The 267,294-nt window shown below is 37.7% G+C and overlaps 9 protein-coding genes across 14 annotated transcripts; 3 read left to right on the top strand and 6 right to left on the bottom strand.

Annotated features, from left to right (window-relative positions):
• Positions 1-26,629: 26,629 nt before the first annotated feature.
• On the bottom strand, positions 26,630-31,780 carry LOC306851350 (geminin coiled-coil domain-containing protein 1-like; the record flags this gene model as incomplete). Its single annotated transcript, XM_079387519.1, has 4 exons — positions 26,630-27,430; positions 31,038-31,154; positions 31,255-31,340; positions 31,618-31,780. The coding sequence occupies 4 exons, from the start codon at positions 31,778-31,780 to the stop codon at positions 26,630-26,632; spliced, it is 1,167 nt and encodes a 388-aa protein (XP_079243645.1).
• Positions 31,781-61,884: 30,104 nt separating this feature from the next.
• Positions 61,885-70,379, top strand: ostn (osteocrin). Its single transcript, XM_079387559.1, has 5 exons — positions 61,885-62,106; positions 64,228-64,326; positions 65,036-65,256; positions 69,719-69,834; positions 69,977-70,379. The coding sequence occupies exons 2-4, from the start codon at positions 64,228-64,230 to the stop codon at positions 69,801-69,803; spliced, it is 405 nt and encodes a 134-aa protein (XP_079243685.1). The 5' UTR covers positions 61,885-62,106; the 3' UTR covers positions 69,804-69,834; positions 69,977-70,379.
• Positions 70,380-70,690: 311 nt separating this feature from the next.
• masp1 (MBL associated serine protease 1) lies at positions 70,691-81,422 on the bottom strand. Of its 2 annotated transcripts, XM_079388321.1 has the most exons (12): positions 81,254-81,410; positions 80,562-80,784; positions 78,531-78,708; positions 78,319-78,450; positions 77,180-77,376; positions 76,074-76,221; positions 75,848-75,966; positions 75,655-75,733; positions 73,847-73,966; positions 73,688-73,759; positions 73,452-73,523; positions 70,691-72,686 (listed from the first exon to the last, which is right to left on the bottom strand). In XM_079388321.1, the coding sequence occupies exons 1-12, from the start codon at positions 81,265-81,267 to the stop codon at positions 71,815-71,817; spliced, it is 2,226 nt and encodes a 741-aa protein (XP_079244447.1). In that variant the 5' UTR covers positions 81,268-81,410; the 3' UTR covers positions 70,691-71,814. The 2 variants fall into 2 exon arrangements, with proteins under 2 accessions (XP_079244447.1, XP_079244448.1); XM_079388322.1 differs by lacking the exons at positions 70,691-72,686; positions 73,452-73,523; positions 73,688-73,759; positions 73,847-73,966 and adding an exon at positions 75,006-75,548 and having other exon boundaries at positions 81,254-81,422.
• A 17,152-nt stretch (positions 81,423-98,574) lies between these two features.
• LOC306851050 (somatostatin-1A) lies at positions 98,575-100,119 on the bottom strand. Its single transcript, XM_079387097.1, has 2 exons — positions 99,893-100,119; positions 98,575-99,065 (listed from the first exon to the last, which is right to left on the bottom strand). The coding sequence occupies exons 1-2, from the start codon at positions 100,028-100,030 to the stop codon at positions 98,859-98,861; spliced, it is 345 nt and encodes a 114-aa protein (XP_079243223.1). The 5' UTR covers positions 100,031-100,119; the 3' UTR covers positions 98,575-98,858.
• Positions 100,120-116,423: 16,304 nt separating this feature from the next.
• Positions 116,424-117,824, bottom strand: sst1.2 (somatostatin 1, tandem duplicate 2). Its single transcript, XM_079388109.1, has 2 exons — positions 117,628-117,824; positions 116,424-116,789 (listed from the first exon to the last, which is right to left on the bottom strand). The coding sequence occupies exons 1-2, from the start codon at positions 117,775-117,777 to the stop codon at positions 116,580-116,582; spliced, it is 360 nt and encodes a 119-aa protein (XP_079244235.1). The 5' UTR covers positions 117,778-117,824; the 3' UTR covers positions 116,424-116,579.
• A 1,808-nt stretch (positions 117,825-119,632) lies between these two features.
• Positions 119,633-150,150, bottom strand: col4a3 (collagen, type IV, alpha 3). The gene is made up of 52 exons (XM_079387432.1): positions 149,829-150,150; positions 143,208-143,264; positions 140,693-140,782; positions 140,297-140,341; positions 140,168-140,212; positions 139,600-139,662; positions 139,456-139,509; positions 139,026-139,052; positions 138,825-138,899; positions 138,617-138,679; positions 138,496-138,531; positions 138,372-138,419; positions 138,135-138,209; positions 137,958-138,002; positions 137,769-137,831; positions 135,902-135,946; positions 135,691-135,744; positions 135,445-135,486; positions 135,171-135,252; positions 133,083-133,118; positions 132,816-132,980; positions 132,456-132,545; positions 132,107-132,202; positions 131,499-131,569; positions 131,148-131,336; positions 130,842-131,010; positions 130,614-130,706; positions 130,419-130,523; positions 130,127-130,221; positions 129,552-129,702; positions 129,269-129,382; positions 128,906-129,073; positions 128,681-128,770; positions 128,446-128,580; positions 128,175-128,273; positions 128,018-128,107; positions 127,781-127,920; positions 127,506-127,632; positions 127,321-127,401; positions 127,092-127,193; positions 126,960-127,007; positions 126,689-126,874; positions 126,246-126,376; positions 125,589-125,661; positions 125,393-125,464; positions 124,969-125,094; positions 124,786-124,884; positions 124,044-124,238; positions 123,711-123,888; positions 123,465-123,579; positions 122,620-122,792; positions 119,633-122,178 (listed from the first exon to the last, which is right to left on the bottom strand). Exons 1-52 carry the CDS (start codon positions 149,907-149,909, stop codon positions 122,112-122,114), a joined length of 4,959 nt encoding a protein of 1,652 aa, XP_079243558.1. The 5' UTR covers positions 149,910-150,150; the 3' UTR covers positions 119,633-122,111.
• col4a4 (collagen, type IV, alpha 4) lies at positions 150,147-223,716 on the top strand (the record flags this gene model as incomplete). The annotated part of the gene is made up of 48 exons (XM_079387430.1): positions 150,147-150,278; positions 152,273-152,437; positions 154,064-154,106; positions 169,522-169,593; positions 181,764-181,898; positions 181,980-182,024; positions 182,118-182,234; positions 182,411-182,479; positions 182,695-182,730; positions 182,853-182,915; positions 183,103-183,138; positions 183,388-183,429; positions 183,510-183,590; positions 183,689-183,733; positions 183,910-183,972; positions 184,855-184,899; positions 185,023-185,076; positions 185,192-185,252; positions 185,584-185,688; positions 194,645-194,737; positions 206,860-206,922; positions 207,522-207,611; positions 209,043-209,203; positions 209,309-209,381; positions 209,675-209,781; positions 212,776-212,959; positions 213,137-213,205; positions 213,954-214,061; positions 214,276-214,494; positions 214,644-214,805; positions 214,900-215,067; positions 215,638-215,781; positions 215,896-216,003; positions 216,089-216,270; positions 216,448-216,511; positions 217,095-217,169; positions 217,281-217,388; positions 217,480-217,587; positions 217,686-217,757; positions 217,853-217,981; positions 218,399-218,506; positions 218,684-218,839; positions 218,952-219,059; positions 219,162-219,296; positions 220,724-220,840; positions 221,050-221,229; positions 222,176-222,405; positions 223,459-223,716. Exons 2-48 carry the CDS (start codon positions 152,394-152,396, stop codon positions 223,714-223,716), a joined length of 4,935 nt encoding a protein of 1,644 aa, XP_079243556.1. The 5' UTR covers positions 150,147-150,278; positions 152,273-152,393.
• Positions 223,717-227,319: 3,603 nt separating this feature from the next.
• Positions 227,320-233,826, bottom strand: rhbdd1 (rhomboid domain containing 1). 5 transcript variants are annotated; one of them, XR_013782480.1, is made up of 10 exons: positions 233,681-233,799; positions 232,806-232,870; positions 232,502-232,654; positions 232,062-232,341; positions 231,483-231,615; positions 231,281-231,369; positions 230,708-230,764; positions 230,311-230,511; positions 229,286-229,532; positions 227,320-227,612 (listed from the first exon to the last, which is right to left on the bottom strand). XR_013782480.1 is itself a non-coding variant. In XM_079387262.1 (9 exons), the coding sequence occupies exons 3-9, from the start codon at positions 232,652-232,654 to the stop codon at positions 229,408-229,410; spliced, it is 1,038 nt and encodes a 345-aa protein (XP_079243388.1). In that variant the 5' UTR covers positions 232,806-232,870; positions 233,681-233,826; the 3' UTR covers positions 227,321-229,407. The 5 variants fall into 5 exon arrangements, 2 of the variants coding, with proteins under 2 accessions (XP_079243388.1, XP_079243387.1); XR_013782479.1 differs by lacking the exon at positions 232,806-232,870 and having other exon boundaries at positions 233,681-233,802; XM_079387262.1 differs by having other exon boundaries at positions 227,321-229,532; positions 233,681-233,826.
• Positions 233,827-235,212: 1,386 nt separating this feature from the next.
• Positions 235,213-257,254, top strand: irs1 (insulin receptor substrate 1). The gene is made up of 2 exons (XM_079387285.1): positions 235,213-239,099; positions 254,767-257,254. The coding sequence occupies exons 1-2, from the start codon at positions 235,805-235,807 to the stop codon at positions 254,769-254,771; spliced, it is 3,300 nt and encodes a 1,099-aa protein (XP_079243411.1). The 5' UTR covers positions 235,213-235,804; the 3' UTR covers positions 254,772-257,254.
• The last annotated feature ends 10,040 nt before the right edge of the window (positions 257,255-267,294 follow it).

Genomic DNA, 267,294 nt, shown 5'->3' with positions numbered 1-267,294 from the left:
ATTTTTACTAATGAATATAAAAATTTGCGAGGATAATTAACAGATTAATAATGTAATTTTGTTTATCAGAGAAATATGATTTTGAAAACACAGTAAAATATCATTAAGGACTTTGTTTTGTTTTTTTTATTCTAAAGTCAACCCAAAATGAAATAGAAAAAGGGCAATAGAAAAATAAATATTCAATATCTTCAACTGATATGTTACAAAAGCTACATTTATCACAAAAACTATGAATATATCTGCTAACGGCCGCATTTACAGGATAACATCTGTGAATAATTTTGTAAAGTGATTATTTTACTTTATTAGAAATAACATATTTATATGTAATATCCAAATGCTATGCAAAGGCATACAATGTTTGATGTACGTGGAGGATTGAATCCAACATTAAAGAACTTTCTTATAAAGAAACGTATAAATGAAATGTTTGTTAAAAAAGAGAGACCATTTACAAAAGGTTGAAGATTTTGTAGGGTTGTATTATTAATATTTACATTTGAGAATTTGGTTATTCTTTTTCGTTTACCAAAAAACAAAAACACATATTTTGTAGTAAAATTAGGGTAAGTGTAAGTTAATATGTTATGCCGAATCCAATTTTCCATATACAAGGATTTGTTATTATGAGTGATATTACCATTGTTCCATATAAAAGACCTGTTCTGAGAAAAAAAAAAAAAAATTTACAAAAGTGACCAGTAAAGTAATGATTGTTTGTGATAATTGGCCAAAGCAATAAGTTTGCCAGTTATATAAGGACACTGCAACAAAAAATCCTCCAAGTTTTTCAAATAAATGATATAAGAAAATATTGAAAATAATTAAGCCAATTAATTTTTATAATTTGGTTGAAAATTGTAAAATTAAGAACATTTCATCCACCATCGGATAGTTTATTAACAAGGACACTTTTTTTTATTTTATGAGGTTTGTTTCACCAGATGAAATTAAAGAGTATTTTATCCATTTGTGAGCATATATTACGGTTGGGAGTGCTTAAGGATATTCAAACCTTAGCCATCAAACAAATAATATTTAGAGCTTTTTACAGTTGTTTTGTTATCTTTATCTCAAACCGTCTCAGAGTTTAATTTAAGTAGGTACACTATATAAAACATATAAAAAAATATGGTTTCAGTACTGTATATAAAAACAATAAAGGCGTAATCATAAAAAGCAAGTCTTGTGCATTATGGAGAATAATATTTAGATATTTTTACAGTTGGTTTGATACCTTTATCTCAAACGGTGTCAGAGTTTAATGAATTTAAGTAGGTAGAGTATATTAAAGATATCAAAAATACAGTTTCAGTACTGTATATAAAAACAATAAAGGAATAATCATAAAAAACAAGCCTTGTGCATTATAGGGAATAATATTTAGAGATTTTTACAGTTGGTTTGATACCTTTAAATCAAATGGTGTTGTTGTTTAATAGATTTTAATTATTGCATACTTTAAAAGTTGTAAAATTATTATAAAGCACATAAAATGCTAATTCCAAAAACAAATGTAACAGGGATGTTTTTTCTGAACATTTTAGTATTGATTTTATAGTATAATGTAATGTAGTTAAATTGTTTAATTAATTTATATGGTTAATTTCTATAATTTTTTTTCCTAAAAATTAAGCCTTGTGCAACGTAAAGGGCATATATTTATGTCTATCTGAGTTAGTTAAGGCTCAAAACATAATAGGCGCTAAGAGTTTGATTGTTATGAAACCGAATGTCAAATGTAAAACTAACTTTACCGCCGTGTCTGCACGTACAAAAAAAACTGGCTCCATGCATTGTAATGCTTTTTGATGGTTCCATGCATTTGAGTGTTTAATCAAATTTAACTGTCACAATTGACTAGTGTTGAACTGACTTCAGAGAGAGTGCAGTGTGTGGTATCAGTGATTTCTAAGATCAAAGCCGTCATAACTGACACAAATGGATCTGACGAGTTATCTAGGATTCACAGGAGTAAATCTGCTCTCTGGTGCAATGGCGAGTCCTCGTTGTAAACTGGAAACATTGAGGTAAATCATCAGGTTCTCCCTCTATCTCTGTCTTTTGCAGTAAAATTACCATGAAATGCCAACTTTATCAGTTCTACATTTCAGGTTGGTTGGACTGCAGTCCCTGAAAGATTCAATTGTGTGATATTTTTGTCTTTGTAGGTTAAATGATTGTGGTATCACTGATGAAGGTTGTGGTGCTCTGGCTTCTGATCTGACATCAAATCTCTCACATCTGACAGAACTGGATCTGTCTGGAAATAAACTAGGAGATTTAGGAGTGATGTTTCTCTCTGCTGGACTTAAAAATAATTTGTCTAAACTTAGAACACTTAAGTAAGACCACTAAAATCTTTAAAAACGTGATATGTTGAATTATTGTTGCAAATAATCTGGTTCTCAAAAATAATTAAATTGGTTTGTTTGTGTGGCCAAACTACAATGAAATTGTGGTGAATTGATATTTTAGAGAACATGGTGATTGATATATTGTAAATATAAAGCAGATGTTATCAGTTATTTTAATTTTGCTAGTACGGTGGTGGACAGAATTATTGACACCCTTGATAAATGTGAACAAAAAAAGCTTTGTAAAAATTAATCTGCATCATTAATCCTTTTGATATTTTATTAAAAACGATTCACAAAAATCTAACATTTCATTGAACTAAAACAACTGAAAATGGGAGGAAATCGCATTATGAAAGAAATGTTTTTCTCAAATACACTTTGGACACAATTATTGACATTATTATGAGTTAAATATATCTGAAGTACAGTGCCCTCCATAAGTATTGGAACAGTAAAGACAAAATTGCTCTGTTGGCTGTGGAGTCAAGACATATACAAATATGATTAAAAGATGAATATGAGACAAAACTACAGAATGTCACATTTTATTATTCTGACCACCACTGTAAATAACACATGCACAACATTGCTAATAAATATTTATATTTATTTATTTTCTAAAAAGTTTTGTATTTATTCTACTGAATACTAAAATAATTTAGAATTTATAAAAAAGATCATTAAACTTAAAATCCAGATTTATGTTACAAGTTGATTCTGTATATAATGATTCTAGATATAATGGTTAACCGCTACAATGAAATGATAGATTATAGTAATATGCATTAATCTTGTAAAGTGTTTTTTGGGGTCTTTTTAAGAATCTAGTTACATCTATGGAAACATAAAACATTGTGTAATGTTGTAGTTTTTTCTGAAATCAAATTGACAGTGAGGAACATGTATTTTTACTCTCTGCAGGTTGATTGGTTGTGGTGTAACATATGAAGGCTGTGTCACTCTGGCTTCAGTTCTGGCATCAAACTCCTCACACCTGAGAGAGCCGGATCTGTCTGAGAATAGCTTAAGTTATTTACATACGATGCCGCTTTCTGCTGCAATGAGGAATCCTTGCTGGAAACTGGAAACATTGAAGTAAGATCATGAATTGAAGTGTCAAACTTGAGATGTAAAAAAAATAAATCCAAGAAAATATCTAAATATCTAAAAACAAAAAAAAAATTTAACAGCGGTGTGTAGATTTTATATACCCATTGTATACTGAAGCATTGTTGATGAAAAAAAATCAACAATACTTCAATATACGATGGGTATATAAAATCTGCACACCGCTGTTCAAATTAATTTTGTTGTTGTTGTTGTTGTTTGCGATTTTGGTCAGCCACTGGTGATCACGGCTTCAAAGATCAGTATCTCTTTAACTAAAAAGGGAAACATTTTATTGTTTTTCTGCAGATTGGTGAGCTGTAGTTTCACAGATGAAAGTTGTGCTGCTCTGGTATCAGCTCTCAGATCAAACCCCTCATATCTGAGAGAACTGGATCTGTCAAAGAATAACCTAAGTTACTTAGATATGATGCTGCTCTCTGCTGCGAATCCTTACTGGGAACTGGAAACATTGAAGTAAGATCATTTCTTTGAGTGAAGCATTTGATCCATACTAGCATCCACATATTTTATAATATCGTGATTATGGTCTTTTATGGTCAATTCTGTGACTGACAATCTATTTTATAAGCTATAGTGTCATACTAATGAGTGGTTTCTTCAAAATTCTCTGAAATGAGCTGTGTGTCCTGAACAGAGTGATGGTATTTGGCTGTTCCTCAGGTTAAAAGATTGTGGTATCGAAGAGGAAGGTTTTGCAGCTCTAGCTTCAGCTCTGAGATCAAACCCTTCACAACTGATAGAGCTGGATCTGTCTGGAAATAAAGTAGGAGACTTTGGGGTACAGATGCTCTCTTCTGCGCTGGAGATTCCTTACTGTAAACTTGGAACACTCAAGTAAGATGAATTTGAGTGTCAAATAGAAGCCAGTCACATTCATTTATTGTATTGTAGTTAGAACAAAACACCAGTGGTGAGGCCATAAATCTGCAAATGAGTGGACCTGGATAAAATAGGTTAGACCTCTATTCTGTGTACAGCTATATGTCTTGTAAACATCTCTAAAAGCTTGGTCTTTAAAACACAACTTTTAATATTTAAAACAATTTTAGCACTTTCTCCTTTTTTGTACACTTTAGCTCACCATGTACAGTATGTACACAATTCATTCATTCATTCATTTAGTAAATATGACTATGGCTCATTGTGGAGCTTAAATGTTATATTTCACATTGATCAGTTATATTAGACAAGTTATATTAGACAACACAATGTCTCTGAAAATATATTACCATTACCTGTATATAACGGCAGTTAATGCATTATTTTAAACGACTGATCCAGACATTGACCATTAAAGAAACATTTTGGAAAAATAATTTCAGTTTCATTATGAATCCACATAGTTCAAAAGGTTCCTCAGGTTTGTGATAAATATTGATTATTGAATATTGATAGGTCTGATCATTTTAGTCCAGAGTGTTGAGTCTTCCTTTGCTGAGGAAGAGAAAAGTGCATTAGCGAAAACTATGGATTGTTTTGGTGAAAGTGTCACACATTGGTTCTGTTTGCTGTTGAGATAACAGGAGAAATTCCCATAGAGTTATTCATTGCAAGTGAAGGTGATGGCTCCAGTGACTCACAGAGAAATGTGGGAGCAGGTATCATGTTCTCAACACTAAGAACTGGGGTGATGGATCTCAGGTCACTGAACTCCTGGAGAAGATAGAGGAGATGGTGGCAGGAAACAGAGAACAACATCAAATAGACAGAAAAACTTTACAGCATGTTGAAGAGAAAAGAAGAAAAGAGCACAGGAGAACAGAGAAGAGAAAAGAAGGATTGAGAATGAGCAGCTGAAATATGAAGTGGAAAAAAAGAGGGTTGAAACAGCTGAAAAGTACCAAGTCGATAACACACTGTTCAGAAATGACCTCTGGATTGGAGTCTCTTGAACCTCTGATTGGAGTCTCTTGAACCTCTGGATTGGAGTCTCTTGAACCTCTGATTGGAGTCTCTTGAACCTCTGGATTGGAGTCTCTTGAACCTCTGATTGGAGTCTCTTGAACCTCTGATTGGAGTCTCTTGAACCTCTGGATTGGAGTCTCTTGAACCTCTGATTGGAGTCTCTTGAACCTCTGATTGGAGTCTCTTGAACCTCTGGATTGGAGTCTCTTGAACCTCTGATTGGAGTCTCTTGAACCTCTGGATTGGAGTCTCTTGAACCTCTGATTGGAGTCTCTTGAACCTCTGATTGGAGTCTCTTGAACCTCTGGATTGGAGTCTCTTGAACCTCTGATTGGAGTCTCTTGAACCTCTGGATTGGAGTCTCTTGAACCTCTGATTGGAGTCTCTTGAACCTCTGGATTGGAGTCTCTTGAACCTCTGGATTGGAATCTCTTGACTCTATTCCTGATTTTGATGGAGAACCTGATTTAGAATATAATACATGTCCAATCTAGCTTTGTCTGTATTATATTGTTCTACAATGTCACATAAATCATGAGAAAAGACAATAATTATTTCTAAATAGATTTATTTAATATTCTGAAATCATATTATGTGCCACTTTAATCAACAAACCTGTGTATAATGAATGTGTTGTTTTCTTCCATATATAAATATGGTTGTTAAACAGAATCCACCCAAGACCCAGATTGTGTTTTGAAAGCTATTTGTACTTGAATTTGTAGAGTACAAATAACACAAAGGGTGTCAATTTAATTCACTCATTTTAAACCTAATTTACATTTCCTCAGCATTCACCATTAAGACAGTACACTGTTCATAAAGTGCAAAAACTATCAAAAGCTAAATTCTTTCCAGATCACCTTATGAGATGGGGGATGTTGCTATATTGCTATGTTTAGTTCAACAGAGATGAGGCTATTGTATTTATTTATTTATTTTTATTGTGTGCATGGTTGGGTATCTTTTTGTGTTTCTTATTTGGTTGCTTAGCAGTAGTCTAACAGCTATTTATGCTAGCCAGTACAGCTATTGTTTCTTAAAATTAGTGCCTCTGTTCTGCCCTTTATCTCAAACGCCTTGCTTGAGTATGCAGTCAGATAACGCCTCCCAAAGACAACAGACACAGGAATTGTTTCCAAGGTTTACTGCTGCCCAAGGAATAACGTAAAACTGTAAAAATACAAAATACAGAATCCTAAATGTACAGCATCGATTACATATTTGCATAAGCACAACAAAGGCTTTTACATTGAGTATAGTTAGTATCAACTATAACAGAAACAGATTGTGCATTCATGAAACAAAGAAAACTAAATTTACATCTGGGATATAAGATATAACAATTAAATATGCATAGGAGTTATAATGTAGCAACATCTACATACCGAAAGTGCCTTCAAAACAACTTAAATAAAGGAGCAATAGTAGCCATGGCCGCATGCTCTTCTTTGCTGCAGGGCTCACGTTTGTGATGTCATCATATAAGGACATTAACAAAATTATATGCAATACCCAACTTTGAACAAAAGGGGTCACTTTACTACAACTTTTATATCAAATAAATGCAGAATGTTCATATAGAACAGCACACTCCCCGTCTGGTATTAAGGGAATACCAAACCTTCTTACTTGAGTGTAAACCTGAACGGTCTATTCCGAATCTTCATGGAGGAGGAGTACGATCTCATTAATAGGTCTCAGAAACAGTTTGGGTCCATCTTTCCCAATGATTTTTACTTGTACCTTTCGAACTCGCCCATCTTGGCTGGGGTAAGTTTCCGTTATGATGCCCAGGGGCCAATCGTTTCGTTTTGACTGAGAGTCCTTGAGCAGAACTATGCATCCTTTGGAAACGTTTGGCTGTTGGTGTTGCCATTTTCGTCGATGCTGTAGGGTTGAAAGGTACTGTTTACGCCATCTGTCCCAGAAAGTGTTTGCGAGGCTTTGCACAGTACGCCACTGTTGTTTGTACAGATCAGGCTTTCCAAAGTCCCCAGGAGGAACTGAGCTAGTACCAGTCTTTTGGGTAAGTAATGTGGCAGGTGTTAGGATGAAAGGATCTGTTGGATCAGTAGACACAGGTATCAGTGGTCTGTTGTTTATAATGGCAGTAACTTCAGCCATGAAGGTGGTGAGTACCTCGTGCGTGAGTTTAGAGGATGCCATCTGAAGAAGCATGGAGTCCAAAATCCTGCGAGCAATGCCAATCATCCTTTCCCATGCACCGCCCATGTGTGACGAATGCGGAGGGTTGAAAGTCCATATGCAGCCGTGATCTGACAGGAATTGTTTCACCGCCTTTTCATCAACATTGGAAGGAATTTGCAGGTCTTTACAAGCTCCAATGAAATTGGTCCCTCTATCAGAGCGAATCCGTTTCACTGGACCCCGGATTGCCAGAAACCTCCTTAAAGCATTAATGAAACTGGAGGTATCTAGGGACTCGATCACTTCAATATGAATGGCTCTGACACTTAGACATGCGAATAACACTGCCCATCTTTTGCTTTCTGCATAGCCGCCTCTTGTCCTGCGAGCAGATACAGACCAGGGGCCAAACACATCTAGTCCCACATGTGTGAAGGGAGGCTCTATGCTGAGCCTGTCGGCGGGCAGATCTGCCATCTTTTGAGTCTCGCAGCCCCTCCTGAGTCTGCGGCATACAACACAGGAATGGATGAGACCGTTCACACGTCTTTTGCCTCCTATTATCCAATAGCCGGCAGATCTTATCGCTCCCTCTGTGAAGTGACGACCCTGATGATGTGTTTGCTCATGAAAGTGTCGTGTTAGAAGTAATGCTACATGGTTCCTACCAGGTATGAGGAGGGGTCTCTTTTCTTCAGAACCCAGATCTGCTTTGACCAGACGACCTCCGACCCTCAACAGTCCGCTTTGATCGATGAAGGGATCTAGTTTTTTTAGTGTGCTAGTCTTGGGAAGTGGTTCGTTCCGTTTGAGGCACTGCAACTCGTCAGCAAAAGTTTCCTGTTGTACTGCTCGTATGACAACTTCTGTGCTCTGAAGTATTGTGTCAGCACTAAGAGGAAGTTTGCAACAGTGCCATCCCTTGCATGCCTGAGGGGTGTCATTTTGATCCTGCTTATAAGAGCGTGCAATATGAATCAGCTTTCCAACAGCTCGGATCAGACGGCTCCAGTCCGAAAAGCGTTCAAAGCGATTTGAGACGGTGGTATGCAACACTGTTACTTGTGGACGAACTTCTGAATCTCGATCAGGATCAACAAGTGCGAAGGGTTCTCTAGGGAAAGTCTCTGTTTTTGGATGATGCAAGAATGCTGGTCCACTGAACCAGATAGTGTCCTGCAATTTGGTTGGAGCTATCGGTCGTGTTGCGACATCAGCTGGATTATGCTCTGAGCTCACATAATGCCATTGTTCTGGGTTAGTGCTTGTCCGGATTCTCTGTACACGGTTGCTTACATAGACATGAAATCTGCGTTTCTCATTGTAGATATAGCCAAGGACCACTCTACTATCTGTGTAGAAGGTGATCTCATCGAATTTGACCGCAATCTCTGCAATGATGGTTTCCATCATGTTCACTGCCAAGACTGCCGCGCAGAGTTCCAGACGAGGTATAGTGTGCTCTGGTTGTGGCGCTAGCCTTGCTTTGCCTGTGATGAACCCCATATGACAGCTACCATCTAAATCAACTGTTTTGAGGTAAGCAACTGCTGCTATTACTTTCTCAGACGCGTCTGAAAAAACACAAAGCTCCTTGAACTTGGCACCTGACAACGATGTGGACCCATAGCTTCTTGGGACTTGTACATGTTGCAGTTCCTGCAGAGAATCTCTCCACTCCTCCCACACCTTTTGTTTGTTCACAGGTAAGGATGCATCCCAGTCAGCAGCATTTTCAGTTAGCTCCCTCAGTAGTACTTTGCCCTGAACTGTGATGGGGGCCACAAATCCTAGTGGGTCATACAAACTATTTACAACAGACAGCAGTCCACGCCTAGTGTAAGGCCTTCTATCCTTTTGGATGTGGAAGTTGAAGCAGTCTGTGTCCAGATTCCAAAGCAAGCCAAGACTGCGTTGCATAGGAAGTGAGCTAACACCTAAATCCAGTTCTTTCATTGAATTGGCGTAATCCTCAGATGGGAATACTCCCATAACTTCCTTGCTGTTTGAAGCCAGTTTATGCAACTTCAAGTTAGATCCAGCCAGCATGTCCTGTGACCTTTTTAACAGGTCGATTGCCATCTCTGCGGAGGGCAAGGACTTCAATCCGTCATCCATGTAAAAGTCTTGCTCCACAAACTGTAGGGCGTCTTGACCGAATTCCTCTAGTCCTTCTTGGGCTGCACGACGAAGACAGTAAATGGCCACTGCCGGAGAGGGACTGTTCCCAAATACGTGTACCTTCATACGGTATTCTATGACCTCGTTCTCTGGGTTATTTTCATGGAACCAGAGGAACCTGAGGTGGTTCCTGTCTGCAGATCGTACTTTAAAGCAGTGGAACATTTGTTGTATATCTACCATGAAGGCGACAGGCTCTTTGCGAAACCGCATGAGGACACCGAGGAGACTGTTGTTGAGGTCAGGACCCGTCAAGAGAACCTTATTCAGTGATGCCCCTTTGCATTGAGCGCTCGAGTCAAAGACCACTCGGATCTGGGATGGCTTTTTTGGATGGTACACAGCAAAAGAAGGTAGATACCAACACTGTTCATTGGGACCAACTGAAGGAGCTATTTCTGCATGATCATTTTGAAATAGCCTCTCCATAAAGGCTACAAAGTCTTTTTTCATCTCAGGCTTCTTCCTGAAAGATCGTAGAAGTGAATTGAAGCGTTCCACAGCTTGTGGACGATTGTTTGGAAGACATTGCCTTGGCTGCTTGAATGGGAGTGGGGCAACCCATGAATTTTCCTCGTCTTTATAGACGTCTCTGTCCATGATCTGCGGAAAGAGTCGGTCCTCGATAGACTGAGCTGTTCTCTCGTCATCTTTTGTTCTCTGAAATACATCCCATTCTGCTAGTCTTTGATTCCGCTCCTTGATAAGGGACTTGGTGAGTGACTCGCTTTGGGATCTATCCTTTACGGTGTAGTTGTTAGGACATGGATGAAAGTATGTAGACTGACCATTTTCCATAATGTTGGTGTGGTAAGTTTGGGTGAAAGTCGGTTTATGAACTTTCCCGAGGCACATGTCTCCAATGATTACCCACCCGAAGTCCAACTTTTGTGCAAAGGGAGCATTTGGTGGCCCATTCACTTGCTTATGGGCTTTGTGGACTCTGATCATATCTCTGCCTAACAGAATAAGAATGGGAACACAATGATCGGGCTCTGGAATGTATCTTGCAAGATGTTTTAGATGCCTGTGGTTACTAACTACTCCCGGAGTGGGGATTTCAGAACGATTGTCTGGAATTTCGTTACACTCAAGTAGCACCGGTAAGGGTAAGACTAAGCTTCCATCAAATGATTCCACTTGAAAGCCTCGTGCAAGCCTGCCTTCTGTTTCGACTGTGCCTGCGCATGTTTTGAGAGTGTAGGCTACATTACACTCTGTAATGTCAAACAGATCGAAGAATTCGGATCTTGCGAGCGATCTGTTGCTTTGATCATCTAGTATCACATACGTTTTGACTGCCTTTTCTGGGTGGCCTTCAGGGAATACTTTCACGAGACATACCTTGGAGCATGAGCGTGGAAGTTGGCCGTTTCCACATACCTCTGTACAAGCTGAGGAAACCTCAGATTCCACTGGTACGTCCTCACTCACTTTGTGATCCTCTGATGTCGGGAATAGTGGTTCTTTCGTCCATGGTGCTGGGCCTGGATGGAGCGCAGCCATGTGGGTAACGCTGCCACATTCTGAACACTTTACATCCTGATCACAGTTCTTTGCCATGTGGAATATGGAGCTGCAACATTTAAAGCATATGCCTTGTTGTTTGAGCAATGACTTTCTCTCTTCCATAGATTTCATCCTGAATCCTCTACATCTGAACAGAGGGTGAGGCTTATTGTGTAGAAAGCACTGTTTTGCCGGATTTACCTTATTTTTGAGTTCGCTAGCAGCTGATGAATTCTCAGAGGAGACCTGTGTCTTGTGTGTGATGACAGCTCTGGGAAAAACAGATTTGTTTAACTGTCTGTTTGGTTTGCGAGTTTCTTCCTGTACAGCTGTGAGAAAGAAACTTGGATCGTTGCGCATTTTAGCTTGCTGACACACAAAGTCTACTAAAAACTTGAAGGGTGGAAAGGAAACTCTGCAGTCCTCTTTGTACTTAGATCCCACCGTGAGCCACTTCTCTTGTAAGCTGAATGGTAATTTCTGAATTATCGGATTTACTCCACGTGGTGTGTCTAGATAGGAAAGACCCATTAGATCACCATCCTGCTTAGCTGCTTGGATCTCCATGAGCAAATCTCCCAGCTCGCGCAGTCTGTGGCTGTCTCTGTTTGCTATTTTTGGAAAGCTCTCCAATTTAGCGAATAGAGCACTTTCTACCATTTCCGGCGAGCCATATGTTTCATAAAGTCTGTCCCAAATCAGCCTGAGCCCTTGTAACGGATGGTTAATGTGCACAGCTCTGATCCGTTTTGCATGCTCAGCTGACTCACACCCCAACCATTTCACTAGCAAGTCCATCTCCTCGCTAGGTGAGAGATTAAGGTCTTTAGTGGCATTTATGAAGGATACCCTCCACGCTCTGAAAGTCTCTGGATGATCGTTAAACTGCGTAAGACCGGTAGACACTAATTCACGTCTTGCGATAAACTTGACGACATCGGACATTTGATTATTTGCATACAGATTACCTTGATACTGTCCAGCTTGTAAAGGTGTTGCTGACAGAGTCTGATAATAGTCGAACGGCACCCTTCTCTCTCCACTCCTTTCCTCACTGTCTGGAAATGGTGCAGATCGTGGGTGATGCCCATCTCTAGGTGACCTGAAGTATGACTCATGCTGAGCCGGGCATGGCAACTGTACATCCTTGGCTTGCGAAATGGTAGGGTACTGCACACACTCTGCATTGACAGGCTGAGATTTGAGTGGTATGGCATAAAAACCACGCTGACCATCAAGCTGCATGTAGGATTCAGTAGTTTGTGGTTGTTGCAGTTCTGAAACGGTTATGCCTCCGTTATCATAAAACGGCCCATCCAGCACTGGCATTTGTGAATCTACAGCACTATCCGCTTGTTCCGATAAGTAAGCCTGTGTGCGTTCTGTTGTATCTTCTATAGGTAGGTCTATTACGCTCGAATTCCCCCTACTCTCTTGCTCTGCAGCTGTTTCTAAAGCCTCTGCCTTCGCTTGTATGGCTGCAGCTCTTTTTTGCAGCCTTAAAGTCTCTAGTGATGCCTCAAGCTGTGCTTGTTGTATTTTAATTTCACTTTCTTTCTTAGCAAATGCTATTTCCGCTTTAGCCGCTTCGGCCTCTGCTCTAGCCATTGCAGCAGCTGTGGTTACGGCCGATGAGCCTCGTGAGCGCCGTGACGAACATGATGCATTCGATGCTTGCCTCCGTGATCCAGACTTAGACATCGTAGGAGGAAGATCACCTTATGGGCTAGCTTGCTCCCCGCCGTGGAGTTAGAAACTAGAAGTTGGTCACTGAAGAGTTTCGTTTTACTGTTCTGCCCTTTATCTCAAACGCCTTGCTTGAGTATGCAGTCAGATAACGCCTCCCAAAGACAACAGACACAGGAATTGTTTCCAAGGTTTACTGCTGCCCAAGGAATAACGTAAAACTGTAAAAATACAAAATACAGAATCCTAAATGTACAGCATCGATTACATATTTGCATAAGCACAACAAAGGCTTTTACATTGAGTATAGTTAGTATCAACTATAACAGAAACAGATTGTGTCTGTTGTCTTTGGGAGGCGTTATCTGACTGCATACTCAAGCAAGGCGTTTGAGATAAAGGGCAGAACAGTAAAACGAAACTCTTCAGTGACCAACTTCTAGTTTCTAACTCCACGGCGGGGAGCAAGCTAGCCCATAAGGTGATCTTCCTCCTACGATGTCTAACTTTGAACAAAAGGGGTCACTTTACTACAACTTTTATATCAAATAAATGCAGAATGTTCATATAGAACAGCACAGCCTCTGTTGCTTCTAATTTTAGTTTTTCCAGACACATGCTTCTCATTTTCAAACCTTAAAAATATATTAGAACTGTAGCTGTTATTCTTTTAACTCTCACACAGCAGTTCTCTATTTTGTTTCTTTACTGACAGCAGACCCTCCCTGTATTCGTCTCCTTTATCTGCAGTTTTTAATTGTTTAGTTTTTAAATGTCATAAATACTAAGAGTTGAAAAATGCTTCACACTGGTTCTTCACTTCTTTTTTTAACTTTAGGAGGAGCTAGAACTGGAAAAACCTGTTAGATTAGATATTTGAGAACAGTTTAAAATGTAAGTACTTGTTAGCACAAAAGAAACACCATAATGTGTATTTATTCTACTGCACTGCATATTTTAATTGTTACCTGTAGTTTTACTATAACTTATCTCTCTCATTTAGCCACGTTTCAACAATGCACGCCATTACAACAATCATTTGACATTGCTAGGATGTTTTTCTGAAGTTCACTGTGTGTATAAGGACACTCTTACCACCGTTTAACACTAATTTACACTGCTAACATCATTAAACTGTTTTAAAATGCTACTTTTGTCAGTATCCTACTTTTTTTAACATCACACTTTGTTGCTACACCCCTGACTTTCAGCTGTGATACAAAGTAAGCATGCATTTTTCATAAAATTGTCTTTTATTGTCAGGACGAATTAGGAAACAGGTGGAGGCGGAGTCTAGAGTGTGTGAGATGGGTATAGCTGCAGCCCTCGGAACATGCTCCAGGTGGGCGGGACAGCTCCAGATGGGTTGTAGAGAAATTCCACACCTAGCCCCACCCATAAACTTCCATCACTAAAGTGAAAGCCTTCTTACCTCAGAAGGTTCTGCCACTTGAAAGTCTCAGAGCTACAGCAATAATATTTAGAGATTATTGTAAGAATTCTGTCTTGGAGTTAGTCGAGTGTGTGTGAGTCATGCTGACTACACAGGCTTGACTACCTCTATATTCATAACACTTATGGACAGTAATGGTTTTAGGTTACAGTTTTTGTTCTAAAATAATGTATTACACTGGCAAGACTCCCACTGCATCTTTATTTAGCTTCGAACCGTTATTTTAACCATTAAAACGTATCATTAGGGGTAGAGTGAGGGAAAACGCCCCCCTTAAGGATTGTGTCCATTTTTTTCAGTGAAACAAAAGTTAAACGTGTTCAGAAAAGTTATCATAGTTTTAGTGACAATGACATAAATTATAAACCAAGTATGAAAAATGTTCAGAGTTTTCATGTTATTAGATTTTTAACAAAAATTAAAATTGTGCCAAGGATGGGGTAAAATGCCCCCCCCCCCCCCCCCCCCCCCCCCCGTCTGACAAAGCAATTTGCTTTAAACATTTACACCAAATCCAGAGTACAGGCAGTTTTAGCTTAAAATAATAATATAATCAATAATTATGAATTACAAAATTATAATAGTCTATTTGAAAAAAAAAAGTTAGCTGAAGATAACTGGCTAGCTAACTAGCTACCTGATCCTAACTTGAGGTAATTTTTAAATATAAAGTCCAAATATTTTTGTTCAACCAAACAAAATTCATTTGATGGAAAAGCAAAGGATTTGATGTTCAGAACAGAATAACTACAATAATTGTCCATTGCCCCCTGGGGGCGTTTTACCCCACAGACTATGTTTGAGGAAAAAAATTATGTCATTTTGAAAATATAATTATATTTTTATTAAATAACACGTACTCCCTATCTACAGGCCCTACTGTTCTCATATCATATATAACTGATGTTCTACAAAACAATAAGCTTTAAAACACTTTATTTTACACTAAATTAGATCATTTACTGTGAAATCCATTCTCTCTTCGGTACATCACCATCAAGCTTCATGGTGAAAACTTCTACATCACTCTCGTCAACGTAGTCCATAGTTACAATAAAAAAATTATCTTGACTTTAAGGCAAGTCACCTTTATTTATATAGCGCTTTTAACAATGCAAATTGTGTCAAAGCAACTGCACAATATCAAAATAAGAAAATAGTGTCAATAATGTAAAATGACAAGATTAAACACAAAATTTTCAGTTAAAGGCATTTCATTATTGAATTCAGTGATGTCATCATCCAGCTCAGTTCAGTTTATAGTCTTTGCAATCACGCTGGATTCAATATGAATCAATATCGCTGGAAATGAAGTGTCCCCAACTGAGCAAGCCAGAGGCGACAGCGGCAAGGAACCATAACTCCATCGGTGAAAGAATGGAGAAAAAAAAAACTTGGGAGAAACCAGACTCAGTCGGGTGGCCAGTTCTCCTCTGGCCAAACGAACCAGCAGTTTGTTCCAACTGCAGCAAAGTCAGATTGTAAGGGCTCAACTGGTTCCAGTGGTCTTTCCCGATGGCTGTCTAAGTGGCGGGGTCCTCACTGGGGATCTGTCTCTGGGGCTCATCTAGGTGCCCTGGTCTCCGCTGACGTTCAGGGCTGTAGAGGTCGTCTCTGGGTGCTGATCCACCATCTGTTCTGGATATGAACTGGATCTGGTAACTGCAGTGACCATCTGGGCTGGATACGGACCGGATCGGGTGGCTATGGTGACCTCGGAATAAGAGAGAAACAGACTAATATTAGCGTAGATGTCAATCTTCCTACGATGTAACAAGTACATTGTGTGTTATGGTTCCCGGTTTCCGGTTGACCTATAGTAAATGCAGCCTATCAATCCTTTAACGGATGTGAATATTAGAAGTGCATTAGTGTGTTATGTGTACACGAGGTTAAAGAGATGAGTCTTTAATCTAGATTTAAACTGACAGAGTGTGTCTGCCTCCCGAACAGTATTAGGTAGATTGTTCCAGAGTGTGGGCGTTAAATAGAAAAAGGATCTGCCCCCCTGCAGCTGATTTTGATATTCTAGGTATAATCAAATGGCCAGAGTTTTGAGAACATAATGGACTTTATCTTGTGGTTATTTTGGGAAAAACAGTAGGGGGGCATTTTGCCCCACTCTACCCTACTTTTATGTTACTAACAAATTGCTAAAGGTAAAGTAGCTATGACTACTAGTATATTTTACAATGTTGCTGCTAGTAACTCTAAATTGGATACTAGCATTTGTCAATACTAGCATCTCACTTGTTAACATTGTAGTTTATTTCTATGTAATGGCTAGTGGTCCGAATGCCTATAGGGTATCAAGTTACTGGACATTGTTGCTAGTAAGATATTTTTGAGATACTGGATTTTTGAATTTCATGAGCTGTAAGCTCTAATCATCAAAATTAAAACAAACTTTTGAAATGTTTTACTTTACATGTAATGAATCTAGAATATATGAAAGTTTCACGTTTTGAAATGTTACAATAAAAATAAATTAACTTTTTCACCATATTCTAATTTTCTGAGATGCCCCTGTAAAGGTAGATGTCTAAATCTATTTTACTGATGTTTTTACTCCTAAGATATTAGGGTTCTTCTTAATGTACTGAGCAAAATGTAAAGAATTGACAGTGTTCCCACTGTTCTTCCTGCAGGCTGAGATTTTGTAACTTGTCAGATAAAATGTGTGTAGCTCTGAGATCAAACCCTTCACACCTAAGAGAGCTTGATCTGTTTGAGAATGAATTGGGACGGAGTTAACTTTCTCTCTGATGGACTCAGGAATCCTTTTTGGTCCAGGTGATATGTGCAAAATTTCAGGTGATATGTTAACTTTTTCATAAAAGAATGAAATTTGGTACACTTGTATAGTTTGCGGCCCTAAACATTTTCAGAAATGGAGCCATCGCAAAATACCTTGTGGTTGCCATGGCGACCATTTTACTTTCTGCCATAACCAAATTATGTATTTCGTGTCATATCTCCTAAACCAAATATGATGACACAGAAAAGGTGATATCTACCCCTATGTTTTGACAGCCAAGGATTACAATGATACCATATACAACAACATAAACTTTTCAGGTGAGGAGTTAATGGTGAAATCAGCAATGTAAGAAGGAAATAACTGTATCTGAGTATCACAGCATTTACAAAAGTCCATATTATGTTTTTTTTTTCTTTCTTTGATAATTAATATTTTATTCAATAGTAGAATAAAAGGATGTTTTAAGTAATTCATTATTAATTTGTTACATTTAGTGCTTTTCTGAGTACTTAAAGCGCTTTACATGGAAGGGGGAATCTCAATCTCAACTGTGCAGCATCCACCTGGATGATGCGACAGCAGCCATATTGCGCCAGAACTCCCGCCACACACCAGCTAAATAATGTTTCATTCAATAGTACAATAAATGATTTTCAAGAATACAATAATTTATTTCAGAGATATAAAAAAATATCATCTCAAGTAAGTGTATATTTCCTTACCTCTCAGTAAGGTAGGCGGTAGTATGTTTCCAATACATTCTTGTTCTCTCTCAACAATGCTCTAACATAACACGCATACTACCCCTTCTAACCTAAAAATTTGCCCTGTGTATCATCATCTTTACTGTATTTTTGCTAAGCAGTCTTTTGGGTAGCTCACCAATATAATAGATTTCTCTAATATAAATAATTAAGTATGCTTGACCAAACTTTTTTGGGGAGAAGAATTTTTTGAAGATGGTAGTGTAGCAGTTCTTCAATAGCGATGTTAGCATGTCTTCCTTCAAACAATCTTAACCCTTGTATGAATCCTAGGTTCTCCCAAAGTTCTGACTGTGGGATATAACTGTATACCTGAAGACAAAAGGGCTAGAAACAATACTGTTAGGACCTTACCACTGGAGATCCTGCAATCTACAAGACGTTCCTGAGGAATGCTGTTCCTTTGTTATTCTAATGGAATGGATCATTTGGTTCACACCTTTATAGACACAGTTATATTATTTCTTTCACAGAATGGCCACCTGAACTTTAACCAATCTGGTTTCAGCAGCGGCCATTCAACTGAGACTGCTTTGCTGTCGGTCATTGCAGCCCTGCAGATAGTGAAAGCTGATTCCAAATCATTAGTTCTTATTCTGCTGGATCCATCTGCCACTTTTGATACTGTGAATCATCAGTCTGCCATCACCGGATCTGCACTCCACTGGTTTGAATATTATCTCACAGGTAGGTCTTTCAGGGTTTCCTGGGGAGGAGGGATATCCAAAGAACATCAACTGGCCACAGGGTTTCCTTGGGGATCAGTTCTTCACCATACACACTACATCACTGGGACCCATTATACAAGCACATGGTTTCTCCTACAAAATTCTACCATTGATGACACACAGCTCTATCATTCATTTCAACCAGACAATCCAATAGTAGCTGCATGGATCTCAGGCTGCCTGACAAACATCTTGGCATGGATGAAAGAACATCACCTGCAGCTCAGCCTGGCAAAGACTGAGCTTCTCATTTTCCTTGCCACTCCGACTCTACAGCATGATTTCATCATCCTGCTAGGTTCATCAAAAATTATTCTTTGGTGACCAACTAACCTTCCAGGACCATATTGTAAAGACAGCTCGATCATGCATGTTTGCATTGCACAACATCAGGAGGATCGGCCCCTTCCAAACAGAGCATGCTGAACAACTTCTTGCCCAGGCCCTTGTCATTTCTAGGTTGCACTATTGCAATGCTCTTCTAGCTGGACTTCCATCATGCGCAAACAAACTTCGACAAATGTTTCAGAATGCAGTGGCAATGCTGGTCTCCCATGAACCCAAAAGGGTCCACTTCACACCTCTCTTTATCTCCCTGCATTGGCTACCAGTTGTGGCTCGCATCAAGTTCAAGACATCGATGTTTGCGTACAGAATAGCCACAGGTTCAGCACCCTCCTACTTCCTCCTCACTCTTACGAATCTACATCCCCTCCATAAGCCTGAGATCTGTAACTAAGCGATGCCTTGTGGTAACATAGAGAGGCATTTTCGTTCACCTTTTCTTTTGGTGAAATGATCATCCAACACCTGCAATAATGAACAGAACACCCGACACGTTATCTGACAGCAACACTAATTTAATCCTATACCTACACCCTTCTTTTTTTTTTTTTGTGTAGACAATTCCATATCGTTCCACTAGAGAGAGATGTTCATCAATCTGTAAGAGTTGTTAAACTTGACTTCTATCTTGCAGATCAACTTCACTCTAACTGACTATAATAAGCTGTAAAAAGACAACAGCTCTACATGATTAGTAACAATTTTTTTTTTTTTTTTTTTTATGCTGATAGTACATTTGAGTCCTTTGAACATAGGTGTAAAGTTAGGCTTGGCTAAGGATGGCACACTCAATATTTATTGCAAAGGATTGGCATGATGAAGATGAGCAGGTTTAGTATGTGCATGGATGCATATATATATATATATATATATGTGTGTGTGTGTATATATGTGTATATGTGTGTGTGTGTGTGTGTGTGTGTGTGTGTGTGTGTGTGTGTGTGTGTGTGTGTGTGTAGTGTTGTATACGGCAGGTGCATGTTAGCAACCTTAAGCAGGTGTGGGTTAAGGAACGTAAAGGTCAAAGGTCATGTTTACATTAGGGTTTAAGTGAAAACATACTATAGTAATTTATAGTAAATACTATAGTGTTTTTTTAATCATACTATAGTAAAGTGTATTATACTTTATATATTACATTATTTACAACACTTTAATGAATGCTACAGCATACTGTAGTATTAACTATAGTGAATTGATAAAGTGTAATAAATACTGTAGTATACTTTAATTTTTACTACAAGTACTCTATAGTTGTAGAAAACTTAGTACAGTATTGGGTAAAGTAATTTGTTTATATTACTGTAGTTGTTATAATACCACAGCAACTATATAATTACCACAACAAATTAATTCAAGTACTTTAGTATGATTCATAAACACTATAGTAATTATTTCCTATAAATTACTATAGTATTTTTTCATGTGGTGCAATAGACAGACGGACGGACGGACAGATAGATAGACTTTCATTATATAATTTGAATAAAAAAATTATTTAAAAAGCTGGACAAAGGAATTCATATAGCTCATTGTCACTAAAACAAATGAACAAATAAAAAATGCAATAAGATATATTTGTTGTTGCAGAATAAATCAGCAATGTATACACTGTAAAAAAAAAAAAGTTGAGCCAACTTAAATTTTAAGGCAACCAGCTTCAGCAGATTTTTGAGTTTTCTCAACTTGATGTTTTAAGTTTATACAACACAAAGTTGAGACTCTCCTACAAAAATAAGTTGAGAGAACTCAAAACATCTGCAAAAAGCTGGTTGCCTTAAAATTTTAAGTTTTTTTTACAGTGTAAGTGCCAGTAATGGGTTAAGTTAGTCTCACACACACACACACATACTCAGATCCATATATGTCTTATCGTTGCTCAGTAAAATGATTATTCAAAATGTAAATGTAGTTTTTTTCCTGAGGCTCTTGGTTTGCATCTGTTTCCTCTCTTCACTTCCTCTCTTAATCAGGACCTATAAATGTTTATGAAGTATTGAATGCGTGTGTCTCTGTGTGTATATAAATAAGTGTGTAAATTTAATTGCTTGCATGTACCTAGACGCAAATATCAACAGCTTTGTCCCATCATGATCTCTGTAACATTTATCCCATGGGACTCTGTAGATTTATGAGCTTGTCCTTTAGGTACAGTAAAATATGATGGCTGAATGAACAACAGTGACTCATCTAACCTAAATGTGATAACGTCCAGTGTTTATAAAACCAATGAACATCTCTGTTTCTTCAGCTACAGTCTCTATGTCCTAGGTTTTCATTTAGATAACTTGTTGTTACCTATAGGTTGCGTTAAAACACTACCTTCATTTATTTTTGCTACTTTTAAATGGCTTTTATTTAATTACCAGACCCAGACTTTCCATCTTAAAATATGAAAAAAATATGACACTTTTAAAACTATGATAGTCTAATCTAAACAAAAAGTGAATCAAATATACACCATTTTAATATTTATTATGTAAAAACATGATTAACATATAATTATTACTGGCAGAGTGTCAGCACTGTAACCAACATGTCTGCACTACTAAAGTTTTTTCTTAATTCAGTATGCATGAGACCTAAAAGTAAATTTCAAGGTAAAATAATGTGATGCATGTAAATGCACTGTTGGAAATTGTTTGTAGACGGATTAAGCATGTCTTAGAAGTGTTTTAAGGGACTTTCACTGGGTCAAAAGTGTAGCTATTTGGACTTATGTAAGTATGAGTTTATCTTTTCATATTTGAGCCTTAATTTTAAATATATATGTACGTGTGTGATCTGTGCAGTGTTTGCTTAAGGTTGATAGTTGATATAAGCTGCCACTATTGTGCAATGGACTCTCTGCGGCTGTTAAGGATGAACGATTTGATTGACAGCTGAATGGTTAAGGACTGATGATCAAGGCGGCAAATGTCTTTCTGCAGCCAATCATTGACTACAATGATGAAGTCCTCTGTTGTACAATGACACCATCTTGCTCTTTTTTAATGTAATGCTTTATTTATCCATGCAATAGCAGTGGTTGTAAGAATATAATTGTTTGTATTTGCGAATATGTGGTAGAATGCCTCCAGCTGCGTGTGGGGTCAAGTAATGTGGTCACGTCGCATTCCAGTCAGACACACTTGCCACGCGACAGCAGCAACACGATCCTCGGAGCGGAACACTATACACCCACCAACACACAATAGTTTAACTCAGTCATGGGCAGCTTCGGGCCTGGAGGGCCGGTGTCCTGCAGAGGTGTCCCTTAGCTCCAACCCTAATCAAACACACCTGCCTGTAACTTTCTAGTAACGTTGAAGTCATTGATTAGCTTCTTCATGCGGGGTGCTTCATGCTTCATGTTTGATTAGGGTTGGAGCTAAACTCTGCAGGACACCGGCCCTCCAGGACCGAAGTTGCCCATCCCTGGTTTAACTGCTCTCTGTCACACGTTTTCCACGCATTTCATTACATTACAGCTGCTACACCTTTGTGTTGTCACCTAAAGCCTCCATCTTCCACCAACGCAATGTATTTCTCTCTTTCCATCGTCTGACTGAACTTCACATATTCAAAGTGACTTTTTATTCTGTAGCTCGTAAAGTGAGGATCGCCTTGTTTCAGAGTTTGCTGGTTTTGAATGTGAGCACTGTGAGCCAGACACTTAATTATTATGTTCAAATAGCATACTAAATATTAGTTACATTATTGCTGATGCTCAAGTATATTTATATTTTTTATCCACAGTGTATCAGTAGGCTACACAACATAAAACATAACAGAAACTTACATTTTAGCACAGAAAACATGCATCTTCCAATACAATAAATAAAATGTCTTTCTCTTTACACATACACATTTCCATGCATCAAACATATGAAATATCAAAATAAATATAAAAAAATTACAGAAAATAACTTTCACTTGTCCCAAAAGTACTTTTTTCTTGCAAAATTTAATATACAAAATTAATATATATAATAACATGATGCCATTCATTGAATTAATATGATATGGTCACATGACAACATTTATTATGGAACAATGCCTACTGTTTTTTTTATGTTACTATTTTAGCAGGCATACAGTATATGCTGTGTAGTGCTCAGTGAGTGGCTAGTATGCTATTTTCAACATAGTCTTATTCAATATGTCTCTTATATTGAAGATTGCTTAAAACCAGGGCTATGTTCAGAATAGCATTATACTTTTACTGCTTTTGCAGAATATAGTATGAGTACTATGTGCAGAATGTGAATGCATTGAAACCAGTGTGTAGTATTTATCACTGAATACTGGTTGCCACAATGTACCAGTGTTTCACTTACTATTCTTAAACAAAATGAATGAATATTATACAGTGTTCACTGCACAGTACTAAGTAAAAAGTAAACTAGTCTTCCATTAAAAACACAGCAAAGATTCTAAACCCTCAGGAGCACATAAATCTGAGTTCTTCTGTTGTGCGTGTGAGCTAAGATTGTATACTGAGGAAATTTTGAAATGTATTCAGAGTAGATCAATTGTTTCCAGAGGTTAATGAGAGAAAAATGAAAAGAAAAACAATGGATAAATCACAGCAATATTTGAGGATATTTTACAGCTGCAGCTATAGTTTACAGTGTACAGTTACTCAAGCTTCACAACCATAGAAACACATTAACTATTACACCGGGCAGAGCAGCATTCCGGCCTACTCTCTCTACCTTATACATGATGTATTACTTCAGGCCTATTAGAGATCAAGATAACAGGGCGTCCTTAATTAGAGAGGCACACACGGCCTGCTTAAACATTAACTTTATCTCTATTGCGTATTCTCCCAATGTCTAACACCTACACCAACTTTGTAAAGATACTGGTATGATTTATTATTTGCTTATATGCTCAAACATAAGCACAGCTGTTGCTTCTCAATTAGTTGGCCTCACAATATTTACCAGTGTTGGGGGTAATTCATTACAAGTAACATGAGTTAGTGAGCTAGTAGCCTACCTACTGTAGTAAAGTAATGCACTACTTTTAAATTTACAATGAAATATCTGTGTCACTTTTTCACATCCGTAATGCCAGTAACTTTGTTTTCCCATTGATTCACTGACACCTTTCTTGTCCCCATGTTGAGAGAAAATGGGAGCGAAGGGCCATTTTCTTCAGCTGGAGGCTTATTCATTTATTTATTTTTTGGTGTGAAAGGGATTTTTGTTATTAAAAACAAATAAGCAACCCCACCCCAGGTGACAAAAAGTAAAGCAAAAGAAATGTAATGCATTACTTTCCATAAAAAGCAGCTAAGTAATGCAATTAGTTACTTTTTATGGAGTAACACAATATTGTAATGCATTACTTTATATATATAAAAAAGAAACTTTCCCCAGAACAGATTACTTGAAAGTTACTTGAAATTGAGCTGTGATCCCAGGAGTTGTAGAACTATTTAGTTCTATTCTGTTAGCCAAAGGGAAGCCCATATTAGTTTGACAGCATAATCTGAAGTAGTACTAATACTTTTTGTATTATGGACGATAAAGTGTAAATGTTGTTCTTGGTTATAATAGAAGTGGTGCAAGGAACAGCTAGGAGACTGGAGATAATGAATAACCATTAATAGCCATCATGTGTGTGGTTAACCTAACTATAATTTGGGTGTGTTTGAATTACCCTCAGAGATGAACAAGATCTTGTACTTATAACATATGACCCCAGTTTCACAAACAAGGCTTAAGCCTAGTCCTAGACTAAAATGTAAGTCTGAGCTGTTTCAACTAAAATAATAATAAAATAATCTCTTTGTTTTTAGGCAGGTTGTAATGAAATGATCGCACATAACCGCATACTGTATAACATTCAAAAATTGACCATCCTTTGGTTTCCAATCTCTGGACGCTGGAAAGATTACATCCAAATGTGAACCTTTATCCACTCTTGGCAAACAAACTGTGAAGGTACCAAGACCCTAGGCAATCGGTACCAGCTGGCTTGTAGTGTCCCTTTCATTGATGCAAATTTTTCTGGGCCAACCCGAAAGTAAGCATCACCCTGGTTCCCTCAAGAAAAGACTTTTCCATTGACTTTTGAATTATTGCAGATAATAATCTCTGTAGCAAATGTTTATGATTCTTACATGTTTTGTTCACCATGGCAATCTTCACAAATGAATACAAATTTCATGAATCATGAAGCCAAAATACAAAAGTTTAGCATGATGTCGTTTAATGTCCCTAACAACCTCTTTAGTCCCTTTTAGAGACTTGTCAGCATTACTGATTAATTTTATGTTGCAGAGTAAAACATGAAAATACCTTAATGACAAACATTATTTTGACATTTAACCAAACATTCCTTCAAAAAAAAAAAAAAATTGGCTTAAGGATGATGGAACCAGAAGTGCTAAAATGCAAACTTGTTTCTGGGTTATGGTCTTAATAAATAAAAAATAAATAAATAAAAAATTATCATTGCAGCACTCTATTTTCCATTGAACTGAATAATGTCCAAAACACTTGTATTGAATGGGAGCAAACAATTGTTTAATCTAAGATTAAATATGCAGCATATGTACGTTTTATGTATAATATTGAATTGCAGTTTCCAAATTAGGTCATTGTTATTCTTTTACCCACAACCTGTTAGTTTAACACATCCTCCCAAATTCCCTTTTCGTCACCCCCAGCCATGTATCATCTCCTTTTCCTTGTTCTTTCACCTGTACACGTTATTTTCCAGGCTCCTGTACCTCTCAAGGTGCTCTTTCCTGTCAACCTCTCAATCTGGAGGCCATCTGCAGGGGGCTTAACCGTGTCATTAGAGATAGACCACTCACTCTGGCTTCTCCATGACTAACTCAAGGCCCAAACTTTCCCTGCCGTCCCCAGCTCCCTGAGGGCAGAGCAGAGAGTAAGAGGCTGGGCAGAGGGGAGGGATAGAGGGGTGTAAGTATCCAATGTTAGACCCCCATGGGGGTCTCAGACCTGTGGGGCGGATCGGGGAGGAAGTCTCCCTTGAGACTGGCCGGCCCTCTCTTTTGTCTCGCAGTGGCGGGAGAATGGAGAAGACGTACCGGAGAGAAACAGAGGGAGGGAAAGTGATAGGGGAAGGAGGGAAGGAAAGTGGGACAGCTGTGGGAATGACAGGTTAGGGCTAACGCTGTAGCACGAGAAGATTTGGGACTCACAACGTTGATACTTGTAATGCGTCAGTTCACAATTAAAGAGACAATTATTCTGTTACGGTGAGCTATTATTTTCAATAGAAGACATATGCGAACTGTATTTGATCCAGGTGTCTTAAAAACTAGTGACATATGCTGTGTTTGTGTATTAGTTAGTGTTGTTAATTCAAGGCACGAACATTAATGTTTTCTTTTACAATTTGAAAGTACAAAAAACTTAAAAAAGGAATCATTTATTTAAAAAAAAAAGTGTGATTTTAATGAATTCAGTCATAATCCTGCATCTAATAACAAAGCCTTTCAATCACAATGAATAAAAAAAACTATATACAAATTCATGACATAATAACACAAAGCTATCATAATATATAATATATAACCTGTACGAGTTGTTGTGTTTCTTGTAAATCTGGGGCAAGTTGGATTAGCAATCTTCAAAAATGGCTAAAAAAAAGGCAGCTTTTTCCCACAAAATCCTCAAAAAATGTCTCTAGGAACATTGTTTAGGAACCCAGGTGAAGTTCCAACCCCCTTGTGCGTCTCTGCGCGTGAAAGCTTGTCCTTGAGGGAAACTGTGCGTCTTCACACTGTTTTGTGGACTTAGTGACATGCTAAATGCCAAGTCTGTCCTGCTACGGGACATACGATGTGTGGAGAAAAGTTGACTGTCGCCCCCTGGTGGACTGGAGGAATCACAGGCTGGTGTGTTGTAGTATGGACCAGGGCTTATGTCCTGGGGGCGATATGGAGTGGAGGCGGCTCGTGGGGGTGTGAAGTGTTGCGCGGTGGTCATTGCTGATGGGGAGCTGACCAGTGAACCTGTAGATGTGTTGGTGTAGAGAGATGAGGGGTCTAGGGTTGAAAAATCAGAACCTAAGCTCTGAGAAGTGCTGTAGCCACTGGAGGTGTCCAGACTGCAGTTGCTGGATGAGTCTACAATGCTGCTGTATTGGCAGCGTGTCTCAGCATTAGGGCTGAAGCCAACTACATTATCTACATTTGTCGCACTGTAAGGATCTTCTGTAAGAAGTGGACAGCTGAAAGAAGGGGTGTTGAAACTGTGTTCTGGGTCAACTGTGCTCTCGTCCTGCAGGCCTAGAGTCTCTAGTATCCATGAGTCTAGAGATGGAGTGGCTGCCAGCTCTTCAGCGGAGCAGAACTCCAAAGAAAGATTGCGGCAGGTCCGCTTTCCTTCACCGTTATGAAGCAACTGGCTCAGGTTTTGGAAATCACCATTTGTTCTCTTTCGATGTTTTGAACCATCAGGAACCTTGCAGTTAGAAAGGAGTTTCTGCAATTTGTGGAAAAGAGAATGTAAAAGTTGATTATAAAAGTATTTTGAGGAAAGAAATGACATGAGCGACAGTACAGGGCTGTTCACGCCAAGAACAATAACTATATTAGCATCCACATCAATGCATGATAGTGGGTTCTGATTGGCTGTCAGTGTATAGTTATCATCCTTAGTGTGAATGGCCCTTAAAGTGGAAGTGAAGCAGTCAGTTAAGTTTACATTATTTAGTAAAGCGATTTCGACTTTGATTAAAAAATATATAACGAACATGATTAATGTAACCATTTTAAAGAAAAAAGGTTGTTTTGTGATAGCTTTTGGAGCAAGGGCACCGCCATCTTGCTGTACCACAGCGTGTGACGTCACGGGGTTGGTTTGCTCCCATGGCCAGTAAAGTAATATAAACATTTCTTTACATTTTGAACACACGCTCGTTTTGAAATGGGGGACGATGACCTTGAAAGCACTGTTGAGTCCATGATAAGTGCAATTGCCTATGCATTTGAGTCAATACGGCGATGGGACCGAGCAGTAGGGGTTGGAGAAGTCGTGAACTAATAAAGGCACGAAAGAAAGCTCAATTTGGTACTCACATGCTGTCTGAGCCGAGCCGTGGCTTTTAGTGTGTGTGCGGCGCCACCGGTGCGAACAGAAATGATCTATCACAACGCGCGAGTACCACATTTAAATCTCTTTCAGAAAATGTCTATCACATGTAAGTACCGCATTGAAATCTATTTTGTGCTGTCTCGTGCTTGAATGGCTTAAAACACTTTAATATTTAAACTGACAAGGCTTAAAACAAGTGAGAATGATAAACTTTGAGGAAGCAGCACTGGCCCGATCGTTCAGAGAGGTGATTAGTTAAACACCACGGCCTGTTAACAGCAGGAAAGCTAATTGTATTCGCAGGTGAACATAAAATATGATACATACAACTGGTGAACCAGTCAATGTAATGCATATGTCTGAATGGTCTGAATAGCAATAAAATGCGACATGAATGATACTGTATAAAGCCTTGTTTGTTTACATCAAGTTGCGCCTCGCATTATGAAAACAATGTTTGGGATACCACGATCAAAACTTGTCATATAGACAGTTTGATGCTGAATATTCATCCAAATGATGGTGAAAACCAAATTATTTGTACGTTAAAAAACATTTGTGTGTTCAAAATGTAAAGAAATTCTTATATTACTCTACTGGCCATCGGAGCGAACCAAACCCGTGACGTCACACGCTGTGGCACTACAAGATGGTGGTGCCCTTCCTCCAAAAGCTATAACAAAACAACCTTTTTTCTTTAAAATGGTTACATTAATCATGTTCATTATATATTTTTTAATCAAAGTGGAAATCACTTTACTAAATCATGTAAACTTAACTGACTGCTTCACTTCCACTTTAAAGGAACACTCCACTTTTTTTGGAAATAGGCTCATTTTACAACTCCCCTAGAGTTAAACAGTTGAGTTTTACCATTTTTGAATCCATTCAGCCAATCTCCGGGTCTGGCGGTAGCGCTTTTAGCTTAGCTTAGCATAGATCATTAAATCGGATTAGACCATTAGCATCTCGCTCAAAAATGACCAAAGAGTTCCGATAATTTCCCTATTTAAAGGGTGCCATAGAATGCATTGATACAGTATTTTAAAGTGTTCTCTGATATCTACATAGAAGGTATGTGGCTTAGGTAAGGGCAAAAAATCTCTAGAAACGATTTTACATGTCCATTTACAACCCTAGGGTTTCTCCCTAGAATGAAACGGTCTGTTATTGGTTTATTTGGCAGAGTCATGAATAATAACTGCTCAATGTTGAGCTCTGCTCTAATTGGCTGTTTCACAATGCGGCTCATCAACAAGAAGGAAACACAGGGAGGAAAATATTTAAATACTTTCTCTCAAAGTTATATAGTCGGGTAATTATACTGTATGCAGGCATCAGGAAGCCGTTATTAATACATGAGGCATTGAAACTGCTTTTGAACGATCGGTCGATCGTGTTATAGTTTCACTTTCACAATACACGATCGCACAAACAATATTTATATTATGGAGCGACAATACTTACCCCACATTTTACAAGATCAGATGCTTGTCAGTGGTGCTCAGGATCTGTAAATCATTTGCCATCATCCTCATCTCTCCTTACTCTGTTTATGTGGTAAGTGAAGCTAACCATGTCCCTTTAGTGGCTCGCGTTATTTTATTAGAATGCGTTATTTGCTTTCCGTGCCTTTCTGAATACAGACACCAACCCATCCCTGCACATCACATCCCATAATATTTATTTCCATGGTCTGCCATTTTCGCTGTTGTCCACGCTTGTTTATTTACAATACCTGTAGAACTTCTGATGATTGGGCTGTGTAGGTTCGGCTGGCGGCTGGCCTAGAACAACGGCGGGTTTATGCAAATGTTGGGGGCGTAGTGATCCCGACTGTTGCGTCACAGCCGGCGTTATGTTCTGATTCGCCTATTTTTCAATGGTCTTTTTTATTCACGAGATTAGGAAGGAGGAAACTATGGTGTTTGAGGCTCACTGTATGTCATTTCCATGCACAGAACTGTCATTATTTAACTGTGCCAATGTAAAGACAGTTTTTCATTCTATGGCACCTTTAAAGCTTGACTCTTCTGTAGTTACATCGTGTACTAAGATCGACGGAAAATGAAAAGTTGCGATTTTCTAGGCCGATATGGCTAGGAATTATACTCTCATTCCGGCGTAATAATCAATGAATTTTGCTGCCGTACCATGGGTGTAGCCGTCAAAAAGTCAAGTTTTAAATAAGTTTCAAAAGCTGTAAAACTCAACTGTTTAACTCTAGGGGAGTTGTAAAATGAGACTATTTTCAAAAAAAGTGGAGTGTTTCTTTAAAGGGTTAGTTTACCCAAAAATTTAAATTCTGTCATTAATTACTCACCCTCATGTCATTTCAAACTCGTAAGAACTTCATTAATCTTTGGAACACAAATGAAATATTTTTGATTAACTCTGAGAGGTTTTTGACCCTGTATAGACAACAATGTAATTACCAAATTCAAGGCCCAGAATGGTAGTAAGGACATAGTTAAAATAGTCCATGTGACATCAGTGGTTCAACTGTAATTTTACGAAGCTACGAGAATACTTTTTGTGCACAGAGAAAACAAAAATAGTGATTTTATTCAACAATTCCTCTCTTCCCTGTTAATCTTCGATGGGCAGTTATGACAATACCATGATGATGCATGCATGTGCTTTCCTCTGAAGAGAAGAAATTGTTGAATAAAGTCACTATATGCAAAAAAAAAAAAAAAGTATTCTTGTAGTTTCGTGAAAAAAACAATTAACCATTGATGTCACATGGACTGTTTTAACTTTCTGGGCCTTAAACATATCAGTTGCATTGCTGTCTGTGCAGTGTCAGAAAGCTCTCGGATTTCATCAAAAATATCTTAATTTGTGTTCTGAAGAGGAACAAAGGTCTTACGGGTTTGGAACGACAGAATTTTCATTTTTGGGTGAACTAACCCTTTAAGTAGTATGTATGTCTGTCCATCCATCCATCCATTTTCACTTGTCAGACAGATAGATAGATTGTGAGATTTCGTACCTTAGTTTTTTCCTCTAAAGACTTCACATATGATGAGTTTAAAAACTCTTTGAGCTTGTTGTTCTCTTCTTGCAGTCTGGCCAGCTCTTCTTCTCTTTGCATAAGGGTGTCTTGGAGCTTTATGGGAAAAAAATGTTACCACAATCATTAACAATATGTCGACAGCTTTGGTTGAGTAATAACTAGACTATATTCTATTTTTGATCTATTTAAATACCTGTTTGTTTCGTTGAAGTTGAGGTGAGAGTTGGTCAGGCCAGGTGGGCCGATGTCCCAGTACATGCTCAGACACAGGCAGTGCATCTAAAACAAACAGTAAATTTGAAACACAGGTCATTATCCCGATTAGTAATGGTCTAGCAATGTGAAATAAAGAAAAAAACATCAATGAAATAAATAGGCTACTTTAAAAACAAAAGAAAGTGCCCAAAAGGACTAACACTTTGGAGGTGGCCAGATACTCCACAGTCCATTGCTACTCTAACAAAACGTGAAGAAAAAAATCCCAGATGGAAAAATTCCAGTTTGTCAAAGCGGGAAGCCTCTCGCGCCGCTGATCCCGGCATATTGCAGGACTTACCCCGCCGCGGCGGCTCGTGCTGGCGGGCAGCGTTGTCCAGGGGACCGGCGTCCCAGAGGGAGACGAGCGTTGCTGTGGAGACGTCAACACTACAGTCAGCTGAAGTCGAGGCGGAGAAGTAGCGCTGCCCTCCTGCAAAGCTCAGATCTTGGCAGGACAGCATGGTGCTCTACAAAATCCATCATAACAGGGCGAGACAGTTATTTAGCAATTTATTATTTTGAGTGAAAACATTGAGCATTTAAGCATGTCACGTCCACGTTACATATGGACACAAACGCCAAAAAAGTCATTCAAACTAGGCATTTTGTGACATAAATCGGTTTTTTTTTTTGTCTTGCAAACAACTTTTTCTCCAGAGACGGAAAACCTAATAATCATCATTAAAAAAAAAATGGACTAAGTAGCCTATCAATTATATTCAGCTCATCGCGTTATGGCTGTTGACATTTGAAGGGACTTTGTCCCACAGTACCCACGTGTTGCACTGACTGCAACAACCTACTCTCCTTTTAAAGGCTTATCATTGGCGCTGACATGGCTTTAGTGTACTAATTATGCATGTCAAATAACTGTCAATGTATCAGACACATCTAAACATCAAGATGTTCGCACATGGCACTCGGAGACCCAATAAAACTCCAATTCACAGGTGCGCGTAAAGCCAGCTCACCATGAGCATTCACAAGTTATAAAATGTTTTAAATTTAACAGGTGAATAAATAATCATTAGCACTTACCAGTTCTTGGGACAGGATGACACGGGTAGGTGCGAGCTCTCCAAAGACCCAGAGAAGCAAGTGCGCAAAACTTCATTCAAATTGCTTTGACACTCGCTCTCCAGAGCGCAGCAGCAACCTGATTCGGTGTGAAGCTGTCAAATTGATGAAGTGACGCGTTCAACTGTTGGATCGCAGATGCGCAATGAGCGAGTGCTCGAGCAGAAGGCAATGCGTGTGGTTTGTTCACCTTAAAAGAGGCGTGATTACCAATGCACTGTTTTATTGCTTTGGGATGGAGAGGTAGAGGGTTCCTCTGCGCATCTGGCTGCTGCGCGCTGTCTAATGGGTTAATATATAATTGCTCAACTGATAGTTTAGAAGCATGATGAATTAATTTAACCAAACGAGCTAAAGGACATGTTCATGACCCCCTCTCACAGAGTTAAATGAAAGGTGCATACCACAGAGTGACACATTAACATACTTTTGAGCATTTCTGTCAGCCTGTGTTTTTTTCCAAACAACTGAAAGATTATAATTTTAATGCTCACGTGAGTTTTTGTACTTTGCCCTTGATAAGGAAGACATCACCAAATGAAGTTATGGCTAGAAAAATAGATTTGCTGATGTATCATATTGAAATTTATATGAATAGTGAAATTGCTTGACCAGATTTTTGTACTTTAAACTCTGAGGTCTTCATTTCAGTCTTATAAATCAGTGTATTTTGTTTGCAAAATGCAGAGATTTTGGGGGGTAGTTGTGTTTTCCCCTACATTTTGCACCCATGCAAGATTAACTAGTGATAAAGATTTTTAAAACATGGTGTGATGTAGTTGAACTGGATATGGGCAGTTAGAGAGAAGGTAGGCTACAATTTGGAGACAAAACTATCCACAGAAATGTGCAAAACTTCCTTTGTGTTTAATTGAAAATTTGGTTAATTGAAATGTTTTCTAGTCTATAGTATTTGTTTGCAGCTTTATATAAAAACAATAGAAGTCCATGGTATGTCCCCATTTAGATGTATAGGGGCCTGTGGGCACTAATTGCAGGGTTTTACAATGACTTTGTGCAGGTTTCGGGAGCAGCTTTGCCTGTGTAGAAAGAAGCTGGAGGCAGAGGCAGAAGAGAAGGGATATGGTGATAGTGTTTAATTCACTAAACTATAACTGCCATTTAAACAGGCTGAAAGCTCTGTCATTTCATCTGAAACCTCGGTCCAGTCTCACACACTCTCACTCCTAGTCCTCTCTCACCTGATATCAGAGATACAAAAACCCAGTAAGTCAGATTCTGCAGAACCGTGCACCAATCTTTATCTGAAACTTTTCCTAAACAGTCCTAGATAACCTGCAAACACTTTATTAGCAATCAATGCATATATAGTTCCAAACTAAATCTATACGAGGATGCATTAAATTAATCAAAAATGACAGTAAAGAAAATCAGTATGTTAAGGATTTCTTTTTTAGATAAATGCTGTTTTTTATTTTTTGTTTGTTTACTTTTTATTCATCAAAAAACCCTGAAAACAAAATATATCAAGATTTCCACAAAATAATGAACTGTTTTCAACACTGATAATAATAAGAAATGTTTCTTGAGCTGCAAATATTAGAATAATTTCTGAAAGATCATGTGACACTGAAGACTGGAGTAATGATGCTAACAATTCAGCATTGAATCACAAGAATAAATTACACTTCAAATTATATGAAAATAGAAAACTGGTCTTTTAAATTGTAATAATATTTTACAATATTACTGTATTTTTTATTGAATAAATACACCCTTGGTGAGCATTAGAAACTTTCAAAAACATCTTACAGACCCCAAACTTTCAAATGGTAGTGTACAGTAAGTGCAGTGAACCTGCATCACGATAACAGTTGATCGTTTTGATCATATTTCATATGAATGCTGCTTCAGGACATGGATTGTGAGGTGTCAAACATCCTATAAAGTGATGAAGTAACATCCACGTACACATGAATGAAGTCATGACTTGGAAAGAGCACTCGTCAATGCATATATAAAATTATTATACAAACCACAGAATATATTAGTTAAAGTGTGTGGCAGAATATGCGGGAGTCTATTGAAGGAAGCCCGCTCTTGAGGAGTGTGAAATGCATGTGTGTGCTGGTGCACCCCTCTATGTGCTAACTAAACTCAGAGGTGGCAGCTTGGGTAATTAAGAGCGGAGCTGTTGTCAGGTGCCTCATTATGATATGAATGGCAGTTTGTCACTCTCCTCCTACCTCTATTAAACAGCCTCTGTCCTTTGCTGTCAGCTGCTCTGACTGTTTATCAATCTGTCTGCTGGCAGAGCTGGGTTTTTTTCAGGTCTAACATTTGACGTCTGATTTTACAGCTCTGTTTCTGTAGATTGTTTTTTGATTGTTCGCCAATCTGAGAGCGAATATAAGTTTGAGAACAGACTGATCGTTTTTTTTTTTTTTGGATAGTTATATGAATGAACACTAATTTTTGCATGAATCATGTCTGATGAGCTAAACTATCAACTATGCTGAAGTATCAGAGTGAATGAGAAAACACTTTACGCTTTTGTTACGCTGTGAACAAGGCTGATGAATGTTTGAAAAAACTATAATAAAATAATCACTAGATGTCAGAAAGAAAACAGAATTTTTTTTCTAATAAGAATAATCCAAATGCTATTTTCTCTCTCTTTCTACATTTGAATGCATTTGGATTATTCTTATAAGGCAGATTTATGCACTGGAAATGGATGTCAGGTAACTATTCACACTTTTTTTGAAGCAATGATGGAAGTGTGTATTGATTGTATAATGGATTGTATGAATGCTTGTTGTTGCATTTCCCATTTGCATGTTGCTTTGGATAGAAGTGTCTGCTAACTGAATGTTAATGTATAAGAGGAGCATGTATAGGAGCAAAGAGTGTGTGTGGGTGTGTATGACCCCTGCTGACACACTGCAGACAGTGGGAGTGAAGAGGAGGGTCAGGCGGCTTAAGAAATCAAAAGACTTCAGATCAGCATGCAAAACCAATTCTGGCTCAATCAGACACATCAAAGACCCTTAAGTTTATAGTGAACAGATACGCATTGAAATTCACTTCACTAGACTATCATATAATAATTCAGATCTTTCCATCCACACACACCCCTGTACACACCCCTCTCTCCCTCCCTCTTTCAGCAGTTGGAGAATTAATTGCCTTCTCTCAGGGTCGGTGATGGCGGTACAGGTGGAGATACCTGGGTGTCTAACCCCTCTGCCCCCAGCCCAGCTGTCTCTGGGTCAAGGCCCTTTTTTCCTGTGCAGCTCCCCACCGAGGGCTCTAATAGCCAGACACTGCTGCTCAGGATTTGTTGGCCAACAAACTGGACTCTTGGGGACTTGCAACCTGTTAGATATGTTAAGTGGTCACTAAACTGGTTAAAGGCTAAATGCTTGTTTGTTTGTGTGTGTGTTTGTTTGTAAGTGTTGGGACCCTTATACATACAGGCTGAGTCTTGAAACTCACTAAAATATTAAAAGCTATTAAAAATGTGCAAGGGAAGAATATAATGGTATTACAAAGTTTGGTCACACTTTATTTTAAGGTGTCCTTGTTACAGTGTAATTATACATTTTAAGTACTATGTAATATTTATTAACTACATGTACTTATATGGTTAGGGTTAGGATTAGGGTTTGGTTTAGGGTTACTTGCATGTAATTATGCATAATTTATTGTTATTGTAATAGTAAGTACATGTAAAGTGTAACAAGGACACCTTAAAATAAAGTGTTACCCAAAGTTTTTGATATGTACCATAGTATTTGAAATTAATACCATGGTATAAAGCTACCTTTATATACAATATGCTAGACATAAAATATCATACAAAAGGAAATGAGATCTTTCTCTTTCATGGCTCAGAAAACTGTCTCAGATGTTTTTACTAAAACTAGACTTGGATGAATTCCATAAGAAATAATGAGATCTATGACTTTTGATTGCAGACTTTGGTATGTTTGCTAATCTGAGCTAATTTTGTCACGTTTTTAAAATTATTTCTGAAAGTAGTCTCTTATATGTTCACCAAGGCTGCATAAAGGCTGTAAAAACAGTTATATTTTGAAATATTATTACAATTAAAAATAACTATTTTCTATTTTATTTGTTATTATTATTTAGAACATTAGAAGCAATCAAAACCAACAAAAGACCTAGTATATATATATATATATATATATATATATATATATATATATATATATATATATATATATATATATATAAGAAACAAGTAGATAGAATAGAAAAAATAAAGCTAATGTTTATTTTACAAGAAAAGCTAGCAGTTAGAGAATAAATATGCAATTGATAGAAGGTCAAATGTGTGTGTGTTGTTTTTTAAATAAAAAGAAGACAGATAAAATCAAATTAGAATAGAGAGTGCTCGAGTTAGAGGGTCAAATAAAGATGAGTTTTTAGCCGTTTTTTGAAGATGGGTAAGGATTCAGCTGCTCGGATTGAGTTGGGCAGGTCATTCCACCAGATGGGAACAGTTCATGAAAAAGTCAGTGAAAGTGATTTTGTGCCTCTTTGGGATGGTACAATAATGTATCGTTCACTTGCAGAACGCAAGCTTCTAGAGGCACAAAAGTCTGAAGTAATGAATTTAGTTAAAGGGGAGCAGAGCCAGTCGTGGTTCTGTAGGCAAACATTAATGCCTTGGTAGCCAGTGCAAATTGATGAACAGAGGCGAGATGAGCATTCTTTTCGGCTCATTAAAGATTAATTTGAAGCGGCATTTTAGATTAATTGTAGAGGCTGGAAGACTGGAAGGTAGGCTCATCAAAAATATATTGTAATACATTGTAAAATATGATTTATTAATGTGATGCAAAGCTGAATTTTAGGTAGCCATTATTCCAGTCCTCAGTGTCACATGATCCTTCAGAAATCATTCAAATAGGCGCTTTTTTTTTTTTTTTTTGCTCAAGAAACATTTCTTATTATTATTAATGTTGAAAACAGTTGTGCTGCTTCATATATTTGTGGAAACCATGATACTTTAACAGGATCATTTGATGAATTAAAAGTTTAAAAGAACAGCATTTATTTAAAATAAATAACTAAATATTTTTTAACATTATTAATTTTTTTATTGTCATGTTTGATCAATGTAATCCATCCTTGCTTAATAAAAGTATTAATTTCCACAAAAAAAATAAAATAAATACTGAGCATAAATCTTACTAAGCATAAACTTTTAAACAGTAGTGAATATTTTAGTTTATTTTATAGTGATAAACTATTGGGTAAAATATCTTTAAGTTAGTCTTTTTTGTACTTATCTCTTTTTTAAGCTATTCGTTCTTTGGGATTTTGGGACTAGTCATTATGTAATGTTTGTAGTCCATGTTCTAATTAGTTTTTTTCTTGTGTTTGCGTGACATTATTGAGATGACCTCTAGATAAGATTCATTTGAGATTACTAAGGTATTTGTCCACAGAAGAAAAAACTAAGAATATAAATATAAATATAAAACTTATATACGAATATAAAAATTTGATATAAAACTCTCTGTACTGTATGTAAGAGCAGTGCCTTGTTTCCTCTGAGCTATAGGGTCCTCAGACCTCTGGAACACTGACGGGCCAATTAACTGAGAATCACACATCAATGTAAAGTCAAAACAAAGTCAACAGAGCTCTTGACATCTTCACAGGTGTCCTCCATCTCATTATTACCAGCCCCCTCCCTCAGAGAAAATTGCCCCCTTCCATCGAGATTACGCTCCATACGCGTGTCAAAGCAGACTTGGTGTGCTGTTAACGTGCTGCGATCCTAAGCCTCTTTTACCTGAACAATGGTCTCCAGTCGAGCACACGCTGCCAATTAAGCCCAGGGCTCTCTTTCCGCCTACCGTGGCTGCCCATGTTCCAGCCCAATCTCGAACGCCCCTTCCCTCACTACAGGCACATGTAGGGCAGCCCTAATCAGGGGTCCTTTTGTGTGGAGTGAGCAAAGCCATATTGGTTTCGGCAGGATATACACAGCCCCCCTCTCAGGTCGAACCTAACGCCGTGTAGATAAAAGTACCGCCGACGGTGTTTGTGCCGCAGCGGGGTTTTTTTGCCCCACTAACATCCATTTAATGGAACACCCTCTTTTCCCATTGCCAGGCCTGACTTCATCTGTGGTGTGTCCACTCCATTTTGAAGTACTTCTAGATTTTAGAAGTTGGTGCCAGATTAGTTGTTTTAACCAGTTCAGAAGATGATATATAAAAGCTTCCATGTGATGTAAAAGTCAGTTTAGAGAGTTACTGTAGTCAGAAAGTTGCAAAGTGTGCAGTCTTGCTTGTGTGCTGGAGAAATGGGATTTGCATAACGCTGAGTTTTTAAATTAATAAGTAAAGAAGCAAGTTACTTTTTGTATTTATTGTATTTATACCACAATACCTGAAATACTTGAATATGTGTGTTTGCATCAGAGCTGACTTAAAGGAATAGTTCACCCAGAAATCCAGTAAATTTGACATTAATACATTTTAACTATAAAATACAGTAGTCAACATCTGAAGTGGATCAAAAAAAGTTTATCAAAGTTGTCCTAAAACAAGAACGCATTTTGGTTTTAGGACAACTTTGATGAAAGGTTTTGATCCACTTCAAATGTTGACTAGTGTAGTCCTCTTCAGAGTCCTCTATCCATAATAATGCTTTCTCCAGTGAAAAAGTCCTCTCATCTGAATCAGGAGAGAAATATGCACAGATCAAGTTAATAGCAAAGACAGCCTAAAACAAAAAAATTGGTTCGATTTTGAGTGGACAACAGAGGATGGACTTGTTCACTGAAGAATGGACTTGTATTTTAGTTGTAAGCAATGGTTTAAAGTTAAAATCCCTGGATTTGCTTCTTACAAACACACAGCTTTTCACTTTACATGATATTAACTGATGCATCTCATACAGTATATTAGGTCATGCCACATAAAAAGAAACAATGTAACATTTACTTAGTTAATTTGTTGCTTTTTATTAGGAGTAATGTACGAAAGCATTCTTTTGATTCTAACTTTTTCTAACAATTGTTTTCTTGTTCTTGGTGCATTTTATCATGGAAATAAATACATTCCACTAAGGCTTCCCTAGTAATGCAATATCATACCCAGTATTCTGAGGATATAATAGACTGAAGCTCTTGCGCAAACTTGTGATGCATTTGTATACATTAACTGCCTTTTGGCATCTGAAATAAAATGATTCATAAATTGTAATCTGAGATTTCAGTCTATCAGAGTATCAAATGCATTTCAGGAGACAAACTTGTTTTGCTGGTGCTGAGGAATATATTGACTTGTACAATGCATTCATTAAAGTTTAAACACATTATACAGACAATGAAGCTGAAGCCTTGCCAATTAAACACATTTAGCCTTAAAGAGTCAGATTACTCATCTCAAACAAGATATACACTACCGTTCAAAAGCTTGGGGTCAGTCTTTTTTAAGGAAATTGATATTAAGCAAGAATGCGTTAAATTGATTAAAAGATTTTGACATTAAATTGACATTAAAGACATTTATAATGTTACAAAAGATTATTTCACTACAATGGTGTTCTTTTGAACCTTCTATTAATCGAAGAAAAATATTAAGCAGCACTGTTTTCAACATTGATAATAATAAGAAATGTTTCTTAAGCAATAAATCGTCATATTATGATTTCTGAAGGATCATGTGACATTGAAGCCTGGCTGCTGAAAATTCAGCTTTGCATTGTAGGAAAAATTACATTTAAAAATATATTTTAACAGAAAACAGTTATTTGAAATCGTAATAATATTTCACAATATTACTGATTTAATCAATGCTGTCTTGGTGAGCATAAAATGTATCTTTCTTTCTAAAAGCATAGTAAAAATCTTACAGATCTCGTACTTTTGAATGTAATATACAGGACACTTCAACTTTTTAGACTCAGTAAAATCAAAATGCAAAAAATGCATTTCTAATCCACTTTTATCAACTAATTTCACTTTTCTTGCATAACTTTATCCCTCTTGGCTTCCGGCAGGTATAGATGTGTGTAGGCCGGGTGTTTAAGTGTGGAATGTGAGCATTACCGAAACGCAACCCGCCCCTGTGCACTGCCTCTGATTATGTGCTTGTGTTTCAATTCTTCTCTTTATTCTAATGGAACTATTAGATGATCAATGAAAAGACAGATTATGGTGGAATGCCTAATACCTTCCCCCAGTCTGGCACCTACAACATAAACTTCACAGAGAACACACCTGATCTCAGATGTCACCCAGTGCCCGACAACACCTCCACTCGCCCACTCAGTTCCCCTCGAACACAATGGGCCTGCCGCCTAACCGTGACCTAATCCTCTCCTCAGCCTCTGATTGGCTGCTGGGCGGATCATGTGATGTAGTTAAGAAAGAAGGTTGCAGGTTGAAATTTTTTCGCTAGACAAAGTGTTCTACAGGAGCAGCGGAGCGTGAGGAATAGAAAAGTTCCTGGAGGACTTGATAGGCAGCAGAGCACGACCGGAGTGATGTCTTTGTCTTTAATCCACTACTGGGGTTGTGTGCCAGTGTGTGTGTGTGTGTTTGGGTTATGGTGTTCCTCTTCTAGGGTCATTCATCTGGGTGTTTAGTCTTAAATATGTGGATGTAGGTCAGCAAAAGATATAATACTAAAAAAATTAAGGAGCATAATGTTCTGACTGTTGAAAAACAACAGAGGAACACTGAATGATTGGAAAAATTTGCAATATCATTCATTCAGTTCATATCACTTCAGCTGCAAACACACTGGAGTTTAGCAGGTGTTGAAGGAACCAGGTTGTCGTGTGCTTTTGGGGAGGGTGTAATTTGTCAAAAGTTTGTTAGTGGCTTCAGAGTTAAACTAGAGACCAACGAGCAGAATTGTATATTGTGCTATGTTGCCTGAAGCTACAAAGTCCGCTATACACATTTTAAATTTTTTTATGATTTGAGTCAAATGTTCAGTGCATTATTCATATGATTTTTTTCTATTATCGTAAAACAAAACAAAAAAGTGGACATTCTTACAGAGAATAAGCTGCAATAGTGTTTTTGTAGGCCAAAACAAGGAAATGTGTTTGCATTTTAGTATTTCCAGTTCAATTGTCCTAAAGTAAATGTTTTTTTGTTTTTTTTTATAGGTTTTTGGGTAAATGCCTGAATTAAGATCTGTAGTTCATACAAGTTCAAGATATGCTCATGTTTTATTTTGCAGCATGAAATACATCAACACCCCCTTAAGATTTTTTGAAGCTTTTACTTAATTATCTTAAAAAAAAGGTGGTTGCTAACAAGTGGCTAAATGGGACTCAAACATTTAGGGATTTTTTGGTTTTATTATTATTATTTTTTTAAAGGGGTCATCGGATGCAAAATTCACTTTTCAGGTAGTTTGAACATAAATGTGTGTTGGAAGCCATCCTATAATGATAAAAATCCACCCAGTGTTTTTTTTTTTAAATCCCTATTTTAAAATCCCCCTTCTCAAATTAGGCTGTTCTGAGAGTCCTGTCAGAATGACTTAGTTGTGTACAGGCCCCCCCACGATAGTTGATTGACAAGACCGTCTTACCTTAGACCCGCCCTGAGTGAGCTGAGAGCTGTCCACAAGAGGTCAAGACAAGAGGTCTCCGATTAAGCGATTTAAGTGTTTAGTTGTTGGATGCAATAATGAATAAAGCAGTCGTCATATACTCCTGACATCTGAGCCGCTGAAGAGGCAGAGGATTAACGTTGCTGAAGAGGCAGCCGATCCCCGATCTACCTAAATGCATCTATGTTCGCCCGAATCATTCGTGATCCAGCTTTATCTACAGAAGAAGTGAGTATAAGGGTTTTTATGAATCTGTGCAAATCGCCTTTCCTAATAATGTGCTACTTAGCCAGTTTCGCGGCTGCAGTTTAGTATGCGCCATAGATATATATACCTAAATGCCTCACTATCGACTATTTCTATGGGCCGTGATACATAAGCCATCTGCCATTTTTGGAACGGTCTGCGAATCTTTGAGCACATTGACTGTGTGTGTCTACAACAGCAAGTTATACGCTTGTATATCTTTGAATATTCATTGATTATTATGGTGAATGCGAGATGGATGACTCATCAAGTATCTGGAGCGGTCGAATAGGGAATCTACACATATCTATGGTCTGCTCGTCACTCCACGGAAGAGAGGGGCGGAGTCAGCAGAGCTCACTACGATTTAAAGCAACATGGACTAAAAAACGGCTTGATGAAAACAGAGCTGATTTTGACAGGGTAAAGAAGGTGTTTTTTACACTACCATTGAGAAATTTTAAACAAAGTATGTTATAGACTTTTCATTAAGACCCTAAAGAATCATATCAACTTGTGGAAAATGGGCATCCGATGACCCCTTTCACTGAAAGAGTTGTTGGACGTTTAGTGGTGATAACACTGAAGTCATGTAACTGTGGTATAGCCTAACTTTAACTTTTTACTTCTGATGATTATAGTTAGGGTTCAAAATTAATAAACTTCATAAAATATTTAATATATAAAGTATTGAAATATATTAAAAAATATTAATATGATGTACAAAACGAGTAATAATCATATACTTTTGTTGGTCACAGAGATTATTTTCTGCAATAACCCAAAAGCCAATGGAAAAATCCTTCAAAAATACTTCCTCTCTGAAGCACTCTGATGTCCTATATCCTGAAAGTATGTTGTATTAAGTACTTACAGCTGAATTCAATTCAAGGCCACTTAATTCACTTGATTTATTTTTGTTTTGTGACTGCAGTCCTGGTTCTCTGTAGGGATTCATTACAGTCAAGCAACTGTTCTAATCCCAAAAAGAATCTTATGAACTCTCAAACCTGCCCACAAATCTCCTATTATTTAGTGGTCTTAAAATATTTTTGAAAATCTGAACCGAGTACTGATCTATGAAATTCAAATTGTCAGACACAACTGGCTGATTTAGTAGCTGTGTCTGTATTTCCCTATAGAGTTAAACCAGCATATTAATCAAATCAGCATATTAGAATGCTTTCTGAAGAATCATGTGACACTAAAGACTGGAAAGAGCATTCAGCTTTGCCATCACAGTAATAAATTACATTTTACTAGTTTAGTTTTTTACTATACTATGTATTTCATCAAATAAATGAATTCTTGCTGAGCATTAAAAAACTATTGATTTTATCAAACATCTTAAGTTAAGTGACTTGTGATGAGATCAGAACAACAGAGGTGAATGTGTGATACAAGAACGAAAGCGACAGTTGCTCACTATAAATGGAGTGATGCTGAACAAGACAATGAGTTTGTCGTTGCAACCGTCAGGCAACGAGCTAGCCGATAGATTACCATGCCAACAAAGACACATAAGCAGGCAGAAGCTTATGATTATTTGAATGAATGTACCAATAATTCAAACACATAAAACACTGTAAAACATTTATACATAAAATAACAGAAAAAAAACACTGGCAGCTCATTACACACAACAATATCCATTAATTTTATGGACATTTCTGTTAACTCTAAAACACAATGCAATGAAGTGTAAAATACCTCAAGGTTAGATTATTGTAATGCTTTATTGGGTGGTTGTTTTGCACGCTTAATTAAACAAACTACAATTAACCAAACTAAAAATTATTTAAAATGCAGAAGCTAGAGTTCTTACTAGAACCAGGAAGTATGATCACATTAGCCCGGTTCTGTCAACACTGCACTGGCTCCCTATTAAACATCGTATAGATTGTAATATCTTGTTAATTACTTATAAAGCCCTGAATGGTTTAGCTCCTCTGTACTTGAGCGAGCTCTTATCACATTATAGTCCTCCACGTCCGCTGCGTTCTCAAAACTCTGTACATTTGATAATACCTAGAATATAAAAATCAACTGCGGCAGATCCTTTTTCTATTTAGCGCCCAAACTCTGGAACAATCTACCTAACACTGTTCAGGAGGCAGACACACTCTGTCAGTTTAAATCTAGATCAAAGACCCATCTCTTTAACCTGGCTTACACATAACACACTAATGCACTTCTAATATTCACATCCGTTAAAGGATTGATAGGCTGCATTAATTAGGTCAGCCGGAACCGAGAACATTTCCCATAACACACGATGTACTTGTTACATCGTAAGAAGATTGACATCTACGCTAATATTAGTCTGTTTCTCTCTTATTCCGAGGTCACCATAGCCACCCGATCCGGTCCGTATCCAGCCCAGATGGTCACTGCAGTCACCAGATGCTTAGTTGGGGACACTTAATTTCCAGCGATATCGTCAACCTGCTTGCAAAGACTAAACTGAACTGAGCTGGACGATGACATCACTGGATTCAATAATGAAATTTCTTCAACTGAAAATTGAGTGTTTAATCTTGTCATTTTACATTATTGACACACTATTTTCCTATTTTGATATTGTGTGGTTGCTTTGACACAATGCTAAAAGCTCTATATAAATAAAGGTGACTTGACTTGACTTAAAATTCAATATACTGGTTAAAAAAAAAAAATTACGGAAAAAATCCTTCAAATTATACAGTTTATTGTGCCCTATTTTTCCTGGGGTTTTTGTTTAGTGTGTTAAGTTTCTAACACACATTATAGAGCCAACATATAACGTTTTTGGTGCCAAAATGTCCACAAATTAAAGGTCTGCTTGTGCTAATATTTTTATATGCTAATAAATTTCACTTGGTTTTATATTTTGTTGCATTGTATATTTTTAAATGTGGCTTAAGTGTCCAAATACTTTTGAGGTCACTGTACTCAAAATTGTATGTACACTCTTTCATAGTTATATAGTGATGACATGAACCATTTTTGGTTCTCCAAAGAACTTTTCAATAAGAGTTCTTAAAAGAATCTTTATTTTCTTAGTGTGAATTATTTTTTTTTTAAAATATAAAGACCCTTCTTCAACTATTAAGAACCTTTTGATGAATGGAAAGGTTCCATGGATGTTAAGGTTCTTCATGGAACCTTTATTTTTTATTTTTAAGAGACATGTGACAAATGATAGCTCCAAACTGCTACATTGCTGTCTTTTACTAGGAGCACAAATCCCTCAAGATCTAGATTTTTTTTCTCCATTAGATATGTCATAAGCAATGAACTGTTTCAACTTTAAAGAATAACCTTTTCACCCTAATGGGGAGGACTTGCACTACTTCAGAGGTTTGTTTTATTGAGGTTAACCTTTTAACAACCCTTGCCATTTGAGCAACTTGTTGAAGAGTCTGTTTTTCCTGAATGGCCATACACACTGTCTTGGGACGTCAGCACTTGGGATGGATCGCCTATCATTGATCTGATCTCCAGGAGTGTCTCTGAGACCTAATGACAGAGAAATCCTACAATCAGATAATCTGACATGACATAAAAGATGTCAGACTGCATGTATTGAAAGTCTTAGAGAAAACATGATCACATAATTGATAGCTTGTAAATCCTACACACTTGTACTGATCACTGAACATTAAAGCAAAACAAATGATGCAGAATGTGTCTTGACGGGGTGGATGAAGGTTTAACTGTCTCATCTTTCTAATCTTCCAACAGCATCCCTTTTGGCTGAGCCAGATTCTCTTTCTCTCTCTTCTCCCTCTTTTTCAGAGCTCTGAACCCTCTGAACAATTTTCTTGAGTGTAAATGCAATGCTGGAGAACTGGAACTGAGATTTCACACGTGGCGTCCACAGTTAATGAAAGGTAAACGACAAGTGCTTTTTAACAATGACTCCTCTATGACCCCACCCTGATGTTTGAAACATAAAACTAACTCTCAAGTGTTAGGTTACACCTATTATGGATCATATGTTTCATTGAATTGTTGGCATAACAGAATAATGTTTTGAGATGCGAAGGCCTTGGAACAAAGCACAGGATTAATAATGTTTCAAAGGTGGTCTAAATGATGATCTAAAAGGTTCTACATTTAATAGACTTCCTAGTAAACTGGCTTTGGTTAAATGTGAGATGGCAGACTTCAGATGACTTATGGGTATTGAAAGTCTTGACTGTTTAAAGTGGCATATTTTATTGAGAGAGGAAGATCAAGTAAATGTAGTAGAGGAGGTATTACAAGTCTTAACCATCATTTCAAACCATGGAATAAATATATATATTTTTATTATTATTCCATTCTATATGGCATCACTGCAAACCCCTTTTGGAACCTTTATTTTTTGTATTTTCCTATAACCAAATTAATGTTTCTTTTTTGAATGTATATATTTATATTCTTGGAACAATTACAGCTCAGTCTGAGTGAATAACTATCATTCATCCTTTAATATTTTTCTTGAAAGCTGAGGTTATCCTCCCCGTTAAATCAAAGCTGCACTTTTTTCTTGCCATTTACTCTACCGTTCAAGTCGGTAAGATTTTTAAATGTTTTTGAAAGTTTCTTATTCTCACCAAGGCTGCAATTATTTGATGAAATATAATAAAACAGTAATATTGTGCAGTATTACTAGCTGTTTTCTAATGTACCCTAACCCTCAATAGAAAATTCGAAAACTTTTTTTAATCTCAATTTTATAAATTCTTGGTGAATGAAAGTTGAAAAAAGCCAAATGGTAGTGTAAATACACTGATTTAATAATATAATCAAAGAATGAGGAAATGCTTTGCATTAATGTATATGCATTTATAATTGTTATGTGTGTTATTAGTGGACTATTCTGCTTTAATGACCTCAGGTGACCACACTTTATAGTTTTATATGCGTGTGTTGGGAAGTAGAAAGGGAGGGGAGAAAGTTGAGAGAGTTCAGACTTTTGGGGGTCTTTTGAGGGGGTCTGTACCCCTTTTGTCTAAACATACAAACACGCAACTTGTGTATTTTGAATGAGTTTTCCTGCCCAAAAGTTCTTATTTTAATTTTTTTCTTGTGTGTTGTGTGTTGTGTGTGTGTGTGTGTGTGTGTGTGGGTGGGTGTTGGGGGGGTTACTCCTTATGAATCCTAAAGCTTTATACACATATAAAACAAAAACATAAATGTTTTTTATACTCCTAATATGTAACTTTTTTTTAGCAGACTGATACTTAGTAGGGAAACGTGAAGTTAAATAAACCCTTGTTTATGACTAAAAGAAAGATAGGTACACAGAAAGCAGGACACAGGGAGTTTGTGTGTGGCTCTTTGCCGGCTGTCAGCGTCGCTCGGATGATGACCCTATTGTCCAATCAGAGCTCCTGATTGTTGTGCACTTCTTGCTTTGAAGGGGCCCTGGCATGGACCCCAGCTGCACCCCCATTAGCCCAAGAAATAACCCCTCTTCAGTCCATAATGAGACCCAAAACCAATCCAAATCTCAACCATCCCAACTGGAGCACCTTCACAGTGTTGAGCAACCTTCAGTCTGTCATAAGTCCTAGTTTGCAACATCTTCAAAACAAAACACCCAGGCCTAAAATTTCAACAAGAACGCTTTAAATGTTATAATATGTAGGGCAGAAGTTTCAAAATAATGCTTAGCATAGTTTTCAGACTATTTCATACAATTATGGTGGCTCAATCTCCGTTATTGTTTCAACTTGATTAAGAGGCCAGATATAAACACTGTATTGGTAGATTTGTAGACGTAAAGGTCCCAAATTAAATTTGTGGGGTTCAGTGTGAGCATACACATGTTATTGTGTAGGCAAACTTGGACAATAGTATGTCCATTTTGTGTACTAGAATTTGAACGCAGTGAGTGTGTGTGTGTGTGTGTGTGTGTGTGTGTGTGTGTGTGTGTGTGTGTGTGTGTGTGTTGGGGGTGGGGGCTCAACTGTGTGTATTTTTGTTTTTAGGACCATAACATTTGTTGTGTGTGTGTTTGTGTGTGTCTTGGACGCCAAGTGTGCCAGATTTAAAAGGGTTAGGTCTGGACAGGGGCCAAGCCTGAAGGGGTGACATGAGAAAGAGAAGGACAAAAAAAAAAGATTCAAAGGAGGAAAAAGGAACCAATCCAGAAATTACAAGCCTTTTACAAACCTTATGGGAAGTGTTCCCGACACATGCAGGCGTGCACACACTCACATAACATGAATGAAATTCCATTAGTATGAGGTAGCAGTGGTATGGCGCCGTCTGCTGCTGGAAACAAATTCTGCATCCAACACCCTGACAAAACAAGAGGATAAAATATGTTTAGACATGTCTATCGCAATTTAGTAAACATTATATTATATCAGTAAACTGTGTAAACTTATATTATCATAGAAAAAGAATACTTTTCTCGCCATGTTAGGTTACGAATTATTGGGGGTGGGGGATTTGTTGTTGTTGTTTTAACATAAATGTGATATACTGTATGTTTTCTTTGTAACCACTAGAGGACGCCAAAAGCCATTTTCTAAACTGAAAAGTGAATGAATTGCAGTGTGTTTAGGCTATATTCACAAACCTAATTGCCTCATAGTGGTTTGTAATTAACAAATATACCACTTTAAGAAATTCAAGACATTAATTCTGATTTACAAAATATTTTTATTTATTTTTTTTCTTCTTTTTTTTTACATAATTAAATTGAAATTTTAAGTGACCTCCAAATCTTCAGAATTTGCTATAAAACAGGTATATAACAGAGTTGCCACAGAAAACATTTATTTATTTAATATATTGAATGAAACGTCAATGTGTTTTACATCTAAGTATGTGCGGGCATGTGTGAATGAGACTCAGAGAGAATGATTGGCAGCGCTGAGGGATTTAACACACTTCATAAATTATACCGTGCGTCAGTAAAGCTGTTTACAGCTGATTGTGGCTGTGATTCAGAGAGCTGCCCTGCGGCCTTTCACTGTTTGCAATGCAAATCCATCCCGCCAGTAAAGATCTAACAGGAAGCCTGCTCATAGACCATCTAAAGCTGATGCACATGTTGATTTAAGACACGCTAATACACACATACATATTTAAACTTCTGACTGGCCTTTGCACAGGTACAAATCAGTCACATTGGCAAAACTACTTTTTCAACATTTGCTAAAGAAAATCTAATCTAATAACACTATAATCATAATCATATTGACTGTTAATCAAACGCAATCATAATCTGTCTGCATTATGACCTCTGCTCTAATCAGCACTATAGTCATTATTTTCACCTCTTGTGGGAAAATGTATTTATTACTCTTCACCGTCGATCATGTGCACATCTTTATTCTGAAATTCTACTCAAAATTACCCTCACACGTTGTGAGTTATCTGATTGGCTCTGCAGCCACACACTGTGGCCCTTCAGTGTTTTTGAGGAGCCCTAGTGGGTTTCTGGGAAAGAGGAAGCATTACTATTTTCCTTGTCAGTCGATGTTTACTCAACAATGATCGCAATCACACGCTTCAACGGCTTGACGAACCTCAGGACCCAGACTGCACCTTTAGCTCCCTCTCTTCTCATTCACTTCTTCTCGTCCCTCGATTCCAGGGTCATCATATGAAACAGTGCCTTTTCATATTAGTGACCTTTGTAAGATTTTTTTGTAAGATTCTGTCCGATTTTTAAAAGGAATTTAATACTTTTATTGGCCAAGGATGCAGTACAGTCTTAGTTCACCCCCAAAAAAAGAAAATCAGCCTGCGTTTTACTCACCCTTAAGGCATCCTATAGGTGCACATGACTTTCTTCTTTCAGACAAATCCAATCGGAGTTATATTAAAAGTTTTCCTTGCTCTTCCAAGCTTTAGAATGGCAGTAGGTGGGTGTATTTATTCAACAGTCCAAAAGCAGTCAAATAAAGCACATCCATCCTCACATGACTCTCTGGGGGGTGAATAAAGGCCTCCTGTAGTGAATCCATGCGTTTTTGTAAGAAAAATATCCATATTTAAAATGTTATAAACAATTTTCTCTCACTTCTGATAACTGAATAAAGTTACATACACCTCCGATGCTTTGAGGGTGAGTAAAACATGGGCTAATTTTCATTTTTGGGTGAACTAACCCTTTAAATTGATCAGAAGTTACAAAAGATTTCTATTTCAAATAAATGCTGTTTTCTATTAATCAAAGAATCTTGTAAAAAGTTTAATGGTTTCCACAAAATATAAAGCAGCATAAACTGTTTTCAACATTAATAATAAGAAGAAATATTTATTGAGGACCAAATCGGAATATTAGAATGATGTCTAAGGGATCATGTGACACTGAAGTTGCTAAAAATTCAGGTTTGCATCACAAAAAATAAATAACATTTTAAAATATAAAAGTTATTTTACATTGTAATAGTATTTCGCAATATTACAATTTTTTTACTGTATTTTTGATCAAATAAATGCAGCTTTAAAATCCTGCATACCCCAAACTTTCGACCACTAGTGAATTTATGTTTCATTTCCATATTTTTCCCCATCAAAATGTGGAAGTATAGGACTTCAAGACTAGAAACAATCACTGTATTTTGTTTAGAAAAATATTTGTACGAACACATTGTGAAGTTGGCATCAGCTAATATTTATACACATGACACAAATGGCACATGTTTTGTTGAACAATCCTCAGAGTTTTCCATCCTCTTTCTCTCCCGTCTTCACCCTTTGACCCCTTCACTCCATCCTCACCTCTCTCTGTGTGTCTTTCTCTCAGTCTGGGCCGTAACCCGAGGCACTGCTCTGGCTTTGCTTCCCCTCAGAATAAATGTGGGGAAACTTTAGATTTGGCCCTCTGGTGAGAGCGTAACCCCAATTTCCTCCCAGAGAAGCAGAGATGGAGCGGGTAGGTGGGTGGACGGGAAGTTTACCTTAAACTGGGGTAACCACTGCCCATTTCCAGGGTGACGAGCGTCATCATCATTTTTCTCGCTCTCTCGTTCTGTTTTTCTCTGTCTGTGAGGTGGACTCAGTCCCCAGTGGTTTGGAGCAAGTGATTATGAGTTCAGATTGGGAAAAAGTGTGTCACGATAATCGCTTGCTTCTTTTTCCCTTTCTAGCAATGTCATAGGACTATTCCCCTGAAATGCTGTCTTATTATTGACACTCTTACCACATTTATCCTTCATTCTGTCTCTTTTCTCCTTTCTGTCCTTTATAACTGTTAGCAAAACATGCATCAGTATTTGTACTCCTGTTTAATGAATAATACTACATGATCTCAATGATCTCAATCTTTATACCAACTGGTTTGTTTGGGAGCTGGATTTTAGTCTTTTTAAGTAGCAAATAATAATGTAAACAAAAACGTTCTTAAAATCAGTCAATACAATTTACGATTTCTCTGCATAAGGCTAATAATATGCAAAAAGAAAAAGTAAAAAAAAAACATATATATTTTGAGATATATAAATTGGTTTCATTTGTCGAAAACAACTTTTAAAGAAATCTCTTATGCTCACCATAATCAAAAATACAGTAAAATATTGTAAAATATTATTAGCATTTATAACAACTGTTTTGTATTTTAATATAGCTTAAAAATAATTTATTCTGACGATGACAAAGCTGAATTTTCAGCATCATTTCTCAGTCTTCAGTGTCACATGATCTTTGAGAAATCATTCTAATATGCCAATTTGCTGAACAAGAAACATTTATTATTATTTTCAATAAAGAAAACAGTTGTGCTGCATAGGATTTTTGTGGAAATAATACATTTTCTATTTATGATCTTTTACTGTTTAAAGTCGTTACTGTTGCTTTTGATCAATTTAATGCTAAATGAAAGTATTCCCTTCAAAATATTTGTAATTTTTCAAAAACGTTTTAGAAAACGTAGAGTCAGGGCCGAGTACCAAAACAATCTTGTAGCCAATCAGCAGTAAGGGGTGTGTCTACTCGTGATGTGGAGGAGAGAGCATTCAGTGAACAGCCGAGCCGAGCGACAGAAAGATAGAGATGGTGGACAAAAAACAAAAAGAGGAAAACGACTGCGGAACAATAAGGCAAGAAGTAGGACCCGTGTAAATATCGGATCAACTTTCCAATGCTGGAAAGAACTGCGAAGCCCTGCGATCGGACGCCAACGTTACTTTGTTTCTTCCCTATAAGTGAGTAACACCGTATTTACACCGGACGCACCGCGACGCAACAGCTAAAGTTTGCCTACACTGGACGCGTGTATTTCAGCCTAGAATGTAGTTGATTAAAACTCAAATCTGCGGTTTATTTATAAAAACAGCGCCTATTTGAAAATGTGCTTCGCCAATTTCGGAGACGGAAGCTCCACGCGATCACCGGGCGCTCAGTGCTCATGTATCCCGAAGAGAGGAGCATAACCTAAATGTCCTTCTGACATTTGCCGCTGGCTCTGATGTCTCTGTAGTGGATAAACATAATGATGAAAACACATGCGCTGATTTGTGACACTTATCGTCTCTTTTCTATCTTAAAAACTATTTTATACACTATCATTTTCGTTTCTATAACGTGTGAATATATCCCCTATAGCATTCTTAAACAAAACCAATCAGAGCGCCTTGTTATCTCTAGTTTTATTTTGATTTCTCGAGTCTGCAATTAGCTTATAGCCCGTTAGCATCGGCAGCATGGCTGCCGCTAATCTTGCTTAGATTGCTAATACTCTATTCACACACATTACCATTGTTTCACTGTTACTTGCTTAAATGGCGGATTTGTGTCTACCTTTGAGTGCAGGTGAGGACACATTCAAGCTGCATTCGGTGCAGCTGGAGCTGGAGGCTGTGGAGAAGCAGGCCCAGCTGAGAGAGCGGAGCGCCACGCTGGAAACATCCCGAGCTGACGCTCACAAGTCCGGGGTAAGTATACAACACGCTGCTAACACTCCCACCACCTTTACGCCGTGTGATTCTCTGCACAGACCCTGTGCGCCCAGGATGCAATCTTCCCAGATATCCTTCACTCCGGTGCCGGGACGCCACGGACCCTGGGTGCACCAGCAGCAGAAGACGCGAACCTGGCCCCAGGCGACGACCTCTCCCCCTCTGCCGCCTCCAGTCTTCGAGATCTCCACCCGGAACCGCTTCGCTCCCCTCCGCAAGATAATTTTTATGTACTATGTCTGACTGAAACCTGGCTTAAACCAAATGAATATTTTGGTCTAAATGAGTCTACTCCACCAAGCTACTGTTATAAACATGAGCCCCATCAGACTGGTCGTGGCGGCGGTGTTGCAACAATATATAGTGATATTCTCAATGTTACTCAGAAAACAGCATACAGGAGGTTTAACGCATTCTAAATACTTCTGCTTAATGTTACACTGTTAGATATGCAAAAGAAATCTCTCCTATCTCTTGCTCTGGCTACTGTGTATAGACCGCCAGGGCCATATATAGATTTCCTAAAAGAATTTGCAGATTTCTTCTCAGATCTATTGGTTAATGTTGATAAAGTGCTAATTGTCGGAGATTTTAACATTCACATTGATAATACAAATGATCCGTTAGGACTTGCGTTTACTGACCTAATAAACTCTTTTGGAATCAAGCAAAACGTCACCGGGCCCACTCATCGTTTTAATCATACGCTAGATTTAATTATATAGCAAGGAATTGATCTTACCGATATAGATATCGTACCTCAAAGTGATGATGTTATTGATCATTTCCTTGTATCGTGCATGCTGCGTATTACTGATATTAGTTATATGGCTCCGCGTTATCGTCCGGGCAGAACTATTGTTCCAGCCACCAAAGACAGATTCACAAATAACCTGCCTAATTTATCTCAACTGCTCTGTGTACCCATAAACACACATGAACTAGACAAAATGACTAGCAACATGGGCACTATCTTCTCTAATACATTGGAAGCTGTTGCCCCCCTCAAATTGAAAAAGGTTAGAGAAAAACGTACTGCGCCATGGTACAACAGTTATACCCATTCTCTCAAGAAAGAAACTTGTAATCTTGAGCGCAAATGGAGAAAAACTAACTTGGAAAAACAGTATGTCCAGCTATAGACAGGCTCTAAAAGCTGCCAGGGTAGAGCATATCCGCAAACTCATAGATAATAACCAAAACAATCCAAGGTTCTTATTTAGCACAGTGGCTAGATTAACAAATAAACAGACGCCACCTGATCTAAATATTCCCTCACAGTTTAATAGTAATGACTTTATGAATTTCTTTACTGATAAAATAGATAACATCAGAAATACAATAACAAATGTATATTCTACTGCGTCTAGTATTTCAGCTTCATTCATCGCACTCAAAGAAAAACTGCAGTGCTTTACAACTATAGGACAGGAAGAGCTAATTAAACTTATCAGTGCATCTAAACCAACAACGTGTTTACATTTATGCATTTAGCAGACGCTTTTATCCAAAGCGACTTACATTGCATTCGAGTTACAGTTTTTACATTTTATCAGCTCTTGCTTTCCCTGGGAATCGAACCCATGACCTTGGCATTGCTAGCGCCATGATCTACTATTTGAGCTACAGGAAAGCTTATTAGATCCTGTACCCACTAAACAACTGAAAGAGTTGTTACCTGTAGCAGAAGAACCGCGTCTTAATATTATTAACTCATCGTTATCTTTAGGTCACGTCCCAAAACCATTCAAGCTGGTGGTTATTAAGCCTCTTATTAAGAAACCACAACTAGATTCTAATGAACTGGCAAATTACAGACCCATTTCAAATCTTCCGTTTATGTCTAAAATTTTAGAAAAAGTTGTGTCTGCTCAATTGTGCTCCTTCTTGCAAAAAAAAAAAGATCTCTATGAAGAATTTCAGTCAGGTTTCAGGCCTCACCATAGTACAGAAACTGCACTTGTTAAAATTACAAATGACTTGCTTCTTGCTTCAGACCAAGGCTGCATCTCATTGCTAGTATTACTTGATCTTAGAGCTGCGTTCGACACTATAGACCATGACATACTCATAGATTGATTACAAAACTATACTGGTATTCAAGGGCAGGCTTTAAGATGGTTTAGATCCTACCTGTCCGATCGCTACCACTTTGTTCATTTAAATGGGAAGTCATCTCAATTATCACCAGTAAAGTATGGAGTACCACAAGGATCTGTCCTAGGTCCTCTGCTATTTTCAATGTGCATGTTGCCCCTTGGTAATATTATTAGAAAATACGGGATTAGTTTTCATTGTTATGCTGATGATACTCAACTATATATCTCAACAAGACCAGATGAAACTTCTAAACTAAGCTAATAGATTGTGTAAAAAATGTAAAACATTGGATGACCAATAATTTCCTCCTATTAAATTCAGATAAGACAGAGATATTACTTATTGGACCAAAAAACAGTACACAAAATCTCTTGGATTACAATTTGCAACTAGACGGATGTACTGTTACGTCCTCTAAAGTCAAAAATCTGGGTGTTATATTAGACAGCAACTTGTCCTTTGAAAATCATATTTCCCATGTTACAAAAACAGCATTCTTCCATCTTAGAAACATTGCCAAGCTTTGAAACATGCTACCTGTTTCTGACGCAGAAAAACTAGTTCATGCATTCATGACCTCTAGACTGGACTATTGTAATGCACTGCTAGGTGGTTGTCCTGCATCTTCAATAAACAAGACTACAGATAGTCCAAAATGCAGCGGCTAGAGTTCTTACCAGGTCAAGAAAATATTACCCCAATTTTACAGTCTCTGCACTGGCTACCTATTAAGTTCCGTATCATTTACAAAATATTATTACTTGCCTATAAGACCCTAAATGGTTTAGCTCCTGCGTACCTAACTTGTCTTCTACCACGCTACAATCCAACTCTGGAATAACCTTCCTGATAATGTTCGGGTTTAGACACACTTTCTCTGTTTAAATCTAGATTAAAGACACATCTCTTTAGCCAAGCATTCACATAATGCATCTTATAATCTTGTACTGCAGTTATATCTGATCAAATGTACATTATTATTATTCTTTAGCTTGGGTTGAACAAATCATTTTTGCTTAGATGGAACAGCAGCTACGTTAATTATGTCTCTATTTGTTTCTGCCACGGGATTAACATACAGAAGGAATTACAGAAGCTTCAGTCTGGATCTAACCCTTAAATGATCTGAGATGACCGAACACCTGAGAAAAGATAATGCCAACCCCTCAGAGGATCTCAGAGGATGCCAACGCTCAGACAACATACAGAATTACCAAATTTTGCCATAAATTAAATATATTAAGGTTCTGCAATATATAAATATATTGTGGAAACTTAATTTCCTGTAGAGCTGCTTTACAACGATTTGTATCGTAAAAAGCGCTATACAAATAAACTTGAACATAAGATGTAATTCGTTTTGGGTAAATCTAATAGGTAATCTTTGGTCTTTATTCTGTTGTTCTATTAATATGTTTAAATTAAAACGAAAAGAAGCAATGTTTGATATATTTTGTCTGAGGAAGATTGCAGCAGCCAAGGCAAGCTGACTGATGTTATCAAGTACGCTGCTCTTTGCAGAATTACCGGCCTTTCGTTGTTCCGTCTGCGGGAGCTCACACTCCCGGGTCTAACTTGTGAAGTCCGAACTATCGAGGATGCAAGGCCGAATTTTGTCAACAAAGTCAACAACAAAAAAAACGATAAGTGTTTTCTCCCCATGTATATATAGTTGCATTTTATTGTTTTGCATTGAGTGTTGTTTTTGTTCTTCTATCCATGACCCTTACAGAAAAGACCTGCGTGCCACCAGTTGAGCAGCATTGCTCTACAGCATGACGCTTTCTTGTATCTTAAGCTTGGAACAGGTGCACAGAACCCTGCAGCCGGCCAAATGACAAGTCCCATCATACAGAGGTATTAAGTAGAGAGTGGGAATTTCTCTGCTTCTCAGGGTCTTCTCACACAAAAATGGAAAAACACACACATGGTTTTTCTCTCAGTGGCTAAAACAACAGCCTGAGAAACCTATCTCGCTGTATCTGCGGACTGAAAAAAGAGCCTTCTTTCTCTCATTTTCGGCACCCTGTTTCGTCTTCTGTCCGGACTTCTCATCCGATCAAGTTTCCCTCCCGAAGCCGCTCTGCACAGCTGCACACTTCTTTTAATCCACCTCTTTCGCACACACACTGCTATCATCTGTATTTTAAAGGATCGCCAGGAAAACACAGAGCATATTTTAAGAGAGAATCCCATAGATGCAATCCAGGAATTTTGAAACACCAACTGAAATCAAGGGGGAAAAAATCCTCTGTGATTGTAAACACATGGGTGGAATTACCATAGAAACTAGCTAGTTGCATTAGCGCTAACATCCTGTCAGTTGCCACAATTACAGTGAACTTAAAAAAAAATTGCCTCAAAAATGACTCAAATATACCACTGAGACCTTTGCTACAGAGTGCATCCAAACGACAAGCTCTTAATAGTTTTTAAAGCTGAGGTTATGTCCGAATGAGTGTGTCCGGCTAGGCTATCAAGCATAGCACATAAAACATAATGGCCCGCCTGCAGGAAACTAAATATAGATGGTGTTTTGATTACGTGAAAATTGACATTTCAAAGGAGATTAGGATCAGACCACTAAAACAACACAGCGAAGAGCCAGGAGGCAGAAGCCGAGAGAGAAAGCCACCTTTACACGCTTAGCGTAGCACGTAACTACACGGCCACATGCTCACTTTTTCCAGCTTGGGCTACTGTGAGGTGAGTGTGTTTGTGTGCGGGAACGTCACTCCGGTGATTAGCTTGGCTACACTTAGCCTTCCTTTCACGCGAATGCTAAGTGGTTGACCCCGTGACCCCTGTCTCCTTGGAGTGCATGGAAGTCCTTTCTTCGCTACAGCAGGTGGGATGGGTTACATCACCATCGGAGAGGGTCCCGTTAATGACGAGCAGGGGGATTGGCTGTTTTTTCCGACATTATTCTGACATTACTCCCACATTATTGTTGTATTAGTAGTGCCATTATTAGGCCAGGTGTGTTTTCACAGTGAGCAAACTCTTCGTCGCTCTGAATAGACACTATGTGGGCCAAGACTGAGATGGGACAGGGCGCCGCGTTGCCGACACGAGTCTTCTCACACGCATAGGTACCATGAACCTCCAAAAGTCAAACTGAGTTCACAAATTATGAATCTAAGATGCAGTGACACATAATGGTCAATTTCTTTTTATTTTAGTCATTGCTTTTTGATGAAAAATATCCTTTGTCATATTCATTTATTTTAATCTTACTAAAATAACAATTAATTTCAGTTGATCAAAATTACATTTTACTTAATGAGAATTATGAGAAAATGAAAATGACATTTTATATAATTTGAACATATTAACATTTAACAAAATCCTGACTTCATTGCTTATAATTAAATAAAACCATAATCTAAAATCATACATTTTCAAGATTGTTCTAGATCTTAGGTACTTTTTTTTGGTCATATTTTGGTCAACAGTATTTTTTTATTAATATTTTCTGTCTCATTAGTGGTGACAATGTACATTTATGCAATGTATTTAGTATATTTAGTAAAACATTAAAATGTTTTTATTTACATTTTTCATTATGGTCCATCTTATGCATGTACTCCAGTATTATATGTTCATTATTTGAACAAAATATGCATATGAACAATATATATATATATATATATATATATATAGTTTTTGTGTTGATGAAAATATCCTTTATATTTAGTGAATGTTTTCATTTCATATTTATTCATTTTAATTTTAAAATAGCAGCTAATTTCAGATGACAAAAGCTACATTTTAATTATGAGATTGCAAAATTAAAACAAATATTCAAACATTTTATATAATTTATATATTATACAGAATCCAGACTTATTAATAAAACATTCATATTCTTCCTCTATTTTCTTAAGATCTTGCAGTATTGTTTTTTCTTGTCAAATTTTCATGAACAATATGTTTTCATTGAAATTATGGGCCATTGCGTCTTCATTATTGGTGCACAAAATATACAAGAACGCCAGTATTAATTTTTATAAATTTATTTGTTTAATATTTATATATTAAAATATCCTTTATATTTATTGTTTTGTCATACATTCATTAATTTTAGTAAATTTTTGTTAATGATAAAAATTTTACCAAATAATCAAACATTTTTTATATTAATCTAAACATGTAACGTAACAAAATCCTAACTTTATTCACTATGTTTGTATTATAGATTTGATTATATATATATATTTTTTTTTTTTTTCTTATTTTTGGTCATTGTTCTTGAGATGTAGACTGATGTATGCTTGCGTACATTGGTGCACCCAAAGATTATATTATTTTGGGTACTTTCAAAACTCCCCAAATCACTTGCACTCTCATGTGATGCCTGGATCACTGTGAAAGCTATCATGTTCAAGAGAGCATGGGGATTCTGAAAGCTCGGGCCAGACATGACGGTCTTCCTCTTTTAAAAGAGCATCGTCATGGAGACGCTTCCGACACCACACAACGTTAAATGGCAGAGCCACAAGAGATATTCAGTTGCACGCACACACGCAACAGCAAATGTGTGCAATTAAAGAGGTGTTGTTCATTTCACACCCACCTGGATGTTAGAGTCTCAGCGAGAAGCTTGCCAACCGATGGACTTGAAGATAAGCAATCAAAAACACAGATACGATCTCACGCACACATCTTCATGTCTGATTATAGTTAAATGGGGTTGTGTTGAGTCTGGTCGCTATACACACAGATCTGGGCTCACCCTAAGGATTTTGGATAACGGAACACTGCAGATCCACATCTCAATAAGTGTAGAAACAGGTTTCCTTTCTCTCGTTCTCTCGTTTCATCCCGTTTCTTTTAATCTCTTACTCTTACTTTTCTCATATGGATTTTGCTCTTCTTGTTCATTTTCTATATCATGCCCATGAGACAAAAGTTTTTAACTAAAGAAAACAAGATAATTCACCTATAAAATGAAAATATTGTCATCTTTGACTCAACATCATGTCATTCCAAAACAGTATGACTTATTTCTGTAAAGCAAAAAAGAAAAGATTATGAACAGATTTAAAATGCACCTGGAAACAAGAGCTTTCAAAAACATAAAAGAAAAAAAAAATAAAGAAAATAGTGTGTGCTATATTTTAAGTCTTCTAAAGCTGTACAATAACTTTGTGTTGCAAACAGACTAAATTTATGTTGGTACTTCCTGATTATCTTCACCTCTAGTGGGCTGAAACCAAATCATTGAGTAAGTGAGTTTGAAAGCTGATTCAGTCTGATTTGTGAATGAACTGGTGAGTCGTTTAGGTTTTGTGAACCGAATCAAGCGATTCATTTAAATTATCTATTTCATAAGAAAGATTCATTCACAAATGAGACATACTATAATTGGTTCTTCTAGACAGCAATGAGATTAGATGGATATCAACTGGACACATTTGCTTTAAAGTTGGTATAGAATTAAATTCTATTTTCTAAATCCTTGTTATGGATTTTATTGTGAATGATTCACCCATGCATGTGTTTAATATTTTCTTCATAATTTGTAGCTAAAATATCATAACTTTCAGTGAAGCACCCAATTTGTCTCGTGATGCTAGACTTCTCCAGTCATTTAGTCCGCTTAAACCTCTGTCCAACTTTAAGATCGCATTAAGGTCTGCCTCAATGCAATTATCAACCATTATAATTTATTTTTCATTTTTGATAATCCATTTTGGGTGACAATATGATTTTCAAAAAAGATCTGAGTGTGAAGTCTCAAACAATGATCAGATTTTCCAAGATTTCAAAGTCTGCAATCAAAAGTAAGAGATTTCAGTATAACTAAAGAACTGGTTTGGTTGGTTATATAAAATAATTTTTCATTTAATTATACCAAGACCAAATAATTTGATTTATGTAAACCACATTTTAGCTCTCTACTCTTACTATACTTTATGTTGTCAGTTGTTGTTGAATGACAATTGTTGTCTATTTGTCTATTGTCTAATTAACATTTTTGTCTATTTTTATTGCTACCAAGGAATTGTTGGAGGAACATTCTTAACTGTGAACCCCATTGAGCCTCTTGAGCGATGAAAGAGCAATACAATTTTTCTCTGGTACAGACAAAGACACTGATTGTATCTGTACACACACACGAACATCTCCTGGCTTCCTCTCTTTGGTGTCCTCTGATTTTCCAAAACATCTTAGTGAGGGAGCGAGTGAGAAGGAGAGAGAGGGATCATCATAAGGTCTCCCGGTCTGCTCTTTATTTAACAGTGGGAGTAAAGAGAGATGAGCACTGTGTGTGCAGATAAATATAGTGTGAGAACAGGCATTCTGCTGGGGAACTCTTCACAACCTAACACCACCTAACTTTCAGAGAAAAGTTGAATTGATTGCAAAATGCAAGTCATAAACGACCATCAGTACACACACTCATGTGGCCAGATACAGTGTAGTTTATCCACAAGAGATAGGATTGCACGCCAGAGAGAGATAAACCACCTACACACACTGTCCTCCAACACACACACACTCTCTCTCAAACTTGTGCAAACACAGCAGGTTCTCAGTTAGAAGATGACCTTCCAGGCACTCTTGGCCAAGAAAGAAGGACAGAAAGAGACAGAAGTGACATGCACATTCAAACGTGTCAGCTGCTCCCTCGGGTTGCTATTAGTTTGTAATCGTAATGAGGATGAGAGAGTTGGGGAGAGTGGCTTCAGGGCGAGCCACAGTGGAAAACCTGCAGAAATGATGTCAGAGCAATCGAGACCACCGATTGGAGTGGAGATTCCCGGCGAGAGCCTATAAAACCGGGAAAGACAACAGCAGGAACCAGTAAAGGCAGAGAACGTGAGAAATTCCAAGAACTGCACAGTGTCCATCTGTCCGTCCCCGTGTGACTGAAACTGAATCAGATTAAGGGTAAGGAGCCTTGGAGAAAGACCAACCTGCATGTTCCTACAGGGCTGTGTGAGTGTGTGTGTGAGTGTGTGTTTGGGTGGAAAGGTGAGCAGACAGGTGTATTTGAAGACATTTGTTAGGAGTCGCAGTAGAATAATGCTGGTTAGTTGATACAGAATCTGCTGTTTGATAAGCAACTGTGAATTTGTTTGAGCCCCAGGGTTACGGATGAACCAGTATCGGAAACATCCTGTTGATGTTGCATTGCTGCAATAGTGACACAGAGGTGTGAAATCATGTCTGGTATCAGAGAACCGTTGAGAGTGTCTTTGAGAAAGCGAGTGTGTGTGTGCAAGCAGGGTGTCCAGTGAAGTGTGTGTGGGCAACGGGAGATGGCTGGAGTTGTTTATTTTTGGGGACGGAAAATGCTAAAGTTAGCCCATGTTGCTGGACAATGCATTTCCCCAGTTGTCGGGCGGGAGAGGGGCCACATCAACGCACCAGACCTCAAATGCCAAGGACGGGACACTCTGGGTCAAATGATAGGTGAAAATGCATTACTGGGCAATTTTTAAAGATATCCTGCAAAGGAGTTTTTAAAAATTTCATATTTGGTAGAGAAAATTAGGTATACATCTGTAAAAATTAAAATTTATTTAAAAAAAAAAGACAAAACTAATGATGTGTTACAAAAATCATGGATTATATGATTCAAGGTCAGAATTTTGCAAATACAACATTTAGCTTTGTTTTGATTTTTGTTTATCTTAGCTTTCTTTTGTTTATCTTAGCTATATATCTATAATGAAAAAAAATAATTGTTGTAGAAACATTTTTCACTTAAACCTCACTATTAATTACAAACAAATGGCAAGTAACACATTGAATTAAACATGAAATTTCAACGTAGAAAGAAATATTTTCTTGTAAAAAGTATTTTCTTGTAAAACACTCCAACAATCTGTTTTCAACTTTGAAAATTATTTTTTTTACAATGTATTTATCTACATTTTTGCACTTAGCAGACTCTTTTAAGCATCTATCTATCTTTAGATGTGGTAGAGGTTTTTACCAGTCACTACATTTTGTATATATTTAATTTATATCATATATAAGTAATTTAAAAATAAATAATGTTTAAAAGAAAGTGTCACAAATATCACTAAGAAGAATGTCATTTCTATAGTTGCAGTTAACACATCTGCCAGCAGACGGCAGTCAAAATGTAAGATTCAGTGCAGCATCATAATATAAATAAGGTGGTTTTAGAAATCAAAAAGTGAAAGAACTAAGGCAATAGTGTTCTTATAAAATATTTACTGTAAATAAACTGATCATCACTATAAAACATTTACTCAAGTGATGTGAAACTACAGTAACGTGCAGTCCTGCCGCGAGGATGTTTTTGTGTGAGTGTGGTTAAGAGTGTGTTTAGGAGACACACAGGTAGGGGTGCAGGTCAGAGTGTGTTTGGGCTGAGTTCATGTGTTTGTGTAGAGGGTGTGTGTTAGAAGCATTCTCACACTCTCGCGGCTGCCGGACCGCCCAGTCAGAGTGTATTTTCACAGATGGAGTCTGGATGAATATAAACACCACCCTGTATCACTGTAATTCAACACGGTGCTGAAGCTGAAGTGTGTGTGCACACACTCAATTGACAATGCACTGACACATAAAAACTGTAATCAATGAAATTATGTTGCAGTGTATATATATATTTATATATTAAGAAATTAAATTTCATCAAAAATATGCATTAAAACTGATCAAAAGTGAGTCCTGAAAAAACACAATTATCATAGTTTCCACAAAAAACAAACAAACAAACAAAAAAAGTTTCTTGAACAGCAAATCGGCATATTAGAATGATTTCAGAAGGATCATGTGACACCTGAAGACTGGAGTAATGGCTGCCAAAAATTCAGCTTTACTAACACTGGAATAAATTACATGTTAAAATAGAAAACAGCTATTTTAAATTGAAATAATATTTAACAGTATTACCGATCAAATATAAGCAGCTTCCAATACCCCAATCTTTTTAATTATTTTTTTTTATAATGGGCTATTCGATTAATAATGACAATGTAATGGGCTATTCGATTAATAATGACAATAATCAAACTGTTAATTGTATTGTAGATGCTGGGCTGTGGATGTGTGCTGCTCTCTGGTCTGCTGACACTGACCTTGTTCCACTGCAGTGCGGAAAGTCTTCATGTACCCCAAGAAAGATCAGAGGTGAATCCAGGTCTCACTGATATATAAATATACAAACTGTATAAGAGAGGGAGAGAGAGAGAAAGAGGGAGTGAGAGAAAAAATTATGTTATAATGTGCATTTTGTGAGGAAGTTCACTCTGCTGGTCCTCAGAAACACAAAAACAGACTTAATGTACATGATAAGACTAACTGGTACAAGTGAGAGATAAACTGTCATCTGTCTGAGTGTTCTATAAATACAGTGGGGATTCCCCTTGAGAGCCTCTGCAGGAGGCAACCATCACCCTCTCCTTATGAACATGAGCTACCTGCCTGAGAAATGGCCCACTGGGTCTCCCAGTCTGTCACTCTTCCTGTTTCTTCATAGGAAATAAACCAACTTTATTATTGCATTTTAAATGGTCTTGAGTTGGTCTCTCTAAGGTGATCAAGCTGCTGTTTTTCACTAGCCCAAAGTGGTCGACCAGCTATAATTTGCTTGATAAAGGTTGAAACCATATCCATCAGCTGGACCCAGTGAACTTGGGACCATAAATATCTAGCTTGGTCCAGCCAGAACCCATGTAAAACCAGTCTAAAATGGTGTTTTGATGATGAATTGTTCATCAGAGAGAATGAAGATTTTTTTTAGGAAGACTGTGATTTTTCTGACAAATTTGAAAACTGGTGTAACTGATTAAGACATAATTTGTATTACACCATGCATTTCCATTTATTTCCAATCTAGTATGTGGAACCATCTATCGTGGAGGGCCGCGGTGTCCAGCGAGGCCAGACCGAGCAGAAAACCTCAGCAGCCGTGAACGCTAAACTCCTCCTGCACAACCAGCTGGTCCGACTGGAGAACGATGTCATTGAGACCAAGAGGAAACGCAGCTTCCCTGGATCCAACACGCCTCTTGACCGCCTGTCAATCAGCACCATGGATCCCAAAAGCAACAAGCAGAGGTAAGAAACGAGAAAAAGGAAACTCTCTTCTTTTAGTTTGGAAACAGAAGTAAAAATTACATTATTCATTAATAATAATTCTATAATATTTTCAAGTTTGTAATAGTTTTTCAATTGATACCTTGGTCCTGTATTGGTTGTTTTTATATGTCATATCGTCTCAACTGAATCATAGCACTGCAATTTTATTGTCGGCTCTGGCCTAAAGCCTAAAAAACCTACAAAACACACTTTTGATTTAATGATCCCGATCAGATGATGAACCATATGTAGCTTTGACTGGCCATGGCTCGAACATGTACAGTTTTCATTGGCTGAAGTCTGTCATGCACAGCTTGATAGCTTTGTGTGAGCCTGTTTGTGCTTTTACAGTTCACTAAGTGCAATTAATGTTTTGTCTGTAGCCCCACAGTTAAAGTTACTTCTATTTCTTGGGTGGAGTCACTGTGGTGTGGATTGAGGTTTTGTATGACATAATAAGTGTCTGATGCTGATTTACGGGAACGGACAGTCCAACTGTGCTGATGACTGTAGCATCGGACTTCCAGTCAATGATCAAAACTGTTTTATATCTGTGAATGATTTGATCTCCCTGCTGGACGGAACATGCCGTGTTACTCAGCATGGCCTGAGGCTCTGACAAGGCTCTATCTAAATGATCCTCAGCACTTGATAAGATCAGGACAGAAGCCAAGAACAGCAGCGAAAGCACCACGCCATGCATTATCAAATCTCAACACCCGACTCCATCTGTCATGAGCCTGATAAACACATGAAAGCTCACGAAAACCACTGCGTAGTTATGTGACTGTTCCATGGATCCTCAGTAAAGATATTCACCTTGAAAGCCTATGTTACATTTTAAATTTTCTCAAGGAATCTTTCAGATCTTCTTCCAAAGCTTGAGTTTTCCAGACAAAAATCGAGATATGAGCATAGAACAAATGTGGGTTTAAAAAAAACTCTGACCCTAGGTAGCAATACTAATAGACTATTACTAGTAGCACTGGAAAACTAGCCTCCTACTTAATAAATACTTCAGTATACACTCAATTTAACAAAAAAAAACTGCAGGATAAGAAAAAACATATATTAGAAAATTTGAAATTACCAGTACATTTTTTGCTACATTTATGGAAATTTCCTTCAACCATAAAACCTGTAAAAAAAAAAAAAAAATCAATATGGCAAATTACTTCATATTGTTAGTTTATCTAAAGTAATTTTTGCTTATTAGTATGGTTGAACTGGATCATCAAAGGTCAGCAGCAAAGACATTGGTTAATAAAATGGGATTAGATACATTTGTGTTGTTTAACATATTTAATTATTGCAGTTTGCGTCATATTCTGAGTTTGCATTTCACTGTTTTAATTCATTTTGATGAATACTAAATCTGTTTTTTGCGAGTGGGATGAATTCATGCACATTCACATTTAGATCTATAGTAACAGCATGCTCACACAGCGCACTGTCAGTCATTATATGGGGAAAAAGTAACGGAGTGTCTATTTATTTACACTAAGTGCAAATAGCCAATCTTGTTGGCAAAGGCTATTTACATTAACTCCGCCCACTAACGTGTGATTGGGTTAGTCAATAATAAAAAAAGAAGTTAGTTCAACATCAGTTTCAGTGGCGTAGATGGTAAGGCATATGCTTTTTGACGCGATCGACCCGAGTTCGAGCCCACCTTTTGCCAAACATTTTTTTCTCCCTTTCATATTGCAACAGAAAGGCATTTATTTTCAATAAAAATGAAGGAAATAATCAAAAAGTTGAAAATAAAGTATCGGGTAGGGTTAGGGTAGGTGTAGGGAGGGCTTTATTGTCCCAATAAGGTGGCATCCATTTAATAAATTTGAATTAAAATTATAATTTACACTCAGTACGTTATTATTGCGTACTGTTTTATAATGTACTACAATACTGAGGTGCAGATAATTGCCACTATTTACAATAAGTAGTATAAATAGCAGAAAATCTTGCTATTTTAACATAGTGTAAATAGAATCTATTGCTATTTGCACTTAGTGTAAATAACGTCTATCGCTATTTACACTTAGTGCAAATAGCCGCTGCCAAAAAGTAACTGGTGTTACTTTTTTGAAAAAGTAACTCAGATATTTTCTTGTAAATTAAAAAGTAATGCGTTGCTTTACTAGTTACTTGAAAAAAGTAATATTATTACGTAACTCGTGTTACTTGTAATGCGTTACCCCCAACATTCCAGGTATTCTACACTGTAAAAAAAAAAGTTGAGCCAACTTTAAATTTTAAGGCAACCAGCTTCAGCAGATTTTTGAGTTTTCTCAACTTGTTGTTTTAAGTTTATACAACAAAAAGTTGAGAATCTCCTACAAAAATAAATTGAGAGAATTTAAAAATCTGCTGAAGCCTTGAAATTTTAAATTGGCTCAACTTTTTTTTTTTTTACAGTGTACAATACCTGGAATGACCTACTGACATCTGCTAAAATGTATATTAGATTAATTAATAAATGTATATTATTTTTACAGTGTATGTATACAGAACTTTTGTAAAATGTGCTAAGTGTACATTCTATCCACCTTATTTTGCATCATGCAAGTAAGCTATTTTATGTAAATGTGTGAGACGTCGGATTCATTAGCCGCTATTGATAAATAACTAGAAGAATAACAAAGCACAGTTAATGGTAAAACTATTTGCGCTAAAAAACAGTGTGTTTATAATTATGACAATACATTAAAATAATATGATGAGAAATATCAGTTTGCAATATCAAGCAGCACAATGACTTGTTTTGCACAGCTAAAAATAACTGGAAGTGAAATAACACAGGAAAGCCACATTCAAGTTACAAATGGCCGCACCTGCTCTTAAAGGGATAGTTCACACAAAAATGAAAATTCTGTCATTAAAGTCTGTGTAAAGTCAATTCTGAGAATTGTTTGTAACCACATTATAAATGTTAGAAATGCATTGCTGAAACACGTTACAAAGGCTACAAACTATGTAGTACTTAAAGGAACACTCCACTTTTTTTGGAAATAGGCTCATTTTACAACTCCCCTAGAGTTAAACAGTTGAGTTTTGCCATTTTTGAATCCATTCAGCCGATTTCCGTGTCTGGCGGTAGCACTTTTAGCTTAGCTTAGCATAGATCATTAAATCAGATTAGACCATTAGCATCTCGCAGCGCCAGACCCGGAGATCGGCTGAATGGATTCAAAAACGGTGAAACTCAACTGTTTAACTTTTGGGGAGTTGTAAAATGAGCCTATTTCCAAAAAAAGTGGAGTGTTCCTTTAATTGTGGAGTTTGACCGTTAAACAGTTTTTTTCACCATTTTCATGATCAGGACTTTTTTTGGGCGGGGCTAAATCATGACTCCATGACGTAATCGAGCCACCTTGCTCTAGTGGTTCACGGCTCAATCGCGAGTTACTGTCATTACAGTTAGTTACTACAGCCTAGTTTGCTATCTAGCTATGCCTTAATCACATAAATGCATAAGACCTGGTTGCGATCATTTACAAAACCGCTCCATCTCCTTATTATATAAGTTACTAGAGGAAGAAAGTTGAGAGAGACGCAGCTTTCCCGCGAGTGGGCGTGATTTCAGCGCCGCCAGTGGACATGACCCCTACTTATTTTTTTCAAGATTTTGATACCTTATTTTATTTACTTGGCGGTTTTTTTTTAGCATTCAAATTTGACTGGGTGGTTAATAACACATATTTTTCTGTGGTGTAACAAACTCAGAATACACATTTAATATTGACTTTACATGGACTTTAATTACTCACCCTTATATCGTTCCAAACCCATAAGACCTTAGTTCATGTTCGAAACACAAATTAAGATATTTTTGATGAAATCCAGGAGCTTTCTGACCCTCCATAGACAGCAAGGGTACTACCACGATCAAGGTCCAGAAAGGTACCAAGAACATAGTCAAAATAGTCAATGTGACATCAGTGGTTCAACAATAATTTTTGGAAGCTACGAGAATACTTTCTGTGTGCAGAGAAAACAAAAATAATGACTTTATTCAACAATTATTCGCCTCCGTGTCACCCTACCGCCATTTTGGAGAGTATCACGACACATATGCTTTCCTCTTAACGTAAACAAGACGCAGCCCATGTGTGTTATAGGTCAGCAGCACCAAGCGCATGCGTTGTTTACATGCACCAAAATGGCGCTAGGGTGACGCAGAGGAGAAGAATTGTTGAATAAAATAAATTTCCTTTGCACACAAAAAAAAGTATTCTCGTAGCTTTGTAAAAACCACACATTTTCATTTTTGGGTGAACGATCCTTTTAAGAGTCGTATGTTAGTATGCTATTATGATAGCTTCGTTTAGACTGGCATGTCTTTTCACTCGGCAGTATGTGAAGGAAAATGGGAAGAAAAAGTGATCGACTTAACAGTAATCTAAAGGAAATGGCTGATTTCTTTCTATTATGTCCACAGGAAGGTGGTTGAGTTGCCGCGCCGAAGAGTCAGCGTTCCTATTGACCGGATTGGTGTAGGCCGTCTTCCCAGCAGCCGAGGATAGACTCCGCCTCTGACCACGCCCCAACAAACAGGTATGTAAGATCAACGGAAATATCTTGTTTATTGTCAGCTTTTACTTTAAATATATTGTAAAATGAAAATAGCATACTAAATATACTGCAAATTATACTCAGCATATAGTATAATATATTTTGTTTGTTCTTTGTTCCACAGAGGGTTATATCGCAGGTAGATTATATGCATGATAAGCACACCAGCAAACACAACTCACTAACCACTGAATGATCTCAGCGTTCTCAACACACGTTTAATCATCACTGCTCCAGAGCTGTTCTTTCTCATTGATTACTGATTTAGACCTTCAATATCTGATCAAACTGGTTATTTCCAGTTCTGCCTCATCATATAAATTCAACATCTAAACTGTTCTGTTTATGATGTCAGAAGCATTAGCCAATCAGAGAGGAATCTGCTCATGGCTTCCATTATTGCACATCTCAATATTTACTCCAATGCCTCAAGACTTCTCGCTTGCTGTAATATACATAACTATTGTCATTTTCTCACTTTGACCGGAGGCTATTCAGCCTTGACAATAAAACAGATGAAAATCTACAATCTGTCTGTTTTATTTCAACTTATTAATGCAAGCTGCTAAAATATTTACAGAATAAATGAGACTGCAACTTAATTCTGGTGCTGAACATATACGCGTCTGTGATTGTTGATATCTGGTTGGTATTCATCCATTTGGTTACTAGTAAGAGACACTTTACTGTACAAGTAAATATTTAGCCTACTTAAGGAATAGTAAGACAATGAAAGCCAAACCATAGTTTGTGAGTAATAAGTTTACAGATAAAGACAAACTAGTAATAAAGCTATCACACGTTAGATAAATAAAGCAAGTAAAGCACCAGGTTTCTTAAAACATTTATTTCATTCATATTACATCAATGTGTGCAAATATAACAATGTAACTATATCAATGCATTTTTTTATAGAAATGTCTAGTGGCTTTTAATAGGAGTGTAAAGATTTTTCTAAAAGTATAACATTTTACATTTGCGTTGAGATAGGTGTATAAAACTACAAATTTCTTTAGGTTTAATGATTTATATCATTATAAATATAAAGATGTATATTATACCTTTTGCTAATTATGGTGTCATTAAAATATTGGGGTGGGTAAAAATGTAATGTTTTTGAAAGAAGTTTTTCATATGCACCAAGGCTGCATTTATTTGTGCAAAAATACAGTAAAAACAGTAATAATGCAAAATATTATTACAATTGAAAATAACTTTTTTTATTTGAATATATTTTAAAATGTAATTTATTCCTGTGATAAAGAAGCTCTATTTTTAGCTCCAGTCTTCAGTGTCACATGATCCTCCAAAAATCATTCTAATATGCTGATTTTGGTGCTCAAGAAACATTTATTATTATGATCAATCTTGAAAATGGTTGTGCTGCTTACTATTTTCATGGAAACAGTGATCTTTTTTTCAGGATTTTTTGATAAACATTCTATTTTTATTGGAAATAGAAATGTACTCTCTTTTGATCAATTTAATGCATCCTTGCTGAATAAAAGTATTCATTTGTTTTAAAATACTAAATCTTAAAAACACTTACTGACCCCAAACTTTTAAATGGAAGTGTAAAATACATGCTGTCTTCATAGGCTAAAAACCTTAACCAGCATTGAAGGGTAATACGATTTTATGAGAGTATAGTATACGTTTTAAACAATAGCAGATGTTGAAAAAGGATGAATGATCCAAGCAGAGGGCCAAAAATTAGATGAGTAAAATGCTATTGTCTTGATGAACATATGGTTCTTTCTAGTTGACTCAAGCGGCCAGTGCAAGTTCGTACCATCTGTACTACAAATAAATTCACAAACCGCTAGCCTAAGATTGTGAACACTTCTGGGTGTAATTATTGCCTTGCTTAGTTAGTTTGTGGAAAATTATAAGAAAGATAAAATAAGATGACAAAAATAAGGAGACTTCCAGCTCCGCTACACTTTTCCAACTTCCTCACCATCAGCGGTCCACATCCATGTGCCTGTGTAGCCAGTGGACGTAGTTTGCCACCCGAGTGTACACCCCATACACCCTATGACTGCCACACTCCTCTGGCCCGCCCCAGGACACCAGTCCTTGTGCCACCCATCTCCCACTGCGGGCATCCTGGATGACAAACGCTCCCCCACTGTCCCCCAAACAGGTGTCCTGACCGCCCTCGTAGAAGCCAGCGCAGAACATATTGCTGGTGATGTTGTAGTTGACAGAGCGTGATGCATAACTAGCTTCACATTCGTCCTGAGGCACAACCGGGAGTTTCACATACTGGAGAAGCTCGGACACGGTACCTAAATCTGAGGTCAAGCCACTGGTGGAAGCAGAAGCGTTAGCTGTGTTAATGCCCCAACCAGCCACTATACCCAATGTGTTGGGCAGAGGCAACAGGGCATGACCTTTTACACCAGGCTTTGGTAGACACACGGGTTGTATTAATGCAGACAGCACCACCTCCTGGCTGAGTTTAACCAGAGCGATATCATTGTTATAGTTTTGAGGATCAAACTGAGGATGGAGGATGACTTTCGCTACAGATCGGTTGGTGGCCAGGTGCTTATCCCGTACGTCTGTGAGGCCCAAGTGGACTCGGATGTGTTCAGAAGCGACAGGGACGACGGAAAGATCACGGCGGTGAGATCTGAGAACGTGAGCGGCTGTGAGGACCCAAGTGGAGGAGAGGAGAGCGCCGCTGCCAAACCAGCGGTCCTCAGGCACACGGGACACGTCCTCTACTGAGAGCAGAACCTGCCAGGGGAACAGACCAGGAGATGCTGTTTTCCCACCAACGATTCGCTTCTGCTGGGCTGGGAAGAGCTGTGACTGCTCACCACACGCTGAAACAAAAACGTTTGCAATTTAACACAGATATGCAATCTTAGAAAGAAATATAAGTAACTAAAAGCAAACAGAGACACAGGGTCCCAAACCAAAAAAATAAATAAATTAAACTCGTAAAATTAAACCTTTTATAAAACATATTACCTTTTTTAGTTGACAGATTATGGAATCACTGGATGAAAATCGTTACTTTGTGCTTTGGTGAAGGGAAATTTTATTATATAGATATATAAATCATTATTATATTTTACACACTTTAAGTTTTATTAATCAGCATGTTTTCCAGTTGTATTTAATATGAATTAAAAAAAATAATAATATTAAAATTTTAAGTTTTTCAAAAAAAAATTGAAATAATTATCTTATGCACATGAAGGCTGCATTTATTTGATTAATAATAAAGAAAAAACAGTAATAAGTTTAATTTACTTTTTTAAAGTTTTATTCATGACATGAGTCACATGATTGTTCAGAAATCATTCTAACATCAATTAATATTTTTTGTGGAAACTGTTTAATATTTTTTCAGAATTCTTTGATGAAAAAAGTTCAAAAGAACAATTTATTTGAAATATTTTTTTGTAAAAAGTGTAAGTATTTAGTGTCACATCAATTTAATGTGTTATTGCTAAATAAAGGTTAAGTCAAGTCGAGGTTCATTGATGATTTTTGAATGATTTTGATGTTTTTTATCATTTTAGCCATGGTCTGATGTCCTGCAAAACATTTCCAAAGCATTACATTTGAAGTTTGAGTCTTACCAAGAGGAGTGCTTGCTAGTGGAGTAGGAAGTTGAGATTCAGGATTGGTACTCAAGGTTCTTTCCAAATCTCCTACAGTAAATACATAAACAACAATGGCAGATACTGCAGTCATGTAGGTTTTACCATGCTAAAACTATGAACAAGCAGTCCTGTTTACAATAAAACTAAACAAAACTGATTAGACATTAATTAATGTGATTTTAAAATAAGTGACTCTCAGTAACACACCATACCTGGTAGACAGGTGGGCAAAGGCGTCCTGTCCTCACTCACCCATTCCCCACTCTGATGACAGGTGTAAGAGTCTGTAAGGCCAGTCAGAGTCAAATCCACAGTGACATCTAATATGACCTGACTTGAAATGCATCAATGACTGATAGTGAAATACTCACTGTTGACCTGGGGAGAGTCTCTGCAGCTGTACTGGATCCTGGATCCAAACTCAGTACTGTTTCCAGAGCTCTCAAAAATCACCTCACCCAGAACTACATCCACTGGACCACAGTCAACCACTAAAGGAGATAATGTCACAAAGCTATATTAGTCATTTTTTAATTCTTTGGATAATGATTTTGGTTTGATTCATATTATTGCTATTAAAATTTAATAAAGAGATTCTTTAAAAATCTTCAAAAGTGTAGATTTGTTTTTATTCAAAAATTATGATTTTCTTTTTTTTTTAAACAAAAAATGTACAGGTTTGACGCAATACAAGTCTGGCATTGTTTGTTTAATGGATTAGATGGAAGGATTTATTTGAGCAGGATGAAATGAAAACAGTGACTCGATGTTAAGAATGAATCCTAAAATTATAGAAAAATAATTATAGGAATTCTCAAATGATTTTAAAATAGGACATTCCATGCGTATTATGAGAGGATTCATGATAGAAGGGATTTAATGTGATGAACAAATAAACCATTTAAATGGTGAAGATCACAATCATACCAAACATTAAGTGTCCTCTCTTCAACATGTGCTGTCCATTCCCAACAGGTGAGGCAGTTTTGTAGTCTGCCCTGTCTGAAAGTCTAAATGCATTTATGTATTTCTGTCTCAAAATGAACCAAATAGTGAAAGGAATATGTACTACTGACTAAGGGATGTGTAAATATATATTTAAAAAAATATCTGACTAAAGATCACGTTCACATCCATGCATGCACATGCTCACTGATTTATTTCAGCTCAGAGGCCCTATTAATCAAACAGCATTAATGACCAGTAGATGGAGACATTCTATGATACATAAACTCAGTGTGGCCTTCAAACCACACCTTCTCTGTCAGAACAACAAAACTAGACATAGGAATGGAGGACGTAAACTTAATACTGATAATGTTTAGCACAGATGGCTTGTATTAGCTGTAGCAACAAAATCCGATACAAAATATATCATCAAAACTAAGTGACAGATCATTATTTTCAGAATAATGAATTTATCAGAATTAGTTCTTACATACCTTACATACTCATAGACAACTGAACTGAGTAAAAACAGTGTTATTTATTTAACTCATCAATGTATTCAATCTGTTTTTTTTTTTTATTAAATGCATTTTGCCTTTTGTCATGAGATACTTAAAATATGGCTGAAGAATAATACCTGAATGCTTTGGAATATTAAAAAGAAACACAACACTCTGCTAGACTTTTATGTGCAATAAAGCTGCATTTATTTGATAAATAATATTGTTCAAATCAAAGCTGAATTTTCAGCATCATTACTCCAGTCTTCAGCGTCACACAATCCTTCAGGAATCATTCTAATATGATGATTTGGAAACATTTCTTATTATTATCAATGTTGAAAACAGTTGTGCTGCTTAATATGTCCGTGGAAACTGTGATACATTATTTTTCAAGATTCTTTGATGAGCAGAATGTTAAAAAATCTCACATTTGATCAATTTAATGGAAATAAACTTTTTAACGGTAGTATATATTTCCAGCTCTACATCCACAATGCACTATGGGGGTTGTAGTTCATAGTGGAAGGTGACTGGCTACCAACCAATCCCTTTAGATTTTAACTCAGTATCTGATCGGTTAAAATGCTTGGTAGGGAACGATGCCTCCTTTGAGATTCCTTCTCTGATGGCAGCAAGGAGAAGACGAAGAAGAAAAGAGAGAGAAAGGGCAAGTGAGAAAAAAAGACAGGAGGAAAACAGAATTACAGAGTCTCTGTTAATAGACTTACTTTTACACAGCGGGACATCACTGCTCCATTTCCCATCCCTCTGACACTCAATCTGATAGTGCTCAAATTCTTTCTCACCCTGTAAAAGAGAATGTGAGTGTAAGTGTGATGTAAAACAGTACTGATTTGTTTCGATTAGCATGCATCAGTCACTGGCTTTATCAGCAGAAGTGAATGGCGACTTCTCCCTGACCTGTCTCAGCGAGTATCCAGGGTCACAGGTCAGCGTAATGTGATCTTTGAAGATGTAGTTAGACTGCAGAGGCTCCAGGTTTCCATTAAGGGGCGCCGCAAGAGGAGAGCATTCAGAACCTGAAGATAACAACATTTGCATCTCTGCCACAGTAGTACCATACTCAAAAAGAAATTAATATGATGTAATTCATTTTAGTAGTAATATGCATTGGTCAGTCTCTGACCGGTGGCGGTGTACGTGAGTTTCCAGCCTAGATTCTCTCCAGTGCCGTCACTGTGAAACAGGATGTTGACTATGTTACTTCCTGTCTGGATCTTCCCTGGTGATTGCTCACCACAAAATGGGCCAAAATCCTTATCTCCTGAATTAATCTGTGGATAAAGCACCATTATCATCAAAAAAAATTCAACCAAATCTATCAATATTTATCATTAGTGATGGGAAAAACTAAGCTTTTTGAAACTTTGAATCAATTGATGCAATTGCTACACAAAATTATTTACATTTTCAAAGCACACAGACCAATTTATAATGTTTTATTAAAACACATAGTCTAATCCCATTAAATATGAAGTGTCTGTATAATATGCAGTCATATGCATTACTCTATTAATGTGCAGGACTTGTTTTGTTTTTTATGGAGAGCTTAGGTAATCAGGCCAATAAAAGATTAAACTACAATTCTATTGATTTTATTATACAGTTGTATCATTAAAAACCATATAGAGAACAGTTCATGTTCACAGTTCACCACTGAAATTTCCAAACAATTGTGATGTAATGAAGCCTCAATTACTGAAATCAAGTCACTTTTGAGTTTTGATACACACTCCGAATCACTGGTTTGAAAACTAATGATTCACATAGGTTTCAAAGCTTCATGAACAGTGTTTCAAAAGCACCTATTAACTATTATCATAATATTTAGTTATGATTAGTGATGTACTGAAACTTGTTTTTTATGAAACACTGACACAAAAGTTTTTATTTAGCCAAAAACTGACAATGAAAATGTATTAAATAATCTATTAATTGATCAAATTTATTTAATATAAGGCTGTTCCTACATCAACTTTTTAATGATATATTATTTATTGTTAAAATAAAAATAGCTGATGTCAAAAAAAATAATAGTTTTCTAGCCTCAAGATTTATTCAGACATCCATTATATAATTAAGACAACAGGTTAATTTAAGATATAATGAATATGTAATATACTAACTAATTACAAGCTGAAATACTTCATTCAAATTTGTCAAATGCAATGCTCTGCAATGATATATACTGTGTATATGTTTATTTAAAAATAATTACTGTAGGACTCTCACTTTGATAAAGTCGTAGGGGCAGGTGACTTCAGGGTGGTCTTCAATGTCAAAGGTGTCATCAAACTCCAGAGAGATTTGAAAACCCTCCTCCAGCTCAATGTGGTACGTGCAGTCAGAGCTTTTGGGGTACGGTTTAGGAAAATCAGTGCTGGTGATTTCTCCAGAGCGCTCCGTGTACACGCTTTCATTACACTCCACTGCAATGATTACAAACACACATTTATATAATTCACTATCATTCAGTCCTTGTACTGTAAATCTTTCACTAAAAATACCTAAAACATAAGAATTATGCTTGCATTGAAATGCATGGAAGCTGCGGTAATAGCTCCCGTTCTAATCGGGTGTTTGAAGTTCACAAGTTTATCCACATCTCACTGACCACCACAGTGTAAATATTTAGCCGTTAGTGCTTAGCTACAATCAGCTGAGGAGGGGTCAAAGGCTAGACAAAAAACAGACACACTCCAACACACACTTTAACTACCACTACAACACATTACAACAACATAAATCATAATAAAATTGCTAAATTCTATGTGAGGCAACATTATATAAATATGTGTACATATGTAATTAGTTGACTTGGAATTCCATTTCCAACAACTAATCCTGGATAATCCAACAATACAAGATATATTACAAAAATCTATGCAATTTAGAGCAAATGTTTGAGAGAAGAGCTCACCTACACAGCTATACTGCATTCGGTTTTCATCAAATATAACTGTTTTTGAACTGATGTTAAAACTAAGTATACAGCTAGTGCACACTTCTAAGCGCGATAGGTGACAGAGTCGTGCACACACACATGCAAAGGGAATGATCTCTTTAGTTGTGACTTGAACTTAACTGACTAGCCAACATTTTCAGGAGTATTAGGATACTTAAAGGATTTTCCTCATCAAGCCACATATAAATAATGTTTAAACTCTACCACCTTTTGGCACCAAGGAGAAAATGAAATGGGTCAAACTTCTGTTCTAGTAAAAATGGACTGTTTGACATCGGCCTATTATATTTGTTATGGAGCAACAAGTGGGTCACTGGGTTGACGTGAATTACTAAATGTATCAACTATGCAAGTTTGTTACATTAGAGGAAAATCCAACTATAACACAAAATATAGAAAATGTTACCTTTGCAAGTTCTGTTGTCAGAATAAAGCAGGAACCCATAACGACAAGAACAGTAGAAGCCACCGATGTAGTTGTGACAGAAATGATCACAGACAAGATCTTCATCATTTCTGTCTCTGCATTCATCTACATCTGCAGGAAAAAGAATAGAGAATAAGCAAATTCAGGAAACTGAGATTAATGAGCATTGTTTTGTTGCTCCAAACACTCACCAACTGCACTAAAGTGAGCCTCAAAGCCAGAGTAGCGTTCCTCATTGGAAAAGTCTGAACGGAACGCCACACTGAGCACGTTTCTAGGGGACGTGATGACATTATCAGCAGGAACCTGTTCTGTGTCTGTATTCTCTTTTCCACAAAACACGGCCGGCTCTTCGGAGTCTGAGTATACCTGCGTGAGCAAACAGATTTCTATTTTAAATTAATGCTGTTCTTTTGAACTTTCTATTCATCAAAGAATCCTGAAAGAAATTTATCACAATTTAATCATCTTCATGTTGTTTCAAACTGGTATGACTTTGTCTCTTTTGTTATACACAAACGGAGATATTAAGTAAGTCAAACTGATTTGGAACAACATGAGGGAGAATACAGTAAATGGCACAATCAGAGGACTGAAAATTTTCTCATTTTCTAAATATACCTGCATGAACATATAAAAAGCAACACAATTCAAACACTCCCAGTTTCTTGCTTTGGATGTACCCACACAAATTACCCAAAAGAATGCTGGCAAACCCTCAATTTAAGACATATCTGCACAAACACAAAAACTGGCATGCACATGAACACAATTACACTCAGCAGACAGTCAAACCAAAGGCATACACACAAACACCGCAGACCGAGACCACAGCCAAGTCTTCATTGTGCTTCTACAACTCTCACACACACACACATACACACAAACAACCCTAAATGTGTCTCTTATCTGGCTCGCAGCTTGAGTGTTTACTTTACCCGTGTCAGTGAACGGAGGGTAACCTACGGTTACCAAAGATGTCCGTAGGCAATTAATTCCTGAGCACAATGCACAGACAAAGATCCTCACAAACACAGACAACACAGAGATACAGCAATTATAAATCAAATATGTGTGGGAGACATGCTTATGCCAATGCAAGAATCCTAACTGCACAGCTATTTCACCAGACACACCTCAAGCAAAATACTTGCACAAGCAGGTTAATGACACATAAAAAGGACAAAATAGCTCAGGACAAGCTGCATTTCGCTGCAATGTCACAATGAATGCATGAAAACCCTATATATTAAATCCTCAAATGCATTTATATGTGGTATGTTTGCAACGGTCATGTGTGAGTTTTTTTTTTGTCTGCCACCCACTTTTTGGTCCACTGCCCTGGCTTGTTACCATAACAGGTTGCTGTGGCACCCACTGGGGGTATTTGAATAAGAATATGCCCCCCTGTGGTGTGGGCAACACATTGGTTCCTGTGAAATAAATGCTGTTAACTCCATCCGCCCGGGGTTCCAGGGCATCTGCCACAGACCTGTCCGTCAAACGCTGTTCTCACCCATTCTTACCCATTTAAACAATGAAATCCTGAGACTGGAAATAAGATGCTTATAATAAAAGGCCTGGGAGTGCGTCTAGACGAATTGAGCTGCTCTTTAACTGTCGGAAATGAAGAGCTTTTGAAATCAACACCAAGAAAAGGTGATAAAGGAGTCATTTAAACGTTTGAAAAACTAACATGTGTATGTACCAAAGTACTACTATGTTGTTTTAGACATTTGCCAATGTTCTAGTTTTGGTTGGCATAATACAATTCCCTTGGAGTACCATAAAAATAATCATTCAGTACCATGGTTTTACCATCCGATACCACCACAGTACCACAATAGACCTTAGTCAGGGACAGGGTAGTGCCAATTTAATTTTATTTTTTTTACAGGAATGAAACCTGTTTAACAACATAGCCTACTGACTTCAGCTGAGAAAATGTCTTTCTGAAAAAAACTTTCAGTAGACAAAGACTCTATTAAACAGTTTTGAAAGCTGTAAGTCGGGAAAATTACATAATTAACAACCAACATGGTGTGTGCCATCCCTCACAGCCTCACATTAAATTCAATTGACCTGATTAAGATCAATTCTAGACAGCACTTGCTTCTGCAAATCTGGTAAGATTAATGTCCTTTTGTAATGTTTTTTAACAAGAAGTAGTAGAGGTGAGTTTGTTAAAAAGGAGATTGAAACATTTGTAAATATTGACTTACCTTCAAGTAGTCGTACTCACATAAGTATGATGGCTCTATGTCGAAGTGCATAAAATAGAGTCGGATTTGATAACCATCTGGTACAGTTATATTCCACTGTAGATCTATCTCTTTCGGATAGGATTCAGGAAAGTTTGGAGACTTGATGGTCCCGTACATGTCTGTTAGATGGATGACTTGAGTCCACAAGGGCCATACGCACTGGGCCAAGATCACAATGACACTGCGTATAAAGTTTAATTCAGTGGAATTAATTCCTGTAAAAATCTGAGAATGGGGGTTTAGGTGGAGGGGGAATAATTATAGTGTTCAGCAAAGCCTTACTAACCAAAGATTTGTTATTCAGATTGCTCTAAATGAAGTGGTAACCATAGCAACAGTACCGTAAATTCCAAATGCTTTACGTCAGATTCCATATCGGACGGTACAATAGGTAGGTGTCATTATTTATCACTTGATCATTTATCACCTTTTTAATATACCAAGTATATTACAAAACGTTTTGTTGATGTTAAAATAGTTGGCGTGAAAAGAACTAAATACGCCGTGGATAAAAATTAATTCAAGCTGGTTATAATGAAAGTTTGTTGATGATAAGAACAGACTGGTATCATTTTCGATGCATCTCAGACCACTAAAGTGCAATCTACCTACAGAAGAGAGAAGCTGGAGAAGTGAAAGAAAGTTCTCACCGTGTAAGCTCCATGACTTTATAAATTCCTCTGTTAGTTGGAAAGGTGCTGCTTTCCCGTCTGAACTCTAGTTTTTCTCCACACGTCACATTGCAATGTTTACAATGATTTCTCTCCCCCACGGACTCTCTCTCTCTCTCTCTCTCGCTCTCTCTCTCAGTGTGTGTGTGTGTGTCGGGACTCGGGGCGGGGTGGAAGTTTGTGTTTTCTCACGCGGCTAGTTGCACAAAAGAGACATACTCCATATAAACAATAACAACAACACGTGGATGGTGTTTTTAACAATGCATGTAGCAATTTGCATAATGAGAAAGACATCAAGGTAGGATAAATTATATGTGCATGTAAAGAGAAAAAAAAAAGAAATCCAACATTTTTATGCACAGGTGAAATTACCATCCGATTTTGTAATGTTCACAAAATAATATGGACATGAACAAAGATTTAATGTAGCAGCACTAGGCAGATTCATTAAAATGTTGTCTGAAATGGATTTGGATTAAGTATAGTTTCATCATTTTATATATTTATCATGCTTTGTGCCACTTTCTAACTAAGACCCGAGCTATAGAGTATAGACTGGGCCTGCGGGGCCAGTACTTTGTATCGCCAAGGGCCTACAAAGCCTCAAGCCATATTTTGACATACTTGGATGATAATCATATTTAATATGATTTTAAGATATTTGTGACCCTGTACCATAAAGGTATTTTTAAATGAGATGTACACATCATCTGAAAGCTGAATAAATAAGCTTTCCATATGGTTTGTTAGGATAGGACAATATTTAGCCGAGGTACAACTATTTGAAAATCTGGAATCTGAGGGTGCAAAAAAAATCAAATTATTGAAAAAATAGCCTTTAAAGTTATCCAAATGAAGTTCTTTGTATTGTTGGTTATTGCTACAAATATACACGTGCGACTTATGACTGGTTTTGTGGTCCAGGGTTACAATTATGCTTTACCGCCAAGACTAGAGTAGGAATAACATCAGACATATTTACCCCAAAACAGCTGTCAATGATGTTAGCTCACAAATTACATTGATTGACTTTAAGTGATTTTTTTATTTTTTTTATTTAGCGTAATGTGTTCAATGGCCACTAGGTAACATCTGTCCTTGTTTGAGGTCACCTCTACGTATGTGTGTCTAATCCTGATTTCTAATGGGTTATCACTGTGGGTGATGGGAGCTGATTAATGTGTTTAAACCAAAAGTCCTTTAATTCCAGAAAGATCCATATCCTGCTGTTTTCTCTCTCAGTATGAGATATAGCGAGAGAGAGGTAATTGGACTATTAGAACAACACTGCTATAGTCGACAGGTGGGTAATGAGCTGTTTTAGAAAAGCAACGAGAGTGTGTGAAAGACACAGAAAACACAAAAGAGCAAAGGAGACAAAGAGCAAAATGATCATTGTAAATATGAACTTTGTAAAAGCAGATGACTGAGTTGTGTGTTGCCAGATCATTAATGGGTGAAGGTCCAGTTACAGGTCATGGTAACCGAGTAACTAAGATCAAAATCCAGCATTACTACCATTGTGCCCTTAAGTGAGGTACTTAACCCCAGGTGCTTTAGGAGGACAGAATCAGTGCACTATCACTCTGGATAAAAAATGTCTTCTAAATGGCAGCTGCCACTGTAAAATATTGCCTTGGGTAATTGCAGTGGATAGGTGACAGAGTCAATAGAATTGAATGGAGTGCTATTAGCCTTTTGACCTCTAGAGGGAACTGTTGACCACCCCTGCAAGCTCATGGTCGCTTTTTGCCAACTCCATTCTGCTCTTGCAATGCTGACTGTTTGACTCATGAATTTTAATTAGTTTACATGACTGGATGCTTCAGGAAAGTTATCAAGTAACATCAGCATTGCAGGATTAATATTCATGAGCGAACTCCTAGTCACACTGAGATGACTTTTCAGAAATGTTTGTAAGAAAATTGTACTACGGTTTTAAAAAAAATGAAAAAGGAAACATGGCAAGGTAGGAAGAGAGAAAACAGTTTAAAGTTGGCCAGTAATGTTAACTTTCAGCACCAGGTATAGGCCTCACTACGGCAACCAAAACACAGTAGATCATCCGATAACTTTACACGAAGATCCATGAAACGCAATTTTGCAATAAGCCACCACTGTTGTTAAGTAAGAAATTAAAGAAAGTGACAGACACTGGGTCTTAATTTATTTATAGGAGATCGTATTTTAAAGCAATTTCTGCTAAACTAGCGGTGGGTTCCAAACAGGATATATCGCCCTCCGAAGGGGACTTTGGAGTGAAAACAATCATGGCCGCCATACTGAAGTGTCGTTCCAAACCGAAGTGCTTAAATTAAACACTTCAAAGGGCCTTTCAGAATGAAGGATTTCGAAGGGTACAACTGATGGACAGTTTGGGCCCCCATGATCCTTTGCGCTGATTCTTTGCATGATGACGGCGCCTCTGTATAATGACGCAGAAGGGCACTTCAAGAAATGTTGTTTGGTTCCCTACACCCTTCAACCCTTCGAAGCGCTCACTCCAGAGGGTAAACCCTTTCAAGGAATTAGGGCATAGGGATGAGCCCTTCCGAATGGAACGCAGGGTAGAGCAGGTTTCCCCAAATACTGCCATTGTACAGGTAAACATCAAGTCCTCTGATTGACTAACACACATGGGCAAGAGCCTGTGACAGAGGCAAGTAGCACACTTTTTAGTGATAATTTGTGATATTCTTTACATCGGCTTTGATTTATTATGATCTTGCCATAGTAGCAACTATGTAGTAGTAATTGCCACGGTAATGTTTTCTAAGGGCAGAGTAACATATTGGCAACAGGTTGCGTGGGGCACAAACTAGGGTTAGTAACACAAGGGGTTTAAATATTTCCACACATGCTAGCATAACCAAATTTACAGTATTTACTGGTTACCATATAAACACCACATAGAGAAAAAAGTGCACCAAAATTCAAAAATAATTTGAAGATATCGTTATTTTACCGTAGTAAAAGTACATTTCTGGCTTAAAGGGATAGTTCACCCAAAAATGAAAATTAGCCAAAGATTTACTCACCCTCTGGGCACCCTAAGCGTGTTTACATTCTTGTAAGATCCAGAAAGAAGACTGTAGTCTAAGCTCTGGGGAGAAGCGTGTAATCTCGCGAGAACCAAGTTGTGTGTACAGCACAGGGAAACCATGTGAACAAGTAAACTGTATATGTTTTGATTAAAATGGTGCATTTGTGTCAATGCCCGGGATGTTTTAAATAAGTTTATGACAGGTGTTTTGTTTTGCTTTCTCCTCTGTGCATGCGCGTTTGTCACTCTCTCCCCAGGTAATTACGTTCGCCTTTCGTTACGTCTACGTCATCCGCTCGACCCTTGTTGCGAACACGCCTGCTTGAGAGACCGGAAGCTGCTGATAACAGTTTATAAAGTTTTAAGAATTTACATTTTTCTTAACCTAACGCATCGTTTCACTTCCGAAGGCCTTTATTAACACCCCCGAGTCGTTTTAAGTAGTTTTATGACGGATTCAGAAACAGGGGCACCACTCACTGCAATTATACAGATTGGAACAGACAGGACAATGTGGAATATAACTCGGAATGTGTTCGTCAGAAAGAGGAATGTCAGACACGCCTAGGATTCCCTGAGGGTGAGTAAATCTTTGGCTAATTTTCATTTTTGAGTGAACTATCACTTTAAGTAAAATGTTCATCTCAGTTTTTAGTGTTAATTTAAAATGAGACAAATCTGCTATTATTTCACTGTTTAGATATTCTTTAATGCATCACTAAGTAGCAGAAGACACTAACCAGTTAGCAGATGGGCAATGTTGTAACACTGTGTTGCAATATGCCCCGCTATTATTAAACTATGCTATTCTATGACATTAGCGACGTAATTTTCACTGTTTACTTTTATGAATCTTAATGAGAAACCACAAGAAATGAGTGAATAAAAACTGACGGTCAATGTGTAATGTTCAGTAATTGTTATTTCAAGTAATGTAAAGCATGTTGGCCCGTTTATGGACTGTCCCAAGTATGGTTGCAATGTGTTCACTGTCAAATTCCAAATTTTAATTTTAAGTCTTATTTGAAAAAGCTAATCATTTTATTTTATTGACAAAATATTTTAGTTTGTCTTGCATATTTTTTTTTCATTAGATCAGATAACATTTTAAGCTGTCATATGATCTTGTTACAACGTGCCCCTCAGATGTTACAATGTATGTACCCCACCTACGGGGCATGTTGTCACATTCCACTTCCATTTTTTGAGGGTAAATAAACAAAAGCATAGGGTTAAGCGTATTAAGCGCATAAGCGTATACACTGTAATTATAAAACAAAGTGACATATTTGTATTAGACAAGTGTGAAATTACTGTGTAAAAAAATTACTCTGAACCCCCTGTGGATTTACACAAATTGAAAAAGTCTAAAAGTGTTAGGTTGAGCCCCGCACTCCCCTACTTCATGCACACAATGCAATCTGGGTATTGTTCATGTACTGTTTCATGAATAATCTTACTTATTTACATACTGCCTTTTACTAGCGGAGAGGTATATGCACAGCTAGGCATTGAGATAATAGCCTCCAATAATGAAAATATGCTAACTTAATGAGCAATTCCAACTTTGCAAACATGCTCACCTCCCTTTCATTTTGTGTATGTCTTTGCAAACATGCTCACCTCCCTTTCATTTTGTGTATGTCTTTGTATTACTTTATCTCTTTCATGTCCCACCTGGGGCACTTTTTGAAAACTTTATTTCCAGACTCCATTGAAATATAATTACTCTTATTACAGTGCTAAAGTTTAATTGCATTTAATGAGCTGTGTGTGTGCAGGTCTAAAGATCTTTAATCTATCTTAAATCAATAAATATCCAAGATAAATGACTCCACAGCAGGCAAACACACACACACTGTAAACAGTTCTGCTCAATATTCTTCTCATTTTGAGCCATGGCTGATTTTATGAAATGAATCACACATTAGTCACATATTTAGGTCTGTCAAACACTATCAGCCAGAGGATCTTTCAGCACAATCTGTGTATATGCGTGTGTCAGTGACCATGAAATACAGGTAAAGTATTTCTCATCACAAGAACCTTTTTTGTTTTGAAAGATGATGGTTTTGTTCATGGCCATGATGAAAATGCTGGGTTTTTCAATATCTGGTTTTAGACATTCATTACCACAGCTTCAGATAATAAAGATGACGAAATGGATGATTAGCATATGGTAGCCTACTCACACAAATGCACACATTCTGGAATCAAATAATGATAATGTATGAGACATGATGATATATAAATATGATATGAGTGGGGGATGTGATTTGTTTGTAAGTGCATGTGTGCATATGCTTGTTAGAGTTTGTATATATGCATGCATGCATGTTTGTGTATGTTTTGATTACGTGTGTGTGTGTGTGTGTGTGTGTGTGTGGAGGGGGAGTCTTCAGGCGTTCTATCAGCAGGCTCCTGCAGCAGTGGCTGCATTGTCTACTTGAACGCCTGAATTAAAGGACTTTGTCTCCTTTGTGAGGGTAATGGCCTCCTTCACACAGACAGCACAACAATGGAGACTGAACAGAGAAACCTCATCCCTCACTCTCCATCCCCTCCCACCTTTTCCCTCTTCCATCATTTATCTTCCACACCTTGTCTGTCTCTTTTTCACCCTTCAGGAGAACATGACATCATCCAACACTTGTTTACGTAAATGTTGCTCTCTTTCTGTCTGTCCTTTATTTACTTAATATACATTTAAATTCTGGGTACAATTTTTATGGTATCCTAATTGGATTCAATATAATTGACCAACAATTATATTATATGAAAAAAATATCAAAAACAGTGAACCATTAACAGGTAGTACACATAAAAACATGAGCCCATATGTTTTTTAAAACATTTACTTTTAAACATTTTGTCAGAAGCTGTATACAAACAGCATTGCAACTATGTTTTTAAACATTAAAAAAAAAACATTTTAACAATGTGAACAGAAGAAGTGTGGAAAATCACTTATTCTGTGTACTTTCCTCAAGCTCAAACAGTAGTGCTGACCATACTAACATCATGCCAAGCTAAATTAAAGGGTTAGTTCACCCAAAAATGAAAATTCTGTCATTAACTACTCACCCTCATATCGTTCCAAACCCGTAAGACTTGCGTTCATCTTCGGAACACAAATTAAGATATTTTTCATTTTCATCAAGACATTTTCCATCAGGGGTTCAACCGTAATTTTATGAAGCTACGAGAATACTTTTTGTGTGCAAAGAAAACAATAATAACAATTTATTCAGCAGTTCGTTTCGTTCGGTAGACAGTGCGCACGTGCTGAACGTAAACAATGCTCATTGCGTTCATTACATTCTGGGGTACTCTCCAAAATGGTAGAAGACAGTAACTATGGGAGAAGAACTGCTGAATAAATTGTTATTATTGTTTTCTTTGTGCACAAAAAGTATTCTCGTAGCTACATAAAATTACGGTTGAACCCCTGATGTCACATGGACCATTTTATCAATGTACTTACTACGTTTCTGTGCGTTGATCGTGGTGATATCATTGCTGTCTATAGGGTCGGTGAGCTCTCAGATTCCATCAAAAATATCTTAATTTGTGTTCCGAAGATGAACGAAGGTCTTCTGGGTTTGGAACGGCATGAGGGTGAGTAATTAATGACAGAATTTTCATTTTTGGGTGAACTATCCCTTTAACGTACATATACTGCAGGAAGACCATCATGTTGTGTGAAACACCCTTATGATAGCTGAGAAGCTGACATTAATTACAATAAAATAGATTTCTTTTTGTGCATGTTCATGATCCTCAATACGAAAAACTGACAAAATATTGAGAATTTTTTCTTGATATTTTGTGACTTTTTTATTTTTTTTCTTACCAGTGTTAAATGTAACCCCCCCCCCCAAAAAAATCAGTTCGGGTCAAATAGACCTGCAACATAATACAAGGGTTAATCCCTTCTTCATACCATTCTCAATATGTTTTTTTTAGTTAAATATATTTCCAAAATGGGCTTATTGGGAAAAATGTGCAGTTTCCAGATGAGATGAACACCCTTCATCAACCAAAAGTTTGAAGTCAACAAGGTTCTGTTTTCCCTCTTTGTCGTTTGTGTGTGGTTGGCTTATAAAAGTCTCAGTGTGCCCCAATGGAGATGTTCACCTCTAGTACCCTCTTCAGCCTCTTGGCTGGATCCCATAATCCTGTCAAGGTCAAACACAGCAGCACCTCACATCACTGTCTGAAGCTTTGGCAAAAGGCATAGAGGAAGATAATGATAAGTATTAGGAGAAAGAATATCTGATTATCTTATCCTTGTGCTCCTTCAGATAAAGTCATGAGGCATGTCCTGCCTGATCTCTATCTGCTCCCATAATGCTTTTCACCAGCAACCCTGACCCACTCATCACTGTAACGATCAGAGACAATCATCTTCAGACAGATCCAGGATAAGCCTCTTGTTGGTCTTCGATTGGCTTTATATATTGAGATCAAGTAAGTGTGTGTGCTGAACAATGTGCATTTGATGTTATATTCAGTTCCGGTATTCCACAAAAGTGATACAGAATGTTAAAACAATAGGCTTTTATTGATGGAAAATTGTGTATTCAAGATTTTGCATCTTAAATTGTGTGTGTGTTAATGTATATTGTGTCAGAAAGGGGTTTCACTGGCTACGTCAGTAACTGATTCCAAGAGAACAGATTACTGCAAATAGAGAAGTCATTATTTCAGTGAAACCCCGTAAAAATCAAATCAATTTTTATCGGTTAAGCACACCAAAGCTATTCCTCTTCTCTCTTTATCAGTTAAACACATATTGTGTGGAAATGAGGATCTCCAGCCTGGCGCTGCTGCTGTCTATTACCCACAATGCTTTTCAAGTCAGTTGTGATAATGGTTATGCAAATTATATGTAAATACAGCTAATGGACATGTTTCATTTGACAAGACTTACCGAGTCTTGATGTGCTGGGGAAATACCATAGACGGACAGGACAGATATACTGTATAAAGAAAAATAGATTAGTTATTATAGCATCAATCACATTGCTTTTAGAAGATATTATTGAGTTATGATGCAATTCCACGTCACAGAGTTTCAGTAGCAGAGAAACTTTGTGCCTCAGCCAAACAAATCATATTTAACCTGAGTTGTGAATTAGAATTTGAACAATGTTTTGTATATAATGAAAATATTGTGTCAAGAAGCATCTTTCTAGCATCTTGGTTGTCCTCGTTTGCTGCATGGAAACAAATAAAGGCTATTCTATATACAACCCAACCACAATTACAACACAACCCAATTAATGAACAAATTACTTTTATGAGCTGGTTCTTTTCAGTGAATCAAAACCACACATCACAACCAGTGTAGTGTGATTCCCGAACAAATTAAATTACTTTTAGCCAGTTCTATTTAGTGAATCAATATCATTATCAATATACAGCACGACAAGTGAAGCCCAATTCTTTAGGTGAATCATATAACACAGCACAACCCTGAATAGCAGACGAAAGACTCTTGAGTTCTTTTAGTGAATCAAAGTAATACAGCGCCACTAATGCAGTCAGATTCCCATACAAATAACTCTTATGAATTGATTCTTTTAATGAATCATTACACACAGCACAACCAGTTTAGCCTGATTTTTCAAATGAATGACTCTTATGAGCTGATTCTTTTTAGTGAATCCAAAACATTCAGCTCGTTTCACAAACTTTTGTCATCTTTCTTATTTAGGGCTAAAAACTGTTTTGCCGTGAAAATAAAGGGATAATTCACCCAAAAATGAAAATTCTGTCATTAATTACTCACCCTCATGTTGTTCCAAACCCGTAAGACCTTCATTCATCTTCAGAACACAAATGAAGATATTTCTGATTAATTCTGATTAGTTCTCTGACCCTCTCATAGAAAGTAAGGATGCTTACATGATAGAGGCTCAGAAACATAGCAAGGATATCGTTAAAATAATCCATGTGACATCAGTGGTTCAACCTTATAAAGCTACAAGAATACTTTTTGTGCGCAAAGAAACCAAAAATAACAACTTAATTCAAACATTTGTCTCCTCTGCATCAGCCTATAGCACCATTTTGAAAAGCATCACATACGTATACAACGTATGTACGCGGATTAGTTGTTTACGCTCAGATCAAAGTGTAAACAACGTAAACCGCGTATGGTGCTGCTGACACGGAACAGCATATGTTGTTTAGTATGTGATAATCGCTCCAAAATGGCTCCAGGGTGACGTGGAAGAAACGAATTGTTGAATACATTTGTTATTTTTGTTTTCTTTGCACTCAAAGTATTCTCGTAGCTTTATAACATTCAGGTTGAACCACTGATGTCACATGGATTATTTTAACAATCTCCTTGCTATCTATGGGAGGGTCAGAGAGCTCTCGGAATGCATCAAAAATATATGAGTTTGTGTTCCGAAGATTCCGAACGAAGGTCTTACGGGTTTGGAACGACATGAGGGTGAGTAATTAATGACAGAATTGTAATGTTTGGGTGAACTATTCCTTTAACACTAGACCTAAGTCAGAAACGCCATATTGAATTTAATGTAGATGAAAACGATAATGCGTCAGGGATAGACAGTAGTAAGCTATTTACAATATCACACAATTTTCACAGCACACGTTCAAAACTGTTTTATAAGTTTTTGTATTTGAAGTTTGTAGTTGTTTCCTCAGTTGAACAATCAATATGTTGTTAAACACAAGTACAATCCATTGAACGCACTGTACTTTAATCCCTCACAGCCTCATTTTGATTCTTGTCAAATATAAGGTGCTACCCCGACTAATCAAATTAAAGATTAGTGAAGTGGGTGAAGTGTCACAAAGATCATTTAGAAGTACATTATGGTTGAAAATGAATGAAAGATTATAGAGATTTCAAAGGCTAGTTTACAGAAATACATTCACACTCCCTTCACAGAGAGGAAGAGAGATTTAATGAGTTATGAGGAAAGTATGCCATTAAGGAGTAAGCGCAAGGGGTGCTATGTCATCAGCATACACACCCCGCGGGCCACTGCCCCCCTGAGAGCTGCTAATGATGGAGAAAAACACAGACAGACAGACCTGGTCATATTTGCAAAGACCACGCATGCAAATATGCACACACACGCACATGCTGAGGTTCTGATTGAGTTTTCAGCTCTCTGTAGACATCATTACTAACCCATCATAGATTTAGATTCTCATGATTGCACTTTGTGTTTTTGCGTGTGGGTGTGAGAGAGAGAGACGATGCTTATCTGTTCGCATTATTAAAGCATGGAGAAATCCAGTTTAACACTATGACACTTACGTATTTCTCCACGAGAACTCGCACAGCCAAAGGCCTTTTCTCCTCATTCATACAACAGTGTCTCATTTTCTGAGTTTGTTTCTGACTTTTTTAAATTCTAAGTTTGGATGTTTTCCTCTTGGGGTCTCTCTTACGTTGGTTGCTCCCCCCAAAAAGACATTATATCTTCACACCTGCATCCAATTACTCAGATACTGGCAGTTTTGGCTCTCAAGGGAGGAATCCAACTCATATTTGAATCATTTCTGAATCCCCAAAAGAGATGTGGAACTGCTCCGGGATGCGTGAATGTGAGCAGATCTGGAGAATGCTTTTGAGTTTTAGGTGGAACAGAATTAACCTCCCCATGTTTCGGGGAGCAAACCCCTCATGAAGGAACAGTGTTAAATAGATTCAAAATTAGAGTGTATGTGTGGTAGCATGCATGTGTGAAAAAAAGTTGTTTAGAAGATGCTGGTGAGTGCTTTAGGGCATGAATTAATGGATTTGACAAAGTTTGCCATGTTTAAAGGTTTAAAACACTTGAAGGAATAGTTCGCCAAAAAAAAGGGTGATCATTCCTCTGTGAAATAAAAAGATATTTTGAAAGCCAATAAGTGTAAAGTGACTGTAAAATGTTAAATGTTTCATATTATTTTACACTGTATTTTTTAAGTTGTTAATTAAATATTATAGGAATAAAATACTTTTTCAGGCTTTTACTTTTAAAAATTCACTTCTGCGCCCGATCCAATAGTGGCATAGTTTTTCCACAGTAAGCACAACTTACATTTTCTTCAATTCAAATGTACATATCTAGTTGGAAATTATAATCGCCACTTTGCGGAGATTTCGTTTTTATAGCAACTTAATCAAAGTTAAGTGAGCAAAACAAGGAATTGGAATAGTGAGTGAGAAAGCGAGAGAGAGTCGGGGAAAACAGTAAATTGGATGAATGAACATGCTAATGTCCTTGTTTACTCAAAATAATCATCATCATCGCTCAAGTATGAAATCAAAACACACACATAGTACAGACATTACACGGTGCGATTTAAACTGCTTTAACCACTGGGGGCTAATGGACCTGGGGCCATATTACGTCATTAAACAAATGTTTACTTTGCTCTTGTGTGATTATGTGAAGCTCCAGCAGTGTCAAGAATGTCAGATTCTATGTCTTTTCACATTCTTGTGACTACTGCAATTTTATGATGTGCTAAACAATGTGATAACGAGAAGGTTGTGTGATTCTCTCTGTGGAGATGTTCAACACGTCTTCATGGTTCATGCTATCTTTCCATTTCTCTTTCACCTTATTTCTAAGATAACATAATTCTCACACATCTATACACAGTAAGAAACGATACAGGAATAACACACACTCACTCACACCAACATATACCCTCCTCGCTCCTTCCGGAAAGTCAAAGTGTGGTGTCATTAAGCAGAGCTCTTTTGCTATTAATGCCACCACAGGAAATATCAAACACGCAGAAAGAACAACCTGACACCACCCGTTGCCCCCGGAAATGCGCCTACCTTTTCACACAACCGCCCCCAAAAATGAATTAGGCACTTTAGGATGCAATATTGGCAATTGTAGATTGAAGTAAATGCGACAATCTCTTAAGACTTCTTTTAAAGTCTTTAATTAGCTGTAATAAATGGAGATGCTGTGGAGTGTCGTATTGAAGTGCATTGAAGGCTTGCTAATCACTTTAAAAGCTCTGAGGCAGATGTCAAGATTTGTGTGACGCGTGGCATGAAAATGTGAACCATATAAAAGGATTTTTTGTCCCTGTGTATTTGTATGAGTGGTATAGGTATTGACGACTTTTGAAATAGAGGGATTATACGTGGGTGGGTGGATATGGACCCCCATGAAAGAATAGGAAGGCTGATGCCACACACATACATATGCACACATATTCACTAGTACAGTAAATGAAAGCATAGGGAGTACGCATTATTATTACTATAATAAAAATATTTATACTTGGGGAAACAATTATTATATATACAGGTCCTTCTCAAAACATTAGCATATTTCAGCCGACCAATAAAAGAAAAGTGTTTTTAATACAAAAAAAGTCAACCTTCAAATAATTATGTTCAGTTATGCACTCAATACTTGGTCGGGAATCCTTTTGCAGAAATGACTGCTTCAATGCGGCGTGGCATGGAGGCAATCAGCCTGTGGCACTGCTGAGGTGTTATGGAGGCCCAGGATGCTTCGATAGCGGTCTTAAGCTCATCCAGAGTGTTGGGTCTTGCGTCTCTCAACTTTCTCTTCACAATATCCCACAGATTCTCTATGGGGTTCAGGTCAGGAGAGTTGGCAGGCCAATTGAGCACAGTAATACCATGGTCAGTAAACCATTTACCAGTGGTTTTGGCACTGTGAGCAGGTGCCAGGTCGTGCTGAAAAATGAAATCTTCATCTCCATAAAGCTTTTCAGCAGATGGAAGCATGAAGTGCTCCAAAATCTCCTGATAGCTATAGCTGCATTGACCCTGCCCTTGATAAAACACAGTGGACCAACACCAGCAGCTGACATGGCACCCCAGACCATCACTGACTGTGGGTACTTGACACTGGACTTCAGGCATTTTGGCATTTCCCTCTCCCCAGTCTTCCTCCAGACTCTGGCACCTTGATTTCCGAATGACATGCAAAATTTGCTTTCATCCGAAAAAAGTACTTTGGACCACTGAGCAACAGTCCAGTGCTGCTTCTCTGTAGCCCAGGTCAGGCGCTTCTGCCGCTGTTTCTGGTTCAAAAGTGGCTTGACCTGGGGAATGCGGCACCTGTAGCCCATTTCCTGCACACGCCTGTACACGGTGGCTCTGGATGTTTCTACTCCAGACTCAGTCCACTGCTTCCGCAGGTCCCCCAAGGTCTGGAATCGGTCCTTCTCCACAATCTTCCTCAGGGTCCGGTCACCTCTTCTCGTTGTGCTGCGTTTTCTGCCACACTTTTTCCTTCCCACAGACTTCCCACTGAGGTGCCTTGATACAGCACTCTGGGAACAGCCTATTCGTTCAGAAATTTCTTTCTGTGTCTTACCCTCTTGCTTGAGGGTGTCAATGATGGCCTTCTGGACAGCAGTCAGGTCGGCAGTCTTACCCATGATTGCGGTTTTGAGTAATGAACCAGGCTGGGAGTTTTTAAAAGCCTCAGGAATCTTTTGCAGGTGTTTAGAGTTAATTAGTTGATTCAGATGATTAGGTTAATAGCTCGTTTAGAGAACCTTTTCATGATATGCTAATTTTTTGAGATTAAGGCTTGAACTACTTCAGTTGCGTTGTAATGAATCTAAAATATATGAAAGTCTAATGTTTATCAGTACATTACAGAAAATAATGAACTTTATCACAATATGCACAATATTTTTTGAGAAGGACCTGTATATATATATATATATATTATATATATACTGTGTGCATTTAAATACATACATTTAAAAATATTTAAACACTTTTCAAGCATCTCAACTTTCTTTACACACATGGTTAAGAAATAAAAGCTAATCAAATTTTCTTTTGATTTTCTTTCATAAAACCATAACTGAACAAGTTTATGGAAAATAACCTAGATTTCTTCCCAGCTATGCTTGATGAAAGCTGTGCTCCATATTCATAATCTACGTACATACAAACTTAATATATATATATTATATTTATAAATCATATAGGTCCTATATAATAGACAGTGGAAATAAAAGTGCACAGTTTAAATTAAAGTTAATGTCGGTGACAATAGCCTCGTGGTTAGTGTTCTGATATGCAACTGTGTTCATGGTGACTCGAGTTCAATTCCTGTCTCGAGGTCCTTTGCTGATCCCGCCCCTTCTCTCCACCCAATGCTTTCCTGTCTGCTCTCTAGTATTGTGTGTGTGTATATATATATATATATATATATATATATATATATATATACCCACATAGCAAATGTTTTCTGGCCCAGCTCTGGCTCCATGTTTTGTGGATGTTTTCACACACCATTTTTAAACATATGACATGGTGGTTGTTTTTCAGTGCAACATACTGTATGGTCAAAGAACAGACACAATGTATGATTATATATTTTATTTATTATTATTATATTATTAGTAGTTCTTTCTCAGTATCTCTAAACGGTTAAGCAATGCTCTGTATTTGACTGTTAACTAAATACAATTAAGGAAAACATGACATACTTTTGTAGGTCCATTTTAAAGGGACAATTCATTCAAAAATAAAAATTAACACTCTCATTTGTTTCAGTGTTGTATGACTCATTCTTCTGTAGAAGATACTTTGAAAAATGTGCCAATGCTGTTTTGTTCACACTGGTTTCAAAAGGTGAGTAAATGATGACAGAGTTTTCATTTTTGGACGTATACCTTTATATTATAATCTATTATAGGCTACTTGGAGATTGGTGATTCCCAAACAGTTGTATGTGGAAACATTTTGATTAGTTTTGTTTGTTTTTTTCCTTAAAATAAAGTAATAATAGGATAAATTATGTGACACATTAGAAGTAAATGTGCATTTACCTGTGTGAATTTAATTATAATTTACATGATGCATGATATAATATGAGAAAAATGTATATTTGTAGTTTGGTGTTGATAAAGATACTGATCAGGCTGTGGAGGCTGGGAAATACTGGTTATTAAAAATAAAAACATAGAAGAATATGATGAAAGAAAGAAAGAATGACACAGGGTACTCACACCAGACTAGCTTATATATATTTTATTAGGCCACAGATACATTTGTAGAGATTTTTTCCAGGCATTGTTGTAGCTACACACTGCAGTAGTCACCAATGACAGCTAATCTATTGAAAAAAATAAATGCATTAATTAAAGCCCCACAAATTAACTATATAAAAACTACACATCAAAAGAAAAAAACAACGACAACAACAACAAAAAAATATTAGCCTAGGTTAGCATAAGTTATTCACTTCTTGTTTGTTTTGCTGTGTTCTTGTAATCAATCAGGCAAAACAGCTTATAGACGATTTATCATATTATTACACAAACTATGCATTATTTCGACACTCTTGCAGTTAATGCTTTAATGCTGAACATTAATATTAATAAAATAATTTTCGAAATATCCCTAGACTGCCTGCACTCATAGCAGCCCCACTCTTTTTATCTATTATTTTCTCGCAGCCCTTATTATTATTTTCACCAGACCATATCAATAACAAATTCTCAATTGATAATTAATAATTATTTTTGCGCAAATCATTGTTTTGTGAAGTAGCTGTTTGGGAAAGGCTTTAAGACGAGAATCCTCTGCCGGCTGCTTCAGTTGTTATGCTTTCAAATTTCATGCCATTTGTATGTATGCAATTTCACAGTATGTTCACCTCCTAGATTACTACACGTGTGAAGTCACAGTTCTATAATGGTACAATTTACACAGGTCAGTGACATTTTTTGTATGACATTAAAATTCTTTTTAGAATAATTGTGATTATTTCTGAGATTATTACTTCTTTTTAATTGCAGGCAAGCAGCCTACATTATGATACAGTACAAATATTTGGAGCATCCCTTATTCTGCGTCTTATTTTCTTAAAGAATAAACACTTATTTTCTCAAAGAATAAAAGATAAAGAATCACAATTGTCCCTTATTTTCCATTTCTGAAGTTAATTGGCAACCCTAATGATGACGTAATTATCTCTTGACTTCCCTGACAGCTGCACCTTGTTCAAAAAAAAAAAAAAAAAAAAAAGTCAGTTGTTGGAGATTATATGCTGGGTTGTTTTCAACCAACAGGGTTAAATGTTTAACCCAACCTTCTAGGCAGTAACCCAATCGCTGGGTAAAAATGACCCAATCGCTGGGTTTGTCCATATTTTACCCAGTGCTGGGTTGTAATTAACCCAGGATTTTTTAGAGTGTATATATATATATATATAAACTGTGTTATATATGCATATACTGTGTTTACTAGGCTTACTATAGCTAAATACAGCATTGCAAAAATTAAATTGAGTGGCACGATAACATTATTCCCAAAGTGCCATCATTACCCAAGTACCATCATGGACACTAATATACAAGTGAAACACATTACACAACTGCAAAGCACACATAAAACTGGTAAATATAAGTTTATATTTTCATGGTTTTCTTTGTAGATATATTTAAAAGAGAAGTGTGCAATCAGGGATGAAGGACCAGGAGAAAAAGAGTCAGTAAAACAACCATCAAGTGAACAGCTCCTGCTGTCTTCCTATGTCCTATTTTCTATAAATGTCAGAGATAATGGTGTGCTTTAAATGTAGCTGCACATACCCAGAATGAGGGCAGTAAGAGCAGAGGCCATATATGTGTCAAAAGAAAAAACGCTGAACATGGCACGTTCATAATATAGAAAAGCAGTCTCCAGTTCTGTTGGCAGGTCTCCCTGTCAATCTTATAATCTGTATTCAGCCTCAAACCAGGCTGCACAGGGAGATAACACACACACACACAGTGGGCAAAAGACCTGTCAGGTGGCAGGAAGACACACACAAACCCATAATTGTTTGAGAGCTTTCTTAACTGAATCGCTTAATGCTGAAAACGAAAGGTTATTAAAAGCCTCTGTGATTCACCAGCCAAATAGGGTCTCTCTCTCCTTCGTTCACGTTCACTTTGGCTCTTAAATGGCTCTGAAAGATTTCCACACAGTGCAGGTCACCACTAAATTACACCTTATTGATAAGATGCCAAGCTCACACCTGCCATCACTTTTCATATTTAGCATTGCATAACTGTTTGGTGAAGTAATTGCAAAGATTTATTGATTATATCTATATAAAAACATCTTCCTTCTCCTGGGAAGAGGCCTTCCTCTGTTTTCTTTGGACATTCCCATGCCTTTGGCTTTTACACACTAGCACAATCAGTGCTGTATAAAGAAGTCGGTATGTGTTTAAGTTAGTGGGACAAAGCTGCATTATGCATTGGCTCTGAAACATAGATTTTATTCAAACAAACAATTAAAAATAGTGATATCTGCTCAAGTACAATTAAAAGCAGATTTGCACACATCCGCAAAACATTCTTTCCGATGACACATCAATAACCTCGAAAAACATAGTCAATGAGAGCTATCATCGTTGTTAAACGACAAATATAATCGCTTTTATTTTCTTATATACATTTTAGATAGGATGAAGAATACGTGAAAGACGGGAAAATTAAAATATGAAGAAGTAAAAAAAGAATAAGTCAAAAGGAAACGGTGAGAAATTAACACGACGTGAAAGTTTTCCAGAAGAAGTTCTTGCATCCGGCTTTGCGCTCGCGAGGGGCCAGCATGGGACCGGCGGCGCGCTCCAGCTCCAGACGCACTTCATCTTTCTCCACAGCGCGAGACAGATCCTCGGGCTCCAGCGCCTCGTTTTCTGCTTGCACGAGGTCTGAGAGCAAGTCTGCAAGTGTGTATCTGGCGAGTTCCTGAAGAAATTAAGAGAGAGAGAGAGAGAGAGAAAAAAAACTTTAGTATGTTGCCAAAGGTGCGCTCGATAATGTGAACACTCTCAGAAAAAAGGTTCAACGCTGTCACTGGGTTGGTACCCTAGGGTACGAAAACTAAAAGTTACATCTGTGTATCTTATTTGCCCCTAAATGTTACATATTAATACCTTAAAGGTACATATTAGGACCTTTTAAAAGCGTAACGCCCCAGTGTTGTACTATTTTTCAAATAAAGAAAGAAAAATCTAAATTAACGTTTGCACAAAGCGAATAACTGTCTAAAAATGTAGGCACTGATTTAGTTTTACATCCATTTTTTTAAACGTTGTTTTAAATAGAGCATAAGTTTGCAACTTTTATATTTTTGCTCCATAGAAATCTTTTAACTTCAGTCGGACTGGCAACCGACATTCGTTATCTGACTTTATTTCCGGTTTATATGTAGACAAAGAATGTATAGTCTTAAATGTTTAACGCTTAATAACGTTTAATGTTATTCATCTTAGATATATTTTCTATTTTTTCTGCCATGGAACATTGCCATTTTTTACCTTTTCTAATTACTTGATCATCAGTTTGTTTGCGTGAGATTATATGAATCATAATCAACATTATGCAAGTTCAAAATACCTTTTTATATATTCTCCATGAGTTGTAGAACTAAGTCTCAAGATGTAGACGCTTCGATTTCAGCACCATGGACAGTGATTTTAGTTTGTTTTCTACCGTTTCAGAACTCAATCTAAAGTAATTTATAACATATCAAAAACTACCAAAGCTAGTCATTTATACATGCATTCGTTTACCTGTTTTCCAACCGGGTTGAGGAGAGATCTCTGCAGAAGTTGGCGGAGTTTGGCGTCTGTCGGTGCTGCTGAGACGCTGCTGACAGCGAGCGCGAGGGTCAGGAGCGCCAGTGCGCACTGGATACGCGTGGAGAGCATCTTTGAAAGTATTGATTTGGTGGGAAATTAAAAGAAGAGTGTTGCGTCGGTTAGCGCTGCGCTAGTTGTAAGTTGCCTCTTCTATCTCTTTGCTCCTTCTGTTGCAGCTCATTCCTCCAAAGTTGCCTTTTAAACGATCCGCCTGACGTCAGGAGGAGAGGGGGGTTTCCTCCGCGTGCGCTCGAGTGATGCTGAGTGACAAAGATGACACAGATTAGGGGCGTGAATCCTACAGGAGGTGAAAGGGATTGATGATCGATTTAACCTGCAATGGTCACTCCAACCCTGCACACATACTGTATTTTGTCTCTGTGCGTGTTTGTCAGAGTTTCTATACCCGCAACAAGGATGGTAAAATCTGAAATCACTTACAAAACTCAATAAAATAACACCTAATAAGAGTTTTTGAAGAGTTCAATGGAAGGGAAATATACCTTTAAAAAAGTAAAGGGTGTAGCACACATCACCTCTTAAAACACTGCATCTAGTCCTCACTAATGTGTTTGTGACTCAAGAATGAATGAAAGAGGATAATTTCACAAAATATTCTGCGGGTGGTGAAAAAAGGCCGTCAGAATATAAAGATAACTATACAGTTATACGAATCTAACAGCAAGTTGTGGGGATTTTGTTCATTTAAATTTAAAAATAACTAGGCTGGTGCCATAACACACTCCTGTTATATTGCCTCTTCAGAATCTGTATATAATCATAAAAGATTCACAGGAAACAAAAAAATAAGAATTAGAAATTGGTTTAAAATTGCACAGAAATCATATTCCTATAGGGCAGATTCCAGTGCTGGTTTCAAGTGGGTTCTCTGGTAATTCGCCCAGAGCAAAGACATTAATTGATGGTGGTTTGGTTTACACCGCCTCATGCGTGTGCGCATTGACGTCAAGGTTTCCGAGAAGAGCCTTGTGTCCTACTGCTTTCCCCGGGCCGGGCGGAGAGTGGATCTGTTTGCCTCTTCCCTCCGTGGGGGTTCTCGGTCGCCTCCGTTCTTCTAATCAAGACACAAGCACCGATTAAGTGATGGTAATGGCCAGTCATGATCCACGCCGTGCGCGCCTTCTGATCCGTGATGTGTTAGAGTAGAACTCGCTCTAATTCCATTGAACCCGTGGGGACGGTGTGACGGTCGCACCCGCTCATGGCCTGCGAACCCGGTGACTTTAGACGCATCCGAAGCAGCATTATTTACGCAGTTACTATTTTTCGCATACCAGCACGCTGCAACCTCTGTTAAGTGCAAATGAATGTCAGACTAACCCTTACCGACAGTATTTTTCACAGCCTGTATTTTTCAATGCTAATTGCAGTCATGTGTGCTTCGAGCGCACGCAGTAGCCTTTGGCGGTTGAGACTAAAACATATTTAGACACATTGATGGCAATGATTTCTATTAGTGCTATAGAGTTTGGCAGAGGCCACCGAACTGCATAGGCCTTCTAAACTTTCATGAATAAGTTTTGAGATTTAAATTCGCAACATTCTTGTCAGTACATGCAAAAATTCACAGGCACACACAGTTAAACACAAAGGCCATGAAAAGTATTTGGATTTTTTTCTTAGATCAAATCAAGTGGCATTTATTTTAAATAAAGAATGACTTCACAAAAAGTTATGTTTTAAATTATTAAACATTAGGGGTGGGGGGGGGGGGGCATAATTTGTTGCCGATTAAGCCTATAAAATATGCAAAATTACTGCAAAACAGCAAAAAAGTGAAGTCACTTCTGAGAAACGCTTAATTTATTTGCAGATGATACTTGGTTTTTATATTTTGCTACTAATTCGATAAAATTCATACATTAATGTGCATTTTAAGCATTCAAATAAGTTTAAGTACTTCAACATTTGCAAATACAGACACTCTTACCAAGCGCTCTCCATTGGTTTAACAAACCTGCAGTGTTTTAATTAAAGCTTCGGTTTATTGAAGGCAGTTTACAATCTCATTTTCTCTTTTCTCTGTAAAACGGATGTTGGCCTTTTCTCATTATAATGAATGTGCTGATTGAAGTTAAAATTGAGCAGCTGAAATCCTACACTGCAGCAAGAAAAGGCCTTTCTGATTAACCACACAAACCAAAGAATTTTTAATTTTTAGTTTAATAAAACTAATTGCTAATCAGAACTGGGCTTCAAACAGCAGTCAACTGGTTCCCCAGTCACTTTTCTGTTTGATTGTGAGTCAGCCTTCAGGTTTGGGAATGCTAATTTAAGGTGCTTGCTAAGGGTGATTTCCCTAACATCAATTATTAAACTTACGAGTGTAATTTGTCCTGAGACATGAATGAGAACACAAATTAAAAACATTTGTTTCTCTATGTGATAAACCTGTGCTTTCACCTGGTGTTGCAAACTGCACTTTGGCCTTTCTAGGAAGTTCATCCAAAAGTGAAAATTCACTGAAAATGTACTGACCTTCAGGCCATCCAATATATAGAAGAAAAATGTAACATTAAATCACTTGCTCACCAGTGGATCCTCTGCATTGAATGGGTGCTGTCAGAATAGTTTGTTACATTTTATATAGCACTTTTCTGGGTACTCAAAGCGTTTTACATTGTGAGGGGGATCTCCTCAACGACCACCAATGTGCAGCATCCACCCGGATGATGCAACGGCAGCCATAGTGCGACAGAACGTTCACCACACACCAGCTTATTGGTGGAGAGGAGACAAAGTGATGAAGCCAATCTGTATATGGGGATGATTAGGAGGCCATGATAGTCAAGGCCAATGGGCGAATTTGGCCAGGATGCCGACGTCACAGGATGCCGACGTCACACCTCTACTCTTTTCAAAAGACATCCTGGGATTTTTAATGACCACAGAGAATCAGGAACTCGGTTTAACATCTCATCCGAAGGATGGTGCTTGTTGACAGTATAGTGTGTCCCTGTCACTATACTTGGGTGTTAGGACCCACACAGACCACAGGGTGAGCACCCCCTGCTGGGCTCACTAACATGTGCACCTCTTCTAGCAGCAACCTAGTTTTCCCAGGAGGTCTCCTCCCATCCAGGTACTGACCAGGCTCAACCCTGCTTAGCTTCAGTGGGTGATATGGCTGCCGGCTGAATGAGAATGAAAGTCTCAACAGCTGATAAAAACATCACAACAACCCACAAGTAATCCACATGAATCCAGTTCATTAATTAACGTCCTGTGAAGCAAAAAGCTGTTTGTAAGAAACAAAAGCCATCATTAAGACGTTTTTAACTTCAAACCATTGTTATTAGCACATACAAGTCCTCTATCCATATTATTGCTTTCTCTGGTGAAAAATGTATCTTGTCTGGATCTAGAGAGAAATATCCACAGACCAAGCATCGTTTACAAGCAAAACCAGCCCAAAACAGTTCTAAACAAATATGTCGGTGGATTTTGATGTGAGAGTACAACATGACTTTTTGTACTTTTGACTGGAGGACACGTTATTATGGATTATGGACTCATATTTTGGCCAGAAGCAACGGTTTGAAGTTAAAATGTCTTAAATGATGGATTTGTTTCAAACATGCAGCTTTAATTTCATAAGGCATTAATTGATGGAGTCATGTGGATTACTTGTGGATTATTGTGATGTTTTTATCAGCCGTTTGGACTTTCATTCTGATGGCACCCATTCACTGCAGTGGATCCCTTGGTGAGCAAGTGATATAATAATACATTGCTCCAAATCTGTTCTAATGAAGACATGAACTCATTTACATCTTGGATGGCCTGAGGGTGAGTAAATTTAAATCAAATTGTAATTTTTGTGTGAACTTCTCGTTTCAGGCAGGTTAAATGATAGAAAATGAGCTGGAGAAAAATGTGCAACAAAACAACTCATAAACAATGTTGTTGTGGAGCCCAATTGTTAAGCCAGCATTGTAACAATGATAAGTCAGGTCTAAAAGGAGGATATGAGCCATATATGATGTTTTATTAACAAGGTTCAGGAGGAGCACGATCAGATAATCAACTAATTTGGTACAGGTGCAACTCATTTAGCTAACCATCCTAACTAGCACAATACGTATATATATATATATATATATATATAATATGCAGCCTACCTACCTCTGTCCATTGACAGTTTTCTGGCATCCCTTCTTCACCCCAACTCCTCACCCCTAATCTATTATTTTATCCCTTATTAGGGATAGAGGGGGTTCTCTGGGTTCGGGCCATATTCTGGGCTCAGAGCCCTCCCCCAGGAAAGCTCGCCAAAATATGCTTAGCCTACTATTTGCTGTCAGATTAGCTGTAAGAGCGAACTCGTGAACTACTGACCAAAATACCATTGAGAATGATCTCTTTTCACTTGAGCTATTGAGCGACCAGTGGAAAGCTATATATTCACATTCCCAATCATCTCAATTGCAGTTGCTTGGCTAGCACATCTAGCCAAACATCTTTGCTAATTGGTGCTCCAGAAATAAAGAAATAAAAAAAATCTCCAGTAAATGCCACGTGACAGATCACAATGGAACTACAGAAAAGCGATAGGTTAAAAACTATTCAGAACAACGTAGCAATTGCATAGCAATCCAAGCATAATTGTGTTCAAGTATTGCTTGTAGTTTTAATTGGAATATGGAGTGATACTTTCCGGGAACCTGGGAATTTTTGAAACAGAGATGTTTGACTGATGAGGTGCTACAAAGGCTCATCTGTTTTACTGGAAAGGTCATTAACCTCTGTCAAACACACACGCAAATACAAAATGGGGTCAGGTGCTTAGTGTCACTCCAGGTGGCCGAAGCAATCTGGACACATCTGTCCATCATCTCAAAGAGGCAGACTGGCCTGTCCACAAACACCTTTTTATTCATTTGTCCAGTAGTGGTTGTTTAAATCATATTTTAAAACAAAGTCATGTCACCTATACATGCATATATAGCACAAACACTGTGCAACACACACATTCATACATGTTGGAGGTGATGATGAAGTCTTTCATGGCCATCTGGGTTAGGATGATGTGTGTGTGTGAAGAGGAGGAAATGGATGTGTCAAGGTGGGGGGACGGTTTGGGGGATGGCGGATTGTATGCTCCATTAATTTTAAGTTTAATCACATCTACTTTCCTGTCACCTCCCTTAACTGCTTCTCCACCTTCTTCCTTCCATAAATATATTTACTCCAGCGTATCATTCATAATTTTATTTGTGAACTAATTTGTTATCATAACGAGAAACTGAAGTAAAAGACAGAGTTAGAGAGAGATCACACACGTAATGAAATAAATGTATTTATTGTATAAATGTAAAAATAAATCTCATTGATGATTTAATGTATCTTCATAGCTTAATATATACATAAATAGTAAATTATGAAATATAAAACAAGATTTAAATAGTATGTGTGTGTATGTATATGTATATATATATATATATATATACAGTGGGTACGGAAAGTATTCAGACCCCCTTAAATTTTTCACTCTTTGTTATATTGCAGCCATTTGCTAAAATCATTTAAGTTCATTTTTTTCCTCATGAATGTACACACAGCACCCCATATTGACAGAAAAACACAGAATTGTTGACATTTTTGCAGATTTATTAAAAAAGAAAAACTGAAATATCACATGGTCCTAAGTATTCAGACCCTTTGCTCAGTATTTAGTAGAAGCACCCTTTTGATCTAATACAGCCATGTACCACTCATATATTTTTTAATTACAAATATTGAAAATTATTAATATTTTTTTATATTTTATTACTCTGATACACGCACAGACACACACACACACACACTTATATATATATATATATTGTATAAACACATTACATTAGGATTTAGATAAGGAAGGAGAGAGATACAGAGAAGGAAAGGTGGAGATAAAGAGAGAGGGAGATGCCAACCCAGATGCAGATCAGACAAATAAACGCTTTGATTTGAATTGCATGCTTTTAAATTCATCTGTCAGGTTTCAGGCTCGTCAGAGACTTGGAGGAATTACTCACCCTACCCTTCGTCCACCTCACAGACTCGTCCTCCTCCGCTGGCATTTTCTCTTTCTTCACATTCACACACACACATATAAAGCGTGGAAATTTGTGTCTGAAAGTGTGAAATGACTTGCAGCCACACACACACACACACACACAAGCTCACAGAAGCATAAGTGAACACAGAACCCGTCATTCTCACAACAAACACATGGAAATTCACCACAAACACACATAAATGCAATTCATTCATCCCTGCAATTAGACTAACAGATTTTGTTATTTTACAAATAAAATGTGAATGTCCTGTGCAAAACTGGTGCGATGCTAGGGTGTTGCTATGCAGTATTTAGGTCTATGCCAACTAAATCCATTGCTAAAATCTCTAACATTTGGTCTTTGTGAATTGGTCCCCTCCCTCAATATCCGTGCAATGTTTTTGCTGTTTAATCACAATTGTATGTCTATGCAACATCCTAAAGCTACAATAAAAGTAATTTATGCAGAACAGCAAACTAAGCTTCTGATCTTTACTGAAATGAAATTAAGGCCAGTCTGTTCCATTGCGTTGGTGTGTTCTGTTTGCGCTTGATATTGGTTGATGAAATCATAAAATCGTTCTTTTTGATTTCTTACTATCCATTCTTATCATCTCTGTCCCCATCGAAAGATTTTTAATAAGCTGCCAGCTAAGTTCAAGAAATTACACAAAGATGAGCAAAATTTAAATGAATCAAGCATGAGAAATGTGAGTGGTTCATACATTTTTCAAACGGGAAACAATCCCATAAGTCTTTTAATTATGTTAAAGGTCAACTTGCGATTTTAGGCCTTTATTTCCCATTTTTTTCTCACATTCATAATAGACTATGAAATGCCCAATACCAGCATCAGTATAATGCCATCTTCCTTTACAACTACACATACAAAATCATGAATACTGACAAATATGTAGAAATCCTTTAAAAACTAGAACCTTTGTGAGGGTGACTTCACAGGTGAGTGGGTTCAGTGCTCAGACACCCCAGAGCCAAACATTCATTTATTAGTAAATGACAGAAAATCTTTATCTGAGAATGAGCTTTTTAATGTCAGTTTTATTAATAAATGAAATCCAGAGAGCCTAACATAAGTAAAATCATTTGCACTCTTTGTTTAGATCGATTTAATTAAAAAAGCTCATTAAGTATGAAATATGAGAAAATCTATGACACACAGAATCAGAACAGAATGCAAAATTAGGTAAATGCTTCAACTGTTAGATAAATGTAAAGACATTAAACATTTAACTAATGTCATTTATAACAAATGCAATAAAATCCACTTTTGAATTCCACATTAAAGTCGACATACTGTATGTAAAAAGGTTTTCATTTGTACATTCCAGTGTCTAAGCATAAAAAAATGTATGTGCAAACCCACACTTTATGTGACTGATTCTTCAGCTATAGGGGAACTTTTGTCTCTCACCAGAATGATTTTAAATCATTTAAAAAATGCTTTAAAAATAATAGCTTGTTTTTAATGGCTATTTAGGAGTATTGACATGTTCTCCACCCAGATTTGATAATTTTCTAGCAATAGTAAATACAGTATGTATGTATATATATATAAAAGATTTTGTTTGCATAATATATGTGTGTGTGCTGTGTATATTTATTATGTATATATAAATACACACATGCATGTATATATTTCAGAAAAATGTTATTTTTATATATTAAATATATTTATTTATAATATGAATTATATGAATATAAATATAGGCATGTAAATACATGTAAATATTTTCAAAATATATATTATGCAAACAAAAACGTTTATTTTGGGTGCGATTATTTGCAATTAATCATTTGGCAGCACTAATATATATATACGTATATATATATATATATATATGCACAAACATTATGAAACATTTCATTTTTTCAGACTTTGAAGAATACTTTGTTTGAAATCCTACGCAATCACATTGCATTCCATATCTTTTTTACTCTCTTTCATTCATAAAGTTAATGCTTTCTGTATAATGTACTGCATCCAGTATGTGGAGAATATGATTCAAGATTTTCACAGTTCTATGCATTGTGAAATCATGAGCTTCAGACACCTGCCCTATGATACAACATTACTCACTGTATTTCTCATCAGGCTCAAGCAAACATACTCACACAGTCTCAAACAAATGGTACTTCTGTGAAGAGTTACACCCTGTGTGTGTAATAGCAGAATCAATGGTATTTAGTGATGGAGCAGTCAGGCAGAAACGAGAGAAAAGAGCACCTGGCAGCGGAATCATTCAGCATTGATATTTAAACACAGCCTCGCCGAACCCCGTCTACCCACCCTCACACTGCTAATCAGCTCTTCAACTCAGACGGAGAGAACATACTTTCTCTCATGTGTGTGTGTGTGTGTGTGTGTGTGTGTGTGAATGACTTTGAGCAGGTCAAAATGATCTCCTGAGCGTCTCGAAATAAATTGCTTTCAAACTTTTCATCTCCTTTTTGCAACAAAGAATCAGCTGCAATTGAACCGCTGTGATTCTTTTATGCAGCTTAAATAACATCAAATCTCTTTCTCCTGTGTCAGGAATATGAAAACGTAACCAGTTTGGGGAGCTATTCATTCATGCATATGCAGAATTCATGCTAATCAGCCGACAGCTCCAAACTACTTTGCTTGTTTAACAAATTACGCAATTATCAGTTTTTCATCACATGCACTTCTTAATTACTTAATTTATTTAGTTCCTTTTGAAGCTGCCGCTACAATCAGACACAGTTTGCCATGATGTCACTTCTTACAGTCACCTCTGTGATTTACATATTTGTTTGAATGTGAGTCATACTTACTTACACATTCCATTCTGAGGGTTCTAGAACAATGCATTGCAAAGGCATGAATCTTATTGTATATCGTTATGCATTCCTCTTGCAGTCATTAATTTTGTCCCTTAAAACGCATTGTTGATAATCGAAATTACATTTTTAAATGTTTTTTCCATGAAAATCATTTCTTTATGCCTTAAAATGGCATTTTAAACTCTACATTTAAACTCAGACCTTGTGCATCCACTTTCACTCAGTTATGTAGCAAATGCTACACAACGGCAAATGGCGATATTGGATTGATTCAGCCATTTATGCACGCTTGAACCATAAAGTGATTCTGAAGAAGAAGAGGATGAGCAAATTATACAGCGTCGTTTACAAGTCAATGTATCAGAATGATAATGCATTTTGTATATCACTCTCTACATCACTGCACGCGTTATAGATATCATTAGCCTTTGACCTGTTATGAAACAGCTGTAATAATGTGTTGCTTACACAAACCATGTCCCTGTTCACCATCTTAGACAGCTACCTTCTCAAAATCAACACAGAAATTCTTCACTAATGATAAAGCCTAAGCCACAGGTTGAGGGGATTGGTTACAGGTTTGTGACAGTAGAAAACAGGAACGGATTCAAACCACATTTGTTTGGCATTCTGTGGAGCAAATGCTCAACAATGGTGTTGACTGATGAATTTGCACATGGTTTGCCTTTAAGCATATCAAAAACACCAGACAGTCATGCAAACAACATTAAAAACTTGTTTTACACCATTGGGGGTCTTTAACAGGCACGCCAAAGAAGTTTAGACTTATATGCAGGGGTTCCATTCCCAAACACTTTGCAAAACAGCATGACCACCACAGATACAGGGAATCAGTTCTAGATCTCAATACATTCACATCTTAGCCTTTCTCTGGCTCTCGTTGCAGACACCTGCTGACCCATCAGTCAGTGTGTGAATGCATCTGTCTGCCTGTAGTGTACACGTCTGACCTTTATGGAAATGAGAGATGTGATACACACCTTATTCAGACTGTATTTGCAATGGTTTGCAGGCATATCACAGAAAATACAGTATCTGCTGGATGAAGGTCGGGTGGTCTCCCTCCCTCCCTCACTCTTTCTATATCTCCTTTTCTAAAACAGCCAAACTAGCTTTCCCATAGGACAGCATGATGAGTTAACAACAGAATATTTGAACAGGCATGTGTAATCAAGTCTGCTTCAAGCATCTGTGATTTAATGAGTTTAATTTGTTGATGTGAAGATGACGAAAAGAACCCAGACACATTATTCCACGACTTCAGAGCACCAACATAAAATCATAAAAATACTACATAAGACAAATAATAGCCTTTACTGAGATGTTTAAAATTGAAAAGATTACACAAATGCATAGTTTACACACACACACACACACAAAAATGCTGAATATTTACTCACCCTCAGGCCATCCAAGACGTATTCTTCATCAGTATAGATTTGGAGAAATTTAGCATCACATCACGTTTACCAATCCTTTGCAGTAAATGGGTGCCGTCAGAATGAAAGTCCAAACAGCTGATAAAATAATCCACAAGAGATCAACATGATTCCAATCCATTTATTAACTTGTTAGTGGAAAAACTACTAGTGGAAAAACTGGATGTTTGTAAGAAACAAATCCATCATTAAGGTGTTTTAATTTAAAATTTAATTCTGGCCAAATTACGAGCCCAATAATCCATAACAATGAAGAAACAAACTCATATACATCTGGAATGGCCAAATTTCATTTTTTGCAAATTTTCAGTTTTACTAGGAACTAGTTCCTTAAGATATATATAAAACTGCATGTAAAATAGTTCAATTTTAGGTATCAAAAATATGTTATTCTATTACCATTATGATGCACCATTAATGAAGACTGGTGGTTCAACAGCAAAACATTCATTCATAATATTAATCTTCATAAATGCACCCACCAGCACGACAATATTTATAAAAAAATGCATCAGAGAAGTATCAAGATCAGTGTGTGAGAAAACAACAGTTGTCATTACTTAACTGTGAGCTCATCACTTGGCAACAGGAGAGCAGCAAAGTATCTGCAAAAGACATCTGACAAAAAAACTTGTGCATACACAAATGAATTAGAAATAGAAAAAAAACACATCACATCTGTGTTAATTTCTTCTTTCTTTCTTTCTTTCTTTCTTTCTTTCTTTCTTTCTTTCTTTCTTTCTTTCTTTCTTTCTGTATTTGTGTGGGTTGGATCATGTCAAAAATATCTTACTGACCCTCAAATGACCAAATTTGTCTATACAGAAACACTGCAACACAATAAAGGAGTCCTCTAAAGTCTTTTAATGATGGAGGAAAACATATTGCCGTTCTTCAGCTGAGGCAGTTGAGTGTACAGTCTGGCTTCGGTTTATCCTACAGTAATTTTCTATATGAGTCACTGAGGAGGTAGAACTTTAAGTGAGTTTAAATGGGGATTTGGAGGCAAAAGTGGACATATTTGTGCTGGCTCATTTCTCTAATGTTCTTTCCCTGCTGATGGTGCAGTGTGCTGGTAATGAAGTTAATTTAATGTTGGTGTAAAATGACTAGGAGACGACACTTTTCACTGCCTTGCGCTGAACACTTTAGCAGATACAGGACCTCATTAGAACTTAGCTGCGGTAGAAAACTTTCAAATAAGATGCATAATTGAAGGAATTATGACAAAAAAACGACTTTCTTTTTGAGTTGTGCCGTGGACTGCAATGCTACACATATAATCACAACATGAGTGTACTCTGATTCTCAAGCATATGCAGTGGTGTATAAATTACCTGAAAACCATACTTAGGTAAAAGTACAGATATCTTACCAAAAAATGACTTTGGTAGAAGTTGAAGTCACCGTTTAGAATAGGCTATTGAGTAAGAGTCTTAAAGTATGTGATATTTATTGTATTTAAGTTGGATACAAAAAGTATTTTTTAAAATCTTAAACGTACTTAGGTATTGAAAGTAAAAGTACAAGTAAATGCAAAATGGAAAAGAAGCAAATAAATATATATAAATAATGTTCATACACAGATTCCCAGACAGCAAGCAGTGTCGGCCCAGATCCGGCCCACATCTGGCCAGCATGGATTTCACATGGGCCAGATGTGGGCCGGGTCTGGGCCAACACTATGTTGCTGTCTGGGTTGAGTAGCAATTGTGTTCAGTTTTAGCCTAACTCTTTCTTCAATTTTGTATCTTTGGGTAAGAATAACAAGCAATTCATTTGGTACTTAGTGTCTTTCATTCCAACATAAGGAAACATTTCTGAAATCTGCATCTAAAATAACATTTAGATGTATTTACACAGTTTAATGTAGCTCAGAGGGGACATGGATGCATTTAAACTGCAGTTACAGAGGCATAAATAGGCCTAATGTTTTGTTTTTAACATAAATCGTTGAATACTGATATTTGAAATAATTTAAAACATGAAAAAAATAGTCCAAATGTGAAATTAAAACTGCCACTAGGTGTCAGCAAGTGACTGTTAATGAGTGAGTCATTGAGATTCAACCGATTCATTCAAAAGCAAAGCATGTTAATGAGTGAATCACTGAATCATTTATTCAACCGATTCGTTTCAAAAAGCTGATTCATTCAATGAGCAAACAGCTTCCACTGAAGTGCTGCGATCTTTGTTTGGAACTATTTTTGTTGCCAAAATTGAGCAAAATCAAGCAATATTACGTCTAAAATGTAAGTCACTTTTTGCTTTTCATAACTTGTATAAAATAATTATTAAATGTGTATGCTGATATCTGCAGAAAAACGGTACTCTTTGTGTGATATAGATTAAATATATTCAATTATATAAACATAAGCATACAGAAGCATTTTTGCTGTCTACAATTTAGAATGCCTGTAATTTTGAGTTTTAATAGACTAATAAATCAACGTGCGTGCACCCTGTGTGTGATTTGTTGATATAGCCTAACGCTGCTTGATAATGTCAAATCGCACATTATTACAACAACACTTACCATATTATCATCGCAGGAGAAGCCTGCTGTATATCGCACACCCGAGACTGGAAAATGAAATTATCCGCGGTTGTGCGGCACTTGTTTGCACATGAGCAAAGGTGTTTTTAGGAGTCTTAACTTGAAATCGCCAGACCACTTTTTAGTGAATAAAACCATACTGTGCGATCAGTGTAAATTGATTCACAAACTGACAAACAAACGACTTTTTTTTTAGGTAATTAAATGTAAAACATGAATGGGAGACCAGTCTGAATCGAGCCATATTTTAATATACATATGTATGAAAAAAAACTATATTCATTCAAATTTATTAATTTGAAATCATTTAGCCTACCAGAAAATGATGACAAAATTGATGGTCTTTGAACTAACCCTTTAAATGTTTTGACCTGAGAGAATCTGTTTGTGTGTATGTGTGTGTGTGTGTGTGTGTGTGCACATGCATGAGTTCAGTCGTGTATTCTCAGTATTAGCTGCCAGGGTGTGATGTAATCGACCTCTGACCAAGCCACTGTCTGTCATCAGTTCAGTCAGCTTCCATCAGCATCAGAGCACACACATGCTAGAGAGATCTTGATAGGTGGCCTAGCAGTGGGAAGAATGTTAAATGGAGTTTAATGGGATGAATGGTAGGGAGTGTTTAAGGCCTCAAAGGCTAATGGACCAGCTCAGTGTGCGCAGACAGCATGCTGGTCTTCTTAAAGCACACATAAACACTCAAACACACACGCCACTGTGTTTAGGAAGCCGTGCTGTGTCTCTCTCAAATGGATGAGTGATTGTGATTTGTGTTGTTTGAGTTGATGATTGCCTGTGTCGTTCACAGACTAATGATTCCGTTAAGGCCATGCACATGTACGTAATCACACTCGTTCACACACATTTATCAAAATATTTATCTAAATGACAACATAACTTAAACTTCTATTATTTTTTTTAACAGTTATTATTATTAATATTTTTATTACCGCTATCTATCTATCTATCTATCTACTTATTTACTTATTTTTTAAAAATGATAATAAATATTGTTATTATTATTATTATTATCATAAAAATATAACAAAATATAGTGATTATTAATAATAATAATAATATTACTACTAATTATTATTATTAATAATAATAATAATAAATATAACACAAAATATAGTGAATAATAAAAATAAATGGCTAATTAGTCTTATTATTAATAATTAAAAGAAAAAAAATGACCACAGACTAACCCTAAATTGAAAAATTTCATATTAAAATTATGCTGTTTTGGCAACAGTAAATAGATTATAGTTAGGTTAATGAACTATATAATTTATTTTTTAAACTATTATATATTATTTACATTGTATTTTAGCATAATAAAATGCTAAAAAATGAATTTAGCCCCCAAAGGAGGTTCTGTAAGATTTTGTTTCTGGCAAATTTTGTCCTCAGAACACATATAAAAATAAAACGCATAATAAAAAATAAAATAAAATAAAACAGGTTGTATAGTATAAAGAATTTCTTTAACTGTCTCTCAAAAGCAGACAAACAGCTTAACAGCAGTTTGGCAGCATCACGTTGCAACATTTGCAAATATTTGTACTAAACATAAACAAAATTAAATATGTCTCAATGAGAACAGTTGGTTTTGGGCAGGCAGCGAGAGCCGATAAAGAGAAATCGACCAGCTGATACAATGACTCATTATATTCAATGTGGCATGACTAATTGGTTTGATTGACAGCTGCAAACACAGTGGCCAGTGTATCTTCATCTGACCAGACTGAAATAAAAAAAAAAATAGTTAAGTAACAAAATACCATATATAAGCTGCACTGCAATGAATTGAAATAACTTTGGCCGTGTGCCTGTTGTCCTTCACTTATTTTTGCATGCTGAGGGGATCGTGAAAACCAGTAATGAGTCTTTTGTTCAGAGAGCGTGACACGTCACTGGCTTGGCTAAAGCTGTGTGGACAGAGAAGATACACTCAGTTCATGCGTTGGGCCTATTGTTGTACTCATAACAGAGGGATTGTGGGATATTTGTGTTTTGTTTTAGCTGGATGAGGGGAGCTATGAGGGAATAACATGGAAAATCTTTGTGTGGGTACACGTGTGAGAGAGATATTATTGCTAATCTTTCCTTCCTATCCAGACGAAAATATAACTGCCATTTCTTTTCAATAAAAAATATAAAATTATAAGCTATATAGTGAAGTGAAGTGACATACTGCCAAGTACGGTGACCCATACTCGGAATTCGTGCTCTGCATTTAACCCATCCAACGTGCACACACACAGCAGTGAACACACACACACCCGGAGCAGTGGGCAGCCATTTATGTTGCAGCACCCGGGGAGCAGTTGGGGGTTCGGTGCCTTGCTCAAGGGCACCTCAGTCGTGGTATTGAGGGTGGAGAGAGCGCTGGACATTCACTCCCCCCACCTACAATCCCTGCCGGCCCGAGACTCGAACCCGCAACCTTTGGATTACAAGTCCGACTCTCTAACCATTAGGCCATGACTTCCCCTATATAATAATGATGATCATGGAATTTGATGAGAAATATCAGAGTATATTTTGAATCTCCGACATTTTATTACAAACCATCTGAGCACAATTTGACACTTTATTAAGATTTCTGGGGTTATTTACTTATGAAAAACATCTAAGAAGCAGGATACTTCAACAAAAGTGTCATTTGCTCTCCGTTTTCATTTTTACTAGGAGAAATTAAAGATATTAGAGATTTTGTTTTGCTAATTTTTTTACAATGGCTCAAACAAGTAATTATAGAAAATGCCACTCACATATATAGGCCTACCCACATACCATATGGTTATTCTACTGCAAGCTCTTCATTTTCTATAGGTGAAATGACAGAGTGTAAGAATGATGTGTAGCCTAAACCTCCACACACACACACACAGTGAAAAAGTGTGTACTCCGTAAACACAACAGCAGAGAGCCGTTCATAATGCCTGACGAAGTCTCTTCTCAAGCTTGCTAATCAAACAGTCCAGATGTGTCAAAATATTTGCGGTGCTTTCAGGACCATAATTAAATAACGATTACAACTGACTAACAGCCTTTTCCACCCTGTCTGCGCGTTCGTGCGCGAGCCTCAAGGGACGCAGCTCCAGTCATGGAGCAGTGTCTGTTTTCACAGCCAATAGCACGCTAATGAAGAACACATCAAACTGAAGTGTGTACGCGAGAGAGTGAGAGTGCAAATGATGCGTGTGGGTTATTTGTTCTCTTCATAGATGTTCTGTCAGTCATGCATGCTCGTCTGAAGATGAGGACACAAGGCTTTTAATGGCGGAAAGGTGGACGGGGGCGTCTACAAACATTCAGAACAGAATGTTTTCCATCTCTCTCTCTCCTTTGTCATTCTTAAACATATTGGCGTGTGGTGCCTCTCACCATGTTTAATAGAACGGAATGATCCCTAATGCTTGTTAATTACCACTAATCACCATTGTGACATCACATAAACAAACACACACATGATGTCATTAATGCTAATGTTCCCTCACAAATGTAGTCCAAAGAAAAGATAGCATTCTAAATGTAGGCTATACACCATCATGTCATTCACAACAAAAAGCTCTTTTATTTTGATTTTGAATTTTATTAATTTACAATCAATGGATTGACTGACAGAACCAATCAACTTGTGGTTTGACCACAGCAGTTAGCTTAGCAAGAGAAGAAGGTGTTAATTGGCAATTTCAAGTGAGGGCCTCAGCAGGAAGTGAAGCCCTTCCAGTAGAAGTTTTTGCATCCCGCTTTGCGTTCCCGAGTGGGCAGGTGGTTGGAGCTTTCCACCGAACGTTCTAGCTCCACGCGCAGGTCCTCGTTTTCACCTGCCATTGAAACGTCAGTCTCGCGCATCTCCATTTCAGGCATGGAGAGCAGGGAAAGGAGTTCCTCTACATCTTTCTTAGTCCAGTCCTGAGAAAAATGTTAAGACATAAGATGGGATCAATATTTCAGTCAATTTCCCCCTTTTATATGGAGAATAAACACTGTCTAGTAAAGCTAATGGTGCGCGTTCATTTAGATCAAGGTATACATGAGATAACCGAGGCTAAAGGAGAAAAGCCATTTTGTATTTATAGGGCAATGTGTGTTTTGATTAGAACTAAATGCATTCCATTAACTCAGAGCTCCTGTATAGTAAAAGACAATGCATTTACTTTCCAAGACGTAAATGAGAAAAACAGAGGGTCATTTAGAAATGTGTGTAGGCTACGTGAGTGAGAGAGAAAGAGGGACTGGAAGTAACGATGTCTTCCTATAGAATTAGATGGTGATTGTAGTAATTTCCGATTTAAACATTAAAAGCAGAATGAACTAGAATATTAAACAAACTGAGCATTACTGCAACCTGAAACTGAAATATATAAGTTTAGTTGCTTTATTTAAAGGGATAGTCCACCCAAAAATGTACTGAAATTGTCATTATGTACTCTCATATCGTTCTAAAATCATATTAACATTATTTATTCTTCAGAACACAAAAAAAACTTTTGTCCATCCATTGAAATGAATGGAGTCCAACGTTGTTTATATGGACAGAAACAGTTGAAATGCTTCTTTTGTGTTCTGCATTACCTGTTTGGAGTGATATGAGGGAGAGTAAATGACAAATTTTGAAGGAATTATCTATCATTCATTATAGATAGTTGAATGCGAGTTTGCGATGCATGGCAGCCTTGAACATGCAGACAATGGAAAACCAGATAAATACAGGCCCCAGATTTCATGTCAATGTTCATTTGAGACTCACCTGTGTAGCCTGTCCAATCGCTCTGGCTCTCTGCATAAGTCTGCGATGGCGGAAGTCCATGTCCGGTTCTAGCTGTGAATTACTGCGACCACATAACATAAGGGACAGACCCAACAGGGCCAAATAACACTGCAGCTCACACAGTCTCATCTCAAACCTCTGTCTTCCGCTCACGGAGTGTCTGTTTGTAGCTGTGGTTCTGGATCTGGACCCTCAGAAATCCCAAGCGCTCTTTTTAAACTCTCCTTCCACTCGTATGGTTGACTGACAGCTGCCCAGGTTGCTGGGTGATAGTGGATTGTGATGTCATAAAGCATTTAGAATCTTCTGGTCCCACACTAATGGGAAACACTCTCATTTAGATAACGCAAATGAACGAATGACCTGACAATTGGGGCTACAATAAAAGCATTAGACTGAATGGGATTCGGGTTTGTTCAGCTAATCTAAAACAAATACAACAGAGAAATGCCTGGGTGTGCGTCTCCGTCGCTCTGAAGCACACACGCCATGGCAGAAACGAAGAATAAAAGCCTTTATAAACTTAATTGATTCTGAATGAAGAGTTTAATGCGTGTTTCTTGTAGTGTTAACTCAAGAAGTACAAGAGTTTGTGCTGTTGGGAACATCTACAATTCGCACTGTAGAGATAAATGAATGAATTTAATTATTACTGAATTCTGAATTAACTTTCAGAGCATTGATGAAAGTTATAGTGCAGCTGTGATATGGATTAGAAAACAAAGCACAAATAACGTAAATCTTTCAGAAGACGACATATAATACTAAGACAAGTATCACTTTTGCTTATATGGCTCTTAAACCCCTCAAACCATATTATGAGATCATATTTTGAGCTCTTTTAATATAGGCCAGTAAACAACCATCTGCAGTCTTGAAAATAAAGATTCCGAAAGGTTTTCACAGCTATGCCATTGAAGAACTATTAGAAGAATTTAAGAATATGATGGTGGTAGGCCTTTTTGACTTTGGCTGGTAAGTAACAACTTTGCAGCCAACCAGAACACACTAGCAACCGCATAACAATGCCTTGCAAACCATCCAAAACTCTGCTAGGGAGTTTTGCAAATAAAGCTTTCAAAGGTTGGTTTTCGCAGTGACGCCATAGAAGAACCATATTTGGTTTCCCAAATAATCTTTCAGTAAACAGTTCTTAACCATTTTCTTTTTTTAGTATGAAGAACGTTTTAATAATCTAAGGAACCTTTTTTCACTAGTAACAACCCTTTGTGCAATGGAAAGGTTATATGGATATATGTTCTTTATGGAACCAGAGATGCCAATAAAGAACCTTAATTTTTACAGACAGCAAAATTGTTCAGTTATTTATTTATTTTTTAGCCATATTAAGACCCAGTGGCCTTTGAATGTGCAGTCACATTCCTGCAATGTCACATTCAATTTAAGCTTTAAATGATTTTGCTATGAGGTTACCACCTAGTAGAAAAAGAGTGAATTTTCTAAACTAATGTTTATACAGAATTTACAAAGCCAAACTCAAAATCGCATAGCAAAATGACCAAAAAAAAAAAAAAACCTTTTGCATTAGGTATTCAAAAGAGACTCTGACATCTTGTGGTCAGCCTTAAGCAGTCATGACTTAGGAAAGGCAAACAAATTATTCAGCACCAGGTTGCATATATTAAACATGTGACACACAGTAGAGCAGTAGGTTTATGATTTAGTTTGTAGTGCTTATAAAGCATGTTTAAGACAACTTGGAACACGCAGCAGCAACTCACTTTTGTGTCTTTCATTATTTTTCATTATCAAAGTATATCAATTTAAACCATATTGTCTCATCCTAGGGAAAAAACAGAGTTTTAAATTACATTAAGCAGAGAAGTTATACACATGCAGTGATTAAAACAGCACTGTATTTTTGGGTAAATTTCTGGTACAAATATGTGCCGTTACTTCCTTAATATTTATATATAATAACATATACAGTCCAAATATATATAAGTAAACATGAGTATATTTTAATTTCATCCAAAAAATTATTTATTTAATTAGTGCAACTACTGTGTTACTACACATCCAAACACAATATTCTTTATTTATGGCCTGATGGAGTATTTAAAAAATTGGCCAATTAAAATCTGTATAGAAGAGAACTGAGATCTTATTGGGATCTTATACTATACATAGACATTTTCTACAGAAATATTCAAAATATACACCTTTTTTTTTACTATTCTGACAAAAACCATTATAGGATTTTCTATTACACCGTTCTTGAGTTATTAAACACTGCAGTCAAAAAAAACATTAACTTCTGTACTAAACATGTGCAATCCTGATTTTAGTTGTAATTATGAAAGCACAAAACACATTATTTGTGAGTCATATGGACACATGAATAAATTCAGGTTTATGTTGTTTAGTACAGAAAAAGACCAGAAATATTCACTGACTGAGTGAAATAGATCTGTGATAAAGCAAGTGATGACACGATGATGACAGTTTTTATTTTTTATGTAGAGGAAGTGTTGTCAAGACTACACTCCTAATTTCTCAGTTGATTTGGGATTGACAAGCTTTTATATATGTAATAATTCATTGCAATTCCTGTTTACAGTATACGATTGATTACAACTGAATATGAGTCATGGGGAAAGCTCCATAATGCAATGCTATAATTTACATAATGACTACATAAACACACTTTGTCTCTGTCTCAAAATTTCTCAAGTTTCTTTTCCTTTATCATACTAACCGAGTGATTCGGTGTTAAATATGAACAAACTTATATATGCTTTGCAAAACCTCAGCATCAAAAACAGCTTTGTTCAAACAGTTTTGTACAACAAGAAACAAGACTTTGATTCTTTCTTGAATAAAGTCCTAATAGCAGGTAGATCTATAGTAAAGTGTTTGTATACTAAAGCGGAAAATCATAGTCCAAATGATAAGCACACCTGGCTTACACTGTCAATTGCACACACATCCAAAATACATAAGCAGGGAACTACTGAATTTTAAATCATGATATTTAGGGAATTACTTAAAGGATTTATATAAAAAAGGGAATTCAGAAGACTCTATGCTTATTACTATTTGATTATTAAATTAGTAACATTAACATATTTGATTATAGAGTGTTACTAAGGAAGACTATTAATGTCAAGTGTATTAGTTAACAATTACTAATGACAAAAATAAACAAAATGTTTAAACTTTAATTACTAAACTATTTTTCAGTAGCATTACTAGAGCGTAGATTAACCATTTTCTTTCTGTTTCAAATACCAAATGAAGTATACACAGTTTATGCTCAATATGAGCAATCTGAGCTCAAATTATTATTCACCAAGCCTGTTTCTCAATGCTCACTTGAATCTAGCCAGTCATTCATAATTAACTACAAATGAAAAATAGTTTAGTAATGAGAAGTAGCTGAACTGAAGTCACCCCAAATTCTGGTAAGAGTAATTTTGAAAGAAAAACACATTTATAAGTGCTGGACGTGTCAAAGAAAAAGAAAAGAATGCTGAAGAAAAACACTGGGCTGGTACCTTGGATTTAGTAAATCCAAAATAAAGAACTTCTATGTAAGGGAACCTACTGTATGAACTAAATTTGTCAAAGTTCTAAATGGCTGAAAAAAGTGTTTAAAAAACAAACAACTGCTTCACCCATACCTGTATCATTCCACTCATTAAAGGAATAGTTCATCCCAAAATGAAAACTTTCTAAAAATGTACTCACCCTCAACATTCGGCATGTCGTTGAGTTTGCTTATTTATCTGCAGTGAATGGGTGCCGTCAGAATGAGAGTCCAAACTGCTGATAAAAACAAGTTATCCACACAACTCCAGTCCATCAGTTTATAATAAACATCCATCATTAAGATGCTTTTACCTTCAAACCATTGTTTTCAGCTGAAATAGGAGTCCTCTATCCATAATATTGTCTCTTCTGAATCAGGACAGAAATATGCACAGATCAAGCACCATTTACAAGCAAAACAGTCCAAAACTGAATGTTGATGTGAGAAGTCAACAAGAGACGGACCATTTCACTGAAGGAAGTGTTATTATGGATTACGGGCTTGTGGAAAGAAGCGATGGATTTGTTTCTTACAAACATACATCTTATTACTTGACTGCTTGTGGACTGGAGTGGTGTGGATTACTTGTGATGTTTTTATCAGCTGTTTGGACTCTTATTCTGAAGGCACCCATTCACTGCAGAGGATCCATTGGTGAGCACGTGATGTAATGATTATTTTCTACAAATCTGAGTACATTTTTAGTAAATTTTCATTTCTGAGTGAGCTGTTCCTGGGCTGGACCACAGCAAACATAATGACAATCATTCATGGGGGAGAACTATATTTCCAGTTGTTTCAGGTGAAGCACTTGAGGGCTGACTTCACGGATCCAACACAAGTCATAAAAAACCCACAAATGGAAGTTCTTCGTTCAAGTCTTTTACCAAGGTCACCTCTGACTTAAAAACTACTGCTTCATACAGACCCGACAGCGGCTGATGTCTTGCCGTCTTGCTGTCTGGGGGATTGGAGTACTGAGGAATTAGAATAAAAAAGGATAAAGGTTCCTAATGTTTTTTATTTAATATGACCGTATTATTTTAAAATCAATTGTAGTTTATGATTTAAGCAGTGAATTGTGAAGATAGACTTGAAGAGAGTCAAATCTGATTTGTGAAAATAGTACTTTTATCCTTTTAAGGGAAAAAGATTTACTTATATTTCATCTAGATCAGTGGTCTCAAACTCAATTCCTGGAGGGCCACAGCTCTGCACAGTTTAGCTCCAACCAGCTCCAAATCACACCTGCTTGGAAGTTTCTAGTGATCCTGAAGAGCTTGATTAGCTGGATCAGGTGTGTTTAGGGTTGGAGCTAAACTGTGCAAAGCTGTGGCCCTCCAGGAATTGAGTTTGAGACCAATGATCTAGATCAAATCGGATTCAAATTAAATTTTCAATCTTCAAAATTCTTGTACCTGAACATTCTGCTAGGATCAAGTGATGCAAGCCAGAAGCTGAAGGAATCCATATAGAAGTTACAGGTGCCACGACCATGACACTCTATGAATGGAATCTTCCGGAATTCTTCCAGACAGGATCCAGGAGAAATCAGCGGCTGCCCGGAACCTTCTGCACCTGCACCTGTTTGCTAAGGAATAAATCAGAACAAGCACAGTTATATACTCTGAATGTATACATATGTTTCCGTTTACATGCTCAGCAAGGCTGCATTTATTTGATCAAAAATACAGTAAAAACTGTTTGCTATTTTAATTTATTTTTAATTCTAAGTTATTGCTGTGATGGTAAAACTGAATTTTCAGAAGTCATTACTCCAGGCTTCAGTGTCAAATGATCTTTCAGAACTTATAATATGCCAATTTGCTGCTCATGAAACATTTCTTATTATCATCAATGCTGAAAACAGCTGTGCTGCTGAATATTTATTTATTTTTATTTTTTTTTTCAAGTTCAAGAGGACAGCATTTGTTTGAAAAGTCTACTGTCACTAATGACTAATTTATTGTGACCAAAAATGACCCCAAGCCATTTTTGGTGTAATATTACAAAAATAAAACATGAAAAAAATGCTTGTTACTATCTATAAAAATACCGAAACATTTATTGAAGTACAAGCTTTCATTTTCATTTTAATACTGAACTTCACTCAACATATATACTGAATAGTTCATAAGAAATCAAGGTGCTAAATTATTTTTATTTTTTTTTTACTTTCAACAATACACTAAAATATCGGATGCCTTTCAAGCTATCAAGATATCTTTATTGACACAGTTTGTAAATAATAGCTGCCTCTTACCATTACAAAGGAGTAACCTTTCCATAGTGGAAGCCATCCTCTAGGGCACTCTGGGATTTCCATGGTCTGGCTGTGAACTGCTATTACATTAGTTGGTGCCTCACATACTGAACACCTTTGAGGAATTGAAAGAAAAACAGTTGAACTTATATTATCCATCCACGGATAAAAATACAAACTGACTTACACCACTTCATTAACAAAATTATATAAGCACTACTGAGGAAACAAATGCTCCACATTTACCTGCTGATATAATTAGCCAACAAACCACCAGATATCAATTCCATGTCGGGAGACATCGGTGTGTCTGTAGACAGCCAATAGGAGTAATCATTTCGAAAAGCATAGTAACATGTGTCGTTGGGATTGCACACCAGGAAAGGCATGGTTGAGAACATTTGCAAACAGCTTCCCACAGTTCCTACAAACACACAAGTGTACAAAGACTGTGAAAATCTGCGCTCATAAGTGTTGTGTATGTAAACGTGTTCCCACAATACCATCAATGTTTCTTTGCATTACATGCATCTGTATGTGCATGAGTTGTCGTATGAATGTTCTGTCTGTGTTTCATGCCTAGGTCTTGTCCATGTCCGCGGTTATTGCCGTTGATGAAGAGAAGCGAATATCCAAAGTACACACTTTTTGACCCAGGGGGACAGGCTGGTACCGATGTTTTCTGACTATGCTTGGTAAAAAGGAATCCGTCTTTTTTGCCAGGTGGACCTTGTGAACCCTTGGGACCCACTTCGCCTGACAAACCGGGAAAACCTTAGGAGACAAACAAGGTTTGTTTTTACATGATTGGTTTGGAGTCAGTAAACGAATGTATCAAGGTTTCAGAAAAACATTTAGCAGCACAGCTGTTTTCAAGTGTGCTAATAATAAGAAATGTTTTTGAGCATCAGGTCAGCAAATTCATGTGACATTTTAAAGTGTACAAAATAGAAAAATGTCACATTATAACTGTTTTACTGTATTTTTGATCACATACATTTGAGCATAAGAGACTTCTTTAAAAATTTGTTACATATCCAAAACGTTTTTATTTTTAATTTTATGGTAGTGTATTATTAGCTATAGTTCAAAATCAAATAGAAAACCCTCTAGCCCCCAGTTTCACAGACAAGGCATGTCATGTCAGTGCCAAACATGTCAGTGCCTCTGTTTTGTCTCAAGATGCACACCAGTAATATTTTTTATAAGGCATGTTAATAAAAATTACTTAAATATCCTAATTGAACTATGGCCTAATCCTGGCTTAGTCTAAGCCCTGTCTGTGAAACTGGGCCAAAGTGTCTTAAGTTTTAAAGCTTACCTTTTGTTCCCTTTGGGCCAGTGTCTCCCTTTGGTCCAGGTATCCCATTTTGTCCAGCTCCTCCATCTGTACCTCTGCTTCCCCTTTGACCTTGTGCTCCTACAAGGTGGGGAATTATGCAAATATAAGATGAAATCATAAAACTTCAGAGAAAATTAAAGCATTGTGTTTGTGGCATTGTACCCTCTGGACCTCGTAACCCCTGAGGTCCTCGTTCTCCCGGGTCTCCTTTTTTCCCGACTTGTCCAGGGAAACCAGGGTCTCCTGGGAGAGCTATGATCTGAGCCACAACATCACACCCTTTAGGCCCTAAATATTCACAAAGAGTGGGAAAATGTTCATAAAACAATACGATTAGGCACTGAAGAAGGCCATGTTTCGACTGAAATGTTTTGTCATTTCCTCAGTAAAGCTGTTTTAATTTTCACAATATTACGGTATTCCTGTGGCTTGCCTGTCTACACTTTTTGGACATTTCAGGCCTGCAAGTTTTTGTGATTTCCTCATAAAATAATATACAAGACATGATTGTCTCTGCAATTGCTTCATTTTTAATTGTTATTAAAATGATGATAAAATGTTATTATGCCAGTATTTAAAACCTAACCTTTAGTTCCAGGAGTTCCTTTATAACCTTTTAATCCAGGAGGCCCAAATAGACCACACTGTCCTTTTTGGCCTATAATACAAGTATAGCAAAACAAATTTTAAATAAAATGCATAGTTATCTACTAGTCAATCTGTTTCATTAACTGAAGATTTCTTTATTTTTATTAAATTCAAATTTAATTCAGGTTTCTTACCGACTGGCCCAGTAGAACCCAATGGCCCCATATTTCCTTTTGGACCCTTGAAACCAGGATCTCCATCTTTACCCTGGAAAAAATACAATTCTCATGACTGGATCAACCAAGCAAACTCCGCATTTTATTCAATAACAAATTCTATGCGTCTTGTTATCCCTAACTTGAACTATTTTAACTATTTTAAACTATTAGAAATAGTTTTGGTAATTGAAATAAAGCTGAAATTAAAATAAAATATAAATATTAGATGAAAAACTTTTTCTTAAAAATTAGAAATAAGTTGAAGTACTAAAATTACTAAAACTAAAAATTAAAAAATAAAGCTACATAGAAATACCTCAATTATATAAACTATATAAATATTAAAAAAATGACAAAAACAAATATCTACTAAGACTTAAAATCAAATGAAAATGAAACTATAAAATAAAAACTAATAACACTGATTCACATTTTTAAATCGTATATCTTATAATAACTTTAAGTGCTTTTGAGTTTAAAATGGTGGCTCCTCAGCAATCACTATTGCAGAATATTTCTCCATGGTTCTGAAAACATATCTAAAAACATAAAACTTCATAAAAGTCTACAGTACATCAATAAATTGAGATCTCCGAGTTGGGTGTGCATTTATATCCTTTTGTGTCCACTTACTTGCAACCCTGGAACTCCCCGGTCACCAACACAACCAGGTGATCCCACAAGTCCCTGGGGCCCGATGTTGCCTTTATCTCCTTTTATGCCTGGACCTGGGTCGCCAGCAGGCCCACATGGTCCTCTGAGTCCTATATTCAAAAATGCACACAGAAACAGACCAAAAGACATATAATCAGTAATTAATAGCAGGTTGAGAGTAAACAATAGCAGGTTGCTATGTCGTTGCTCAAAAGAACAAGTCCCTATGCTTTTTTCAACATTTCTTTATCAAACCACTTAGAAAAGTAATGGCACACCTCTCCTCAACAAGCTTCAAAATTTAAGGTATCATTCATGTCTGTAGCAAGTATAAAAGGGTAAAGGGTTTTAAAAAATGCTAACAAAAAGTATGAGCAATAGTAATAAGCAACCACCACTAATAATCAAAGACAGCTAATCACCTTGTGGGCCAGGTGATCCATTAGGTCCTTGCTCCCCTTTTGGACCATTGATGCAGGCACCAGGTGGACCTGGAAACCCGCGTGGCCCCATTTCCCCAAGTTGGCCCTGAGGACCAATATCTCCAGCTGGACCATAGGGTCCTGGTGGTGCACATGGCCCTGTGGGTCCAGGATAGCCTTTAGTACCTGAAATTAAACATACACATATACTGTAAGCACGACTAAGAGATTAAGATTTGTATATTAGAAGAGTGGCCTCTCTTGGACTTACCTTTTTCACCCTTGATACCAGGTGGGCCAGGAGCTCCAATTGCTGGGGCTAAAAAACAAAATCAAGATTGATTAATAAGAATAAGAACATCCCTTCATGTGAGCATATGTTTGTTTGTGCGTGACATCTTACGCCCTCTGTCTCCTTTATCCCCTGCTGGTCCGGGAAAGCCATCCTTGCCTTGGTCTCCACGAAGTCCTGAAGGCCCAGGATCTCCAGCTGAACCAGGAACACCTTAAGAAACAACAGAGAACATCACTGGAAAAAGACAATGCACCACTGGAGTGAATTCTTACATTACATGTACAACTCTAGAATGCGATTGTTACATTACATTTATAATTCAAGAATGGGATTGTACCTGGTGGACCACAGGGCCCTTCACATCCAGGTGGACCTGGAAACCCATTTAAACCTTCATCACCAGGAGCTCCAGGGGGTCCTGACAATGTGACATTGGATAATAGGATCATGTTTTCATGTGCCTGTGAGAAAGTGATGGAATGAAGATGCTTTTTTGAGTATTGAATTAATTTCTAAATTAACCTGGAACTCCTGGTACTCCAGGTTCGCCTCTTTCACCTGGAGCCCCTGATAAACCTGGGGGCCCACTCGTCCCATATATACCCTTGTCACCCTTTTCCCCTCTACGTCCTGGAAAGCCTGGCTCACCCTGTTGGAATGAGAGAAAGACAGCAAGAGAGTGGGAGAGTTGCTTAAGGAAAGTACCTATGATGTCAGCAAGGCAACCCACTAGGTTTGAAACAGAGTGATAGTGTCACTTTTTTCACCAATAAGAACTGAATTATGGAAATGTATACTTTTCCACCAGGTGATCCTTGAGGCCCTGGCCCAGGGGGGCTGGGTTCACCTTTGATCCCCTTTGGTCCATTTGGTCCTGGAACACCAGGAGTCCCAGTCTGCCCACGGACACCAGGTAAACCTTTGAGGCCTTTTACTCCTGCAAGAGGAACATATTTGCACATGTGAAATGACTGACATCTGAAGCATCATGGTGTTGAAACAAGGTTTAGATTCATGGGTGTGTATGAACTTGCCTGGAAACCCCATAACTCCTGGATCCCCAAAGTATCCATCAGGACCTCGATTTCCAGGAAGTCCGTTCTGGCCAGGGTCACCAGGAGGACCTGAAAAACAAAATGTTTATAATATGTTCTAATGTGGACAGCAAATTTTGAATTTCAACATCTGTACCTGGTTGACCAGATCTGCCTGGAACTCCATTCTTCCCACATTGTCCATAATTGCCTGGGAGTCCTAATTCCCCTTTAGCGCCAGGTAGACCAAGAAGACCTAAAAAACATAAAAGATGTTGCATATAATATCTGTGAAGTTTTTCAGTTCCATCATCTGGGTTGAGATTACAGAAATGGTATTGAGGAACAGACAAGCTAATTATATGGACATAACGGCTCGCATATTCAAGTTGAATATTCAAGTGTAAACCAGGTGTTAAAAGGGTCACCTGGTAGGCCAGGGTCACCAGGATCGCCTGGACTCATAACATTTGATGGCAGTCCCTTGAGACCATAGGCCCCACGGTCTCCTGGATTCCCAGGATTTCCTACATCACCTGGTACTCCATTCCTTGTCATTAAACCTGATGAGAGATCATCATCATCATAATGTCCGATTACACCAATATAAAAAGCACCTTAAACAAAAATCATTGCTGAATTTATATGTGTGTATGTTTGAACCTTTGGGTCCAGGGAATCCCGATGGTCCAGGTGGTCCAGGTGGTCCAGGTGGACCAGTCATTCCAGGATTTCCTTGATCTCCCCGTGTACCTGAAGGAAAACAAAGGGAACACTAAGCTTGTTGGGGACAACCAGCTTAAATTGGTTTCTGTGTTTTACAAAATAGTATCTCTACTCATTAATTGTTTGACTGGCCTCCAAGTTAAAAAATTGGATGTCAATTACCTGGAAAGCCTGGTGAACCATCCCGACCTTGGAAACCTTTTGATCCCCAGATACCAATCAAACCAGCATCTCCGATTTTTCCAGGTATTCCAATCTCACCTGTTATACCAGGTACACCCTGTCCAGGCGGTCCAGTTTCACCTTGTGGACCCTTCAGACCTGGCAGCCCTAAAGACAACATATGTCACAGTGAACATCATTATGGGCATTTGAATTAATTCATAGCCCTAAATAATTAATCTTGCATATAACTCATCCTACTATGAGCGAGACAACCACTCAAAACACCTTAGCACCCACATACGTACCTACACCATGGTATATTGATGGTAGCTTTTGCCATTAAATGTTGGATTTACTTACCATTGGGTCCATCTAGCCCTCTAATGCCTAAGGGTCCTTCATCACCTTTGGCTCCTGGCGTACAGCATCCAGGAACACCAACCACTCCAGGCAAACCATCAAGACCCCGCGCACCTGTGTACACAGTTTTCAGGTGAGAGATGGACTAATAAATAGATGCACAGAGAGAGAAAGGAATAAAAAAGAAACCGATTGTATGTATACTTTTGTTGTGTATATTGTATATTTTATAGGCAAGTACTGCGTTTAAGAAATTAAGTGCATTGGCATGGAATCCACCAACCACTTTCTCCTGGTGGTCCATCTCTTCCTCTTTGACCTGGACATCCTGATAATCCAGTGGGGCCAGAAACTCCTGGTTGCCCAAGGCTTCCTTCATCTCCTTGCAAGCCCTGGCGACCCTTGGGCCCCAGGAAGCCAAATGTTATCTCACCCTGCAGGTGGAATTTACATTTACTCCCTTTTAATGAAGCATAACTGTACTCATGTGGCTGTAAAATAATTCATTTCAGCTAATTTCACTTCCAAAACCATGATTAATACTTTGTTGCTAAGTTGCTAATTATTTTTGTTGCTAAACGTTCCTTCTTTCTTTTGTAGGAACTGTCGAGCTACAAAAAAAGACAAAACTGCTATATAAAATTCAATTAAAGTGACCCATACAATTTGCTACTATATTCCAATACTTCTGAAGATTCTATAGACAACAGGCCAAAATGTAAGCATTACGACATATTCATTGACCATTTCTCCCATAGCTCTCAAAAGTCATTTATGCATGCATATATTTCAACATAGCTTGTTATGGCATATGATGTAACAAAACAGCGTGAAACAATGGGTATCCACCGCCCTGACCTTTGGACCTGGATTTCCTGGTGGTCCTGGAGGTCCAGGACGGCCTACACTTCCATAACCAGGTGGACCTTGTTTCCCTTTCACACCCTTATCACCTGCAACAGTAAAAGAAATTGAAATCATAGAGGAGGAGTGCTATCAAGTCACCCATCCACAACATTAAAAAAAACAAGTCAAAAATTGGATGCACAACCATGATTTAACATCTGAAAACCAATGAATGCATATTCCACATTTATCAGAAATAACCTTTTTTTCTGAAGGCTTATTGCATTGGTTTATAATGACCCACCTTTGGGACCAGTAAATCCAGGAGCTCCTGGCATTGACGGTCCTTTCTCTCCATTTAACCCACTCAATCCTGGTAATCCTTGAACTCCTTCACAACCATCATGACCTAAAACAGCCGTTAAAACAATTGTTATTTATTTTACACCTTGTTCTCAATCCACTTATCATCTGTCAAACCTTTGTCCCCTCTGCCTACCTGGAGGTCCTTGTTCACCAGGTGGACCAGGCAGTCCACGGTCACCTGGGTCTCCTGGTGTCATTTGTACTAGCCCTGGAGAACCTTTCTCACCTGTGGGATGCAACTGTAATATCTGAGCCTGTAATCTCTTCTCCAGTTAGGTGAAGTTTGGTTGAAGCTTGCTTAGTTCCTGGGGTTAAATCTCATATTAGTTCCTGGGGTTAATCTCATATTTTTGATTCATACCTGAATCTCCGGGATTTCCTTGCCGGCCAACTACTCCCATACTTCCTTTCTCTCCAGGTGCCCCTGGTTGCCCAACACCCATTGACCCTTGGCTGCCCATTGGACCTGGGCGGCCAGGTTCCCCATAAATCCCTGGATCTCCTTGGTTGCCCTTAGGACCTGGAGGACTCTGGAAAATAAGTCATAAAATAAGTTTTGAATTCTGTCAACATCAAAACTTGGGGCTTTAAAGTTGGTTACACAAACTTAAGCAAAGGTTTTTTTAATTTTTTTCAAAGGTTATGGTTACAAGTTCTAAGTACTAACTGGATTTCCTTTTGCTCCTGGTGGTCCTTTGAAGCCAGGAGTGCCCGGCCTGCCGCCTTGCCCATTTATCCCCAGTGGTCCTTCTGCACCACAGTTTCCTTTCTGACCTTTCTCCCCAAGCACATGCCTCATCTCATGGTCTCCTTTGGGCCCTGGAAGCCCTGGAGGCCCTGGAAGACCTAAGTTACCCTGTGCAAACATTTTATTTCTCATCATATTCAACTGTTCTTGAGAATATGAAAGCATTTAAAAAAAAAACACCAACTGCATAATTGGAGTGGACAAACTATAGTTTTGGCTGAGTAATGAGGATGATGAATGGGTAAAGTGTCAGTATGCAGGTAAACTGACCGGAGGACCAGGTGGACCATCTGGACCTTTGAATCCTTGGCATCCTTTATTGCCTGGATATCCTCCAACACCTGCAAAATTAATTTGAATTTGTTGATGTCTGTTATTGAAAATAACTGATCTAAAATGTGTTATAATTAAATATTCAATTTGCAACATCAACTGATACAATAAATTACTAATTTGGGCTAATAACATTAGCATACTATAGGCCCTGAATAATTGTGTGTTCCTAATTGTAAAATTCACTGGATGTGTCAAAACAGATCTATAATCTTCCTACAAGTTTTTAATGTAACTACTGTACATTGGAAAATTTGAAAGCAAACTTTAAGTTGGCTCTGAAACTGAATTTAGATCAGTGACTGACTCTTCAAACTGATTTTAGAACACATTGTTTTCATTTGTCACATCTAGCAACAAGGCACATGTTTCTGTGTGAGTTTGTTGTGATCGGAACAACTTTAAAGTCTGGTAGTGTGTGATCCTCAGTCGTTTAGTAATTTTTCGTTTGCGACTATAAAGTCAGCAAGTGTATGATGCCTAGCATTTTAAAATCTGTTTAGTTGCTAGGGTGTTTGGCTAGGCCAAACTAATGATGACTTCACCTGGCTCTCCGGGGTCGCCTGAATCTCCACGTTGTCCTGGAGGTCCAGGTTCAACAAAAGTAGCAGCACACAGCTTGCAAAGCTCTCCTTGCTTGCCTATATTAAAATATTGGTCAACAGCATTATGTGTGTGTATAGCATGTTTTTTTGGTTGTTTGCATTTAGGTAATTTAAACTTTAGGGGGAACATTTGTGGCATGCTGCTGATTGCCTTAATAATTTCTATAGGAAAATACACTGCAAAAGATGAATCAAAATATTTTTATGGTAATAAATAAAGCTTAACTTGAGCATAATTTAACCATTTAACCTGGAACATAACATATGCTATGACATAGGTGAAACTTACCTGGTATCCCAGGATCTCCACGCAGACCCTGAGGGCCTGTTAGGCCTTTGTCACCCTTGAACCCTTTTGCTCCCAGGCGGGCGTTGACTTCTGGGGATGCAGGAGAGGAGCACAAACAGTCATATCATCCACATAATTGCTATAGTAAGGTGATCTTCTGTGCCTTTTCTTGTGCTTATCCTACTTGTTTACTGAAATATGCAAAAAGTAGCTTTTTTCTAATATCTAGCATGTCTAATGTTCTAATATGTTCTAATATCACATGTATCCTTTGCAGATAAGGTATTTCCATAATCCACTGCAACAAGCTTGGTTAATAAAATAAATTAAAGATGCTGGACTTTAACAAAGGAGAGTTACTTGGAATTCCTAGAGGTCCAGGGTCACCAGGGGGTCCTTGTTCCCCTTGTGGGCCATCTTGTCCTTTGGGTCCTGTGATGTTAGGAGCAGGATCTCCTCTTTCCCCTTTCACACCTCTAAACCCTGGGGGACCTGGTTTTCCAATAGATCCTGGTGTGCTAGACCCTAACATATTTGGGTGAAGAGCGAGTATTTGTTTTTCTATGTATTTATATGTATTTGTGTATGTGCAAATAATAGAGAAATAAACGCAAATACATAATTTACCTGGAGGACCCACATATCCAGGAATTCCGACGAAACCTTTAGAAAAGAGAAAACAATGCTAACAATTTTTGTTTATTTACTTTGGCTCAATAAAACAAAAAAAAATTACTTATTACATGCACTACTATTCAAAAGTATAGGGTCGGTAAGATCTTAAAATTGTTTTGAAGGAAGTGCTTAACAAGGTTACATTTATTTGATAAAAAATACCGTAAAACAGTAATATTGTGAAATGTTATTACAATTTATACCAGTATTCTATTGTAATATATTTAAAAATATAATGTATTCCTATGATGGCAAAACTGAATTTTCAGCAGTCATTAATCCAGGCTTTGGTGTCGCATGATCCTTCAGAAATCATTCTAATATGTACATATGTAAAGGAAATATTTCTTATTATTATCCATGTTCAAAACAGTATTACATAAATGTTAGGACATTTTTAATTTGAATAAAATAAAAGAATTGCAAAATCACATGAGCCAATATTTTATTCACAATAAAACATAGATAAAATAGCAAATGTTTAAACTGTGAAAATTAAAAATTTTTAGCAAAAAATTAGCTAATTTCAAATTTGATGCCTGCTACAGGTCTCAAAATAGTTGGGACATGGTCATAGTTTACCATGGTGTAGCATCTCCTCTTCTTTTCAAAACAGTTTGAAGACGTCTGGGCGTCGCAGTTAAGATTTTCTAGAGTTTTTGGCGTTGGAATTTGGTCCCATTCTTGCCTGATATAGGTTTCCAACTGCTGAAGAGTTTGTGGTCATCTTTAACGTATTTTTCATTTAATGATCCGCGAAATGTTCTCTATAGGTGAAAGATCTGACTACAGGCAGGCCAATTCAGCACCCAGACTCTTCTACTATGAAGCCATGCTGTTGTAATAGCTGCAGTGGTTTTGCATTGTCCTGCTGAAATACACAAGGCCTTCCCTGAAATAGACATCGTCTGGAGGGGAGCATATGTTGCTCTAAAACCTTTATATACCTTTCTGCATTCATAGTGCCTTCCAAAGCATGCAAGCTGCCCATACCGTATGCACTTATGCACCCCCATACCATCAGAGATGCTGGCTTTGAATTGAATGCTGATAACATGCTGGAAGGTCTCCCTCTTCTTTAGCCCGGAGGACACGGCGTCCATGATTTCCAACAAGAATGTCAAATTTGGACTCGTCTGACCATAGAACACTTTTCCACTTTGAAACAGTCCATATTAAATGAGCCTTGGCCCACAGGACATGACAGCGCTTCTGGACTATGTTCACATATGGCTTCCTGTCTGCATGATAGAGCTTTAGTTGACATCTACAGATTGCATGGTGGATTGTGTTTACCGACAGTGGTTTCTGGAAGTATTCCTGGGCCCATTTAGTAATGTCAATGACAGAATCATGCCAATGAGTGATGCAGTGTCATCTGAGGGCCCGAAGACCACGGGCATCCAACAAGGTCTTCGGCCTTGTCCCTTACACACAGAGATTTCTTCAGTTTCTCTGAATCTTTTGATGATGTTATGCACTGTAGATGATGAGTTTTGCAAAGCCTTTGTAATCTGACGTTGAGAAACGTTGTTTTTCACAGCTGAATCTTTTCAAAATATCTTGCTTTTTCAGCCCTTTGTTGTCCCCGTGCCAGATCATTTAGTGAATAAAAGTGTAAATTTTCTCCATTTAAACATTTGTTATATTCTCTATGTTCTATTGTGAATAAAATATTGGCTCATGTAAGTTGAAAGTCTTTTAGTTTTAATTTTTTTCCATTTTAAAAAACGTGCCAACATTTCCGGAATTCTGGTTGTAGAAACACTTATGTTAAGGATTCTTCAGTGAATAGAAATTTCAAAAGAACAGCATTTATTTGCAATAGTAATCTTTTGTAACATTCATTTTGTAACATACATGTCTTTACTGTCACTTTTGATCACATAAATGCATTCTTGCTAGTGTACAACAATTACGTTAAAAAGCCATGGTTTGTGTATGAATATTGTGTTTACAGCAGTTTTGTGGTCCTTAAAAGAAAGAACATTATTTGAGTTGTTTTCTTTGTTCGTGAAAGTAGTTCATTTGTTTACTAACCTTCACTACCTCGTAGACCAGGACGTCCTGGAGGCCCAGGAAAACCTTTTTGACCTTTGATCCCATTATCTATTACAATTAACTAAAATACAGAACAAATTTTAATAACACTTCATCAGCAATTTACAAAAAAATATAAATTCCCCATTAAAATATATAAAGCCATATTTTATTATTAAATAGAATAAAAAGTGTAGCCTTTGGCAACATGATGTGATTGAAGTGAGATTAAACATTTGGAGATTGTATGACTACCAAGTGAATGTATCACTACCTCTCCAGGGACACCAGGGGCACCGAGGTCACCCTTTAGACCCTGAAGACACACACAAAGAAACATATGAATGAATTCAAGTATGATGAATTGAAAAAAAAAACATCCACAAGAGGGTGCTATTCAATTGCACTTAAAATAGCCAACTACCTTTTTTTTTGTAAGTTTGGCACTTTGAGCCAAAGTGAGACAGCACTGTACATAGTATGTAGCACATCATTGAACAACAGACAGACAAACAGATACCTTTTCCCCTGTTATTCCAGTAACTCCTGGATATCCTCTGTCTCCAGGGAATCCCTGGGAGGACAAAACACAAACCTTATTGTCATAAAATCTGCATTCCATCGAAATACTTTTTCCTTCACCTTTATTATTAAATTTAAAGAACATGATGGTTTACACCAAAAACTGCCCGGTGACCTGTAGGCTTTTTTCTAGTGTGTTTTGTGCTCACCTTAGGACCTGACTCTCCTGGCAACCCATCCTTTCCGGGTTTACCCTGAAAATCAGTCATTCATTAAAAAAACAAAATAATAATAATAAAAAATCTGTATATGTGTATATATATATATATATATATATATATAATCTATATATAGTCATGGCCAAAAATATTGCCACCCTTGGTAAATATGATCAAAGAATGCTGTGAAAATGAATCCTTTTGATCTTTTATTTAAAAAATTTACAAAAATCTAACCTTTCATTGGATAATAAGAATTTAAAATGGGGGGGGTGTCATTATGAAATAAATGTTTTTCTCTATTACACATTGGCCACAATTGACGGCACCCTTTTATTCAATACTTTTTGAAACCTCCATTTGACAGTTTAACAGCTCAAAATTTTCTCCTATAATGCCAGATGATGTTAGAGAACACCTGACAAGAGATCAGAGACCATTCCTTCATCCAGAATCACTCCAGACCCTTTAGATTTCCAGCTCCATATTGGTGCCTCTTCTCTTCAGTTCACTTCACTCATTTTCTACAGGGTTCAGGTCAGAGGACTGGAATGGCCAGCAGAAGCTTGGTTTTGTGCCCAGTGACCCATTTTTGTGTTGTTTAGAAGCTTGGTTTTGTGCTCAGTGACCCATTTTTGTGTTGTTGTTTTTAAGGTTTGTTTTTGGATTATTGTACGTTTGGAAGATCCAAACATGGCCCATTATAAGATTTCTAACAGAGTCACTTTTTTATTTTTTTTATCTGTTGGTATTTGATAGAATCCATGATGCCATGTGTCTAAACAAGATGTCCAGGACCTCCAGCAGAAATGTTGGCCCATAACATCAAAAATATAGCAGTACATTTAATTGTACACATCGGGTACTTTTTATCCCTGTGTTCACCAAACCCATCTTGAGTGTTTGCTGCTAAAAAGCTAATTTTTTAGTTTCATCATACCATAGAAGCCAGTCCCATTTGAGGTTACAGTCGTGTCTGATAACTGAATATGCTGGAGTTTGTTTTTGGATGAGCTAGGAGAATTTTTCTTGAAACCCTCCCAAACAACATGTGGTGATGTAGGCTCAATTATATTTTGCTGCACATCAGAAATATATTCTTTGGTTTTTCTCATTGTGATGGATAATTAAGGGAATTTGGGCTTTGTTTTCCCTCCTATTTATATTTCTGTGAAACAGGAAGACATGGCTGGATAATTTCATGTTCATAATCACCATGGAGTGCTCAAATTTGTGAATATGAATGGGAATATACTTCAGAGATATTTTACTCATAAGAATTTCTAGGGGTGCCAATAATTGTGTCCAATGTGTATTTGAGAAAAACATTTATTTCATAACGATATTTTCCCCCATTTTAAATTCTTATTATCCAATGAAAGGTTAGATTTTTGTGAATTTTTTTAATAAAAGATCAAAAGGATTAACAATGCAGATTAATTTTCACAGCCTTCTTTGTTCATATTTACCAAGGGTACCGATATTTTTGGCCATGACTGTATATATATACACACCCACACATACATACATACATACATTTTTATATTATATATACCATAAACAACAGTATAGTAAAAAATATTTGTAAACAACCCTTTCAATAAAGATTCAAGATTAAAAAAAAATAATAATAATAATATAAAAAAATTATATGAATGAATGAATAAATGTTTGGCACCCAAGCCAATGTAACTGAAACCAATGAAACTAGTTGCAAAGTAAATAAAATTATTTTAAAATCTCGTTTTATGCCAAATATTGGGACATTGGGAGAACTTCAGTTGTTCTCTCTCTCTCTCTCTCTCTCTCTCTCTCTCTCTCTCTGTCTCTGTCTCTCTCTCTTTATTTAGTTATTTACCGGACCCCCAGGCTCCCCAATTTCCCCTTTCTTCCCCTTGGGACCAGGACGACCACGAAGACCCTGCAGAATAAAGCATTTGGACTTTGTGAGTGATTGCACATCATTTAAAGCAATCCCAATTCAATAATTTAAACAACAGTAACAACAACAAACTTTTCTAAAAAAAAAATGGGTTTGTCTACTAACAATTGGGCCAGGATATCCAATGTCTCCAGGATCCCCTGTGTCACCCTGAAAGCAAAAAGAGGATGACTTTTCACAAAACTCCTATTCATTTATTTGGATTACAGTGTACAACACGGTATATTGGGCAAAAACTCATAAAAATTACAATGCATAACTTTTAAGTAAGATGCATGTTACCTTAGGCTCCTTTGGTCCTGTTACAAATAACTTTACGCCTTTTTGTCCAGGTATACCAGGTGGTCCCTTCTGCCCCTATAGCAGAGCCCCAGTAATGCATTTAAGAGTTCATAAAATCAGATTAAAGAGACCATCATTAAAAACTGAAATCAAATGATTACTTTGCACATTCATTTTCTGTGGGTCACAGACATGTTTTGTAGGAGAAAGCAAATCTCAAAAGTTGATAATACTGACCTTTCGACCTATGGGTCCAGGTATTACCATGCTTCGACCCTCTAGACCCTATATGTAACAAATATTTTTAGATGTACACATTACACTGACCTGACATGTTACCCTTTAGCTAACCAGAACAAACCTTCTCTCCTTGTAGTCCAGGAATGCCATATATTCCCTAAAAGCATTAAACAGTTAAATCAATATGACAATAACATAATTGAAATCTTAATCACAAATGAGATATAAAAACATTGACTTACTGGAAAACCTCTAGGCCCCTCTGGTCCAAATGATCCTGGTGACCCTGGCAATCCTGGTGACCCCTGCAGATCCACAACCAATTAGAAAGCTCAGTCAAAAAATTGGCACAGAATATAACAAAATGCATAATATAAGCCATAAAGTGCTTGTCCAAATCTTCAATCCGCACCGCATTTTTTACTTTATTCTCATAATGAATTCTCTTACTTTATCTCCATCTCTGCCTGGAAAACCACGAAGTCCTTTCATTTGTCCAGAGGGTGGCAAGTAATAGCTATCTCCCTAAAAATAACAATTCTTTATGGTCCTAATATTATCATTGACATGAATGCATAAAAAAAAAAAAAACTTAATTAAGCTTATTAACATAAAGGACTTTATTTGAAAAGTTGATCAAATAAAGCACACCTTAGGTCCTTGGATTCCTGGAATTCCCTGAAAACAACATCAAAAAGTTTGCTGTTTAAAATGACAGCGTAAATCAGAGTGAGGCTCAAATCCACACACAAGAAGTCCGGAAAAAAACAAAAAGAGCATTCAGTGTTTTAATTTCCCACAATACCCACATTTTTAACCTTTACTGAAAGAAAATATGAATACAGAACATCTATGGCATGTTAGTGATGATTCCATGGCATTCTATGAGAGGTTCATACTACCACTGTTTTTATTCACCACTTATGTTGAGGTTTCAAAATATTTGATGCGTGATGTTTAGTTTAGATGTGAAGTTTTCATATTGGCCGCACTCTTATATTGCATATATATATATATATATATATATATATATATATATATATATGCATATATAAACATGCAATATATATGCTTAACTCACCTGCCACCCAGGAGCTCCCATCGGCCCTATGAAGCCTGGGGGACCAGGCTCACCCTGAAAGAAGAAAGTCAGTGATGACAGTGACCTTTCACATGGTTAAACAATTAATTACAATTTATTCACAAAAAAATACTTGTGTATTACCTTTGTTCCATTGCATCCTGGGAGACCGTGAGGCCCCCTCGGCCCCTCTTTTCCAGGGAACCCCTGAAAGAGGAAAACATGATGTTCGCAAGAGGATCTCTAAATGGGTTTATGTTGGTCAAAGCAGCTAATGTTGGCATCACATTTACAGGTAATGATTAGACATAATGTATGACATGTACAGTAAGCAGCATCTGAATTCCTCTTTTAAACAGAAATAGAACATGATAGAACACTCTAATGTTATTTTAGTATCAATGATATACTATTATAGTTTTTTTAATGATTTTATTTTTATATTTTGTATTTTAGTTAAAATCTGAGTTATTTTGTGTTGTTTTTGTCATGTTTATTTTTCTTAAATATGTCTATACAGTTTTATTACATTTTTAAGTTTTAGTTATTTTAATAATTCAATTTAAACTAAATGAAAATGAGACATGTTTTTTGAGAAATTAGATTTTTATGGTTTTAAGTTTTTGGTTTAGTAATAACACTGATACAGTCCAGTGAAAGCAAAATACTCTAATACTAACTAAAATATTCTCTAAAATATGTCAACACGTACCGGTAGTCCTGGTGGGCCAGAGAATCCTGGTGTCCCTGTAACTCCCTTATTGAGAGAATGAGAATGAGAGACAGATTCAGATTCAGTTATACTGCAACTGTCATATTAACACACTCACACACTCCGTACCCTAGAACCTTTAGGTCCGGGCATGCCTGGAAATCCAATATTTCCCTGTGTAATAAAGACAAACAAACAAAAAAACATTAGCAATATTAATCAGTGCTCTAATAAAGAGTCTATACAACAAAAATACTGAAATAATAATGTCTCAAATTCTGTAAGGTCCTCACTTGGAGGTTGAAGAGAAAGAAAATTAAACACCCAGTGAGCAAGTCATAGGTGACTGTGGCAAAGAACAAAGCAATCTTTAAGGTGTTAGTAGTGGAGAGGAAATACGGGGAAACTCTGTAGTGTTTTTCTAAGAGCATGTGTGAAATTTAGAATATATTGCATTTTTTTTATTCTATATTTTATTCTATATTTTCAAATTGTGAGCTTGTAAAGTAGCTATGTGTAACATACATAGTCACCGGGATGTCCAGGAGGGCCTTCTTTTCCTCGATGCCCCTGAAGTCCTTCTGCACCCGGCAAACCAGGTAACCCCATCTCACCCTGAGAGAAAGACAGATAAACACAAAATAGTCATGAAATTTTATGAGAGTATGTTGTTTTATCAGCTGCATTGGTTTATCAGCAATATTAGTAACTTTAATGATTAAGTTGCATGATTATTGTGGCTAAACGGTTTGTGTAAAACAGTAAAATGCTATGGTTTTTGCTCTGGATTACAGTCTGGACTACTTGACGTTAGCTCCGGAAAGTCAAAGCCAGTCTGCAGATTTCATGCAGATGGAGTTGACAGATTTCAGAAAATCATGCAGTTTATGACAGACACAGTCTCTGATTTTTTTCAGCTTCTGACTATGATTCCGTCCAGTCAGATGATATCAAATACGTTTGATATTATAAACTGATTTTAGAGCACATATTGCTTAGATATACATGTTTCATTTAAAATAAACTTGTATAAAATTAAATATAACAGTTGTCACTCTATCTCCCAATAATATGTCTTAAAAAGATTATATTTTAATGCTTAATTTTACAAGTGTGTGTGATTTGTCTAAAAAACCTTGATTCAGTCCAATATGAGATCATCTTGAAATATTACTAACAATATAAAAGTTATTCTATAAAAATCAGTAGATTTCACTGCAAAAAGACACATGTACCACTAAAGGAGTACATTTTTAAAATCATACTAAAAGGCATTCTTTTCATCATGTTGATAATTTAGAGGTCTTTATTTCTTTGTATGAATTATGATATAGGAGGCTTTACGTAAAAAATGTGCATGATGACCCTGGTCTAAAAACAGAGGGGACATATACATGGTGGAATATTTTCACATTGGGCAAGTAGAGAGAACTTCATCAAAGCTGAATGTGAATTGTCAGCATGAACTTTGACAGATTTTTCAAGATTATTTGCAAATATCTTCAACAACACAGAAACTGGAAAACTCTTACAGAGGAAGGTCTGCAAAATAGCTCCATGGACTTTATCTAATCCCATGTACAACCCTGGCTTTTATTGTAATGAACATACCATGACAGGTATGCCAAACACATGTGCATTGAAAGAAATAGAACACAGACTTTTACACACAGGTGGACACATACAGAGGAGCAGATGCATGACTTATATTGCTGATAAGTGTTCTGTAGCTTTGGGCATCAATAGTGTAGCTAGGGATACAGTGATAGTGTGATACGGACACCTGGGTGGCCAATACATCTCACATCACCTAGAAATAGTCATGAGGCCACCCACTACCACAAAATATGCTTTTTTCTCTCAGTTTTGGACCTGGTGACCCAAGCTTCAGAATTCCCGTTGTAAAGACAACCACAACCAAAAACTGATATTTTGTGTTGTGTAAAAAGGGAATATACAAAAGCATAGTAGTAATTACTTAAAAAGTTGTCATTTTGAAATGATAGTGCTTTTGAAAATTTACTCATCCTCAGGCCATCAAAGGTGTGGATGAGTTTGTTTCTTTATCCAATAGATTTGGAGAAATATAACATTACATCACTTGCTCACCAATGGATCCTCTGCAATGAATGGGTGCCGTCAGAATAAGTCTCCAAACAATAGCTGATAAAAACATCACAATAATCCATAAGTAATCCACACAACTCCAGTCCATCAGTTACCATCTTGTGACGTGAAAGGCTGCATGTTTGTTAGAAACATCCATTGTTAAGACGTTTTTCATTTCAAGCCCTTGGTTTCGGCTAAAGTACCAATACTCAAAATATTAATTTTTATGGTGAAAATGTCATCTAGTCTGAATCAGGAGAGAAATATGCACAGATTAAGCACCGTTCATAAGTGAAGACAGCCCAAAACAAATAAATCAGTGGATTTTGTGAGAGGACAACAATGACAACACTTGGAGGAAGCATTATTGTGGATTATGGACTTTTATTCGTTTCACAAGACTTTAATTGATGGATTGGAGTCGTGTGGAATACTTGTGGATTATTGTGATATTTTTATCAGCTGTTTGGACTAAATTTCTTCAAATCTGTTCTAATGAAGAAACAAACAAAAACATTCAGCAAATTTTCATTTTTGCATGAACTATTCCTTAAACTTAAATTGAAACTATATTTCTCACCCTGCTCTTACTGCTAAATGCGAGTATAAGGCATGACTAAGATATTATCATGATTTTCTAGCTGCTTTGAAACAATGTGTTTTGTGAAAAGCACTATATAAATAAATCTGAAATCATTTCACTATGCGGCAAATATGAACGCTTCTGCACCAGAAACATTCACCAGAAGTGGGCAGCATTTACATTTGATATAAATCTGAATGCCCCTGCATGTTTAACTTGAGGAACTCTAGATATTTTCACACTAGCTCTACTGATGTTCTGAACATCTGAACACAAAGCAATATGTTTGTGACATGACATTATCATTTGTGTGTGAACATGACTATGTATGTTTGCATGTTCTATTACCTTTTGTCCTTTGATTCCTTGACAGTTGCACCCTGATTTCACACTGCAAGAACACCCCTGTGAAGAAAACACAAGCAAAATAACACCATTACTGCTTATTCTTATTCATGCTTAATAAGAAAATAAAGTCACCAAAAAAGGACAAATATTGATTAAAACTTCTAGTCCTCTGTGGTTTTGTAGCATCTTATCATTAGGATTTCAGAGTTAATTGACTGTAGGCACGAGATGTGCCCAAGCAGACACCCATAATTTAAATTAAATCACCTAATCAAGAAATGCATAAAATCCATTGCTTAAAGCAATGCTGGGAGTTTCACTGGCTCTCTGCATGAACATGCATTGTTACGGATGAACTCCAAAATTAAAAGATATGACAGCGACAAGCATGAGTTCATGGCCTCACATCTCACTATTTGAGATCACAGATTCATACAGTTATGTCTTTGGAATAGCAAAGTTATTCTTCCTTGACAACAACAGAAGTTGATATTATGTCTCATGAGATGATTTAATCTAAACTGCCTTGTAAATGTTTTACATTTATTTTTGAAACTTTACAACTGACTCATACACAGTACACTATCATTCAAAAGTTTGGAATCATTAAAAAAAAAAAAGAATGCTTTTGAAAGTCTCTTGTGCTCACCAAGGCTGCATTTATTTGATGAAAAATATAATAAAACAGCAATATTGTGAAATATTTTTATTTAGTAATATTGTGAAATTTAAAATAACTATTTTCAATTATACTATTTTTAAAAATGTTATTTATTCCTGTGATGGCAAAATGGCATTTTAGACTTCAATGTCACTTGATCCTTCAGAAATCATTCTAAAAAAAAAATTTAGCTTTGAAGATTTTGTTTGTCCACAGGACTAGACTGTCGATTTGACATCAAAGTTCAGAGACACAGGGTGGACTTGTCTCTCTCATGCACACTTCAAGACACTAAGACAAAACACGTCTCCTGATGATCTCAGATCAGTGAGACTATTGTCATTGGGGCAAACCTTGTTCTCTGTAACCGAATCTATCTGTCTAGTATTGTGTGCATCGTCTATGTGCCGTTCTGATGAATAGAAGGGTCTGTATACAAACATACTGCGATCAGATGGACTATGATAGAAAATCTGTTTGGGTTAACACTAACAGAAAAGTGAGAGACATACACCCACGCTACAATATGCACACTAATGTGCCTGGAGGGGGAAACCCTGTAAACAGGGATGTGGGACTTCAGTGGAGCACTTTGGAATCCATTTCAGTTCAATTGTACATGTGATGTGCAATTATATGTGATTTATATGTGTGTTGTGTGTATGGGTGCATGCATAGGCCCGTATGAACCCCTGGGAGTGTGTGTGCATGTGTATGTGTTATCAGTCATGATAGATCTGTAGTCCCTGTTCTGTGAAACTTCTGAACCAGGTGACATTGCACAGATATCATCACAACAAACCAGAGTCAGATTCAGATCTGCATTTGCCTGAGGAAAGAGAGAGAGATGAAGATGAAGGTAGAAGACAAAGTGGGAAACCAGAAAGACTTTTCATCCATTTCTGTTACTGTTCTTCGGAAAGGTGACATTACTAGCAATATGTAAATGATTTCTAAAGCAATCTGTGTAATCTGGGATGCAATCACTGGAGTTACAGTGAGATTTTTTTTATATAACTTTCCAGTTAATGAGCCCACCTTTCAACAAAGCACAACATGATCTTGCGATGTTTGAGTGAATTTATTTAACTTGAGGCAAAAATACATGCTCTAACTTTTTACTTGTGTGGTTACTGTAACATTGCTTGAAAGTTCTATTGAAATTAACTTTATGTTAGGCTTATGGAAGACTTAAATGGATAGTTCACCTAAAAATGAAAATTCCATCATCATATACCCACACTCAGGTTGTTCCAAAGCTGTAGGAGTTTCTTTGTTCTGTTGAACACAAAAGAAGATGTTTTGAAGAATGTGGGGTCCTGGGCCCCACTCACATTGACATTGACAGAATTGTAATTTTTAAGGTGAAGTCTTTAAGATCAAGTCTACTAGATCCCCTCAAACCCCATTCTCTGACCACACAGTCAAACCCTGCATCCTTAGAGATCTCTGCAATAATCATGTCTATGATTGTTGTTACTCCTTGTCTGAATCCGCATTGATCACAGGGATTCAGCTGTGATTCAATATCACAAATAAACTGTTTTTGTCTTTCTCCCATTGCACATTTTTACCCAGATGCTGGTGTACCATTTCTGCAATCCATACACAAAAGTTCTGGTGGTACCATGATACAGTGATGCTATCAGTCGGCCCTTCCATGGTACTTTGATAAATACGCATGATACTTTGCACTGGCTAATTTAGATACCTCCGTGGCAAATATGCTAAAACCGTGATATTTGAATACTGCAATCATTCAGAATGGTATATATTTAAATGTCATGCATTACTGTATCATGGTGCCACCCCAATACTACAATGCCAGCACCATGTTTAAAAAGCATGCTACTTTTTTGTAAGTAAAATCCAAACCTACACTAAAACTAAAGTACAATACATATAACAACTATCACTTTTAACAAAGTTTGTTGCCTATATGGATTCATAATCATAAGCTGACACTGGAGATAAGATATGACATGACACAGACTTTAATACACAGAGGCATGTGTAATGAAATATGTGGCCTACTGAGAGATCTAAAGATTATTGAGAAGTCCTGATGCACATGTGCTGGGGGCTTCAAGACACTTCAAAGGGCCCTGCAGAATGAGTTTATTTTTGCTTAAATTCACTGCCTCTATGCAGGTGTCCGGTCACGTTCTGACAGGTAAACACCGAGCACACACACCAACATACTCAAAATATTTGTACAAAGCATGTCTCACATTGAAACGTCATTCATCAATCATTTGTAAAATCATTTTTTGTGGCTAAAATCAAGTACAAAATTCCCACCAATATGATTTCATTTACATTAGAGATGAGGCAAGATGAGACTTGACGAGACAACTGGAAAAAAGATAAGAAAAGTGATGAAGAGAAGAGAAGAGAAGAGAAGAGAAGAGAAGAGAAGAGAAGAGAAGAGAAGAGAAGAGAAGAGAAGAGAAGAGAAGAGAAGAGAAGAGAAGAGAAGAAATGAAAGAATGGAATTAAAATTAGACTACAAAAACAGTGTGAAATGTGAGTATTGCAAACTGCTTGTGTTAGTTTTAAAATAATTGAACCAAGCCCAAATTTAAAGCAGGGTAGTGATGAATAGGAAATATTCATAAACACCCTCCTAGACTCTCAGAACACAGACAAGCTCAGGCTGACACCGTACTAGTCTCAGCCTCAGACGTCTGGCTACACGAGACTGACACCGTACAGACACTGTGAGTGTTGTGTGTCAGTATGCAAATGATCTGGCATCTATCTGATACCTGTCTGAAATAATAAGGCTAATGTTCATCTGCTTGTGAAGAGCCTGTAGTCATCATCCAGATGTCTTCTCGTATCAACAGAAAATTAGTCAAACTCACGGGCTGACCGTCAGGAACACTACTGTGTATTAACATGCCCTTGGAAGTTGACTGACAGTAATACGAAAACAATTACACTGAACACACCACAATGAAAACCTATCAGGAAATGCTGTCAGTATGCATAACAGGTGTAAAATGAGACACAAGTCATTGAATGTCTATTAGTAGACACCCATTCTACTGGATTTTTCCGCTAAAATATGAATGAGATACACTACCTTCCTAAAGCTTGGGGTCAGTAAGGCTTTTGTTTTAAGAAATTAATGTCTTTATTCAGTAAGGATCGATAAAACTTATCAAAAGTGACAGTAAAGACATTTAAAATTTAAATGTTGCACAATATTTATATTTCACAAAAAATGTGTTTCTTCTGAATGTTTTAATCAATTATATTAATCAATTATAAAACTCTGCTTTGCATCAAAGGAATAAATTATATTAAAATATATTAAACAGAAAACAGTTATTTTAAATTCTAATTATATTTTCACAATATTACTGTTTGTACTGCATGTTATGACATAAATGCAGCCTTGGTGAGAATAAGAGACTTCTTTTAAAAACATAAAAATCTGACCCCAAACTTTTGTACGGTATCTGGTTGACATGTATAGTATGAATATAGAGACTTATGATTGCTAGGTGGTTTCTTACAGGCTAAAGTCAAAAGACACCACTTTCCAAGTTTCTTTGTTGTTCTGGTCTCAGCACAGCTTCCTCCTTCAAGTCTATAGGATGTCACCTGTTTTATTCTGCTCCAGGCAAAATTGTTTGGAACTGCTGTCTGATCGACAGCATCTTCCCAACAACCATCAAACACACACATCACTCCCACTCTGACTTCCTGCAGCGAGCTCAGTCAGGCCTTCTGATTGGTCAAACACGCAGAAAAATAAACATGGCGGGGTCCATACTGCATCTGTAAATCCCCCAGTGGGCGATGGTCGGTCCTACTGGCTTTATATGAATAGAGGTACTCTGAATCAACAGGCAGGCTGGACAATGAGCTGAATCCAGGGACTAAAAACACACAGGTCACAGTCGGGATACAGGATTAAGTTTTAGCAGTGGAGAAGAGACGAGAGGAGAGAAGAGACAAGCTTCTTGTGTTTCCCTCTGCTCTTCTTTCTCTCCTCCATGATATCTTCACCCTTGGGGCTGATGCAGAGGTTAGTGACTTCATAACATTCTTGGCATTTCCCGGTTTATTCCCTGCATTTTCACCCCACCACAAAAAATCTCTTGGACTTTCTCCGTATTACTTTGAACAAACATTCTGCAGGAATCATGTTTTGACAGACTCTCTCCTGCGAGACAACCTAATTGACACATCATGGAAATCCCAAATCACGTGGCCTAAATCTCTAGCAAAACACAGTACAAATAACAGGCTTAATGGGATAACTCACCCAAAAATGAAAATTCTGTCATCATTTATTCACCCTCAAGTTGTTCCAAACCTGTATGAATGTCTTTGTTCTGCTGATCACAAAGTAAGAATATTCAAAGTATATTCTGAAGAATGTGGGAAACAGAGCAGTTCTGGGGCACCATTGACTTCCATAGTATTTTTTTTCCTACAATGGAAGTCAATGGTGCCCCAAAACAGCCTGGTTACAAACTTTCTTCAAAATATCTTCCTTTGTGTTCGGCAGAACAAAGACATTTATACAGGTTTGGAACTACTTGAGGGTGAGTAAATGATGACAGAATTTTCATTTTTGGGTGAACTATACTAAAAACGCTCATCTTCACTACGTGAATATAATCAAATTCAAAGCTTATTCTTCAACTGTGGCATAACTGTGGTGAGATGGAGATGAAAGAGACAGGCAGAGGGCGTGAGAGAGAGAGACAGAGGTATGAGAGACCTGTATCTGGATAAGGGACAGGAAAGACAAGACAGAGCCTGCATAAAGATGTCTGCTTCTGATAACGACAGAGAGATGTTCACATAGAATAATATTGACCCCACACTCATTCTCATACACAGAAACATACAGACAAAGAAAGAAAGATTAAAACAATAGTGCTCAAAGTCTATAAAACAAGCTTAATATTAATACTAGAGTGGACAGAAAAGTAGAGGGAAATTTGGAAATGCATGGGAACAAATTGAAAAAAAAAAAGATATATAGCCTATATATATAATTTGCACAACTAAAATAGCTAAATGCATAGCGGAAATTCTATATAATATTACAAACAATATTCAAATGACTTTGTCTGCAGTAATGTTGAGAAATACCCTTACAAATAAGTACTGTGCCAGTACAATGGTACCTTATGGTATCAGATAGCAACTTGGTCGAAACTGCACAAACTGAGCCACTTTCCGTCCAAAAAAGGTAACTGGGGAAAATATACAGGTACTTGCCAAGTGAAACTAATATATTTTTTTATTTTTATTGTTATTAATTTATTGCATTTCAACAACATCTTAACATAACAATACTGGTGTCAGTAGACTATAAATTATTTAAAAAATAAATAAATAAATAAAAAAGCCTATGAATGATTTCAAGAACACAGTCAAGTCCTATTTATTTCAAGGTCCAAGGCATAATTTGTTCAAGTTCGTCTCGCGCATATGAACGGTCTTCTGACGCACCAAACTAATCTAAAAGACATTTCTAAACAAAGCGTTTGTCATATAATTAAGATAAATAAAGGTGTAATAAAATATGATGTACCGTCTGATATGAAAAGCACTCGAGTAGTCTTCCGTTGCTATGGAAACCATCCCAAGTAAACGCAACTTCTCGACGCGAAAGTTTAATAACTAACATTTGCGCTTACTGAATGTTGTTTGAAAGCCTATATGCTTCAATTTAATGCTTAATCTCCCACATAATTAAAAAAACAAATGTTTAAGACACTGTATTTTTCATAATAATTCATTACAGTGTTCTAACATTCCCATCCTTGTCATGAACCAGGCTAATTACAATCTAGAGCTAGTTGAGTTATAAATGAAATAATTCAGTCTTTCTCCATGCTTACATGACTTTTTATTTCCTTCGTTGAAATGATTCGTACTCATAAATAAATGATGGAGAAATAATAGTACACTGTTTAGTCGACACTCACCGCTTTAGTTTGTGCCGGAGTAAGAAGTCCCAGCAACATCATCCCGAAAACTGTCCCTCGCAATATTAGGCAAGAATCCATCTTCTCATCTGCACCGGTCCCCAAAATCTAAAATCAGACGTTATTCGGGCGTCCTGAAGTCAAGATCTCCAAAACTACCTCCGGTGCCACCTGCAGAACTGCGACCATCTCAGAAATAAAACTTGCACTTTAGAAACTGATTCAAACTTTTTGGGCTGTTAATGAATCCTCACGAATATTAAATCGGCAGGGGTTCGAGGAAGTGTGTCCAATTCTGCCCCTAACGTTACCTGCGTTGTCTTCGGACAGCCCATGACGTCAGGAAACAGAGGCGCAGTTGTTACCGGATCAGTTTTGCGCGTTTCTGTTAAAGTTGGTGTTTTTCGTGTTAATGTAAAGCCGCGGCGGCGCAGGAAACTACGGGAGCAGGTGAGGAGTTTGCTTGTTGTAGTCTGATTAAAGGTCTTGCACTTGTGTATGTCGTTTAAATGTTGCCTAACGGCGTGCTTTGTTTAATGCGCGTCGTCAAAAATATAAACCGACGAGTCAAAGAGCTTATTGTCAGCAGCGTGTGGTCAAATGTAATGCCATGGATTGCAGAAATTAAGGCGAGACACTACAGGTGAATAGGGTAAAAAAAAACTTACCTAGTTGATTAATTACATTGATAATTGCAGACATTTTTTGTATTACAAGCTTTCTAAAATGTTAGGTTTAAATATGCAAATGAGGCATTATTTAATGAAATGTGCGCTCATTTGCATACATTTCTAGAACAAAAATCTAAACACTGGATGAAAAAATCTTATTTAATTTTATTAACATATTAGAGTCAAAATTTTTACTTCTCATTTTGTCACTCCATAATTCAGAAAATACTTAGAACAGACAGAAAACAATACATATGCACAATTTTGGGGGGAATAAAATGTTGTATATAATCAAGCAAATTATATATGAACAAATCCCTCTGTAAAAACCTTCAGGATATAGACAGGAATATTTGTTGTGTGTAAGTGCTGCTGAAGTGGGGATATATGGCTCGATGTAGGAGAGAAAACTCATTTTGAGAAAACGGCCTTTAATAATATATATTGTAATTGAAATCTTTTGACACAAATAGATAAAGTGCTATAGAAGAAACACTTAACAGTGTCTTTTGGATGTTTTCTTTCCACTAGTCTGAAAAAATACTTTATGAAAAAACAAAAAGCCCAAAATCTCAAATTTGACAGGTGCATGAAAAAACTGTGTTTTTGCCTGCAGTGTTTCCCCTTAAATAGGCTACAGGTTGAAATCACTGTATGTAGCTATACTTGACCACCACCTTTCTGAGGTGACAGAATTTGTGCGTCTCTGGGTGAAAATAACAGTTTTGAGGTAGAAAAGCAGAAATTAACATCTGTAATAGTTTGATTTGTGATGTTGATCACGAATGTTAAACGACAGAGCTGAGTGAGCGGTTTGATTTGATTTATAACATCCACATTTTGAATGAAATGTGAGTGGCATTGGATGGTATAGCAATTATTTCAAATAAGTAAATTTGATTACCACATTATTTTCATGCACAAAATGTTTAAATCCATCAGTAGGTTTCCATTGATAGTGGGATGGGATATAGCACTCTTTGTACTTGACATTATTTACAGTTTAGAGATCAGCTGTAGTTTTCAAAACAGATGGAAATATTATATTGACCAGTACGATAACTGTTTGTTATTAATAATAACATTTATCGTCAAATCAGGTCAGAAAGTAGTATGAGAAATGTTATGGCTTGGATGTGCAACTGATGGTAAATTCAGCCATGAATGTGTTAAAATCCTTATAATTCTAATGATTTTAATGTCATAATATAATATGTCTTTGATATGCCCCTGTTTGTCATGCTGTCTAGTGTCTAGTTTGTGTGGCCATTGTCCATGTCAGTGAGTTCGCTTTAAATTCTTTGTCGTTCTTGACCATGAAAATGAAGCCATCCGGAAAGATCAACTTTGTCCCAGCTCCATCTATTGTATTGATTTAGCCGGTCTCTTTCATTCTCACCCCCTCTTCTCCCATCACCACCTCCACCGTATTGTCAGCCACAGGAAATATTATCTACCCTAACAACCACATAGCAACACCTTAGCAATCCTGGGTACCCTAGCAACTGCCCTAGCAACCACCTCGAGTACCCTAGCAACCATCCTGGGTACCCTAGCAACCACCCCGAGTACCCTAGCAACCATCCTGGGTACCCTAGCAACCACCCCGAGTACCCTAGCAATGGCCCTAGCAACAATCCTAGGTACCCTAGCAACCACCCCAAGTACCTAAATGTACCTGTCTGCCTTTACCTAACTGTCAGTTACACCATTATTTATCCATACATTTTGCAGTGATTTTCCCATCCATCCATCTCTTTATTTTTCTCTCAGGTGGATGAGTTATCTGTGGGGACATCAGGAGCCATAGCTAGGCCTACATCACTGACCACACCATTCTGAGGCAGTGGATACATATATCAACAGGTAGCACATGCCCTGATTGGTGGCTGAGATGACACGCCCCCGCCGTATCACCTCGACTAGCCTTCTTCTCTTGTAAGAGTCCCTATTGTCTTAATATTCCAATCATCTTTTGACATTTATCATAATTCATTTAGATCAAACAAATCCTAATCAGCTGATTAGATACCTACATCAATAACACAATTATGTATTCATCAAAAACATCTTATCTTAAACACTGTCCTCAGGATTTATGTTTGCTGTCACCTGGCATAGTTATAATGTTGCTTTTATAAGGAGGTCACATAGAAACTTGCGTATACCATTCAAAAGTTTGGGGTCAATAAGATTTTTTTTTAAAGAAATTAATACTTTTTTTCAGCAAGGATGCATTAAATTGATCAAAAGTAACTGTAAAGACATTTTTAATGCTATAAAATAGTTCTATTTTAAAGGGGTCATCGGATGCAGTTGAAAAGTTCACTTTTCAAGTTGTTTGAACATAAATGTGTGGCGGAAGTGTGTGTACACATCCATCTTATAATGATAAAAATCCACCCAGTGGTTATTTTAAAATCCCCTTTCTCAAATCAGGCTGTTCTGAGATTCCTGTCAGAATGACGTAGTTCGGTACAGGCCCCTCCCACGAGAGTTGATTGACAAGGCCGTCTTACCTTAGACCTGCCCTGAGTGAACTGAGTGTGCTGTAAACAGTCCGACCGCCATTGTGTCGACTCCGGTGCAGGGGAAGACAAGATGTCTCAGATTAAGCGATTGAGGTGCTTTGTTGTTGGATGCAATAATGAATATAGCAGTCATCAGTTACTCCCGACATCTGAGCCGCTGAAGACGCAGAGGATTAACTTTACATTCGCTTTGAAGTGAATGCGCCGATCCCCGATCTGCCTAAATGCGTTTATGTTAGTGCGAATCATTCGTGATCCAGCTTCATTTACAGAAGAAGTGAGTATAAGGGTTTTTTTTAGGAATCTTTGCAAATCGCCTTTCCTAATAATGTACTAGTTAGCCAGTTTCGTGGCTGAAGTTCACAGTTTGCTCGTCACTGCACGGAAGAGAGGGGTGGGGTCAGCAGAGCTCATTAGCATTTAAAGCAACATGGACTAAAAAACGGCTTGCTGAAAACAGAGCTGATTTTGACAGGTTAAAAAGGTGTTTTTTATGCTACCATTGAGAAATTTTAACCAAAGTAGGTTATAGGCTTTTAATTAAGACCCTAAAGAATCATATCAACTTGTGCAAAATTGGCATTCAATGACCCCTTTAAATAATCCTGAAAAAAGTTTCCTAAAAAATATTAAGCAGCACAACTGTTTTCAGCATTATTAATAAGAAATGTTTCTTGAGCAGCAAATCGACATATTAGATTGATTTCTGATGGATCATGTGACACTGAAAACTGGAGTAATAATGCTGAAATTCAGCTTTGCCATTACGGAAATAAAATATATTTTGAAATATATTAAAATTGAAAACAGCTTTTTGGAATTGTAAAACTATTTCACAATACTACCATTGTTACTGTATTTTTCACCAAATAAATGCATCCTAAGAGACTTCTTTCAAAAGTATTTAAGAAATATACCCACCCCACACTTTTCCATGGTGCTGTATATTTTCCTGAAAGAGCCACCTAAGTTCTTTGTAGTGATTAGTACTAATGTCTTATTTAGTATGTCTCATTCTTTTATTTTCCTGCAGGAGGCTTTTATTGGTACTTATGACGATGCACACAGCTTTGGGGGTGAGTATTATCTTGTATTATCTTCATAAAGTTGTCTTAAGCCCTATTCGCACGGGATTAGAATCATCTGGGGACCATGTGTGATTTTGAAATTACTCCCCCACATCTGAATTTCGTGTGGTGCATTCGCACGGGATAAGCGAAGCCTGTGATTTTACTCGAAATTACTGACTTATCTCCCGGATACCCGGATGTCAAGGCTTTGAGAGTCCCGTTCTATGGTCCAATTAGATGGATTAAAAAAAAAAGAAACTAATATAGTTTTGTGCCCCGTGTCATTTACATTTCACCAGGTTAAAATAATATCTCAAGCTTTATGCTTGATTTATTTGTAACACATTAAAGCTTTTCAGCTTTCTCTTTATGCAAAATGTATGGTGTAGCGATATGACAGCACCCAAAATACTATCAAACACTCCATCGCAGCGCCATTCTTTGCGAAAGATGGATAAAAAGGCACACAGGAAACAAAAACCTTGAAAAATTATATACGACCCGCCAAATCACAGAGATGCCGATTCGCACGAGACTAATATAATCACAGGACCTCGGTGTTCGGCGAAATATGGTAGGTCATTTGCGGGGGAATTTTTACTTTACAAATTACAGACATGGCCGATTCGCACGGGATTAAGATCACAGACAACCTCCGCAATTATTAGGAGGTCACCAGGTAATACTAATCCCGTGCGAATAGGGCTTTAATGGTTTGAGAATGTTAAAATGAGACTGCTGACCGAGTCAGTAAATGTCTTTTTCCCCTACATAATTCAGATAGATGTGGTAAAAGCTTAAAATGTATATGCTGGACATTTTATGTTTATTAGAGTATTGCATCATTAGCTTAGCAACATGTTAAAGAGATGAAAACCGTCATCATTTACCCATCTTCAAACAAGTTTCGATTTACATGAGGGTCAGAAAATGATGAGAGAAGTTTCAGGTGAACTATAACAGTCTATAACTATAACACTAGGGGTGAGAAAGCTGGTGATGATAATGAGTCGAGTCAACTGAGATTAACCAGAAGGAAATATCAATTAGCAACAACCTGCACTTGAAGTAATAGCAATGACTCTGCCCTTTAACATCAGTGTCTATTGAAATCAAAAGAACATTTGAGTTGCTACCCTAGCATAAGTCCATTGACAACCAACTTTTGATTGTGAGATCAAAATATTGATGAAGATGTCCTGTGTTGATGCAAAACAAAAATCTTAACAAGTGAAGCAATGTTTTATATGCACTCATCTTTTCATTTCACTGACATAGAATGGCCTTTGAAGTAAAGTGTCATATGATCCAAAGGGGCTATGATGGCATAAGGGATCCAGAAATCTATGGAAAAGGTTAAAGATCTTTCATCCCCAGCCATCCAAGAAAAAAGGGTGTTGCGGGTGAACGGTGGTATAAGTTTTTGATTGATAGATGTTTCACTGGGAGTGATTAGTTAACAGGAATGGATTCTGTTATCATTTGTGTGCTTTCCTGCCAGGTTATTGATGAGTGTGTAGTTTGCCTCATCTGTCTAGAAGGCCTCCTTTCAGGCATCGTCTCAGGCTGAGCTTGGCTGATAGAATGCAAAGGCACAGATGGATACAGAACATTACTTATGAGGGCAGATATATGGAGATTGCCATCATACCTTCACTAGCCCTGAACAGAGGAAGAATGAAGAGGGAATGAGAGCCAAAAAGGTAGATAGTGAGGTATAATCACTGAGAAGATAAGAAACCATCGTCTGCATCGATGCCTGTCCTTGCTTTTACGTAAGAGAAGAGGAATGCAGACATATTTCTAATGTAAACAATCCAACTAAATGAGAATTCTGTTATTTATTCACTTTTGTGCTGCTCCAAACATGCTTTTCTTCCATAAAATACAAAAGATTTTTGAATAAAGTTGGTTTTTGCATGATTTTGCAAATAATACTAAAGATTTTAAGCTTCAAAGAGGATGTGAAAGCACCATAAGACTTCACACAGTAGCTTTTTATGATGGAATTACCTGAATAATCACTGTTTATTAATAATCTTTTCTTCTGTTAAGCTGTTTACTGCTTAGTCCAGGTCATTGAGTGCAAAGAACTATTGATTCTTGAATCAAGCTTCTACTTCTCCAGTGAACTCTCATGAAAGATTCACTGAAAAGGTTTAAATGAAAGAATGATTGATTGTTAAATCAAACATCATTAATTCTCTAATGAACTCTCATGAAAGACTCACTGAAAAGATCTGACTCCGAAGATCCTGATTTTTGAATTGGACATCACTAATTCTTCAATGAGCCCTCATAAAAGATTCTGAAAAGATCTGACTCACAAGAACTATTGATTGTTGAATCAAACATCACTACTTCTCCAATTAACTATATGGTAATAAAAAGACTCACTGAAAAGATCTCTTCCAAAAAACTATTAATTCTTCCGTTGAATGTTACTATTTTTCAAACGAACTAGTAACACTTTACAATAAGGTTCATTAGTTAACATTAGTTAACAACATTAGTAAATATGAACTAAGAATAAACAATACTTCTACAGCAAGATATCTTAAGAAAGATAGAAAGCCATACAGGTTTGGAAAGGCATGAAGGTGTGTCAGTAATGCCAGAATTTTTAGGAAGTTATGGAATAGTGAGTGAAAAGTGAGTGTGTACTGTTGGCACAGATGCAGGTTCTTGCACAGATGATTTTGCCTAAAGCGTTTTGTCTGATTTTGTGTGAAGGGGGTCAGGGGTAAGTTGTAAACCTGAACAAAAATGACCAGGTGTCACAAAGCAGGTGCTTCCTCTCTCTCACACACACACACACACACACAGAAAAAGTTATCAGAAACACATATCCGCACATACACATGCACACATCCTGTCCCTCATTTAGATGACTGACATGCGTAAATTTTCTGACTCGCTGCATGGAGGAGTAACTTTTAACCCTGACGATTTAGAGTATCTGTCAAAAATTTGGCACATCTAAGTTTGTTTCACATGAGCTTTCAAACCTTTTGATCTAAATGCTTAACATGCTTAGAATTAGAGCAGACAAATATAAATGGTTTAAATAAGCTGTTTTTTTTTTAAAACATTTTCCAACCTCTAGACATTTCCTTATGTTCCAATTGTCTAGTTTGGATGACTTTTGCTGTTATTGCAAAATGTAAAAAACAAGCAGCTGTGTCCAAATTTTCAAGTGGTAGTTATGTGGGTTGCAGTGTATTAACAAATTATGACATAATTAGTTTGTCCTGCACAATGCATAGGCTCAAATTACTCATTTAGCCCAGAGAGTTATCTGCTGTACTGTCTCTAATTGGCTGTCTGGTCAACATCCTGTTGGAGGTGCAGAGTAAAGCGGGCATACAGGTAGGGAAGAGCAGATTGATGGGGGAAAGATACAGAAAGAAAAAGATTTTACCACATTCAGATGTCTCCGTACATAATTTCTTGTAAACAGTTAGATTTGTGATTTCCAGACCTTGAAAAGTCATGTAGATGTGGTACTGTTTTGAAAAAAGACAACGTTTCTATAGTTTGTATATTATTTTTTAATAATCTCCAAATTTACACTACTGTTTAAAAGTTTAGGTTTTGTAAGAAATGTTCTTAGTCTCATTGAGGCTGCATTTATTTGATCATAAATACAGTAAAAATGGTAATGTGAAATTTTATTACAGTTGAGGTGATTTGGTGCTCAAGAACCATTTCTTGGTATCAGTGATAAAAACACTTGCTGCTTAACCCTCTGGGGTCTGAGGGTGTTTTGGGGGCCTGGAGAAGTTTTGACATGTGCTGACATTTGTGCTTTTTTCAGTTGCTTATAAACATATAAATGGCTAAAGTCTGAAAACAATGAGTTCAGCACAAACTTCAGCTACAATAATATGTGAGGAGTATGTATGTACTTGATTGTGTTTTTGAGAAAGCAACATTTATGTGTGGTTAGTGAAAAACTAAAATTTTGAAGTCACTGAAATAAGGCCATAAAACACGTACAGAACATTTTGTTCACAAGACTTTTGAGAACTGGATCTTGTTGCCTAGAGTTCAAAATGATGTGAAAATCATCTTGTTTACTCACTCAAAGAAAACAATACATTGATTTCAATTTTCTAAGGCACTTTATATTTCGAAAGGGCATATGCGAGGAGGCATGAATGATCATGAATAATAGTGTGATTCACACCTTAGAAGACAAAGGCCCACATAATGAGTTGCATAATGAGCCTTTCAGTCAGGTTTGTGACAATACATGACAATTACATGCAATATGTAAAATGGCAATGCATTTCTGTATTTAATTTTACATTTTCCCATTCATATGTGCAACATTTAGTGCAAAATGAAAATTCAGTTATATCATTTAAATTTGCCATTTTCTACACTAGTTTTAATATGCAAATTAAAAACATATTTTAAAGCTTTATAAGTTGCCAAATTAAAATGAAACTGTATTACCCAAATTGATTAGATATGTTTTAAACGTCCAAGTAAAAACTGTAGCAAAATTATAATTTGAATGCTGTTTTTCCTAAATGCATTTAGACTTAGGGGTAGGACACTTGGGATTGCATTTTCATCGTGAGACTGTGAGATAATTGTAGCAAAATGCAATGGGAGTTTCAAAATGCATTCTGAGCCAAAGGTGCAGCAAAAGGGTAGCAAAATGGTGATTTAAATTCCTTTTATTTTTCTTACCCTGCAATGAACATAGTTTAAGTTATTGTGGATGTAAATGGAGAACTTAAACGTTTAAGGCAACCAGCTTCAGGAGATTTTTGAGTTTTCTCAACTTGTATTCAGTTTATACAACAAAAAGTTGAGAACTCAAAAATCTCCTACAAAAATAAATTGAGAGAACTCAATCTGCAGAAGCTGGTTGCCTTAAACTTTTAAGTTTTCTCAACTTATTTTATTTTGTATTTTTTTACAGCGTATAGTGCTGGGGCGGTATACCGGTTCATACCGAATACCGGTGTTTATTTTTCTAATGATATGAATTTTTAAAATACCGTCGTTTAAACAACGTTCGGAGCGCAACACTGTTTGAGAGGGGCCTCTTTTCAATGTTGCACTGTGGTGAGGACACAGCTTTATGTGTTACTAAGCGTGAAAGTTCTTAAACTGAAGCTGTAGAACTAGTAGAACGTGAATATCCACCGCCCGCTGCCATCAGCTCCCGCGTCTCACACACACACGAGTGAGATTTCAGTACTATATTTAGCAACTTTCAGACCCTTTTAGCTGCTTTTTTTCCCATAAAAGGTACATACTGACAAACCTAGCGACTTTTCTGGATAAACCTTAGATATGGTTCAGTTGGAAGATGTCTCCAGTACTCCCCCTTGAGTGCGAGGTCTGACTCTCCCGGCGCAGTGTCGCCTCTCGGCGTCTCTTCTGTGCAGTGAGCGGCAGAGAAGCAGCGCATTCCGCTGGCCATACCGCAGCAGACTCGTCAGTAAATGAGTACAAAACAGCGTTTCCATGCACCTGCCGCTAACTGACTGTTTGCAATTATAAATATGAGCATAGTTCGTCTGTTAATATTATGCGTTTTTTGTTTGTTGTTTTTTTTTTTTGTATGTTTTTTACTCAGACGCAGGCAGTGCGCTCCACGAGACAAAAAATAATAGCAGTATTTCCTCTCTCTCAATCGGTAGAAAATGTGGTTAACATCCGGTCATGCATGAAAAAAATAAATACCGCCATAGACCGTGAAACCGGGATAATTTTGAAAAATGCGTGATATACATTTTTGGTCATACCACCCAACATTAGCGTATAGGTTAATAAAAAAAAGACTTACTGGTAAATTATCTCCGCTGGATCAAGCCGGCGCGTCTGAGGTAAATGCAAAGCTTATTCCTCTCAGCGGGTCTTTTTCTGAGGTATATTCTGTCTTATTCCTCTCAGTGCGTCGTCTTCCAGAAATGAGATTAAATTGTCTGGCTGCTTTATAGATGTGATGTGGGTGTTTACACGCCGCTTGTCTCATGTGAACTATTATCAAAAGCGGAAGTAGCCCATGGGCATGATCTAATTAGAGATAATAGCCCTATAAGGATGGTAATTGTTCTCATGGGGAGGTAAGTAATTGTGCTTCCGGCTTTGCTACTGTTCGGACGCTCTTGCTTACTGCTCTGCGCTTTGCTCCCTGCTTACGTACTTTTCTCAGATTTTTCTAAGATTTTAACTTCAGCAGACCAGCACAGTGCTCAAACAAACCATTTTTGGCAGAAACACTAAAAAAACTAAAAACTTTTTGGGACTGGACGAAAAAGAAGAATCTTTGACAACCACTGCCAACAGTTTACATTCTGGAGAAGGGAAAACACAGCTGTCTACGTTCAAACAGATGAGAAAGAAATGCCTCTTGTGGAATCCACTTGCTTCATGAAATGCCACAGACTTCTACAAAGGATTACGGTTCTTGAAACAAAGTTACTTGCTGGACTTCCAAAACAGGTGAAACACACAGCAAATCATCATCACGGACCCTCTCAGCATACAGTGAGTCCTGTGAATCTCAACAGTTTATACCAAGTGTAGAGGAACAAGCCGAAACTGATTGACAGACTAATCGATGGCACAAACAGGGAGCGAGACCCAAAGGCTCTCGAGACATCAGATTATCAAGAGTATCTCATATTGCTGCGGTAGCATCCTCTACCCCAGATACGGCTATGACAAGGCTTGCAAACACTGGTATTCTACCACTCCCTATACATCTTGAGAACAGATTTGAAGCATTAATGAATGTGGGTGAGGAATCCCCAAATGTGACAAAACATGGATTGAATCAGCCAGCAGCTAACATTGCTACTAACATGCACTCGAGGTCAAGCAGACAGCGTCATTCAGCTCAGAGCGCAGCCAAGCCCAGGACTCTGATAGTGGGCGACTCTATTATCAGAAATATCAGTAGCAGGACTATACCTACGAGCTGCTTTTCTCAAGCAACTGTCTCTGATGTGAACAAGAAACTTCTGAACATTCTGATGAAGCACAAGACTGCAAATCGAGTCATCATCCATGTGGGGAAGAATGATATTCGGACGGAGCAGTCAGAACTTCTTAAGAAGGATTTCAGTGAACTCTTTGAAACACTTCAAAGACTTGAAATTCAGTCGTTGATCAGTGGACCATTACCAGCAAGGGGAACGAACATGTTTTACGGTCGCTTGGGTTGAATACATGGCTACAAAGAACCTGCGTTATAAAAGGAGTCAACTTCATCGACAACTTCAATATTTTCTGTTTAAACTGGATGGCCTCCACCCAAACAAAGCTGGTGTAAGAGTGCTAAAGGACAATATCTATTTCTCCATTCATCATCCTTCAGTGATGTGTGCCAATCCACTTAACCTGAATGGCACACACACACCTGGACAGAATATGAGTGACTACAGGACTTCATATCAGCTTCAGAGTCATCATGTTGTTGAAGAATCCCACAAGGACACTGATAACGCCACGCAGCCACAACAAACTTGGCTCATAGAAACTATCGCAGCTGATCCCTGCCCACAGAGCTCATCACAGACAGACTGTAACGTACTACAACAGCTCCAAGACTCAGCACCCAAGGACGACTTTCTGGAAAACAGCCAGGGAAACCAAACTCCCACGCTTTTGCTGCAAGCCCCCAGATATCCACTAAAAAACGGCGGGCCCCACAACCACCAAAGCCTGTGGATCCAGCTCATCCTCCTTGTCCGCTGCCTGTAGCTTTCTCTATCTCTTTTTTATCACGTGATAGAAAGTCTAAGGCCTTCTCAAACCGTACGGCTGAACCCATCTAATCTGCGGCCTATAGTGCTTCAAAGTAAGATTGCTGAGACACAAAATAATGCCATCAAGTTAGCATTTTTAAACATTCGCTCACTAAAAAATAAATCATTTCTGATCAATGATTTAATAACCACAAACAACCTGGATGTTATGTTTCTAACCGAAACATGGATAGAAGACAGCTGCAGTGCAACAGTCCTAAATGATCGGCCCCTCCTAACTTTAATTTGATAAGTGTCTGCAGGACTGTTCGGAGAGGTGGAGATGTAGCTGCTCTTTTTAAAGATGTCTATCAATGCAAGCAAGTGTAATTTGGTCAGTACTTGTCTTTTGAATATCTAGGTATTGTTCTGAAAGGTGCTCCGCGTATTCTGTTTATCATTATTTACAGGCCTCCAAAATACTCTCCAGCCTTTGTTGATGATTTCACAGAACTGTTATCAATGATTTCCTCAGAGTCTGACTGTTTTGCTATTGCAGGGGATTTCAATATTCACATATATAATGCAGAAATAAAAACTACTAAAGAAATTATAACTGCGTTAAACAATTTTGACCTGATTCAGCATGTGTATGGACCCACACACAATCGTGGACACATTCTAGATTTACTCATCAGTAGAGGTCTAAACATTTCATCCATTGTTATTAATGATGTAGTACTATAATAAATATGATTATATATTATAAAATATGCTTGGAATAATAAGAATACAATTAGAAAAAAAAATTAAATTATTTACAGCAGACAATCATGTGACTGGCCATGTGAGCAACACATTCCCAGGTAAAAAAGAAAAAAAAACTAAAGCTTAAATCCTAAGATTACTTGCATACTTCCTAAGATATTATGTAGATTTTTTTAAGTGTTATTGTTACATTGTTACATACTTTGATGTTGAAGACCAAGATTCAGATCATAACTTAATCCTTTAAGAAAAAAACAAACTCCAATTTAACGTCATCAAGTGAAAATAAGTGTTACTCAATCTCAAATAACTTAAGTTTGTGATGGTGATGAGATAGTCTCAGCCTCAGACGTCACACCCACGGACCATTGGCAAACATCTGATGCATATGGCACACTTTTCTGGAAACACTTCAGGAATGTCGAAGTCGTAATCTGACTGGTTGAATTAAACCGGATTTCCGGGAGACGCGAATGTCTTGGGCTGAATACATGGCTACGAAGAACCTGCGTTATAAAAGGAGTCAACTTCATCAACAACTTCAATATTTTCTGTTTAAACTGGATGGCCTCCACCCAAACAAAGTTGGTGTAAGAGTGTTAAAGGACAATATCTATTTCTCCATCCATCATCCTTCAGTGATGTGTGCCAATCCACTTAACCTGAATGGCACACACACACCTGGACAGAATATGAGTGACTACAGGACTTCATATCAGCTTCAGAGTCATCATGTTGTTGAAGAATCCCACAAGGACACTGATAACGCCACGCAGCCACAACAAACTTGGCTCATAGAAACTATCGCAGCTGATCCCTGCCCACAGAGCTCATCACAGACAGACTGCAACGTATTACAACAGCTCCAAGACTCAGCACCCAAGGACGACTTTCTGGAAAACAGCCAGGGAAACCAAACTCCCACGCTTTTGCTGCAAGCCCCCAGATATCCACTAAAAAACGGCGGGCCCCACAACCACCAAAGCCTGTGGATCCAGCTCATCCTCCTTGTCCGCTGCCTGTAGCTTTCTCTATCTCTTTTTTATCATGATAGAAAGTCTAAGGCCTTCTCAAACCGTACGGCTGACCCATCTAATCTGCGGCCTATAGTGCTTCAAAGTAAGATTGCTGAGACACAAAATAATGCCATCAAGTTAGCATTTTTAAACATTCGCTCACTAAAAAATAAATAATTTCTGATCAATGATTTAATAACCACAAACAACCTGGATGTTATCTTTCTAACATCAAGTGGAAATAAGTGTTACTCAATCTCAAATAACTTAAGTTTGTGATGGTGATGAGATAGTCTCAGCCTCAGACGTCACACCCACGGACCGTTGGCTAAACGTCTGATGCATATGGCACACTTTTCTGGAAACACTTCAGGAATGTCGAAGTCGTAATCTGACTGGTTGGATTAAACCGGATTTCCGGGAGACGCAAGTGTCGCGTTTTATTTTCGGTCCACCGGGAAACAAAGATGCCGTGGTGCCAAACCCCCTCACGAAAGAAGAAAGCCATGGTGCTTACAACTGTGATGATGAATGCTTATCAGGGTCAACTAAACGCTGGATTATCAAAAGCATGTGAAATACTTTAAATTTGCGGCATAGAATCTTTAAAATACATCCGAGATTTTCACACACCGGTTTGTTATTGTGGCGACATTTCCACGACCCGAAACGTGACGCTAAACGAAACGAACTATGATTGGTTGTTTGACATGTCGGTCAAACGGCCTCATGGGCGGGCCTTGGCCAATGAAAGCGGACATATATTCCAGACCTTCTGCCTTCAGTTTGAAGGTCTGGCTATGCGAGACTAGTGATGAGATAATGCACAGTACAGCTTACATGAGGGAAAGAGGGATGGAAAAAGAGGGCGCAAGACAGAAGAAGTGAGGGAATAGGGGAAGCGTGTCTTTCAGTCATGCAGCAACCATCGTACCAACTCTGAGTCTTGTACATCTGATTGACTTGGAGTGAAGCGTGCAGTTATGCTCATCAAACAGTCAGAACGCATGATATCAGTCCCTGAACTGATGTCATCATCCGGCACTTAAAACCATTAACTCTTGTGTAGGTCACAACCCCTTTAAAACAGCTGCTATTAAATGTGTGTTGCATATGCATACACTATACTGGCCTACAAAGGCAAAAGACCTTAACTCGAGTGTGAAACTGAGAAAAATTATATAAAACGTTGTTTATTTGTACAGCCAAATTAATTATAGGTAAGGCACTGGAAATTTGACAATTAGATGTTTTAGTAATGAAAATTATCTACATTTAAAAAAAATTGGGAGCTCAAACTCAAGCTCAAACCCTATTACTGTACTCTACATTTGCATTGTCTGCAAAACGTGAGAAGTCACACCAAGGCAAAAGACAGTGACTTCCACATTATCAATATTTGGTTGCTGATCTCCATTTACAAAATCATTATAGTAACACCTGTATAAAATCTAGTGATCATTGGCTCATATAGGCTATTGTTTATAGAAATGTGACTGTATTAACTGTTTTTTAACCGTAACAAGCTGACTAAAAGTTAAACATGTGAGTGGATACTGTTTTGCAACCAATTTATTTGCTATGCTCAGTAACATAAAAGAATGCTAGACATCGCGTAATTGCTTTTATATTGACTTGAATGAAAATAGCCTAACCTAAAAGAACAACTTGTGGATTGATGTGAACGCCAGCAAGCAGGAATAATGTTCCGAATGCTTGTGGATTAAACATCTCCGGTGACATTTGTCACCATGATTTTATCAGGTTACAAGAAAAGGTAGGATATGGATTTAATTGTGAACTGTTAGTACTGATTTTATAATTGATCATGCTACATGCTCTAGTCCACACGTCAAACTAGCGACAGCCTGAACAATCTGCATTATAAAAAGGAAATAATAATAATAATAATAAAGTTTTTAAAGGTGATTCACGATGTATTGCTGCCAAGGTAAAGTCTTTACAGTGCTTTGTTATTTGAAGCTGTTTGGTAGATCGTTCTCTAATTCGTTTGTCTAATAAAGTGCTTCAGTGACAGATCAGATGTATGAAAGTATACAAGTTACACCGTAATTAAAATGCGGCAGTCTTTAATGGTCAGTGAAACATAGGGAAGAACACCTTATAACTCCAAGCCGGCACCGTAACTTCATATTGACGTGCAAATGCAGAACAGAACGCCATAACTCATTTTGAGCATTCCAAACAAAGTGAAAGAGCTGTAACTGGTGTTTTACGGTGTTCTGCCTTGGTTTCTCCAGGGCTTTTTGAAGTTACGTTTAAGATGACCCATTATTTTCTCTTAAAAAAATATTCAATCCAATCTCTTCTCTGCTTTATACTCAGCGTGTTGATTTCGTCAGTTTAAGAATAGAATTACTTTGTAAAATATGATATACCTTTGCAAGAGTTTGCAAGAGTGCTTGAATTTGTGGCATGCATAATCATTGTGTGCCCTTCAGACTTCCATTTGTCTGTGTTGTGAGAGATTGGCCTTTCACCCTTTTAAATGACATCACTTGTGGTAAATTTTAACACGCTGTGTGTCCCCTTGCCAAAATGTGGAAGAGTTGTTTGTTATTCAGCCGGGTTAAAAGTGTGCTGATTTTTCCATGAGCTCTGAATTGAAAAGCATCCAGAAGGAAATATTTTAACTGTGACTTAATTGTATTTATTTTGTTCAAAGCACCTCACAGATTAATAAAAATAACAAAGTGATTCTCAAGAAGGCAATAGCATAAGAAGTACTGACAATACAAAGTTTCAAACTTTCTGTAGAAAAGTACAAGTTAGAACAGGCAGGGATTTAAGAAATGTTAAATGCATAGCAGAAGAGTTGTTTTATTTAAGGAATCAACATCAGCAAAAATCAGCAGTTAATAGAATAGTTCTGAAAATTATGAAAAATGTCTGTAAATTGAATCATCCTCAGGCCATTGAAGATGTAGATGAGTTTGTTTCTTCATCAGAACAGATTTGGGGAAATTTTGCATTACATCACTTGCTCACCAATGTATAGGGTAAACGTACCTATTAGGCTCACCAAAAAACAGCACACCCCTGTTCCCATTAAGCTCACACCAAGTTTTATTACATTTTTTTTGTTTATTTTGAGGAAGATTTTTAAAGAATAATTGTAAAATTATATATTTTTTGAAGGTACAAAGTCATTCACAAAAAAAAAAACAAGAACAATAAAATCAAGCAACAAGGCATTCAAGTCGATCAGTTATGTATTCATAGTGAAGTGTCATCTAAACACATATCAGCATCTAGACTGGTCTACGTTCAGCCAAGTAACACATTCATAAATCAAATAAAACAAACCAATAAAACATTTAATCCATGGGGATGAACACAGAAACTAGCCTCATTATGAAACCTCTTTTTAAATGGATGTCAATTTATCTATAGTCTCTTAAGGCTGGAATACACTACATGATTTTTGCCCCGATTTTCCACAGATTTACATCCTGGAAAAGTTGATGCTCGTTGCCAAAGATCAGAGCCAGTCTGCAGATTTGAGTCGACAGAATCCATAAAAAATCAATAAATAATAACTGAAGGCTGTCATTTTAAGTTAAGTTCAAGTCTGTTTTTGAAGTATATACATAGACGTTCAATGTGGAAGAGCTTAAAGAGAGCTCACTGAGCTTAATTGGAGCAGCAACAATTTTTAATAAATCTCATGTAATATTTATTAAAATGACAGGATTTCGCTAAATAAATAGTCTAGGTCATGTATTAAGTTCATACATATTTTAATATGAACAACTATTAGTAACAATATCTATGAAATTATACTTTTTCTTATTGATGTCACGCTGAAGCGGTGTGATTTTCATAATAGTGTACCCTTTAAGCTCACCTTTAAATAATATTGTGTGTGTGCGCTTAGGATGGGTTAAATACAGAGCACAAATTCCGAGTATGGGTAACCATACTTGGCCACATGTCACGTCACTTTCACTTTTCATATGAAATCTTTCAAAATTACAGCAGTGAAAAACCACAGACCAACAATAAACTGTCAATTTATAATATTATGGATGTAAAAGTAGAAGCCAGTAATGCCTGTGAAGTAGTATGTCAACGTAGCAGACAATCTAATACAGCTAGTCAGCTAAATCTATTCTGTAGCATCTGCGCTGTGTTGCTAAATCTGTCTTTTGGTTCTAATGTAATTATTTCCCACATCCAAGTTCCAGGTTACTATATGCAGAAGTCTGAACATTAATCTCTTAATTTTACATTAAGTAGTGAAACTTACCCAAAATAAAGGCTTTAAACATCCAAAAAAAACACACATTTAAGGGGCTCCTCTTTTGGTGAAAGTTTTTAGACCGCTTTCAAAGACAGTGGGAACACATGGAGACTCATATCGCAGTGTGCAATTTTCTGATTGACTTGAAATTATAGAACGTAAATACATGTAGTAACAAACATATCAATTGATTAAGACATTAAGTAGGATAGTAAATAATTTTTTCTTTTTATAATCTGATCTCAAAAATGGAAGTGTGCTTAATGGGTGCGTGAGTTTAATAGGTACGTTTACCCTACCCTTCAGTGAATGGGTGCCGTCAGAGTGTCCAGGCAGCTGATAAAAACATCACGTCATTCTCGTCTGAATGAGGAGAGAAATATGCAGAGATCAAGCACCTTTTACCATTCAAAACATTTCCAAACAAATGTATCAATCGATTTTGATGTGAAAGGGCAACAGGGCACAGACTTTTTCCCTGGAGAAAGCGTTATGGATGTCATTATGATGACGCTTTTTGGCCAGAAGTGACAGATTAAAAGGATAGTTCACCCCAAAAATGGACATTCTGTCATTAATTACTCACCCTCATGTTGTTCCAAATTCGTAAGCCCTTCGTTCACCTTTGGAACACAAATTAAGATATTTTTGAGGAAATCCAAGAGCTTTCCGACCCTACATAGAAGGTAACACAACTGACATGTTCAAGGCCCAGAAAGGTAAGGACATGATTAAAATAGTCCATTTGACAACAGTAGTTCAACCATAATTTTATGAAGCTACAAGAATACATTTTGTGTGCAAAGAAAACAAAAATTATGAACTGCTACAAGGAAGAGCTCATGGAAGAGATGCATTGTTGCTTATTGCAAGGGACTGAGCTGTGCATTGCTGTACATTGGAAAGATCATTCAACCACAGGGGAACAGTGAATGTGAAAGTTTGATAAAAGTAATTTTGTGCCTTTCTGTGCATCACGTGTTCATTTGAGATGTGTGTCTTTGTTTAGACACTGCGCATGCGTGTGCGATAAGTGTGCTTTTGTGAAAGAATGGCGTTTGATTGCAAGTACAGTTTATCACTCTCTCTCTTCCTCTCTTTATGTGGTTGACTACCTCCAAACAGACATAACACATCTGACCTAAACTTCCTCTCCCACTTGTACTTAATGTGCTCACATATTTCAGTCTGTGCCTCCTATCTCTCTTTCTTGTCTTTGTGTCTCTTTCTCTTTCATTATCTTTGTGTTTACATTCCTGCCATTGTGCTTGTTAGGTCACGTGTATGTTTGTGTATCTCTCGTGACCTCAATATCAAACGCTGAGTCTGGTTTGCAGGCTGTGCAAAGGATGGAAATATATTGTCAAAAACCCTGGAGTAGATGAGACAAGCATCACATGTACTGATATCTATCAAAAACATGGCAATTTGCCATGTACGATACATGATGTGAAAAAGTCAGGACACTGATCTGGTTGACCCTTATGGTTGGTTTTGTGGTCCAGGGTCACATATATGAATGGATGTTGACTTCTAAAACTTTAAAATATTGATACAGATAATTAGTGAGTTTCCATCATGAATGCTTAGTGTATATGAGCCTACATGTGTATGAGTGTGTTTCACTCTATTTCTGAAACTATATTTCTTTGTTTTAGGGAGACAAGACAGAAAGGTGCGGTGGTCGAGACTGCAGCGTCTGCCAGTGTTTCCCTCCCAAAGGAGAGAGGGTAAGTCCATTACATCATTTTGACTTTGTGGACATTGACATCATAGTCACTATGGAATATCATGTCTTCATTTTAACATCGTTCAGCACCAGACAAGATTCTAGTGTTGACCGACTGGCCTTCTCACTTGTCTAGCTGTTCCCGGAAGGCCGGGTTTTGAGACACACGGTGTGTTTGGTTGTGTGACGAAACGAGAAGTCTTCCCCTGTTACATGAGCTCTTAATCTCATTAACCAAGTCTCACTCTAATCTTATTTATTCTGTTTTCGCCCAACACACTGACCCAGTTTCATGCCAGTGATACGTGTCTGTTCATGCCTTTACCTGAGCAGCTCCATCCAGGTGTTGGCATAATGCAGTTCTTGGCATGTTCTTAGAAGAGGAAAAAAAAAGATTAAATGTGTTAATGAGTATTTCAGAGGCACGAATGCTTCACTTCGATTAAGCACAGTTTTACAATGGAATGTTACTGGGTGTGTACCTCATGTTTGTCCGTGTGTATGTGTGTGTGTGTGTATCAGGTGTGCACTTATTTTTCAGCAGTGTTATTATGCTGTCAGTTTCTTATTATTATCGATGCTGAAAACAATTCTGCTTGAAACATGGTACAATTTTTCAGGATTCTTTAATGAATAGAACATTCAAAACAACAGCATTTATTTCAGGTAGAATTGTTTGTAACATTATAAAAGTCTTTACTGTCACTTTTGAATAATTTTATGTGTCCTTCCTTGCTAAATAAAAAAAATATATAAAATCTTACTAACCTCAAACTTTCTATTATATCTGTTTTGGGAAGCACTCCTTCAATTTTTAACTTGCAAAGTAGGACAATAGCACGTAAAGCATGGGAAAAAACAAAGTGGATGTAATGCATTTTTAAGATAGAACCTGAAGGAAAACAGTTAGATAAGTATGTAAGGTGGTGTGGATTTGTGTGTCTGTGTGGCAGAGAGAGAGTGAATGTGTCCTTGCAGAAGGTTCTTAAGTCAAAATAATAATAGTCTTTAGCACAAGAGCGACAAATTTACGGCAGCCTCGTAAAGCTCAGTGGACCAATTACAGTTAGGAGTGCAGTTAAAAGAGTGTGCACAGCTGCTTATAGCACACACACTAACAGATGAATTCTCTGAATCATCCATGTTGGAAATATTTGTCATAACTGTCATTTTTGTCTATTTTGAATTGATCAGACTCTGTTGAAAGGAATTTGAATAGTCTGTGTTCATGCTAATTTGTATTCACACACACACACACACACACACACACACTCACCCACTCATGCTTTTTTTTGTGAAAAGTGGGGACATCCCATAGGCGTAATGGTTTTTATACTGTACAAACTGTATGTGCTCTTGCCCTACACCTAAACTTAGCCCTCACAGGAAACAGTGCATTTCTTACATAAAAACTCACTCTGTATGATTTATAAGCGTTTTGAAAAGTGGGGGCATGGGGCAATGTCCTCATAAGTCACCTTCACCTTGTAATACCTATGTTATACCTGTGTCATTGTACAAATGTATGTCCTCATTTGTCCCAAATCGCACACACACACACACACACACACACATACACACACACACACACACACACACCCCAGTTGTTGATAATGAGATAATGAACACTTCAGTTGTTGTAATCAAAGTGCAGTCACTGGAATAATGGAACTATCCCAGAAATCCCTGGAATGGGGTGGGATGAGAACTCATAAATTAATGAAAATCCAAGTCATCTCCTATGAAAATTAAGTGTAGTCACACACATCAAACACAACTAAAATGTGAACAGTTTTCTCAGGCATTCCCTTTCTAATGACCTCCCCCATTCCCTTATTCATGGTACTTTAAAGAATACTACGGTACATGTCCATCACAGCTGGTTCATATATGTTGAGAATAATATCCACAAAAAAAAAAACATTTCGGTTTTCAGTTTTTTCTCACAAACTCTGGCTGTTTTTGGAAGGGCATATTAGTATATTGTTTTCATACTATTATTCATACTATTTCTGCATTATATAGTATGAATAACAGTGGGTAGTGATTGTTTGACTTGAAACAGGACCCAGATGATAAATGTGTCATATTTAACAAAGCTTTTTATATATTAAGCTCAGTACATTTTAAAGAATGAAAGAAATTTATATTTTGATAAATAAATTAAATCACCGATGCATTAAATAATTGATTCAATGTAATTGATAATTAAACTAAAGTGACAGTAAAAACATTTACAGACATGTTACAAATGTTACTAAAAATTATATTTTAAAAAATGCTGCTCTTTTGAATTCTCTATTAAAAACTCATTGTTTCTAAAGAATATTAAGCAGCAAATCAGCATATTACAATGGTTTATGTAGGATCATGTGACACTGAAGTCTGGAGTAATGATGCTGAAAATTCAGATTTGCCATCACAGGAATAGATTACATTTTAAATATTATAATTATTAATGTATTAATAATTGTACTATATAATCATTCATTCTAATAATAATTCTAATTCACAAATAATTGTTTTAAATTGTAATAGTGCTACTATTTTTGCTCATATTTTGTTCAAATAAATGCAGTTAAAAAAAAACATTAAAAACATTTAAAAATCTTGCCAACCCTGAACTTTTATCATGACATGTTACTTAATGTTTAACATTCTATTTTTAATAAGTATGCAGTATGTAATAAACTAGTGTTCCGTTCTGACATATTGTGAGTCCTAGTAAAGTAGTAACCAGTAATCTGCCTAGAAAAATAACCTATAACAAGGGACCCAGATTGCCTCTGTGTGTGTCCTGTGCTGTATTATGTTGTCTCTCATGTCTTGGTTCTGTTGTTCCAAAATGAGGCCAGAAGTCCTCATGCCTCAGGCCACATGTCTGCTAGTCTAGTCTTTGACCTCTGATCTATTAAGGCACTACTCAGCATCTGTGCGTTAGTGTGTGTGTGTGTGTGTGTGTGTGCGCGTGTGTGTGTGCGTGTGTGCGTGCGAGCGAGCGTGTGAGTAAAAAACTTTCTCTGGCTCCCGTAATCACACAGTCTGTAGGCTTTGAGCTGCTAACAACTAGCACTCTCTGTAATGAAAGGTGTGAGAGTGTGTGTGTGTGTGTGTGTGTGTGTGTGTGTGTGTGTGCTTGCGTGTGCCTGTAGGTTTTGCTGTGTGTTTTTAGTGTAAATAATAATACTGTCCATCATGACGCCTATCTTTCTTTCTTTCAGAGTTCACTGCTGGGACACAGCACATGGGTGCTAAGTTAAGGTGACCATATGTCATCTTTACAAGTCCTGGCCGGGATTTCTAAATTGCCAAATGTCTTTAGTTTTCATAGTTGTTGAAGGTAATGATTAAAAAGTAGTTTGACCAATAGCGTGCAGGCATTGTAGATAATCAACCAATTGGAACATGTGAGAAGATCTACAGAGAACGGTCAAAGCAAAGCAAATAAGCATACACACTGTATAATGTATGAGGACTGTAGGGAGCTTGTCAATAAGAAAACAAAGCCAAAACCTGGACATTTTAGGAAATGTAGAAATCCTGGCTAGGATATCACTCTAGTTAAATATGTCACGCGCTATGTGCCACGTGTGCTAGTCTAGTGGAAATCTTAAGAAGGAGATTATGGGAAAGTTTTGAGGACATTTGCATGGCTGTCATTAGAACCGTGGAATGTTTGCATGAGGAGGATTATGGGGTCTTGCAAACAGAAGTATTAGCCACAACTTTTCTGTCCCTGCGTCTTCAAATAAATGCTTGTTTATTTGAGCAAGTTCACCAGAAATATCCACCTTTTTTATTATGAGATTACATAAGAGTTTTTTTGCATTTACACTTTTTGCTTGCACTTTTATCCAAAGCGACATGTTTTTATCAGTTCACAAACTTCCTGAAAATCGAACCCATGACCTCGTCGTTGCTTGCTCTAGTCCATATACAGTAGCAAGCAAGTTATTTTAGTAACATTGTTTATACTATTGTATTTTGTGTTAATATTTTAAATTAGATTTTGTTTTTATATTTTTTTTTAAGTCAGTTTTAGAAATTTAGAAGGTTTTTTTTTTTTTGTCTTCACAGATGTCTTCATAGTTTTTATTACATTTTTGTTGCCTTGGAAATCCAAAGTTCTGTCATGAAACTCTAGATGGCGCAGTCCAATAGGTAAACTCAGTCTGACACAATGACATCATTAGCAATGTTTTCATCAGGTGGAAACATAACGCTGGATGGTAATGCTAAGATGCGCATAAGTTCTAAAAATGTGCATAAAAACTTGTGTGCACAGTTGAGTAGAATAAACTTTTTATCTGATAAGAAAAAACATACGCAACTACGATGGAAACAAATTTACTGAATGAATTCCACTGTGCCCATCAAAAAACATTAATCATGTGACTTTGCATGATGGGATGGGATAACTTGATTAACCAGCAGAACGATCTCATTGCACAGCATCGGAAATGTTTTTTGGTTGTTTTGAAATGCCTGAGCAAAGTCTGTAATTCTGTATAATTGTCTTGCACGCCTACATTCTAAAACAGTAGGCATCCATCTATCCAGTTAGTCATTTTGCAGACGCTTTTATCCAAAGCGACTTACGACTTTTTGTATTGTAGTGGAATACAAAAAGCAATTCATCTTGAAGAGGCAATCAGACAGAGGAAGTGCTCGTAACACCAAGTCTCAGTCATTGTTCAAATAAGTACAAGCTAGTAAGCGGAGAGAAAGCTAGAGGGAAAGAGTGAGTTTTTTTTTTTTTTTTTGAGTTTAGGATGAAGTCAAGTACTGCCGAAAGAGATGAGTTTTCAGTTGTTGCTTGAAGATTGACAGGGATCCAGCATTCCGGATAGGGGTGGGAAGATTATTCCTGATAATGTCAAGATAATGTTCTGGAGAGTGATTTTGAGCCTCTCTGTGATGGTACCACAAGGCGTCGCTCACTAGCGGATCTCAGACTTCTGGAGGGGATGTATGTTCGTAATAGTGAGTGGAAGTAGGAGGGTGCTGAGCCTGTGGTAGTTCTGTATGCAAGCATCAGTGTCTTGAACTTGATGCGAGCTGCCACTGGTAGCCAGTGCAAGGAGATGAAGAGAGGTGTAACATGTGCTCTTTTGGGCTCGTTGAAGATCAGTCGTGCCGCTGCATTCTGAATAATTTGTAGAGGTTTGATTGTGTTTGATGGCAGACCAGCCACAGCCAGAAGAGCATTGCAGTAGTCTAGTCTAGAAACGACAAGGGCCTGGACAAGAAGTTGTGCAGCATGCTTTGTCAGAAAGGGCCTGCTCTTTCTGATGTTGTGTAGTGCAAAGCTGCAGGATCGAGCAGTCTTTGCAATGTGCTCTTCGAAGGTCAGCTGGTCATCAAAGATTACACCAAGATTTCTGACCGAAGTTGATGGGGTAATCATTGATGAGCTTAACTGAATCGTGAAGTCATGCTGTAGAGTCGGAGTGGCAGGGAAGAGAAGAAGTTCCATCTTTGCCAGGTTGAGCTGTAGGTGATGTTCTTTCATCCATGCCGAGATGTCCGCCAGGCAGCCTGAGATCCGTGCAGCTACCGTTGGGTCATCTGGTTGAAAAGAGAGATGGAGCTGCGTGTCATCGGCGTAGCAGTGATAGGAGAAGCCATGTACATGTATGATGGGACCCAGCGATGTAGTGTATGTGGAGAAGAGGAGGGGTCCAAGAACCGATCCCTGAGGAACTCCAGTGACCAGTTGATGTGGTTTGGATACCTCCCCTCCCCAGGCCACCCTGAAAGATCTACCGGTGAGATAGGATTCAAACCAGCGAAGTGGAATCCCAGTGATGCCCAGTGATGAGAGGGTAGACAGGAGATGTCATCTCCGAAAGCAGTGACAGCATTTATCTGCTCGCTCTGAGGCGCAAGTAATTTATCATATATGAAAATTATTAGATGTAGTGGCTTCTCCTACTTTTCTTAGTGATATTTATTGCCAGTTTATCAGGAAGTGACGATTTTGTTCTCTTTGACTCGTTGGATGGAAACGGTGCTTATTTGCAGATAAGTTAAATTTGGATGGAAACATATCTATTATCACATGGCGCAGCCAACTGGTTCTTTTTGTATCAGCAGCCAATGAGCTTGCTGCTCAACATTCAAATACTTTGCTAGTGCTTGCTGTAACAGTTGCAGTGCGCTTCAGAACCCTCCACCTTCCCCAGCTCCACCTGTATAGATTTGCTACAGGGGGATTCATAAATGCTATATGGGGTCATTTCATGTTATATGTGCAACAGCAGTATTTTTTACATCCTTACAGCAGCATGTTGTGGATGTATTGGTAGTAGCAAGTCTTGGTACTTGCTCTGCCACAGTAGCAGATCTATCCGAAGTAGCAATCCCTCCAAGAGTTGTCATGACAAATTAAGTTTTTTTTGTTTTGTTTTTTTCTAAGTAAGTTGATGTCTATTCTATTTCAATAGTTTTAGTTAAGGCTAAAAACCCTGATAACCTCTTGTTAGCATGCTTTTGATGCATACAGAAGTTTTAAAAAAAATGTATAACTGTATGACAAACAAAATAAGAAAGTCTTTTTAAAAAACGTTAGCTTTTTCTCTAATAAATAAGAATCTCCTGTCATTAAAAACCCATAACTTGAACATGCCAATTTACTTCCGGTTTTTAGCACTAGAACCTGAACAGCTCTATTGATCTTTAAATGTGTTTTACATGTGAATACATGTCTATATGGTTCAGGAGTTGTGTGTGATAGTGTGGACAGCTGTATTTTGCTGTGCAAGCCATAATTGTAAACCAGAGATGTACGGATGTGTGTGTGATGCTGAGGGAATCCATTGGGTCTTTAGTAATTATCACAGTCACTGCCTTCACTGAAAGACTCTGAATATCCTCGACACACACTGATCTACCTCTGTCACAACCACTGAGTGCATGCTGCTTAACACACACTCATACTTGTTTCACATCACAAAGTCAAGTAGAATGTGATGTATGTCTTTTTGTTTAGTTAGTCAATTTAAAAGTTATATGAAGATAAATATTGCAGCTATATACACTGTTGTTCAAAAGGTCTTTTTTAAAGTTCAAAATAACAGCATTTATTTGAATTAGAGATGTTTTGTGACATTATAAATGTCTTTAATATGGTCACATTTAAATAATAATACTTTTATTAAAAGTATTTCTTATAATGTTACTGATCCCAAACTTTTGAACAGTAGTGTGCATATGGGCAATGCTTTGAGCAAACACATACACACACACTTTAGTCTGTAGTTTTTACTCATTGACTTGTCCTGTCAGTGCTTTGCTATTGTGTCTGATCAAAGTCAAATCCAAAGCGTTACAGGTCAAAGAATTCATCAAAAAAAAAAAAAACATGCCTGTGTGTTTGCATAAATAAAGGATGAAAACTTTTGGCTTTGTCAGCTCAAGATAGTGACAAGAGGAAGAGAAAGAGAGAGAATCATTCCTGGTATTTTAATTAAAAGTGCTCTAAAACTGAAACTGTCACAAACCAGCTGTGGGAAAAACCTGCAATTAGCGTGATTCTTTCCTCCCATTTAGGGAGGCTGTTAAGCAGTGTGAGCTTGAAGAGGATGTGTGTGCGCATGGACTGCGTGGACAGCTTTCAGTCAGATATTTCACATGTTTGCCACTGTACTTTTTTGAGGATTTTTGCTGTGTGTGTGTATATAAACACTGCTAAATCCCAGTGCTCCACTGCTGTTCCCAACTCTGTGTGTGTGTGTGTGTGTGTGTGCATGTTTATGTGGTTTATGAGGACACAAATTTGTATAATGACATGGGTATGACAAAGGTATTACAATATGAAGGTGGTTTATGAGGACACTGCCTATGTCCCCATAATTCAAAAGGCTTAAAAAACATACTAAATGGTGTTTTTTTGAAAATCTAAAAATGCACAAAGTTTCCTGTGAGGGCTAAGTTTAGGTGTAGGGTTGGTGTAGGACAATAAGCACACACAGTTTGTTCAGTATAAAAACCATTACGCCTATGGAGAGTCCCCATAAACCACAAAAACCAACATGAGTGTGTGTGTGTGTGTGCGCGCTCTTAGTTCTCGTGTTGTTTCTGTCAACCCTTTTAGATAGTTAGTCGCTCATGAAATTAACTAATTCATTCTCAGGAAAGTTTTTTTTTTTTTGGCCTCATCCATGTTTTAATAAATACATGTATTTATTTTTTATAGCACTAATCAGATTGCAAAACAAATTGTTTTTATATGGTACATGCAATTATATACAGAAAGTATATACTGTATACAACACAGTTGCACACCAGTCACATTTAGAACACTAAAGAAAGCACTTAACATCACTGATGAATCACTCTCAACAATATGAGAGCACATCAGTGACCAATCAAGCCTGGAGCAGCATCTAGTGACACACAACAGTGCTGTGCATGTAATATGTTCTTGATGTTTTGTCACACCCTTGTGGTGATTTTGAAAAAATACACTACCTTTCAAAAGTTTGGGATCGGTATAATTTTATTATGGTTTTGAAAGAAGTCTCTCATGCTCATGAGTGCTGCATGGCTGTAAAATAACTTTTTTTTTAATATATTTTAAAGTGTAATTTATTCCTGTGATGCAAAGTTGAATTTGCAGCTTCCATTACCCAGTCTTTAGTGTCACGCAATCTTTCAGAAATCTTTCAGTCTAATATGCTGATTTGCCTCAAGCATTTCTTATTGTTTTCATTGCTGAAAACAGCTGTGTTGCTTAATATTCTTGTGGAGACTGAGACACATTTTCTAAATTTTTTCATAGAAAGTTCAATAGAACTGCATTTATTTAAGATTGAAATCGTTTGTAACAACGTAAACATTTTCCTGTCACTTTTGATCAGTTTATTGCATTCTTGCTCTATTAAAGTGTACATATTTTTTTTAACAAACAAACCAGCAATTTCTTTTTTTTTTTTTTTTTACTGAGAAGCCTAAATGTTTGAACGGTAGTGTACATTCCAAAATGCTAAATTTGGAACAATTTAGAATAGATTAAAATGTGATGTCTGTCACAGCTGGAAAATTAAGAAAAAAAAAAAAAAAAAATATATATATATATATATATATATATATATATATATATATATATATATATATATATATATTCTAATATATATATATTTAGTGCAGACTTTAAGCTTTTATTCCAGGGGTTGATCAAAAATATAAAATGCTTAGGAATTACAACCGTTTTATACACAATCCCCCCATTTTCAGAGGTTCAAATGTAATTGGACAAATAAATATAATCATAAATAAAATGTTCATTTTTAATATTTTTTTTGAGACTCATTTGCAGGCAATGGCTGCCTTAAGTGCGGACCTCATGGACATCACCAAAGATTGGGTTTCTTCCTTTGTGATGCTTAGCCAGGCTTTTACTGCAGCTGACTTCAGTTATTGTTTGTTTGTGGGTCTTTCTGCCTTTAGTTTTGTCTTCAGCAAGTGAAATGCATGCTCAATCGGGTTGAAATCAGAAGATTGACTAGGCCATTGCAAAATGTTCCACTTTTTTTACCTTCAAAAACTCCTGGGTTGCTTTTGCTGTATGTTTTGGGTCATCATCCATTTGTACTATGAAGCACCACCCAATCAACTTTGCTCCATTTGACTGAATCTGGACAGAGAGTATATTCCTATACGCTCCAGAATTCATCTGGCTGCTTCTGTCTTCTGTCACATCATCACTAAACACCAGTAATCCAGTGCAACTGGAAGCCATGCATGCTCATGCCATCACACTGCTCCACCATGTTTCACAGATGGGGCCCTATTGTGTCTAAATCTACTATTGCTAGTTTAATGATAGGAAAAATGGTTGGCATGCCTTGCGCATGGTCTAAAAGGGTTGTCCCTATTGTCTTAATGAGTAATGGGTGTGTTTTGGGCATAATGTACAATAAACCAATCAGAGTCTCATCTCCCATTCCCTTTAAGACCCAGTTGCGCTCATGCCATGGCCGATTCGTTATATGGCAGAATTTGCTGACCACAAGGCTATTGGCGCCACTGGCCTAACGGGCTCTTTAAATAATAAAAAAATACTGCACCATTGACTTTAAACCAGGTTTTAGTTGGTCAGTGGTGCAGTCTATTTTAGTTGCCTCAAAATAGCAAAGCGCCAACACCTTTTTTTCAGACCAGCACGCCAAAAACAACGTGTCACAGGATGTGAAAATGATAACTGTGTCGGGCTGAAACTAGACAAAACATTTGCTGTTTTTTGGCAAAGTCTAATCTGGCCTTGTTTGCACCTTGTGGTGAACCCTCTGTATTTGCTCTCATGATGTCTTCTCTTGATTGTACACTTGTTTATGTTTTTATGTTGCTGAGCTCACTAGTGTGTTCTTTTTTTCCTCCGAATGTACAAAATTGTTGATTTGACCACTCGGAGTGTTCCTGCTATCTCTCTGATGGATTTGTTTTGTTTTTGAAGCCTAAAGGCCCGTTCACACCAAAGATGAAAACGATAAAGATTTAGTTCTAAAAATCATTCTCAAGCAGTCCACACCACAACTGTAACGATAAAGGCACAGAGAAATTATATCGTTAGAATCACTTTCAGAAGATTTTTTCCAACTGTATGTAAATGGAACACTTAAAATCAACTCCAGAACTTTTACCTGCTCAATTGATGACGAAAGAATAGCCCACATCTGTCCATGAAACAGCTTTTGAGTCAACTGTCCAATTACGTATGGTCCCTTGAAAAAGGGGAGAGGTGCATATTAAAGGGGTCATATGATGCTTTTTTTTAAAGATCATTATTTTGTGTACTTGGTGTAACTTCATATGTTGACATGCTTTAATGTTCAAAAAACACATTATTTTTCAAATACTGTACATTTTTGTAAGTCCTATATGCCCCACTTCTCTCAAATGTACAGGCTGTACACTCCGCTGCGATGTGACCGTCTCTCTCTCTCTTTTTCTCTCTCTCTCTCTCTCTAACACACACACACACAAGTCGCGATTAAGATAGCTGATGTGCTGAGATGTGACCACTCCACATTTTAACAGTCAATAGCAAATACTTAAACTGATAACAAAACATACAGTTGCTGATTCAGAAGCGCCAGATTATCATAGCAAAGTCAGAATTACCTCATGTCCTAGGTTCACTTAACTGTCGTCCATAAAATGCGTTGTGCTGTTCTGTTGATTCCTAAATGCATCTACTTTCGGAAAGCCAAATAAAGTGCTTTTGCTTTCGCCTAGAAACACACAGCGCCTCCCTGTCATGGCTGTATCAACACTACTGTGGTTACTGAAACCATGCCTTATGCAAATATTTCCACATCGTGATGTAGACATGTGGGGGCGTGTTTGAATGAGTCGGCGTGGCAGAGTCTTAACTTTGATAAAGAATATCTATTTGGTTTTGAAACTTTAGTCTTTGCAACTTCAGGGATCTTATCTATGCGCAATCAGCTTGTAATAGGGCTGTGCAATTCTAGTCAGTAAAACCGGTTTCTTGATTAGTAGTTAATCGCCATCACCTGCTTTCAAATGGAGCAGGAATTACTGCACAGAACCGTAGTTCACTGACAAGCTAGGCAATTTCGTGTTCATAATCGAAGGCGATCTTGTCAGTGAACTACGGCTCTGTGTAGTAATTCCTGCTCCATTTGAAAGCAGGTGATGGCGATTTACTGCCAATCACTGAACCGGCTTTACTGACGAGATGCGCATGATAATCGAATTCACGATTTAATTGCACAGCCCTAGCTTGTAACACTCCAAAGAGAAAGGAAAACTTGAAATCGCATCATATGACCCCTTTAAAGAGCTGTAATTCCGTAATAATTGAAATTCCTCCCGTTTTTAATTCCCTCCGGTTTTCATGTAAATATCCTCAAATTAAAGATCAGAGTGTGCACTTTAAGCTCATATTCATTATATAACTCTAACTTTAATATGTTTTGGTCAGCAGCTAAAATAATAAAAATTGTGCTTGTGTCCAAATATACTGTATATGGACCTAAATGTATATCTGTGTGTGTGTGTGTGTGTGTGTGTGGCATTTATGGGTAAATAAAGGTACAAACATGAATTTCCTTACCATTTCGTACCTTTTTCTGAGTATGTAGATTTGCAGGGAGTGTTACTATAATATTACTATATTAATATTCTACTGCTCTTTTTTTCTAGGGATATCCTGGTGCGTTAGGTCAGCAGGGCCTACAGGGGCTTCCAGGTGTACCTGGCCCCCAAGGATTTAGTGGGGAAAAGGGTCAACGTGGACCCATAGGATTGCCTGGGCTCTCCGGCCCGGATGGAGACAAAGTACATAAAAATACACACTCACCCACACACAATTCTTAGAAAACTCAGTACAAGGGCTTTCATTCTGTTTCACTCTTTTAGGGCTTTCAAGGAGATGAAGGCTATGCTGGATTAGGTGGAATGCCTGTAAGTGACAGGAGAAATGCAATAGAAATGTAACAATTGATCAGTATACTAGACAGCTTGTGTGAATTATATTATATTAAATTAATCTTCCAGGGTCATCCAGGGCCTGGTGGTCTTCCTGGGCTTCCAGGGAAGGATGGCTGTAATGGAACCAGAGGGCAGCATGGGTTGAATGGTGAGATAGGACGACCTGGCTTCCCAGGACCCATGGTATGAGAGATGTTACAAGCATTTTTGCTTGGTACACAAGGAATCTACATATTATTATTATTATTTTTATTATTATTATTTGTAATGTATCTTTCTGGTTGACTTGGTTCATTGAGTGTGTTCATTCTGGCAGTAAATTACGTCCATGATTCCTTTTTTTTTTTTCCTTGTTTCAGGGACTACCAGGGTTAAAAGGAGCCAAAGGAGACACATCTCCAAGTATAAGGTTCCTTCCTGGAACACCTGTATGTAAAATTCTAAAAATTGTGTTTGTGTTTATATTTTATTACTACTGACTATATTCTGCATGCAGTCCAGAGGTTGAGCAGTGTTGCGTCATATAAGAAAACAAAGCTGAGTTCTTAAACAGTGAAATACATTTGTAGTTTTATTTTTTTATTTAGATATACATTAGAATAATCTTTTCTATACTCAACAATTATGTTATCCTCATTCACAGGGTGCCGATGGACTACCTGGAATACCTGGACCAAAAGTATGTACTAAGTACAAAAAAAGCAGTCCTTATATAAACTATAGTGTATTACTTTGGTGCAGTTTTATTTATTAGTTAGGTTGGTTTTGTTTGTGTGTGTCTGTGTTTGCATGTGCACAAAGGGGCTAAAAGGGGTCTTTGGCCCACAAGGTCCACAAGGACGAACGGGACCTGATGGCTCTATGGTGAGAAAAGCATTTACTCTTCAAATAGCACCATTTTTTATTCATCCATACTATTGCTATGTATGTTGTGCAAAATTCAAAAGATCAGTAAAATGTTTTTGAAAAAAGTATCTTATGCTCACCAAAAATATACTTTTAAAAAATATTTTTGTTTTATTTAATTTAATGTTTTTTTTTCTAATTCTAGGGTTTACAAGGATTACCAGGTCCAAGAGGCCTACCGGTGAGTTTTGCAAGTTCATGCCTATGAAACTGAAGATTCACTGAGTAGTTTCTCTATCTGAAGTTTACAGTTTATTAGCTCAGATCTGAAAACCTGAAAATCTTTGTTCGAGTGCAGCAGCCCTAGACTTCTAGCATCTTTCATTTAGCATGCACTTCTGCTTGTTCTTTTGTTACCTGTGCATAATATCAAGCCGTTTTTGATTATTTTAAATGTTCTTGAATTATATTTTGTTCTGTTTATCCATAGGGAGACCCAGGAAGATCACTGCCTGGACCAGATGGAGATGAGGTGAATAACACACGTGGCAGTGCTGGCTTTATGTCACACTTGAATTTGTGTTTAACAACAACATCTTGATTCTCCTACAGGGGGATCAGGGGGAGCAGGGTAAACCAGGTCCTTTTGAATATGTGGAGCCCAACCCAGAAGACTATGTTAAAGGCGAAAAGGTAAAACGTCCACATGTGAAACACATTTTCAGTTGTTGAGGACTCCAGGCAGCTTTCAAGGAGAAAATGATGGTGGATTTTTATAACTTTTTTTGTAGGGGAGAAAGGGACAGAGAGGAATTTGTGGAGCACCTGGCCCAGAGGTGAGAATTGCTGCATATTTATTTGAATTTATTAGCCCTAATAACTTCTAAACTAAAATAGCAGGTCCTGATATGTGACCTGTGTTAGCTGAAGCTCATTAATGTGGTGAACAAAAATTAATGTGGTGAAGCTCATTAATGCTCATAAATGTTACATACATTTGTGTGTTTCTCAGGGTTTTGAAGGGCCTCCAGGAGAAAAAGGAGAGAAAGGCATAATTGGTTTACCTGGTCAAAGAGTAAGATTATTCACTAGTTTCCATATCAATTGATCCACTACAAACCATCACCACAATCCAGCTGAACATAACACCTCAAACCAACAGAGAAGACTATAAACCATCTAATAACAAAAATTCAACCGGTCATAACACTCAAAAACAACCAATCATTGAATTCCACACCAACAATGAAAAAATTCCAGACTAACCTTTTACACTAGCCCCGTTTACACTAGAGCATTTTCGTTTTAAAACGCATAACTTTTGCTACGGTTACGCCTATTGTTTACACTACTCTGGAGTTTTCCACCCTTGAAAACGGAGACTTTTAAAAATGCTGCAGATCCCGTTTTAGTTTGAAAACTCCGGGGTTGCGTTTCAGTGTAAACGGACCAAAACGGAGACTTTTGAAAACGATGGCCCACATTCGCACTGCGTATCCTTGACTACCGTGTAAATAATAACATCATGATCATTGTTGTACCCATAGATATGTATAGGTAGATGCCTTAATCGACCGCTCCAAGCACGCAGATGCATCCGAACCTACCTATACTATGGTTGTACCTGCATGAATGGTCATGTGACATGCCTTTTCGGTTGTGTAGTATAGACGGAGATCATTTCTGAAACGCAGTGAAAATGCCAGTGTAGACGAGGATCGTTTTCGTTTTAAAACTCCAATTTAAAATGAAAACGCACTATTGTAAACAGGGCCTTAAAGTATCAGGATTAAGCATCGAATTCCTCTCATTTCACATATTCAGATTGTGCAAGTATGAGTTAATTTTTAAAAAAGCCAGAAAAATTATTTAATAACCAAAACTCTCTTACCTTCATCCTTTTTTCACTTTTTCAGTTATATATGTTGTTGTATTTTTAAAAAATAAAATAAAATAGGGCCTGCCTGGATATTCAGGAATAGGTGGCTTTCCAGGACTTAAGGTAAACTTTTTAATCATTCATAATTTACTATTAATAATGATTTATTTATTTTGATGTTTGTTGAATTATACTGTTTGTCACTTCTGATGTTATGTTTTTGTTTTTGTTTTTTTATGTATGCAGGGGGAACTAGGGGATAATGGTCTCCCTGGTCTATATGGCAACCCAGGGCCAAAGGTCAGGCATGCATTCTGATTTGCCATTATATAAAATAAATTGATTTAGTAGGAGTTATCTACTTGTAGTATATTGCCATTTGTTTGCTGACACTGCTGCTGTGAATGTGTAACAGGGCTACCCAGGAGACCCCGGACCTAAAGGAAACCCAAAGTACCATTACAACAATATGATGGGTAATAGAGTTAACACTAGATAAAACACAAAGACATGTGAAATGTACTGTAATGTCTGTGGTTAGGTACAGTATTTACCATGAGGATTGTGTCACTTTATTTCTTAAATAAATTAGCAGTGCAAACTAGAAATCTTTATATTGAGTTTCAGATCAGGTGAATCTGTTTGGAAAGTTTTCGATATATCAATGTTTGTATATATTATTGTATGTTTATATATCAAATGTATAATATACATTTAAAATAAAATATAAATATGATATTTACTTTAAACAGTTTAAAATTTTGTATATTATAAAATCTAATGATTTTTTTTGTGTGTGTGCTCTAGGACCACCTGGAGATGGTGGGCCTCCTGGTGCAGCCGGACTTCCTGGGGATAGAGGGACAATGGGTATACCTGGACCCCCTGGTGATCCAGGAGAATCTATAAGAGGTCTGAATTATCTTAAATATCATCTTTGTATGGTATTTATATAATTAGATGTCTTAGGCCTGTCCACACTGAGCGAAAAGTGAAACGAATATTGACGCAATTACGTGCTGGAATAAAACAACAGATTCCTATGGATGCTTCCACATAGACCACGAACATTCGTGCATCGAAAATGCAAATTTTTTTTCTGAACCAGTCCGACGAATCTTTTCCATTTCATAAAACAGAAACACGGGCCATCCAATAAGATTTGAGCATTACATCACATGGCCAGAGCAACTGCTGTTACCCAAAAGGTTGACGCGGTGCCACTAAAAACTCAGAAGACTGTATTGAGCACGAGCTCAATTTCACTTAATTTCACTTAATTTCTAGTGATTATCGTCAATTTGATTTCGCAGATACTATTTAAACTAAACTGAGCTAGACAATGACATCTCTGAATTCAATAATGAAATGCCTTTGGCTTCCCCGCAAATGACTTTGCGGGGAAGTCGTGGCCTAATGGTTAGAGAGTCGGACTCGTAATCGAAAGGTTGCGGGTTCGAGTCCCCGGCCGGCAGGGATTGTAGGTGGGGGGAGTGAATGTCCAGCGCTCTCTCCACCCTCAATACCACGACTGAGGTGCCCTTGAGCAAGGCACCGAACCCCCAATTGCTCCCCGGGCGCCGCAGCATGGCTGCCCACTGCTCCGGGGGTGTGTGTGTGTGTGTGTGCATTTGTTCACTACTCACTGCTGTGTGTGTGCACTTGGATGGGTTAAACGCAGAGCACCAATTTCGAGTATGGGTCACCATACTTGACAATACGTCACGACTTTATTGAAAATTGAGTCTTAAAATCTTATTTTTATACATTACTGATATTCTATCCTCCAATTTGATTCTGTTAAGTGCTTTGCTATATACAATACAAGCGCTATATAAATAAAGGTGACTTCACTTGACTTGACGAGCGCAAAAACACCAAAGTAGAGGACTTTCATAGTCAGAGCGCATTCACTCTCTAGATCTTCCGTATTAAAAAAATAGTGAAACATTTTTTTACACATAAAATATGAACGCAAATAAACATGATTATGATAATATATTTTTTTGTATGTTTTGTATGCAGCTCCATATGATGCATATAAATATATCAATAAATATATTCACACAGGATTCATATATAAACAATGCATATAAATTTATATGTATACACAGGGCCAGCACATGCATATAGGCGAACTAGGCCTAGGGTGGCAGCACAGTCATACAGCAAAATCTCCGGTGTCAAATTAACACCGCTTGGTGTCTATATGGGTCCATGCTACAGAGTGTTAAATGTAACACTGAATCGGTGTCAAATTAACACTGCCGAGTATCTATATGTGTCCACACTACAGAGTGTTAAAAGTAGAATTGAAGCAGAGTTAAAATCAATGAGGAAATTAAGAGATTAATTGAGTGATGATTGACTATTATTGCACACACCTGATGTTAAGAAAAAAAGTTTGTAAGTCACCATTATAGTGGTCAGTGTTTAGTTTACTTTAGTTGGGCTCTTGACCCTTGACTTTTTAATATTACATTTTGTTTGGCTGCTATAACTAAATTATAGCAGCTAGACAAGAAAAGAGCAAAAGGTGGTTAGGATTATATTTTGACAATCATCATGTAGTGACCTGAATAACTGAGTTAGGTTTTTTTCTTGGTTATGTCAACACTGTGAACAACATAAGATATGGCATTTTCAGTATAATCAGACAGATGTTTTAAAATTTTGATCAAAACTTAAGAATTGTCTTTAATTTAGACACACAGACATCAAGAATCCACATGAGAATCACAACAATGGTGACCATCAAAAAAGCATGCTGTACTCAATCAAAACTCATTCATGGCTCTCATCATGCATTGTGGCGTGAAAAAATTATGAGCAGAATTGTCTCTGTAATTTCTTTTATTCTTACTATTTTCTAATATTTTTGCTGTTTTTATGTGACTTTTTAGTAGCTTGTTTATTGATGTTCAGAGTGGATCTTTTTATTTGCTGTTTGTCACCGTTGTTGAGATTCATATGCTGATTCTTGATGTCTGTGTGTGCCTAAAATAAAAACTTTTCTGAAGATTTTTATTTATTTTTATTTTATTTATTTTTTTGCATCAGAACAGTTTATAGATTAAGATTTATAGAAAATACAGATTTTTTCACTGTGGAATCACAAGGCTGTTTTAATCAAAAAAGGAAACTTAACCAAAATATTAGACTCTAAATGAGCTTAGTGATTCAGGCCAAAAAATGAACATCATCATCAACACCACCACCTGATTACTTTTGCTCTTTGCAAAAGTCTGGCTGTTATAATTCAATTATAGCAGGCAAAAAAAATTAAAAAGTTAAGGGTCAAGAGCCCAATTAAAGTAAACACTGATCAGTATAATGGTGACTTAAAAAATATGTTTTTCTTCTTTGGTGATTCTGCTTTTAACATCAGGTGCGTTCAATAATGGTCAGTCATCACTCAATGAATCTCTTAATTACCTCATTAACTTTAACTCTGCTTCAGTGTTACTTTTAACACTCTGTAGTGTGGACACACACATACACACCCAGCAGTTTTAATTTGACACCACTTCAGTGTTACTTTTTTACACTCTGTAGTGTGGACCCATATAGACACAGAGCGGTGTTAATTTGACACCGGAGATTTTGCTGTGAGGGTGGCAGAAAGACAGATGTTTTAGTTTATCTTTTGGGCATTCATTTGGAATGACTGCACTAATATCAACAAGTTATCACCCCTTAGTTATTCTAAATCTAAATCAACTTTGTTTCATAGTAATGCCACTTCCACGCCTCCCCCGACCTGAGTGGTGTCAATAGGCTACCCTCAGAGCCGATTCTCCCTAGAACAGTGGTTCTCAAACTTTTTACACCAAGTACCACCTTAGAAAATATTTGGCTTTCCAAGTATCACCATTATGACCAACATTAAAATGCAGTAACACTATGCACAGTTAAAAAAAACAACAACAAAAAAACGAGTCAGTTTTTTCCTAATAAGAATATTTGTTATTGTCAGCCTCTAAAAACATTGTAAATACACAGATTGAACATTAACACTGCACAGTGCGTACTTCCAGGTAAATAAAAAACTTAATTCAATTAAAATATATTGTACCTAAAAGTGAAATAAAAACTGTAATGTACATAAATGTAAAAAAAAACTGTACTTTAGTATGAAAATGTATCATACTTAATATTTAAGTACAGTAACTTACAGTTTTTATTTAACTTTTAAATAAAAAGTACTTGATTAAAAAATAATAATAATAACAGGCTGTATGTGTAGCTGCAAGTAACAACAATCAGGCCACGTGTCCACCAAAGCAGTGTTAATTTTGGCAGGCATTTTTGATTTAGTCTTAGTCTTTATCTTGAGACGAAAATGCTTAATAGTCTTAGTCACATTTTAGTCTTTCATAGTTTTAGTCTAGTTTTAGTCATTTGAGTCTTTCATAGTTTTAGTCTAGTTTTAGTCGACGAAAAGTCATTGCATTTTTGTCAACTTTTAGCCATTACTTTTAGTCAAACTGCAGTTACCAACATTTATTTTGGTAGCTATTTTATATGTAGTATTCAAACAAAAATAGTCATTAATTCTTCTCTCTTTAGACCAAATCAATTAAGCTTAGTTATGAGAAATTTGAATCAAGGATTGAATTTGGAAAAACTGGAATACATTTTCATTTTTTGGTAGAGATATAAATTAAACTCATTTTTCAGATACAGTAGGTTTACTTAACAAGTATACATTTATTTAACATCTTTTGTTGGTTAACATTTATGACAGATAATTAGGAATGCTGTCCATTTAAGACGGAAGGTATGCATGTAATAGCCTACTGACATACATTCAGTTTTCACCCACCTGTTTAAGCTCACTTAAACCATAACGGACTGTATTTCCGTGAGATACTCTACATGAGAGACATTTGGACTGCTGTGTGTGTATTTGAGCACTGAGAACTGATCGCGCGCTGTATGAGAACTGAAGAAGTGGAGCGTGCGCGAGAGAGAGCACTTCTATCAGCGCGTTTCCGCCTATCGCACCTTCACTAACTTTAAGTTAATCGACAATGAATTGTGACTCCCGGGAAAAACGGGACGTCTGGTCACCCACTCCCTAACCCTTCGGGTGCTGAGGCCATTGTTTCAGATCGCTAGTTCGCGTTTTGGTAGCCTATCCGTCCACTGCGGCTGCCATGCAAACGCACCTTATCCAACGACAGAGACGCACATTTTGAAAGACAAGACAGTTAACTTAGCCTATAGGATGTATTTTGAATGTCCGGTAGTCCTCAAATAACATTTTAGTCCCGTCTCGTCTTGTTAATGAAGACGCGCATAAATTTCGTCATAGTTTTTATCATCAGATATTAGTTTTAGCTCGTCAACGTCTCGTCTTAGTCACAGAAAAAAGGTTCGTTGACGAATATTTTTCGTCGTCGTCTTCGTCGACGAAATTAACACTGCACCAAAGCCAGCTGAAAACACCCAGCTGTGAGCACTTGAGAGGGCAGCGTATTTTAGTTTTTTTCAGTTGAGACGCTGTGGTTGCTATTAGGGATGTAATGATACCATTTTTTTCAGAACCGATCTGATACCGAAAATTCTGAGTATTTGCCGATACCAATCCAATCCGATATCTGCGCAGTTTTTTTTTAATTGATGTAGCCTAGAATTCCTATACTTCTCTGTGTTGACCTGATCGTCACTCTTTTGTGTGTTAAACACAATCTACATATAGCCTAGATAACTAATAACTTCATTTTAATGAAAAATAACAAATTAAAAATATATATATATAATCATACTCTATGACCAAAATACTATTATAAACTAGGTTAGTGGATAATTCAGCAGCAAAAGATACTCTAGAAAAATCATGGGTGTACAATTTTATAAAACCTAGTGAAACATTTTCATTTTCAATTAAAGTGAATAAGTGTAGGACTAAATCTGGTAAATTGGTACACATTGCTCTTTGTATTGTTGTAAAATACATTCATGAAAGAACAAGCAAATACATTTACATTTACCCATTTAGCAGACGCTTTTAACCAAAGGGATAAAAATGAGGGCATTAGAAGCATTTATACATAAATATATAGGCCTACTATAAAATTAAAAGACATTTATTTGAAATCTATAGCACAGTAATGAAGGCAGCAACATATGATAGATAGGACAGAACAAGAAAGACTATTAATCATCTTTCATTGCGCAAAAGTATTATAAAACGAAAGGCTCCAATACAGAGCGGCACAAAGCACTTATGCATATCCCTTGCGCAGAATGATGCGCTTGAAGCAGAGTTTACCTGAACTTGAATTTAATGACTTAAATATTCATCTGTAACTCAGATTAAACTATAGAACAGCTTCAGAACACTTGAAATATAGTGCACGAAAACTTTATGGTGCTCTATAATGTTTTTTGTGCCTTTTGTGGGACTCAACAATAACACAGAATAGTTTACCACAATATCAGATTTGGATCAGTCTTGCCTGACCAATACCCGATCTGGCAGAAAATGGCCGTATCGGAGCCGATACCGATAAGTATCGGATCGATGCATCCCTAGTTGGTATGATATGGAATATCCCCTGAAGTAATATGGCAGACACATCATTTCTCCAAGTATTATTTTTCATTACAATATTATGGTACTCCGGCAATTCCATCTGGTAAAGACATAAATACTCAAGAGACTACGGTGGCCGAGAGAGCTCAACGCGCTGCAACTTCAGAAAACACATGCAAATAGAAAAAAACACCAGCAAATCAAGAAAACATCTTCATCATTTTGACAGCACATGTGCTGCAAATCCTCAGAACACATGCAAATTAAGAAACGCTGCAAATCCTCAGAACACATGCAAATTAAGAAACGCTGCAAATCCTCAGAACACATGCAAATTAAGAAACGCTGCAAATCCTCACAACACATGCAAATTAAGAAACGCTGCAAATCCTCACAACACATGCAAATTAAGAAACGCTGCAAATGCTCACAACACATGCAAATTAAGAAACGCTGCAAATCCTCACAACACATGCAAATTAAGAAACGCTGCAAATGCTCACAACACATGCCAATTAAGAAACGCTGCAAATGCTCACAACACCAAGGGGCCCTTGCTCTCAAAGATATTTTAGTTTCATTTTTGAATTTGGCCAGCGGTTATGAAAATATGAATAATCATTTCTTTTAATGCAGTGCGCTGTCACTCTCTCTACGTAAAAATCAGTAAAATCATGTAATGTGAATGTCATACAGTCTCGTGCTCGAGAATAAAAAAAAAAAAAAAACGAGTTGAAAGCGTACCGAGCCGCGGAAGAGATTCTGTTTCTCGAGCGCTTTCCGTGAGAGCGATTCGAGACAGAGAGAAACAGGGACAAATGTGTTTCATCCATTTTCAGAGGATGGAGAGTAAGGGATCATTCGTGCAATCACTTGGTTGACCCACTTAAGTGATTACCAGCTTGCGTCGGTTGCTTTTATATTGTGCACATATACTCTGAAAATCATTATTTTATTTTATTGCAACATTTTTTAGTGTTTGTAACCCTGCTCCTATAGGACAGTCGCAACAACTCAGCGTTTGCATTAGCAATAAGTGCAAGCAGATATTTTGCATTCTTTTCTGTTGAGAGCAGTTCTCAGTGCCACTGACTTATTTCTTTGGTCAAATATAGGTTTGTTTCATGTAATCTATAAAACAATAAACCATTTTATTTTATGCAAAGCAAACCAAGTCATCTAAATGAGACGCATCGGTCTTTTGGCAACTATTAAATTTTTTATTTTTACTTCTAAAATCTTGTTAAACAAGTTTAAATGTTGAAGAAATGTTAAAGAAATGTTGTATAGCCTACATGTTTAAACGGTAAAATATGCTGTATTAAGAACTGTATTTGATGAAAATAAAGGCATTTAGGCAAGAAAGAATAAAAAAAAAAAATCTAAATAAATGAAAAACTATAACAAAACGAAACCAACAGCAACTAAATAAAATAATAAAAAAATAAATAATCGTTTTCTAATCAATCTCAGCATGCCTTAATTGTGTCGCTAGTGGTTTGCGTCAATAATCTTAAATTAAAATGTCTTTGGTCTGAGCTCTGGAAGTGTTCTGTTAATTTAATCTGCTAAACTTTCATTACTAAAACTAAAATCAAAACGGAAACTAAACCATATAAAAACTATAGGCTAGAAAACAGTTCACAAAATAAAAACTAAACTAAAATTAACCAAATTCTTAAAAAATAAAAAATATATAAAATGTAAAAAATTTATAGCGAAAATTGAAAGCAATATTACAATAAAAACGAATTTAAAAATGCAAAACTATAATAATCCTGACACAAACGTCTCAGGTTTGTTCAGATTAAGCCCTGAGTACTAATAGCCGTGCACACCAGGGCCCATATTCCTAAAGATTCTAAGAGTCCTTTTAGAGAGCTCCTAATTTAGTTTAAAAATTTCTAACTAGGAGTCTTAGCTTAAAAGTGATTCAGGACCAATCTCAGAGCAACTCTAGAGGAAAAGACAAAAACTTTTATTTTAGTGAGGAGGCGGGGATGACATAGCTGTCATAGCTACCCCTTTGCTAGCTATGACACAGTCTTTTGAAGACTATGATTGGTTTGTTGTCCAAGAAGGAAATAATAGAGCGCTTTTAAGAGCAGGGTTTATTATAAGCCTTCACTTGTAATTTTTCCTGTTTTACCGTACTCTCTCTCTCTCTCTCTCTCTCTCTCTCTCTCGCACACACACACACACATTATATATGTATATATATTCTTTATTTTTTAATATACTTAACGTATTTTATAGGAAATGAACAGCGACATGCTGTAACAGACCCAAATAATCGCTGCTGCATAGTTGCATTTTTCCAGTTGCCAGATATGTTAATGTAGTGATTACGTCCATTTCTGGCGCTATGGCATTTCTGCGCAGTGGCGGAGATGTTAGCATGTCCTTAATAAGATCGCTCACAAACATGATCCCTGCACGATCTAATGTGTAGCGTCTTATTAACTCACTGTCATGCATTGGGTGCAACACATTTCTTCTCCCTCTTCATGTTTCGTCCATTTTCTCTACTGCTAAAGAAACTCTTAAACCCCTTAAAAGTCCTCGTCCGTACTCCTAACAATTTTGGACCTTAAGACCTCTTTTAAGGGTTAAGATGCTTTCTGAATTACTTTTTTCTTTACTAGGATCTTTTCTTTAATTGTAAGAGGAAACACCCACATTTCTAAGAATTTCGTTACTAGGAGCAACTCTTAGCACTAAGATTTTTCATGAATACGGGCCCAGCTGTTTTGCGCTGCTCACTGGAAATTCTCCCAAATCTTACCATGGCCACTTCAGGCTTGTACATTTAATTTGCATTTGCAGCTATAATAGTGGTTATTTATTTATTCTTATTTTATTCTTATTATTATTTTTATTTATTTATTTTTTTACGTTGCAGTAGGGGGAAAAAATTAATAATCAGAAACCATGCTCATGTCTGCCTTTATTTTAATGCAGTTGCATCAATAAACAAATTCTCCAGTCTTTCACGTGCATCTTTAAAATATTTAATTATGAGAGTGAAGTGGGGGCGGCACGGCAGGGTTTTGCCTAGAGCGGCAGTTGAGCTTGCGCTGGCCCTGTGTATACATATATACATATAAATCCATATACGAGATGCATATCTGAGAAAAAATCCATTGCTGGTCAGCGTCACCTAGCGTGCAGGTGTGAATTAGCAGAAGGCGAACAATCATTTCCTGCTCGGTGTGAAAGCACCTTTCATCGGCGATTCGCCTCGCATTTTTGTATCGCGCTCAGTGTGGAAAGGCCTTTAGTGTGTTTTTCTTTCTTTTCTTGATTCTCTTTCTGCTCTGCTTTTAGGTGCAGTGGGTGAATCTGGTTTGCAAGGTCTTAATGGACTCAAAGGAGAAAAGGGTGACCCAGGAAAAATATACGGGTCATACTTAAACTATGGTAATATTTCAGATTTTTTTTATTTTAGCTTACCAAAATATTTTCAATATGTATTTTCCTAGACATTATAATGATTTGAAAGAGTTATTGTATTATTTGTGTGACTGACTTGTTAGGGGCAATAGTAAAAAGCTGGATTTTTTTCTCGTTTTGACCTGAAGGTACATTTTCATCACCATTTTTGGCTTTAAGCATAGATATGAAATTACGTAAATTTTACATTCATAGTCATTAATGGGATTTGAGGAACTAAAAAGCTGTAAGTAGATGTGTGTTTATTCATAATTTTATTCAGAAATCTGCTGTTTTGTCCAAAACACAATAAGTACTGTGTAGAATGGAAAATAATTTTTAAAAATCTTTAATACTTGAAGTGGGGAAATGTGTGTAAGTGTATGTGTATATACAGTGCCCTCCATAAGTATTGGAACAGTAAAGACAAAATTGTTCTGTTGGCTGTGGAGTCAAATATGCAAATATGATTAAAAGATGAATATGAGACAAAACAGAATGTCACATTTTATTATTAGCCGTTTCAACACATACATGTTTTACCAAATAAAAAGAACAGCACTTTTAGAGTTCATCCCACTCATTGATGTGAGCATAAGTATTGGGACAGTTGAACATAAAGCAGATATACAAGATTAAAAGCTATTATTTAGTTGCAGATCCCTTGCACACAATCACAGCAGTGAGTCTGTGACCCATATACATCACCAGACTCTTGGTCTCATCCTTTGAAATACTTTTCCCAGCCTTTAATGCAGCCAATTCCAATTGTTGCTTGTTTTGGGGAGTTTCTGCCTATACTCTCCTCTTCAGCTGGTGAAATTCATGTTCAATCAGATTTAAATCTGGAGATTGACTTGGGCAAGACTTCCCAAGTCTTTCCAACTTCTAAGACTTTCCATTTCTTTGTCCTTATAAATTCCTTGACTGAACTGGCAGGGTGTTTTGGGTCATTGTCCAGATGCAATATGAAGCACTTCCCAATGAATCTGGTGGCATTTTCTTGAATATTGGTAGGCAAGATGGTTTTGTACCCTTCCAAATTCATTCTGCTACTGTCATCATACATTAAGTCATCAGTAAACTTGAGAGGGCCTGATCCAGAGGCAGCCATGCATGCCCATGCCATGACACCACCTCCACCATGCTTTACAGATGAGGCTGTATGCTTGGGATAATTGCAGTTCCCTTTTTTTCTCCACATTTTTGCTTTCCCATCACTTAGATAAAGGTTCATCTTTGTCTCATCAGTCCATAAACACAGTTCCAAAACTCTTCTGGCTCACCTTTGTTCTTTTTTGCAAACTCTAATCTTGCCTTTCTATTTTTGGTGCTGGTCAGAGGTTTGCATCTTGCTGTGTAGCATCTGTAATTCTGTGTCAAAGTCTCCTGAGGACAGTAGATTGTCAGAGCATCACCCCAGCTTTCTGGAAGTTGTTGGTGATTTTACAGACATGTCTTTTAGGGTTCATTTTCACAGCTTTTATGATTTGTCTGTCATCAACTTCTGTTGTTTTCTCAGCCGATCAGGTAGTTGTTGGTTGCTGGTGTCACTGGTGGTTTCCAAACTCTTGATTTCTCCATGCCCTTTGTTTTTGCTAGAGCTCTAACTGACTTCCTCTTTTCTTTTAGCATCCAAATTGCTTGCTTTTCTCTCAAAGTCAGCTCCCTCATCTTCATCCTGGTTTGTGTGTGTCATCATCGAATGCAAGATTCAGAAAACAGAAGCAATGGATATAACTGATACGACACATTCCCTGCTTTTAATATCTGAAGAATTAATGCAACAGGACACAGCTGATCACTTAGAAAGACCTGTGAGGCAACTGTTCCAATACTTATGCTCACATCAGATAGAGAGATGAAACTCTAAAAGTGCTGAACTTCTTAGCTGGTAAAACATCTATGTGTTGAATCACCCAATAATAAAATGTGACATTCTGTAGTTTTGTCTCATATTCACCTTTTAATCATATTTGTAAATGTCTTGACTCCACAGCCAACAGAGCAATTTTGTCTTTACTGTTCCAATACTTTTGGAGGGCACTGTATGTATATATATATATATATATATATTTATATGTGTGTGTGTGTGTATGTGTGTGTGCGTGTGTGTGTGTGTGTATATATATATATATATATATATACACACACACACACACACACCCACACACTTATATATTTATATGTTTGTGTGTGTGTGTGTGTGTGTGTGTATTTATACAGCAGTTCTTTCTGGTTCTCGAATGTGATTGGCTGATGGGTGATTCTATAATTGCGGGTACATTTGGGGTCCGAAGTCATTATTTTTTTCGGCTTTTTTTCAAATGTTTATATTTTTTATTATTTAAATATATTGTTATGAATTAAAAGATGTTATAGTCCATAACAATACAATAATTTATTTAAAAAGTGTCTTAAATAGCTGAAAATCACAATTTATTGTTGTCCGAATTAGTCAGTGTATTTTTTCCATCATGTATTCCACCCTCATTTCCTTTAATAAATCTATTTTACACTAGGTACAAAAAATAGTTTTTCTCAGTGACATTTGGACATCTCCATTGAAACCCATTAAAACTGCTAGTTTTAATCGCAGTGCTGTTTAACTCTAAAATTATGCAATTTTTGTTAATAGGCTTTCATTCTGTTAGCAAGGCTTCAAACTTACATTTTTTACCAGATGGTGCCATTTTTTCAGGTTTGGCCTATAAAGCAAATACTCACTTTATTCCTGTTTTCTGCTGCTGCATATTATAGAGACAATTGGATAAATGATGCAGCTATAATTGTGTTGGTATGAATGTGTGGTATGGAGTGTGGTTTGTATGTGTCATAAAAAACATGTTCACAAATCCAACCCCTGTGTGCACCAGCGGAGTTTTGCTGGCATCTAATGGGGAAAATTTGGTACTGCGCCCAAACAAAATTTTACTGAAAGCTCATTTTTTAAGATATCAACCTTAAATGGCTGCCCCCCTCGGGTGTTGTCGCCACTGCCGATCCGGACCCAGAGCTGACGGCCATGCTTGCCCGGGCAGCCGTGAGTATCGGGCTGGAGGTCAACAGACCGCCCAGTCCCGAGCCCTCGCGGCTGGATGATTGGTTCATCGGCGCAAAACGCGATCAGCGGCCGCACTTTGCCCCGGTGCCTTTCTTCCCGGAGGTGCATGAGGAGCTGACGAAGTCGTGGACGGCCCCTTTCTCGGCCAGAAGCCGCTCGTCTCCCTCCTCCGTCCTCACTACCCTCGATGGCGGGGCGGCCAGGGGGTACGTGGATATTCCCCAGGTGGAGAGAGCGGTTGCGGTGCACCTGTGCCCGCAAAACGCCGCCACCTGGAGGAATCGTCCGCGTCTCCCGTCCAAAGCCTGTAAGCTGACGGCCGCACTCGCCGCCAAGGCCTACAGCGCTGCGGGCCAGGCCGCCTCTGCCCTGCATGCCATGGCCATCCTGCAAGTTCACCAGGCCAAGGCACTAAAACAAATGCACGAGGGTAGTCCCGACCCGGGGTTGATGCAGGAGCTGCGCACGGCGACTGACTTCGCTCTCCGGGCGACGAAAGTCACGGCGCGGTCCCTCGGGAAGGCGATGTCCACGTTAGTGGTCCAAGAGCGCCATCTCTGGCTCAATCTGGCCGAGATGAAGGATGTCGACAAAGTACGCTTTCTCGACGCCTCCATCTCCCAGACGGGGCTATTTGGCGACACTGTCGAGGGTTTTGCCCAGCAATTCTCGGCAGTACAAAAGCAGACGGAGGCAATTCAGCACATCCTCCCTAAACGGCGGGATGCTCCAGCTGCCACCGCTGGCCCAAGGGCCAGGCCCCAGTCTGCTGGTCGCCGTGGGCGCCCTCCTGCGTCCTCCAGAGCTGCTCCGCCCCGTGCTGAGTCGTCACCTAGGCCGGTGCGTCGAGCCTCTCGCAGGAGTGCGGCGCCCCCTGCGCCTCAGCCGGCCGCCAAGTCCTCCAGGAAGACGACAAAGCGGCCCTGACGCGCACAACCCGGAGATGGAGGAATTTGCTCTTTCCCAGGAGACGACGAGGCTAGCGTCGCTCCTTCCCCCGGAGGAGGGCCGGGTGGAGAATCCTGTGTTTTCTTTTCTTTCTGTTCCGCCACTGGCTCAAGGGCCAGTGGTACCCACATTGTCAAAGAAAGAGCAATTTCCCTTCCCTCCGGGTTCCCAGGTCTGCGGGCTGACAGTGTGCGACGCAATGCCTCCTCACTCTCACCCGAGACCCATATTGCCAGTGGCCAAGAGAGTGCGGTCTGGGGACGCGATGCCTCCCCGCGCACCTCTAGCCAGTCCCCCCGGGGACTTAGGGAGTTTTGTGGGGATGAGTCAGAACGCACTGCCTTCTGTTCCATCCAACCTTACTCCCCCTCGCTGCACCACTGCGGGCACGTTGATTGGGCCTTTGGTGCCGCTTGCACGGTATCTGGGGGCGTGGCTTGCGCTACCCAGCCCGTCTCGCTGGCTCATTCGCACAGTTCGACTCGGCTATGCGATTCAGTTCGCCAGGCGGCCGCCCAGGTTCAGCGGCATCCTCGAGACTTCGGTGGCAGTCCGAGATGCACCTGTCCTGCGCGAGGAGATTGCTGTCCTTCTGGCAAAGGGTGCAATCGAGCCGGTCCCTCCAGCCGAGATGAGGCAGGGGTTTTACAGCCCCTACTTCATCGTGCCCAAGAAAGGCGGTGGCCTTCGGCCAATCCTGGACCTGCGAGTCTTGAATCGGGCCCTACACAAGCTCCCGTTCAAGATGTTGACGCAGATGAGTTCACTCCGTGGATTGGTTTGCAGCGATCGACCTGAAGGACTCTTACTCTCATGTCTCGATTCGCCCTCGACACAGGCCGTTCCTACGGTTTGCGTTCGAGGGGCGGGCATGGCAGTACAGGGTCCTCCCCTTCGGGCTCTCCCTGTCTCCCCGTGCCTTCACGAAGGTGGCGGAGGGCGCCCTTGCCCCGTTACGGGAAGTGGGCGTCAGGATCCTCAACTATCTCGATGATTGGCTCATCCTGGCCCGATCGCGAGAACAGTTGGGTGGTCACAGGGACCTGGTGCTCCGGCACCTCAGCCAGTTGGGGCTTCGGGTCAACTGGGAAAAGAGCAAGCTCTCCCCTGTGCAGAGAATCTCTTTTCTCGGTGTGGAGTTAGACTCTGTGAGTATGATGGCACGTCTCTCGGACGAGCGTGCCCAATCAGTGCTGAACTGCCTGAGTTCCTTCAGAGGCAGGACAGTGGTTCCGCTGAAACAGTTTCAGCAGCTCCTGGGGCATATGGCATCCGTAGCCACAGTCACGCCGCTCGGGTTGCTTCATATGAGACCACTTCAGCACTGGTTACACTCACGGGTCCCGAGATGGGCATGGCGCCGCGGGACACGTCGTGTCACCATCACGCTATCGTGTCGCCGCTCTTTCAGCCCCTGGTCGGACCTTGCCTTCCTACGGGCCGGGGTGCCCTTAGGACAAGTGTCCCGGCATGTTGTTGTCACAACAGATGCCTCCAGCATGGGCTGGGGCGCTACATGCAACGGGCAGGCAGCCTCGGGGCTCTGGATGGGGCCTCGACTGCTTTGGCACTTCAACTGCCTAGAGCTGTTGGCAGTGCATCTGGCCTTAAAGCAGTTCCGGCCACTGCTCCTAGGCCAGCACGTGTTGGTCCGCACGGACAACACTGCGGCTGTTTCGTACATCAACCGGCAGGGAGGTCTACGATCACGCCGCATGTCACAGCTCGCCCGCCATCTCCTCCTCTGGAGTCAGTCACAGCTCAAATCGCTGCGCGCCGTCCACATTCCGGGGGAGCTCAATCGTGCAGCCGACGCGCTCTCACGACAGCTCACTTCCCCGGAGAATGGCGACTCCATCCCGAGACGATCCGGCTGATTTGGAGTCGATTCGGGGAAGCTCAGGTAGACCTGTTTGCTTCCCGCAAGTCCTCCCACTGCCAGCTGTATTCCCCCTGGCCGAGGCCCCCCCCGGCACGGACGCACTGGCACACAGCTGGCCTCGGGCTCTGCGCAAGTATGCGTTTCCCCCAGTGAGCCTGATCGCACAGACACTGTGCAAGGTCAGGGAGGACGAGGAGCAGGTCTTGTTGGTTGCGCCATATTGGCCCACCCGGACCTGATTTCCGGAACTCACCCTCCTCGCGACAGCCCCTCCCTGGCACATCCCTCTGAGGAAGGACCTTCTTTCTCAGGGGCTCGGCACCATACGGCACCCGCGTCCGGCTCTGTGGAACCGCCATGTGCAGCTCCTGGATGGGACGCGGCAGACTTGAGTGGCCTGCCACAGGCTGAAGTGGAGTCTGTTCGCGGACTGGTGTTCTTCTCGGCGGGAGGACCCTCGAAGATGCACGATTGGAGTGGTGCTTTCTTTCCTGCAAGAGAGGTTGGAGCGTGGGCTGTCGCCCTCCACCTTGAAAGTGTACGTGGCTGCTATTGCGGCCCATCACGATGCAGTGGACGGCCGGTCCCTGGGGAAGCACGATCTCATCGTGAGGTTCCTGAGGGGTGCCAGAAGGTTAAATCCTCCTAGGCCACCCCTGATGCCCTCCTGGGATCTCTCTATTGTCCTGGCTGGACTTCAGAGAGGTCCCTTTGAGCCGCTGGACTCAGTCGAGCTGAAATTCCTGTCGGCCAAGACAGCGCTCCTGACCGCGCTCACTTCCATCAAGAGGGTCGGGGACCTTCAAGCATTTTCGGTAAGCGAAGAGTGCCTTGTGTTTGGGCCGGCCTACTCTCACGTTGTCCTGAGACCCCGGCCTGGATACGTGCCTAAGGTTCCCACTACGCCTTTCCGCGATCAGGTGGTGAACCTGCAAGCACTGCCCTCGGAGGAGGCAGACCCAGCCTTGGCGTTGCTGTGTCCCGTAAGAGCGCTGCGCATATACGTGGACCGCACCCGGAGCTTCAGAAGCTCTGAGCAGCTCTTTGTCTGCCACGGAGGTCAGCAGAAAGGGAAGGCTGTCTCCAAGCAGAGGTTGGCCCACTGGATAGTGGATGCCATCGCCTTGACGTACCAATCCCAAGGCGAGCCGTGCCCCCTCAGGGTGAGGGCTCACTCCACACGGAGTGTTGCCTCCTCCTATGCGCTGGCGCACGGCGCCTCTTTGGCAGACATCTGTAGAGCTGCGGGCTGGGCGACACCGAACACCTTCGCGAGATTTTACAGTCTCCGCGTTGAGCCAGTCTCTTCCCGTGTGTTGGGTAACAGGTAAGTGGCGGGAAGAGTTGGCCGGTGTCACGCTTGCTGCGCCATTCCCCCCTACCCGGGGATACGAGCGCCTATTCTCTCCTCCAGTTAGTTCCCCGGACGGCGAACCCTGGCGGAGTTCCTCCAGCACCCCCGGCAGTCAGGCTGGGCGGAGCAGTCTGACGCCAGGCCCAGTACCGGTGTTAGCTTGCCCGGGTCTCCGGTCAGCCCCTGTACTCGGCTAGGTGCCCGTGTGGCTTGATTCCCTTCGGGTGATCCCACATGTGTATTCATCCACGGTACGGTTTCCCTCACGGTAAACCCGTGTCTTCCCTTTGACAGAGCTCTGTCAGACCCTGCTGGCAGCCTTCCTCCCTTCTCCTAGGTAGGATCTGCCCCAGGGTCCAGGCGTATGTAGCACTGCCCCAGGCTTGGGCCAGTCCATACCAGTGTCTCCACACGTTACCTCCCTTCGGGCAGGGTGTGGCCTCCGTAGCGCCCTTCTCCGGAAGGCTCGCTTCCCCGTCGTTACTGCCGGGCTGTAACAACAAACAGGAAAGACTTGAAGCAGTCTTTCATAGAAGGTCAAAATCCCTTCCGATTTCTGGGGAAAGGAACAGCGGCTTGGCTATCTCCAGCAGCAATGTACTCAGTGGTCCCTGCGGGCACCAAGGTTAGCGAATTTGCGCTGGGGCGACGGGAAGGTTGCGACCTTCGCATCGCATTTGTCTGTCACGCGCTAGCTTGTCAACATCTGCATGCCACAAGGTCGTGACGGGGTTCAGGTTATGGCGCTTTCCATAGACCCCTAATGTCGTCACGACATAACTCGTAGTGACCGACAGATAGGGAACGTCTCGGTTACGTACGTAACCCTCGTTCCCTGATGGAGGGAACGGAGACGTTATGTCCCCATGCCACAATCTTGAACCATCGCTGGTTGCCAGGGACACGTTCTCGGCTCCTCAGCGGAAAACCTGATGAGTGGATGCACCTGTCGCCCTTTTATACCCGTATGCACGGGGAGTGGCTCAGGTATGCAAAATCCACTAGCCAAATTTCATTGGCGTTTTCTCTTATCAGAGGCAGTCGGGGCTCTCAAGTAAATCCCCTAATGTCGTCACGACATAACGTCTCCGTTCCCTCCATCAGGGAACGAGGGTTACGTACGTAACCGAGACGTTTTTCAGTGGCAGCAGAAAATATGACAAAAACTTTTGGGTGAAACTTTACTTTTTTCATAGTTTTATTACTTGTAAAAAAAAACTTGAAACAATTTTAAATAAGCATACATTTTTGTACAGTTTATTTTTGTTTAACTTTATTAATAAAATAATGTGTTTTTTAATTGGCATGTTTTTGTGTTTTGCTTTGGTACCAAGAACCATGGATTTTCACTAGTATTGGTACCGAATACAGAAATTTTGGTACCATGACAACACTTACAGTGCACAGCATAAATGAGTACACCCCCTCTAAAACTTAACAAATTCAGCAATTACTCTTTACTTAGATGACATGTTAGGGTTCGTTGGAGATATAATGTTCCAACAAGCCTGCTTGATCAATTACCAAAGAAGAATGTCTAAATTATTCAGCAAAATAAGATTTTCTTATCGAACTGATAAAATGTTGTGTTGCAAAAATGAGTACACCCTCCTGAAAATTACTTTTAAAAAAATACAAAAAAACGTGTATAGGTTTAAGGCTATTTTTGATCAACAGGTTGAACATATTGAACCAAAACTTTTAAAGACAAGTAATTTCCTGACAAGTGTTATATATCCCACTGAATACTCAGACTTAATGCTGGCAGCAGTGGAACCACTTGGGAGAGAACTGCCAGGTGATTTATTTCTTAGCATAAAAGAGGACAATGTTACAAGAGGAATACCAAATTATTGTTTTAAGTGTGAAAATATAGCAGAAGTAGCACTGACATTCAAAAACAATGGACTTGTGACAAGGCTCCTGAAATAATCAGGTCTTCGTTTTGTTTTCATTTAGTGATGAGCGAATTTCTGCTAGTAAAATAGCAGGAGAAATTACATGCAAGTGTCTCAGAGCTGGCAAAAGCTATGAAAAGAGTGACACTTTATCTCACAGAGTGTGACGCAGCCTGCAGAAGTGACATGCATGGTTGTTGTCCCCACTAGAATCACCTACTGTAGTCAAAGCAAAATAAACTCATTTAACCTCTTCCAAGGCCCATATTTACAAAATAGAGACTTCTGGGTATCCATACTCTGGCCTCAAGAGACCAAGTCAATCCTTTCGGATCCAAAAGCATCCAAAATGTTCTAGTGTTGCTAGAGGAGAAGCGAGAAGTGCTTGGTACCCACAGTGACGTTCAGTAGTAGTAAAGCTTTTATATAGGGATGAATGAGTCCCGAAGGTGTAAGGGAGTTGTGCTTTATCAATGCTGTCATGAATTCACACACCACTCTATGATGTAATACAAAAACTTGAAACAGAAGCGGCTACCCTCCCCTCATTCCCTGCATTATTGGGCAGTTTTCAGCATGACAATGGAGATATTCATTCTCCCAAGGTGAAAATCCTTCAGTGGACATGTATTTCACTCAATCTTATCATTCTTGAGCAGATGTGGGGGATTCTGTAGAGACGAGCTGAGCAAAACTCCATTAAAGACCAGAGCATTCAAGGAGGTCGTCCTCCAGGAGGACAGATGTGAAAATTCTCGTCACCAAACACCAATGACTTGTACATAAGTGTACTATCATTTTTGACACGTCCAAAACTGTTGCAACAGAGATGGAAATACAATTTTTAAATGCATGAATTATGTTTCCATCTTTGTTGCCACAGTTTTGTTAGTGCCTTTTCTGTTCTAAAGAAGGGGGTGTCCCAACACTTTTTTCCTTATAGTGTATATACAAGTCATTGGTGTTTGGTGGTGAGTTTTTGGCTCAAGGTCTGCATATAAAGTCACACCAGAGGTGTTCAGCTGGGATCAGGACTTGGCTTTCTGCAGACCAGTCAAGTTCTTCCACACTGACTGAATCAATCATGTCTTTTTGAACCATGCCTTATACACAGAGGCACTGTCATGTCAGAATAAAAAAGGGTTCTGTCCAAACTGTTGCTATAAAATTAGAAGCACACAATTCCCTAGAATATCATTATATGCTTTAACATTAAGATTTGTACTCATAGAAATGACTAAAGTAATCATGTTCATTAGGAGGGGGTGACCCAATACTTTTGGCAATATAGAGTATTTTGTTGTTTTTATTAAGTATATGTTTAATACATTTGAATTTTACCATCTTTCCATGAAATATATTAGTGATCATTAAGAAAATATATATTTTATATTTATTCAGAGGGGGTGTACTCATTTATGCTGTGCACTGTATATATTTACTTATATATTTAATTAAATATGGACCAATATATACATACATGCATACATATTTATGTATGTGTGTGTATGTATATTGGTCCATATATAAATAAGTATATAATTGGTCTTGTATGCAGATTTTCTGCTCAAGAAACCAGTTTGTTATACATTTGTTTTAGGATTATTTAATGAATAGAATGTTCAAAGAGCAGCATTTATTTACCATTAGAAATGTATTTTCTGATGCCTTTAATCAACTTTATCCCCCTGGGGTCTGAGGGTGTTTTTGGGGCCTGGAGAACTTTTGACATGCCCTGACATTTGTGCTTTTTTCAGTTGCTTATAAAACTATAAAAGTCTAATAAATAAAACTATAAAAGTCTAGTAAACAGCACAAACTGGGCTACAATAATATGTTAGCAGCATTTATGTACATGATTGTGTTTTTGAGAAAGCAACGTTTATGCGTGGTTAGTGAAAAACTACAATTTAGAAGTCACTGAAATAAGACCATAAAGTGCATACAGAACAGTTGTTCACAAGACTTTTGAGAACTGGATCTTGTAGCCTAGAATTTTTGCTTCAAAATTATGTGAAAATCATCTTGTTTATTTGCTCACAGAAAATAATATATTGATTTAAATATTTAAAGACATGTTTTGTGATAGAAAGCGTATATGCGAGGGAGTGGCAATGGCCTTAAATATTAAGTGATTTTCACCTGAGAGACAAAGGGCCCTCCCCTAATGGCCCCATAATGGCCCATCAGTGTGACTGTGACTTTGAGGCAGGTAAGAGAGAATGTGAGGAGATTGAAAAAATGGGTTTTTAAAATTATTTGTATTTTATTTACAACACAGTATAATCAAAACATACATAATGAAGGTCAAAGAAACATTATTGTGCACACTGATCTACCACAGAGATGTGAACAGACTTTGAGTCATTCCTGCAACAGATTCTGTTCAACAAGTGAAACAAGTAAATCATACCTGATATTTACGTGTTATTAAAGTGTTTCTGCTACTTCCCATGCATTCAAGAAGAAAATAACAGTAGTCAAGGATCTTGTTTTACCATAGAATATCAGTGTAGTTGAACTTCTGATGTTGGTGCAGTGCTCTCAAAGGAAAACAGTTTGAAGAGACTGAAAGTCAGCAGGATTCATCATCTGTGGTGCAGGTATCTGATTCAATAAAATACAAACAACCAAAAAAAAAAAAAAAAAGAGCATGTTTATATCAGGAGCATAATTTTATTGACGCGTTTCTAAAAGCAGTCCGCAGAGACGGAGAAGACGGAGAGCGCACCCTGTTTGTTTTCTTTATTCTTCAAAACCACAAAGTTTAGTTGTTGTTATTATGAGTGTATACAAATAAAAGTAGACCCTGTACAGATTCGAATGGTGTATTGCTATAAAATTTGTACTGTACTGTACTGTTTTCTCACTCTTCCAATTTAAATGTCAAAATCGAGAGAGAATAATAGATTTTTTTATAGTTTTGTAATATAGTTTAGTAACCTGTAATCTATCTTCCTCTAGGGGAACCTGGAAAACGTGGCCTTCCTGGACCCAAAGGACAAAAAGGAATTCCTGGTAATGCTGGTGAGTGGATGTGGATTTTTCCCCATCGAATTGTTACATTTTCTATTGTCTGTCTTAACCAACCCTGACAAATTGATGTGATTGAGTCACATCAAAGTATCTGTAAATACCTGTATAAAATGCATGTTAGAGAGAGACAAGAAATGAAAACCATTAGTCTTTATAATTAGACATTTAAGTGTTTACTTAATTGTCATTTTCATTTGTTATTAATAAAACATTTTGCATGTTTAGCGTAGTTACACTAACCTATGTCTCATTTTGTAGACATTATTGATAATGTCGATGTGTGTGTGTATCATCACTGAAGTTATTGTATGTTCTTCAAGCATGTCATCCTTCTTTGTTTGCCTGCTTACATGTTGTCTTTGTGTGTATGTCCGTCCTGTTACGGTGTCAACATTTGTCTCGTCATGTGTTTCGAGTGAACAGCTTGCGGTGAGCACAATGTTTTGACTGTCACATGCTACATACATTTATCTAATACCTTTATACATGTAACATAATACTTAGATACATAAGCCATGCAATTTTAAGAGCTATCATTCTAAAGAAATACAGCTAATACATTGTGATGAGAGTATCTGTCTGTGGGACAGGTTACTACTGCCTGCCTGGTGAGCGTGGAGATCCTGGACAGGTTGGAAATAGAGGGCCTTCTGGATTAAAAGGTGTTCAGGGGAGAAAAGGTGAGTTTTTATACATTGACATATAATCTTATCGGGGTGTCTATTTACACTAACTCTGCCCACCAATGTGTGGGGTAGTCAACAATACAAAAGATGCTTGTCAAACATCAGTTCCAGTGGCGTAGATGGTAAGGCGTGTGCTTTTTGATGCGATCAACCCAAGTTCGAATACGTCTTTTGCCGAACTATTTTTCTCCCTTTTCAAATCTCATATCAAAACGGAAATGCATTTATTTTAAATAAAAATTAAGGAAATAATCAAAAAGTTGAAAATAAAGTATCAGGTAGGGTTTAGGGTAGGTGTAGTGATGGCTTTATTGTCTCAATAAGGTGGCATCCATTATTATAATTTACACTCAATATGTCATTATTGCATACTGTTTTATAATGAACTACAATACTGAGGTGCAGATAATTGCCACTATTTGCAATAAGTATTATAAATAGAAGAAAATCTTCCTATTTTAACATAGTGTAAATAGAATTTATAGCTAAGAAAATATGCTATTTCCACTTAATATAAATAGCATCTATTGCTATTTACACTTAGTGCAAATAGCCGATACCTAATCTTATATTTATATAAAGATTTATAATATAAATGTGTGAAAATCATTCCATTAGATTCAAAATAGCAAACCAAGTGATATTTCTTTTTAAGAAATTAATGCTTCAATACATTGATCAAACGTGACAGTAAAGACATAATGTTACAAAAGATTTCTATTTTTAATAAAGGCTGTTTTTTATTCAATTTGAATCAATGAATTCTGGAAAAAAAAGCTTTTTTACCGATTACCGTTTCCACAAAAATAAGCAGCTGTTTAAAAAATTTGATAAGAAATGTTTCTTGAGCAGCAAATCAGCATATTAGATTTCTGAAGGATCATGTGACACTGAAGACTTGAGTAATGACTGCTGAGAAATCAAATTTGGCATCACAGGAATAAATTAGATTTTAAAATGTATAAAAATAAAAAAATCTAAACTATTTTAAATTGTAATATTATTTCATAATACTAATTAATATTACACAATACTGAAATAACTGCAGCATGAGAGACGTATTTCAAAACCATTAAAAATTCTTACCCAAAACCTTTGTCAGTTAAACCAGAAAGAGTATATTTTTTGAACAGTACATATTTTGTTGTCAAACGTTACTGTAAATGTTTTGCTTAAAATATGTGTGCTTTTTTATATATATTTTATGTAATATAATATTTATCATACATTTTTAGATGTGACTTAATTGTCCATATACTTTTTTGTGCGTATTTATCTGGTGCTGTCCATGGTGCTGATTGCTTTTGGTTATTTTGTAAGGTTATGTGTAGTGTGTATCAGTGTCCATTAGGACGCGGCAAAGAGCGCATCTTTTCTTACCCAAGTATGAGCCCATGTGCTTATATTCTTTGTGTTTCATTTCAGGTCCTGATGGGGGATGTGCATGTGAAACCCCTGGTGATCTACCTGGTGATCCTGGCCCCCCAGGCCCTCCGGGTGTCCCTGGTGATCCAGGACAAAAAGGCTTCCAGGGCCCTCGTGGTGATATCGGACCTAGAGGAGAGATGGGTGGGAGAGGTGTAAATGTACGTAAACCTGGTTGAAATTCAAAACATTTGTATTGTGCTTGTGAGTGTAATTAATCTTTTTGTGTGTGTGTGTGTGTGTGTGTGTGTCTTGTTGTTTCTCAGGGTCCCACAGGCTTTGTAGGTATCAGAGGGCTTAAAGGAAAGAAAGGAGAGGTTATGGCGATCTACAAAAAGGGTGAAGCATATTTGCAGTTAATGGATTTTATAGATTTTTTGGACATTTTAAGACTCACCCAAAATGGTCTAACCTCTAAGAATAGGTCCTATATTATAATACTGCATAAACTGATATGATGTTAAATGCCTGATAAGGAAACTATAATGCAGTTTATTTATCACTGAGCCTTATGTCAGAATTGTGATTTAAAGTTTTATATTTATTCTGATTTTTTCCTAAATTACCTATCAAATCTGTCATCTTTATTTTACATACAAACTGACATCAGAACTTTTTGCATTATTTTAAAGGGGAGAAAGGTGACATTGGACCTGTTGGACCATGTGGAAAACCAGGGTATAATGGGAGGAAAGGGGATGATGGGAAGATAGGTGCTCCTGGAGATCCTGGGTCTCTGGTAAGATATTTAAACAATTATAAAATTAAATTTTAAAAAAGTCATAGATAGTTGTGCAGTAGTACAGACAGAGTGTATAAACGATATTAGTGATATATTAATTGCGCAGTGTGAGATTCATCGGTCATAACAGAACTTTGTGAGATCGCGATGAACAAAGAGTGATAGCTTTCAGCCACACACACGTTGCAAAGTTTCGGGAATGACATCTGCATATTTATGCGGGATTCGCTCTCGAGGTAGCAGTGTTTGACATAGCGATGATAACCATAGCAATAGATGGGACAAAATATGTGAAAATGTGCATTAAGACTAGAGCACCCTGACTAATTTCAGAAGCACTGAACTACATACAAAACAACAAAATACAAATGCACTAAATAAAATAATTTAATAAATGCATATTTACAATTTAAGCACTTAACTAAAATAAGTATTAATAAAATAAATAACTAGAGAAGGCTGAATATAATCAGCTTGCCTCCATTTAGTGAGAAAAGCCTACTCTTCACCTGAATTAGAAAAAAAGCTCCTCTGGTCTTCAGTGATGCGAGGGCAACGTTTGAGCATACACGTAATATCTGAGCGAGAGCGAAGCCAATTCATAAAAGAACAATGTATATTTAAAAGCACATGTCCAGTTAAGTGTGAGTGAAGGAAATCCATTTGCGAGTGGAGAGATTTGTGCTCGTGCATTACATGGATCGCATAACTTTAGGCGCTCTCGACATTGTCATTAACATCGTGCTATAACAGACATTATTCGCCCAAACCAAGCCGTTATATTATATCCTAAAACACTTTCAATTAAACTAATATAAACTCTTCGTAAAACACTTTGGCTAACAGAAAATTCTCTCGCTTAAAATAAATTTAAAAAATCCATGTGCTTCTGTATTTGAAAACATAATATCTGATTTAACACACGCACACACACAGTGCCTTGCGAAAGTATTTATACCCTTACATTTTTTTCACCTTTATGTTGCTGCCTTATGTTAAACTGCTTTAAATTACTTTTTTACACATCAATCTACACTCCATACACTATAATGGTAAAGCAAAAAAAAAAAAAAAGGTTTTTAACATCTTTGCAAATTTATTAAAAGTAAAAAACTTAAATGATTCCATTGCATAAGTACTCATACCCTTATCTGGGACGGTTGGAATTTAGCTCTGGAGCATTCACATTGCTTGTAGGTGTTACTAGACTTTGAGTGAAGGTAGCCTGTGGTAAATTCAAGTCAGGTCAAGTGTGTCAAGTAGGTACACACATCTTAATAAAAGGTCCAACAGCTGATAATGTATATCAGAGCAAAAACCAAGCCCTGGGGTCAAAAGAACAGTCTGTAGTCTGGGGAAGAGTTCAGAAAAAAAATCTGCTTCATTGAAGGGTCACAGAAGCATGTAGTCTCTGTTACCCTTAATGGAAGAAGTTTGAAACAACCAGGATTCTTCTTAGAGCTGGCCTCCTGGCCAAACTGAGTAATTGATGGAGAAGGACTTTGGTTAGAGTGGTGACGAAAAACCTGATGGTCACTCTAGTTGAGCTCCATGATTGTATATGCAGATAGGAGAAATCTACAGAAGGACAAACATCACTGCAACACTCCACCGATCTGGGCTTTATGGCAGTGTGGCAAGACTCAATCCTCTCTTCGGTGTAGACACATGAAAACCCACTTAGAATTAGCAAAAAAAGCACTTAAAGGAAGGCACTTTCAGCGGAAGGGACTGAGGGACTCGTCAGAGTAGAAGAAAAGCTAAATGCACCAAAATAGAGAGAGAGTCTGAAAACCCAGTCCAGAGCATTCAGAACCTCAGACGGGCAGAAGGTTTACTTTCCAACAGGACAATGGACCTAAACACACAGCAAGAGTGGCTTAGACAATTGTGAATGTCCTTGAGTGGCCCAGCCATAGCCTGAGCTTGAACCCAATCAAATATTTCTGGAGAAACCTGAAAATGTGCATCTGCCCCCATCCAACCTGACAGAGTGTGAACCTGAGAGGTAAAGAGGTGAGGAGAAGAATGGCAGATAATTGCCAAATGGTGATGAGCAAAGCTTGTTGCATCAAACAAAAAGACTTGAGGCTGTAAAGGTGCTTCAGCTAAATATTTAGTTAAGGGTATGAATACTTATGCAATGTACTTATTTCAGACTAATTTAAAGCAGTTAACATAAGGCAGCAACATAACAAAACGTGAAAAAAAAATGAAGGGGTATGAATACTTTCGCAAGGCACTGTATATATAAATATACATACACACACACATATATATACATATATATATATATATATATATATATATATATATATATATATATATATATGTATATATATGTGTGTGTGTGTATATGTGAAGAGTTCAGATGCAAAACCCTCTAAATCCATCAGACTTCTTTTCTTTTAAATGAGCATTTATTATGATCAGGTTCAGTATTTTCATTTTAAAGGTAATGATAAGGTAGTTAGTTAGTGAATAAAATAACTTTTTTTTCCAAAATGTCACTTTAGACAATCCATTGGTTTTTAACAAGTTAGATTTTCTTTTGCGTCAAAACCAGCTAAATCCACTTGTGCTTTTTTTTGCAAAAAAACTCTAAATCCACCTCTTTGGGACAACACTCTTTAAACAATCTCCACATAAAAACCGGCTCCTCACAGTGCCGCTATTGAAAGCGTTCGAATGTGAAAAAAAAATCTGGTTATCTAGTCGTGAAAAAAATATCTTGTCCTTGGCAGGTCTTAAATTTTGGAAAATAAAGCCTCAGATGAACAACAACACATGACATATTGAACCGTGTCATTGTTCATTTACCTAAAATAATGACCATTAAAACCATTAAAAAAAAAAAAAAAAAAAAAAAAAAAAAAAAATATATATATATATATATATATATATATATATACGGAATGGTTTATTTATATAGTAATTTACAATCATTAATTAATTTCTTTAAAAAAAAAAATAATAATTTTTCCTTTCCAGGGAGATAGTAGTGTTGGTCAGTCCGGTGACAGGGGGTGTCCAGGAGCTGATGGTGTAAAAGGCCTCAGAGGTCCAACTGGTCCTCCTGGCCCTAGTATGATGGGGTCAGTTGGGCGACGGGGGGAACCAGGAGAACCAGGACCTCAAGGCCAGACGGGACCCCCTGGTGCTAAAGGTGTTCAAGGTAAGGAAGGCGTTCAGTAAGCGGAGTAAGGTTTTGCTATCCACTATAAATACAATTTGTTGAAAACAAATGTCAGAATGGAGGATGTCAATGTACATGTACAGTGATGTGTAATATACATTACTGTTCAAATGTTTGAGGTCAGTGAGAATGTCTTGATTTTTTTTTTTAATATAGGTGATGCCCTGCCCTATGGACCTGACATACAGGGAGCCCCTGGTTATAAAGGAATGCCTGGTCGTAAAGGTAAATATAGAAATAATTTCTGAGTGAAAGAGTGAGAGTTCTCTCAGTTTGGTTGAACAAAGAAATGATACAACTGGAGGAATAAGAGTATTGTAGAGGAATAAGAGGAAGTGAGTATTGTAAAAGAGTATTTAATGTTAAACTGAATAAGAGTATTGTACCTGTAAAGTGTAAAGTCTTTGTTATATTTGTTAATTTTATCAGATTATATTTTTACATACTTCTACTCATTATTGGGTGCCAATTTTAATTCTAGATCTGATGTTCTATTTACAATCATTCTCTAAATGGTACCAATTTTTTTGGATTAGTGCACTTTTGTGGTTATAACTCAGTACATGATATAACCAATAGATTCAAATTTGGATATTTTTATTGATGTTTTTAAAATTAATTGAAAACAATGCGGTGGACATTTAGTGGTCGCAAAAAAAATGTGTGAATGTTAATTCCTTTGACAGAATTTAACTTAGAAATAATTGTAAATCTGAAATAAATTAGATTTAAATTTCTCAAATTTCAAATGTATTCTACTTATCAAGAAGAAACATGGAATAATTAGATGTGCAAAATGTGTATTGAACAAATGAGGCTTGTTTTGGACTCTTAAATTTCTTTAAACAAGTATTTCTCTAAAACTGCAAATATATGAATTGACAGGGACCCAATTCGTATGGTAGAAATATCGCAGCACTGATGACTGTTATCAGATACAGTATATGACCAAAACATTCATGTTTTCTACCAGGTGAGATAGGCAAGCTTGGAAATCCAGGATGCAAAGGACAAATTGGACCAGATGGTCCCAAGGGAGAGAGTGGAGACCCTGGCGATATTGGGTTAGCAGGATTTCAAGGTAGAGAATATAAGATTTTGGTGCATTTACAAACATTTCTGTTCAACTTTATGAATGTTTCTAAATCTTTGAATAAACCCTCTTTGATTCTATTCAACATGCATTTATCATTTATTCTATATCCGCATGATATACCCACAGTATAAACTCCACTAGAGCGCATCAAGTTGGAAAGTATTACAAAAATCGAATATCCCTGCAATCTCATCCACAGGTCCAGTTGGATCTTTAGGAGATCCAGGTGACACTGGCCAAGATGGCACCAGTATTAGTGGCTCACCTGGCACACCTGGTAATCGTGGACCCCAGGGTCTGAAAGGGTCTTTTGGAGACTCTACTCCCGGGGCCCCAGGACTGATGGGGCCCGGTGGGATTCAGGGACATCAGGGCCCTAAAGGTGTCCCTGGACCTCCTGGACCAACTGGATTGCAAGGTACTACATTGAGACATTGAGAGTTGAGTAATATCGGGCAAACAGCAATAGGATATAAAGAAAACAGTATTTAACGGTTATTAAATAAAGGTTGTAGGATCTGAAAATATCCCAGAATGTCCATCGGTATTGATTAACTTTTTCTGCAGGTGCATCAGGAGTTCCTGGACTTCCTGGTAGAAAAGGGGAAATAGGAATGGATGGTACACCAGGAGCACCTGGTGGCACAGGTGGGAGACCAGAGCTGTGTGACAAAGGACAAGCTGGTCCACCTGGTAAACCAGGACAACCAGGCTTCACTGGACAGAGAGGTGAGTAGACACTGTCACCTGGATCTACAGTGTCACTGTATGAACAGAAGCTTGTTGAGATTGTTCTCATAATAATGTCACTTTTCTGTGTTAGGCTGCCCTGGAGAGAAAGGACCACCTGGGGGGGCGGGATCTCCAGGCATTGGAGCCAAAGGAGAACGTGGTAAGCCTGGTACCCCAGGCTATCAGGGACGTGCAGGCCTTCAGGGTCCTTCAGGACTCAAAGGGGACAGTGGAAACCCTGGAGGCCCTGGACCAAAGGGTAAAGAGTGTGACGTGACATTTAAACAAATCGCTAACTGTGGTTTGCAACATTTAAGTTTTCTATTTTTATTTATTTTTATGTAATTTATTCCTGTGAAGCAAAGCAAAATTTTCAGCAGCCATGTCTACAGTCTTCAATGTCACATGATCCTTCAGAAATCATTCTACTATACCGATATATCAAAGTTAAAAACAGTTGCTGAATATTTTTGTGGAATTTTGTTTTTGGGGGGGGCAGGGAGGGGATGGGATTTTTCAATGAATAGAAAGTTTCTTGCTGAATAAAAGCATTTATTTGTTAATACTAATAAATTATTATTAATAAAAATTATATTTACATTAAATGCCATTATTATTATTATCATTATTATTAGAGTTAATATTAATAGTTAATTTAAAAAAAAAGATATACTGAATTCATGTAGATATTAGCTTCAACACTGAAATGTAGTTATTTTTTAAAGTGTGTTGTATCAAATTCTCATTTTAAAATATGTTATATAGATATTTAGAGATAAATACAAAGAGGCTGTCAGATTCTCAGTTGTCATGTGGTATTGCAACTCAGGTTTGCCTGGATTTCCTGGTCAAGATGGCTATCCTGGCAACGTAGGGAAGACTGGCCCTTTAGGGGCTCCTGGACCGAAAGGCTTTAGGGGTCTCAATGGATATCCAGGTTTCCCAGGGGTAAACGGAATCAAGGGCCAGAAAGGTACTTTAAAACACTGTGAAATGCCATATTGTCATGCTTTAGGTCAGGTATAATGTAATGATGGCAGTTAAATGTATCAAATACACACGTTCTTATGTTTCCTGTATTTTACAGGATACATTGGGCCTCCAGGACCTCCGGGAGACATGATTTCAGTGCCAGTGAAAGGCCAGCTAGGGTCACCTGGACCTAATGGGGAGAATGGGGTCTTTGGAGAAAGGGGTAAATCTGTAACAAATACTCAAATCCTGTATTGGTTTTTTAACCTTAAAAAAAAAATTCACAGCATCATGTGGTTTACTTGCAGGTAATAAGGGTGACCCAGGTCCGCCTGGACAACCAGGGTACCCGGGACGTAATGGACCTCCAGGGTTTGAAAGTGGCCAACGTGGACCGCCAGGCATTCCTGGGCTGTCCGGCGAGCCTGGTGCACGTGGGCAATGTGGGCCAAATGGATTTGTAGGATTCCCAGGGGATAATGGTGATCCAGTGAGTGGAAGTTATTTTTTTAATATGAATCTTAATATTTAATTCTTGCCCAATTATTTTAATTTTGTTGTTTGTATGATTGTCCTGACAGATATAGATAGTGTTCATAAACTTGACTAATGTAAATGAAATGTGACTATATGTAAATCATAGGCATTAATGCTTGTTTCTTTGTAGGGTGATCCTGGAATGTCTGGTCTGCCAGGAACCCCTGGTTTCCCTGGGTTTGATGGTCCTAAAGGTAAAATACAATGCTTGAAACATTGCATACTCAAACCAACACAACCCTTCAAAATTTTGGAATCAGTAAGTTTTTTTTATTGTTTTTGAAAGAAGTCTTTTATGCTCACCAAAGCTAATATTGTTAAATATTATTCAAATTTAAAATAAGTGTTTTCTAATATATTTTAAAATATCATTTATTTCTTTGATGGCGAAGCTGGATTTTCAGCATCATTACTCAGAAATCATTCTAATATGCTCAAGAAACCTTTCTTATCATTAATGTTGAAAACAGCTGTGCTTAATATTTTTGCATAAACTGTGAACAATTTTCAGGATTCTTTGATGAATAGAAAGTTGAAAAGAACAGAATTTATTTTAAATATAATCTTTTGTTACAGTAGGTGCGTCCTTGTTGAATAAAAGAACCAGTTTCTTAAAAAAATAAAATTCTGACTCCAAACCTTTGAAAGGTGTACGTGTACATATTAAAACATATGATCCACACAACGACTACACAATCGCATTATATTCAATCTGCGCATTTAACTCTCCTTTGACGTTATATTAATTGCAAAACCTCCTTGTACTGTCTTGTATAGGTGACAAAGGTGAATCTATTGCTGTGCCAGGACCAAAAGGTGAGAGAGGGCCAGGTGGAGACAGAGGCTTGTCAGGTAACGTTACTGTCCTCTTTCATTCTTGTTCTGTAATATGTATTTCTATAGTACAGAAATGTGTTGAAAAAAATGATAGAGCTGTAAAAACATTCTCTTTCTCTCCAATAGCTCCCCCTGGTGACAAAGGAAACAATGGTGACCCTGGTCCACAAGGGTGTAGGGGAAGCTCTGGTCCACCTGGACCACCTGGGAACAATGGCCTGACTGGACTTCCAGGTAAAATAGATCAGGCTCTAAATTAGCATATACACACATCTGTGACTGCACATCTTCTTAAATTCATATTAATCCACCTCCTGCTATTCAGGAGTGGTTGGGCCCCCAGGTCCGTATGGAAGACATGGTCCAGAAGGTCTTCTGGGGCCTCCAGGTAAACTGGGCCCTAAAGGAAACCAAGGATGCGGTGGCCTTAGAGGTTAGACTACTTATGCTGTGTACAAACAAACTGCCACTTATTTTAAAACTAGGACAATCATGTATATATTTTAATCTAATATTTTTTTTCACTTTCAGGACCTCCAGGGCCCTCCGGGCTCCATGGACTTGATGGCCTGAAGGGGGACAAGGGTGAAATGGGATATCGAGGTGAGATATCTAGGTTGTTTGTGCTGTCAGAAGTTTTTGATAGTGCCGGATTGAAAACATCCCTGTCATTCCCTCTTTCTCTCGTTGTCCTTCAGGAGAGGATTTAAGTGGCGATAGGGGCAATGTAGGACCAACCGGAGACAAGGGCACTCCAGGAGACCCAGGGTCGCAAGGTACATCACAAACAGGTGTCCGAGGTCCAAAAGGCCAGTGTGGGGGCCAAGGTAAATAACTCATAATTCTATTCAACCTATTCATAACCCGTCATAGTGGCAGTTGCTGTATGATTGTACAGGAGGCTTCCATTAAGGTTTCATAAAAATCCGGTTCAACAGTATATTATTTTTTTAAGAAATGTATTTTATTCAGCAAGGAGACTTTAAATTGCTAAATGTCTAGTGACACTAAAGACATTTACAAAAGATTTCAGTTCAGAATTAATACTAAAAAGGTTCTTGTGAACTTTCTAATAAAATAATAATCTTGAAAAAAGGTCTTTGAACGGTAGTGCACTTTGTTTATTTATTACTGTTGTCTAATTTCAATATTTTAACAAGCAGATTTGTAAATAATATCTGGTAGCACAATTACACTGTTCATGATCTACTTTAATCAATGTCATCACTGTCTCTTTTTTATAGGAGACCCTGGTCCAATGGGTCCTGCAGGCTTTCGTGGTGAAGAATGTAAGATTCCTAAACCTGGACCTCATGGAGAACGGGGTTACTCTGGGCCAGATGGACCTCCAGGTGTGTGTGGTCATTTGGAGGCACAAATGATGTGCACAAATAGAATTTGAGGTCAAAATTGGATAGCACTGCTACAAATCAGGAAGACAAGCTGTAATGTGCATATGTAGGCTTACTAGGCTATGTGTTTATGCATAGAATTATGTATTGTGCATGGCATATGTTTTGCTGTTCCAGGGCCCAAGGGAGAGAAAGGAGAGGCAGGCAGTGTGTACACAGTGAGTGGTGATTTTGGTGACCCTGGTGGTCCTGGGTCACCAGGGTATAAAGGAGAAAAAGGAATGCTTGGGGCCAGTGGCCTCCCAGGGTCTGATGGCCTAGAAGGTCCAAAAGGTAAAAGAAAGGGTTTTCATTAAAAGTTTAGCTTATGAGTTCAGAACGTTATGGGGTCACTTTATATTCACAGTTGTGTCATTCAGGTCGTTCTATTATTAATTTTCCACAGGTGAACAAGGACAATGTGGACTTATGGGCCTTCCAGGACCCTCTGGCCCCATAGGTGATTGTGGACCCCCAGGACCTTGTGGTCCAAAAGGAGACAAAGGGGACCCAGGTCATTGGATCCTTCGCATCATCAAACTGACCATCTTCTGAATCAATAAAGTTATGATTTATTCCCTCACTTTCGATTTCTTTCTCCCTCTTGTATTTGTAGGGCCAAAAGGAGAGCCTGGGGCTGTCAAAAGTTCTACTTGTCCCACTCCTCAGGGTCCTGCTGGTGCTCGTGGTGCACCTGGCCTGGATGGTGACATTGGTGAACATGGACCTAATGGCGTTGGGGGTCTGAAAGGTACAACTCAATATAACAGCAGGGTGTTTATTTTCGTAAGATCATAAAACATCTTCCATTTTTAAGTTATTGTTAATTAAATTCAAAATAATGTTTGATCATTTAAATAATTAATAATGAAATAAATAAATAATGAAAACCTTAAACATAAATGAAAAATAGAAATATACAGAAAAATACTGTAAAAATGATGAACAAAGATTATTGAAGTACTTCTTAAAAGAAAAAAGTACTTCTTAAAGTTTCATTCTTTCTACTTAAAAATTTTTCCACCACCATTTTTTCCAGTGTAAATAAGATTAAATAAATTAAAAAATAAAGGATATATACAGTGCTGCTTGAAAGTTTGTGAACCCCTTGCAGAATCTGCGAAAATGTAATTTTTAACAAAATAAGAGAGATCATACAAAATGCATGTTATTTTTTATTTAGTACTTTCCTGAGTAAGATATTTTACATAAAATATGTTTATATTTAGTCCACAAGACAAAAAAAAAAAAAAAAATAGCTGAAATTATTAAAATAACCCCATTCAAAAGTTTGGGAACCCTTGGTTCTTAATACTGTGTGTGGTTACCTGGATGATCCATGACTGTTTTTTTGTTTTGTGATGGTTGTTCATGAGTCCCTTGTTTGTTCTGAACAGTTCAACTGAGCACTGTTCTTCAGAAAAATCCTCCAGGTCCTGCAGAATCTTCCGTTTTCCAGCATCTTTTGCATATTTGAACCCTTTCCAGCAGTAACTGTATGAATTTGAGATCCACCTTTTCACACTGAGGATGATTGAGGGACTCAAACACAACTATTAAAAAATATCTAAAATATAAAAATATATATATAAAAAGGTTCAAACATTCACTGATGCTCCAGGACGAAACACAATGCATTAAGAGCCGGGGGGTGAACATTTTTGAACAGGATGAAGATGTCCAAATTTGTCTTATTTTGTAGAAATATAATTTTTTTTTCCATTTTTCCTTCTGGAGCATCAGTGAAGATTTGAACCTTTATATATATATATATATATATATATAGATAGTTAGATAGTTAGATAGACAGATAGACAGATAGATAGATAGATAGATAGATAGATAGATAGATAGATAGATAGATAGATAGATAGATAGATAGATAGATAGATAGATAGATAGATAGATAGATAGATAGATAGATAGATAGATCTATATATATAAAATACTAACCTAACCCAATCTAGAAAGAATAAATCTAGTTGCAAAAAGCACTGTATATTCTTTATTAAAGTCTAAACAACAGTTTTCCTCGATTTCAATTCTTGATTTCTTGATTTAAGATCTTAAGAGGGAAAACCTTTAATGTTTGATGCCATTAATGTCAAAATCTTGAGGTTTGAACATGCAGAGGGTGCAAATGAGGGTAAATGATCAGAACTGCCTATTTTTGCTCAGGTATAAAGGGACAAAAAGGATATATTGGATTCTCTGGACGTCCTGGGACAGAAGGACCAGTCGGACCACCTGGATGCCCTGGAGAGAGCGGCGAGAAAGGAGAAATGGGCTTTCGGGGTATGTTAGTTTTTATCGTTAAAAATGATAATAATTATTGTTTCAACTAAGCCTGACACTGTTGTATCCTCTTTCCTCCTGCCATCGTTCATCCAATATATTTTTGCATTCATTCATTTAGCAGATGTTTTTTATCTAGAGTGACTCATGTCGACCCATTCATCAACCCAACCATTTGTCCATACATTTCTTTTCTTTATCCATCCCAGGACCCCCAGGACAAGTTGGTGATCAGGGTCCTCCTGGACCATTTTCCTCTGGCTTCCTTTTGGTGAAGCACAGCCAGTCTGAGCTTGTGCCCACTTGTCCTGAGGGCTTAACAGAGTTATGGAACGGCTACAGCCTACTATATCTGGAGGGTCAAGAGAAAGCGCACACACAAGACCTGGGTATGTTCACACTCAAATCATTGAAATACTATAGTTTTTATATCCTTTTTTTTTTTTTTTTTTTATAACTTTAGTTAATATTTTAGTAATTTTTGCTGTTGTTTTTTGTTGTTGTCACTTTTATTTTTTTTAACAGTATGTATATTTTTTTTTAATTCATTTTGTATTAATTTTATTTCAGTTTTTAAATGTATTTTTTAAGTGCATTAAATTAAACTAAACAAAAATATGTTGCTTTGGAAACTAGTAAAAATCAACTAGTGAAATTTTTATAGTTTTTTATTTTAGTTAACATTTATTTCAAGTAATGAAAATGTTTTTTTTAGATTCATTTTGAGAATATTATGTTTGTTTTATATTTTGAAATAGTTTTTATTTTGTATTTTCCATTTCATTTTATTTTTTTTGTTAAAGTTTTAGTAATTTTGTTGTGTGCTTTTCGCATTTTTATTTGTTTTTGTTTTATTTAACATTTCAATATATTTTTATTATAATTTATAATATATTGTTATTATATTTCAGTTTTAATGTTATTTATTTTAGTGCATCAAGTTAAACTAAATGAAAATGAGAAATGATACTTTGGCAGCTAGCTGAAATAAAATAAGTTTTCAATTTTTATATTTAATTTTATTTTTAGTTCATCAGTATTGTATTTTATATAACGACCATGTTACTATTATTTTTTTTGTATTTTCTGTTTTAATTTTAATTTGAAAGCTTAAGTAGTTTTGTTGTGTTTTTGTCATTTTTATTAGTTTTCTATATAGTTTTCATTCATTTTTATTTCAGTTTCAATTTTAATGCTGCTTTTGCAACTAGCTGAAATAAAATTATTTATCCATTTTTTTCAGTTAACGTTAAGAGTTTCAGTGAAAAGTTTTAGTTAATTATAAGAACAGTGATAACAACAATGTTCAAACTTATTTTTGTGTGTTTTCACCAGGCCAGGCAGGTTCATGTTTGCGTATGTTCAGCACCATGCCGTTCTCCTGCTGTAATATGGATACCTGTAATTATGCCAGTCGCAATGACAAATCCTATTGGCTGTCTACAACTGCCTCAGTTCCCATGAATTCCATTCTGAGGGGGATGGAAATTCAAAAACACATCAGCAGATGTGTGGTGTGTGAGGCGTCATCGCCAACCATTACATTACACAGCCAAGACAGGACTGTCTTAAGCTGTCCATCCAATTGGAGAAGACTCTGGTTTGGATATTCATTCCTTTTGGTAAGGAAAACGAAATATGACTGTCTTCCAAGCCCTAGTATAGCTACCTATCAGAATTTCTAGACATTTAGATGTTCTCCTGTTGTGTAGGAAATAGAAATGTCACACAAATAATATATTTAAATAAAGGAAATATATTTTATTACTAATAAAATATATATTTATATACTTTGACATTGTTAAACATGAACCATTCCAGTCTGAACCAGTATGATATTGTTACCACGTGCTAGTATCTAATTTCAGTCAGAATGAACGTCTATGTATACTGCCTTTCAAATGATGTTTTAAAGAAATCAATACTTGATTAAGATGCATCACTGTTTCCACAAAAATTTTAAATATATTAATATTTTCAACAGAGCTATGATATAATATCTAGTGTTATTTTAGTATCACGGAAATACTATTGTTTTGTATTTTTTGAATTAATTTTTATTCATTTTCATTTTGTTGTTTTGTCATTTTTATTATTATTTAAAAATGTATGTTTAGTTTTTTTTATTAATTTATTTCAGTTTTTAATTAAATTTATTTTAGTGCATTAGGTTAAATTAAATAAAAATGAGATGTTTTTTCAATCAACTAGCGGACATTTTATTTAATGTTTCAAGTAATGAATGTTTTTTTAGATTAATTCTGAGACTTTTATGTTTTGAATTAGTTTTTTATTTTGTATTTCCCATTTAATTTCAAAAGATTTTCACAAGAAATTAATACTTTGATTAATTGATTAATCATATTATAGAAGTTTTTTTAATCAAATAATAATCCTGAAGTCTTAATAATACGGAATTCAGCTTTGCATCACAGAAATAAATGACATCTGTTAATATATTAAAGTAGAAAACAGTTATTTTAAATTGTAAAAATATTTCACAATATTGCAGTTTTTACTGTATATTTGATCAAATAAACGCAGCCTTGGTGAGCAAAAGAGACTTCTCTGTACATTTTGAACAAATCGCATGATGCATCTTCATTTCTTTGTTCCAGCATACAGGATCAGGGGACGAGGGAGGTGGACAGTCTCTGACATCGACAGGAAGCTGTTTGGAGGACTTCCGCAGTCAGCCGTTCGTGGAGTGCCAAGGTTCGTATGGCACGTGCCAGTATTCCCCTACCTTCTTCAGTTTCTGGCTGACTAGAGTGAACGTGCAGCGCTTCGACTCGGTTCCTCACGGTACTGTGCTCAACGGACAGAACCAGCGCGACAGCGTCAGCTCATGCACCGTCTGCATGAAGAACAACTGACACAAGTCACTAGTGTTTTCTTTCAAAAACTGCACTGAGTATGCACATCAATAAGTCACTGGAGTGGAAGTGATTGAGATGCTTTTGGTCACTTTTTTTGGAGAAGATAAAAAGGACATAATTTGTGACCATTTTTGTTGAACTGTAGGCTGTGAACTTTTTACTTCGCTGAATTCGTTCTCACGTAGCTCAGTCTAACATGACTTGCTTTATGTCTTTTCATTTGTATTACATTTTGGTGCTAGCAAAAACCAAGACCATTTGCACAAATACCTATATACCAATGTTCATTTTCTCCTTAATATCAGCAAGTATTATGTTTGCGCACATCAAAACATTATCAACGCAATATTATATTTGTATTACCATTATTAGTAAGCCATTTTTAACCAAAACGGATCATGAATACTGAACCTTGAGAACAAATGATCTCACATGATCCAGTGAAATCAAATAGAAATGTCTGGTAGCGGAAGATAGCTAAATTACTATTGCTGTGGCAGGTCGGTAGAGTGTTTTTTTTTCTGTATAGAAATCAACAAATTACTGTTTTTTTTCAAAGTTTTCTATACTCTGATTTTAAACCAAGCATTGTGCAGAATTAAGATCCAGTCACATTTATCGTTATTTGGTTAATTTTTGTGGGTGGAATCCAGTCATTTCAATAGAAATCCAAACAATTTCACTTAACGGTGAGATTTTACCATGCAGATTTTGTGGTTCACTACACTTTTATCAATAGACTTTTTTGCCTGTGAAATATTACCGCAATTTTGCTAATGTGACAGCATCTTTACTGTTTATTGCTCTTTAGCTGAATTAAGGAATTAGAGAAAACCCAGACAATATTTTTTAGCTGATGATTTGTAAAATGATTAGGAAGATTTAATCAGTTGATAGACACACCTCAAGCGACATTCAAGTCATGTTATCAGTATGCTCCTTATGAAAATTACTACAAATAAAACCAAAAAAACATAGTTATATTGTAGTTAAACCCCCCTGATGACACATGATGGGAACTTTTTACCTGTGGGAACTTTTTTGCAAGATGTTAAATACGTAGAGCCATGTATGTTTCGTGTCATATTCGATGTGAAATGTCCACTGAGTGGCGCTAAAAGAGTGTTCAGTTTTTTTTCGCAGAACCGATGAACGTAAATATGGTACGTTGGTTTTGTACGTGTCACCATAGTTCTGACTTGAAATGTCTGTGGAGTGGCGCCATGATGTTTTAAAATAACATACCATCTGCACTACACCTAATTTAACCTACATTTATGCATTCAGCAGACGCTTTTATCCAAAGCGACTTACATTGCATTCAAGTTACAGTTTTTACATTTTATCAGCCCTTGCTTTCCCTGGGAATCGAACCGATGACCTTGGCGTTGCTAGCGCCATGCTCTACTATTTGAGCTACAGCAAGGCCGACCTACCTGATAGTATGAACAAAAGCGAATGTGACATAAAACGCAATCTCAAGCATGCCGTTTCAGCTTGTTTTTCGATATGTCATCTATAAACTCTTTCATCATGAGTCATGTTTTTCATGGGATTCGTGACCGAACAAGCTTGTTATGTACAGAAAGCAAAACATACAGTATGGAGCTGTAATCATAACTGTGTACGAAAACGATTACAAGTGTTCGCTCTTTTACTGCCTCTAGTGTTCCCGTTGGAAACTGCAGTGATATGCACTTATTGGTACGTATTTCGTGTCTTGCGAAAAAGTTCCCACAGGTACATTTTCATCATGAGATCAATTATCCATGGTTTTGCTACACTAACCGTAGTTTAACCCCATGGTATTTGTAGTTAAACTGTGCTTATACAAATGGGGGAAAAAAACACATGGTTACAATTCTACTATAATAAAACCACAGTAAATTTACGTAAGGGCAATGTTAGCCTTGCTAATGCTATGCTCTGCTCTGCCGGTTGAGCTACAATTAGCCTGTTAGCTGTTTTTAGTCAACAGCGTATAAAACTAAAATGTAATTTGTCTGAAGATTCTACAACGTGAACCAACAAATATTTTAGTGTTGTCTTGGGTTTCCAGAGGAAATGTATCTCCATGTGGCGAAAACTAGCATTGGCAGGTCAATATGGCTGTAAATGCGAAAGGTAGGAGGATATAAGACTTCAGTCAGTAGTCTTCTGGTGTTTGTGAAAGGACAGTTGCCATTCAACTTCCCATTTATCATTATTGGACACTTGAAAGACTTTCCTGCTTAGTTTTATATATATATATATATATATATATATATTCCCACTAATACAAGCCATTAAATGAAACTAACACCTTCAGTATTTTACACATAAGGGGTCCAAAGCAGTTTTTGTTCTGAACATATGTACATATGATTGCACTGTTGACAGAACAGCTTTGCTTTATATTTTTACTAAATGTCAAGAGTATTTATTTAGCTAGAGATATTTTGGTGCTATTTTGGATGGAAATGAAAAACTTAACAATGAATGAAAAATGTGTTCCCTTTTAAAAGAAGTGATTATTATTTTTGTCTGATTTTGTGGTTAGAAATGCAATTCGCTGTTTGTTTGGGGACATTTTGATGTCTTGAGTACTGTACTGTTACACCTGAGCATGAACATACACCTAAGGACAACACAAATTGTTAAAACTCTTTCCCAAGAAGTTTGATCTTGTTCAGTGTCACATACATTTTTACATTTAACAATCAGGTTCAACTCTTACTGTGTATTAAATTTCTAATAAATTGTGATATTGCACAATAACATACAATAATACCTTGGTATAAAGAATATATATATATATATATATATATATATATATATATATATATATATATATATATATAAAACTCACCCAACTGAGACATCTAACGAAGTTTCACATCACTACATCATTTATTGTTTTTACACTTCCTTTATACACTATTTTTGAGTTTTAGGAGACACTCTGTACTAAGCACACTCACTATTGGTGCATTCTTCCCATTAATAAAACCAATATATATATATATATATATATATATATTTTTTTTTTACATATAATTCAAACTAACACTTTTGACAAAGAGCATCCCATTCAGCATTCCAAATAATTAAAAGAAAAATCATTTATGGACTTTATAAGAAAAAAAAAAATATATATATATATATATATAAGAAATACACTACTGTTAAAATGTTTGGGGTAAGTTTTTTGCTGAAATCACTTGTGCTGGTTAAATTATTTTATTTTTTGGTAACTGATCCTTTTTTTAGGATTCTTGGATAAATAAAAAGTTCAAAATACCAGCGTATTTGGAATATACATATTTTGTGGCATTGTAAGTATCTGTACTGTCAATTTAATGCATTCTTGCTAAATAAAAGTAATAATTTCTTTAAAAAAATGAATGGTAGTGTATTGTATATGTACTATGAAAAGAATGTTTTGCATCTAAACAAAGTCCGTCTTACAGAGTGATTTGAAAAATACACATAAACTGAATTTAATTATATAGTTGTAATTATTCATCTGAATTAGTACAAATTTTACTTTTACTACATATTTTATAATTTACCATATGAACAGATCGTGTCTTGGAACCAATGTAAAATCAGCTACAACATACCAGAATAAGAATGATTTATTGTTTATTTACAAAAATATACGTAAGAAACCAAGTATAAGTTACTTAGGAAGAAATGTTGTTTGGAAATAATGAAATGCTATAAGCTTGAGACATTTTACATACATTTAGTAAGACAAAATCAACTTACTGTATATTCAACACACTGCAAAAGGCACTCTCATCCACAACCATGTCATGAATGTTCACTTCATTAATATTCAAACTTCAGATCAGCCAAAACAAATGTGCATACAAACTTTTTGCAGTTAGAAATACAACGGCCTTTGAAACCTCCCACTAGGGATGGGCGATATCTTATCGTTTGCGATATACCGTTGAAAATTCTCCTCACAATAAAAATTTGTCTCCTCACGATAATAACGATAGTTGATGACGTAGTTTTGTGCGCGCCCGATTCACTGTTCATGTGCGGAGTGAACAGTGCGCTCAAGCGCTCAAGGCACAAGCGCTCCTAAAAAGAAAATTAAGCGTAGAACCCTGAAATAGATTTCTCATGTATGTGAGGGGCCCCAATTTTAAGTTTCTTTTTTTATTATTATTATTAAGTTGTTTCATTATCAGGAAAAAATGCAAGTGATCCGCGCGAGCACCTCTGTCATGCATGCGCATTCTTTTCCGCACAAACACTTGAATATGAATAATAGTCTAGACTCTATAGCATAGCCTCATAAACTTGTTTTAATAAATCGCTTATGCATTAAATAAAGATACAAAACAGGTTGTTAAATATGCTGAATATATTGTTCAGATATTTATAAAATGTGAAACTGTAGCTAATCTTATTCGCAGTCTAGCATTTTGCATCTGCATAACATAGTGAATTATTTTTTAACATGCAATGATACAAAATAAAACCAAAAAAAAAAAAAAAATGTAGACAAATAAGAATGATGTAGCCCACATCTCTTGAGCGTGCGTCGCACTCAGCATGCGCGAGCCGAACACGCAAAATCTTGCTCTCTGCATGAATGCAACGCAGATAGCGACACAAGTTTGTTTGAAACGCATAACACGTTTAAATAAGATAATAATATTAACAATGAACATTTATGTGACATTTAAAATAGTTTTGGCGATTTTTCCTTCAGTCCGCCTGTGCATTTCTGACCCAAACAGCAAAGCAGTCTAAATCTCCGCGATGTTCTCGTTAAATATGCAATTTCTGAGATAGTACAATTAATTAATTTCTAAAATGTTATGATATGGAAAGCCTGAAACAGATCACAGCAGTGTAGCCATACACAGGCTTCCAGGCTTTCATCAGCAACGTGGTAAACATGCATGCCAGTATGCATATGATTTAATATGAAGCGTCCCGCATTATTATGGTTGATAAGAGCATAATGGAGATGAGCTGTTGATCATAATTAGCATGGCCATAAGTTGGCTTTGTACAGAAAGTTTCAAGTTAATTGCATTAATAATTACTATATGAAATGAACTTAATCTTACGTTACGGACGTAACGTAATAAATGAGGTCATAAATCTAGACCTTATAAATCATCGCTGTTTAGACTAAGTGAGTGGATTTGCTTTTCAGACAGGCCTCCATCTTTCTACAAAATACTTACTGTTGACATAAATTAAAAAATGGGCAGTCTTTGATATCTAATTTCAAAATATGAAATAGTCGAATGAAAATGTATTTTTACAATAGGTCCACCCACCCCTCATATGTGGTGGATAAACATAGAGATTTCCTTCAAATTTCTAGTGAAGCACGTTAATGCAGTAAAATACAGACCTAAACGCACAACTTAAACAGGGTTTTGTTCTTTTGGTAAAAACTTCATTTTTTCATGGTAAGGTTGACATTTGCATGGAATTATTCATACGTATTTTATTTACATTCTAATGATATATATCGTCATTTGTATCGTTATCGCAATAAATACCTGAAATTATCGTGATAAATTTTTTAGGCCATATCGCCCATCCCTACCTCCCACTGATAACATCATAAAAGCTATTCAATGACAACCAGTCAGCAGTGGAGGAATCTTCTCCAATAGCTCTGAACGGTTGTTAGTGTTGTCTTATGTAAACAATCTGGTACTATTATCATTATGTGTGAAGTTCTCCAGTTGTTCTGCTGTTAAACCTCTGAAGCCGTCGCCAGCGGATCTCTTCAGGAGTTGGGTTTGAGTGGGCATAAGTCCCATGTGATGATCTAGCCTGCGTAAAACCACCTACAAAACCAAATGACAATGTTACACACTGTAACTGTAAGTACTGTAACGAATTACAGGATAGTTCACCCAAGAAGATTTACTCACTCTCAGGCCAACCAAGATGTAGATCAGTTTCTTTCTTTATCGGAACAGATTTGGAGAAATGTAGCATTACATCACTTGCTCACCAATGGATCCTCTGCAGTGAATGGGTGCCGTCAGAATGAGTCCAAACGGCTGATACAAACATCACAATAATCTACAAGTAACCCACACGACTCCAGTCCATCAATTAACATCTTGTGAAGCGAAAAGCTGTGTGTTTGTAAGAAAGTTGTGTGGATTGCTTGTGAATTATCATGTTTTTATCAGCTCTTTGGACTCTCATTCTGACGGCACCCATTCACTGTAGAGAAACCATTAGTGAGCAAGTGATGTAATGCTAATATAATAATGCTTTCTCCAAATCTGTTCCCATGAACACACAAACTCAACTACATCTTTGATAGCCTGAAGGTGAATACATAGTTTTGGGTGAACTATTCCTTTAATCAGTCTGCTTCTACAGGTTTAGTGTCAGCAAAAACACATAGGAATAAATTAGTTGTGTTCATTTCATTTCCAATAATCTGTATGTCAACAAATGTTGTTCATATTTTCCGTACAAATATTTGTTGCCGTTTTGTCCTAGATATATGAAAAAAAATTAAACCTAAAAATATAATACTTTTCTTTACAAAATTGTTCATGATAAAGCATTTTTAAAAGTATCAACTGGTCATTTTGACCACCTGACCTCTGTCGTTCAGGCTGGCCCTGACAGCTGCCTCATACTGCTCATCTTCTGACAGTCCTGCTGTATAGGGATGCTGGGGCGGTGCAGAGGGCCTGTGTGTGTCATGCTGCTGCCTGTAGGGGGCACCATAGTGCCTGGGATTAAACGACTGCTGTCCATACTGGGAGTTTGGAGGATAAGGCATGCCATATCCACTGTATCCTGTGAACATAGACATACAAATAATGTATCCTGAGGACATCAGCAGAGCAATGCTACAATGGTCTAGTTAACAATCCCTAAATCATTTAATCTTTATTGGTTCTCAAAATCAGAGCCATTGTTGTAGTGATTCAAATCAGAGTGCAGTCTTTATAACTAAATCAATATTTCCCTATAGCACAAAAAGAGCTTTTACCTGATGAATTGTAGTATGTTCGCTGCCCTCTATATTGTCCATTAGATGTCACAAAGCCTGAAATGACAGTCATGGCTGTTTATGTGGCTGGATGCATTAATTACTGAATTAAAAGTTTGTGGTTGGTAAGATTTTTAATTTTTTCGAAAATCTCTTATGCTCCTATTTTAATTTTAAAAAAGTAATTTATTCCTGTGATTCAAAGCTGAATTTTCAGCATAATTACTCCAGTCTTCAGTGTCACATGATCTTTCAGAAATTATTTTCATATGCCGATTTGCTCCTTAAGAAACATTTCTTATTACTATCAATGTTGAAAACAGTTAATGTTTTTGTGGAAACTGTGAATCTAAAAGTTCATAAGAACAACATTTACTTAAAATAAAAATCTTTTGTAACATAAATATCATTTTTGTTACTTTTGATCAATTTAATGCATCCAAGCTGAATAAAAGCATTAATTTCCTATAAAAAAATATGCTGAACTGAAACTGTTGAATGGTCGTGTATACACATATTAACAGTGAAGATGTCAAAGAAAAACAACAAAAAATATTGAAAATGTTGTGTTACCTGCACAGGTCTTCATGAGGCTCTTTAGTGGTCCAGTTGTGTAGAGCAGACCGACCAGGATCCCAGCCAGGTGTCCGACAAATGACGTCCTGCAAAGACGTGTGTGAATGTGTGTTAATGCAAGCTGTGAATCAGATACAAATAATAATAAAAAAAAAAAAAAACTTTACTCTAGCATCTTTGAAATGTATTTCATGCCTACCCAGGGTTCATGATATGGATGAGGACCAACTCTACCCAGCAGGCATAGCGATTGGCTATGACCAGTCCCATGATGTATGTGGCCCCTCCTGGATGATAATGATTATTCACCACTTTCAGCCCAAACAGAACACCTGAAACAAATCACAAACAGATTATTTCTTAGTAGAAAAATATAACAATGACAAATTAATCATTTCTGTTGTCTACTCCTTTTTATTCTTTCCACTAACTGCATGTACTGTTCAGTATTCATGTTTTAGTAAAAGATACATCTACACTGCTATTTAAAAGTAATATTGTTTTTCAAAGAAATCTTTTTTTTTTTTTTGAGAAAGGATATATAAAATGGGTCAAAAATTACAGTAAAGACATTTATAATGTTACAAAAATGTCTTTCAAATAAATGCTGTTCTTTCATCAAAGAATCCACATTTTGATAATATCAAAATAATCATGTGACACTGAACACTGGAGTAATGGCTGCTGAAAATTCAGCTTTGCTATCACTGGAAGAAATGACATTAAAATAGAAAACAATTCATTTAAAGCATGTGCACTCCATCCTGATACAACACACCTGAGAAGCCCACTGCACACTGTAAACTATATGAAGAGTCATCTGTCATGTGTGTCAGTCCTGTTTCCAGGAGCAGATAGACCAATCCGGTGAGCAGAGAGAAGACAGAGAGCAGGTACGCAAACCAGGCACCTCCCAGGTTCCTCTCTAGTTTGATGCCCTTCCAAAGGAGCGAGGCCATATTGAAGTACAAGTGCATGTCGTCAACATGGTGAAACGGTGACAGCACCAGACGATTCCAGTCTCTGTACCAGTACGCCTCTCGAACACTCAAACATGTCTGAGAAACCAAAAAAATGTTAAGTACTTGTGCAACTTTTTCAATATATTTCCTAATAAAATATTGCAAATTATAGTTTAATGGCTGGCAAATTTTCTTCATTGACTCACTACTGGCAGATGTGACCCATTTTTGGTGTTGAAGTTATAATAACATGAACCTTTAGGAGGGGTTTGACAGGAAACAGGAACAAATAGACATTCAGGCCTAGCGTTGCAAGAGTGACAGGTGGGATGTTGTCGATTCCCAGCTGGAAAACCTGAGCGGCCAGCAGGAGCAGGCCGAGATTGGATCCTCTTTGTCTGTTACGCATCTGAAACACATACAGTGGATTATTAGCATCTAAAATACACAACCACATCCTCAAACACAGAGAACCAGTGTTTTATCTGTATACAAACTTATTTAAGTTTTAAGTTTTTATTTTAAGTTTAACTTATATTTCTTGACAGACTGCTGCTTACTCAAATATTTTAGAATCTGTTTAGTTGCAATTCATCTTCTTCTTCTTCTTGGTTTTTAACGGCGGCTGGCAACCAACAAAAATAGGTGCATTAAGTTCCAATTCATACACATCTGTCTACAGAGCATGGAAAATCATTAAGCATGATTGGCATCTGGCTTGTCAATTGCAGGTAGTATTGGGGAGGGGCATTTCCATTCTTGAGAGCATCTGATTGGACTAAAACTGTAGTGCCGTATGAGTCAGTTTAAAGTGTAGGCCAGGGATACTCAAATCTGGCTTTGAGTTTAGCTCTAACCCTAATCAAACACACCTGAGCATGCTAATCAATGTCTTCAGGATCATTAGAAAAGCACAGGTTGGTGAGTTTGATCAGGGTTGGAGCTAAACTCTGCAAGAAAGTGGATCTCGCGAGCCAGATTTGAGTATCACTGGTGTAGGCTAAACTGAATTTACAATTTGTCGACAAATATACTGGCATATAGTTAGCATCAAAGCTAACGCATACAGGCTAAACCTCTCGTTTTTATTTCATACGGTAATTAAATGTAGTTGTGTATTTAATGTAAATTCATAACTGTCAAGTTGATAACTATATCATAATTGTTTTGTTTCATTTGGTAATACAACTAACGTTATCATGCATGGATGCTAAGTGGTAACGTTACACACACAAGAACCAGTTTAAGTAAAATATGACCAAAGCGAGAAATCTATCGCTTTCTTTATTTAAGAATCTATTATTCGTACTAAACTGTCAACTAAAGTGAATACTCTGCATGCACTCTATATGCCATAAACGGTCTATTATTAATTTGAAGTGTAACGTAACTTGCATAAACAATTAACGTTACTGTGTAGGATCAAATCGCTTACCATATTATCTGAATGACAGCTTGAAGCTCCTACGCTTAGTTTGGATGTTGTGTTGTGAGTAAAAGGAGTGTTCCCGAGTCCTAATATTAGCTATTACTTTCATTTCACCATGTTTCGTCAGATGGTAAACACGGAAGTGACGCTACGGGGACTTCTGGTCGCGTGAGCTCATGTCTTCTGACGTTTGTAGTTTTTTTCTAGAAGTCTGAACTGGAAGCTTTACTGGTTCGGTGCACGTCAGTGACTAATGCATAAGAGACAAACCCTATGTTTTGTTGTGAAACCTATAAGATATGTTTGATAAACTATTATTTATCTTATGATATATATATATCTAAAACAATAAACACAATTTTGTACCGTATTCACAGACATTATTAAATTTCGGTTTCTATAATGTTATTACAGCTGTACTCAAGCAGCAATTTATAGAAGAAAGTCAATTACAAAAAAAATTAAAAATAATTGCATGTATAAAAATACAAGACACAAAGGCCCGGTTTCACAGAAAGCCAGGATTAGGCCGTTGTTCAATTAGGACATACATTTTAGTCTTGGACTAGGCTTAAGCCTTGTCTGTGAAACCGGGGAAAAGAGTAACAAAAACGTATCATTAGCTGTTTACTGCAGGTGGCAGTATTGCTCAATGAATACAGAGATGAGCATGGCAGTGACAGACTTTCATTGTGCATTTGCAGGTTTATAATCAGATGTGAAATTGTCTCTACAGTGTATTTAATCTGATTTATTAACAAAGTGACTGCGCTTCATTTAAATGACTTTGTAAGCGAACACATGTCTGAACAGTTCAGTATGAATTTAATTACACATGCTATCTGCCATTTGTTCTTTAACCCCTACTCTTTTTACAAAACCTATTTTCATAGATATTGTAATCTTATTGCCAGAGATATCATAGGGAATAAAACATAATGAATATTCGTGGGTATATTCATATTCACAGTTCTATTAATGGATCCTACTAAAGTTTGGAAACAATCTTAAAGGTTCTTAATATATTTAGGTGCATTTAGCCTATATATGAGTCTCCTATGAACATTTATGTATTCATTTAATTATTTAATTTTTAATTATTCAATTAGGTGGAAATAAGGTAACAATTGCATGTTACCACATTTTACAGTGTATAATTGCACTTTTCATTACACTGCATGTTACACACATTATGTAACTATAATTAATCCCCATAGTAATAATAACAATGTGTGCTTTAAAGCAAAGCAATTACACCTGAAGTACATATTGTTCATTGGTCACTATATTTATCAAAGCAAATAGACTGTAAAGTATGACCGACTTTCTATTTTACAATTGTGTGTTTATAAATAACTGCAGCACAGTTTTTTCTTTTAAAAATAAAACTTTATAGTGGTGTGAACTCGTGGATGAATCTTTTCTATAAACGAAGCCCCCTATGATGATTGACATTAGATCCCTCCAATCAAATGACGGCAGTTCCAAAAGGGGCGGGATTATTAGTTGTATCGTAACATGCTAGGCTGCAACCCCTCAGTCTCAGCTCCTCTATACAAATATACACGAGCGGTGCCTTGTTTTGGTCTCTTACGGCGTCGCAAAAGAAAACTCAAGAGAGTTTTGGAGGAACTTATGTTGCCGTTCAAACGGACTTGGTACGTTTCTGTTGTAAATAACGGTCAGTGCATACTTTGTGTAATTACACTTTTGGGATTTTTGCAGACAGCGCTTTGATCTTCGGGGTAAATGGGGTCGCGCGCTGCTGACTGCGCTTGTTTTGATCATGCATACGGATCTCCGGACTGAAAAGGACACTGTTTTGTAATTTTTACTGTTTTGTGTTTTTTACAAAATAAACTTGTTGCTTTCTGGTACTTGCAATATTTTTGAGGATGTCCGATGGATTATTTAAACTTAATTGTAACAACGTAATGCTGCTGAAAAACAATCCAAGTGTACTACGGTATCGATGAACTGTTATAATTGAAGCTCTTGCACAAAAGGGACCTGTTTCAGTGCTATTTTTCTATTTTTACTCAATGGGACCATTTTTGTCTCAGCGAAGAGTACATGCATAAGGCTTTGACTTTCGATCCTGCAGTTTTTCTATAGTTTGTTTTTTATACCATGGCAAGCCCCACCACGGAGCAAAGATGTTTTTCAGACGTGAAGAAGGTGGCTTATTTAAGGAAACCCAAAAGCATGCACAAAAGGTTTTTTGTACTGAGGGCGGCGAGCGCCTCCGGACCGTCCCGACTGGAGTACTATGAAAACGAGAAGAAGTGGAGACACAAGTCTGGAGCGCCGAAAAGGTCCATTCCGCTGGAGAGCTGCTTTAACATCAACAAAAGAGCCGATTCTAAAAACAAACATCTCGTCGCGCTTTATACCAAGGATGAGTACTTCGCCATCGCTGCTGAAAGCGAGGTAGAGCAGGAGTCGTGGTATCAAGCCCTGGTGGATCTTCATAACAGGGGTAAGGTCCACGAAACTGCCTCGGGCCGCGGAGTTGGCGAGGATAATTACGGCGAAACCACGCCGGGACCTGCCTTCAAAGAGGTTTGGCAGGTTATTTTGAAACCAAAGGGTCTGGGTCACACAAAGAACTTGATTGGTGTTTACAGATTATGTCTCACCAATAAGACTATCAGTTTTGTGAAACTCAATTCTGACGCGGCCGCCGTGGTCCTGCAGTTAATGAACATTAGAAGATGTGGTCACTCTGAAAATTTCTTTTTTATTGAAGTCGGGAGGTCTGCAGTGACCGGGCCTGGGGAGTTTTGGATGCAAGTGGACGACTCAGTTGTGGCTCAGAACATGCATGAAACTATATTAGAAGCCATGAAAGCCATGAGTGAAGAGTTCAGACCCCGCAGCAAAAGTCAGTCATCTTCCAACTGCTCAAACCCCATCTCAGTGCCTGTCAGGAGGCATCATCACAACAATCCTCCTCCCAGTCAAGTTGGCTTAGGCAGGCGCTCTCGGGCAGAGAGTGTGACGGCCACTTCTCCTGTTAGACCTGGCAAACACAGCCATTCGTTCAGAGTGAGAGCGTCCAGCGATGGGGAGGGCACCATGTCCAGACCAGCATCTGTGGATGGGAGTCCAAGCAGTCCAAGCACAGCCCGACCTCAATCGCAGCGACACAGGGGTGGATCCTCCAGACTTCACCCGCCACTCAATCACAGCAGATCAATCCCCACGCCCACCTCACGGTGCTCCCCCTCAGCCATCAGCCCTGTCAGCCTGTCTTCCAGCGGCCACGGATCCACATCTGACTGCCTCTTTCCACGCCGCTCTAGCGCCTCCATATCTGGATCGCCTAGTGACGGCGGATTCATCTCCTCAGATGAATACGGATCCAGCCCCTGTGACTTTCGGAGCTCCTTCCGTAGCGTGACTCCAGACTCGCTTGGCCACACACCACCTGCCAGGGAGGAGGAGATAAACAACTACATCTGCATGGCCAGGCCTGGGTCACTTCCTGGCGCCGGGAGCCAATCGCGAAGCCAATCCAGGGGAACGCCATCGAGACAGGAGGAGCCAGAGCTGGAGAAATGTTTCCGCAAGCGAACGCATTCTTCTGGTGCGTCGCCGCCAACTCCGTGCCATCAAAAAACTCCCTCGCAATCGTCCGCTACTTCGCTGGAGGAATATACTGTAATGATGCCCACATACCCACGAAGCCGCACTGCATCGTCATCATCATCATCATCATACAGGCACTCCTTCATGCCAACACATTCATACCCAGAGGAAGGTATAGATGCTTCACAAGCTAAAGACCACAGTAGACCAGATCACAAAGATGACGGCTACATGCCCATGCTGCCAGGCGTTGCGCCTGCGACCCCAACGACGAAAAGCTGTGACTACATGCCCATGAGTCCAAAAAGTGTGTCTGCACCACAGCAAATTATCAACCCCTGGCAACACTCGCATGTTGACTCCAATGGTTACATGATGATGTCACCAAGTGGCAGCTGCTCTCCAGATGGCACAACAAACTATGGCAAGATCTGGACTAATGGCGTCAACCCCAAGCTCTCCATAGAAAGCATGGAAGGTAAAGTGTCATCTTGTGGAGACTACATTAACATGTCCCCGGCTAGTTGTTCAACGACCAGCACGCCTCCAGACTGCTTTTTCAACCCTGTAGAAGATCCTCCCAGGCCGATGTACGCTTACTTCTCTTTGCCCCGCTCCTTCAAACACGTCAACAGGAAGCAAGATCAGAGCCCTCTTCGGATATCACTGGGCTCGAGTCGATTGGCGTATGCCGACTCTTCCTCGTCTTCAGCGAGCAGCGATAGCTTGGGTGGTCAAGGCAACTCGCAGCAGTCTGCTGTCAAACCCAAAAGGTCAGAGGGCAATGGGAGGCTGACACGTCCAACACGGCTGTCACTGGACACTAGCAAAGCAAGTACTCTTCCACGAACACGTGAGAGTCCCTTCCCCACAGAGCCCAAAAGTCCTGGCGAGTATGTCAACATTGAATTCAACGACAAGACGTTTTCGACGAGCTTGGCATCGCTGTACCCACCCGTGTTTTCCAGAAGTGATGCTGAGGCCCCATCGGACCTTTCATCATCTGAGTACATGAACATGCAGCTGGGCTCGCAGGCTGGTCGTTTGTGCCCAGAAATGCAGATTTCCACTTCCTGTTCAGACTATGCCATAATCGCTCCATCAAATTCTGTATCCTCCCCTCCACTGCTCTGTGAGAGCATGTGTGACCGTGACTACATCAGCACGCAGTTAGCATCCTGCACTAGCTTTCCAGATACTGAAATGATGCTGATGACCAAGGCCTTGCCGGATGCAGATGATGCCCCTCCTTGTTCTGCATCACCCAATCATGATGTGACACCGTTAAGCGGTGCTCCAGGAAGACCGGCTCTGATCGGCCCTTTGTCAGGTCTTAGTGCATTCACACGAGTAAACTCCACTTCTGGGCGGAACCAAGGGGCTAAAGTAATCCGGGCTGACCCACAGGGTCGACGACGACACAGTTCAGAAACTTTTGCTTCCACAACGACCAGAGGGTCAGTTGACATGTCGGCCACCTGTCAGTCAGGTGAAGTGAAGCGCCACAGCTCCGCCTCTTTCGAGAATGTGTGGTTAAGACCCGGTGAGGCCTCTGCTGCTTCTGCCGCTCCACCTGCATCTACAGTAAGCAACGGACAAAGGGAAAACACTTCAGGCCCAATTCCCACATTAACAAACCATGACCAGAATGGCCTGAATTACATAGATCTGGATCTGGTGCAGAATGGAGAGCAGCATGTTCCAGACTGGAATGCGTTCCAATCTAGGCCAGTGGAGCTGGGAGCTGTCGAAGGTATAGAAGAGCTCAGTGCCTACGTCAGTATACACTTCAAGAAATCAGATGAGACCAGAGGGAATCTCACAAGCAGAGAAGGTAAGATCAAGTGTTCGTTTAAGAATGGTTATCAATAGAGCATCTGAGAATGCTGTGTTCTTGACTATTGGCATGTTTGAGCTATAAATTTCTTAGTGTCTTTGTGTTATCATTCCTGTTTTGAACATTTAATAGGTACTATGCATATCATGTTATTATTTATAAAATCAGCCCCCATTTATCTGAGTAGTTTGAGTCTTTGGTGGAAAATCCCGTTCTGAAATCTTAGGACAGAGCTAAGGGGGTTTAGATTCCCTCCCACTGATGACTGGGCCTCTTCAGGCTGATAAATGGACATATTTGTGAATGGAGGCAGAAAGGGTTAGCGTGTCTACACTTGTTCCTGATGCGACAAAAGGAAAAAACAGCACATATATGCATTTGTGAGTCACTAAGCAGCTTATAGGATGTCTTTTTCCTGAATGGAAGTTTACTTGGTGTGTGAGTTAACTCTTCAGAGTTGTCTTTGATATTAATCAAGCGCTGTGAGAAGTCTACAGAGCTGCCACTACTGTGCATTCTCCACTTCGCCCAAGGGTTTGTGTGTCATGCCTGGCTGACTCTGTATCATCGTTGTTTTAGTTTATTTACTTGCCCTTCAGCGAGTGAAGGGTTTTCCACCCTCTTGGCCTTCCTTTACTTTTCTCTTTTTTCCCAAATGTGAAAGGTTTTGTGTGTATCCTAATGATTGCATATCAAGCTTTAGCAGAGCAGTGTGGATTTCCCATGATGCATTTAAACTTCTTGCACAAGTGATGACAATGCTACTACTATTGATAGTATTTTTCCATTAACTCGTATTTACTATTAACCATCTGTTCAGGATAGATTCAGAGAATCGTTTGTGTTCAGTCTAGGAGTATTAATGATTTGGTGATCAGTTTAATTGTTATTATTTTTGATGTAATCAGTTTCAGCACAAATGTGTTCAATATGGCATAAACCTAGGTGGATGCTAAAGTCCAAATTTATTTAGAGATTTATTATTTCATTATTTTTTTGTTTTAGCTCTTAATGATGTTATGTTTTCACTAAAAAGAATGAGGATATTGTTGGGATGGTTCACTCAAAAAAGAAAATTGTCATTTCCAAACCTGTATGATTTTTTTTCCTCTCCTGTAGAAGACAAAGGTATTTTGAAGAATGTTTAAACCGTTTTTGTTCATACAGTTTCAATGGGGTCTAAAAACACTGAGACATCTTTAAGAATATCTTCTTTGTGTTGCGCGGAGGATAGAAAGTCATACAGGTTTGGAACGACATGATTAAGTTCCAATTAAGTTCATAAGTAAGTGATGAAAGATTTACCATTTCTGTCAGATGGTTTTTGCGCAACTGTTTAGTGAGCTTGCCCCTGTTTGTTCTAAGGAAGCATTTGTTTTGATGGGGTGAGAACCTGCACCCATTATGCTTTCTTGACTTTGTCGCCTTTGTATGTGTGTGTGTGTGTGTGTGTGTGTGTGTGTGTGTGTGAGTGTGTGTTTTGAGCTTGGCTTGGTATATTTAGGGGGGTGAGAGAGCACAGGGGCTTCAGTGTTGCGTAACCTGTGTTTTTTTTTTACTCTGGGAAGCCCTGTGTGTCTGTTTGTGTGTGTGTGTGTGTGTGTGTGTGCACCTTAGAAAAACTCCCTGTGTTTCTCTGGAGACAAGAGTTGTGATGATGTGGACATCATCTGCAGGAAACAGAAACCCCTCCTCTTACTCTGTGCTTATTTTCACCTGCGCTTTTACATTTTATGTAGTTCTTGGTATGGGGGTTATTTTTGGTGTATTTATCGAATGTGTTGTTGTCACAATTTTGGCAGGATGTCTATCTAAAGCTTCAGTTCCTAATTTCATCTGCCTCCTTTGGCACATGTTCTGCCCATGGCATGCTCCTGTGTGGCTCTGCGTCAATGCCACCCATCTCTATGGTAAAGCTGTTGCCACAGCGTTTTTTTTCCCATGTCACAGTGGATTAAGGGGCCACAGACTGAGATGCTGGGGGCTTCAGAAAGCCACATTACCATTGGGCAATGGTGGGGTGTGGCGGGGTGACAGAGTTCTTCGGTGGGTTTGGTCAGAGTGAGACGATTAGAAGCCCAGCCCACCTCAGGCCACCGTGATGGGGTCACCCTGCAGAGTGGCTTCTTGTCCCCTTCTCCCTCTTACTCCGTTTCAGCCAAGTTTTCCTCTTTGTTGTCTTTCCCTCTCTTTCTTGCATCCTTTAGGAGGTTTGAAGTGCCAAGTATTGTGCAGCAGCGTGATCGGTTAGGGGCGGAGCTCTGGGATCAGATCAGAGGAATCATGGGTATTCAGTTGAATTTAGGCTATTGTTTAATTGTCATTTATTAATTTGAAGCTAAGGAATGGTTGATTTATTCACTTGTACCTCAACTTCAGTAATCTATATTAATGGTAATTTTATGTTAATGTTTTTAAAGTGATAAAATTATACAGTACCATTCAAAAGTATAGGGTCTGTAAGATTTTTGAAATGTTTTTAATATATAGGTTTCTTATTCTCACCAAGGCTGTATTTACATGATCAATAGTAAAAATACAATAAAAGCTGTAATATTTTAAAATATTATTTCAATGTAAATGCCTTTACTGTAATTTTACTGTCAATTTTTAATGCATGCTTGATGAGAAAATAATAATAGAAGTAACTATTTAAAAAAACTAAATCTTGCTGATCACAAACTTTAAAATGGTATATGGGTGTCTAAATATTTATTAACAGAGAAAAGGCCAATATTCCCATTTCTTAACTGTTTTCGTTTATAAGTGTAAAAATTTGTAACACATACATTAAAATATAACTTACATTCTTCAGAAAATTATTAATAATAATAAAATTACTTTGAAATGGTCTGATATTCATTCTGAGGAATTAAAAAAAAATGTTTTAAAAATAATTTGATAATCTATTTTATCTTTCACCAGGCAAAAATATTAATTCTGAGTGTGTAGAAAAGTAAAAGCACACCTCTCCTCAATAAATGACATTTTGAGCTGAAATGATGCAGTTGTGCAGCACTTTTAAATCTTTCCTAATGCTGCAGGCTGAGCAATATTAACACAGAATTTTCTGTATTAATGCTAACTTAATAGATCATCAATTTAGATTACAACTGAATATGGAAATTCATGAAAATCTCTATTTGATGCATGAGCGACGATAGATCAGGCAGGAAGCAGGTTAAAAAACAGCTAAATTGTAGATCACTGTCAAGGTCATCAGTAGTGGGATGAGGTTGGCAGGTTTGGTGCTCTGTTCTTTGATGAGATCCTTGGAATGTGTGTGAACGGGGAAATGAGAGGTGTGTGTGTGTGTGTGTGAGTAGCTCCAGGGTTGGAATGTAACAGCAGCTTTTGTGCCTGTTTTACAGAGCCGCTTGTTAAAGTAGATACAGGCAGATATATATGGAGGGATGGAGAGGAAGTAAAGAGAGAGGTAGGAAGGGGCACACAGCAGGAGAAAGAGAGAGAAATAAGGAGGGTTTAAGAGATTAACTGAACAAGGCCATGTATAAGGGGAACCAGAAATTCTCCAATCAGTGTTTCATGTAGAACGACCCTGGCATTTATATCCATATAGCAAATAGGATTTGTTTTTGCTTTGAAGTATTTTAAGGCAGCAAGTAAAATGTTGGCTTAATAGGCATAACCTATCCCTGTCAACATTAAGAACATAGAGTAAATGCTCTTGTGTGTTCATACAAATTGGGTTATTAGTACCCAAGGTCAAATATCAGCAGATGCTCGGAGCACACTAACAGAAATGACTAATATTTAAGTAATGTAAAATGCATGAAATTCCTCTGTTCTTTATCTGTAATAATATTTGAAGTATTCTATTCTGATTCTGTCTGGTTTAGTCCGTCTAGTTCTATTTAGTTTCATACTGTTTTGTCTGTTTTTGATTTAATAATACTGCATTTGATATAGCATGTAACTAATTAAGAGTTTGTATTGACTGCCTTTAAATGAAAAAGTTAGTTCACCTAAAAATCAAAATTCTATTTATTTATTAATTGAAATTAAATTGTTTAAACATTGTGATTTTCTAAACATATATGACATATACGAACGAAAGACAAAAGTAGAAATTAAGATACAAGGTATGCACGTTTAGAAAAATTGGATTGTTTGCAGTACGTGCATGCTATTCAGGTGATGAAATTTGCGTCACACTCACTGTATGCGGACTCTTGCGTACATGTAAAAGCAAAAGTATGCTTTGGCCTGAATTCGTCATGAGTTCCCTCAAGACTATAGGTTTTTATAATGGTTTTTTTTTAATTCATGAGCAAAATAAGCTGTGGTAAATATCAATTGATGATACTTGGATATTGGTCTACAATGTAAATTACACGCACTCATACTGAAAACTCACATTTTTAGGATATGTATATTTTTAAAAGTGTGTTTCTAATAAATGACTACATAGAAACATTTGGAGTTTGAGCGTGTGCAGATTGTTGCATAAGAAAACATCCAGATATTATTAAATTATGTTTACCACAGACCTCATTTCACCCATGAAATGAAAAACCCATAGCAAAATCTCAAGGGAGCCCATGGACAAAGACTTCTGGCTTTTGACATCACGGCTGCAGCATTCTATATGTGAATGTCAGTTTTGAGACCTAGATACGTATCATTGAATGAATGAACTACTTAAAACCGCTAAAGATTTCTTCACACAAAGATATTGTTTGGTTTCATAAGGTTTGATAGGGAGTAGTTTTATGGTTCTTTTATTGTGTATTTTTGTCCTTTTTGGAGCTTGAAGGCACCTGTTCTCAAACTCCCATTCACTTTGACTGTACAGAAAAGAGCTTAGCAGAGATTCTTTGGAATGGTTTTGTAGAACATTGTAGAAGTTTTCGGTGAGAAAGTAATGACAGGATTTTGATTTTGAGTAAATTATTCATTTCAATTGACGTAAACCGAAAACAAAAAGTTTCTGGCTTTTTAGAAATGCTGATAAAAGGAACAAAATGGCTCAGTTTCTATCTGGTTTTGTGAAGTCAAATATGCATGCGATTACTCTTCTCTCTTATCTCATTAATGTTGAATATTATGTGGTTATTGTCATCACATCAGAGCTTTGCATTTAGCTTTATCCGCCAAAGATAGAACCACATGAACTCCCACATCCCGTTTTGTTCTTCAAAGTCATTCTAAGTTTGTCAGAAATTTCACACAGAGTACTCGCACCGCTAATGTGCTGCTGACTATTTAGGGTGAGGGTCGGAACGGAAGGATGGGGTGAGTTTGGCCAGGTATCAGTGTCCCTGCTCCCACCATGAGACTTGGCATCAAACGGGTGGACATGAGCCATGGGTTTGTAAGGGAATGGTCCGTGCCACTATTCCACCAATGCTTGACAGGCATTTGAACCGAATGTGCAGCCAGACGGATGGGTGAATGAAAGCAGAGTGTTTTGCATTGTCAGGCACTGATAGGTGCCGGCCACAAGCGGGAATGATATGGTCTCGTGGACGGGACATAGGGGTCTGCTTTTAGGAGATCACAATGTCTGGACTGACGAGGCGAAAGTGGAACCTGTTCTATCAATAGCTTTAATAGAGCAGGCTTTGTTCTTTGACAGCGCTAGATGTGCTCGCTCCAAAGATGCCATCAAGACATGTTAGATGTCAAATGTTTCAAAGATATAATACTAAAATAAAAAAGGGGGTGCACCGATATTGCAATTGTCTAATACTGATATTTATATATACACAACTGTTCAAAAGTTTGGAAGCAATTAATAAAATTACCAAAAATTATCAAAAGTGACAGCAAAGACATTTATTATGTTACAAAAGATTTCGGATTCCACAAAAATATTAAGTAGCACTCTTTTCAATAATAATTATAAATGTTTTTTTGAGTACCAAACCAGCATATTGGAATGATTTCTGAAAGATCATGTGACACTGATGACTGGAGCCTTGCCATCACATGAATACATTTTCACATTTTAAAATATAATAAAATGGAAAATAAATATTTTAAACTGTAAAAAAAATAATAATAATTTTTAAATGTAGCCTTGGTGAGCATAATGTTACCGACTCCAAACTTAATTATTGATTTTATATTTTTTAGATATGTTATGGCATGTTATGTTTGATGTTATGGCAGATACCCAATAAATATTACAATTACTTGCTGTTTTGAGTATTAACTCAAACATAGTCAGTTCAACTGTTTTAAATGCTAACAAGTGAATTTAAGCATTACTACATTATTGTACAGTATGAAATTATATGATATTGGAGTTTTACTACAGACTACAAGTCAAAATATTATTGTTTTAAAGGGGGGGGGGGGGGTCTTTAATTTGAAAATAATATGCTTATTCATGATTGTTAATGGTTGTTTATAGTATCATAGTTTTTGCGGTTGCATTGATTACTGACATTTTATATTGTGACATCCGTAGTATGTGTTTCCATGTGTCTTTTATATTTATGTTTAGTTCTGTTGAGCAAAAGTGCTGAGTCTTTGTTTGTACGTTGGATCTGTCTTCTAGCCCATGTGTGTGTTTGAGAGAGAAGCAGTACAGTTCTTCCACTCCGCCCAGCTCCGTTGGTCTGGACGAGTTCCTCATGGCCCAGTTGGATCTGTCAGCTTCATGTCCTCACTTCACCCCAGCCACACACACTCGTTCTCTCTCTCTTTTTATTTCTTTCTCTCTCTCTCTCTCTCTCTCTCTCTGGTCAGGGTTGGGGCAAGGCCAATGCAAGACCAGAGAGTTCATAAAGATATGACAGGAAAAGACGTCAGCGTGTATGTGTGAGCACTTGTTGTAGGTGATGTGCGATATTTGCGACTCCGAATTCTTCTTTACATTAAATTTGCTTTTAGAGGAGGGCAGTAAATCATTTCTCCTTTCAGTTCTCCCCACAACAACATAGTAGACGCCATCCAAATGAAGCTGTGGCAAACTCACTGACTGACATTTGTTTTTGTTTGTGTTTCTGGCGGTAAATACGACCTTGGCTTGAAGCCGAAAGACGTTCTGGGATGTGATTCACAGAGAGGCTTACGTACTGCGTGAGCACTTATAGGTCATCTCTGTCAGTTTTGGGTTTGTTGTGAAGTCTCTCTCTTTCTCTCTCTCTCTCTCTCTGTGTGTGTGTGTGTGTGTGTGTGTGTGCTGTGTGCGTGTGTGTGTGCTGTGTGCGTGTGTGTGCTGTGTGTGTGTGTGAGCGCCCTTGTCGCTGAGGTCAGACCGTCAGTGGAAAGTTTCTCAAGAGAGTCCGCTCAGGCATGCCTGCGCCTCAAGCGGGCCGCCTTTTATTTTCTTTCTCTCTTTTTTCGGCCCCTTTTTCTGTGTAACACTGTTTTGGAGTTGTGTGTTCCAGCTCTTTGTTGTTAGTTGCCTTTTGTTTAAGGGCACATCACGTGTAAGTGTTTGAGTGAGTCATCAGGGACACTGTGTTTTCTAATGAAAGGTCATGAATTGAGAGTCGACTCCTGTCGGGTGAAGTTCCCTCATCTTGTCCTTTTCGGTCCTTTCTCTCTCACACCAGATCTTGTCTTCACCAAAAAGACTTCTTTTTTTTTTATTTAACCAAGTCATCCCTTATAATTTGGTTACACTGTAGTTCTTAGATATTGTTTGTTTAATGTATTCATGTAATTAGTTACTTGGTACATGGTACCAAAAAACATCCTTAAATATATCATGGTATTGCTTGTCCCATGGCATTATGTCCAAAAACCATGATACTTTTTTGTAATTTACACTATTGTCATATTACAGTCAAGATTTGATTTAAAGTTTCTGAAAGAATGCCTCTAGAGCCACATTTAGTTAATCAGTAATACAATAAAACAGTGATATTGTGAAAAATGATTACAATTTAAAATATTTCTATGTTGTGCTGCGTAATATTTTTCTGGAAACTGACATTTATTCTGGATTTTTTTTATGAATAGAAAGCTCAGAAGAACAGCATTTATTTGAAATATGAATATGAAATTTATATGATTTTTTTTTTGTAACAATGTCTCTTCTGTCACTATTGATCACTTTCATACATTCGTATTAATAAAATTTTTTTATCTTGCATTCCCCAAACTTTTGAATGGTTGTGTAATTACCATATTAATATACCTCATTTATTTTAAGATATTTGTAATTCCATGTATGCTAGACCTCAATGGATACTGTAATATTTACTGTTATGGTATTATGCATAATATGGTATTACCATGGTACTTTTTGTAACCGTCTCAAGGCTTTATTTCTTTAGAACATAACCTTTTCTTACAAAAGCGTCATATGGCATTGAATGGTATTAATATAGGCCTATACCATAGTATTTCATTGTGGTAAAGTCTGAAAACATTGTCCAAAAACATAAATTATTAACAAAAATCACGTTTTCAGAATTTTCCCTTACAGAAAAAGTGCAGTGGCAGCAGGTAGGTACCATAGTTAAGTGATGGTAATATCATTTTACATTGATATATATATATAACTTAACTTACTAATTTAACAATATATTTGCTGGATTCAAGTACCATGGTATTTATGTGATACTTAATGTGCAAGTACTATAATATTTACATGTTTTTAGACATGGTATCATGGTAATACATTCTGTATGGCAGTCCAAAAAACCTTATTTTACCATAGTATTTTTGCAAAGGTCATAAGTCATATCCTTCCTCCCCCTCAAAAAGACTTCTATCAAGATATGTAAACGTGTTCAAAGTGTGACTGAATACAAGAGAGCCTTTGTGAGCCGTGTGAAGTGGGCCTCTTCTGATAAGTTCTTTGAAGATCTGCCGTTTCTCACGTCTGGTAAAATGCGAGGAGTCAGAGACGACGAACAGCAACAGCCACTTTCGCCTCACGTCCGTATCAAGAGAGGCCAGCAGTCGACGGCCATCTTGGGCAGAGGGAAAATCTGCTTTGAGTCTTGTAGTTTACAGCTCCTAGGATGAGTGCAGCGGCGAGGGGAGGAGAAACCGAGTGCGTGTGTGTATGTGTGTGTGTGTGTCTCAACTTGCTGAAGTAGGCAAAACATCTGGTGTGTGTGTAGGAGATGGAAGTTTTTCCTTTGCTAAAGGGAATGGTATTTGGCACACACTGTCTCTTCCACATCACACACACACAGAGCTGATACAGCCGCTTTGTTTTTCTCTGGCCCCCAAAATGGGCCGCACCATTGTGTTCGTTTGTCACAAACACCAACATTTAATCCCCATTTTGTTTCAGGATCTTTTCAACCTTCGATTTATTCGTTGTTATGTCAGTTTTTTTTCCTCCAGTAGTCAAACTGCATCTGAATTCTGCATTGGTGTGTTACTTCAGGGTGTGTTGTGGAAACCTCTGATGTGGTCTTGCGTGTGGTTTCTCTCCCAGTGCTGTGAGAACGTGAAGTTCTCCGATCGTGAGGTATTCGGGAAGTTCCTAGTCATCGTTTTGTGACCGTATGAGTGGAGGTTTGTCAGTGTGGTTTGATTTTGTTAAAGACATAGTTCACCCAAAAATGACTATTCTGTCATTTACTTACCCCCATGTTGGTCCATACGACTTTGGTTAATCTTCAAAACACAAATTAAGATATTTTTAATGAAACCTGAAAGGTTTCTGTTCCTACCCCAGGTGAAAAACAAGTGCACTTCCATAATGTACTTAATGTGCTCTATTTTCACACACTAATTTTGTACTTAATATAGTAAAAATTATTCTTTAGTACTTCAGATAAACTTAAGATCATTGAGTGTACTCAACTGTGCTATTTTGAGACACCATGAATATGAACTAAAATACACTTTTAACATACTATCTTTGTATTTAAAAAATGTATTTAGTTACCACTTCTAGCACACTTTAACCCATATTTCATACATTACACTCAAGTGTACTACAAGTGGTAACTAAATAAATTTAAGTACAAAGATAGTATGTTAAAAGTGCATTTTAGTTCATATTCATGGTGTCTCAAAATAGCACAGTTGAGTACGCTTAGATGATCTTAAGTTTATCTTAAGAAGTACTAAAGAATCACTTTTAGTACAAAATTAGTGCATGACAATAGAGCACATTAAGTACATTATAGAAGTGTTCTTGTTTTTCACCTAAAAGTCCAGGTAACCAAAACTTCAAAAAGGATATAAATGTGTTGTAAAATGAATCCATATGTTTTGAGTGATTTAATCAAAGTCTTCTAAAGAGATATGATTTCATTATATGATTCAGTATTACATTGAGGCTTTTATTTATATCTACACAATAGGGCTGTGCAATTAATCACATGCGATTGTCATGCGCATCTCATCAGTAAAGCGGGTTCTGTGATTAGTAGTAAATCTCCATCACCTGCTTTCAGATGGAGCGCCATTTACTACACAGAGCCATAGTTCACTGACAAGCTAGGCAATATCGTGTTCAGTATCACAGAAGAATCGCATGCGATTAATTGCACAGCCCTACTGCACAATGATTGACACATACATACATACATACATATGGGCTGCATCCAAAATCGCATACTCTTGGAATGGGTACTTCTTTTAAATAATTACTACAAATATATGTTCTATATAACATGAATTTAATCCAGACATACTACATTCACTATGTTGTTATTGACGTAACCTACCAGTGTCAGTTGCATCTCTTCACAAGTCCTCTCCCATGGCCTCATGGGATAGTAAAGTTTCCACTGGAGATGCACTTCAGTACAGTTTCATACATCTTGAATGGCTACAGCGATCTGTCATGCCACATTTTGAATTTGTGATAAAATGAACAAGTTTGGAGCCGAGACCTTGTTTCTTATCAGTATAACAAAGCTCTTTGTGATTATTGCATGGTAGGCACATTATAAATAATGTTTGGTGAAGGGAAGACCACAGACCTGGCAACCTTGGCTTGGACTATGGGTGATTCATACGGTCAAATAGAACCTGCATTAACTGAGCTATTTCTCAAAGAGATTGCATTATCATTGCATTAACTTCAACAACCATAAATTTACACAAGGCATTTTCTTCACACATTAGTTGCATTCAGACTCGTTTTTCCACCCCTTTTAAACTGAAAGGATATAATTGCCCTGATCATCTGCTTTTTTAAAACCCTTAGTTGATGACAGAGTTAATTGCTTTTATCGACCAATACCAAATATTAGCTGATATATCGGTGCATCCCTATTTATAACCTTTTTGGATTTTTTACATTTTGATTAGATGGATTTTCTCAGGTTTCATTAAAAATAGCTTAATGACATGATGGTGAGTAAATGATAACAAATAGCATTTTTGTGAGAACTATCCCTTTAAGTAAGCACTTCTCACTTCGGAAGTTTGGCATTGAATTCATCAAGAGCCTGTGGTGTGTTTGTGTGTGTGTTGGCGTCAGCGTTGAATGTTCTCTCTCAGCGAATACGACCTGTGTACTGACGTCAGTCGTGCCGAATCGCAGCACACACTGCAGCACACATCTGTAACTGTATCCTTCGCAGCGCGTGGGGATGGATGTGTGTGGACGTTTCAGCGGGCTAAAAATGTCCCCACTCTCCCGGGTCCTGGCACAGTATGCCTGTGTGTGTGTGTGTGTTACACGGCTGAATGACGTTAGTTCATTGAGCTGATGGTAGATGAGCACCACCCCTCACTCGCAGCCTTATAAGGTTCTCTGCAGAGTAAAGCTCCAAATCCCACCTCTGCAGACGCTGTATGAGTGTGCAGATAACTTACTGTAGTGTGGGAGTGTGTGTGTGTGTGACGTTACAGTATGCTGTAATGCTGGCTTTTATTAAATGTGCTTATTTTAACACCTGCATGTGGTACATGTAATATGTTAGAGGCATAGAAAAGGCACACATCCCAGCTTTGAGAAAGTCAAGCCGTTGATATTATTATCAGTGCTGTAAAGAGACCTGAATATTCCCACAGTCCCAACAGTGCATCAATACCAACACCAAATGGAATTGTTGTATCTTTTAGTAGCAAACTTGGACCAGATATAACATGAAGCTCCACCAACGATGCAAGCTTGGGTGTGGGACTACCTGTTTGGAAGCAATCATCATTTTTGTAATTCAGTTTTGCGACACTCGTGCAGAATTGACACACTTTACCTTTTTGAAAAGGTGTTTTCCAAGCCTGGAAAGGTACTTTTATTAATATACTTTGTGGTAAAGCACATGCCATTCAAATATTTGGGGTTATTAGGATTTTAATGTTTTTAAAGAAGTTTCATATGCTCACCAAGTTTGCATTTATTTGATCAAAAACAGTGAAAACTAATATTGTGAAATATATTATTACTTAAAATTGTAATTTGTATTTTTATTATAATTTAAGATGCATCGAAATTAACTCTTTTCTGTTGTAACTTTTTTTTTTTTTTTTTGTAATTTATTCCCGTAAACAGCATTTATTTGACATAGACATCTTCTATAACAGTACACATGTTTACAGTCATTTTGGTCAATTTCATGTGACCTTGTTGAATAAAAGTATAAAATAATAATAATGTTCCCAAACTTTGGGACAGTAGTGTAGTATACAGAGCTAGGTAGTAACTGATCACATGTAATCTGGATTATGTAATCAGATTAAAAAAAAAATAGATTGTATTACATTTTATAATGCTCATAATCAGATTTGTTACTTTTTTATGGATTGAATGATTACATATTCACACTATGGCAGTAAATCATTCTTAATTTACTGATTCTCCTTAATTCTTTTTTCTCTTTTAAATTGTCCTTTCTAAAGCTGTGTGTCATTCAGTTTAGCTTTGACTATATTCACAATATAGAATAGCCACGTAAATGTCATGTAAATAATTTTGCATTCCATGCTTCTGAATTATTATTATTTTTTTACATTTTTATGATGTACTTAATTAATTATCTTTTTATCAACTCACAAACCCACTGCTGTTCTTACATTAAGTCCAGTTTGGGAAACCCTGGTTTAATGCATTTTATGATGTTGATATAAAAAAAAATGTAATTTTCTTTCTCTTTGCTTTTTTTAATATAAATATGGTATGTTTAATGCTAAGTTTAAAACAAGTTAGACAAAAAGTAATCTAAAAAGTAGTGAGAATACATTATCTAAAATGTGTAACCTAGATTACGTAACTAGTTTTCATCATGTAATCTGTAATCAGCAATAGACTACATTTTGAAAGTAATCTACCCAGCTCTGGTAGTATATTTTATATTATATGGAAATGTACATTTTTAATTTTAGTTTTCAGTTCTTCTGAGTAGAGTAAATAAGTCCACCATTTCTGATGAACATTAGTCGTTCAGTTCAGTTCATTCTGCGATTTCCATATGTGTGAAATATCTGGCAACTCAAGTGGAAATTGTCCATAGCAATTTCTATTAAATTTAAAAAAAATGTAACCAGTAAACACTTGCCTGGACAAGTCAGGTAACATAGGACATAAAGTGGGGGGTTTATGTGCAGTTTTGTCTAAATTACTCGTTTTGTGATGATTCATACACTTTAAGTTTCATAGTCTTGTCTTTTTTTGATATCATAAAGATGGTTGTGTGATTGACAAATCATGCACGCTGTAGTGCACGAATTCCAGGAACAGAATTTTAGAATCGAATTCTGGAAAATCTGAATCTTACTAGTACCTCCTCCCCCTCATTCCGGGATGCTGTGACTTCCGGGAGCGGCATTTTTGAGCTCCCTCTCTTTTTTGTTTTTTTTTCCCACGCTACGTGTTTGCACAGTCCGGCAGCTTATAATTTCACCCTCTGCAATTTTCTCCATCTTGCTGGTTTTCTAAGTAAAGAGGAAAGAGGCCCTAAAAATGGCCGCACTATAAAAGCGTTTGACGTCGGGCTTGCTGCGGAGATGTGAGGGGGCTTTCATGTTCTCAGCGCTGCGCTATTAGACCTGCGGCTCTCTGCTCCGCTGCTGTACAGCGCTGTATTTATAGCTGAGGTTTGCCTCTTCAGCTCTGAGCTCAGGCCCGGTCCTTCCCGTAGATTTATACTGGGGCCTAATCGGAACCGAGGAGCTCCGTGCTGGGGCCTACTTCTCCTCAGCTCCATCACAGGGCCTACTGTCATGCTTTCTGTGTGCAATTAAAGTAAGTAATGGAAAAGTATCACAGGATTGGTTTCAGAGGTTAAGTGAGGAATTGAAGCTGTATTTGTTTTGAATGTAATTAACAAATCAGGTCAGTCGTTCCGTGTTGTAATGGCTAGTTCTCTTTCATGTATGACATCATAACGACTGCGTCCAAAGCAGTGACAGCTTCAGGTAAAAGGTTTGGGAACAAAATCAGACCAGTCTAAACAAATAAGCTCACTCCGATACAGGCGAGGTTGTGTATTCCAGTGCAGAGCTGGTGTCAGAATAATGTCGGCTGGATGGAAAGAGGGCAGCGGTTTATACAGGAATACGTACACCAATACAAACACTTGTAAACTTAGTAAAGGTGAACGTCACAGTTGACCTTATTTGCTTTCTGGACTTATTGTGCGGCTTGTAAAAAAAAAAAAAAAAATCATTCTTTTTAGTTGGACCTTGAATGAATCTTTTGATTCAGTTCACAATAACTGAATGATTCTGTTAACAAATTAAACCGATTCTGGTCTTGAATTCTACTTACTGACTCAATGATCCGGTTACTGCTTTTAACAGTTGGTCGGAGGGTAAATTATTAGTGAATAAATACACGTTTAGTCTGTTCCTAATACAAAGCCATCGTATGGCTTCAGAAGACTTGTAAAAACATAGCATACAAGTTATATGGACTATTTTTATGATACGTAAGGTGTTTTTATGTCTGTCTTGAACCCTAAAAGTACCAGTCCCCATTTATTGTAATTGCAAGGAAAAGTGATCAATCTGTTGGTATGACGTACTACAGGTTTAAAACAACACAAGAATGGGTAAATTCCTTTTTTTTTTTTTTTTATCAAATATCCAGTTTCGCCTCACATTTTATAAATGCACATGTCTTTTCATGTCGACTTTAAACCCCGTGTCTGAAGTCGTGATCAATCACAAGCCCAGAATTACAGCACATCACTTTTTTTTTTTCAGAATTGATGGCGAACAGGTGTGTGAGCGCGCTAATGCTGACTGTCTACCTTCTGATCTTTTAATCACAGTCAGTGAGAGTGTTATATAATGAAAACAGCTCGTAGTTGTTTGTGTGCGTCTGAGTGGATTAGACGTGCGATTGAACAGGGCAGGAGTCAGGAGCGCCACTTTCGGATGAGGCTCACATACGCTTGTGAATGGATAATGGGAGACAGACAGAAAGAGAGCAGATTGTCTGCATCAGGTCTTGCTCGCTCGCTCGCTCTCTGTGTTTGTGCCGAGTGATGATGTCATAAAGGTTTTGGCTCGTCTCAAGCTGTTCAAATCAGTGTTGAACGTTTCCAGGGAAGCAGTGATGCTTGTTTATCAACCGTTGGCATGGTCAGTTACTCCTCGGGCCGAAGGAAGGATCCAAGAAAGAGTGGTGTTTTCAAATAAACAAAGAAAGGGAGGATTTGTTTGTTTTTGTGTATGAGAGGGCGCTATAGACCAGCATGTTCCTAAAAAAAGTAGATTAACAGCGTGTTTCTACTCTAAATAGTGCTTTTAGGTTTTATTTTGTGTTGTCTGTGGCCGTTTGATCATGTGTCTAACGTTAATTTCTCCTTTTTTCCACCAGAATGAAGAGTAGAATGCCACTGTTTCTTCAGCATCAAAAATCAAAATCTCTCCCTGTTCACCACAAGCTGGACCTCAGAAAACTGGACCTCAATAAACTCACTAACCTCATTTTCCAGAGCCACATTATCACCCGGACGCTACCAAAACCATATGGACAAAACAGACCTCATAACATCACATATCCGGGCCTCACAAATGCTGGATTCCACTAACCATAAATCTCTCACAACTGGACTTTCACTGTGCGCACCTCTTCAGACATTACCAGACGTTACTGTCCAACTGTTACAGACTCGGTACAAATCGATTTCTACCATCAGATGTGGTAAAACGGCACCTTTTGAGGTAAAGGGCAACGATACTGCAGTAGTAGTTGTAGTTTCTCAAGCAATGTTACATTAATGATATTTATGTAAATGATGGTACCTAACTAGTACCCGACGTACGACAAATTGTTTGGTACAGGGATGCTTTACGAAGCAGCCATATTGTGTTGGGTTTGTACGACAGTCCCCAACAGTGTTGATTGTACCCATTTCCTTCGGTACTACCAGATATTTCCATTACATATGGGATTACAAGTTGTTATACAGATCTCAATTAGACGCTTTTATACACCCAGTACGGACAACCTCAAACACCCCAACCTCACCTCAGGATTTTACGAAAGAGTTTACACACACACTGTGTTTCAGCACTGTGAGCCATGACTGACCTCATGCTGCCAAACACACACTGTGATGTCTGTCAAACCCGTGTTACATTTCATACATGGTCACATTACAGCCCGTGCAATTGCAATAAGCATGAATCTCATGGTTTATATTGGCCTCCAAACAGAACTACACTCCAATTTTTTATTGTTAGCATGAAAATCAAGAAACAATTGTTAATAATTTGCATATATCTCATATAGAGTATATATGGCTTCCAAACAGAACTATTAAATATTTTGGTACTATACCTTTTTTATTTCTTTTTTTTTTTTTTTTTTTTACTTTTTTTATCACAGTTTTTTTATTTTAAAATAATTTTGGTACTAATTTTTTTTTTTTTTACAATGATATATGCACAAGTTTGCTTACGGTAAATCAAATTTTACATCATTACCTGATTACCTGATGAACAATACAGTTGAGATTTTGTGAATGATTATGGGTGGACTTTTTTTTTATTAGCGTCACAAATGAGTAGAGGCCTTACAGCCCTGGTTGGGCGCTCAATAAAGAGCTTATTCAAGCGATCACATTCATGGGTGTGTAAATCCCATGACTGAACTAATGTTTCTGAGCAGATTGTATCACCAGTAAAAAAAACTTGCACAAGAATGTGCCATAACAGTTCACTATGATACGTCTAAATCTTGTAGTGCAAGTTGATTTTACTGGCAGCAGTACTGTTTTTTGTGTTGTTTGTTTTTTGTTTTTTTCCGAGCATCCTGCTGTTAAGCCTTGGAAGCCTGTCAAACTTTTTTTTTAGGCTGTTTTATTTCATTACAGTTGTATCTTTTATTTCATATGGTTTATTTTTGCTTAAAATAACTATTGTTGGAGCGATGGTAAGCTCACAGCAACAGGTTTAAAAAGGAAAAAAAAACTCAATGTCTCATGTTTGCTGCTGAAATGAAACAAACAATGAACAATCTGTAAATTATTGACTATATAGAAATGTTCTTGGTTCTCTTTTAAGAGTTAAAGTATTTAACATTTCATGGTTGGTGTTTCATTATAATTTTGTTTTTCCCTTTAGAATCTTGACACATTTTTAAAATGTGTCCACTGTTCTTAAGTTGTGGGGAATATTTGCTTAAAATGTGTTATCCAACCTTTTTGAGAAAATGGTACAGTTCTATAGAATTTCCTTAATTTTTTAAAAAGATGTTTATTAATGTAACATGTACATCAGGGACTTCCCTTTTCCCCCCCGCCAACTCCGGATGGAATCGCTTTTGGAAACCTGTTACACTTGTGTTTCCCTGAGTTCTGATTGGCTGTGACAGTGGTGTTCCTGAAACCTGATAGGCTGTTCTAAAGGTTGCATGTCATTCGATAGGTTGCAGTTGTCGATTTAGCACCCTGCGGTTGTGTTATGATTCAGGGTGTGGGGCATCACTCTTCCCACCATTATGTCGCCAAACCTTCAACATCTAAACCAAACTTGTTCTCCTTTGCAAATAATGTATTGTATAAATGAAAACTGATGATTGGTGGATATTCGACTGACCAGGGATGTTTGGTTTTATGGATGCTCAAAGCAAGCAAATGATTGGTCCTCTTGAATGAATGAATGAATTGAAACATTTAAACAATATGAGTGTATGTAAAGATGAATGGATGTATGCACATGCAAACAAATATTTTTGTTTTCAATTAATGAAATGACCAGCAGTAAGGAGAACTGTAAACCCCTCCCCACCCCCCTATTTAGAAGAATGGTATCTTCTGAAACCTTGACGTGTAATAAAGTAGAAGTGCTTATCTTTTCTGAACTTCTTGTTTTCTATGCTCTTCATGACACAATGCATGCAACACGAGAGGCTATATTGTAAACAGGGCATGTTGGTAAATAATGGCAACCCATTACATCATGATCATATTTACTATATAGTATGGCTCTGAGTGCCTTATTTGAAATTATTTAAAATAATTTTATTTAATTATTTGAATATTTTATTTGTGTCTATATGTCTCACTATATGTGTGTGTGTGTGTGTGTGTGTGTATATGTATATACACACACACACACATACAGTGCCCTCCACTAATATTTGCACCCTTGATAAATATGAGCAAAGGCGGCTATGAAAATAAATCTGCATTGTTTATCCTTTTGATCTTTCACTCAAAAAATTCACAAAATTCTAACCTATCATTGAAGTAAAACAATTGAAAGTGGGGAGAAAATCTCATGATGAAATGTTTTTCTCCAATGAATGTTGGCCACAATTATTGGCACCCCTAGAAATTCTTATGAGTAAAATATCTCTGAAGTATATTCCCATTCGTATTTACATTTTTTAGCACACCAGGGTGACTAGGAGCATGAAATTGTCCAGCCATGACTTCCTGTTCCACAGGATTATAAATATGAGGAACATAAAGGCCAAATTGCCTTAATCATTCGTAAGTAAATTCGAGTAAAACCTAAGAATATAGTTCTGATTTGCAGAATAAGATTGTTGAGCATCACAAAATAGAAAGTGGCTGTAAGAAAAGAGTTAAAGCATTGAAAATCCCCATTTCCACCATCAGGGTAATAATTCAGAGGTTCCAATCAACTAAAGATGTTAAAAATCTGCCTGGAATTGGACGTGTCTATATTGTCCTAATGCACGGTGAGGTGGAGAGTTTGAGTGGCTAAAGACTAGGTCCACATCTTTAGAATTGTAGAGATTAGTTGAGTCTTGGGGTCAGAAACCTAAAATATATATATATATATATATATATATCAAACATCCCTTACATCTCCACATGTTGTTCGGGAGGGTTTCAAGGAAAATTCTCTTCACTCATCCAAAAACAAACTCCAGCAAATTCAGTTGTCAGACACGACTAGAACTTCAAATGGCACTGGCTTCTATGGTCAGATGAAACTGAAAAAAGAGAAGAGTTTAGTACAAACAGGGATAAAAAAGTACCCCATGTCCACGGTTAAATAGACCTCATCCAAGTATGCGGTCTCATCGTTGTTGGAGATGAGGCCCAGAACCACAGTATCATCAGCGAATTTGACAATAGATGTGGAGCTGTGAGAGGACACGCAGTCATGCGTGTAGAGAGAGTAGAGCAGGGGACTCAGGACACAGCCCTGTGGGGCACCTATGTTCAGAGTGATGGAGTTTGAGGTGAACTGGCCAAGTTTCACCACTTGAGGTCTGCCGGTGAGGAAGTCTTGAATCCAGTCACAGAGTGAGGAGTTTAGGCCGAGGTCTGTGAGTTTAGATGCCAGCTTGACGGGGACTATAGTGTTGAAAGCTGAGCTATAGTCAATGAATAGCAGCCTTACATAATTCCCATTGTTGCTGTCCATGTGTGTGAGGGAAGAGTGGAGGACGTGAGAGATGGCATCGTCCGTGGATCTGTTTGGGCAATAGGCAAACTGAAGAGGGTGCAGAGTATCAGGTATGGAGGAGCAAATGTGGCTCTTTACAAGCCTCTCAAAAACCTTCATGACTATAGATGTGAGGGCAACTGGGCGATAGTCATTCAGGCAAGAGGGTTTATTGTTCTTTGGCACAGGGATAATAATGGATTTTTTGAATGAAGTGGGAACCACGGAGGTAGCAAGGGACTCATTAAAGATGGAAGTGAACAAACCAGCGAGCTGATCAGCGCAGTACCTCAGAACACGGCCGGTTATCCCATCAGGTCCGGCTGCTTTCCTGACGTTCACTCTCTTTAGCGCCCTCCGAACCTCATCCTCCGACACGGTGATTGCAGGATCATCGCTGCTCTGCCTGCTGCTTCCTGACGCGCTGGTCGGCAGAAACGCGCCACCGCCGTTGCAATCGAAGCAGCTGTAGAAGATGTTTAACTCGTCGGCCAGCGACGGATCTGCTCTCACCTCCGCGGAGGATTTGTTTCCGAAGTCACAGATGGTCCTCAGTGGGCCTGTTTTTCTGCCAATGTCCTGAACATCTTGTTCAGATGCATGGCATCATGGATTCTATCAAATACCAACAGATAAAAAATCTAAACCTGACTGCCTCTGTTAGAAATCTTATAATGGGCCGCGTTTGGATCTTCCACCAAGACAACAATCCTAAACAAACATCAAAATGAACACAAAAATGGGTCACTGAGCACAAAATTAATCTTTTACCATGGCTGTCCCTGTCCTCTGAGCTGAACCCTACAGAAAATGAGTGGGGTGAACTGAAGAGAAGAAGTACTAACATGGAGCTGTGAATCTGAAGGATCTGGACAGATTCTGGATGAAGAAAATGGTCTCTGATCTCTTATCAGGTGTTCTCCAAACTCTTCAAGCATTATAGGAGAAAACTCAGAGCTGTTACCCTGGGAAAAGGACGTTGCAATAATTGGGTGCCAATAATTGTGGCCAACATGAACTAGAGAAAGCATTTATTTCACAATGAGATTTCCCCCCCACGTTCAATTGTTTTACTTCAATGATAGGTTGGAATTTTGGATCATGTGACAGGAAACTGGAGTAATGATGCTGAAAATTCAGTTTTACATCAGTTATATTTTTTATAAATACATAAAAATATATATATGTAAAATAATTTGACAATATTATTGTTCTACTGGATTTTTTTATGTAAAAACTGCAACTTAGAAAATAATTTTCAAAAACAATCTTACAGACCTCAAACTTTTATGTTTTTGTTTTTTTTGACCTATACATCTGTCCTCTAGTTGTATTTTACTACGTCTTGGCTTTTGTTTCCACAGTCAGGTACTCAACAGGAGAGTCTGGATTTGCGGCACTTAGACTGGACTCTAGAGGCCTGCAACATATGGAAAGTCTTTCAGAATGTGGAGAAGGAAAGAATGACATGAGGTTGTACCTCATCAATGGAGTTCTCCACAGACATTCCTGCAGCAGGAGCTCAGTGACGGGCCAGCAGCAGACAAAAGGATCTCCTTACTCTGTGTGTGTGTGTGTGTGTACAGGGTCAATTTATGGGGGATTTGAAGGAACTCAGGTAGATATACACTCGAGACCTTAACCTGGTGCTGGGATTCTACCCTGATTGCATTTAGTATTTAATGAAATTGGAACATGCAGCCTGGCAAAAAAGTCCCGGCAGTGTCCTTGCTTTCACCGGCCCAGATTGTGAGCGCTCTCACTGAGTATGGTCTCCTCGGATACCCCTCTTTAACTCAATTAGCCTCAGTAAGCTCGTCTGTGTGCCATTCATTCGTTTCAGATTAGTGTTGCACAGGTTCAGACATATTAAAGCAACTGTGAATAAGCGAAACTCACTTCAAACTAACTGCTGCTAAATTGCTTGGTCTATGTATATTTTGTTAGTATAATCAAATAAAAGCAATTAGTTTACTTCTATTCATTCACCTTAATCAGTATTTCAATGCAAGTTTGGTATTCACATGTACAAAACTCGCTGCCATGTTGCTAGGATGCTGATATGGTGCTCAAAAACATTTGTGACCCTGGACCACAAAACCAGTCTTAAGTGTAAATTCTTCAATAAATAAGCTTTCCATTGATGTATGGTTTGTTAGGATACAACAATATTTTTTGCTGAGATACAGCTAGTTGAAAATCTGGAATCTGAGGGTGCAAAAAAAAAAATCTTAATATTGAGAAAATCACTTTTAAAGTTGTCTGAATGAAGTTCTTAGCAATGCATATTACTAATCAAAAATTAAGTTTTGATATATTTATGTTAAGAAATGTACAAAATATTTTCATGGACCATGATCTCTACTTAATATCCTAATGATATTTTGGCATAAAAGAAAATTTGTAGCAATAGCCAATGTATTTTTGGCTATTGCTACAAATATACCCGACTTAAGACTGGTTTTGTGGTCCAGGGTCACATTTCTCAAAAACACTTTAACAACCCTACAGTATTAAATAATAATATGCTTACACATGCATACTTACACATGTTTTAAAAATAAATAAATAATGATATTAAATTGTTAGGTATTGATATTGCTCAGGTGCCAGCTTTATTTGAAGTGTCATCATCTAAGTGAAAAATCACAAGTTTGCTCAGTACACCTCACCAAGCTGCATTATTTGAGGTATCATTTATCTTTGTAGCACAAATGACACAGGATGGCTAATGGCCCAAACTGATTTAAAAGTTCAGCTAAAAACATCTGACAAAGGACAATGAGCAGTATTGAAACAATGAAGCCAACATGCAGTAACAAAGCAAGCTTTTAAAGTCTTTAAACCCCCTCTTCCTCGCAGACACACACACACCTGGTTTATAAAGTGTTTATAGGTAACCAGGTAGCTGACTGACAGGAATGCCAGACATGTAGTCATGGTCTCTCATTAGGCAGAGAGAATGACAGAGGTCCAATACCAGAACATGCAGACACACAATGGCTTTTTTAAAGCACACATTCTCAGTGCTGTCTTTGTTGGAGTTGCTTTGCTGTGGTAAAGTTTCATCTTCATCACAGGCGTACGCACTTACTCTGCAGAATCCACAGATATAGCGTGTTTTAAAGCACTCGAAGAGCAGAGGGTCCCAGCTGTTAAACTAAACACAGTCAAAATCATCTTTCTGTTTAGTTTTATACTATCCAGCAGATAAACACAAAGCACTAGTATCAGATATCAGCTGTGTAAGTTTACACTCTCTAACGGAAAGACTCAGAGTCTGTGTTGTATCTGCGTTATTTTATTATTATTTATGTGCTATATAGTATTTATGAATATGTTGAAGCAGCTTTTATTTTTCAGTTTTCATTTTAAATTTAGTTTATTTTTATTCAGCCTTCATTTATATACAATTCAGATTTAGTTTGAGTAATTTTAGTCAGCTTAAAAGGATAGTTCACTCAAAATGAAAATGACCATCTAATATGCAACAGAAGGGATTCAGATGCTATGTATGATAAGTACGCAAAAAAAAAACCCTAGTGGAAATTAGGAGAGCTCAACAAGTGAAGATAACGAAGGAAAAAGTATTGTTTTGTTTTATTTTTCATTGCACCATGATGCCATAAATACAGTAACTCCTGTTAGAGAAGGAGGTGGTTGTCAGGGTGGGTCGAACTCAAGTTTGGGTGGGCCAGGACCATCCTGGGCCTCCAGGCCTGGAGGCAGGAGATATGAGTGAAGAATAAAAAGTAAGCAGAGAAAAGGTAACTTGCAAAAGATCTGACAATAAAAAAAAATAGGTTTAAAAGAACGATGCATTGGAGGCAGAAAGGAAATGGAGAAAACAAAGATGGGAAGTGTGGAAGAAAACCACAAGGGGGTGTGTGCATGTGTACATGTATGTGTGTGTGCAGTATGTGAGGGGTTGATGTATAAAGGGGCCCACGGCAGTCTGGGGGATAATACTCAGCAGATGTGTCCTTATCTGACTCTGAGAAGGGTAGCGCTGAACTCAGACGGAGGGGAGAACGTTCATACAGTAGGCTTGCATGCTTGCGTCTGTCTACGACCAACTGACTGTTTCATGGTCGGGCTTCACATAATGGCACATCAGATCAAAATTCCAAAGAATTCCCAATGTGCTAATTGCTAATTAAACGTGAAGGGGGGGGAAACCAGTTCCAGTAAATCGGCGGGTCACCTCAGAGGCTCGACACCAAACGCACTATTAATTCAGCCAAGTATCTGGCCTCTTAAAACGCCTTTCAAGCCTGAAGGCACAACAAGTGGTCTGACAAAGTCTGTTGTGCAGCTTCTTTGACTGCCAAGTCCTACATTTTAGCTTTTTTAGGGTAAAATTATCAAAGCCCAGCGAATCGAGTGCTTTTATTAGAGGCCAAGAGGAGATGACAAGGCTCTTGAGGTGGTATAAGCCACCCTTTCATTAACAGTAAGGCCGAAACCACTGATAAACAGTCATTAAGCTTTGAGTTAGCAGCCCTATCTGTGCACTGACAGCTAGCATCCAAGCTAGATTTAAAAGTCAAAACGTTTGGAGCAATCGGTTTGCAGCCACATGAAACTTCGGAACAATCAGACGTATTTAGAGGCAGGCCTCCGCTATAGTTTTCAAGCACGCTTCAATAGCGAGAACAAAAACAATTTTGGTTGGAAGCCAAGCCGCACTGTCATGCATTTTAAATCATTTTCATACATACAGTTGAAACAGCTGCGCACACGTCAATAATTTCACTGCCGTTTTTCTCTGAATGGACGTTAGATGTGGTTTTGGAAGAGGAGAAGTGGGTCTGCGAATCTTGTTTTCCCTCAACCCGTACGTGATCTTTGACTCAAACTCCCTTTTCTGTGTGCTTGTCTCTAAATATAGCTTGGTGAACTCGGATCCTAATCAGGCGCGTTTTGGGTACAAACAGTCCAAAAATACTGTGGCGGTCATGTGGCGCTCATTTTAAGCAGGACACAGGACGTTTCGGGGTAATTCAGTTTCAGCGTGTGTGACTCAGATTAAGTAAGGGATACGATGTAGAATGCAAGCATTCAGCTCAAGTCGTAACACTGGATTAGTGCGTAGTCTGAACAGGTGATATGTATTGCACTGAGGACAGGGTTTGAGAAGACGCTTATTTGCTAGAGATGGGATGTTCTTTCACCTTTCAGGGTCAGAGAAACAACCATCCAACTTAATCCAAGATATCCTGTGTGAAGCTGAAGACTCATCTGACCTCAAACCCCGCTGACATATTAGTCAATTTCTCTTATTATGAGGTATGCAAAGGCAACTACACACAGGGTCTTTCAAGTTTCGAAAGAATTAAATGTTGTGCTGCACAATATAAACTCTATGAAATTGTTAGGCCTATTTTTTTTTTATAGAAATGGAAAACAGACTGTTTTACTAATTATATTTGTTTAAATATAGCTAAAATGGTTGGAGTCATAATTCATCTATATTGCTCTGGGCTCCAAAAAAGTTCACAAATGAATCGTTCTTTTGAACCAGTTCTTTTTAGTGAACTAGATGAACTATGGTTTATGATGGTTTATGCAAAAAGGTGAGTTGATTAAGACTGGTACCATGGTAGTACCATGGTGCAATGAAAAACAAAAAAGTCATACCATGCTATGTGACATCATTGTATAATTACGTGAACAATGTGGTGAGTTGTTTTTTGGAATCAGTTCTTTGATCCGAACTGTGTAAAAGAACACTATGCAATTCTATACATGCAGATTACATGATTTGTTTTCTCGCAGCATCACATTTGAAATTTCTTGCAAAGATTTTCTGATAGGTCTGTCATGTGTTTATCGCTTAGTTTGTTAAGGGTCATTTAAAGGACATTGTACTTCTGCTAATACCTGAGACCTTCTGTCCTCACAGGACTTCCTCTCTGAGCTCTGTAATGTCAAATGATTCCGCAGCGGTTGTGAGCTATTGAGATTTACTGGGCACACAGGGTGCCGAGTCAGTTTAGGCCATGCGCACAATAAATCATTTGTGTGAATGTGTTTGTGCTGCAGTAGAAATGCCAGTGAAGTCTTCGACGGTTACGGCTCCATTACTGAACCATAGCCTGTTAAGAATAAGATGTGACTGTTTACGGTGTGTTTAATTCTTTTAGGCAAGAGATCTTTTGTATTTTCCTCTATAATCAGTGACACTGTTTACACTGGATGCAACTCTGCATGGCGAGTCACTGTAAACAGATGCCCCGTTCTAATTCTTACATATCCATGCATGTTCATACTTTTGCCATAAAAAGGTATGATCATATTAGTGAAATTTCATGGGCAAGAAGGACCATTGTCTGTAATCATCAGTGTAGCGATGAAGATGTCAGTTTCAAACCAAACAGCTTTATGTTGGTCAACTATTTATTAATTTATTTATTTCTGAGGAAAACTTCCATTTTGTCAGACAAAAACTATTTTAAAGGTTCACTGAACTATCAAATGTAGAAAAAGTTGAAATTGCATTATAAATTCAAATCAATTTTAGGCCATTTAGTTTGCTCACTGATGATGCACTTGAATCATTTGTGTTTTGGTCAAAGCATAGAGTCTTATGAGAAGATATATTTGCTATTCAAAATTGAAATCAAAATCTATAATGAGTCATGGTGCTCTCGTGAACATGCGGCAGAGACTGACATGGAAGAGAAAAATTGTTGAATAAAGTTGTTTTTGTTTTGTTGCACTGCTGTCTATGCAGAATCAGAAAGCTCTTGGATTTCATCAAAAATATCTTAATTTATGTTCTGAAGATGAACAATGGTGAATCAGGTTGCCTCAACAATTCCAGAAACTATTTTTACCAAGGTTACCATTGTATGGGAAATACTTGGCTTGTCTTTTCAGTATAGATATTTTTGTACTGAGATTCGCTCTTGAACAAAGAGAAATTGTCAGAGACAGAAAGAGGGGTGACTGTCACAGACAAACGCTACTGTAACTCCTTAAGAATCCTAAGTCTCAAGACACAATAAATCACAATAGCTTGCAGAAAGCAAGGGCGAGAGAAATCAAATGTCTGTAATAGAGCTAAAAACAAAATCTGCATGTTCTCAACTGTTTGTGTTTGATGCATGTGTCAGTTATGTAACTCGGATAATGACGTTGGATTGAGCCATAAGCTAGGTTTGTTTATATTACAATATACACAGGCATAAGTAGCCACCATTAAACATTACAAAACCACAAGGGAACTGTTGCTGCCTTTCTAGTTATGATGCAACAGAGCCACATTATAAGTCATTGACCTGTGCCCTAGTGATGTCATTAGGATGCTTTAATTAAGCGAGGCATGAAATCACAGCGTACTTATATGAGCGTATGTAGTATACTGTTATTCTTGGCACTATGGTTGCCGTATATCATTAGCTAAATATTACTTTAACATTGAGTCTCAACCTTCACAGATAAACAGATACACACACACACAGTGACATTTGGGATATGTTACACTACCTTTGACATTTCATGAACTAATATACACACGCGCTCTTGATAACCGTGTGTTGTATAACAGATCTGAGGTACGGTGTGATCTGCTGACCTTTGCATTCTCTGGGTCATGTTGTTAGTAAGTACAGAGCAAACACATACAGCACTGTAGTGTGTGTTGTTGAGTGAGAATGTAAAGTCTTTGATCTGATCACAAGCCACATTCCACACCTCAGTATGTGTGTGTGTGTGTGTGTGTGTGTGTGAGAGTAAGAGATGGGAATTTTAGTATAAGTGTGTGGGTGTATTTGATTGATGGTTGTGGTAAAACGGCATGAGGGTAAGCCTGGCCAGCAGAAGCTATGCTTTTATATATCACAGTCTTACAAAAACACTTCAGCAAGATTTAGATTCGTACACTGGTTAGGTTTAGTTCCCTATCAGTCGGTCACTCCGAGTCACGTCGGTGACCGACGAATTGGGATCTCGCTTAGAGAAACCAATCCCCTACGAGAGTATCTAAACAAGCCAATGCACATTGGCATGCGATTATTGCATCCAGCTGCCGCTAATCACAGCGTGAGTATAAGTAGGCAGCGGGTGCAGCGCATATTCAGCTTTTCGCTTCGGAGCCGAGCGTTCTTCGTTCTGCTCCTGACCAACTCTTCAACAGGTGTCTGCAAGTCAGTGTGTTGGTGTGACGGTGCGTCAGCGGCGGTGGTCTCCTTCTGTCGAGTGGGTTGCACACATCGGATTGCACTACCCTCTGATCGTGTTGCAAGCGGCCATCTCCCCTGGAGATGATGATTCGGCACCGTTGCCACCCTCTGGGTGGTCAGCGGTTCCGGATTCGGATCCAGAGATGGTGGCTATGCTTGCCCGGGCCGCCGAAAGGGTCGGGCTCGAGTGGAATCCTCCACCGCGTCCCGAACCCTCTAGGTTGGACGATTGGTTTCTCGGGGTGGCTCGCGCTGGTTCTCAGGGCCCCACCCCGGTGCCTTTCTTCCCG

The sequence above is a fragment of the Barbus barbus genome (assembly GCF_936440315.1).
Source record: "Barbus barbus genome assembly, chromosome: 31".
NCBI classification, from domain to species: Eukaryota; Metazoa; Chordata; class Actinopteri; order Cypriniformes; family Cyprinidae; genus Barbus; species Barbus barbus.
Note: the sequence above shows the minus strand (reverse complement) of the source record. Positions and strands in the feature narration are given on the sequence as shown.

What these genes read in the sequence shown, in the direction of transcription:
- rhbdd1 (XM_079387261.1), bottom strand. An exon ending in ATCCATATCATGAACCCTGG is followed by an intron (nt 231,370 to 231,482) that starts GTAGGCATGAAA and finishes ACGTCTTTGCAG; the next exon opens with GACGTCATTTGTCGGACACC. An exon ending in AACATACTACAATTCATCAG is followed by an intron (nt 230,512 to 230,707) that starts GTAAAAGCTCTT and finishes CTATGTTCACAG; the next exon opens with GATACAGTGGATATGGCATG.
- irs1 (XM_079387285.1), top strand. Translation starts at nt 235,805, where the DNA reads ATGGCAAGCCCCACCACGGAGCAAAGATGTTTTTCAGACGTGAAGAAG.
- sst1.2 (XM_079388109.1), bottom strand. Translation starts at nt 117,777, where the DNA reads ATGAGACTGTGTGAGCTGCAGTGTTATTTGGCCCTGTTGGGTCTGTCC. An exon ending in CGATTGGACAGGCTACACAG is followed by an intron (nt 116,790 to 117,627) that starts GTGAGTCTCAAA and finishes CATTTTTCTCAG; the next exon opens with GACTGGACTAAGAAAGATGT.
- masp1 (XM_079388321.1), bottom strand. An exon ending in GGCTCACTTTAGTGCAGTTG is followed by an intron (nt 78,451 to 78,530) that starts GTGAGTGTTTGG and finishes TTTTTCCTGCAG; the next exon opens with ATGTAGATGAATGCAGAGAC. An exon ending in ACTCACGTACACCGCCACCG is followed by an intron (nt 75,967 to 76,073) that starts GTCAGAGACTGA and finishes TGTTATCTTCAG; the next exon opens with GTTCTGAATGCTCTCCTCTT.
- col4a3 (XM_079387432.1), bottom strand. Translation starts at nt 149,909, where the DNA reads ATGGATTCTTGCCTAATATTGCGAGGGACAGTTTTCGGGATGATGTTG. An exon ending in ATGGTCCACCTGGTCCTCCG is followed by an intron (nt 131,337 to 131,498) that starts GTCAGTTTACCT and finishes ATGTTTGCACAG; the next exon opens with GGTAACTTAGGTCTTCCAGG. An exon ending in AAGGTTACTCCTTTGTAATG is followed by an intron (nt 122,793 to 123,464) that starts GTAAGAGGCAGC and finishes TTTATTCCTTAG; the next exon opens with CAAACAGGTGCAGGTGCAGA.
- LOC306851050 (XM_079387097.1), bottom strand. Translation starts at nt 100,030, where the DNA reads ATGCTCTCCACGCGTATCCAGTGCGCACTGGCGCTCCTGACCCTCGCG. An exon ending in TCAACCCGGTTGGAAAACAG is followed by an intron (nt 99,066 to 99,892) that starts GTAAACGAATGC and finishes TAATTTCTTCAG; the next exon opens with GAACTCGCCAGATACACACT.
- ostn (XM_079387559.1), top strand. Translation starts at nt 64,228, where the DNA reads ATGCTGGGCTGTGGATGTGTGCTGCTCTCTGGTCTGCTGACACTGACC. An exon ending in TACCCCAAGAAAGATCAGAG is followed by an intron (nt 64,327 to 65,035) that starts GTGAATCCAGGT and finishes TTTCCAATCTAG; the next exon opens with TATGTGGAACCATCTATCGT. An exon ending in CCCAAAAGCAACAAGCAGAG is followed by an intron (nt 65,257 to 69,718) that starts GTAAGAAACGAG and finishes TTATGTCCACAG; the next exon opens with GAAGGTGGTTGAGTTGCCGC.